The 288358-nt window shown below is 33.1% G+C and overlaps 4 protein-coding genes across 6 annotated transcripts; 3 read left to right on the top strand and 1 right to left on the bottom strand.

Moving 5' to 3' along the window:
- Window positions 1-27284: 27284 nt before the first annotated feature.
- On the top strand, window positions 27285-36793 carry LOC146995692 (insulin-like). Its single transcript, XM_085822918.1, has 3 exons — window positions 27285-27387; window positions 33418-33601; window positions 35668-36793. The coding sequence occupies exons 1-3, from the start codon at window positions 27376-27378 to the stop codon at window positions 35838-35840; spliced, it is 369 nt and encodes a 122-aa protein (XP_085679044.1). The 5' UTR covers window positions 27285-27375; the 3' UTR covers window positions 35841-36793.
- A 40343-nt stretch (window positions 36794-77136) lies between these two features.
- LOC118197391 (insulin-like) lies at window positions 77137-93628 on the top strand. The gene is made up of 3 exons (XM_035368898.2): window positions 77137-77285; window positions 90251-90434; window positions 92501-93628. Exons 1-3 carry the CDS (start codon window positions 77274-77276, stop codon window positions 92671-92673), a joined length of 369 nt encoding a protein of 122 aa, XP_035224789.2. The 5' UTR covers window positions 77137-77273; the 3' UTR covers window positions 92674-93628.
- Window positions 93629-142495: 48867 nt separating this feature from the next.
- U2af50 (U2 small nuclear riboprotein auxiliary factor 50) lies at window positions 142496-214142 on the bottom strand. The gene is made up of 13 exons (XM_035368896.2): window positions 214018-214142; window positions 210628-210664; window positions 210413-210545; window positions 186040-186146; window positions 183321-183454; window positions 164918-165034; window positions 161582-161720; window positions 155557-155636; window positions 154024-154146; window positions 153805-153894; window positions 152347-152470; window positions 145781-145884; window positions 142496-143230 (listed from the first exon to the last, which is right to left on the bottom strand). Exons 2-13 carry the CDS (start codon window positions 210641-210643, stop codon window positions 143084-143086), a joined length of 1314 nt encoding a protein of 437 aa, XP_035224787.1. The 5' UTR covers window positions 210644-210664; window positions 214018-214142; the 3' UTR covers window positions 142496-143083.
- A 198-nt stretch (window positions 214143-214340) lies between these two features.
- On the top strand, window positions 214341-284017 carry lic (dual specificity mitogen-activated protein kinase kinase lic). Of its 3 annotated transcripts, none has more exons than XM_085821684.1 (9): window positions 214341-214491; window positions 218848-218949; window positions 220706-220871; window positions 233482-233601; window positions 247160-247276; window positions 249593-249772; window positions 250392-250469; window positions 264084-264223; window positions 281360-284017. In XM_085821684.1, the coding sequence occupies exons 2-9, from the start codon at window positions 218888-218890 to the stop codon at window positions 281526-281528; spliced, it is 1032 nt and encodes a 343-aa protein (XP_085677810.1). In that variant the 5' UTR covers window positions 214341-214491; window positions 218848-218887; the 3' UTR covers window positions 281529-284017. The 3 variants fall into 3 exon arrangements, with proteins under 3 accessions (XP_085677810.1, XP_085677812.1, XP_085677811.1); XM_085821686.1 differs by lacking the exon at window positions 214341-214491 and adding an exon at window positions 214633-214852; XM_085821685.1 differs by lacking the exon at window positions 214341-214491 and adding an exon at window positions 215374-217065.
- Window positions 284018-288358: the final 4341 nt, after the last annotated feature.

The raw sequence follows: 288358 nt of genomic DNA, 5'->3' as shown, positions 1-288358 counted from the left end.
CGTAGTTGTCTCTCAGTTATCTCATACCTTGACCGTGGCAATAGATCATGAAATCGTCAACGTACAGTAAACAATCACTGCGGGAGGAAGTTCTTACTGAGCACTGAACCTTGGGGTACACCTTGTTGTACAAACACTTCAAAAAGCAACGAACCAATCTTAACTTGTAAAGTGCGGTCCTTCAGAAAGTTTTGAGTGAAGATGGGTAAATAACCTCGCAACCCAGTGCTGTAAAGGTCATGAAAAGTTCCACGCCGCCTAGTTCTATCGTACGCCTTTTCCATGTCAAAGAAGATTAAAGCCACATGATTTCTTTTCACAAATGCATTGCGTACTGCGGTTTCTAAAAACAGGGCATTGTCAAGTGAAGATCTTCCCTTACGGAAACCACTTTGGTAAGGCGATAGGCAATGATTAGTCTCCGGATAGTAAATGAGAGGGTGATTTACCATTTTTTCCATGATCTTGCAAAGGCAGGTCGATAATTTTTTTCAAAGGCAGCTATGACGATGGGGCGGTAATTTAAAGGATTTTTCGGGTCCTTGCCGGGTTTTGCTACAGGGATTACAAAGGCCCTGTACCAGGTAGTTGGAAAAATTTGTTCCTTCCATATCTTATTATAAAGAGCGAGAAGAACCACTAGAGATTCATAGGGCAGATGCTTTATCATCAAATAACTTATGCCATCAGGACCAGGGCAGGTCCTGTCAGTACGAGATATTACACTTCTCAATTCAAACATGGTGAGATCTTTATTATAAGATTCTGCATTAGAATAGGAAAAGTCGATTTGTGTCCTTTCCAAGCGCAGCTTTGTGGACAGAAGCTCTTTTGAGTAATTGCTACTGCAAGATACAGCAGCAAATGTATCACCTAAATAATCAGCTTCTCTAGTGTTTATCAACTTTCCATCTTTTTCTAGAACAGAAAAGAAATAATCATTATATAGTTCAGAGGCTTTGCGGACTCTTTCCCAAACCTGTTTGCTAGATATTGATTACGTAAAATAATGGGCACGTAGGCTACCCATGATTTTCTCTGACTTTTGCCGCCTCACTTTTTTGCTTTTTTTAGCATTAGTCTTAGCTTTTTTAAAGGCAAGAAGATTTGCCGGTGTTGGATATCGGCGAAAAATACGCCAAGCTTTTTTTTGCTCTCTCGAAGTTTCATAACAATCACTGTTCCACCAGGTTTAGGGAACTTTGTCGAGGACTTCGCAATACAGAGTTCCCCTGCTTGTAGAATAGTATCAGATATCATTTTTACTGCTGCATTAATATCCACGTCGTTAGCCATTTCTTCAGTCAACACAGCGCAAGATGCAAAAAGATCCGAATTAGCTTTATCGTAAAGTAAGCGTGATTGTCTTGAGATCACTAACTTTTTTGTAATATTTACTATTACTGGCAAATGGTCACTATCGTAAAGATTCTCCACTACACTGAAAGAGCAAAAAGGTAGTAGAGATGGAGAACAAATAACCAGATCAATTGCATGAAATGTTCTAGTCGGCTGATGAAAGTAGGTGTATTCTCCATTATTAAGGAGACAAATAGAATTATCTTCCATTAATTGTTCGATATGCCGGCCCCTTGAACTAGTGTCCTTACTTCCCCATAAGGTACTATGTGCATTGAAGTCACCTAAAAGCAGAAAAGGTTCTGGGAGCTGCTCTATTATTATCTCCAACTCTCGTTGATCTACATGCTCATGTGGGCGTAAATAAATAATGCATACTGAATAGAAAACGTAAATTAATCTGAATCGTCACAGCTTGAAGGGAGAGCAGTGTATGGGTGGTTGTGGGAGGCGATAAGGCCCACACCACCACAGGCACGATCCCCAAATGGGTTGTCCCTTCTTACTGTGGTGTATCTAGGTATCTTAGCATGTCTGCTTGGTTTTAACAATTTCTCTTGAAGTGCAAAGCGGGCAGGTTGATAGATGTTGGTTAAATCCTTGATATTATTCAGATTTTGACGAAAATCCCGGCAGCATATAAGCAAAATGTACACTGCTAGGACAACGGCTTGAATTTGGCCAATGACAATCCAGATGAGGGTCACCATTAACTCAGCCCACATGAGTGATGTCACATTTCTGACGTTTGTTTACATTCCGCTCTTCGGAGTTACGCAGTTCGTTCTTTGAATGTACATTTAGTTTTTCGTAATGAAAGTGTTTAAGATCATACAATATGCGTATATATATGTATATAACGATTTAACGTTTGTTTCGGAATATTAAGGATTACTCTACTGTTCCAACAGAAAATTAGATCTAGTCGGATGGAAGTTATTGATGCTGGAAGATGCATGTAAAGTGTGATTTACAAATTATTCTGCATATTGATAATCAGAAACTTTTTAAGTAATAATGATTAAAATCATCTAATGTATAAAATGTACCTGCGTGAATTAAACCAAGGAAAGTTAATGTGGAGTTAATGTTAAGTTAGTAAAACCAAGTGCTAATTTCTGTCAGTAATTAATGCAGTAAATATTTTGAATCAAAATGCCACCAGTTACCATTGCAATGAATTAACATAGTATGTGTCAAGAAATCCTTAAAATACATTTCATTACTATCTGAATCTGAATTCAATACTATCTGAATATTTACAGCATTATTAACTGTGATTTGATTTCTTTACTAGATTCAATATGCTTTCTTAGATATAAACTTCATTTTATTATTAGAACGTAAAGTGTATAAAGATGAAAAAGTGGGTTCACTCTAATGAAGATATTGAAGTGTAATTTAGATGTGAAACTACTGAAGTTAAATGAAGAACACATTATTTAATAAGAACTGAATATATTTAAGATATGCTACCAGCTCTGATATTTCAAGACTATTGTATATGCTTATCTATGAAGATTAAATCGCTATTAACTGACGGGGTTATGGTTCTGGTAAAGCATATATCATATTTGGAATTTTCATTGCTCAGTATGCATTCCTAGAAAGGAAGTTCATTGTTTTGCTGAAATGCAAAGAAAAATAATACTGAATAACTGTAAGTGCTTAGTGTAATAGACCTACTGAAATCTAAATTGCAAATGCTAAATGATGCTGAACATAGCAAGAATTGAATTTAGTAAGATATTTTACCAGTTATTATATTTCAAGACTATCGGCAATGGTAAGCAATGAGGTGTAATGCTGAATCACACCTGTTCTAAGGTGTAATGCTGAATTAAATCCAATAAGTATACTTTTATTTCCAGGAAAAACACCTTCAAGTGAATTGCTTGAATGTGTGCTTATAGTTCTTTACTATAAACACACATTCAAGCAATTCAAATTAATCAAATTCAATTCAATAAAATCACTATTAACAGACATTATAGTTCTGGTAAAGCATATATCATATTTGGAATTTTCATTGTTCAGTATGCATTCTTAAAAAGGAAGTTCGTTGTTTTGCTGAAATGTAAAGAAAATAATACTGAATAACTAAGTGCTTAGTGTAATAGACCTACAGAAATCTAATTTAGCTATAAAACTGCAAATGCTAAATGATGCTGATTATAAGTTAGCAAGAAGTAAATTTAGTAAGATATGTTTCCAGTTATGATATTTCAAGACTATCGAAAAATGCCTAAAAATGAGGTATCATTACCTGTTCTAAAGTGTAATGCTGAATTCAATCGAATAAGTATGCTTTTATTTCCAGTAAATATACCTTCAAGTGAGTTACTTGAATGTGTGTTTATAGTTCTTTACATCTAGTTAAATACTTTAAAACTTACATAAGCCAATAATGAATGTATTAAAAAAAATTTAGCTTAAAGAACATTTCAAGTTTTACATTTTGACATATTACCTGGAGTTCCACTGATGACTGGACTCGATAAAACATGTCTTGTACCGACATTTTTTTTTTTTAGAAAAAGTATTTTATATTGATTTTCTTACATTAGTATGTATTTTTGACTGTGAAGTTTGTGCATTAAAAAATCTAATGAGATGCATTATATTTTCATTTATTTCCAAATTCATTAAATGTATTTTTTTTACAATTTACTGCCTATTTTATACATTATATGTATGAGTAATAAATAATTATTGTAAATATGCTAAGCAACTTTGATCTTTGTATTGAAACACTTTATATATATATATGTATGAGTCAGGAATCAACTCATGGCAATTGAAATTGAATTGTTAGTAAGAAATTAATGATAATAAGATGAATTGTTGACGTATTATTGATTACAGTAAAATTAATTAAAACACTATAAGATTAAACTGTAAGGTTAAAAGGTACTATTCTATTTTTGGGACCAGATTCAGAAATATATGTATGTATTCATGCACATGTGTGTATATACACATGTGCATAGGCCCATCAGTGGCAAAGTGTTAAAATCTTTTAACACTGAGTTCGAATCCAAGAAAATTGTCTGACTTCATGGGCGTTTTCGTGTTTTCCCTATTTGTAATATGTATACCAGCCAGTTTCCTTTAGAAAGTCCTCCACAAAGGCATCCCTTCCCACAGGCAGATAGCCTTAGTGTGCTTTGCCATACTAAACTAAAATGAAACCAAAACTACACGTGGCTACATACATTACATCTCTGAATCCTGTCCCGATAACAGAAGAGTACCGGTTAAAATTGGGCTTTTAAAGATATGCGAAAAGAGTTTTGAATTAAAATCCAGACTATATTTCATTATCTTGTAATAAATACATTGGACTTAAGATCACACTGTACCTATTTAATATGAGTTCCACTAAGCTGTCAATAAGACTTTATATTTACATTAAGTACTAAAATTAATATCAGAATGTTGTGACTTAGTATTATTGTTCGCATGTGCTTCACCTTTAGAAGTCCATTCTATTATCCATAATTTAATATCCGTTCTTAACAAATAAGAACAATATGATGCTAATTATCACATTTATTCGTTTATAAGTTCTATGAATTGCAATAACTTCCTTTTCCGATATCTTCTTTTACAAAATACTTTCAGCCTATAATAATTTTTTAAATGTTAATTTCTCTTCATCATAAGTAAAATATATGCACACATTATTGATGAAAAACTATTTAATCAAAATATTCAAAGTATATGTTACAGAAAACATTATAATAAACTTATTTATTTATTATAATGAAATACTCAGATTCCCAGATTAATAGATAGAGTTTGAAAAGCGAGGTCTAAGATATCATGTAACATTTATTTACATAAGAATGACTGTAAATACATAATGATCACAAGTTCCCTTTTACTCAGACATTTCATGCTAACCTGCTTTTATTGCATTAGAGTTTTAAAAATAAGTATTTTTAATGATTTTTCTACTACTGTTTCAAAATTATGATTTTTATGCTAGTCAGAAATTATTTTCTTCCAGTATACAGAATTAAATTATTTATTTCTGGAATAGCCATCGAGTAATTTAAAATATAATAGTTAGTACTATTGCAAAACTTAAGAACTCCAAAATATTCGTTTTAAAGTTTTTAGCATGCTGCTTTCCATCACATAAAAAAAAATTAACCAAAATGTAGACTTGTAATATTGAAAAACAAGTTTCCCTTAGAGAGTCCTCCACAAAGGCATCCCTCTAATTAGGCAGATAGCCCTCGAGGCATCGCCGTAATCACATAAACCAAACTCTGCGAAAACGTTAGGGGCAGATTAACATTTTAACATGGCAAACCTCTTCTTTGTGATCACCTCTGAAACTGACGCTTCTCCTCAATATACAAAAAATTCTGGTACTGAACATCTTCTCTTTGAGATGACACAAAATTAAAACCATGTAGAACTGCTGGTGGTGATTTTAGAGAGGGTTTGCTCTATTTATTAAAGGTAAGAAATTTATTCAACTATTTCTAAAAATGCAAATTAATCAACAAAATCTGATATTAAGTACTTTGTTTCTGTAAGCATAATTAATAAAACTTTCGAGTTTGATTTAGTGTGTATGATGACAATTTATTACATTACTGAATGTCATTTGCTTGACAGAAATGAAGAATTTCTATTGAGGAGATTGAGGAGCTGTTTTGCTTGAAGGGTTGGTTTGGTTTGGTTTATTTGATTACGGAAAGCATGCAGGGTCTATGCGGGAGGATTTTCAAAGAAAAAAAAAAACTCGTACCCATGTTTACACATGTGAAAAACCAGGTAAGTGTTCATGCAGCCAGCCTATCCACCTGGAATCAAACTCAGATCGAACTATCAGCGTTCCAGTCAGCCACTTTTGGGCTGTGCGTGGAGGGCCATGAAGGAGAATAATTACATGCACTGAAAACTGAATTTTAAACTAAATGTATAAGGAAATCAATGGAAATTCATTTATCAATACTAGTTCTTATTAAATTAAAATACCGCATAAAATAAATTTATAAAGCTATTTAATGAAAATTTCCATTAACATATTTAAGACGTGTTTAAGGAGTAATAGATTAATTATTTCTAATACGTATTATTAAGTAATTTTCTTTTAAAGGAATTAAAAAATAAAAACAAACAAAAGCTTCTTTAGAGAAATTATTCTACTGTTAAACATGCTGCTGGAATTCACATCCCACCATATCCAAAATTAAATAAATGTATTTTAAGTGATAAATCAAGTTGTGAAGAAATATTAAATATGAATACATTCATCTTAATTATTTAAAAAAACTGAATGTGAAAATGTGAAAAATTAAGAGAAAAAAGCTTTCTCTTAATAAAAAAAAAAAAAAAAAAAAAAAAAAAAAAAAAAAAAAAAAAGCTTTTTTTTTTCTAGATGTGAAAAAGATTATTCGCTAGAAATCTGACATCCTGAAAAATGAATACATGCATACACACACTCACTCATATTTATATGCATACATACACATATAATGATACATATAATTCATATATGATTATATATTGAAAATATATGTATGCGTGTGTATACACATGCACGCATATATATATACACGCATATAGAAAGAAATTTTGTAAAGTTTGTGACATAGATTTATATTCCTTCTGAAACAGTAAAAAATAACACTTTAAAGAAAAATTTAAAAAAATAGCATCACTAGAGCAAATTTACATTGCAGATTAAAAATTTTCATTGAAAGAACGCACTTCGTAACGCCGAACAGCAGAATGTAAACAAACGTCAGAAATGTGACATCACTCATGTGGGCGGAGTTAATGGTAACCCTTATCTGGATTGTCATTGGCCAAACTCAAGCCGTTGTCCTAGCAGTGTACATTTTGCTTATATGCATCCCGGCAATTCCAAGAAATAAATGTACCCATTATGGATGCTTGTTTTGACTTTCGAGGCAAAAGGTGTTTCGCAAGTGATAACCCGTTGTTCAGCATCCATTTCGTCTGAGTCTTCTAGGCGTCCTGTTCTGGGTGTGTGCTTATTTTTCTCCTTGACAACATCTCTATGCTTGTTCTGTTGGACATCCTGTTTTCCTTTGGACGCAGTCACCGGCGCACTTCTTTCAACATCAGGTTTTTTCCTGATTTTTGGTTTTTAGGATCTTCTGTCTTTGCTAGTACTTTTTTCTGTGGGGTTATTGTGGTTTGTGTTGATATTGATCTGAATGATTTGTTGCGGATGCATAAGATTTATTAGGTCTTGGCTGGTTAGAGAGAACAAGTCTTTTGGTTTCTGCAACTGATATCTTTGTATAACTTTAATGATTTGAATTTGTTTCCTGTCTTAAATTTCGGACATGATCTTGAAAAAGTTGGCTACTCGCCTTTACAATTTATTTATAAGGGTGCAACAGAGCAGCCTTCACTGGCATGGTCTACGATGGAACATCGAGCACACGTGAGGCTACCGCAACAAGAGGTCTTTCCATGCGCAAAGCGTTGACATTGGAAGCAAAGCATTGGATTCGGTATATACGGCCTGTCTGAACAGTTTAGGCAGGTTAGGAGACTTGAATGTAAGTGTGACATGTTTAGTGGGAATGAGTTGACCGTCTTTCCGTATTTTGATATTAAGAGCACCACATACGTTTTGATCTGCCAACTCTTTAAAAAATTCCTCTTCAGTTACTGATAGTAAATCTATTTCAGAGCTTACTCCTAGGAACCAGTTCAGAGTGTTGTGTGGCTCAACTTCAACGTTTGCTTGTCCTAATTTAATTAGTTTCAAAAGACTATTAGATTGCTTTCCGGACACATTTTCTATCAAAATATCTCCAGACCAAAGTCACTTAATATTTTTCAGTTTTCCTACAGAAAACAAAAGATGTTTACTTGTTAGAAAGGGTGACATTTTTTTTTCTATTCTTCAGAGCTGGTTATAATTAAGAAACGTGGATAAAATACATCTGATACAATGCTTTCTATATCGCTTCTTAGTCTTTTGGTCACAATCGGAGTATGGGGTACATTGTTGGAGCAGGTAGGTATCATAAAATTCATATTTGAATGGAAAAGGATTCGGGTCCCACCGCCCCACCCACCACGGAACCCAACGAGGGAACGTAGATTCCTACGCAAGGGCTAGCCGGACCTATACGCCAACTGAAGTTCCACTTTCGGCTTTCCCAAAGGCAGGCACTCTCGAGAGCTTGCTCCCAAGCTACTGACACAAGGACTAGTGAGCAGCTGGTTGACACCTGTGAGGACGATAAGCTGCCTCCCGTTTAACTGAAGCAGAGGCCAAAGCAGTGTGTTGGGGACAGTACTTCGCACCTCAATGACCAGGACCCTCCTTTCCAGTGACACGGGTCTCCACGCACGGCAAACACCTGAGCAATTTCCTCGCCACTCCAAGAAATAAAAACAAGGCTGTTTCAGTTTCTTATGAACCCGAACCTCAGAAGAGGAAAGCACAAAGGAGAAGGAAAACGAGAAAAGTTGCAGTGAAAGGAAGAGTAGGCAGAAAGGAGAAGAGATCACTGGAGCTCCAGGATTGTGACACCCGATCACCAAGACGGTAATCCCCTGAAGGATCTTCACCTGCTATGCTTTAGCTGGGCATGTTGGAACGGCCTTCACGCTAAGGAAGGCCCTACCAGGAGCTATGCTCCCGACGTACTTCATCCTTTCAGCCCAGTGACAAACTCCGCCACGTTGACGCTGCATAGCAGGACTTGGTCAGACGGAAAGTTATTAGTGATCTTGTCTGCAGTACCGAAGGCCCCGGGTTCGAATCCCGGAGAAGAAATGGATTTAATTCGCCTCTCTCTTCATAGCAAGCAACAGCGACTCACCTATTATGTGCCAACCACTTCAGGCCTTAGCAGCGACGAGCGCCTATAAACGGCTACAGCCCGCCTTTGGAAAATATAATAATAATAATTGTATATTATTAGTTTCATATGATACTCGCCCTGTAAAATCTTTACGTTTATTTCAAGCAGGAAATAACAAAAAGATCTATTGTATCCTCGCCAAGATTTGGGACCTCCTGATTGCTAACCGGAACTTTTTTTATATTACTTAGCAAAGATACTCGATAAGAAAGGAGAAAATTTCTTATATCAGCATTTAAAGGACGACTAGACAGGAGGGTACATAGTCGTCAAATCCTGATGGTGACGAATTATTGTCTACCACATATTAATTCGTGCGGCACTTTTAATATCATTGTATATATTATGGAACAGGAAACATAAAAATTTAGCACTGTTTTGCCAGCATTTGAATTCCGGATCTGTCGATTACTTGACAGACGTGCTTCAACGAACGTATGAGGTAAGTAAGGAGAAAATTCCTAACAACCTCATGTCTGTAAATAATTCACTCGTTTTACAAAATATATTGATTTTGAAGTATAAACATTTTCTCGTTCTATTTTGGTGAAATAGTTCTTCAACTGCTTTGCATGCGAAATGAAATAAAAATATATAGCATCAATATGACTGATGAAATATCTAAACAAATTTGACCCCCCGCCATTTTTTTATTCAAAATATTATTGCACCATCATCATTGAGTAATACCTTAACTAGCATGTCTATTAATGACATTCTCATATAATATGTTAAGCAAATTCTTATCTACTATCTGACAACACAATTTGTTTGCCTTGTACAAATCACTGAAAGTTTATATTAAAGAGAAAATCCCATCAGGGTGTGCCCACTATTAGTCGAGTTAGGAACCCACTGAAAAACGAATATACATAAATTAGCGCTATAGTTTTATTTTGGCAGAACCTCTTTTATCTACTAGATATTAACAAATTCTTCAATCACAACTAAATGAAATTAAGGTGCTACAGATAAGAAGAGAGATAAAAGACTATCTGAGAACTTATTAACATATAATGACACAATAGTGAGAGGAAGATAACGAAAGAAGCAAAGGAAATTTAATTCACCAATGAAGATTTTTGAATGGTTTTGGCAGAACCAAAATTTCAATTTTGGTTTGTAAAACAACAATATTGTGCAATAGCTGACTTATTTGTTTCTTTTTTCCAAATACTTATAATTTTCATATTCCTTGATGCGAAATTTAAAGGCGCCATTGATTTGACCAATGCAACACATTAAAAATGCTATAAATTGCAGAAGAATTCGAGCCAGAAATCGGGTCTTTGAAGACTGACCCACGCATTTTATTGGCAGGTGTCAAAATAATACGGAAACTGTACATACGAAATAATTTAACATACAGGCATATTTTTATATGCCACTGACAGAAACATAATAATGGTAAAATTACTATTATTGCCTGGAGTTGAAAAATGTTTTTATTACAACAGAAAAAATTTTAATTGCTTGCCCAATAATGTAAGAGAAGAAATCCCCATCAATTACAATGGCTCTTAAACTCTTGAGTTTTGGGTTAAAAACGTAAAGGAGTGAGCTATGAATCCTTGTTAAAAATACTGGAGTATCATATTTTCATTCTGATAATTTACTCCTCGGTTGTAAAACGTTTAACACTTGTACGTGTTATTATAATCAATAGCTATCATAACAGCCTAAAGGAGATTACCCTTTTGAGGATAGATAAAATATAAACGTACTAACTTCCTGATTATCCGGTGAAATGAACTGATTATATAGAAGTTTTTGCACATTTTCTTATGAGGACCACAAATTCGAGTTTTTACTTGGCAAATTCTTGATTACAGAATTTTGATTAAGAGAGATAACACACGTGTACATTAAATTTTATGAAATATTTACCATTATGAGATTTTTCTCCGTTCTTGTCACATGTATTCGCGGTATAATTGGAAAACTCGTCCATCTAACAATCGGAAGGTTCGGAAATAGAGTCCCGGCAAGGGCATAGCACATTTTCTACGCCTCCTTTTCCAAAATAAAATGCAATGATGTTTACGAATGGCTTTATAATTAAAAGATGATGTTACCAATGTTTGCAAATTGGTTTACTAACAGTGTTGGTAATCCTGACCTCCCCAGTCGCTCTTTAAGCGAGGGAAAATGTGATGTTTTATCCCTACTTATACTGTGCCTTCGTCGTGTAATTTGAAAGCACATTCGCAAAAATATTGCGGTTAGGGCAATCGGAAGGTCTAGAGTTCGAGACCCAACGAGGGCGCTGTATGTTTCGCGTTTCCTGCCCCTAAATAAACCTAATGACTCTACAAGCTAAGATAAGAAGTGTTATAAGATCTTCAGGATGGTGGTGTTTGCGTTCCAATATACATGATAACTCTAGTGTTTTATAAATTCTTTTATTACTATACTAAATATTTACATATAATTCAGGAATATCGGTCGCCTCGCTCACATTCCCAAGCCTCTCCGATTTTGGATTCATTCTGATTCTAATTTGACAATCTTTCCGAATGATGAGTATATAAATTAATTTTCTAATTAATACATTTTTCTACTCTAACTCGTATACACAATATTTAACATACCTATTACTGATACACTAAGAATACACATTGTATTAAAATTTGATGCGATAATGCACTTATTTAAATTCACATATTTTTTTAAATACATTAGCATTATAATGAAAATTAGGCATATAGCTAATATGCTAATGCTATCAGCATTAGCTATATGCTAACAGCCCTCTCCGATCCGTTTGGAAAATAATTAAAAATCCGAAAAAAAATAAGAGAGAGAAAAGAAGAAAAACAGGAAATGAAACACATATGTGGACCCACCTTTCTATTGTGAATGAACTGACCGATGAGCTGCATAGAAACAAAGATACAGTTGCTTCTCTGTAAGCCCACTCTGGGAACAACTTATGTTCGCTGGCAAGATTTCACGATAAAAATTTAAAACTAATATATAATAAGGAAATTAGTATACAGCCAAGAAAATAAGATAGAAATTTCTTTTCAAACAATTTCTTTTATATCATAAAAAAATCTGGAAGATTTCTTTGAAAAATGAGGGTTTTAAAAAACTAAACATGGGTAAAATATATGGACTGGCTTGTGTTGAGCTACCATCTACTATAAACAAAGAAGATTCAGAGTAACCTCTAAATCCTTTCAATGAATGAAAAATTCGTTGAAGTGTTACAAAATATAAAATTGATAATAAAACAAGTTCCGCTTCCACATGCCCATATTAGCAGTATGATTACGTCATTTAAAATTCGATGGCTCTATGTACCGTTGTTTTATCACAATATGAGAAATATGCAAACATTTATGCAGGTTTTTCATTACTGAATTTCTTCGAATATAATGCAGGACTCGAACTTTGGTGACAACAGTTTTAAAAGTGAAACGGGCAATTATAGTGAACCAACGCAAAACGAAAGCAATAGTCCTTCGTCTCGAAAGCGGAACTTGGGATATGTATTATATTTGTATAAAGTATTTTTCTAATATAGGTATATTGACACAAAATCGGACTTTTTCTGAAATAACATACTCATTTTTCCCATATTTCCATTCTACGGCTCAAATTACGCCGAAACACCAGGTTTTGTAAAATCGCAAAAATTAGCTCCTCAATGTTAATTGAGTTTGGTATATATTTATTAATCTCTTTTTTTTATTAAACTTATTTGATTCTTCCTTTCACATTTGGAAATTTATGTTCATTCCAAATAAAGTTCACTCATTTTTTTGAATTATTTAAAAAATGTTTTTATAAATTTTTCAAAAAACTTTTGACTTATAATCTATAAAATGTTTACAATCATCTTAAAGTACACGTATTTCTAAGTGTACCTGCAAAAAATGAGTTTTTATTCAAAATTTACGCCGATATTCGTGGATTTATATATTAGCGCGTTCTGAAATTTGGCATATTTGTTAAAAGCGCTAAAATATCAAATGTGGTTTAGATACTTTGCTAAAATTATTTGAAAAGTAGGAACGATGTGACTTTTTCTTCCGTTCATGCGCAATATAAAAGGTTGGAACGAGGTGTCTTTTTTTCGCTAAGGCGTAACGTAAGGAAAACGAAAATTGTTTGCCATATATTAAGAAGTTCGCCAAGTAAATTATTATTTGTGCAAACTGAAAAAAAAATTGTGCAAAGATAAATTTTTGAACTTCTCTGTAAATTGTGCGCCAAAATTTACATTATTTAATATCTAAGCATAATTTGAGTCGTAGAATAGAAATATGGAAAAAAAAATGGTATATTATTTCAGAATAAGTACAATTTTGTATTACAACAATACTATATATTAATCTAATATATATCCAAAGCCAAGCTTTCGAGACAGGAAAAACGAAATTTGAATTTTGTCAATTGGCTCAGTAAATTGGGAAATAGAGAGCTGTCCCCGTTTTTTTTTTTTTTTCGCAGTGTACGTACGTACAGACGCCACGGAATAGTCTCTTTTGAATCCATTTTGTAACCCATTATGAGAAAAAGAGTCCTGTATTCTGTCCTTACATACAGATGTCATGCAAAAACATCGTTAAATTGCATTCGATAGCGGTCAAAGTGGATATTTTCTTGGAAATAAATGATGGACAAAATTTTTCACTGTTACAATACTTCCTTTACTTCGTACAAGTAAAAAAATTCATATCATTGAATGATTTTCCTTTTAGTATCAAATGTTTAGGCAAATAAGATTTCACAGATTTTTCAGTCCCTTATGAAATGCACATGTGTGAGAAGCTTCATTTCCTCACAAAAACCTATATTGAAAACTGTGGTGTTTAAAAAATTGTATATAGAATTCAAGACGTTTTCAGCTATTTTATCAATTCTTTGAACAGAATCGTTACTTATTTTTTTCTTTTTTTAATGATCACGGTTGGTGACAATGTAGCATGGCCTTAATTCGTAATACCTTATTTATGATTGATAAACAAGTTTTTCGCCAATAACAGTTTTCCTGATTTTGCCGCAAGCAAAGCAAAATATTAAGAAGCACACAACCCATTGTTATTTTGTATAGATGCTGATAAACAGAAATTTACCAATGTTATTTGTTTTATGAGCCTAACTTTGAATACCAGAAAATAATGCAAACCTCCTTTTTTTATCTGAATAGATTTTTTGACAGATGTCTTTGAAGTATACAAGGTTTCACAGCTTCATTTGTGAAAACCTTTTGGCATATAAGTCATATTTGAAGCTTCTTTGAAAGTAAAAGAAAATCATGTTTCAAATAATGAGCAGCAATTTTTCTTAGGTTCATGTATGATAATGACTGAAGAACTGCCTTCCCTATACATATTAAAAAAAAGTCAGAGATTATGCTTGTTTTCATGGGGGGGGGGAATTGTTTTCCAATCTGAATGCTGAAACAAAACTTTTATTTTGATAACTCATTCTGTTTCTAACAAAAAACTTCTGAGCTCTTTCAAATAGCATAAGACTAAATGAACTATTTGCAGCATTTTAATAACACTATTTTTTGCTAGTGATAGTATTGATTGGTTTCATTATCATGTCAAAAAAATCATGCAGAATATATGAACTACCTATCACATTTTAATACTACTACAGTACAAAGTCTTTAATTCGGACTCGTCGGGACTTCGGTGATTCCGGATCATAGATCATCAATTTAAATCTGGTAAGATGGCATGCAGAAATTATAAAATTAAAAATATGAAACTAATTTATGAAATAAAGAGCAATTATGATCTAAAGCGTATCAAAATTTACAAAAAGAGCTTAATATTTGTTTACTTTATTAAACACTTCTTTCAATGCAAGTTGTTTAAGTTGCTTCGTTTTATGGTCTAATACTTTCTCTTTAATTCTATAAACAGACATAATTTCTTGTTCAGTGACAAAGTTCCGCTCTTCAAGTCCTGTAATTGCTGACCCGAAAATACCGACTAACTTGTCAATCGAAATTTTTTCGTTTTCATTAACCTCTCTCTCACTTCCTGCTTTTATCCATTTTTTGCAGCAATTCCACTTTTTGTTTGATGGACATTGAAACAAGCTTTTGCTTCGTAGATCCTTTGGCAGCTCCAAGATCTGAAACTCTTTTTGACATAAACCAAAGTTTAAGATTACTTTTAATAAAATTACTCTAACAGTCTGCAAAAAATAATAAGCCGGAACCAATATGAAGATTAAGGAACTACGCAATCTGCAACATTAACTGAAATAGATTAGATAATTTTAGCATAGCGTATACTGTCTGTTATACATTAACAGCGCATGCGCAGAAAGTTTGTAAGTTTGAGGCCCGGATTACACTTTGTACTGTACTATTTTTTTTAATGCCAGTAGTTTCAGTATCATGTCAAAACAATGGCACCTCTTTTAGTGATCGATATCCAAAAAATTTATATTGTATGATAACGTGATGAAAAGTCATATGTAACGGGTTGGAGGGCAGGTTCTGTCGTATTTTAAATAGGCAGGTGATTTTTCTTATAAATAAAAAAAACATCTGCTCAGTGATTCATTCAGATTTTTTTTAATTTGTCAGCTGTTGTATAATACAAAACTTATTTTTTACCGTTCATCATTTACTTGTGATATTTAAAGTGAAAAACATGTCAGTAAATAAAGTGCATTTACGACACTGCATTTTGTATGAATTCCAAAAAGGAAGCGACGCAATTGTATGTAAACATTTATGTGCGGTATTTGGGAAAGATATTGTAAATATTCGCCCTTGTCAAAGATGGTTTAGCAAATTTTGTTCCGGGGATCTGAGCCTCCAAGAAAGTGATCGATCTGGACGACCATGCAAGATCGATAATGATGTTTCGCGATCCATGTTGAAAAATAATCCACATCTAACAAGTCGAGAAACTGCAGAAGAGTTTGGCGTTTATCATAAAACTGTTGGAGATCACATTAAATCTCTTGGGTTTGTGTTAAAGCAAAGTGTTTGGGTTCCACATGAATTAACGGAAAAGAATTTGATCGTGTAAGAATTTGCTCATCACATCTGATTAGACACAATGTGGAGCCGTTTTTGGACAGGCTGGTTACTGGAGATGAAATGTGAATTCTTTACGAGAATATTAAAAGAAAAAATCTTACTGCAAACCAGGAACATCATCAGCAACAGTTCCAAAACCAAGTATCCATCGATGAAAAGTACTGCTTTGCTTGTGGTGGGACAGGAAAGGTCCAGTGTACTACGAGTTGCTGAAACAGGGAAAAACCATTAACGTGGATCTGTACTGCAATCAGCTGGATAAATTGAATGCAGCTATCAAAGAAAAAAGGCCAGCATTAGCATCCAGAAAAGGAATAGTGTTCCACCACGATAATGCTCGACCGCATACTGCAATGGTGACACACAAACACTGAATGCGTTAGGATGGGAAGTCCTTAGACACCCACCGTAGTCACCTGACATTGCACCATCTGATTATTACCTGTTCAGATCTCTGCAAAATTATCTAACGGGGAAAAAAATCAAGTCTTTTAAAAGTGTTTCTAGGACAGTTGCTGACTATTTTAACTCCAAGAAGAGAAATTCTACAAAACAGGAATTTAAAAGTTACCTGGAAGATGGCAACAGGCTGTAACAAATAACAGAGTATATATAATTGATTAATATTAATAATATTAAACACATATTTTTATAAATGAATTTAAATATTTTCTTCAAAATGTGACAGAACTTTCCCTCCATCCCGTTAGATATAAATAATAATTATTCACCCATTACCAAAATTTTAATATCAGAACTGGACTAACCTACTTCCTAAACAAGTAACAAATGCATGAAATATCTAAATTGCATACAGATTGTCTACAAGTTGGTTCTCATTAAAAACTGTTATTCATGACGAAGCACAAAATACAATTTTCTGTTGGTACTGTTTACAACAGATTGAAAATTTAACACTATTTGAATGATTGTGAATTTAAGCAGTTAAATAAGGAAAAGAAAAGGATCGAAAACGAAAATATTATCGAGTGTTAAGAAAGAGTAAATCATAATGTATTTGGAATATACTGATACTTATTCCTTCCAGATGCTGGAAGGAAAAGAAAAAGATTGATTGATGAAGACCACACAGCAGAGAGGATCCTGTAAGAAGATATTGTATTCTAATCGTCTACAAAAACTATTGTAGGGTTTTGTTAATTTGCCTGTTGCCTTTACTGATGTTATTATCGACGTATGTCTAAGAGTTTTACTGGAAGATGTTCTCCAGTTCATCAGCAACACAATTCGCTTTGTCAGCATGAGAATAAACTACTCCCGCTGAGCAATGAAGTACGTCCTGGTGGCTGGATTAGATATGCGCATTTAAATTCTGTATCAGTTTCGTGATTATAACCAATTTTTCAACCGTTCAGACTGTGCCTTGAGCTTCCTCATACGGTCTGTAATGAAAGTCCAAATTTTTAGGAGCTTGGAGAAGTCCGTATTGTTGCTTATATGGTTAGCTTGTTCATTTGTGTTATTAGTGAGAGTAGCTGGTAGTGGAGAAAAGTCCATTCTGGCAGAAGCTGGTTGAATAGGAGTTTTGGATGTCGAAGGATTGATAGCTGGCTGTGGTGTTTAAATATCTTTGGGCTACTTAAGTTCTTAAGTTTCCTCGGGAACCCAGAGACATTGGCTGGGTATAGTTTCTATTTGGAAAATTTGTTTTGTCAACTTCCCATTTGGTCCATTGCTCTTCGGTACGGCGAACGCAACGTGGAGGTCCGGTGAAATGCAAAGAGCTATGTTCATATTCCTAGCACTTGCAGCCCTGTGGGAGCCTGACAGTCTGCGGAGTGACTTCCTTTTTATTTTGAGGTGTTTAAGTGAGTAACACTGTAGATCTTTCCATCTGCTACGATTTTATATAGATGGATCAAAAGAAAGGTTCTGTTGTATAACATTATTTTATGTTTTGGATAGCAATCCAGGTTGTCTAGTTTATTCATAATGCTTTCTGTTGAGTAGTTGGGTGAGAGTACACGTATTACAATTTTCAAGATTTTACACTCTGCTAATTCTAAAGTGTGAAAGGATATGTTCTTTTCTTCAATTATTTTCTGAATCAGTCTGCAAGTATCGAAGGCTGGAAAAGTTATCTTGTGAAAATTACGTTTGAGCTTTCCTAATACTTTATGATCGGCGATGAAGAAAGATCCTGTAGAAATTAGTCAGGATTCTGCAAATCTTCTACAGATAGGTGGAGCTTTTCTCTCAGACGTTTACTATTGTTCTGCTGTGCTCTTGCAGAAATCTGCAAAGGGACGGAATGTGCAGAACCAAAAGGAGATAGGCTGACGCGATCATTGAGTGAGGAAAACCTTGGCTAGACAAAGTGGATCGAGTAGCGATAGTATTGTCCAATACGGTATCGGGATTTATTGAATTTGAATGGTTTGCTCACTGAGGCTTAGATTTCCATATCAACACTTCAGGGTTCTTGATTTAGGGGAAAGAATCTGTTGCTGATAGGGTACGACGATTTTGGAATCGCTTTTAGTCATTTTGATGGTGGGGCAGTAGGTTTAAACACGATCTAAAAGATCCTTGAATTTTCCTCAAATTGTGCTTCCAATTGTTTTTCATTTCGATTTTTTTTCAAACTCTCTTAATTTGCAGTATACTGAGTCCTGAATGCTATGCAGGCGCTTGTAGTAGTACAGCGATACATCTTACCTAAATAACATTAAGCGCAATTTCTTACTAACGTTATTAATAAGTATTAATCATTCTTGAGAGTTTTCAACTGTATGTAAACGAATGGAAATATTTCCAGTGTTAAATGTTTCATTACGGGACAATCCCACATGTGTGTAAATGTTAGGATGTGTTTTTTCCTTGGAAAGAAGACAATCCTTTGCATCAATATGTGTTGCTGTATTCAAAGAGAAAAAATAAATCCAGTTCTTTCGATGCCGGGGAGACCAAGAATTCATAACCCACTAAAGGCCTCAGGCTAAAGTGACCGTACTGTGAAATTAACAATAGAATATTCGTAAGACTTCTGACCGTAGACCTATGGCTTTTAGAGAACACATAAAAATATAAAATCCAAGTGTACAAAATGTGATGCGTGTGAAATAATTCTAAATTTTACTGCAATATGTTAACAGCAAAATACTTCAGAATTAGTCACGGAAGAATAATTTAAACAAATAAATTTGAGAAAGAAATCAAGATATAAAATTGAAGCAATGTCTGCTCGGAAAGAACGTCTAATATGGATGATAAGAGTAATTCAAACACAAGCTTATCTATAGCAAGTTTCTATCTATAGCAAGCTTATCTATAGCATATCCAGTTCCTTGAGCATACGTTCAGGATGAGGAAGTGGCATGCAATTTCATAAAACATTGACGATTCGCAGTATACATTGTAGGAAATATAGACCTTCTTTGTAATATAATTTTTCACAAAAAGTTTCTTGATCGTGATGGAAACAATAAACTGAAATACAGTTAAAAATGAAAAGTGTATAAATTTGAGAATTTGCAACTGTAACTGATTAAAATTGAGTTTGGTCAAACAGTCAAGACCTTCTACAACTATTTGTTCTTCCCATAGTCGTTTGAATCTATCACTCCTTTGAATTCGCTCGTTTGATTTTGTCAACGAGAGATTTAGTTTTTATTTGGACGTTGGAACCATATGAGACTTCTGTAGCATCGAAGCTTAATTTGCGATAGTCATCTTAATTGAATACATTTATAATCAGATTCTCTCTTTTAAGATTTTCAGTGACTTTCTTTACTCCTAGTATCCCTATTTGATCATTTAGAATTTTCCAATTTAAAGCTTCAGAACCTAAAATTAGAGAAACTTTTTCTGCACGTTTTCATGTTTTTTTAAATGTATTGTTTGATTCGGTACGTTTTCCTGTTTTTATAAATTTATTGTTTGATTCGTTACGCTTTCCTGTTTTTATAAACCTATTGTTTGATTCGGTACGTTTTCCTGTTTTTAGAAATCAATTGCTTGATTCGGTTTCCATTTTTTTTATAAATCTATTGTTTGATTAGGTACGTTACAAGGCAGAAGTATCCATTTTCGGAGTCGTGTTACGTTTGATCAACATCATTTATTGCTTTTCTCTATTTCTCCAGTGGAAGAGTTCTACCAGTTCTTTTATGCATTTTTCTAGGAGCAATCCACCCTTAGTCTTTTTTGGCCTTATTTACTTATAGGTTACAATTGTATTACTTGTTCATCGGATATTTGTGCTTGTTTATAAGCATTTAGTGACACCTCCGAGCTTTCGTAGCTATATTTATATAAGACGTGAGATACCAGAAAATTCAGGAAACATTTGTAGCATGAAGAGTGTATCTCGCGTTTCACTGGAGCTGTTTTCGTATTCTGAACTTTGCCTCTCTCAAATCAAAAATATCATCAATTCCATACTAGAAAGAAACACACAGATAAAAAATATATATTTGTTGCCACACATAAAAAATTAGAAAATAAGTAATGCAAGAATGCAGCGAAAAGGTATTAAATATGTACAGCTATATACATACACCATATATATATACAACAGTAGAATAGTTTGTCTCAAACTAAAACCATATGAAAACCGAGGCTACCTAGAAGAATGAAAAAACAGAACTTATTAGTTTACATTGAAACTTCCCTGAAAGGTTTTTTAGATTTTCTTTATTATTACATTTTGCTGTTACTACTTTATCTTTAAAGAAAGTAATTGTTTAGAATGTAAGAACATCTGAGCATTTTGCCCATTTAAATTTTCCAGAAAATACTGAATTCTTTAGAATTCTTTTAAAATTAATATATATATATATATATATATATATATATAATTAATATTCAAATTAAAATTACAATAAAATAAAATAAAATAGATAACATACAATTCTTATAAATTTAAAATTAGGAATGAATAAAACTTCTTTTTCAATTCTTTAGAACTATTCCTTCCTAACTTAAACTACAATATTTCGCAAAGAGATCGGCAATAAAAGTCAATAAATACAGATGCTTTCCTTGTACATATATAAACGTGTTGTTTTGCTGACAATTTTCAGTATACTCGGTAAAATACTCACCGTAAAGCTGTTGTAAATTACAAGATAAAACGTTATACTTTATTTACTATCCTTTTTTTAAAAGTGATGTGTTTCGATTAATTGATAATATTATAATCTAATGTATATTCAAAGTCAGTTACAATCAACTAGTAAGTTTTTTTAATACGGGACCCTAGATCTAGCACTCAGATTCAAGGAATATTTACTCGTGAAATCTTTCTGAAACATCCCGAATAAAATGGTTTTCTTAGAAAAATATCTGATGTATCCACCACATGACTTCCCCGTACGGCGGATTAAATTATACACATTTTTTCCCTCCCCTTCGTTTGAACTTATTTCCTTGAATTATTCTAACTTGAATAACCATTTCATCGAGGCAAATAGAAAATGGCATTAAAAATTGCAACTATTGAAATTAAGTATCCCCGTTCATTTTTGTCGTACGGACGTCATTCTTCTAATTTTATTTTTTTAATACCATTAGCATAAAACTTTCCCAAATATAAGTATGGGAACCGGAAGACCGCATTAAAAGTTAGATTTCGTTATTTGTACAAAATGAATTTTTTTTAAATTTGACATTGCTGAAAGGCAGGAAAGCTATGCTGCTGCTGCTTTCTTACTTAAGATAACGCTCTAATTCAAAATGCAATTTATGTATTCAAATATAATTAGGAAACATCTTGTCTGAAAAAGGATGATTTGATATGCGTGGAAAAAATAAAGATTGTGATTTTTCAAAATATGTTGCGCTAAATTGCATCATCATGATTTCCACTCTTTCACCTTCAAGCCACTACGGTCTTCTCGGTCATCTACGCAGTATCGTAAGCTGTAGAGAGTTCAATGTTTTCATTTACGCATTTGAAATCATTACATATCTATATATATATACATGTATGTATATATGTATCAGTATATATGTGTATATAATTTTAAGAGTTTATTCTTATCTAAATACATTTGTGACCCTGTATTTTGTATATAAGGGCCTTATTTCATGCACAGAGATGTAGACATGATTCTGAATCCGAAACATTTTACAAAATAAGTATATCCTTAGTTCATAAACAAAAGCTAATGATTATCCACTTGTTAGAAGTTCTCTGACAAAAGTTATGTTAAAGGGGAAAATTTTCGATAGATTTACAACACTTGTCGATTTGTCGTCAACTTGGCGACTTTCTGGAAATTTCAGGAAAACGCTTTTTCGAATCTCTAAGAGCCTGAAGCTTTTAGAAAACGGAACAACTACATATAAATATGGTGCAGACAGCCAGCATTCATTCAAATGCTAGTTAGTTCTGAGAGATTTCATTCTGATAAAGAGTGGGCGACTTGTTAAAAACGCTGAATACTGGGAGTTCGATTCAAAGCGAACAAGCTGATTGCGTGGTTTGTTTTCCTGACTTTTCTCCATGTGTAATGTGAATACGAACTCGTTTCTCTTAAGAATTTAGCTTTGAGAACATCATTTCGTTTAGGTGGACAGATCACGTGTACTTTGTCATATTCAAATAACCTTATTTAACGTAACCTAAGTGACTTCAGCCAGACTATATTTCAGAGAAAATTAGTTGTACTGCGTTTTTTTATTTATTCTATAAATTCGTTTATTCTGTGAATGATAGCGGTAATTTACGGGATTTATTTTTGTTTTAAAGAGGATTTGCTTAATCTCTGCTTTCTCCTTGAGTAATTTACAGCTGTTACCTTTTGCTGTGCAATTTTACAAATTGCAATTAGTGATCAATTTCTTTCTGCTCATCTGGCGTTATCTTTAATGTGACTTTAATCTCTCGAAATGATATTTTACATATGATTTGTACTAAACTCTTTGAATAAAAGTAATCTTAAGGAGCCTAATATTCTGATATTTGAGGAAAATTTAAAGTTGAAAAACCTTGTTTTATATTTAAAAAAGACAAACATTTTGCATTTTTCTACAAGATTTTCACAAGATTTAAATTAAATTTCTGGAATTTAGTATAGATTGCTAATTTCTTCAGAAGCCTCAATTTCTTAATTTCTTTTGTCATTAGTTACTCCTAATTTCATTATTCTTGAGTATTAGTGACTAACATTGACTGAAATTTTTGTTTTCGACTTTTATTCGAAGAAAGTAGCTTTTCACAACAAATTTTTTCTTCTCTGTCCTTTTGCTGTGTCTTTACTCATCTTTTGTTCTTTTTGAAGAAACTGGCTTTGAAGTACATCAAGGTCTAAAAAAATATGCGCATTATAACTATCGTAGCTAATCGTTGAAATAGCGTAAATATTTGTTACTTTTTATTTCTTGTCTTTAATATAACACAGAAATTTGAATGAACTTTATTATGAGCGTTATACACTTATGTTCTAGAAATAAAACTGAAACCAGAAACATGAGATCAATAAAAGAGAAAAATGATCGTTCTCGGAAAAAGTGAAAAGGGGAAAGAAGTTCTTAAAGAAACAAATAAATACAGTATTTACACTTATGAACTTCATAGAAATCTCTATTAAATTTGGTATCATTTGATCTTTTAATACATTTATTGCCATATATACTGATATCGTAAATTGCAGCACTATGTTTTAATTTTAAAATGCTTTGCTTTGATGATTTTTAGAAAAACTCCAAAAGTAAATTCATACATTGAAATTGTTCTATCTATATAATAAGGCATAGTTATTTATTTTATTAATAGTTATGGCGGTTAATTATTATACTCATAATTTGATATCAAAATCAGATGTAAAATATCACTTTAAATGTTGCAAATGTTGTTAACATTCACAGTTCTTTCTTTCACAGCGCCGCGTAAGGATTTAAGTTATGAAGCAATAGTTTTCATATTTTATCTTCTGTAAAGTAAGTCTTTCTATTTAACCGATAAATACTTAGTTTGGCAACTTTTTTAATTTTTACTTAACACTGAACTTTTAGTAGGAACAGGATTCGAAACCTTTTATCAAATGCTCGAGCATACCATGGTTTGTTTCTTTTTGAGTTTCCTTCATTAAAGAAATCGTTTATTTATAATAGATGCAATTTGTCATTTTAAATAATTTTTAAAATGTCTCAAAGCTTTCAGATTTTTTATTATCTCCAAAGGAGCGTTTATTTAACATTTTGTGTGCTACCTTTATTTATTCAATATCATGTTCTTTGCACTTAAACCACATAAAACTCAATTCAACTGCAATATCACAGAATATATAAAAACCAGATATGTTTTGAATTTCCAATACATAGTCTTGCGCGCCGGAGATAAAAATATTTTTTTTCTGTATAGCATTGCCATTGCTCACTTTGAAATCGTTATAATTTGTTAATTAAAAGTTCGCTAATGTTTTACAAAATGTGAAATAGATAATAAAAGAATTTCAAAATTCGGACTTGCGGGTGCCCATGTACAGGTGGAGGATTACGGTACTCAAAATTTGCTGCTCTAGATACAGTCGTTTTTTTTCACAATGCGAGAAACTACATTCACTCATATTCTCCTTTATTGAATTTCTTTTAAAATAAAACAGTGCAATAGTAGTTGATGGCAATAGTTTGAAAGTGGTTCAGCCTTTTAGAGTAATTCAACCCAAAATCCCGTTTCGAGATTAATACCCCTTCTGAGCTAACACTGCTTTAGGATCTACTTTGGGTTCCCCTAATGCAAGGAAGCAATATAGCATTGCTGATGTAGTATTTGGTATTATTAATACCGTAATACACATTTGTTAATACATTTAGAGTTCTTACTGTGATTTAATTTCGCAGTGTTATATTTCTTTAAAGGTATTCCGAGGAATCTTAAGATTCTACACTTAGGTACAGGGTAATTAAAATTAAAGTGACCCTTTTCAAACCCCTGTAGAATCCGATCTGCCTATCGGATTTTGATGAAACTTTTTATATACGTTACAGGGACTATAGGAAAAGATTTCTGCAACAAAAATAGTTCAAATGTTTCTCCCCAGATGGCATTTTTCAAAAATGCCTTATGCAAATTAGTCAATACCATAAAGAGACTTGCAGTCAGAGTCAGAAAATCAATCTGCGTGCCTTTCTCATCGTTAATCATGCCTTTATAGAAGAAAAATCGAGCTTTACTGGTAAAACTGGTTTATCAGAACGGCAGTAATAGCTTAGCTGCATTGCATGAATATCGTCGTTTAAAGGGATTGCGAAAAGGGCTCATGTCGAATTATGTTTTATTGCAGAAGTCGTTTCCTCATAGTCCATAGAACAGATATACAAAATTTCACCAATATTCAATAAGTAGAGCAGCTTCTAGAGAGGTCTGAATAGGGTCACTTTAATTATAACCACCCTGTATTTACGCAGTTGAAAAAAACAATGCTCCTAAGTACTCATTTTTTTTTATTTTGATTTGTTTTACATTGCTTTGTTTAATAATGAATATTATATAAGCATTTCTTGCAATTCGAATCTGTAAACTGCTGTTAGCTGCGAAATGCATTTCCTTTGAGTTAAAAATATCGCGTATTTACATTACTACTGGCCTTCTCGAGCAGTATTAATTAAGGACACGATCAGAATTGATTTTAGACTGGTATAAATTTTAATTAAGCAATGGACGGAAGACTATGTTCTCTTTCCGAAGTAATTTTAAAAAATACTGTGAAAGCCATAGTTTTTCGGTAACTAAAGCAATGATAGATAATATTATCAATAAGAAAGGAAAGAAACGTCAAAGTTCGGCTTCAAGGAAAAAAATTGTTCAAGTTACATATCCAAAGAAAAAACGGAACGTTTTGAATGTTTCAAAGGTAAAATCCTTGTAGAGATATTAGATTACTTCGATGCTGGAGAAGTAAAAAGTGAGCAATGCCCTCGCCGGGATTCGATCCACGGACCTCTCGAATACACGTCGAGCATGCTGACCCCTATGAAGGCATGCTAAGAAGGCGGGTGAAATACCTCATATACTCCCCCTTTTAAAGGGCGACTTGGGCTTAGGGGAGCCTATCGCCAAATCCTGATGGTGGAGAAGAAAAAAATGAGCAATGCCCTTGCCGGGACTCAAAAGACGGACATCTCGAAGACGCGTCGAGCGTATTGACCACCATAACACGAAGGCGTGCTAAGAAGGCGGGAGAAATACTATATAGCCTTAATGTTAAAAGAAATTCTATATATTCTACGAAGTCTAAGGGCAGCTGCATAATCATTAAAATGCTCAGTGTCAACTGTAAAGAAAGTGATCAATGCTGATTTGAATCTTGAAAGAGGGAAAAACGTAATGTGCATCATCTTTTCCCACGATACATCGCAGAAAGCAGAACGCGCAGCAAAATTCTCAATGAGAAACAATTATTCGAACAAAAATGGAGAATGTTATCACAATAGATGAATATTGGGTATATTTAAATTACCACAATGAAAGGAGAATCCGTTTGAACGAAATTACTTAAGGTTGATTGATTAGCCTAATTAAGTTTTTTGTAAACAGCAGTTTTCTATTTAAAATATCTGGTTAATAATGATTTTTAGTTATTTTATTAATAAATCTAAAAAATAAAAAAAAATAAAAAATACCGGGCTGAGAAATCCATCTTCCCAGCATAAAACTATCTTCTAATATGGACAAGGGATAGATGTCAAATAGGGGCGATTTTCAGTCAATCGATCAGAGCAAGAGCAAACTCTACTCACTCCCCTTTTTCCTTTCTCTAGATGTAATTTTACACTAATTATCTGCCACGTTTTCTTTCTCCCATTTCTTTTTTTATCTCCTTCCCCGCCCAACACGCCTTCATAAAGTATCACAAACATTTTGTCGCCTCCTTCTCACCTCATAGTCGATACCCCCACATGGCTCGTTGTTTTAGTTTCAATTTTATTCTTTGCAGACACGTGCTACATATCAAGCGTGCGAGCTTTTCCCCCTCTCCCCGTTTTTACATCCTCTCAGAAGAAATTGGAATGATAGACCGCGCTACCGTTTGCCCATTCGGCAGAGTAAAAAAACACGCGAAGATCGTTCTGCTCTTAAACTTCCCAACCGCGTCCCATCTAGTTCTCATTTTCGCAGAACTCTTTCAACTCACCATTCAAACCTACATCTCGATGGCATTTAAGGTAAGTTACTGTTCGAATCTTCCTAGGAAATTTGAAAGGATTTTATAACTCTTTTTTATGTCCTTCGCGATGAACAGCAACGATAGTTAAATCGGTTTAGTGAAAAATTTTGTAGACTTTTTTTTTTTTTTTTTTACTTCAGAATATTCCGCTAAAAATGTGCTTATTAACCATTAATTTTATGGCTTTCTTTACGAATATCTAATATACTAATGAAAGTATGTTAAATAAATTGGCTGATACTAAATATTAAAAAATCCCGCTATTTAATAAATCTGTTATTTTTTAGCGCCAAAATATTGTTAGTCTCGAAGTGCGATTTTGCGTAGAATTACTATAAGTGAGTCGTTTCACTTTTCACTGGAGTCTGTTGCCATTCGGCAAAATGAAAGATATTTATCTTTTAAACTGAACCTGTCTGTCGTGAATTAACAAACTAAGCTCATTGAAAGCAATAGATGCAGTTATTAGAATATTCATCTCTTACTTTTGAATCGGTTTGATTTAAGCTATAAAAATGCATTTAATTCAACATATGTCTAATTAAAAATGTAAATATTTTCATAGACTGACTTTATATTTTTTATTACTTATTTCATATTTTGTAAAACTTTAATGAATTTTTTATTAACAAACTAAATGATATCAAAACAAACAGTTACTATACGGAATAAAAAGTTTTTATCTCTAGTGCACCAAAGTATCTATCGGAAATTCTAAAAATATGCTGTTTTTAAACATGTCATTATTTTGCTGTTGAACTGAGTTTTATGCGGCGTAAATGCAAAGACGTTTTTACGTTCTCAATGAAAGAATTAAAAATAAAGTAAAATAAAAATTTAAATTACAAAGAAATTTATACCTTCCTTTTTATAAGATTTTAGATTTTGCCGCTGTGGTCAAATGATTTGGAGGCTTTTTTTTTTTTTTTTTTTTAACGTTTTGTGTGTACCATCTTTATTTATTAAATATCAAGTTCTTCGCACTTAAACCATAAAATTCAGTTCAAGAGCAATATCTCGAAATAGGTTTAAATTGAGCATATCTTTTGAATTTCCGATACGCAGTCTCACGCCCTGGAGATAAAAATGATTTTTCTGTACAACGTTACCATTGCTCGTTTTGAAATCCTTCAGTTTGTTAACCAAAAATTCGTTGAAGTGTTACAAAATATGAAATAGGTAATAAAACAAATTTATTTCAAATTCCAAATTAAGGTTTCCCGATTCCCATATTCGGGTGGGGACGTACGTTATTCAGAATTTGATAGCTCTAGGAACCATTGTTTTATCACAATACGAGAAACATACATACATTTATGCAGATTCTTCATTATTTAATTTCTTTAAATGTAACATAGGGCTGTAATATATATTAGCAACAATTTGAAAAGTGAATCGACATTTATAGTGAACCAACACAAAGTGCCAAAACAAAATTGATAGCCCTTCTGGGATAAGAAGTTTTGTAAACAATCTTACTGACACAGCTGAATATTGGTATGATGAACTTAGGAAAAACTAAAAAAGAAACAAAAAATGTATGCCAAAAATTAACACTGCATCGGGAATTCCAAATATATGCTGCTATGTTGCTTCTAAAATATTGTGATTTTGCTGTTGCATTGTTTGACGTAAGTGCGAAGAAAAGACAAAAGAAAAAAAATTGGTTTAGCGGGAGCGAGTACGACAGCTGACTGAAAGACTACGAGCTCAGCAAGAATACAAAAAACCTTTACAAATCTTTTTAGGCGACTATTATAATTTAAAACCTTTCAGACTTTTTTCTCCCCCATAGATAATTTTGTCCAAATTTCATTTTCTTAAACCTTTATTTCAAAGAGAAAGAAGAAATGCAATCTTTCATAATATCATTAAGCAATTAACCAGTAATTATTTTGAATTTCAAATTTAGCTGTTTTGTAATTCTGATCGCTACTAAATCAAGGAATTTAAATAAAATTAAAATGCCAGAGCCTTTATTTATGATAAAGTAAGCAACAATCGAAATATATAAATTATTATGCAAAAATAATTAATTCGGATTTTTTTATAAATGCTCCCGCACTTATCATATAAAAGGTTCAAACAGGTGTCCTTACAAGAAACTTCAGAATGCATATTCTTCGAATGTCACCATCTTGAGCGTTTTTTCAGAAGTACTGAAACCATATTTGGAATCCAAAATTCACTTTTATTGTTCTATTCAAGTGTCAAACTATTAAAAATTTTAATCGTAACACATATTTGTTTATTTCATATTTTGTGCATTTCAAGAATAAATACCATTGTAACTTTTCATTGCCCTATCTGTGATGCAAGTAAGAGTAATTCAAAGTTAGTCAAAATTCTGAGAAATAACCGAAATGTTTCGAAAACAACCAGCATTTTTTTGTAACATAAAAATGTACGCCAGCATTTTTTTGTAACATAAAAAACTTGCACTTAAAACGAAAAATTGAAAGAAGTAATGGAAATAAAAAAATAATCAAATTTATCAAAAACATAATCAAAAATAACAAATAACAAAATCAAATAAACAAACAAGTATCTCCGTAAATTTTACTTACAACTTACTAATATACTTTAAAAGTAATATTTCTTTAATTGAGATGAATATCAAATAACTAACTAAAGGTCAAGAAATAATAATTCCAGAAATGATAAATTTGAAGATAACGACAACGAACATTGGAAAATTTCTTTGTTATAATTTTGGAGACCAAAAATGGCAAAAGACACGATTTCTATCCGAGGGATCACCTTTTCCCAATTTTGAAGATACTAGTATCAGTCCAAATTTTAGCTAATTGCTATGGTATAAAGAAATGTAACAAACTGACCAAAATCTGATCGTATTAGTTTACTGATAATTGCTTCTATTATAAACAACTGGAAAAAAATATTTAGTTTATTAAGGATCGTCTTGATGTAAAACTGTCCTTGAAAGCTAAATATACTACAGGATCTCATTATGCAGCTTTGGCACAAAAGAAGACAAAAATAAGTTTTTCTCATTAAGATTTCAAAACTGAAAATATTTCTATATGTCGTTACCGTAATATGCTAGTTCATTTTAGATGCATCTTCATTTTTATTATATGCTTATTATATGATCTTTTTGTCAAAGAAGAGATTAATAAACTCCCTCCACTTTTTAAAATACCTAATCTACTTATTAACGTTGTTATATTAAACGCACAGTATGCAAGTTTATCTTACGCTAACGAAATTAGAATTAATTTTAAAATTTGGAAATTGTCCTAAAATTAACATAAAATTAAGGTTGATCCGAACTAAAAAGAATGAGGATGAGATATAATAGTCTATTTTCTCATTTAAAAAAAACAATTATTTCAAAAAAGAAGCTGACTTTCGAAAACTTCATTATTCATTTTAATGAAATTTATTTTTTAATTATGAAATATTCCATAAATATTTGAAATTATGAAGATTCAATGAAATTTAAGTTTCAAATTCTATTTATAACTTTAGAGCTTTTCTCATAATTGTTATTTTTGTTTTCGTTTGGTTTGGTATTGCTTAAGTTTCTCAATATCTATACTGCATAAACTCAAGAACGCTATAAAATGCAATTGTCAGCACATTGTAAAAATATACTGGAAACTAGTTACTTGAAGTCAACAGCAAAGACAATACGGCAATAATAATGAGCGGGTTAAATTCCGTAAACGGTTGGAATATTTACGTGTATAACGAGTACTCTGGGTCCGAATAATAACTATGGGAAAAGTATTCCTGCAGTACTCACAAACTGTAGTAAACTAAATCAGTTACCTTTTAACATTCATCATCTTATCAGCAACTCTTTGACGCAGAGATAGATGTTTTTATTTAAACGGTATCAATAACTTCCTCCGAAAAATAAGGATTCACTTTATAAGGTATTTCTTCCGACTTCTTAGCATGCCTTCTTGGTGTAGTGGTTAGCACCCTCGACGCGTATTCGAGAGGTCCGTGGTTCGAGTTTCGGCAAGTCCATTTCTCATTTTTCATCTGTCCTGTTTCGAAATAACCTAATGTTTCTACAACTTTTTTAATCTATGCAAATATCTGTTTTCGGTAAGAGACAAAAGTAGAAAAACAGCTTAAGAGAAATTAGAGTCATTGCATTCAGTTTCACTTACCCGTTTATTTCGGCTTGATAAAAGGTAATGTGCTTTTCATTATTGATAATATCATATATCAAGGCATTTTAATGCTTAAATAAGTGGGAAAGTATGATGAAATATTTTCCTAGACAAAATATAAAAAGCGAAAGCACAGGTGAAAGGAACAAAAGGGAGAAAATGTCCATCAACATAACACAATTATGTAAAATAATTTTTCAATATGTAAACGAAAAAGGATAACGATGATTAGAATTTAAAGAGTTTTCAGTGCCTTCTTTCCCTTCGGACAGGTAAAAATAGCAGATCTTTTGCTTACTACCCGTCTATACTACCACGTATACCACAAAGCACTCATAGAGAAATGCAATAAACTCCTTATGCTCTTTCTCACTTAAAGGCTGACTGGGAAAAGGGAAGAAATCCAGTTAATCAAAATACAAGTAGGGACGAACTGTCATTTGCCATATTTTAGTGGTACGGCACTGCACAACTGATAGTTCCTTCCCCCTTGGAGTTGGAGACCTAAAACTTCAGCTATGTCCAAGCCGGGACTCCAACTCTGAATTTTCCTATTGTAAACTTGACGTGCTACCACTTACACTACGAAGGCACGCACGTGGGTATGGAATAATTCTTTAAAAATTGACTTCTTTAAGACTAAAATTCTAGTCTTACGCCTGTATCCTGTTAGCTACGATGAAATTATTGCTTTTTCTAAAACTCACAGTAAACAACAGCAGTAGAAATTGCTAATTCTTACTGGCAGTACAACGGTATGCTAAGAACACTGCGTACTGGTAGTTCGTCCTAAGTTTTAACCTAAACAAACCGTTGACTGCATGGCTGGTTCCGGTTCTTTGCCAATGCCTAATGTGAATATGAGGCACTTTCTCTTAAAATGTCCTTCGCGAATTCCCTCTGCTTACGCAGATATCCTTTTTGTGTTTCGCCCTACTCAAATAACCTAACCTAACCTATTTTTCAGTTCTCGATACAAATTTCTTGCCACAGCCAGAAATACATATACAGAGAGAGAGATTCTAATAATAAGTATTTTAATGCTTAAATATACTTAAATAATTAATAACAAAAAATTAAAGAGAACTTTCAGTTAATTCCTTTAGAATTTCTTCAAAAGTGTCCTCAAACCTTCCAGAACATAATAAAAGTAAGTTTTGGAGGTCTGAGAAAAATTTTGATTTGTATCTATGTTAAGTAATTGAAAACTTTTAATTCTGCGAATACGTGATTAATGAATTATTGAGTTCTGTGTAATGCGTTGTTTGTTAAATAGTTTTTATTTTAATAACAATAATTTAAGAGATCAATTTTCATTCAAAAATTCTCTCTTTGCATTGCGGAATGCTTTTATGCTTTTTATGCTCTTTGTCGCTTAAGCTAACCAGCCATATTTGTTAACCTTTTCGTAGTGGCTGAGTTTAATACAAAGAGCAGGCAGAACACTATAATTATTCTGTCGCAACAAATTCAAGAATTTTTCAATTACACCTTTATGTAAAAATGCTGAAAGGTAACAAACATTCTGCCAATGAGGTAAAACAATACATAGCAAATATTCATACCACTGAAGAAGGCTGCAAAACCATTTGGACAGTTGTAAATTCACCATAAATGTTTCACTGTGGCTGTTTTGATGTATAATTCGCAAAACATAGTATTGTAGTTCCTTCATTATACTTTATGAATTCTAAATATGACATAAGTCACCCACTAAACATACCTATCACAGAACGCACAATTCCCTTAAAAGTTAGTTTTTGCTGTCACATGCAAAAGGCTGAAGGTAGGAAAACTTGGACTTGCGTAATATGAATACTGACGTCAAATAGTTTTTATAAATGAACGAATGATTATTAATAAGTTTAATTTCGTTTCAGTACTCATTCCTCTGGGCAGCCTTGGCTTGCACTGTGATGCTGGTAAACTCATATCCAAATCAACATAATATACAAAAGAGAGGCAGCATAAGGTTGTGCGGAAGCAGGTTGGTCGAGGCCCTAGGTGTAGTCTGCAATCACATTTATCCCGATCCGCCGAAGCGAAACTATGTATATTCAGGAGGTAAACTGTATTTTCTATTTACAAACCATTCTAAAAAGCAATCATGAATCTATCTAATTAAGCGTATTATGTTGGTAGAAAGGAGGCCAATTTTTCTAATAAATGTAGCAGCTTGTATTTTGAAAGAAAATAATTTTGCATAAAAGTCATTTTTATGTAACTTACATCGGAAGAAGTTTGTAACAAATAAGTAATACTAAAGAAAAAATAATAATTTCAAATCGATTCCTACTTAGGTCAACAAAGAAAAATTTTATTGTAGTTACTTTTAGTAACATTATTAACATTTTTCGTTTCTAATTTATGAACCTGATGGAGTTCTATAATTTCTCATTCTATCCATCTCTTGCAATGCCTCATTATTGCAAGGAACCTTTCCAGTGAGTTTCAAGCAGTCCAGTTCTTCAATCAATATTCCATCTAATGATTTCACACAACTCAAAGTGACCTATGCTTCACCTTACTGTATAATCTACAGTGTTATTTATTTATTTTAATGAGGAAGGGATATTTTAAAGGGTTACATTTTAAGCATATATTATTATAACGTTAACATAGAAATATGGGGAGAATTTTCGCTACATGATGGGACATTACATCACCTTAATCCAACTCTATAAAATTACAATTCTTTAATTCCATACACTGCAGAACTTACTTTAGAACTCTGTCTTACTGTTGCCACTTATTTTTTTAAATATTACAATCCCATTTATCACACACATGAACTATTGTTTATAAATTGTTATAAAATAGATTTTTACAACAAGTGAGAATACCTAATAAACGGTCATTATTTGTAAGTCTTATAATACCTATATTTAATAAAAACATCGTATCTTTAATTCCAATAAACGTGTATATATAAGTAAGAATTGATTTAATGTGTGAAAAAGAACCGTATTACATCAAGTGACATCCACTACAAGTTTGAAAATATTTATTTGAACTTGAGTGGATGAATAAAAAGTATTTTATAAACGACTGAAAATTTGAACAAGAGATAGGAAGAGTGTGAGCTAATAGCAGGAATTTAAAAAGTATTTTAGGTTAGATAAAATTGTTTCCGCAAAGCATTTCAAAAATTAGATTTACTTAATTTACTTAGTTTCCGTTGGAAACATACATGAAGAAGTCATCGTAGAGAAAACAACGCGTATAGAAAACGTCATGTGAAGAAAGAAAGCAAGGAGAAAACACCGCAATTCTAAAACATAGCAGTATAAGATATCGTGGTAGAAAATAAGTTGGTTCAAAACATTAAAACATTGCCGCACAAAACATGGCTTTCTAAAATAAAACATGCAGAAAACCTCGCTTGATGGTAACATCCCAAACACGTGCTTCTAGTCTTTAAAATTTTGATGCATGTTCTCATAATAATCTATAAGCGCAAGAAGAAATGTGAAATAACTTTACCTCTATATTTCCTACTTTTTAACAATATAATCATTTTTTATTGAAAAAACAAGGAGGAACATAAGCTTTCAAAACCAAAAAATATATAGAAATTAAAGGTACGCATAGCAGTTAACATAATTTTAAATTTACGTGATTAACTACTAAAGGTCATGAGTTCATTAAGCTCCTTTATAAAGTTGGTATTAATATTTTCCGTGAAAAATATAATATTAAAAAAAGATCAGAAAAAGAAAGAGTAATAATGCATGAAAATAGTTATATTAAAATTATTTAATTAATTATCAAATTATTTGCGATGTTAATATCATGCGATAATTTATAGGTGCTTTAATTCTTCGCACAATATATTATATGACAACGTTTTATTAAAATTCCTTAATTTCCTAAGACGATGTTTTATGTCTCGATGTTTAAGAAGGGCGATGTTTTCTTCTTGCTTCCTCCAGCGATTTTTTGTAGAACAATGATTTCCTCTTGTGTTGGTTTCTCCACGTCGGTTTTTTCTGCGATGTTTCGCTTGTAGGCAACTACTTCAAAATTACTGGTAAATTCTGCTTAAATATATCCTGCTTCCAGATAAAAATTTCAAAAAAAAAAAACTTATTTTGTTAACCTGAATGCTTAATAGTTTCTCATACTTTCAGATAGTATTCCCAGTTGGGAAAATTCCTTCTCTGAATCCGATGCATTCGTGAGGCCACAGACAGCACTGGACTTTTTCAGCATCAGTAATGTACCTAGAAATACCAGAGGTATTGTGGATGAATGTTGCAGAAAAGCGTGTACCATCCAAGAACTCCTGTCATACTGCGGATAAGATAGCCCAGTCATCGACAAGGGAAATAAATCTCCATCAAATGATATATAGCCTAATGGATATGTTGTCGAATGTTATATGGACAAGCTAATGCTCAGTGGTTGGGATCGAAACGCAAACTTTTTTTAATTGATTTAAATACAAAATAATCAATTTATTAGCTAGACATAAGGTATAAAATATAAACAATTTTTTTCAAATTTCTTACATGTTATATGAATTATTTAAAGTATGCAAACAGTTTTAGGAAACCTCACTGAGTAATAAATACAATTACCTCTTTGGCTAATAACCACAAATTTTTTATATCAAGGTGCTTCATTACAATGTGCCTTCAATTTTAGACAGAAAATGCTATTCGAGCAACTCAAAATATCTTCACAGGTACAGCTGCATTACTTTCATTTCCTATCCGGAATAATTAATCGTGGATGTAAATTTATATATTTATGAGAGATATTGTGTACTAAAGAGTATTATTATTGCAGATAGTATTATTATTGCAATCGTGTTTTTTCTTGCTAATTTCAAGCAAGCCTTCGAGAAAGTTTAGAAAAGCACGATTTCAGAAACATATTTCGTTTCCTCTTGAATTTTTCTTACAATTAAAACTTTCAAAACATCCTTACTATCGATAAAATTTGTTTTCTAAACCATCTGATTTATTCTTGAATACTGCCCAACTACTGACCATTACGATTCTGATTATGGTATTTAATGTAAAACTGGAAAGTATTGTATTCATCAATTGAAACAGATTTGAGCAGTTAAAGCTTGTTTTCTCGACTGGAAAAAAATCGTGCTTTTTTTAAAGGACTTTACTTTTGTGCTGTTATAAAGAGAATGTATTCGATGTGATTTATGGTTTCGAGGCAATTTCTCACATTTAAATTAATGTACATTCTATATGTAGATATTTTTTCATGCTTTCATTAAACTATTCGTTATCTAAATGTTTGTGAGTATTTTCTTCGGTATTTAGGTGAGACATGGACGAGAGCATTTAACTTCTGAGATCTAAAGTAACTTGTCCTGCCTATTATTTAATAGCTGTCAATAAGAATTATATGCAATGCTTGATTACTTATCGCTTGCGGTACAGCTTAACATTAAACACAAGACAAAGGTAAAACTTAAAATATGCTTTACCAGCCACAACTCGTGGCCATTACAAAACTAAAATGATAACGTATTAAAAAGAAGAGATCTCTAATTACACTTTACAATAATAGTTGCTATCCTTTTTTTTTTTTTGTTGTTGTTGTTTTTGTTGTTGCTAAATGTGCTTACAATAATATCCTAACTCAAATTTGCAACACAATGGGCTCAAAATCGAATATTTAAGCCCTTATCAGACCTATTAACACGAAGCTTAAAAGAAATGCTTCTGAAAGATATGTTTCTCCCAGGTGTACGAAGGGATTTTATCCAGGAATATAGTATACAGAAGATGAACCTTTCTCTGATTCGTTCCTGTCTAACCTATGAATATCAGAGTTTTCAGGGAAACTCTTTCCCCAGAATCGTAAAATCTTACGGTTACGTAAGCGAAACAGGCCTCTGAATGCAATTGTTGAATAAATGTTGAGCCTAAAAAGTCTCCCATTCATATTAGAGCTGGATGGTGGTGGTAGTAGATTACTGGCGCAAAGACTCTAAAGATCATATGCGCGTGAGATGAAAATGCTGATTATGATTCAGATAATGAGATATGCAATATAGATATAAAATCCTAAAACATCTGATTCATTAAAATTCTAACATAAAATCTTAAGACAAAAATCAAATTAAGTAATAGAAACCTGTTTCTTTCAGGTAGTGAAACAAATTAGTATTGACCTCTCTTCCGATTAAACGGTCGAGAGGAAGGTCGCAGCTATTAAAATACTTCTCATGAAGACTATTAAAATATGGACATTCAATTAAAGTGTAATAAATTGACAGACAAACAGTACAATTTGGACAAGCATGTTCATTCTGAGCTTTTAGTAGATAGCTATGTGTCGCTCTAGTGTGACTTGTTCTTAGTCGAGTCAAAAGAACTTCCTCCTTACGATTGCTAGTAGTATCACAATGCTCTATTTTAGGCTTCACCATTCTCATCTTGTTATGAAGTTGAATGTGCCAAAGTTGCTGCTATATTTTTCTGATCTTCTCTTTGATAACACAACAGATATCTCTAAAACGGATGAAGCGGCCGGACATTTCAACAGCAGATTTCGCTGTGATGTTCGGCAGCTCATTGCCTTTTATTCCTATATTTCCGGGGACCAGTAGTACACAATTTCATATCCACAACTTGTTAATTTAATATTCAACTTGAGTACATCTACTATCACAGGATTCTCGGTGCTAAAAAAGGATTCTAAAGCTTTCAATGCACTGTAAGAGTCTGTATTATAATGAATTTTCCATGGTGCAGCGTTGAGGTGTACAAAAGCGCATATTATATGGCAGTCAGTTCGGAGGTTGAGACCGAGGAAGCGTCGTGTAAACATCTGCCCTCCGTGTGGTCACCAATTATAAATGACATCCCAACATGACAAGTTGACTTAGATCCATCCGTGTATATGGAAACATAACTGCTGCAACTATGCCTGTGCTGAGCAAAAATTTGTCTGTAGATGCTCTCATTTAGTTGTTTTGACGTAACTGTGGAAAATATCGAGAAACTGGTTTTGTGCATTTTCCCAAGGTGGGATTTCAAAATGCTGTACTGCTTGTGGGAACATATCAGACAGGGACAATTTTTCAATGAGAAGACGAACTCTGATAGGAAAAGAAGGCACACAGGATGGACGTGCTTCAAATAAAAGATCACAGCGGTTATCAAATAAACACAGTTTATAAGGATGGTCAGGTTGAGACAATATATTAAAATATTATAAAAGAGACAACTTCACACGCCTCAAACAAAGTGATGGTTCGTAACAGTCAACATAAAGGCTCTGGACAGGAGACGTCCTGAGGGCTCCAGAACAAATCCTCAGAGCCTCATGATGAACAGGATCTAGTTTTAACAACACTGAGGACTGAGTGGATCCGTAAACAGCTGAGCCGAAGTTCAGTCTAGAATAGAAATAGAATTTATTTTTAGGCTGAACAGGGTTACACTAAGCACATAGCCTTGAGGCACACCTTCTTCTTGTTTCAAAACTTCTGACAAAACAGAGCCAAACCTTACTTGAAAAGTTCTAGTTTCCAAAAACTTCTGAATGAAAACTCGTAGGTTGCCACGCAAGCCACTATCATGAAGATCACAAAGTATACCGTATCTCCATGCCTTATCATGAGCTTTCTCTATATCGAAGAAAATTGAAACAAGGTGATTACTTCTTACAAAAGCTTTTCAAATGGATGTCTCTAAAAGAAGCATGTTATCTGCTGTTGTTTTCCCTCTTTCGAAAACCGCTTTGGTAAGGCGATATAATATTATTCTTTTCCAAGAAGTAGACTGTTACCATTTTTTAAACAGCTTGCATACGCGAGTCGTAAGGACAATTGGCCGATAGTTTAAGGGATTCCTTGCATTTTTCCCTGGCTTAGCAATAGGAATTACAACAGCTCTCCTCCATGCACTGGGAAAAGAACGCTCCTTCCACTCTCTATTTTAAAGAGGGAGCAGGGCAGTCAGTGACGTATAGGACAGATGCTTTAGCATTTCGTAATTCACGCTATCAAAACTCGGAGAAGACCTATGTGTCTACAACAAAGCTCTCCTTAGTTCAACCAAGGCTCTATTATAAGGCTCAGGTTTCGAAGAGTTGAATGCGATTGGATTTATTTCAGAGTGCTGCTTGATAGAAATGCAGGTGAATAGTTTCTGCTGCAAGAAACGGCAGCAAATGTCTCACCAATAGTATTCGCAATTTCTTTTATGGAGCTAATCACTCGGCCATCTTTTTCCAAAAACGAAAGCTAGTGGTCTTTATATATTCCGCATACTTTTCGAACTATTTCCCAAAACCGCTTACTCGGCGTAGAGGATGTTATTGAGGCCACAATATGAAATCCAAAAATTCCTTTGACTCTGCCTTCTTACTTTTCGTGCATTTGCTTAAGCTGTTTTAAATGCTATGAGGTTTCGCAGAGTAGGATATCTACGAAAAATTCCCCATGCTTTTTTGTGTTTTTTCAGTGCTTCATGACAGTCACGATTCCACCATGGTTTCGTATATTTTATTTTTCTTGATGATCTAGGAATGGAAAGCACAGCTGCCTGAACAATAGTATTAGATATGCATATCAATGACGCATATCAATGACGCATAATGAAGATATGCATATCTTCTACCATTTCCTCTGTGAGTTCTGCAACGGAAGAGAAAACTTCCCAGTCTGCCCTATCGAGTATAAACCGAGGGAATCTCGACATGGGAATTTCTCCTCTTCGTGCAAGAGATAAAAAAATGTAATAGTGATCTCTGTTGTAAAGATCATTTCCCACACTTAAAGTGCAAAACGGCAACAGAGATGGTGAACAGATGGCAAGACCAAGAGGGTGGAATGTCCTTGAAGGATCATGGAAGTAAGTATCCTGTCCATTATTCAGGAGACAAAGACTATGATCTTCAATCATTCGCTCAATTTGTCTTCCTCGGCAATTTGTATGTTTACTACCCCAGAGCGAACTATGGCCGTTAAAATCTCCTATTATGATAAAGGGTTCAGGCAGCTGCTCTATAAGACCATTTAAATGTTCCTGATCAATGTTCACATTTGGAGGCAAATACAGAGAAACGACTGAAACAACATATCAAAATTTGTTTGAATAGCGACAACTTGGAGGGATGTCGTCAAAGAAAGAGCATTTGATGGATAATCCAGTGAGATGAGGAGACCTACACCTCCACTGGCACGCTCACCTGCAAGATTATCCTTCCTGACGAAAGAAAACCTCCGACATTTTACCTGTTGTTCTGGTTTCAGATTTGTTTCCTGTATTGTTAATACAGGATGATAAGCACTGATTATAGCTTTGATAACGAGCAAATTTCTGTGGAAACCGCGACAGTTCCATGAACGAGGGTGGCCATTATGAATGGTTTTTGTTCTTTCTGTGCTGCTTCTTAGTTCCTTGGCACTTCTAAACACTCTTCTTCTTCTATACTATCTGAATCCGCAGGATCAGAAAACAACCCATCAAGAGAGCTATTGTTAGGATTTATATTTTTATTAATTATTTTCTAACTCACATTTTTAGGGTTACTTTGAATTACTATTTTTTTGTATTAAATGAATTTTCTTTTCTCTTGTTGGGTTTCATTTGGTAGAGTCTGCGTGATTATTGATGTTTGTGTGGAAACTGTACGAGATGATTTAACAGCACTGGCTTACGATGTATTTGGTCACCTTGCACGGAGCCCAACAACGTAGCATCCTGTGTTAGGGCTAGCCAGACCTATACGCAACCTGAAACCCCACGGTCGGCTTTCCCGAAAGAAGGTACTCCCGAGAGGTTATCTCTAAGCCACTGACACAAGGACTAGTGACCAGCCGATTGACACCCGTGAGGATACCTAAGGTGCCTCCCGTTTAGATGAAGCAGAACCAAAGCAGTGTGTTGGGGACAGTACTTCGCCCTTCAACTACCAGGACCCTCTTTTCCAGCGACACGGGTCTCCACGCACGGCAAACCACGTGGGCAATTTTCTCGCCACTGGAAAACTAGACACAAGGGTTGTTTCCCTTTCTCGTGAAATCCGAGCCCCAACCTCCGAAGAGGAAAACTACAAAGGAGAACGGAAGGAAAAAGTGTCAGGTCAGAGGAAATGAGAAGGAAGTGAGGATTGAGCACGGGGGCACCAGGATTGTGACACCCGTCTCACCAAGAACATGATCCTCTGAAGGGCTAGTGTACTCGAGATTTCCACATCCGTACTCACATAAAGTGAGTCCCTGAGGGCTATTAGAGCTGGAAGAAACACATTTATAGGTAAACTTTTTATATTGTTTTGAGCATCGCTAGGTCTGATAACTTCCTTAATACTCCATGACCTTAGTAAGGAAGGTCAAAGCTCAACAAAACCTACTCGATAATTTTTTACAGGTCTACCAGTGACTGCTAAAGGCAAGGTGTCAGAAGCACGTAACAAGCTCCAATATGTTCAAGATTACGACATATCGCACCTGCAAACAACGCCGCTTAGGAGCCGAAGAACATAAGATACGCCTTAATTTAAATCCAGCTGTTAGAAAACTTAGATCAGATTGTTACGAACAGAATTGAAATAATCATGCAAAGAATATTAAGAAAAATGGATTATAGAAATAAATAACTAAATAATACAACGAATTTTAAATGGTAAAAAAGAATTCCTTAGAGAAGCAATTAAAGAAGCAGCATAAAAAAAAGTTGCAAAACATCAGATAAATTTATTTGCTTTCTAAAAAGACGAATTGAAATATTATATATTAAATTCATAGACTTTGTCGAGCATGCATTCTTACAAATTTATGCATTATGTTCGTTGGTAATATATTAAATCACTCTGGACGCCAGTGCATTACCAAAGAACGAAAGTGTAAATTACAAGATCTATAAATATACAGCATGATGATAAAATTGCTTTATTTAGTGCACACTAATCTCCCAAACATAAGAAACGTATAAAGCCTTATAATGGTTTTATAGACTTCTTATGTTTGGATTAGACTTAAATAATGGCTGGTCGACTTTCGGATTCTTATCCAACTTAAACAGGTCAAGGACAAAAATTTCCAGGATGATAAATAACGGTCACCCTTTTGGAGTTGATGGATTTAATACGGTAAGTATTCACACCGTTTAACACATTTCATTAAATAGCAAAAATATCACAATTTCAATCAACAAAAGAACAGAACAATTTAAAAAATCTTTATATTACGCCCAATGTAGCGTTTGTTTCATTTACACACACATAAACCTTTTGAGAACCGCTTTGAGAGCACCGTACTGTCTAAAAATATATAAAATCTGCAGATATTTAAATTTTCCGATAAGAGCCTTGCGTATTGGAGATAAAAATATTTTATTCAATACAGTGTTGCTATTGCTCGCTTTAAAATCGTTGAGTTATTAACAAAAAATTCGTTAAAATTTTACAAAATATGAGCCGCGTAATTTTTTCACAGTGTAAGAAACATACACGCATTCATGCAGATTTTTCATTATTTAATTTCCTTAAATACACTGCTGGCCACCCAAATTGCAACACCGAGAAAGACAAGATATCACAACAAAATTTATTTAGTAGATAACATGTTGACCAAGTATCAAATGATTAAATTTATAGACTTCTCTGAAGTGTCGTTCCTTCCAGAATCAGTAGCCAGAGTAGCCACCATTGTTGGAGATCACCGCCGCCACACGCCTCGTCATTGATTCAAGGAGACTTTGGATGTGTTCTTGGGGTACAGCAGACCCAGCAGCTTCTGCATGCTGCCCAAATTGATCTGGTGTGGCAGCTTGGGACATAATCTGGGTCAATCAATCAGTAACCATGGACCACATATTTTCTAATGGCGAAAGATCCGGAGAGCGAGCCGGTCAGGGAAGCAATTCAACCTGGCGATTGTCGAAGAACCCTTGGAAAATGCGTGCCATGTGTGGTCGCGCATTATCCTGTTGAAATATGGCTGTGGGCAAGCCCTGGAGGTAAGGAAGGACAACTGGCTCAAACACCACGGAGATGTAGCACTGGCTCATTAAAGTATTGGCAATGAGTATTAGAGGAGTGCGAAAGTGATATCCTATACCGCCCCATAACATAATACCCTGTGCACGTCGAACACATCGGTCCGTCGTTACCTCCTGCATCCAACGGTTACATATCCGCATTACAGTTGTTTGGTTTCGTCCAACACAACTACCGATTTCCTTGAAAGATAATCCACACTCTTGGTAGGACACTATTTTTCCTCTATTGAACTCGGTAACTTGATAAACGATGATTGCTGTTTACTACGAGGCAACAATTTGAAAAGCGATTCAAAGCTTTTAGTGATTCAATATACAATGGCGTTTCGAGAATAATAGCCCTACTCTGCTAACAACACTTAGGGCTAAAAATGCACTTATAAGTTTTTAATAAGCCATTCAGCCAAGTTGGTTGATTAATTGGTTGGCTGACTTAATGGCACAAAACCCTGAAGATTATTATGCCCCAGACGAATGGTGAATAAAATCCAAAATGCATAAACACACTGTATCAGATGAATTGTTGAAATGAACCTGTAATGCTAATGAAGGCATGGAGGACTTTGAGAAATGCTCTAGCAACAAGTAGAGCAGGATAAAAGAGAAAAGCTCCAAATCATATGGTAAAAAAGAGATGTTTTTTTAAAAATCTTATGAGGTTGGTGTGAGGGTTTTTTCCAATGAGATCTCTTGAGTTAACATTCGTAGAGTTAAAATGATATTCACGTTTCTGACTAAACGTTTCTCACGTTTAGTCACGTTTCTGACTAAAAGCAGTCAGCAGGTTAAAATGTGATTGACTGAAACGGGAACGTTGCAAGTGCCCCAATCAGGCTCATTATCCCTTTCCAAGAGATACTGATGTGTCAGTCTGCAGTGACCAATTCGTTGGCGAGGCAGCAGTACATCCTCATTTTGATTCCCTCTCGACTCCCAATACTCCAAATTGGGTTTTATCTGCCTTAATTTGTTAAATGTCTGGCATTCCCAGAATTCTTGCCACCTGGACTAGATCTTTGTTCTGATGTAATTCCGTATGTCTATAAATGAAATATCATTTTTAGAGATAATATCAGCAGATTTTGCTGCGACATCGGCATGTTCGTTGAATTTGATGCCAGCATGTCCAGGCACCCAGAAGTCCGCAATAGAATAAATAACCTCCGTTTCTCAAAAGGAGGTATGCCTTTAAAATTTCTGAGACCAAAGGGTGGCTAATATTTGTATTTATTGATTCAAAAGGTCACTCAGAGAGTCAGAGTAGATGATGAACTTTCTGGTATTCTGCTTAGAGATAAAGATTAAGGAATTCAAAATGGCAAACATTTCTGCAATAAAGACAGATGCAGCCTAAAAAGTTTACTACTCTTGATTTCTTTATCACAAACAAAAGCTACCCCGACATGATCATGATTCTTTGAGCCATCAGTAAAAATGGCTTTATAGTTAGAATGACTGCTTTTATGCTCTAGGAAAATTTTTTGATATTGGACATCATTGTTACTGCTCTTCTAAATTTATTCAAAAATGTTAAGTACGGGAATATTCACTTCTTGCCAGTGAGCAATATCCACAAAATTAAAGCTTTGGGGATGCAGATCTTTTAGGTTAAATTTTTCAATCAGTGAGTGAATGAGATCAAAAAGGTGAGATACATGAAGGACGTGCTTGGTAGATACGCCAGTACTAATCAGATGCCATGAGCACAGATGGTCAGTAGATGTTTCAGTAGCACAGGTCTTGCTGATCCATAGGTAACACAGCCGTAGTCAAGTTTGGAACGTATTAAAGCTCTATAAATGCGGAGCATAGGACAGCGTTCTGCTTCCCATGAAGTATTGGCCAGGACTTTCAGTATGTTGAGAGCTTTAGCACATTTTTTTTCTTTAGATTTAAGATATGCGGAAGGAAGTGAGCTTTCTGTCAAATATAACTCCTAAGAGTTTTGCTTCTGGCTGAACGCGGATCATAGAGCCGTCAAGATGCAGCTCTGGATCAGGATGTAGATTTCTTTTGCGACAGAAATGCACGCAGACGGTCTTCTGGCTAGAAAATTTAAAACCATTGTTGTTGGACCACTTTATGATTCTGTTTAGAGCAATTCGTAGTTGTCTCTCAGTTATCTCATACCTTGACCGTGGCAATAGATCATGAAATCGTCAACGTACAGTAAACAATCACTGCGGGAGGAAGTTCTTACTGAGCACTGAACCTTGGGGTACACCTTGTTGTACAAACACTTGAAAAAGCAACGAACCAATCTTAACTTGTAAAGTGCGGTCCTTCAGAAAGTTTTGAGTGAAGATGGGTAAATAAGCTCTCAACCCAGTGCTGTAAAGGTCATGAAAAGTTCCACGCCGCCTAGTTCTATCGTACGCCTTTTCCATGTCAAAGAAGATTAAAGCCACATGATTTCTTTTCACAAATGCATTGCGTACTGCGGTTTCTAAAAACAGGGCATTGTCAAGTGAAGATCTTCCCTTACGGAAACCACTTTGGTAAGGCGATAGGCAATGATTAGTCTCCGGATAGTAGGTGAGAGGGTGATTTACCATTTTTTCCATGATCTTGCAAAGGCAGGTCGATAATTTTTTTCAAAGGCAGCTATGACGATGGGGCGGTAATTTAAAGGATTTTTCGGGTCCTTGCCGGGTTTTGCTACAGGGATTACAAAGGCCCTGTACCAGGTAGTTGGAAAAATTTGTTCCTTCCATATCTTATTATAAAGAGCGAGAAGAACCACTAGAGATTCATAGGGCAGATGCTTTATCATCAAATAACTTATGCCATCAGGACCAGGGCAGGTCCTGTCAGTACGAGATATTACACTTCTCAATTCAAACATGGTGAGATCTTTATTATAAGATTCTGCATTAGAATAGGAAAAGTCGATTTGTGTCCTTTCCAAGCGCAGCTTTGTGGACAGAAGCTCTTTTGAGTAATTGCTACTGCAAGATACAGCAGCAAATGTATCACCTAAATAATCAGCTTCTCTAGTGTTTATCAACTTTCCATCTTTTTCTAGAACAGAAAAGAAATAATCATTATATAGTTCAGAGGCTTTGCGGACTCTTTCCCAAACCTGTTTGCTAGATATTGATTACGTAAAATAATGGGCACGTAGGCTACCCATGATTTTCTCTGACTTTTGCCGCCTCACTTTTTTGCTTTTTTTAGCATTAGTCTTAGCTTTTTTAAAGGCAAGAAGATTTGCCGGTGTTGGATATCGGCGAAAAATACGCCAAGCTTTTTTTTGCTCTCTCGAAGTTTCATAACAATCACTGTTCCACCAGGTTTAGGGAACTTTGTCGAGGACTTCGCAATACAGAGTTGCCCTGCTTGTAGAATAGTATCAGATATCATTTTTACTGCTGCATTAATATCCACGTCGTTAGCCATTTCTTCAGTCAACACAGCGCAAGATGCAAAAAGATCCGAATTAGCTTTATCGTAAAGTAAGCGTGATTGTCTTGAGATCACTAACTTTTTTGTAATATTTACTATTACTGGCAAATGGTCACTATCGTAAAGATTCTCCACTACACTGAAAGAGCAAAAAGGTAGTAGAGATGGAGAACAAATAACCAGATCAATTGCATGAAATGTTCTAGTCGGCTGATGAAAGTAGGTGTATTCTCCATTATTAAGGAGACAAATAGAATTATCTTCCATTAATTGTTCGATATGCCGGCCCCTTGAACTAGTGTCCTTACTTCCCCATAAGGTACTATGTGCATTGAAGTCACCTAAAAGCAGAAAAGGTTCTGGGAGCTGCTCTATTATTATCTCCAACTCTCGTTGATCTACATGCTCATGTGGGCGTAAATAAATAATGCATACTGAATAGAAAACGTAAATTAATCTGAATCGTCACAGCTTGAAGGGAGAGCAGTGTATGGGTGGTTGTGGGAGGCGATAAGGCCCACACCACCACAGGCACGATCCCCAAATGGGTTGTCCCTTCTTACTGTGGTGTATCTAGGTATCTTAGCATGTCTGCTTGGTTTTAACAATTTCTCTTGAAGTGCAAAGCGGGCAGGTTGATAGATGTTGGTTAAATCCTTGATATTATTCAGATTTTGACGAAAATCCCGGCAGCATATAAGCAAAATGTACACTGCTAGGACAACGGCTTGAATTTGGCCAATGACAATCCAGATGAGGGTCACCATTAACTCAGCCCACATGAGTGATGTCACATTTCTGACGTTTGTTTACATTCCGCTCTTCGGAGTTACGCAGTTCGTTCTTTGAATGTACATTTAGTTTTTCGTAATGAAAGTGTTTAAGATCATACAATATGCGTATATATATGTATATAACGATTTAACGTTTGTTTCGGAATATTAAGGATTACTCTACTGTTCCAACAGAAAATTAGATCTAGTCGGATGGAAGTTATTGATGCTGGAAGATGCATGTAAAGTGTGATTTACAAATTATTCTGCATATTGATAATCAGAAACTTTTTAAGTAATAATGATTAAAATCATCTAATGTATAAAATGTACCTGCGTGAATTAAACCAAGGAAAGTTAATGTGGAGTTAATGTTAAGTTAGTAAAACCAAGTGCTAATTTCTGTCAGTAATTAATGCAGTAAATATTTTGAATCAAAATGCCACCAGTTACCATTGCAATGAATTAACATAGTATGTGTCAAGAAATCCTTAAAATACATTTCATTACTATCTGAATCTGAATTCAATACTATCTGAATATTTACAGCATTATTAACTGTGATTTGATTTCTTTACTAGATTCAATATGCTTTCTTAGATATAAACTTCATTTTATTATTAGAACGTAAAGTGTATAAAGATGAAAAAGTGGGTTCACTCTAATGAAGATATTGAAGTGTAATTTAGATGTGAAACTACTGAAGTTAAATGAAGAACACATTATTTAATAAGAACTGAATATATTTAAGATATGCTACCAGCTCTGATATTTCAAGACTATTGTATATGCTTATCTATGAAGATTAAATCGCTATTAACTGACGGGGTTATGGTTCTGGTAAAGCATATATCATATTTGGAATTTTCATTGCTCAGTATGCATTCCTAGAAAGGAAGTTCATTGTTTTGCTGAAATGCAAAGAAAAATAATACTGAATAACTGTAAGTGCTTAGTGTAATAGACCTACTGAAATCTAAATTGCAAATGCTAAATGATGCTGAACATAGCAAGAATTGAATTTAGTAAGATATTTTACCAGTTATTATATTTCAAGACTATCGGCAATGGTAAGCAATGAGGTGTAATGCTGAATCACACCTGTTCTAAGGTGTAATGCTGAATTAAATCCAATAAGTATACTTTTATTTCCAGGAAAAACACCTTCAAGTGAATTGCTTGAATGTGTGCTTATAGTTCTTTACTATAAACACACATTCAAGCAATTCAAATTAATCAAATTCAATTCAATAAAATCACTATTAACAGACATTATAGTTCTGGTAAAGCATATATCATATTTGGAATTTTCATTGTTCAGTATGCATTCTTAAAAAGGAAGTTCGTTGTTTTGCTGAAATGTAAAGAAAATAATACTGAATAACTAAGTGCTTAGTGTAATAGACCTACAGAAATCTAATTTAGCTATAAAACTGCAAATGCTAAATGATGCTGATTATAAGTTAGCAAGAAGTAAATTTAGTAAGATATGTTTCCAGTTATGATATTTCAAGACTATCGAAAAATGCCTAAAAATGAGGTATCATTACCTGTTCTAAAGTGTAATGCTGAATTCAATCGAATAAGTATGCTTTTATTTCCAGTAAATATACCTTCAAGTGAGTTACTTGAATGTGTGTTTATAGTTCTTTACATCTAGTTAAATACTTTAAAACTTACATAAGCCAATAATGAATGTATTAAAAAAAATTTAGCTTAAAGAACATTTCAAGTTTTACATTTTGACATATTACCTGGAGTTCCACTGATGACTGGACTCGATAAAACATGTCTTGTACCGACATTTTTTTTTTCTAGAAAAAGTATTTTATATTGATTTTCTTACATTAGTATGTATTTTTGACTGTGAAGTTTGTGCATTAAAAAATCTAATGAGATGCATTATATTTTCATTTATTTCCAAATTCATTAAATGTATTTTTTTTACAATTTACTGCCTATTTTATACATTATATGTATGAGTAATAAATAATTATTGTAAATATGCTAAGCAACTTTGATCTTTGTATTGAAACACTTTATATATATATATGTATGAGTCAGGAATCAACTCATGGCAATTGAAATTGAATTGTTAGTAAGAAATTAATGATAATAAGATGAATTGTTGACGTATTATTGATTACAGTAAAATTAATTAAAACACTATAAGATTAAACTGTAAGGTTAAAAGGTACTATTCTATTTTTGGGACCAGATTCAGAAATATATGTATGTATTCATGCACATGTGTGTATATACACATGTGCATAGGCCCATCAGTGGCAAAGTGTTAAAATCTTTTAACACTGAGTTCGAATCCAAGAAAATTGTCTGACTTCATGGGCGTTTTCGTGTTTTCCCTATTTGTAATATGTATACCAGCCAGTTTCCTTTAGAAAGTCCTCCACAAAGGCATCCCTTCCCACAGGCAGATAGCCTTAGTGTGCTTTGCCATACTAAACTAAAATGAAACCAAAACTACACGTGGCTACATACATTACATCTCTGAATCCTGTCCCGATAACAGAAGAGTACCGGTTAAAATTGGGCTTTTAAAGATATGCGAAAAGAGTTTTGAATTAAAATCCAGACTATATTTCATTATCTTGTAATAAATACATTGGACTTAAGATCACACTGTACCTATTTAATATGAGTTCCACTAAGCTGTCAATAAGACTTTATATTTACATTAAGTACTAAAATTAATATCAGAATGTTGTGACTTAGTATTATTGTTCACATGTGCTTCACCTTTAGAAGTCCATTCTATTATCCATAATTTAATATCCGTTCTTAACAAATAAGAACAATATGATGCTAATTATCACATTTATTCGTTTATAAGTTCTATGAATTGCAATAACTTCCTTTTCCGATATCTTCTTTTACAAAATACTTTCAGCCTATAATAATTTTTTAAATGTTAATTTCTCTTCATCATAAGTAAAATATATGCACACATTATTGATGAAAAACTATTTAATCAAAATATTCAAAGTATATGTTACAGAAAACATTATAATAAACTTATTTATTTATTATAATGAAATACTCAGATTCCCAGATTAATAGATAGAGTTTGAAAAGCGAGGTCTAAGATATCATGTAACATTTATTTACATAAGAATGACTGTAAATACATAATGATCACAAGTTCCCTTTTACTCAGACATTTCATGCTAACCTGCTTTTATTGCATTAGAGTTTTAAAAATAAGTATTTTTAATGATTTTTCTACTACTGTTTCAAAATTATGATTTTTATGCTAGTCAGAAATTATTTTCTTCCAGTATACAGAATTAAATTATTTATTTCTGGAATAGCCATCGAGTAATTTAAAATATAATAGTTAGTACTATTGCAAAACTTAAGAACTCCAAAATATTCGTTTTAAAGTTTTTAGCATGCTGCTTTCCATCACATAAAAAAAAAAATTAACCAAAATGTAGACTTGTAATATTGAAAAACAAGTTTCCCTTAGAGAGTCCTCCACAAAGGCATCCCTCTAATTAGGCAGATAGCCCTCGAGGCATCGCCGTAATCACATAAACCAAACTCTGCGAAAACGTTAGGGGCAGATTAACATTTTAACATGGCAAACCTCTTCTTTGTGATCACCTCTGAAACTGACGCTTCTCCTCAATATACAAAAAATTCTGGTACTGAACATCTTCTCTTTGAGATGACACAAAATTAAAACCATGTAGAACTGCTGGTGGTCATTTTAGAGAGGGTTTGCTCTATTTATTAAAGGTAAGAAATTTATTCAACTATTTCTAAAAATGCAAATTAATCAACAAAATCTGATATTAAGTACTTTGTTTCTGTAAGCATAATTAATAAAACTTTCCAGTTTGATTTAGTGTGTATGATGACAATTTATTACATTAGTGAATGTCATTTGCTTGACAGAAATGAAGAATTTCTATTGAGGAGATTGAGGAGCTGTTTTGCTTGAAGGGTTGGTTTGGTTTGGTTTATTTGATTACGGAAAGCATGCAGGGTCTATGCGGGAGGATTTTCAAAGAAAAAAAAAAACTCGTACCCATGTTTACACATGTGAAAAACCAGGTAAGTGTTCATGCAGCCAGCCTATCCACCTGGAATCAAACTCAGATCGAACTATCAGCGTTCCAGTCAGCCACTTTTGGGCTGTGCGTGGAGGGCTATGAAGGAGAATAATTACATGCACTGAAAACTGAATTTTAAACTAAATGTATAAGGAAATCAATGGAAATTCATTTATCAATACTAGTTCTTATTAAATTAAAATACCGCATAAAATAAATTTATAAAGCTATTTAATGAAAATTTCCATTAACATATTTAAGACGTGTTTAAGGAGTAATAGATTAATTATTTCTAATACGTATTATTAAGTAATTTTCTTTTAAAGGAATTAAAAAATAAAAACAAACAAAAGCTTCTTTAGAGAAATTATTCTACTATTAAACATGCTGCTGGAATTCACATCCCACCATATCCAAAATTAAATAAATGTATTTTAAGTGATAAATCAAGTTGTGAAGAAATATTAAATATGAATACATTCATCTTAATTATTTAAAAAAACTGAATGTGAAAATGTGAAAAATTAAGAGAAAAAAGCTTTCGCTTAATAAAAAACAAAAAATAAAAAATAAAAAATAAAAAAAATAAAAAAGCTTTTTTTTTTTTCTAGATGTGAAAAAGATTATTCGCTAGAAATCTGACATCCTGAAAAATGAATACATGCATACACACACTCACTCATATTTATATGCATACATACACATATAATGATACATATAATTCATATATGATTATATATTGAAAATATATGTATGCGTGTGTATACACATGCACGCATATATATATACACGCATATAGAAAGAAATTTTGTAAAGTTTGTGACATAGATTTATATTCCTTCTGAAACAGTAAAAAATAACACTTTAAAGAAAAATTTAAAAAAATAGCATCACTAGAGCAAATTTACATTGCAGATTAAAAATTTTCATTGAAAGAACGCACTTCGTAACGCCGAACAGCAGAATGTAAACAAACGTCAGAAATGTGACATCACTCATGTGGGCGGAGTTAATGGTAACCCTTATCTGGATTGTCATTGGCCAAACTCAAGCCGTTGTCCTAGCAGTGTACATTTTGCTTATATGCATCCCGGCAATTCCAAGAAATAAATGTACCCATTATGGATGCTTGTTTTGACTTTCGAGGCAAAAGGTGTTTCGCAAGTGATAACCCGTTGTTCAGCATCCATTTCGTCTGAGTCTTCTAGGCGTCCTGTTCTGGGTGTGTGCTTATTTTTCTCCTTGACAACATCTCTATGCTTGTTCTGTTGGACATCCTGTTTTCCTTTGGACGCAGTCACCGGCGCACTTCTTTCAACATCAGGTTTTTTCCTGATTTTTGGTTTTTAGGATCTTCTGTCTTTGCTAGTACTTTTTTCTGTGGGGTTATTGTGGTTTGTGTTGATATTGATCTGAATGATTTGTTGCGGATGCATAAGATTTATTAGGTCTTGGCTGGTTAGAGAGAACAAGTCTTTTGGTTTCTGCAACTGATATCTTTGTATAACTTTAATGATTTGAATTTGTTTCCTGTCTTAAATTTCGGACATGATCTTGAAAAAGTTGGCTACTCGCCTTTACAATTTATTTATAAGGGTGCAACAGAGCAGCCTTCACTGGCATGGTCTACGATGGAACATCGAGCACACGTGAGGCTACCGCAACAAGAGGTCTTTCCATGCGCAAAGCGTTGACATTGGAAGCAAAGCATTGGATTCGGTATATACGGCCTGTCTGAACAGTTTAGGCAGGTTAGGAGACTTGAATGTAAGTGTGACATGTTTAGTGGGAATGAGTTGACCGTCTTTCCGTATTTTGATATTAAGAGCACCACATACGTTTTGATCTGCCAACTCTTTAAAAAATTCCTCTTCAGTTACTGATAGTAAATCTATTTCAGAGCTTACTCCTAGGAACCAGTTCAGAGTGTTGTGTGGCTCAACTTCAACGTTTGCTTGTCCTAATTTAATTAGTTTCAAAAGACTATTAGATTGCTTTCCGGACACATTTTCTATCAAAATATCTCCAGACCAAAGTCACTTAATATTTTTCAGTTTTCCTACAGAAAACAAAAGATGTTTACTTGTTAGAAAGGGTGACATTTTTTTTTTTCTATTCTTCAGAGCTGGTTATAATTAAGAAACGTGGATAAAATACATCTGATACAATGCTTTCTATATCGCTTCTTAGTCTTTTGGTCACAATCGGAGTATGGGGTACATTGTTGGAGCAGGTAGGTATCATAAAATTCATATTTGAATGGAAAAGGATTCGGGTCCCACCGCCCCACCCACCACGGAACCCAACGAGGGAACGTAGATTCCTACGCAAGGGCTAGCCGGACCTATACGCCAACTGAAGTTCCACTTTCGGCTTTCCCAAAGGCAGGCACTCTCGAGAGCTTGCTCCCAAGCCACTGACACAAGGACTAGTGAGCAGCTGGTTGACACCTGTGAGGACGATAAGCTGCCTCCCGTTTAACTGAAGCAGAGGCCAAAGCAGTGTGTTGGGGACAGTACTTCGCACCTCAATGACCAGGACCCTCCTTTCCAGTGACACGGGTCTCCACGCACGGCAAACACCTGAGCAATTTCCTCGCCACTCCAAGAAATAAAAACAAGGCTGTTTCAGTTTCTTATGAACCCGAACCTCAGAAGAGGAAAGCACAAAGGAGAAGGAAAACGAGAAAAGTTGCAGTGAAAGGAAGAGTAGGCAGAAAGGAGAAGAGATCACTGGAGCTCCAGGATTGTGACACCCGATCACCAAGACGGTAATCCCCTGAAGGATCTTCACCTGCTATGCTTTAGCTGGGCATGTTGGAACGGCCTTCACGCTAAGGAAGGCCCTACCAGGAGCTATGCTCCCGACGTACTTCATCCTTTCAGCCCAGTGACAAACTCCGCCACGTTGACGCTGCATAGCAGGACTTGGTCAGACGGAAAGTTATTAGTGATCTTGTCTGCAGTACCGAAGGCCCCGGGTTCGAATCCCGGAGAAGAAATGGATTTAATTCGCCTCTCTCTTCATAGCAAGCAACAGCGACTCACCTATTATGTGCCAACCACTTCAGGCCTTAGCAGCGACGAGCGCCTATAAACGGCTACAGCCCGCCTTTGGAAAATATAATAATAATAATTGTATATTATTAGTTTCATATGATACTCGCCCTGTAAAATCTTTACGTTTATTTCAAGCAGGAAATAACAAAAAGATCTATTGTATCCTCGCCAAGATTTGGGACCTCCTGATTGCTAACCGGAACTTTTTTTATATTACTTAGCAAAGATACTCGATAAGAAAGGAGAAAATTTCTTATATCAGCATTTAAAGGACGACTAGACAGGAGGGTACATAGTCGTCAAATCCTGATGGTGACGAATTATTGTCTACCACATATTAATTCGTGCGGCACTTTTAATATCATTGTATATATTATGGAACAGGAAACATAAAAATTTAGCACTGTTTTGCCAGCATTTGAATTCCGGATCTGTCGATTACTTGACAGACGTGCTTCAACGAACGTATGAGGTAAGTAAGGAGAAAATTCCTAACAACCTCATGTCTGTAAATAATTCACTCGTTTTACAAAATATATTGATTTTGAAGTATAAACATTTTCTCGTTCTATTTTGGTGAAATAGTTCTTCAACTGCTTTGCATGCGAAATGAAATAAAAATATATAGCATCAATATGACTGATGAAATATCTAAACAAATTTGACCCCCCGCCATTTTTTTATTCAAAATATTATTGCACCATCATCATTGAGTAATACCTTAACTAGCATGTCTATTAATGACATTCTCATATAATATGTTAAGCAAATTCTTATCTACTATCTGACAACACAATTTGTTTGCCTTGTACAAATCACTGAAAGTTTATATTAAAGAGAAAATCCCATCAGGGTGTGCCCACTATTAGTCGAGTTAGGAACCCACTGAAAAACGAATATACATAAATTAGCGCTATAGTTTTATTTTGGCAGAACCTCTTTTATCTACTAGATATTAACAAATTCTTCAATCACAACTAAATGAAATTAAGGTGCTACAGATAAGAAGAGAGATAAAAGACTATCTGAGAACTTATTAACATATAATGACACAATAGTGAGAGGAAGATAACGAAAGAAGCAAAGGAAATTTAATTCACCAATGAAGATTTTTGAATGGTTTTGGCAGAACCAAAATTTCAATTTTGGTTTGTAAAACAACAATATTGTGCAATAGCTGACTTATTTGTTTCTTTTTTCCAAATACTTATAATTTTCATATTCCTTGATGCGAAATTTAAAGGCGCCATTGATTTGACCAATGCAACACATTAAAAATGCTATAAATTGCAGAAGAATTCGAGCCAGAAATCGGGTCTTTGAAGACTGACCCACGCATTTTATTGGCAGGTGTCAAAATAATACGGAAACTGTACATACGAAATAATTTAACATACAGGCATATTTTTATATGCCACTGACAGAAACATAATAATGGTAAAATTACTATTATTGCCTGGAGTTGAAAAATGTTTTTATTACAACAGAAAAAATTTTAATTGCTTGCCCAATAATGTAAGAGAAGAAATCCCCATCAATTACAATGGCTCTTAAACTCTTGAGTTTTGGGTTAAAAACGTAAAGGAGTGAGCTATGAATCCTTGTTAAAAATACTGGAGTATCATATTTTCATTCTGATAATTTACTCCTCGGTTGTAAAACGTTTAACACTTGTACGTGTTATTATAATCAATAGCTATCATAACAGCCTAAAGGAGATTACCCTTTTGAGGATAGATAAAATATAAACGTACTAACTTCCTGATTATCCGGTGAAATGAACTATTATATAGAAGTTTTTGCACATTTTCTTATGAGGACCACAAATTCGAGTTTTTACTTGGCAAATTCTTGATTACAGAATTTTGATTAAGAGAGATAACACACGTGTACATTAAATTTTATGAAATATTTACCATTATGAGATTTTTCTCCGTTCTTGTCACATGTATTCGCGGTATAATTGGAAAACTCGTCCATCTAACAATCGGAAGGTTCGGAAATAGAGTCCCGGCAAGGGCATAGCACATTTTCTACGCCTCCTTTTCCAAAATAAAATGCAATGATGTTTACGAATGGCTTTATAATTAAAAGATGATGTTACCAATGTTTGCAAATTGGTTTACTAACAGTGTTGGTAATCCTGACCTCCCCAGTCGCTCTTTAAGCGAGGGAAAATGTGATGTTTTATCCCTACTTATACTGTGCCTTCGTCGTGTAATTTGAAAGCACATTCGCAAAAATATTGCGGTTAGGGCAATCGGAAGGTCTAGAGTTCGAGACCCAACGAGGGCGCTGTATGTTTCGCGTTTCCTGCCCCTAAATAAACCTAATGACTCTACAAGCTAAGATAAGAAGTGTTATAAGATCTTCAGGATGGTGGTGTTTGCGTTCCAATATACATGATAACTCTAGTGTTTTATAAATTCTTTTATTACTATACTAAATATTTACATATAATTCAGGAATATCGGTCGCCTCGCTCACATTCCCAAGCCTCTCCGATTTTGGATTCATTCTGATTCTAATTTGACAATCTTTCCGAATGATGAGTATATAAATTAATTTTCTAATTAATACATTTTTCTACTCTAACTCGTATACACAATATTTAACATACCTATTACTGATACACTAAGAATACACATTGTATTAAAATTTGATGCGATAATGCACTTATTTAAATTCACATATTTTTTTAAATACATTAGCATTATAATGAAAATTAGGCATATAGCTAATATGCTAATGCTATCAGCATTAGCTATATGCTAACAGCCCTCTCCGATCCGTTTGGAAAATAATTAAAAATCCGAAAAAAAATAAGAGAGAGAAAAGAAGAAAAACAGGAAATGAAACACATATGTGGACCCACCTTTCTATTGTGAATGAACTGACCGATGAGCTGCATAGAAACAAAGATACAGTTGCTTCTCTGTAAGCCCACTCTGGGAACAACTTATGTTCGCTGGCAAGATTTCACGATAAAAATTTAAAACTAATATATAATAAGGAAATTAGTATACAGCCAAGAAAATAACATAGAAATTTCTTTTCAAACAATTTCTTTTATATCATAAAAAAATCTGGAAGATTTATTTGAAAAATGAGGGTTTTAAAAAACTAAACATGGGTAAAATATATGGACTGGCTTGTGTTGAGCTACCATCTACTATAAACAAAGAAGATTCAGAGTAACCTCTAAATCCTTTCAATGAATGAAAAATTCGTTGAAGTGTTACAAAATATAAAATTGATAATAAAACAAGTTCCGCTTCCACATGCCCATATTAGCAGTATGATTACGTCATTTAAAATTCGATGGCTCTATGTACCGTTGTTTTATCACAATATGAGAAATATGCAAACATTTATGCAGGTTTTTCATTACTGAATTTCTTCGAATATAATGCAGGACTCGAACTTTGGTGACAACAGTTTTAAAAGTGAAACGGGCAATTATAGTGAACCAACGCAAAACGAAAGCAATAGTCCTTCGTCTCGAAAGCGGAACTTGGGATATGTATTATATTTGTATAAAGTATTTTTCTAATATAGGTATATTGACACAAAATCGGACTTTTTCTGAAATAACATACTCATTTTTCCCATATTTCCATTCTACGGCTCAAATTACGCCGAAACACCAGGTTTTGTAAAATCGCAAAAATTAGCTCCTCAATGTTAATTGAGTTTGGTATATATTTATTAATCTCTTTTTTTTATTAAACTTATTTGATTCTTCCTTTCACATTTGGAAATTTATGTTCATTCCAAATAAAGTTCACTCATTTTTTTGAATTATTTAAAAAATGTTTTTATAAATTTTTCATAAAACTTTTGACTTATAATCTATAAAATGTTTACAATCATCTTAAAGTACACGTATTTCTAAGTGTACCTGCAAAAAATGAGTTTTTATTCAAAATTTACGCCGATATTCGTGGATTTATATATTAGCGCGTTCTGAAATTTGGCATATTTGTTAAAAGCGCTAAAATATCAAATGTGGTTTAGATACTTTGCTAAAATTATTTGAAAAGTAGGAACGATGTGACTTTTTCTTCCGTTCATGCGCAATATAAAAGGTTGGAACGAGGTGTCTTTTTTTCGCTAAGGCGTAACGTAAGGAAAACGAAAATTGTTTGCCATATATTAAGAAGTTCGCCAAGTAAATTATTATTTGTGCAAACTGAAAAAAAAATTGTGCAAAGATAAATTTTTGAACTTCTCTGTAAATTGTGCGCCAAAATTTACATTATTTAATATCTAAGCATAATTTGAGTCGTAGAATAGAAATATGGAAAAAAAAATGGTATATTATTTCAGAATAAGTACAATTTTGTATTACAACAATACTATATATTAATCTAATATATATCCAAAGCCAAGCTTTCGAGACAGGAAAAACGAAATTTGAATTTTGTCAATTGGCTCAGTAAATTGGGAAATAGAGAGCTGTCCCCGTTTTTTTTTTTTTTTTTCGCAGTGTACGTACGTACAGACGCCACGGAATAGTCTCTTTTGAATCCATTTTGTAACCCATTATGAGAAAAAGAGTCCTGTATTCTGTCCTTACATACAGATGTCATGCAAAAACATCGTTAAATTGCATTCGATAGCGGTCAAAGTGGATATTTTCTTGGAAATAAATGATGGACAAAATTTTTCACTGTTACAATACTTCCTTTACTTCGTACAAGTAAAAAAATTCATATCATTGAATGATTTTCCTTTTAGTATCAAATGTTTAGGCAAATAAGATTTCACAGATTTTTCAGTCCCTTATGAAATGCACATGTGTGAGAAGCTTCATTTCCTCACAAAAACCTATATTGAAAACTGTGGTGTTTAAAAAATTGTATATAGAATTCAAGACGTTTTCAGCTATTTTATCAATTCTTTGAACAGAATCGTTACTTATTTTTTTCTTTTTTTAATGATCACGGTTGGTGACAATGTAGCATGGCCTTAATTCGTAATACCTTATTTATGATTGATAAACAAGTTTTTCGCCAATAACAGTTTTCCTGATTTTGCCGCAAGCAAAGCAAAATATTAAGAAGCACACAACCCATTGTTATTTTGTATAGATGCTGATAAACAGAAATTTACCAATGTTATTTGTTTTATGAGCCTAACTTTGAATACCAGAAAATAATGCAAACCTCCTTTTTTTATCTGAATAGATTTTTTGACAGATGTCTTTGAAGTATACAAGGTTTCACAGCTTCATTTGTGAAAACCTTTTGGCATATAAGTCATATTTGAAGCTTCTTTGAAAGTAAAAGAAAATCATGTTTGAAATAATGAGCAGCAATTTTTCTTAGGTTCATGTATGATAATGACTGAAGAACTGCCTTCCCTATACATATTAAAAAAAAGTCAGAGATTATGCTTGTTTTCATGGGGGGGGGAATTGTTTTCCAATCTGAATGCTGAAACAAAACTTTTATTTTGATAACTCATTCTGTTTCTAACAAAAAACTTCTGAGCTCTTTCAAATAGCATAAGACTAAATGAACTATTTGCAGCATTTTAATAACACTATTTTTTGCTAGTGATAGTATTGATTGGTTTCATTATCATGTCAAAAAAATCATGCAGAATATATGAACTACCTATCACATTTTAATACTACTACAGTACAAAGTCTTTAATTCGGACTCGTCGGGACTTCGGTGATTCCGGATCATAGATCATCAATTTAAATCTGGTAAGATGGCATGCAGAAATTATAAAATTAAAAATATGAAACTAATTTATGAAATAAAGAGCAATTATGATCTAAAGCGTATCAAAATTTACAAAAAGAGCTTAATATTTGTTTACTTTATTAAACACTTCTTTCAATGCAAGTTGTTTAAGTTGCTTCGTTTTATGGTCTAATACTTTCTCTTTAATTCTATAAACAGACATAATTTCTTGTTCAGTGACAAAGTTCCGCTCTTCAAGTCCTGTAATTGCTGACCCGAAAATACCGACTAACTTGTCAATCGAAATTTTTTCGTTTTCATTAACCTCTCTCTCACTTCCTGCTTTTATCCATTTTTTGCAGCAATTCCACTTTTTGTTTGATGGACATTGAAACAAGCTTTTGCTTCGTAGATCCTTTGGCAGCTCCAAGATCTGAAACTCTTTTTGACATAAACCAAAGTTTAAGATTACTTTTAATAAAATTACTCTAACAGTCTGCAAAAAATAATAAGCCGGAACCAATATGAAGATTAAGGAACTACGCAATCTGCAACATTAACTGAAATAGATTAGATAATTTTAGCATAGCGTATACTGTCTGTTATACATTAACAGCGCATGCGCAGAAAGTTTGTAAGTTTGAGGCCCGGATTACACTTTGTACTGTACTATTTTTTTTAATGCCAGTAGTTTCAGTATCATGTCAAAACAATGGCACCTCTTTTAGTGATCGATATCCAAAAAATTTATATTGTATGATAACGTGATGAAAAGTCATATGTAACGGGTTGGAGGGCAGGTTCTGTCGTATTTTAAATAGGCAGGTGATTTTTCTTATAAATAAAAAAAACATCTGCTCAGTGATTCATTCAGATTTTTTTTAATTTGTCAGCTGTTGTATAATACAAAACTTATTTTTTACCGTTCATCATTTACTTGTGATATTTAAAGTGAAAAACATGTCAGTAAATAAAGTGCATTTACGACACTGCATTTTGTATGAATTCCAAAAAGGAAGCGACGCAATTGTATGTAAACATTTATGTGCGGTATTTGGGAAAGATATTGTAAATATTCGCCCTTGTCAAAGATGGTTTAGCAAATTTTGTTCCGGGGATCTGAGCCTCCAAGAAAGTGATCGATCTGGACGACCATGCAAGATCGATAATGATGTTTCGCGATCCATGTTGAAAAATAATCCACATTTAACAAGTCGAGAAACTGCAGAAGAGTTTGGCGTTTATCATAAAACTGTTGGAGATCACATTAAATCTCTTGGGTTTGTGTTAAAGCAAAGTGTTTGGGTTCCACATGAATTAACGGAAAAGAATTTGATCGTGTAAGAATTTGCTCATCACATCTGATTAGACACAATGTGGAGCCGTTTTTGGACAGGCTGGTTACTGGAGATGAAATGTGAATTCTTTACGAGAATATTAAAAGAAAAAATCTTACTGCAAACCAGGAACATCATCAGCAACAGTTCCAAAACCAAGTATCCATCGATGAAAAGTACTGCTTTGCTTGTGGTGGGACAGGAAAGGTCCAGTGTACTACGAGTTGCTGAAACAGGGAAAAACCATTAACGTGGATCTGTACTGCAATCAGCTGGATAAATTGAATGCAGCTATCAAAGAAAAAAGGCCAGCATTAGCATCCAGAAAAGGAATAGTGTTCCACCACGATAATGCTCGACCGCATACTGCAATGGTGACACACAAACACTGAATGCGTTAGGATGGGAAGTCCTTAGACACCCACCGTATTCACCTGACATTGCACCATCTGATTATTACCTGTTCAGATCTCTGCAAAATTATCTAACGGGGAAAAAAATCAAGTCTTTTAAAAGTGTTTCTAGGACAGTTGCTGACTATTTTAACTCCAAGAAGAGAAATTCTACAAAACAGGAATTTAAAAGTTACCTGGAAGATGGCAACAGGCTGTAACAAATAACAGAGTATATATAATTGATTAATATTAATAATATTAAACACATATTTTTATAAATGAATTTAAATATTTTCTTCAAAATGTGACAGAACTTTCCCTCCATCCCGTTAGATATAAATAATAATTATTCACCCATTACCAAAATTTTAATATCAGAACTGGACTAACCTACTTCCTAAACAAGTAACAAATGCATGAAATATCTAAATTGCATACAGATTGTCTACAAGTTGGTTCTCATTAAAAACTGTTATTCATGACGAAGCACAAAATACAATTTTCTGTTGGTACTGTTTACAACAGATTGAAAATTTAACACTATTTGAATGATTGTGAATTTAAGCAGTTAAATAAGGAAAAGAAAAGGATCGAAAACGAAAATATTATCGAGTGTTAAGAAAGAGTAAATCATAATGTATTTGGAATATACTGATACTTATTCCTTCCAGATGCTGGAAGGAAAAGAAAAAGATTGATTGATGAAGACCACACAGCAGAGAGGATCCTGTAAGAAGATATTGTATTCTAATCGTCTACAAAAACTATTGTAGGGTTTTGTTAATTTGCCTGTTGCCTTTACTGATGTTATTATCGACGTATGTCTAAGAGTTTTACTGGAAGATGTTCTCCAGTTCATCAGCAACACAATTCGCTTTGTCAGCATGAGAATAAACTACTCCCGCTGAGCAATGAAGTACGTCCTGGTGGCTGGATTAGATATGCGCATTTAAATTCTGTATCAGTTTCGTGATTATAACCAATTTTTCAACCGTTCAGACTGTGCCTTGAGCTTCCTCATACGGTCTGTAATGAAAGTCCAAATTTTTAGGAGCTTGGAGAAGTCCGTATTGTTGTTTATATGGTTAGCTTGTTCATTTGTGTTATTAGTGAGAGTAGCTGGTAGTGGAGAAAAGTCCATTCTGGCAGAAGCTGGTTGAATAGGAGTTTTGGATGTCGAAGGATTGATAGCTGGCTGTGGTGTTTAAATATCTTTGGGCTACTTAAGTTCTTAAGTTTCCTCGGGAACCCAGAGACATTGGCTGGGTATAGTTTCTATTTGGAAAATTTGTTTTGTCAACTTCCCATTTGGTCCATTGCTCTTCGGTACGGCGAACGCAACGTGGAGGTCCGGTGAAATGCAAAGAGCTATGTTCATATTCCTAGCACTTGCAGCCCTGTGGGAGCCTGACAGTCTGCGGAGTGACTTCCTTTTTATTTTGAGGTGTTTAAGTGAGTAACACTGTAGATCTTTCCATCTGCTACGATTTTATATAGATGGATCAAAAGAAAGGTTCTGTTGTATAACATTATTTTATGTTTTGGATAGCAATCCAGGTTGTCTAGTTTATTCATAATGCTTTCTGTTGAGTAGTTGGGTGAGAGTACACGTATTACAATTTTCAAGATTTTACACTCTGCTAATTGTAAAGTGTGAAAGGATATGTTCTTTTCTTCAATTATTTTCTGAATCAGTCTGCAAGTATCGAAGGCTGGAAAAGTTATCTTGTGAAAATTACGTTTGAGCTTTCCTAATACTTTATGATCGGCGATGAAGAGAGATCCTGTAGAAATTAGTCAGGATTCTGCAAATCTTCTACAGATAGGTGGAGCTTTTCTCTCAGACGTTTACTATTGTTCTGCTGTGCTCTTGCAGAAATCTGCAAAGGGACGGAATGTGCAGAACCAAAAGGAGATAGGCTGACGCGATCATTGAGTGAGGAAAACCTTGGCTAGACAAAGTGGATCGAGTAGCGATAGTATTGTCCAATACGGTATCGGGATTTATTGAATTTTAATGGTTTGCTCACTGAGGCTTAGATTTCCATATCAACACTGCAGGGTTCTTGATTTAGGTGAAAGAATCTGTTGCTGATAGGGTACGACGATTTTGGAATCGCTTTTAGTCATTTTGATGGTGGGGCAGTAGGTTTAAACACAAGATCCTTGAATTTTCCTCAATTCTGCTTCCAATTGTTTTTCATTTCGATTTTTTTTTCAAACTCTCTTAATTTGCAATATACTTAGTTTTGAATGCTATGCAGGCGCTTGTAGTAGTACAGCGATACAACTTACCTAAATAACATTAAGCGCAATTTCTTACTAACGTTATTAATAAGTATTAATCATTCTTGAGAGTTTTCAACTGTATGTAAACGAATGGAAATATTTCCAGTGTTAAATGTTTCATTACGGGACAATCCCACATGTGTGTAAATGTTAGGATGTGTTTTTTCCTTGGAAAGAAGACAATCCTTTGCATCAATATGTGTTGCTGTATTCAAAGAGAAAAAATAAATCCAGTTCTTTCGATGCCGGGGAGACCAAGAATTCATAACCCACTAAAGGCCTCAGGCTAAAGTGACCGTACTGTGAAATTAACAATAGAATATTCGTAAGACTTCTGACCGTAGACCTATGGCTTTTAGAGAACACATAAAAATATAAAATCCAAGTGTACAAAATGTGATGCGTGTGAAATAATTCTAAATTTTACTGCAATATGTTAACAGCAAAATACTTCAGAATTAGTCACGGAAGAATAATTTAAACAAATAAATTTGAGAAAGAAATCAAGATATAAAATTGAAGCAATGTCTGCTCGGAAAGAACGTCTAATATGGATGATAAGAGTAATTCAAACACAAGCTTATCTATAGCAAGTTTCTATCTATAGCAAGCTTATCTATAGCATATCCAGTTCCTTGAGCATACGTTCAGGATGAGGAAGTGGCATGCAATTTCATAAAACATTGACGATTCGCAGTATACATTGTAGGAAATATAGACCTTCTTTGTAATATAATTTTTCACAAAAAGTTTCTTGATCGTGATGGAAACAATAAACTGAAATACAGTTAAAAATGAAAAGTGTATAAATTTGAGAATTTGCAACTGTAACTGATTAAAATTGAGTTTGGTCAAACAGTCAAGACCTTCTACAACTATTTGTTCTTCCCATAGTCGTTTGAATCTATCACTCCTTTGAATTCGCTCGTTTGATTTTGTCAACGAGAGATTTAGTTTTTATTTGGACGTTGGAACCATATGAGACTTCTGTAGCATCGAAGCTTAATTTGCGATAGTCATCTTAATTGAATACATTTATAATCAGATTCTCTCTTTTAAGATTTTCAGTGACTTTCTTTACTCCTAGTATCCCTATTTGATCATTTAGAATTTTCCAATTTAAAGCTTCAGAACCTAAAATTAGAGAAACTTTTTCTGCACGTTTTCATGTTTTTTTAAATGTATTGTTTGATTCGGTACGTTTTCCTGTTTTTATAAATTTATTGTTTGATTCGTTACGCTTTCCTGTTTTTATAAACCTATTGTTTGATTCGGTACGTTTTCCTGTTTTTAGAAATCAATTGCTTGATTCGGTTTCCATTTTTTTTATAAATCTATTGTTTGATTAGGTACGTTACAAGGCAGAAGTATCCATTTTCGGAGTCGTGTTACGTTTGATCAACATCATTTATTGCTTTTCTCTATTTCTCCAGTGGAAGAGTTCTACCAGTTCTTTTATGCATTTTTCTAGGAGCAATCCACCCTTAGTCTTTTTTGGCCTTATTTACTTATAGGTTACAATTGTATTACTTGTTCATCGGATATTTGTGCTTGTTTATAAGCATTTAGTGACACCTCCGAGCTTTCGTAGCTATATTTATATAAGACGTGAGATACCAGAAAATTCAGGAAACATTTGAGCATGAAGAGTGTATCTCGCGTTTCACTGGAGCTGTTTTCGTATTCTGAACTTTGCCTTTCTCAAATCAAAAATATCATCAATTCCATACTAGAAAGAAACACACAGATAAAACATATATATTTGTTGCCACACATACAAAATTAGAAAATAAGTAATGCAAGAATGCAGCGAAAAGGTATTAAATATGTACAGCTATATACATACACCATATATATACAACATTAGAATAGTTTGTCTCAAACTGAAACCATATGAAAACCGAGGCTACCTAGAAGAATGAAAAAACAGAACTTATTAGTTTACATTGAAACTTCCCTGAAAGGTTCTTCAGATTTTCTTTATTATTACATTTTGCTGTTACTACTTTATCTTTAAAGAAAGTAATTGTTTAGAATGTAAGAACATCTGAGCATTTTGCCCATTTAAATTTTCCAGAAAATACTGAATTCTTTAGAATTCTTTTAAAATTAATATATATATATATATAATTAATATTCAAATTAAAATTACAATAAAATAAAATAAAATAGATAACACATAATTCTTATAAATTTAAAATTAGGATTCTATAAAACTTCTTTTTCAATTCTTTAGAACTATTCCTTCCTAACTTAAACTACAATATTTCGCAAACAGACCGGTAATAAAAGTCAATAAATACAGATGCTTCCCTTGTACATATATAAACGTGCTGTGTTGCTGACAGTTTTCAGTATACTTGGTAAAATACTCACCGTAAAGCTGTTGTAAATTACAAGATAAAACGTTGTACTTTATTTACTATCCTTTCTTTAAAAATGATGTATTTCGATTAATTGATGCTATTATAATCTGATGTATATTCAAAGTCAGTTACAATCAAATAGTAAGTTTTATTTCATTTATTTTTTAATACGGGACTCTAGATCTATCACTCAGATTCAAGGAATATTTACTCGCGAAATCTTTCTGAAACATCCCGAATGAAATGGTTTCCTTAGAAAAATATCTGATGTATCCACCACATGACTTTCCCATACGGCGGATTAAATTATACACATTTTTTCCTTCCACTTCGTTTAACCTTATTTCCTTGAATTATTTTAACTTGAATAACCATTTCATCGAGGCAAATAGAAAATGGCATTAAAAATTGCAACTATTGAAATTAAGTATCCCCGTTCATTTTTATCGTACGGACGTCATTCTTCTAATTTTATTTTTTTAATACCATTAGCATAAAACTTTCCCAAATATAAGTATGGGAACCGGGAGACCGCATTAAAAGTTAGATTTCGTTATTTGTACAAAATGAATTTTTTTTAAATTTGACATTGCTAAAAGGCAGGAAAGCTATGCTGCTGCTGCTTTCTTACTTAAGATAACACTCTAATTCAAACTGCAATTTATGTATTCAAATATAATTAGGAAACATCTTGTCTGAAAAAGGATGATTTGATATGCGTGGAAAAAAATAAAGATTGTGATTTTTCAAAATATGTTGCGCTAAATAGCATCATCATGATTTCCACTCTTTCACCTTCAAGCCACTACGATCTTCTCGGTCATCTACGCAGTATCGTAAGCTGTTGAGAGTTCCAATGTTTTCATCTACGCATTTGAAATCATTACATATCTATATATATATATATGTATGTATATATGTATCAGTATATATGTGTATATAATTTTAAGAGTTTATTCTTATCTAAATACATTTGTGACCTTGTATTTTGTATATAAGGGCCTTATTTCATGCACAGAGATGTAGACATGATTCTGAATCCGAAACATTTTACAAAAATCGTTCAAGTATATCCTTAGTTCATAAACAAAAGCTAATGATTACCGACTTGTTAGAAGTTCTCTGACAAAAGTTATGTTAAAGGGGAAAATTTTCGATAGATTTACAACACTTGTCGATTTGTCGTCAACTTGGCGACTTTCTGGAAATTTCAGGAAAACGCTTTTTCGAGCCTGAAGCTTTTAGAAAACGGAACAACTACATATAAATATGGTGCAAACAGCCAGCATTCATTCAAATGCTAGTTAGTTCTGAGAGATTTCATTCTGATAAAGAGTGGGCGACTTGTTAAAAACGCTGAATACTGGGAGTTCGATTCAAAGCGAACAAGCTGATTGCGTGGTTTGTTTTCGTGACTTTTCTCCATGTGTAATGTGAATACGAACTCGTTTCTCTTAAGAATTTCGCTTTGAGAACATCATTTCCTTTAGGTGGACAGATCACGTGTACTTTGTCATATTCAAATAACCTTATTTAACGTAACCTAAGTGACTTCAGCGAGACTATAGTTCAGAGAAAATTAGTTGTACTGCGTTTTTTTATTTATTCGATAAATTCGTTTATTCTGTGAATGATACCGGTAATTTACGGGATTTATTTTTGTTTTAAGGAGGATTTGCTTAATCTCTGCTTTCTCCTTGAGTAATTTACAGCTGTTACCTTTTGCTGTGCAATTTTACAAATTGCAATTAGTGATCAATTTCTTTCTGCTCATCTGGCGTTATCTTTAATGTGACTTTAATCTCTCGAAATGATATTTTACATATGATTTGTACTAAACTCTTTGAATAAAAGTAATCTTAAGGAGCATAATATTCTGATATTTGAGGAAAATTTAAAGTTGAAAAACGCTGTTTTATATTTAAAAAAGACAAACATTTTGCATTTTTCTACAAGATTTTCACAAGATTTAAATTCAATTTCTGGAATTTAGTATAGATTGCTAATTTCTTCAGAAGCCTCAATTTCTTAATTTCTTTTGTCATTAGTTACTCCTAATTTCATTATTCTTGAGTATTAGTGACTAACATTGACTGAAATTTTTGTTTTCGACTTTTATTCGAAGAAAGTAGCTTTTCACAACAAATTTTTTCTTCTCTGTCCTTTTGCTGTGTCTTTACTCATCTTTTGTTCTTTTTGAAGAAACTGGCTTTGAAGTACATCAAGGTCTAAAAACATATGCTCATTATAACTATCGTATCTAACATAATTCATACATTGAAATTGTTCTATCTACATAATAAGGCATAGTTATTTATGTTATTAATAGTTATGGCGGTTAATTATTATACTCATAATTTGATATCAAAATCAGATGTAAAATATTACTTTAAATGTTGCAAATGTTGTTAACATTCACAGTTCTTTCTTTCACAGTGCCGCGTAAGGATTTAAGTTATGAAGCAATAATTTTCATATTTTATATTCTGTAAAGTAAGTCTTTCTATTTAACCGATAAATACTTAGTTTGGCAACTTTTTTAATTTTTACTTAACACTGAACTTTTAGTAGGAAACGGATTCGAAACCTTTTATCAAATGCTCGAGCATACCATGGTTTGTTTCTTTTTGAGTTTACTTCATTAAAGAAATTGTTTATTTATAATAGATGCAGATTGTCATTTTAAATAATTTTTAAAAAATCTCAAAGCTTTCAGATTTTTTATTATCTCCAAAGGAGCGTTTATTTAACATTTTGTGTGCTACCTTTATTTATTCAATATCATGTTCTTTGCACTTAAACCACATAAAACTGAATTCAACTGCAATATCACAAAATATATAAAAACAAGATATGTTTTGAATTTCCAATACACAGTCTTGCGCGCCGGATATAAAAATATTTTTTTTCTGTATAGCATTGCCATTGCTCTTTTTGAAATCGTTATAATTTGTTAATTAAAAGTTCGCTAATGTTTTACAAAATGTGAAATAGATAATAAAAGAATTTCAAAATTCGGACTCGCGGGTGCCCATGTACAGGTGCAGGTTTACGGTACTCAAAATTTGCTGCTCTAGATACAGTCGTTTTTTTTTCACAATGCAAGAAACTACATTCACGCATATTCTCCTTTATTGAATTTCTTTTAAAATAAAACAGGGCAATATTATTTGATGGCAATAGTTTGAAAAGTGGTTCAGCCTCTTAGAGTAATTCAACTCAAAATCCCGTTTCGAGATTAATACCCCTTCTGAGCTAACACTGCTTTAGGATCTACTTTGGGTTCCCCTAATGTAAGGAAGCAATATAGCATTGCTGATGTAGTATTTAGTTTATTAATGCCATTTATACTTTTTATATACGTTACAGGGACTATAAGAAAATATTTCTGCAACAAAAATACTTCAAATGTTTCTACCCAGATGGCATTTTTCAAAAATGCCTTATGCAAATTAGTCAAAACCATAAAGAGACTTGCAGTCAGAGTCAGAAAATCATTCTGCGTGCCTTTGTCATCGTTAATCATGCCTTTATAGAAGAAAAATCGAGCTTTACTGGTAAAATTGTTTTATCAGAACGGCAGTAATAGCTTCGCTGCATTGCATGAATATCGTCGTTTAAAGGGATTGCGAAAAGTGTTCATGTCGAATGATTTTTTATTGCAGTAGTCGTTTCCTCATAGTCCATAGAACATGTATACAAAATTTCACAAAATTCAATAAATAGAGCAGGTTCTAGAGAGGTCTGAATAGGGTCACTTTAATTATAACCACCCTGTATTTAGGCAGTTGAAAAAACAATGCTCCAAAGTACTCAATTTTTTTTTTTAATTTTGATTTGTTTTACATTACTTTGTTTAATAATGCATATTATATAAGCATTTCTTGCAATTCGAATCTGTAAACTGCTGTTAGCTGCGAAATGGATTTCCTTTAAGTTAAAATATCGCGTATTTACATTACTACTGGCCTTCTCGAGCAGTATTAAATATGGACACGATCAGAATTGATTTTAGACTGGTATAAAACTGTTTTCTTGACAGTAGAAGGTTTTAATGATATTCGAAATCTTTCGATTCGGACTTTCAAAAGGATTCAAAGACAAAGTTCTCGTACACAGCGCTTGTACAAAGCTTTAAAGATAAGTTTGTAAGGATCCTAAGTTTTACTAACGTTTATTTTATTTTAAATCTTTACTATCACTTCTTATTTTCTACTTCCGGCCAGAATTAAAAGCTTTAACTTATTTATGCAAATTGTCTTGCTAACACCAAGTATTTAAGTTGTGGCTTTTTGCCAAGTAGAGAGAGGAAGGAGTTATTGGAAGCAAGCCGCTTGCCATTGTAGTTTCACGAGTTTTCACTCGGTTGCTGGTTGCCTTCAAGGCCAGAGGTTTAGTCCTCTCGATAATTTCAAACGTATCATAGTTTTAGCAGCTCGGCGTACTACATACGGACCTTTGTTAAATAACGGCCAATCTTAAAGCTAGACACTTATATACTAATTCAAAATTAGTTTTAGTTAAAGTTTCAGTTAGTAGTTTTTATATTCTTACGTTCAGACCAAAAGTGGTTGGTCTCTGTATTCCGAAGTTTCGGAAATACCTGTAAAGATACAAAAATAAAGGGTTTCGTATACCCTTCCTGCTTGTATTGTCTACTTCACAATTTCTTGAACATAGCTTGAGTAAGCTCCCTGTTCCGAGTCAGGACAATTCATGTTTCCAAAGCAAATCAAGAGGAATACAAGTCCTGATAAGTTCATATAAAAATCTTGAGTTAAAAATAAAACATTCTCACTTCGTAGCCTTCAATATAAATATCTTACAAACCTAGACAATGTTTTGAATGCTTATTTAGCTACTTGATTAGTTCCTGGAACGTACGCTTTGGAGTATTTTTCAAGCTTTTGGCTCTTTAAATTTCTTCAAAGCTATTCAAATTAGGACTTTTGAGAAGAAATTTTGCTTTTGAGGAAGAGAAAATAGTCTCTGGGTGACTTAGTTAGTTAAGAAGTGATTCAGACTTTCTTAGAAATTTCTTGGTGAGAACAAAATTGCGTGACGGAGCATTGGTGTGCAGCAAAAAGCAGTTTTTCGATAAAGGTTTTCCGGCCTAACGCTGAAAGTCTGTTCAAAATTGTGGGCGTTATATTTTTTGTTAAATTTGGAGTTCACCGTCTGTACCTTGTGAAATGTCCATCTCCAATCAAGAAATGCCACCAGCAAAAGTCACCTTTACTCGAAATTTCTGAAACCGAAGTTTCTGTGGCCTTCATGAAGATCTTTTATATAAAGAAAAAAACTGCTGTTTTTTTAAAGCAGATTAAGAAAGGTACGGTGTTTCTTCTCCTGTCAAAATTTGTTAAAAAAATATCAGAAAATCGGCATTTATTTTTTCCGTTTGGATAAAATTATGCCTTATAGAAATTCCAACTTCTTTTTGCAGTACAGCCAAAGCGTGAAGGACAAAACGAGACGAAATTTTCCTTTTCTTCAAGATCTCCCTCAGCCATTTTGTGAGCAATGACTTTATTCGTGTGAAGGTCTTCAGCTAATGTTCGCAGAGATAAGTGACGATTTTTCAGAAACAATGTTTTGAACTCTTTCAATATTCTCATTCCAGACTGCGAAGAACGATTAGTCTTGGATTCGTCAGCAACCTATTTGTGTCCATCACAAAAATCATCCGTATAGATAAAACACAATAGATCGTGTTGATACGTGACTCCCATTCGCTTTACACAACATTTCAATGCCCCCCCGAAGCTGTTTTGTCAGCTTTGTGATGAAGTTTTATTGCTATTTTTTGCTCAGCTTTCTAATTCATTATAGCAGCTGTTCCTTGGATCAAAAAGTAACTGACTAACACCACAGAAAATTTAGATGTATCCCACAACGCGGGGTTTTCCTGAAGAGGCTTTAAAATAATCACTCCTTTTTAGACTTTCTATTCGAGTAGATAAAAAAAAGTTCTCATTTCAGCCTAATTATTCACAGTCAATCCTAAGCCCAATACAGGGATCGAAGGTCATATAACTGCAAAATGTACATGAAATATTGTCCCAGTGAAGCTCTCCTTCTTAAACTACGAGTTGATATCTCTTAACGGTGATATCTAATACAGTGAACATGAAGAAAACATATTTGATTGGAACTCAGCGTTGTTGTAAGCTTTCGATGGGTTCACATCGGTTTTTAACGAAAAGTCGTATCTGAAATGGTTTAAGGCTCCTACACCTTAAGCTAAAATTAGAGAACTTTTGAGAAACTATCAATAAATATAATTTTAAAATATAATGCAGTAAAAACTCATAAAATTCTAGCACAATATGTAATAAAACAGCTTTATTGTTTTAGTGGCTAATTCTTTAAAATGTACGTTTCATTGTGAAGGATAGTGTTGAGTCATATATTGAGAAATAGATTTTTTATCTGTTGTTGTATGCAGGACCGGATTTAGACCTGATTTTTTAAGACCCTATGCTGTTTGAGATATAGGGGCCCTTTATAAGTTCAGATATTATATGTCAATGTCAAATATGATTTTCGAATACTTAGAGAATTTCTTTAGGGGCCCCTAAGAACGCGGGGTCCCTAAGTTATAGCTGGTGTAGTTAGTACGTAAATCCTGCACTGGTTGTATGCTATTCCAATTGAAGATATGTCTTCTGCTTCCAATTCTGTTTTGGATTTTCATTTCTGGATTTTTCTTCATACACAATTTATTTTGACGTTGTTTAAAAATATATGAATTTTATTTCTGAGTATGTGCTTCTAAGCAAATATCCATATTCTTTTAAAGCAAACTGAGAGAATTTTCATCAGTGAGGTCAGTTTAGTCATTGTTATGTTCTTTGACACTTTTCTAATAGTATTCGTAAAGAAAAAAAATTCATGATTCGAAGCATAAGCTGAAATATCTCTACATTTTATGTTATGTTCCTACCGCGAACATCTACAAAAGAGAAGAAAACTATAAAGTGACCCCACTTTCATTGCCAGATTCAAAAAGCCTGAAATGGGAAAGCTTAAGTGGGACATCACGGAATTTGTTTACTCTAAGCAGAAGATATTTTAAGGAAAGCAAGCTAAGATGTCAGAGAAATAATTATTTTCGATTACCTTTTGGTAGATTTCTAGAAATTGTAAAAAACATTAATTCAAAGATTAACAGATAATGATCTTTCCTTTTTCTAATATATAATAATATGAATTAATCAATTATTGCATTATAAATTCATTTAACGTGAGAATTGTCAATTATATAGTGAGGAAACTCGATTAAGAATTAAATAAATTAAATAGGAAAATTCGTTATATACCTATAAACAATTCTTAAAGTAAGAAAATATATTGATGTATTTTACTGAATAGAAATGGCCTCAAATACACAGGCTGTTCGCACATATCTTAGACGATTTTGTTTTGCTATAAAAATCAATCGTCTGCTTGCAAACAAAATTTTAACTTTAATTTTAAAGTTATCGTCTGCTACTTGACATGTCAAGTAGCAAACGATGAATTCTGTTTCGATGCAAAATGGCACTTTTAATTAAGCAATGAACGGAAGACTATGTTCTCTTTCCCAAGTAGTTTTAAAAAATACTGTGAAAGCCATAGTGTTTCAGTAACTAAAGCAATGATAGATAATATTATCAATAAGAAAGGAAAAAAAAAAACGTCAAAGTTCGGCTTCAAGGAAAACCATTTTTCAAATTACATATCCAAAGAAAAAACGGAACGTTTTGAATGTAGCAAAGGGAAAATCCTTGTATAGACATTAGATTATTTCGATGCTGGAGAAGTAAAAAATGAGCAATGCCGTCGCCGGGATTCGATCCACGAACCTCTCGAATACGCGTCGAGCATGCTGACCCCTATGAAGGCATGCTAAGAAGGCGGGTGAAATACCTCATATACTCCCCCTTTTAAAGGGCGACTTAGGCTTAGGGGACCCTATCGCCAAATCCTGATGGTGGAGAAGAGAAAAATGTGCAATGCCCTGGTCGGGACTCAAAAGACGGACCTCTCGAAGACGCGTCGAGCGTGTTGACCACCATAACACGAAGGCGTGTTAAGAAGACGGGAGAAATACTTTATAGCCTTAATGTTAAAAGAAATTCTGTATATTCTACGAAGTCTAAGGGCAGCTGCGTAATCATTAAAATGCTCAGTGTCATCTGTAAGCAAAGTGATCAATGCTGATTTGAATCTTGAAAGAGGGAAAAAACGTAATGTGCATCATCTTTTCCCACGATACATCACCGAAAGCAGAACGCGCAGCAAAATTCTCAATGAGAAACAATTATTCGAACAAAAATGGAGAATGTTATCACAATAGATGAATAATGGGTATATTTAAATGACCACAATAAAAGAAGATCCATTTCTTATCATCAAAGAGACGGAAAAAAATCTTAGAAGATGGTTAAAACAATCTAAAGAAATTTTCTAAAGGGAATTATGACTGTTGCTGGTTTTTGATATAACAACAGATAAAAATTAAAGATAGTGCAGAAAAGTGTTAAGGTTATCTCAACATATTATCAGAAACATATTTTATACCCACTTTTCAAATGTGAGATATCTTCTCTTTATCCACAGTGAAGTTATTCAGTAGAGCTGCATCAAGAACAAGCAAGGACGCTGCACGTCAAAATCCACTGTTAACTTCCCGAAGGAAATGGAATAAGAAATGAGTATTAAGGCCATACCCCTTCACTTCTATTTCTACTAACACTTCTGATCCCTACTAACTCCCCATGGATATTTGTGTTTTTGGACTTCTAAAATGCGTATTCTCCAAACGTCGACCTGAAAAGCACCTTGAACTTTGGAATACTGTTCAAGATGAATGGGATCAAATACCTCTCCCAATACTAAAGAAGGCTTTATTGTCTTGGAAATTAGGGTGTAAAAAATAGGGAAGAATAGGGGGTATCCAATGGAACACTCAAATCACTAAACATTTAGCTAAGATATTTCTGTAAATGCAATGAAAATCGTCTAAAAAATGTGCAAACAGCCTCTGTATAAGCCGGCAATGTAGCTTTCAAGATGTTTGACTAGAATAAAAGAAATATCATTTAAGTTCTGATATGCAGGAGTTCGATATGTTGAATGTAAACAGGAAAACATATACGTGGTTCAAATATTACAATAACCTGAGGTTAAATAAATAAATATATGTATATTTTTTCTTTGAAATTAAAAAAGTAATTAATTATCTTAATATATTTTTTAATTTAAACCAGGTGTGGCAACAACGAGCATGATATCTAAAAAGGAACATTTGAAAAAATTCATAATCTTTATTCAAGCTGATATGGTACTTGAAAAATATTTCGTTCTATCTATCCTTTCAATAGCGCACATTCATGTAAAACATTTTGTTTTCTCTTTACACATATCTTACTCAAAACTAAACATAGATGTTCATAAAATGCTGTATTACAGGAATTCCAGTATTCTAAATATTTTGAACTTTCAAGCTACTTTATCACGTAACAATTAACTGTTAATAGTTAATATTTACCGAATTTTAACAGTTTTAATGCTTTGAGTTGAATATATCATTCTATTGAACTATGCATAATAATTTTGTGTGAGTTGTAAATTACAAATGCGTAAAACTTTCACTGAGGGATTTCTAAGTTTCCCAAAGGTAATCTGGATAATCCGTTTGAACGAAATTACTTAAGGTTGATTGATTAGCCTAATAAAGTGTTTTGTAAATAGCAGTTGTCTATTGAAAATATCTGGTTAATAAGGATTTTTAGTTATTTTATTAATAAATCTAAAAAATAAAAAAAAAAAAAAAATACCGGGCTAAGAAATCCATCTTCCCAGCATAAAACTCTCATCTAATATGGACAAGGGATAGATGTCAAATAGGGCCGAATTTCAGTCAATCGATCAGAGCATGCGTAAACTCTACCCACTCCCCTTTTTCCTTTCTCTAGATGTTATTTTACACTAATTAACTGCCACGTTTTCTTTCTCCCATTTATTTCCTTTATCTCCTGCCCCGCCCAACACGCCTTCATAACGTATCACAAACATTTTGTCGCCTCCTTCTCACCTCATAGTAGATACCCCCACATGGCTCGTTGTTTTAGTTTCATTTTTATTTTTTCCAGACACGTGCTACATATCAAGTGTGCGAGCTTTTCCCCCTCTCCCCGTTTCTACATCCTCCCAGAAGAAATTGGAATGATAGACCGCGCTACCGTTTGCCCATTCGGCAGTGTATAAAAACACGCGAAGATCGTTCTGCTCTTAAACTTCCCAACCGCGTCCCATCTAGTTCTCATTTTCGCAGAACTCTTTCAACTCACCATTCAAACCTACATCTCGATGGCATTTAAGGTAAGTAACTGTTCGAATCTTCCTAGGAAATTTGAAAGGATTTTATAACTCTTTTTTATGTCCTTCGCGATGAACAGAAACGATAGTTAAATCGATTTAGTGAAAAATTTTGTAGTTTTTTCTTTCTTTTTTTTTTTTTTTACTTAAGAATATTCCGCTAAAAATGTGCTTATTAGCCATTAATTTTATGGCTTTCTGTACGAAGATGTAATGTACTAATGAAAGTATGTTAAATAAATTGGCTGATACTAAATATTAAAAAATCCGACTATTTAGTAAATCTGTTTTTTTTTTTTTTTTTTTTTTTTTTTTTTTTTTTTTTTTTTTTTTCTAGCGCAAAAATATTATTAGTCTCGAAGTGCGATTTTGCGTAGAATTACTATAAGTGAGTCGTTTCACTTTTCACTGGAGTCTGTTGCCATTCGGTAAAATGAAAGATATTTATCTTTTAAACTGAACCTGTCTGTCGTGAGTTAACAAACTAAGCTCATTGAAAGCAATAGATGCAGTTATTAGAATATTCATCTCTTACTTTTGAATCGGTTTGATTTAAGCTATAAAAAATTCAACATATGTCTAAAAAAAATGTAAATATTTTCATAGACTGACGTTATATTTTTTATTACTTATTTCATATTTTGTAAAACTTTAATGAATTTTTTATTAACAAACTAAATGATATCAAAACAAACAGTTACTATACGGAATAAAAAGTTTTTATCTCTAGTGCACCAAAGTATCTATCGGAAATTCTAAAAATATGCTGTTTTTAAATATGTCATTATATTGCTGTTGAACTGAGTTTTATGCGGCGTAAATGCAAAGAACGTTTTTACGTTCTCAATGAAAAGATTAAAAATAAAGTAAAATAAAAGTTTAAATTACAAAGAAATTTATACCTTCCTTTTTATAAGATTTTAGATTTTGCCGCTGTGGTCAAATGATTGGGAGGCTTTTTTTTTTAACATTTTGTGTGTTACCTTTATTTATTAATATCATATTCTTCGCATTTAAACCATAAAATTCAGTTCAAGAGCAATATCTCGAAATAAGTTTAATTTAAGCATATCTTTAGAATTTCCGATACACAGTCTCACGCGCTGGAGATAAAAATGATTTTTCTGTACAACGTTACCATTGCTCGTTTTGAAATCCTTCAGTTTGTTAACCAAAAATTCGTTGAAGTGTTACAAAATATGAAATAGATAATAAAACAAATTTATTTCAAATTCCAAATTAAGGTTTCCCGATTCCCATATTCGGGTGGAGACGTACGTTATTCAGAATTTGATAGCTCTAGGTACCATTGTTTTATCACAATACGAGAAACATACATACATTTATGCAGATTCTTCATTATTTAATTTCTTTAAATATAACATAGGGCTGTAATATATATTAGCAACAATTTGAAAAGTGAATCGACATTTATAGTGAACCAACGCAAAGTGCCAAAACAAAATTGATAGCCCTTCTGAAATAAGAAGAAGTTTTGTAAACAATCTTACTGACACAGCTGAATATTGGTATGATGAACTTAGGAAAAACTAAAAAAGAAACAAAAAATGTATGCCAAAAATTAACACTGCATCGGGAATTCTAAATATATGCTGCTATGTTGCTTTTAAAATATTATGATTTTGCTGTTGCATTGTTTGACGTAAATGCGAAGAAAAGACAAAAGAAAAATAAAATTGGTTTAGCGGGAGTGAGTACGACAGCTGACTGAAAGGGTACGAGCTCAGCAAGAATACAAAAAAACCTTAACAAATCTTTTTAGGCGACCATTATAATTTAAAACTTTTCAGACTTTTTTCTCCCCCAGAGATAATTTTGTCAAAATTTCATTTTCTTAAACCTTTATTTCAAAGAGAAAGAAGAAATGCAATCTTTCATAATATCATTAAGCAATTAACCAGTAATTATTTTGAATTTCAAATTTAGCTGTTTTGTAATTCTGATCGCTACTAAATCAAGGAATTTAAATAAAATTAAAATGCCAGAGCCTTTATTTATGATAAAGTAAGCAACAATCGAAATATATAAATTATTATGCAAAAATAATTAATTCGGATTTTTTATAAATGCTCCCGCACTTATCATATAAAAGGTTCAAACAGGTGTCCTTACAAGAAACTTCAGAATGCATATTCTTCGAATGTCACCATCTTGAGCGTTTTTTCAGAAGTACTGAAACCATATTTGGAATCAAAAATTCCCTTTTATTGTTCTATTCAAGTGTCAAACTATTAAAAATTTTAATCGTAAAACATATTTGTTTATTTCATATTTTGTGCATTTCAAGAATAAATACCATTGTAACTTTTCATTGCCGTATCTGTGATGCAAGTAAGTGTAATTCAAAGTTAGTCAAAATTCTGAGAAATAACCGAAATGTTTCGAAAACAAGCAGAATGTTTCGAAAACAACCAGCATTTTTTTGTAACATAAAAATGTATACCAGTACTTGCACTTAAAACGAAAAATTGAAAGAAGTAAGGGAAATAAAAAAAATAATCAAATTTATCAAAAACATAATCAAAAATAACAAATAACAAAATCAAATAAACAAACAAGTATCTCCGTAAATTTTACTTACAACTTACTAATATACTTTAAAAATAATATTTCTTTAATTGAGATGAATATCAAATAACTAACTAAAGGTCAAGAAATAATAATTCCAGAAATGATAAATTTGAAGATCACGACAACGAACATTGGAAAATTTCTTTGTTATAATTTTGGAGAAAAAAATAGCAAAAGACACGATTTCTATCCGAGGGATCACCTTTTTCCAATTTTGAAGATACTAGTATCAGTCCAAATTTTAGCTAATTGCTGTGGTATAAAGAAATGTAACAAACTGGTCAAAATCTGATCGTATTAGTTGACTGATAATTCCTACTATTATAAACAACTGGGAAAAAATATTTAGTTTATTAAGGATCGTCTTGATGTAAAACTGTCCTTGAAAGGTAAATATATTACAAAATCTCATTATGCAGCTTTGGAACAAAAGAAGACAAAAATAAGTTTTTCTCATTAAGATTTCAAAACTGAAAATATTTCTATATGTCGTTACCGTAATATGCTACTTCATTTTAGATGCATCTTCATTTTTATTATATGCTTATTATTTGATCTTTTTGTCAAAGAAAAGTTTAAGAAACTCCCTCCACTTTTTTAAAATACCTAATCTACTTATTAACGTTGTTATATTAAACGCACAGTATGCAATTTTATCTTACGCTTACGAAATTAGAATTAATTTCGAAATTTGGAAATTGTCCTGAAATTAACACAAAATTAAGGTTGATCCTAACTAAAAAGAATGAGGATGAGATAAAATAATCTATTTTCCCATTTTAAAAAATAATTATTTCAAAAAAGAAGCTTACTTTCGAAAACTTCATTATTCATTTTAATGAAATTCATTTTTTAATTTTGAAATATTCCATAAAAATTTGAAATCTTGAAGATTCATTGAAATTTAAGTTTCAAATTATATTTATAACTTTAGAGCTTTTCTCATAATTGTTATTTTTGTTTTAATTTCGTTTGGTATTGCTTAGGTTTCTCAATATCTATACTGCGTAAACTCAAGAACGCTATAAAATGCAATTGTCAGCACATTGTAAAAATATACTCGAAACTAGTTACTTGAAGTCAACAGTAAAGAGAATTCGCAATAATAAAGAGCGGGTTAAATTCCGTAAACGGTTAGAATATTTACGTGGATAACGAGTACTCTGGGTCCGAATAATAATTATGGGAAAGGTATTCCTGCAGTACTCACGAACTGTGGTAAACTAAATCAGTTACCTATTAACATTTATCATCTTATCAGCAATTCCTTGGCGCAGAGATAGATGTTTTTATTTAAACGGTATCAATAACTTCCTCCAAAAAATAACGATTCACTTTATAAGGTATTTCTTCCGCCTTCTTAGCATGCCTTCGTGGTGTAGTGGTTAGCACCCTCGACGCGTATTCGAGAGGTCCGTGGTTCGAGTTTCGGCAAGTCCATTGCTCATTTTTCATCTCTCCTGTTTCGAAATAACCTAATGTTTCTACAACTTTTTTAATTTATGCAAATATCTCTTTTCGGTAAGAGACAAAAGTAGATAAACAGCTTAAGAGAAATTAGAGTCATTGATAAATTAGAGTTATTAAAATTAGAGTCATTGCATTCAGTTTGACTTACCCGTTTATTTCGGCTTGATAAAAGGTAATGTGCTTTTCATTATTGATAATATCATATATCAAGGCATTTTAATGCTTAAATAAGTGGGAAAGTATGATGAAATATTTTCCTAGTCTAAATATATAAAGCGAAAGCACAGGTGAAAGGAACAAAGGGGAGAAAATGTCCATCAACATAACACATTTATGTAAAATAATTTTTCAATATGTAACCGAAAAAGGATAACGATGATTAAAATTTAAAGAGTTATCAATGCCTTCTTCCCCTTCGGGCAGGTAAAAATAGCAGATCTTTTGGTTACTACCCGTCTATACTACCACGTATACCACAAAGCACTCATAGAGAAATGCAATAAACTCCTTATGCTCTTCCTCACTTAAAGGCTGACTGTGAAAAGGGAAGAAATTCCAGTTAATCAAAATACAAGTAGGGACGAACAACTGTCAATTACCATATTTTAGTGGTACGGCACTGCACAACTGATAGTTCCTTCCCCCTTGGAGTCGGAGACCTAAAAATTCAGCTATGTCCTAGCCGGGACTCCGACTCCGAATTTTCCTATTGTAAACTTGACGTGCTACCACTTACACCACGAAGGCATGCACGTGGGTATCGAATAATTCTTTATAAATTGACCTCATTAAGACTAAAATTCTAGCCTCATGCCTGTATCCTGTTAGCTACGATGAAATTATTGCTTCTTCTAAAACTCACAGTAAACAACAGCAGTAGAAATTGCTAATTCTTACTGGCAGTACAACGGCCGATAGGCTAAGACCGCTGCGTACTGGTAGTTCGTCCTAAGTTTTAACCCAAACAAAACCGTTGACTGCATGGCTGGTTCCGGTTCTTTGCCAATGCCTAATGTGAATATGAGGCACTTTCTCTTAAAATGTCCTTCGCGAATTCCCTCTGCTTAGGCAGATATTCTTTTTGTGTTTCGCCCTACTCAAATAACCTAACCTAACCTATTTTTCAGTTCTCGATACAAATTTCTTGCTACAGCGAGAAATATATATATACAGAGAGAGAGAGTCTAATAATAAGTATTTTAATGCTTAAATAAGCTTAAATAATTTGTAGCGTTGCGCGCCTCCAACTTGCACGCAACCAAGAGGTGACTGTTGAAACTGGATAAATGACAGAGTCTTGTTAAGGGTTTAAGTCCCTTTTTATTCAACGTAATAAATTACAAGTGCGTGCTCTTGACGCTCACAAACTACGCCAACTCGACGGTAAAATAAAAATAAGAACCTGAAAATAAACTAATGACAAGACTCTAACTACGAGGCTCTCTAAAAGTAACTAACCTCACCGCGTTTCACAATACCGCTGCTAATTCAGCAAACTTGAAGATCACGTTGAACGATTAACAATACTTCAAAACAAGCACACAGGCCGAAACGCGGGGTTCTTCAATTTCTGGCTAACTACCTCCGCGCTCGTGAAGTAAGAACAGCACACCTCGAACTCGTTTCCTTTCTATTTAACTCAGAATACTTCCGCTGATAATTTGAATCCTTGCGCGTTCTACTAAAATTTACATACTATGGCATTGGCAGTTCCAGGGGAGGTAGTTTAAACTTAAAATAAATGTTAGTTAAAATAAATATAAACCCTACATTTGCCGCTGCCAGAATTTGGAAAACTTGGAAGCAGGTCCTACAAACGACCTGTTGTAAGTTTCTATAATTCTGAACTAACTCTCGAAAACCTCGTTTACACAAAAAAAAAAAAAAAAAAATCTTATGTAACAAATTGTATACTAAATTTCTGTGGATACTTATAACTCTCTCTTCTTACAACAACTTTTCCTGGACTTCATCAATCAATCTTGTTCTTTTCCTTCCAGCATCTGGAAGGAATAAGTATCAGTATCTTTCTAAATACATTATAATTTACACTTTCTTGACACTGAATAAATTTTTGTTTTTAAACGATTCGTTTTCCTTAGTTATTGCTTAATTCACATTCATTCAATTTTTTCAAGCATTAATTTAACTTTACCCTGGCTCTCCACCATGTGTGGTGTCAAACGGGAATATTCGTGTTTTAGTCTTACAACACTTCCCCTAACCACCATGATTTGTTAGAATTCAACGACCAAATAGACACACCTTACTCGACATTCTACAACTCGATGAGCTACTTTAACATTCTTAAAAATTCAAGTGTAGGTGGAGAACCCTACAAAACACATTCATTCTAACTTCCCCCTCATTCATCTTTAAACATGCAGGGTTTCGCTCTAAAGCATGACTTTATCTACAGTTTAATACTTAAATTTTAAATTCATTTGCTTTTGAGCATTTTACTTTTAGCATCTACAATTTTATGCTTCTAGACTAAATTCTACTTTTACATAACATTCAAGTATTTACGTACATTTACAAAATTTTAATACATATATTTTTTACAATTTACCATAAAATGAATAAGAGAAAATAAATTTTTACTTTAGTCATTCTTCGCCAAGCTGGCGGCACTGAAACTAAAATTCTTATTAATACAAGAATACGAAGTTATTTTTATCTTCGGCCACATTTTTGGCTTTAACATAACAGAATTAGTCTTTCGACCAACAGAAAATGCTTGTTCTTAGCTTTTATACTTAAAGAAAATAATACTTGTGCCTTAGCTAAATAAGTAAAACAAAACTAAGTCTCAACCGAGACATATTGACTTTCGTCGAAACATAGAACTTCGTACTTATGCATAACATTTCGGAACAAAAGAGAAAAAAAAAATATAGAAGATTTTAACTTATCTTTGAGTTTTCGATGATTGAAACTCCGTCATTCTTTTCTGGCAATATTGTTCCCAAGTTATAGGTTTCATGGACGTCAATCTTCTCCTTACTGACCTCCGAGTGTCGTCCACACTAGTTTTTCTTTTGCGTCCTCTGCGTGCTGGCCTCTTGGCGGAGTAATCGTTGGGTTGTTGTCGTTTCCGTTTTTCCATGGGACGGCTGGTCTTGACGTCCTCCGGTCTGGAGTCCTTGAATTTCTTCTGTTGTTCCTGGTATTTTTGTTCCTCCTGCTGCCGTTTCAGTTTCCGGAACGGCGGCCTTGCTGGCACCTGACTCTCTGGCCCTGGGAGCGTTCTCCTTGATGTATAATTTCTCCTGCGATACGTCGTAGGTGGTGTTTTTCTCTTTACCACAGTTTCTTTACGCGGTGCATCTGCCTTCTTGTTTTTCTTAAATGCTGGAGTTTGAAAGTTTTTATTTTTTCTTTTTGGTACCGTCGTCCGGGTTGTAGAAGGGCTAGGTCTCTCTTCAGTTCTCTGCTGCTTGGGTGGTGGAACAGTTGTTGTTATTTCTGTACCTTCTACTTCGTTTAGACTTGAGTCCTGCAAGAAACTTTTAAGGATTTCAAAATCATTTGGATTATAGTATTTTTTCACCTGGTCGGGACTTGCTTTACAGATCTCCTCTTTCTCGTTTTTAAGGTATAATACGACTCCTTTGATTTCCTGAATTACATAGGGGCCTTCAAATTTTGGAGCTAGCTTTGCCGTAAAATTGTCTGGGGCACTTGATAAAGAAAATTTCCGCTTCAATACTTTATCCCCAACTTTAAAATCTGCTTCACGGCGTTTTCTATCATAATATGCTTTTTGCTTATTTCTTGCCGTATCCGAGCTTTTAAGCGCCTGATCAATAAGTTTTTGAACCTCTTTCTGTTTAAACTCTTGCTCTCTTTGTTGCACAAAGAATAATTTATCTAAAGGCGTAATTAACTTTCGGCCTAAAAATAATTCTGCTGGGGTTTTTCGCGTAGTATCGTGATTTGCCGTTCTTAAAGCATAAGCTAATTCATTTATGTAGCCATCCCAGCGCTTGTGATGTGTGCTCACGTAACTGCGAATTATTTTTACTATGTTTTTATTCACTCTTTCTGCTATGTTTGCCTGTGGTCTATACGGAACCATTTTGATATGGCGTATGCCAAGTCCAGTGCATATGTTTTCAAATATTTGACTAATGAATTGTTTTCCGTTATCGCTAATTACTTTTATCGGTGCACCGTATTTTAAAATGTATCTGTGTAAGAATGCATCTGCGACTGTTTTGGCTGACGCGCGTTTAAGTGGAACAATTTCTGTCCATTTTGAAAAATGATCTACAGTTACTAAAAAAAAAAACGATTTTTATTTAACTCGCTCTGGGGAAAAGGACCAAGAAGATCTATGCCTAAAATTTCATTCGGAAATGTAGCGCGAATGCTATTTAAATACCCGGCCGGGCTGTAATTAATATCATTTATTAACTGACATTGATTGCAGGACTTGACATACGCATTTACTATTTTGTATAATTGCGGGAAATATACCGCCTCGCGTACCCTTTTTAAAGTCTTTCTGACCCCTAAATGACCCGCTGTTTTCGCGTCGTGTAATTCCTTCAAAATGCTTAATCGAAGCGACGCTGGGATGACTGGTTTGTACTCAAGATTTTCGTTTGTTGTTTTCGTATAAAATAATAAATTATCGATTATTTCATAGTTTTCTGCTCTATTTCTTATCGCATCGATATCTGTGTGCTCAAAGCTTTCGGGGTCTTTCAAATATGCATAGATATTTCCAAATTCAGGATCAGCTTTCAGTTCAGTGATAATCGTATCTCTAGAATCTAAAATTTTTGAAGTTAACACAGCGCATTTAAGTTCATTTCCTTCATCGTCCAGTTTTATACGAGAAAGTGCGTCAGCTACATGGTTTTCCTTACCCGGTTTATATTTTATTCTGATATTATATTCTTGGAGTTTTAAAGCCCATCTTATTAACCTGGGCGTTAGGTTTTTCCCCGAGTAAAGTCTACCAACAGCCGCATGATCCGAAAAGACTGTTACTGGCGCTTTGCCGAAATAAACTCGAAATTTGTGTACAGCCATTAATACGGCTAATCTTTCTCTTTCTGTATCTGTATAATTCCTTTGTGTCTGATTCAACGTTTTACTAAAAAATGCCAGAGGATGGCTATGTTGCATAAGAACCGCACCCACCGCATAGTCTGACGCATCTGCTGCAATTTCCAGGTTTTCGTCCCACTCCGGGAATTTCAAAACAGGGACATTGATGAGCGCTTCTTTTAATCTTTCAAATGCGGTATTTGCTTCCGCTGTCCACGTGAATTTACTTTTCTTTCTTTTAATTACTAACAGAGGTTCAACAATATTAGCGAAATTTTTTATGAATGACCGATAGTAAGAACATAACCCAAGGAAAGAAGAAAGTTTCTTGGCGGTGTTGGGAGGTGGGAAATTCTTGATTGCTTTTATTTTTGAATCTTGAGTTTCTATACCCTTTTGCGAAATTTTATAACCCAGATATTTAAGTTCTTTAGTTGCGAACTTGCATTTTGAGGCGTTAATTTTAAGACCGGCCTCTTTTAATAATTTAAAAACTTCTTCTAGATCTTTAATATGTTGTTCCAACGTACTACTCGTTATAATTATATCATCTAGATAGATTAAAGTTGATTTTCATAGGACAGGCTTTAGAACAATGTCCATAGCTCTCTGGAATTTTGATGGGGCCCCACACAACCCAAAGAGCATGCGTAAAAATGCATAAATGCCCGGTTTTGTTATAAACGCGGTTTTATGTATGTCTTCGGGTCTCATAGCTATTTGATAGTAGCCAGACGTTAAGTCCAAAGTAGACATGTATCTTGTCGATTTGATCTGTCTCATAATTTCCTCTATAACCGGCAAAGGGTAAACTGGGAATTTAGTAATACTATTTAGTTTTCTGTAATCAATAGCAAACCTCCAAGCCCTTTTATCCGAAGGAGGAAACTCGTTCTTTTTCCTACATAGTACGACTGGACTCGCGTACTCACTATTTATGGGCGTTATTATTTTATTCTTTAACATCTCCTGAATATGTTCTTCGATGATTACGTCTTTTTGTTTGTCATAACGGTAAGGTTTAGTCCTACAAGGTTTTTCGGCAGTTAATTGTATCTTATGCGTAACTATTTGAAAATTTCCCGGCTTTTCTGAAAACAAGTTAGAAAAATTACTCACCACTTGCTGGATGGCTTGCCTTTCATGGTCATTCAGATGGCTAAGGTCCACTTGCGGTTTCTCCACAGGTTCCACCACCCTCTGGTCCATCTCCAGCACCACGGAACTGTCTCGAAAATTCAGCATGGCCCTCGCGGCCCTTAAAAAGTCCATACCTAAAATAGGAGGATTTTGCAGATTCTTCACTACAAAAATTAATACTTTGAGGCTTTCCTCTTTTACCTGTATGTTTAATGATAATTTCCCGATGCAGTGACATGTTTTTCCTTGCGCCGGTATAATTTCCGTATTTTTGGTTTTAAATAATCGTACCCTATAAAAATTCTTTTTGAAGAAATTTCCGCTCATAAAATTTCCTTCTGCTCCTGTATCGATGAGGGCTTCCACTGGTACATCGCCAACCAGGACTTGTATAATTGGTAGATGTGAGTTTTTTACGATGACAGTATTTAAATGTCTTTTTGAGGGTTTTTTTAAAACTTCCGGGGTCTGGACCCTCCCTTTCACAGGCCCCTCTACTCGTTTAAAGCTTTCCTTTCAATTTGTGCTTTCTGGGTACGCGGATGTTTATTTTCGAAATTTCTTTTTGGGCCTTGACCTTCGAGTTTCGATGAGTTAGCTTGATAGATCTTTCCCCCATAAGAGCGATTTCCATTTCTGGTTTCCTCATTTGAAGATTTCCTTCGGGTACTTTGAGAATACGTTGCCCCTCTAGCTTTTTCCGCTATTCTGCTATTTTGAAACTTCACCGCCAATTCGAAGAGCTCCTGCAATGTGCTTGGGTTTCTAATTTCGAAGTAGTCTTGAACAGCGGGTAACAATCTTAGTAAGATTATTTCAATAATCTCCGCATCGGGTTTCTTCCTATACAGCATATCCGTCAGCTTAATTTTTCGTAGAATAAAGTCCGTCAATTCTTCATCCCGTTGATAGAAACTATATAGTTCGACTTCCAGCCTTGCTCGATCTTTCACTATGGGGAAGGTCTTTACTAACGATTTTTTGAAATTTTCAAATGTATATGTCTGGCTTCCAAATTTCCCTAATAAAAATTTGCCTATATTTTTCCACCATAGCGCGGCCTGTCCTCTTAGTGCAGATGTGGCGATGGCAACTTTTTGTCTTTCAGGCACAGGGTAGAGCTAAAAGTGATTTTCTAGGCCTTCTAGAAATATCGCCACCGAATTTTTTCCGTCGAAATAGACGTTTGGCTTGATTGACGCTCTCAAAGTCTGGACCAGGTATCCAAATCCTTCCAATTGGCTTGTTATTTCTTGGTGTTGTCCAGCGGTTTCCATCCGATTTTCGGCCATTTCAGTTCGATAAGTGCTCGGGCGCCAATGTAGCGTTGCGCGCCTCCAACTTGCACGCAACCAAGAGGTGACTGTTGAAACTGGATAAATGACAGAGTCTTGTTAAGGGTTTAAGTCCCTTTTTATTCAACGTAATAAATTACAAGTGCGTGCTCTTGACGCTCACAAACTACGCCAACTCGGCGGTAAAATAAACATAAGAACCCGAAAAGAAACTAATGACCAGACTCTAACTACGAGGCTCTCTAAAAGTAACTAACCTCACCGCGTTTTACAATACTGCTGCTAATTCAGCAAACTTGAAGATCCCGTTGAACGATTAACAATACTTCAAAGCAAGCACACAGGCCGAAACGCGGGGTTCTTCAATTTCTGGCTAACTACCTCCGCGCTCGTGAAGTAAGAACAGCACACCTCGAACTCGTTTCCTTTCCATTTAACTCAGAATACTTCCGCTGATAATTTGAATCCTTGCGCGTTCTACTAAAACTTACATACTCTGGCATTGGCAGTTCCAGGGGAAAGTAAGGCTTGACAGGAAAGGTAGCTTAAACTTAAAATAAATGTTAGTTAAAATAAATATAAACCCTACAAATTAATAACAAAAAATTAAAGAGAACTTTCAGTTAATTCCTTTAGAGTTTCTTCAAAAGTGTCCTCAAACCTTCCAGAACATAATAAAAGTAAGTTTTGGAGGTCTGAGAAAAATTTTGATTTGTATCTATGTTAAGTAATTGAAAACTTTTAATTCTGCGAATACGTAATTAATGAATTATTGAATTCTGTGTAATGTGTTGTTTGTTAAATAATTTTTATTTTAATAACAATAATTTAAGAGATCAATTTTCATTCAAAAATTCTCTCTTTGCGTTCTGGAATGCTTTTATGCTTTTTATGCTCTTTGTCACTTAAGCTAACCAGCCATATTTGTTAACCTTTTCGTAGCAGCCGAGTTTAATACAAAGCGCAGGCAGAACACTATAATTATTCTGCCGCAACAAATGCAAGAATTTTTCAATTACACCTTTATGTAAAAATGCTGAAATGTAACAAACATTCTACCAATGAGGTAAAACAATCCATAGCAAATATTCATACCACTGAAGAAAGCTGCAAAACCATTTGGACAGTTGTAAATTCACCATAAATGTTTCACTGTGGCTGTTTTGATGTATAATTCGCAAAACATAGTATTGTAGTTCCTTCATTTCACTTTATGAATTCTAAATATGACATAAATCACCCACTAAACATACCTATCACAGAACGCACAATTCCCTTAAAAGTTAGTTTTTGCTGTCACATGCAAAAGGCTGAAGGTAGGAAAACTTGGACTTGCGTAATATGAATACTGACGTCAAATAGTTTTTATAAATGAACGAATGATTATTAATAAGTTTAATTTCGTTTCAGTACTCATTCCTCTGGGCAGCCTTGGCTTGCACTGTGATGCTGGTAAATTCATATCCAAATCAACATAATATACAAAAGAGAGGCAGCATAAGGTTGTGCGGAAGCAGGTTGGTCGAGGCCCTAGGTATAGTTTGCAGTCACATTTATCCCGATCCGTCGAAGCGAAACTATGTATATTCAGGAGGTAAACTGTATTTTCTATTTACAAACCATTCTAAAAAGCAATCATGAATCTATCTAATTAAGCGTATTATGTTGGTAGAAAGGAGGCCAATTTTTCTAATAAATGTAGCAGCTTGTATTTTGAAAGAAAATAATTTTGCATAAAAGTCATTTTTATGTAACTTACATCGGAAGAAGTTTGTAACAAATAAGTAATACTAAAGAAAAAATAATAATTTCAAATCGATTCCTACTTAGGTCAACAAAGGAAAATTTTATTTTAGTTACTTTTAGTACCATTATTAACATTTTTCGTTTCTAATTTATGAAGCTGATGGTGTTCAATAATTTCTCATTCTATCCATCTCTTGCAATGCCTCATTATTGCAAGGAACCTTTCCAGTGAGTTTCAAGCAGTCCAGTTCTTCAATCAATATTCCATCTAATGATTTCACACAACTCAAAGTGACCTATGCTTCACCTTACTGTATAATCTACAGTGTTATTTATTTATTTTAATGAGGAAGGGATATTTTAAAGGATTACATTTTAAGCATATATTATTATAACGTTAACATAGAAATAAGGGGAGAATTTTCGCTACATGATGGGACATTACATCACCTTCAACCAACTCTATAAAATTACAATTCTTTAATTCCATACACTGCAGAACTTACTTTAGAACTCTATCTTACTGTTGCTACTTATTTTTTTAAATATTACAATCATATTTATCACACTCATTAACTATTGTTTATAAGTTGTTATAAATTTGATTTTTACAACAAGTGAGAATACCTAATAAACGGTCATTATTTGTAAGTCTTATAATACCTATATTTAATAAAAACAGTGTATCTTTAATTCCAATAAACGTGAATAAATAAGTAGGAATTGACTTTAATTCGTGAAAAAAAAACCGTATTACATCAAGTGACATCCACTACAAGTTTGAAAATATTTATTTGAACTTGAGTGGATGAATAAAAAGTATTTTATTAACGACTGAAAATTTGAACAAGACATAGGAAGAGTGTAGCTAATAGCAGGAATTTAAAAAGTATTTTAGGTTAGCTAAAATTGTTTCCGTAAAGCATTTTAAAAATTAGATTTACTTAATTAATTAGTGTCCGTTGGAAACATACATGAAGAAACCATCGTAGAGAAAACAACGCGTATAGAAAACGTCATGTGAAGAAAGAAAGCAAAGAGAGAACACCGCAATTCTAAAAGATAGCAGTATAAGATATCGTGGTAGAAAATAAGTCGGTTAAAAAAATTAAACTTTTGCCGCACAAAACATGGCTTTATAAAATAAAACAGGTAGAAAACCTCGCATGATGGTAACATTGAAAACACGTTCTTCTAGTCTTTAAAATTTTGATGCATGTTCTCATAATAATCTATAAGCGCAAGAAGAAATGTGAAATAACTTTACCTCTATATTTCCTACTTTTTAACAATATAATAATTTTTTATTGAAAAAACAAGGAGGAACATAAGCTTTCAAAACCAAAAAATATATAGAAATTAAAGGTACGCATAGCAGTTAACATAATTTTAAATTTACGTAATTCACTACTATAGGTCATGAGTTCATTAAGCTCCTTTATAAAGTTGGTATTAATATTTTCCGGAAAAAATATAATATTAAAAAAAATCAGAAAAAGAAAGAGTAATAATGCATGAAAATACTTATATTAAAATTATTTAATTAATTATCAAATTATTTGCGATGTTAATATCATGCGATAATTTATAGGTGCTTTAATTCTTCGCACAATATATTATATGACAACGTTTTATTAAAATTCCTTAATTTCCTAAGACGATGTTTTATGTCTCGATGTTTAAGAAGGGCGATGTTTTCTTCTTGCTTCCTTTTCTCCAGCGATATTTTGTAGAACAATGATTTCCTCTTGTGTTGGTTTCTCCACGTCGGTTTTTTCTGCGATGTTTCGCTTGTAGCCACCTACTTTAAAATTACTGGTAAATTCTGCTTAAATAAATCCTGCTTCCAGATAAAAATTTCAAAAAAAACTTATTTTGTTAACCTGAATGCTTAATAGTTTCTCATACTTTCAGATAGTATTCCCAGTTGGGAAAATTCCTTCTCTGAACCCGATGCATTCGTGAGGCCACAGACAGCACTGGACTTTTTCAGCATCAGTAATGCACCTAGAAATACCAGAGGTATTGTGGATGAATGTTGCAGAAAAGCGTGTACCATCCAAGAACTCATGTCATACTGCGGATAAGATAGCCCAGTCATCGACAAGGGAAATAAATCTCCATCAAATGATATATAGCCTAATGGATAGATTGCCGAATGTTATATGGACAAGCTAATGCTCAGTAGTTGGGATCAAAAAGCAAACTTTTTTGAATTAATTTAAATACAAAGTAATCAATTTATTAGCTAGACATAAGGTATAAAATATAAACAACTTTTTTTCAAATTTCTTTACATGTTATATAAATTATTTAAAGTATGCAAACAGTTTTAGGAAACCTCACTGAGTAATAATTACGATTACCTCTTTGGCTAATAACCACAAATTTTTTATATCAAGGTGCTTCATTACAATGTGCCTTCAATTATAGACAGAAAATGCAATTCGAGAAACTCAAAATATCTTCACAGTTACAGCTGCATTACTTTCATTTCCTATCCGGAATAATTAATCATGGATGTAAATTTATATATTTATGAAAGATATTGTGTACCAAAGAGTATTATTATTGGAGATAGTATTATTATTGCAATCGTGTTTTTTCTTGCTAATTTCAAGTGAGGCTTCGAGAAAGTTTAGAAAAGCACGATTTCAGAAACATATTTCGTTTCCTCTTGAATTTCTCTTACAATTAACAGTTTCAAAACATCCTTACTATCGATATAATTTGTTTCCTAAACCATGTGATTTATTCTTGAATACTGCCCAACTTCTGACCATTACGATTCTGATTATGGTACTTAATGTAAAACTGGAAAGTATTGTATTCATCAATTGAAACAGATTTGAACAGTGAAAGCTTGTTTTCTCGACTGGAAAAAATCGTGCTTTTTTTAAAGGACCTACCCTTTTGTGCTGTTATAAAGAGAATGTATTTGATGTGATTTATGGTTTCGAGGCACTTTCTCACATTTAAATTAATGCACATTCTATATGTAGATATTTTTTCATGCTTTCATTAAACTATTCGTTATCTAAATGTTTGTGAGTATTTTCTTCGGTATTTAGGTGAGACATGGACGTGAGCATTTAACTTCTGAGATCTAAAGTAACTTGTCCTGCCTATTATTTAATAGCTGTCAATAAGAATTATATGCAATGCTTGATTACTTATCGCTTGCGGTACAGCTTAACATTAAACACAAGACAAAGGTAAAACTTAAAATATGCTTTACCAGCCACAACTCGTGGCCATTACAAAACTAAAATGATAAAGTATTAAAAAGAAGAGATCTCTAATTACAATAATAGTTGCTCTCCTTTTTTTTTTTTTTTTTTTTTTTTTTTTTTTTTTTTTTTTGCTAAATGTGATTACAGTAATATCCTAACTCAAATTTGCAACACAATGGGATCAAAATCGAATATTTAAGCCCTTATCAGACCTATTAACACGAAGCTTAAAAGAAATACTTCTGAAAGATATGTTTCTCCCAGGTGTATGAAGGGATTTTATCCAGAAATATAGTATACAGAAGATGAACCTTTCTCTGATTGGTTCCTCTCTAACCTATGAATATCAAAGTTTTCAGGGAAACTCTTTCCCCATAATCGTAAAATATTACGGTTACGTAAGCGAAACAGGCCTCTGAATGCAACTGTTGAACAAAAGTTGAGCCTAAAAAAGTCTCCCATTCATATTAGAGCTGGATGGTGGTGGTGGTGGTGATAGTAGATTACTGGCGCAAAGCCTCTAAAGACCATATGCGCCCAACACAGAATTTTGTTTTTCAATATACAAACTAAAGTACAAATTTTAGATAAAGAACAATGTCTAAAGTTAACAGCACACTTATAAAATCAAAGCAAGTAAAAAGAAATTGAAATGGTGGGATGAAAATGCTGATTATGATTCAGATAATAAGATATGCAATATAGATATAAAATCCTAAAACATCTGATTCATTAAAATTCTAACATAAAATCTCAAGACAAAAATCAAATTAAGTAATAGAAACCTGTTCCTTTCAGGTAGTGAAACAAATTGGGATTGATCTCTCTTCCAATTAAACGGTCGAGAGGAATGTCGCAGCTATTAAAGTACTTCTCACGAAGACTATTATAATATGGACATTCAATTAAACTGTAATAAACTGACAGACAAACAGTACAATTTGGATAAAATGTTCATTCTGAGCTGTTAGTAGATAGCTATGTGTCGCTCTAGTGTGACTTGTTCTTAGTCGAGTCAAAAGAACTTCCTCCTTACGATTGCTAGTAGTATCACAATGCTCTATTTTAGGCTTCACCCTTCTCAACTTGTTATGAAGTTGAATGTGCCAAAGTTGCTGCTATATTTTTCTGATCTTCTCTTTGATAACACAACAGATATCTCTAAAACGGATGAAGCGGCCGTACATTTCAACAGCAGATTTCGCTGTGATGTCCGGCAGCTCATTGCCTTTTATTCCCATATTTCCGGGGACCAAGCAGTACACAATTTCATATCCACAACTTGTTAATTTAATATTCAACTTGAGTACATCTACTATCACAGGATTCTCGGTGCTAAAAAAGGATTCTAAAGCTTTCAATGCACTGTAAGATTAAGTATTATAATGAATTTTCCATGTTGCAGCGTTGAGATGTACAAAAGCGCATAATATATGGCAGTCAGTTCGGAGGTTGAGACCGAGGAAGCGTCGTGTAAAAATTTGCCCTCCGTGTGGTCACCAATTATAAATGACATCCCATCATGACAAGTTGACTTAGATCCATCCGTATATATTGAAACATAACTGCTGCAACTATGCCTGTGCTCAGCAAAAATTTGTCTGTAGATACTCTCATTTAGTTGTTTTGACATAACTGTGGAAAATATCGAGAAACTGGTTTTGTGCATTTTCCCAAGGTGGGATTTCAAAATGCGGTACTGCTTGTGGGAACATATCAGACAGGGACAATTTTTCAATGAGAGTACGAACTCTGATAGGAAAAGAAGGCACACAGGATGGACGTGCTTCAAATAAAAGATCACAGCTGTTATCAAGTAAACACAGTTTGTAAGGATGGTCAGGTTGTGACAATATATTAAAATATTGTAAAAGAGACAACTCCACACGCCGCAAACAAAGTGATGGTTCGTAACAGTCAACATAAAGGCTCTGGATAGGAGACGTCCTGAAGGCTCCAGAACAAATCCGCAGAGCCTCATGATGAACAGGATCTAGTTTTAACAACACTGAGGACCGAGTGGATCCGTAAACAGCTGAGCCGTAGTTCAGTCTAGAGAGAACAAGAGCTCTGTAAATGCCAAGCATGGAACAACGCTCTGCACCCCATGAGGTGCTCGGCAGGACTTTTAAAATATTTAAAATTTTTGTACACTTCTTTCTCAAGTTTAGGACATGAGGAAGGAAAGACTTCTGTTTCGAAAACGTAAATCCTTGTCTGTTTGCCCATTCTTGGATCCTGTTCAAAGCGATCTAGAGCTGCCTCTCTACATGTCTCATATCCGCACCTCGACAGCTAAATTGTAGATCATCAACATATAAAGGTCCTGAAATGGTGGAAGGAAGTTGTTTTAATACAGAATTTATTTTTAGGCTGAACAGGGTTACACTAAGCACATAGCCTTGAGGCACACCCTCTTCCTGTTTCAAAACTTCTGACAAAACAGAGCCAAACCTTACTTGAAAAGTTCTAGTTTCCAAAAACTTCTGAATGAAAAATGGTAGGTTGCCACGCAAGCCACTATCATGAAGATCACGAAGTATACCGTATCTCCATGCCTCATCATGAGCTTTCTCTATATCAAAGAAAATTGAAACAAGGTGATTACTTCTTACAAAAGCTTTTCGAATGGATGTCTCTAAAAGAAGCATGTTATCTGCTGTTGTTCTCCCCTTTCGAAAACCGCTTTGGTAAGGCGATATAATATTATTCTTTTCCAAGAAGTAGACTTACCATTTTTCAAACAGCTTGCATACGCGACTCGTAAGGGCAATTGGCCGATAGTTTGAGGGATTCCTTGCATCTTTCCCTGGCTTAGCAATAGGAATTACAACAGCTCTCCTCCATGCACTGGGAAAAGAACGATCCTTCCACCCTCTATTGTAAAGAGTGAGAAGGGCAGTCAGTGACGTATAGGACAGATGCTTTAGCATTTCGTAATTCACGCTATCAAAACTCGGAGAAGACCTATGTGTCTACAACAAAGCTCTCCTTAGTTCAAGCAAGTCTCTATTATAAGGCTCAGATTTCGAAGAGTTGAATGCGATTGGATTTATTTCAGAGTGCTGCTTGATAGAGAGAAATGCAGGTGAACAGTTTCTGCTGCAAGAAACGGCAGGAAATGTCTCACCAATAGTATTCGCAATTTCTTTTATGGAGCTAATCACTCGGCCATCATTTTCCAAAAACGAAAGCGAGTGGTCTTTATATATTCTGCATACTTTTCGAACTTTTTCCCAAACCCACTTACTAGGCGTAGAGGATGTTATTGAGGCCACAATATGAAATCCAAAAATTCCTTTGACTCTGCCTTCTTACTTTTCGTGCATTTGCTTTGGCTCTTTCAAATGCTATGAGGTTTCGCAGAGTAGGATATCTACGAAAAATTCCCCATGCTTTTTTGTGTTTTTTCAGTGCTTCATGACAGTCACGATTCCACCATGGTTTCGTATATTTCATTTTTCTTGATGTTCTAGGAATGGAAAGCATAGCTGCCTGAATAATGGTATTAGTAACAACTTCAACAGCGTCATTGATATGCATATCTTCTACCATTTCCTCTGTGAGTTCTGCAACGGAAGAGAAAAGTTCCCAGTCTGCCCTATCGTGTATGAACCGAGGGGATTTCGACATGGGATTTGCTCCTCTTCGTGCAAGAGATAAAAAAAATGTAATAGTGATCCCTGTTGTAAAGATAATTTCCCACATTAAAGGTGCAAAATGGCAACAGAGATGGTGAACAGATGAAAAGGCCAAGAGCGTGGAATGTCCTTGAAGGCTTATGAAAGTAAGTATCCTGCCCATTATTCAGGAGACAAAGACTATGATCTTCAATCATTCGCTCAATCTTCCTCGGCAATTTGTATCTTTACTACCCCAGAGCGAACTATGGCCGTTAAAAGCTCCTATTATGATAAAGGGTTCAGGCAGCGTCTCTATAAGACCATTTAAATCTCGCTGATCAATGTGCTCATTTGGAGGCAAATACAGAGAAACGACTGAAACAACAATATCAAAATTTGTTTGAATAGCGACAATTTGGAGGGATATCGTCAAAGAAAGAGCATTTGATGGATAATCCAGTGAGATGAGGAGACCTACACCTCCACTGGCACGCTCACCTGCAAGATTATCCTTCCTGACGAAAGAAAACCTCCGACGTTTTACCTGTTGTTCTCGTTTCAGATTTGTTTCCTGTATTGTTAATACAGGATGATAAGCATTGATTATAGCTTTGATAACGAGCAAATTTCTGTGGAAACCGCGATAGTTCCATGAACGAGGGTGGCTATTATGAATGGTTTTTGTTCTTTCTGTGCTGCTTCTTAGTTCCTTGGCACTTCTAAACAATCTTCTTCTTCTATACTATCTAAATCCGCAGATTCAGAAATCATCCCATCAAGAGAGCTATTTTTAAGATTTATATTTTTATTAATTATTTTCTGACTCACATTTTTAGATTTACTTTGAATTACTATTTTTTTGTATTAAATGAATTTTTTTTCTCTTGTCGGGTTTTATTTGGTAGAGGCTGCGTGCTTATTGATGTTTGTGTGGAAACTGTACGAGATGATTTAACAGCACTGGCTAGTACTTATGATGTATTTGGTCGAAGCTGTGTGCTCTGGACTAATCTTCTGGCTTCGGCGCATGAGATGAACCTAGTAACTTTTGCAGTCTGCTCTTCTTTTTCCGATTTCCACTTTGGGCACAAGCGAGAAAATACTGGGTGCTCACCCTTGCAATTTATACACAAAGGCGCAATGGTACAATTATCAGAATCGTGGCCAATCTGTGAGCATCTGCTATGACAAGACATCTTAGAATGGCCGAAATCAAAGCATCGCATAGGGTTTAAAATATAAGGTCTTACAGGACAATATGTATCCTGCCTTAATATTCTTAGGTATATCAGGCGTGTTGAAGGTCAGAATCACGTGTTTCGTATCAATCAACTGGCCTTCCTTTCGCATCTTCATCCGCCTAACACCACAGACATTTTGGACAACTAACTCGAGACGAACTCTTCTTCTGAGGCACACAGAAGATCGATCTCCGAGATTACAACTCTACAGGAATTAAGTGTTTTGTGCGTTAACCCAGTTATAGATATTTGTCTAAGTTTTGTTTGTCGTGAAAGGGAAGCGGACTGGGTGGCCGATACAGTATCAATAAGACGTTCTCCTGATCGGAGAAGCTTTATGTTCCTTGGCTCACCTATGCATGAATGGATATATTTGCTTACTAGAAAAGGAGACATCTTTTGCAGTTCCCCAGAAGGACTAGAGACAACAAGCAAGCGCGGATTTTCTGTACTTTCTTTGGCATTTGCATCTGTACGTATTTTCTTATTTAGAGATTTATCAATAACCTCAATACTTTGGTCGTTTTCATTTGATTTAAGAAGAAACATAAAAACCATGATTAAAATAAAAATGATTCGGGTCCGACGGCCCCACCTTGCACGGAGCTCAACAACGTAGCACAGAATCCTGTGTTAGAGGTAGCCAGACCTATACGCAAACTGAAACCCCACGTCGGCTTTCCCGAAAGAAGGTATTCCCGAGAGGTTATCTCCAAGCCACTAACACAAGGACTAGTGACCAGCCGATTGACACCCGTGAGAGCACCTAAGGTGCCTCCCGTTTAGCTGAAGCAGAACTAAAGCAGTGTGTTGGGGACAGTACCTCGCCCTTCAACTACTAGGACCCTTTTTTTCCAGCGACACGTGTCTCCACGCGACGGAAAGAAAAAGTGCGACGGAAAGAACGGAAGGAAAAAGTGTCAGGTCAGAGGAAATGAGAAGGATGTGAGGATTGGGGCTCCAGGATTGTGACACCCGTCTCACCAAGAACATGATCCTCTGAAGGACTAGTGTACTCAGGATTGCCACATCCGTACTCACATAAAGTGAGCCCCTGAGGGCTATTAGAGCTGGAAGAAACACATTTATAGGTAAACTTTTTATATTGTTTTGAGCATCGCTAGGTCTGATAACTTCCTTAATACTCCATGACCTTAGTAAGGAAGGTCAAAGCTCAACAAAACCTACTCGATAATTTTTTACAGGTCTACCAGTGACTGCTAAAGGCAAGATGTCAGAAGCACGTAACAAGCTCCAATATGTTCAAGATTACGACATATCGCACCTGCAAACAACGCCGCTTAGGAGCCGAAGAACATAAGATACGCCTTAATTTAAATCCAGCTGTTAGAAAACTTAGATCAGATTGTTACGAACAGAATTGAAATAATCATGCAAAGAATATTAAGAAAAATGGATTATAGAAATAAATAACTAAATAATACAACGAATTTTAAATGGTAAAAAAGAATTCCTTAGAGAAGCAATTAAAGAAGCAGGATAAAAACAAGTTGCAAAACTTCAGATAAATTTGTTTGCTTTCTAAAAAGACGAATTGAAATATTATATATTAAATTCATAGACTTTGTCGAGTATACATTCTTACAATTTTATGCATTTTGTTCGTTGGTAATACATTAAATCACTCTGGACGCCAGTGCATTACCAAAGAAGGAAAGTGTAAATTACAAGATCTATAAATATACAGCATGATGATAAAATTGCTTCATTTAGTGCACACTAATAACACAAACATAAAAAGCCTATAAAGCCTTATAATGGCTTTATAGGCTTCTTATGTTTGGATTAGACTTAAATAATGGCTGGTCGACTTTCGGATTCTTATCCAACTTAAACAGGTCAAGGACAAAAATCTCCAGGATGATAAATAACGGTCACCCTTTTGGAGTTGATGGATTTAATACGGTAAGTATTCACATTGTTTAACAGATTTCATTAAATCGCAAAAATATCATAATTTCAATCAACAAAGGAACAGAACAATTTAAAAAATCTTTATATTACGCCCAATGTAGCGTTTATTTCATTTACACACACATAAACCTTTTGAGAACCGCTTTGAGAGCACCCTATTGTCTAAAAATATTTAAAATCTGCAGATATTTAAACTTTCCGATAAAAGCCTCGCGTGTTGGAGATAAAAATATTTTATTCAGTACAGTGTTGCTATTGCTCGTTTTAAAATCGTTGAGTTATTAATAAAAAATTCGTTAAAGTTTTACAAAATATGAAATAGATAACAAAACAAATTCGAAATTTAAAATTCGGGCTTCCAGGTGTTCATATTCGGTGGAGGACTGCGTTATTCAAAATTTGATAGCCATAAGCCGCGTAATTTTTTCACAGTGTAAGAAACATACACGCATTCATGCAGATTTTTCATTATTTAATTTCTTTAAATACTCTGCTGGCCGCCCAAATTGCAACACCAAGAAAGACAAGAGATATCACAACAATATATATTTAGCAGATAACATGTTGACCAAGTATGAAATGATTAAATTTATAGACTTCGGTGAAGTGTGGTTCCTTCTAGAATCACTAGCCAGAGTAGCCGCCATTGTTGGAGATCACCGCTGCCACACGCCTCGGCATTGATTCAAAGAAACTTTGGATGTGTTCTTGGGGTACAGCAGACGAAGCAGCTTCTGCACGTTGCCCAAATTGATCTGGTGTGGCAGCTTGGGACGTAACCTGGGTCAATCAATCAGTAACCATGGACCACATGTCTTATATCGGCGAAAGATCCGGAGAGCGAGCCGGCCAGGGAAGCAATTCAATCTGGCGATTGACGAAGAAGCCTTGGAAAATGCGTGCCATGTGTGGTCGCGCATTATCCTTTTGAAATATGGCTGTGGGCAAGCCCTGGAGGTAAGGAAGGACAACTGGCTCAAACCCCTCGGAGATGTAGCACTGGCTCATTAAAGTATTAGCAATGGGTATTAGAGGAGTGCGAAAGTGATATCCTATACCACCCCATACCATAATACCCGGTGCACGTCGAACACATCGGTCCGTCGTACCCTCCTGCATCTAACGGTCACATATCCGCATTGCAGTTGTTTGATTTCGTCCAACACAACTACCGATTTCCCTAAAAGATAATCCGCACTCTCGGTAGGCCACTATCTTTCCTCTGTCGAACTCGGATACTTGATAAACGATGATCGCTGTTTACAACGAGGCATAATTGATCTTTTTTTTTTTTTTTTTAAACCACAAGAAGAACATAATTGGCGAACTTGAAATCGTCGAAAACTCCAAGTCTTAAGTCTCGCTTTGAAGTGGCGCCACAGGCGTGCGTGATGTGCGTCTGCGCTGAAATTCTAATCATTCGCATATCTCACCTCCTCTAATGCATGTTGTAAATTTCATGTTATTTGCATGCTTCCTTCAGGATGTTGCATTTACGGTGGCCAGCAGTGTATAATATACGGCCATTATATTTTGTGGCAACAATTTGAAAAGCGATTCAATGTGTTTAGTGATTCAATATACAATGGCGTTTCGAGAATAATAGCCCTTCTCGGCTGACAAGCCTTAGGGCTAAAAATGCACTTATAAATTTTTAATAAGCCATTCAGCCAAGTTGGTTGATTAGTTGGTTGGTTGACTTAATGCCACAAAACCTTGAAGATTATTATGCCCCAGACGAATGGTGAATAAAATCCAAAATTCATAAACACACTGTATCAGATGAATTGTTGAAATGACCCTGTAATGCTAATGAAGGCATGGAGGACTTTGAGAAATGCTCTTTATCCTGCTCTACCTGTCGCAAAAGCAACAGGTAGAGCAGGATAAAAGAGAAAAACTCCAAATCATATGGTAAAAAGAGATGTTTTTTTAAAATCTTATGAGGTTGATGTGAGGGTTTTTCCAATGAGATCTCTTAAGTTAACATTCGTAGAGTTAAAATGATATTCCCGTTTCTGACTAAAAGCAGGACAGCAGGTTGAAATGTGATTGACTGAAACGGCAACGTTGCAAGTGCCACAATCAAGTTCATTATCCCTTTTCAAGAGATACTGATGTGTCAGTTTGCAGTGACCAATTCGTTGGCGAGGCAGCAGTACATCCTCCTTTTGATTCCCTCTCGACTCCCAATACTCCAAATTGGGTTTTATCTGCCTTAATTTGTTAAATGTCTGGCATTCCCAGAGTTCTTGCCACCTGGACAAGATCTTTGTTCTGATGTAATTCCGTATGTCTATAAAAGGAATATCATTTTTAGAGGTAATATCAGCAGATTTTGCTGCGACATCGGCAAGTTCGTTGAGTTGATGCCAGCATGTCCAGGCACCCAGAAGTCCACAATAGAATAAATAACCTCCGTTTCTCAAAAGGAGGTATGCCTTTAAAATTTCTAAGACCAAAGGGTGGCTAATATTTGTATTTATTGATTCAAAAGGTCACTCATAGTGTCAGAGTAGATGATGAACTTTCTGGTATTCTGCTTAGAGATAAAGATTAAGGAATTCAAAATGGCAAACGTTTCTGCAGTAAAGACAGATGCAGCCTTATGAAGTTTACTACTCTTGATTTCTTTATCACAAACAAAAGCTTCCCCGACATGATTATGATTCTTTGAGCCATCAGTAAAAATGGCTTTATAGTTAGAATGACTGCTTTTATGCTCTAGGAAAATTTGTTGATATTGGACATCATTGTTACTGCTCTTCTTAAGTTCTCCAAAAATGTTAAGTATAGGAATATTCACTTCTTGCCAGTGAGCAATAGCCAAAAAATTAAAGCTTTGGGAATGCAGATCTTTTAGGTTGAATTTTTCAATCAGTGAGTGAATGAGAAGATCAAAAAGGTGAGATACATGAGTATTCTCATGTATCTCACATTTTTGATAGTGATGTGTTCTCCATTATTAAGGAGACAAATAGAATGATTTTCCATTAATTGTTCGATATGCCGGGCCCTTGAACTAGTGTCCTTACTTCCCCATAAGGTACTATGTGCATTGAAGTCACCTAAAAGCAGAAAAGGTTCTGGGAGCTGCTCTATTATTCTCTCCAACTCTCGCTGATCTACATGCTCATGTGGGCGTAAATAAATAATGCATACTGAAATAGAAAACGTAAATTAATCTGAATCGTCACAACTTGAAGGGAGAGCAGTGTATGGGTGGTTGTGGGAGGCGATACGGCCCACACCACCACAGGCACGATCCCCAAATGGGTTGTCCCTTCTTACTGTGGTGTATCTAGGTATCTTAGCATGTCTGCTTGGTTTTAACAAGATCTCTTGAAGTGCAAAACAGGCAGGTTGACAGATGTTGATTAAATCCTTGATATTATCCAGATTTTGACAAAAAACCCGGCAATTCCAAGAAATAAATGTACCCATTATGGATGCTTGTTTTGACTTTCGAGGCAAAAAGTGTTTCGGAAGTGATAACCCCTTGTTAAGCATCCATTTCGTCTGAGTCTTCTAGGCGTCCTGTTCTGGGTGTTTGCTTATTTTTGTCCTTGACAACATCTCTATGTTTGTTCTGTTGGACATCCTGTTTTCCTTTCGACGCAGTCACCGGCGCCCTTCTTTCAACATCAGGTTTTTTCCTGATTTTTGGTTTCTAGGATCTTCTGTCTTTGCTAGTACTTTTTTCTCTGCGGTTATTGTGGTAGTGTTGATATTGATCTGAATGATTTTGTTGCGGATGCATAAATTTTATTAGGTCTTGGCTGGTTAGGGAGAACAAGTCTTTTGGTTTCTGCAACTGATATCTTTGTATAACTTTAATGTTTTGAATTTGTTTTCCTGTCTTCCATTTCGGACATGATCTTGAAAATGCTGTCTACTCGCCTTTACAATTTAAGCATAAGGGGGCAACAGAGCAGCCTTCACTGGCATGGTCTACGATGGAACATCGAGCACACGTGAGGCTACCGCAACAAGAGGTCTTTCCATGCCCAAAGCGTTGACATTGGAAGCAAAGCATTGGATTCGGTACATACGGCCTGACTGTACAGTTTAGGTATCCAGCTTTGAATTTTTACGCAGGTTAGGAGACTTGAAAGTAAATATGACATGTTTAGTGGGAATGAGTTGACCGTCTTTCCGTATTTTGATCCTAAGAGCACCACATACGTTATGATCTGCCAACTCTAAAAAATTCCTCTTCAGTTACTGATAGTAAATCTATTTCAGAGCTTACTCCTAGGGACCAGTTAAGAGTGTTGTGTGGCTTAACTTCAACGTTTGCTTGTCCTAATTTAGTTAGTTTCAAAAGACTATTAGATTGCTTTCCTGACATATTTTCTATCAAAATATCTCCAGACCAAAGCCTCTTAATATTTTTCAGTTCTCCTACAGAAAACATAGGATGTTTGCTTGTTAGAAAGGGTGACACTTTTTCAATTCTTCAGAGCTGGTTATAATTAAGAAACGTGTACAAAACATACCTGATACAATGCTTTCTATGTCGCTTCTTAGTCGTTTGGTCACAATCGGACTATGGGGTACATTGTTGGAGCAGGTAGGTATCATAACATTCATTATTAAATGGAAAAAGATTCGGGTCCGACCGCCATTTGTTTATTCAAAATATTATCGCACCATCATCATTGAGTAATATCTTAACTAGCATGTCTATTAATGACATTCTCATATAATATGTTAAGCAAATTCTTATCTACTATTTGACAACACAATTTGTTTCCCTTGTACAAATCACTGAAAATTTATATTAAAGAGAAAATCCTATCAGGGTGTGCCCACTATTAGTCGAGTTAGGAACCCACTGAAAAACGAATATACATAAATTAGCGCTATAGTTTTATTTTGGCAGAACCTCTTTTATCTACTAGATATTAACAAATTCTTCAATCACAACTAAATGAAATTAAGGTGCTACAGATAAGAAGAGAGATAAAACACTATCTGAGAACTTATTAACATATAATGACACAATAGTGAGAGGAAGATAACGAAAGAAGCAAAGGAAATTTAATTCACCAATGAAGATTTTTGAATGGTTTTGGCAGAACCAAAATTTCAATTTTGGTTTGTAAAACAACAATATTGTGCAATAGCTGACTTATTTGTTTCTTTTTTCCAAATACTTATAATTTTCATATTCCTTGATGCGAAATTTAAAGGCGCCATTGATTTGACCAATGCAACACATTAAAAATGCTATAAATTGCAGAAGAATTCGAGCCAGAAATCGGGTCTTTGAAGACTGACCCACGCATTTTATTGGCAGGTGTCAAAATAATACGGAAACTGTACATACGAAATAATTTAACATACAGGCATATTTTTATATGCCACTGACAGAAACATAATAATGGTAAAATTACTATTATTGCCTGGAGTTGAAAAATGTTTTTATTACAACAGAAAAAATTTTAATTGCTTGCCCAATAATGTAAGAGAAGAAATCCCTATCAATTACAATGACTCTTAAACTGTTGAGTTTTGGGTTAAGAACGTAAAGGAGTGAGCTATGAATTTGTTAAAAAAAAAAATGGAGTGTCATATTTTCATTCTGATAATTTACTCATTGGTTGTAAAACGTTTAACACTTGTACGTGCCATTATAATCAATACCTATCCTAAGAGCCTAAAGGAGATTACCCTTTTGAGGATAGATAAAATATAAACGTACTAACTTCCTGATTATCCGGTGAAATGAACTGATTATATAGAAGTTTTTGTACATTTTCTTATGAGGACCACAAATTCGAGTTTTTACTTGGCAAATTCTTCATTACAGAATTCTGATTAAGAGAGATAACACACGTGTACATTAAATTTTATGAAATATTTAACATTATGAGATTTTTCTCCGTTCTTGTCACATGTATTCGCGGTATAATTGGAAAACTCGTCCATCTAACAATCGGAAGGTTCGAAATAGAGCCCCGGCAAGGGCATAGCACATTTTCTACGCCTCTTTTTCCAAAATAAAATGCAATGTTCTTTACGAATGGCTTTATAATTAAGAGATGGTGTAACCAATGTTTGCAAATTATTTTAATAATAGTGTTGGTAATCCTGACCTTCCCAGTGGCTCATTAAGCGAAGGAAATTGTGAAGTTTTCTCCCTACTTATAATGTGCCTTCGTCGTGTAATTTGAAAGCACATTTGCAAAAATATTGCGGTTAGAGTAGTCGGAATGTCCAGAGTTCGAAGCCCAACGATGGCGCTGTATTTTTCGCGTTTCCTGCCCCTAAATAAACCTAATGACTCTACAAGCTAAGATAAGAAGTGTTATAAGATCTTCAGGATGGTGGTGTTTACCTTTCAATATACACGATAACTCTAGTGTTTTATAAATTCTTTTATTACTATAATAATTTATTAATACATTTTTCTACTTTAACTTGTATACAAAATATTTAACATACGTATTACTGATACACTAAGAATACATGTAGTATTAAAATTTGATGCGATAACGTACTTATTTAAATTCACATATTTTTTTTTTAAATACGTTAGCATTATAATGAAAATTAGGCATATAGCTAATATGCTAATGCTGATAGCATTGCTAACAGCCCTCTCCGATCCGTTTGGAAAATAATTAAAAATCCGAAAAAAAAAAAAAAAAAAGAAGAGAGAGAAAATAAGAAAAAGAGCAACAAGAAATGAAACACATATGTGGACCCACCTTTCTATTGTGAATGAACTGACCGATGAGCTGCAGAGAAACAAATATACAGTTGCTTCTCAGTAAGCCCACTCTGGGAACACTTGATGTTCGCTGGCAAGATTTCACGATAAAAATTTAAAACTAATATAGAATAAGGAGATTAGTATACAGCCAAGAAAATAACATAGAAATTTCTTTTCAAACAATTCCTTTTATACACTAAAAAAAATCTGGAAGATTTCTTTGAAAAATGAGGGTTTTAAAAAACTAAACATGGGTAAAATATATGGACTGGCTTGTGTTGGGCTGCCATCTACTATAAACAAAGAAGTTTCAGAGTAACCTCTAAATCCTTTCAACGAATCAAAAATTCGTTGAAGTGTTACAAAATATAAAATTGATAATAAAACAAATTCCGCTTCCACATGCCCATATTAGCAGTAGGATTACGTCATTCAAAATTCGATGGCTCTATGTACCGTTGTTTTATCACAATATGAGAAATATGCATACATTTATGCAGATTTTTCATTACTTAATTTCTTTGAATATAATGCAGGACTCTAACTTTGGTGACAACAGTTTGAAAAGTGAAACGGGCATTTATAGTGTACCAACGCAAAACGCAAAGATATTTGTATAAAGTATTTTTCTAATATAGGTATTTTAACACAAAATCGGACTTTTTCTGAAATAACATATTAATTTTTCTCATATGTAAAAATCGCAAAAATTAGCTCCTCAATGTTAATTGAGTTTGGTATATTTATTAATCTCTTTTTTTTTTTATTAAACTTATTTGCTTCTTCCTTTCACATTTGTAAATTCATGTTCATTCCAAATAAAGTTCACTCATTTTTTTATTTATTTTAAAAAAAAATTTTGAATTTTAATCTTTAAAATGTTTACAATCATCTTAAAGTATACGTATTTCTAAGCGTACCTGCAAAAAATGAGTTTTTTATTCAAAATTTCCCACGATATTCGTGGATTTATATATTAGCGCGTTCTGAAATTTGGCATATTTGTTAAAAGCGCTAAAACATCAAATGTGGTTAGACACTTTGCTAAAATTATTTAAAGTAGGAAAGATGTGAAATTTTTTTCCTTTCATGCGCAATAAAAAAGGTTGGAACGAGGTGTCTTTTTTTCGCTAAGGCGTAAGGTAAGGAAAAGGAAAATTGTTTGCCATATATTAAGAAATTCGCCAGGTAAATTATTATTTGTGCAAACTGAAGAAAATTGTGCAAAGATAAATTTTTGAACTTCTCTGCAAATTGTGCGCCAAAATTTACATTATTTAATATCTAATCATAATTTGAGTCGTAGAATGGAAGTATGAAAAAAAATTGGTATATTATTTCAGAATAAGTACAATTTTGTATTACAACAATACTATATATAAGTCTAATATATATCCTAAGCCGAGCTTTCGAGACATGAAAAACGATTCACTCGTTTTATAAAATATATTGATTTTGAAATATAAACATTTCCTCGCTCTATTTTGGTGAAATAGCTCTTCAACTGCTTTGCATGCGAAATGAAATAAAAATATATAGCATCACTAAAACACATATTAAATTACTGATGAAATATCTAAACAAAATTGACCCCCCCCCCGTTAGTAAATCAAACATATCTTGTTTATTCAAAACTTTTATGCACCATCATCATTGAGTAATACCTTAACTAGCATGTCTATTAATGACATTCTCATATAATATGTTAAGCAAATTCTTATCTACTATCTGACAACACAATTTGTTTGCCTTGTACAAATCACTAAAAGTTTATATTAAAGAGAAAATCCTATCAGGGTGTGTCCACTATTAGTCGAGTTAGGAACCCACTGAAAAATGAATATACATAAATTGGCGCTATAGTTTTATTTTGGCAGAACCTCTTTTATCCACTGGATATTAACAAATTCTTCAATCATAACTAAATGAAATTAAAGTGTTGCAGATAAGAACAGATAAATGATTATCTGAGAACTTACCATTAAAACATAATGACACTGTAATGAGAGGCAGAAAACGGAAAAAAAAAAAAAAAAAGGCAGATGGTGCCAAAGAAATCTAATTCATCAATGCAGAAGATTTTTGAATGATTTTTGCAGAAGCAAAACTTAATTTTTTGGTTTGTAAAACAATGATATTGTGCAATAGCTCACTTATTTGTTTCTTTTCTCCAAATATTCTGAATTTTCATATTCCTTGAAGCGAAATTTAAAGGCGCGATTGATTTGATCAACGCATATTAAACCACACTAGTTAAAAGTGCTATAAACTCTCCAAGAACTGGAGCCAGAAATCGGGTCTTTGAAGAGCGACTTACGCATTTAATTGACAGGTGTCAAAATAACACGGAAACTAAACACACGGAAAAATGTAACTTACGGGACCACTTTTAAATGCCAGCGACAAAAACAAAACAAAAATAAATAAATAAATAAATAAAAAATAAAAAATAAATAAATAAATAAATAAATAAATAAATAAATAAAAATAAAAAAACACGTAATAATGACAACATTACTATTGTTGATTGGTGTTGAATAATGTTTTTATTGCAAGAGGAAAATTTTTATTTGCTTGGCCAATAATGTGAGAGAAGAAATTCCTATCAATTACAATGGCTCTTAAATTGTTGAATATGAATTAAAAACGTAAAAGAGCAAGCTTTGAATTTATATAAAAAAAAAAAAAAAAAAAACTGGACTATCATATTTTCGTTCTGATAATTTACTCCCAGGTTGTAAAACGTTTAACACTTGTATATGCTGTTATAATCAATACTTACCATAACCTCCCACAAAAGATCATCCTTTTGAGGACACATAAAATGTAAACGTACTTAGCTTCCAGACTATCTGCTGAAACGGACTGATTGCACAGAAGTTTTTGTAAATTTCTTTATGAAGACCACAAATTCGAGTTTTTACTTGGCAAATTCTTCAGTACAGAATTCTGGTTAAGAGAGATAACACTCGTGTATATTAAATTTTACCAAATATTTAACATTATGAGATTTTTCTTCATTCTTATCGGTTGTCTTCGTGGCACATTTGGAAAGCTCGTCCATCTGACAATCGGAAGGTCCGAAAGTAGGATCTCGGCAAGGGCATAACACATTTTTTACGCCTCCTGGTCCGTTGTAGTAGGCCGGATATTTGTCTTGTTAACAAAGGTAATCATCGCAGTGTTCACTGAATTGCGGCATCAGCTTGCTTTACAAGAAAGTCAAAATAAATAATCCTAATAACGCCCATGACGAATACCGCACCAGGTAATGAGGACATATTTGAAAATTTGTAAGATACGTAAAAAAAGATTTCCATTTCAATATAATAAAATACGATATCGTTTGTGTGGTTTATTTTTATAAGTTTTCACAATGTTTCATTGAATTACGAATAATCTTGTTTAACTTATATGTCATATCACAATTTTCATAAAATATCCAAATGTTTATTACTTCTAAGGTAACGAACATACGTTGACTAAAAGGTTTTTCTTGCAAATTCTTCATTACAGAATACTTTAAAATTATTACTTTAAACTTACTGAAATAACAACCAAGCTACTGCTGGTATAAATAAGAAAAGAAAAACCAACCAGATGCAAATATTATTGCCGATGTTACAACAGGAGAAAAAAAAGACAAGAATAAAAAACAAGGGGTTTACTTTTAAAATTCAAGATATTTCTACAACAGGCAAAATAGGCATTAGAAGTAATAAATATTTTGCTACTATGTTACCGATATACAACAGGAAATGATCTCGATTTTCTAGACATAAAACAACTGAAAACGGGATTCGAAAACACACAACAAATTTTAAAAATAAATAAAACTTAGACTAAAAATAGCTAAACTAACTTAAACTAAAATAGAACAATAAACAAAAAACGTGCATTAATCTTCTCTGTTTAACGCTTCAAACATAACTTATCAAGGAAGAAAAGTTTTGAAGCCTTACTAAGTTGAGTAATGAGTTGTGAATACATGATTCGTTCCTCCAAATCACTTGAGATACAGGTGTTTTGGTAAAGGCAATTAAAGTTTTTCAAAGCTTTTGTTGTTGTTTTTCATCGACTGGTAAAAGCGTGGAATTAAGTTTACTTGTTTTCCATATTGAATTTAATCACTTTTTAATCTTAATACTTTTTAATTGAGCCCAAATTTAAAAGTAAAGAGGAAGCTAACCTACTTTACAGTTAGTTTTTTTGGAAGGAAACTAAACATGTCTTTTAGAAGAACGAAAACTAGTCAAAACCCCCATATGTTATAGGGACAAAATTGTAAACAAAAACCTAAGAAAAAGAAGGCAAATTATATTTTAAGCGCCGAGAGCTGTTAAAACTTTTAAAATAACTCTTAAGAAAGTGCAAAAAGAATTCGAAAAAATAAACCTTTTAAGAAAACAAAGAGAAGAATTTGTTCGAAGCTGCTAAATCGCTAAATCGAAAATAATAAAATTAATAAAATTAAAAGGAAAAATCGGAACTAAAATGGTAAATTATAATTTCCTCTCTACAAAGGCCTTAACCAATTCTTTCTCTATGAAAGACGTAGCCTGAAAGAAGTACATGTAAAATTAAAAGAAACAAATACAAAATAATCCGTACTAAATGCAAAGTAGAACAATAAGAGATAAATATATATTAATATCCTCTGTTTAAAGCTTACAACCGAACTTCTCAAGGATAAAATGTTTTGAAGCCTTAAACCGTGTTTATAACACATGTTTCGTTCCTCTGAATCATTTGAGACATAAAACCTCTATTTTAGACTAAAATCTTCTCTTTAGAATAACATTTTAGTGGCTGTCAAATGTTCAAATCTTTTCCCTATATGTACTCGCAACCCTAAAACTACAAAAATAATATACAAAAGTAGAAATAAAAATTAAAAACATAAAAATCAAAAATGTTAAGGCAAAAAACCTGAAAAAAACAAAATGCTTAAAAACCTAAAAAGGACAAAGGAACTAGTTACAATCATGCACATCAAAGCGAAACCCTAAACGATAAAAGAAACATTTTTATTTGGCCAGTACTTAAAGCTTAAAATGTCAGCGGCTCGAAAGCGTATTAAATTAGCTTTTTCTTCGAATCAAAATAATTGCCAAAAAAGTGCACAGAAAAATACTCATAATAAAACACTGCCGGGAACTAATGTACTCGTAGTTTTTAACTAAAAAGCTTCTAAAAATATCCATAAAATACTGGTGAGAACTAAAGAAGATTTTATTTAAAAATAATACACTAACAAAATACTCAAAACAAAATGCTGCCGAGAGCAAACGAAGTTTCATATATGTATATACTACCGGAAGTACTCGATGTCAGTTACGTTAGATTGAGAGTAATGTATCTAACAACAGAGACAGCCATACGGCTGTATTCCTTCTTTAATAAAGATGCAAAAATTCCGATTCATAGTCATACATTTTTCAGCCTGATGCGACATGAAACCCGCACAAAAAATTTCCATAGAAAAATAAACTGATTCTCTAATTTTCGTCTTTCTAATCCATTGGTCGTAAAAGTTAAGTTCCATCGAATATTTCACCTATATTCAATTATAGTCGATTAAATGTGGCACAGAGTTGATCATAATTGATCAGAAATCAATAGCGCGAACAAATACACGAACAGGCATTCTTCTTTATATATAGAAATTTTGCAAAACCAACAAATGTTTGGTTAACAAACTCTACGATTTGAAAGCAAGCAGTAGCAACGCTTTTCGAAATAAAGCATTTTATTTCCAACGAGACTGTTGCCACTCGTAAAAATGAGTGTGAAAATTAGTGTTTCCAGAGTTTTTAATTAATATCTCGGCGGATTTATGTCGTACGAAGATGAGAATAGTCGAAATGGCTTCCCACGAATTTTGGATTTAATGCATTTAATGTTTGGCAATGCTATTTTTTCTCATTATAAAACTTTAAAACTTTTATTAACAAATTCTACGATTTGGAAGCCAGCAGTGGCAACAATTCTCGAATTAAAGCAGATTTTTATCTCCAGCGTGCGAGACTGTTGCCGCTCGTTAAAATGAAGACGAAAATTAGCGTTTTAAGCGTTTTTATTAATATCTCTGGAAGAAAGTGGACGTCGACCTTTTCCAGAAGCCAGAAAAGAATTGTAGAAAGTTTGGTAACGTCAGCTATAGCAATGACTGAGTTATTAACGAACTGACAAACAGACTTTCTTCTTTATATATAGTATATACGAGTAGATATAAACTTCTTAAATTTATACTGAATTTCAACATTCCAGATGTAAACTTGAAGTAACTGGGTCTGGTTGTAAATGTTTTTATAAAATACTCCACTTTTCTTGCCATTTTGTTTTTCTGTCCTTGGGAATACGTGCTTTTCCTTTGATATAACCATAAATGTTTTCGGTTACGAAGAATATATAAATTTTGGAAATTCTTTCCTTAATAAATGTTTTAATTGAAAGCAATTTCGTACAGTAAAAATGAATTAGCAACAGGAAGCTGAGCTCTATGCTTGTCTGAAACAGCTTTCTTCAAACGAATTGTACAACTTTCTCACCATAACAAAGTTATTTGAAAAATATAAATAACAACAATAAATAACTGCAACCTATAAAACAGTATTACCCTGAGACGTTCTTCCATGGAATATTCTTGCATATATTTGCCATATTGGATGAGCATATGCAATAGCATTCTGAAATATTCACGATTAATTATATACAAGAATTTCACTTTTTAGTTCTTAGAGTTGTTACTGTGCTGAAGCTATGTTATACTAAACAAGACGAAGGCATGCTGTCAGAAATTTATCTGCAGTGTTCCATAAAGCCAAGAGAAAGTTGAATTATCTGCTTATGCACCCACTATTGGTACAGAGATCCAAACTTAAATACTCATCTCTTCATTTGTTCAATAAATTCTGGGTTTGGAGATGAGTAGGAAAACGGATTCAAAACCAGTCCCACGTCCAGTGCCAGACAGATATTGGCAGTATTCGAATAAATCTTTTGCCATTTTTCTCTACCGTTAACAATCTGGAAAGTGGTAAAATTCTCATTATCCCAGGTTTCGTTCAAGCAACAGGAACAACAGGATCAACAGGAAATGCAGGAACAACATTTTTTGTTTTTATTAGATCGCCTTGGAGTTGAAAGTTTGATTCACTGAATTTATTAAACACATTTATTAGATAATGCACCGGATTTTCCGACGTATAATGCGCAAATTTCAAGCTGCAGTTCTTTTTCCCAATTCTTCACGAAGAAATCTAAATGGTACAAGTGCAATGCTCTTCTTGAGCTCTTTCGAGGCCACCTATTCGAACATTTGTCCTAGCCTTTCAAACAGTGGTAAACTGCTCTGAGAAGCGATAAAGGGAAACAGTATGTGTGTGGGTTAAATGCTTGAGGGAGTAAATATTCATGAAAACAGTGTGGAATGTTTTGCAGTTGTCCAAAAGAATGCTGTTGTAGAACGCTTCCAACTTGATTGAATTCGTAGAATTAGGAGTTAGATATTTTCTCTTTCTGTCATTATTTGAAGCCGAGATTTTGAAGTGAAAATCGAAGGCTTTAGTAAATCACATTTGCTTTAGTTTGAATACAGTTGATCTAGTGCTCCTTTTCTATCAATAAATCTAACTTTAAAATAATCTAATGCACTAAAAACCCATGAAAATTCTTCTAGCACAATTTTTTATAAAACAGGTTTTTTTTTAGCAACTAATTCTTTAAAACGTACGTTTCGTTGTGAAGAACAGTGTTAAGGCATATATTGAGAAATATACTTTTTATGAACCTCAGTGACCTGTAATTGTGTGCTGTTCAAATTGAATGTGTGTTCTCTGTTTCTAGCTGTGTTTTGTATTCTCATTTTTTGATTTTTCTTGTTTCATGCAAAATTTATTTCGATGTTGTTTAATAAACGAATTTTATTTTTGAATATTTGCTTCGAAATAAATCTCCAAATTCTTTTAAAGCAAACTGAGAAAATTTTAATTAGTGAAGCCAATTTAGTAATTGTTATGTGCTCTGACTTTTTCTGATAGTCATTCGTAAAGAAATATTTTCATGATTCGAAGCATAAGCTGAAATATCCCAAGATTTTATGTTATGTTCCCACCGCGAACACCTGCAAAAGGAAAGAAAACTCTGAAGTGACACCACTTTCATTGCCAGATTCAAAAGGCTTGAGATGGGAAAGCTTAAATGGGACATCAGGGAAAATTTTGACTCATTCTGCAGAAGATATGTTATGAAAAGCGATCTAAGATATCATAGTAATATTTAATTTCAATTACCTTTTAGCAGATTTCTGGAAATTACAGAAAAAAATTAGTCCTAAGACTAACAGATAATGAGCTTTTCTTTTTCTAATGTATAATAATGCATAATACTCACTTCTTGCATTTACTTCACGTGCGGAAACTAAATAATTATCATTTATATAATGAAGAAACTCGATTAAGCATTAAATAAATTAAGTGGGAAACTCGTTATCTACCTTTAAATAATTCTTAAATCAAGAAAATATACTGATATATTTTGTTGAACCGAAATGGCTTCAAATAACAAGGCAGTTTTAAAGATGTTTTACTAGAATTAAAGAATTTTCAACTAAGTTCTGAAATACAGGAGTTTGACATGTTGAAGGTAAACAGGAAACTAAATACGTGGTTTAACTATTATAATAACCCGAAGTAAAATAAATAAATATATATATTTTTTTCTCTTTTAAATTAAAAAAAGTACCGAATTATCTTAATACACTTTTTAATTTAAACCAGGCGTGGCAGCGATAAATATGATATCTAGAAGGAACTTCTAGAAAAAATTCATAATCTTATATTCAAGCTGATATGGTACTTCAGAAACTGTTTCGTTCTACCTAACCTTTCAATAGTGTACATTTACGTAAAAACAGTTTTACCCCTTTACACATATCTTAGTGAAAACTAAGTACAGACATTCATAAAATGCTCTATTACGGGAATTCCAATGTTGTAAATATTTTGAAATTTTAAGAGACTTTATCACGTAAAAATTAACTGTTAATAGCTAATAGTTGCAGAATTTTAACCATCTTAATGCTTTCAGTTGAATATGTTATTCTGTTGAACAGTGCATCCTAATTTTGTCTCAATTATAAATTACAAATTCGTAAAGTTTTCACTGAGGAATTTCTAATTTTCCCATTGATAATCTGAATAATGCATTCAATCAAACTAATTTAAGGTTGATTGATTAGCCTAATTAAGTTTTTTTGTAAGCAGTAGTTTTCTATTGCAATTATCTTGTTAATAATAATTTTTAATTATTATATTAATAAATCTAAAAAATAAAAAAAATAAAAAAAAAAGATAAAAAATAGCGGACTGAGAAATCCACCTTCGCAGCATAAAACCATATTCTACTATGGACAAGGGACAGAGGCCAAATAGAGGCGATTTTCAGTCCATCGATCAACGCATGCGCAAACTCCACCCACTCCCCTTTTCCCTTTCTCTAGATGTAATTTTACACTAATTATCCACCACGTTCTTTCCCTCTTTCCTTTTCTTTAAGTCCTTCCCCCCCACCACCACGCCTTTATAACGTATCACAAACGTTTTGTCGCCTCCTTCTCACCTCATAACTTGACCCCCCCCCACATAGATTGTTGTTTTAATTTCACTTTTTTAAATTTTTTCCAGACACGTGCTACATATCAGGTGTGCACACTTTCTCCTCTCTCCTCGTTTCTACATCCTCCTAGACCAGGGGTCGGCAACCTATTGAAACGGAAGAGCCAAAAGTTACAATTTACAAAATTTCCCAGTTTTTAAAGAGCTACTAAAAAGTTTCATTTCAGTATTATAGTTTTGCTTATATATATTTGATTTTTGACTTTAAATTAACGGCATTAAGTACGAAATAATATATTAAGTACACACACACACACACACACATATATATATAAACACAAATATAGATAGTTACATCAATGGGAGCATTGGCTTTGCATGCCTTTTGAATGATTGGTTAAATCTGGCTTATAACTTGTTGTTTTAAGTTTCAAGCACAACTCTAGATTTTTATTTGTTAGTTGATTTCAAACGTTACATTTTATTATATTTATGCAAGAGAACGCTTGCTCGCACCAATATGTCGACCCGAAGATCGTCAGTATTCCATATGCCAACTTTTTCACCTCACTGTACCATTCTGGAAGACTATTCCATGTCTTCTCTTGTGCTGCTCGATGTGCATGCATTTCTGGACCTCCAACTCTTCCAACTTGCTCTTGAGTTCTGTGAACTTGCCACTCCACATGTCTTTGGTTTTCAAATATAGAAGTTGCATTTGAAGCGATCCAGCATAAATTCCAAATGTCTCATTGTTGATATCATTTGTATTTGTTCATTTATGTTCTTGTATATTTTGTATCATTTTTCTTTGTTTTGAATTGCTCGAATCTGTCAGCGAATCCATCCTTCATTTTTTTGAAAGCTATATTGAAGTAATTCGTGCCAATAGTTGCATTGGTCTCATTGCCATATACTTCAGATTTTTAAAGTGAATTAATTTACCGCTCTCCATGTCTTCAAGAAAAAGATGTAATTTTTTTGCGAAACAAACTACTTCTTCAAGCAAGGCGTAGACTGGGTTGCCCTTTTCTTGCAGTTTTAGATTTAGTTCATTGAGTTTCATTGTGGTATCTATCATGAAGTAGAAGTTTTGCAGTCGTTTGTCTTTTTTCAATTCGAGATGGTCAATGCTTTTTTCATTTTTCAGGAATGTTTTTATTTCACTCAAGCACAAAGTAAAACGTTGCAATACGTTACCTCTGGAATGCCATCACACTTTATTGTGCAGAAGTAGGTCAAACTGGCTATCTGTCAAGGAAATCTTTGAACTGGTGATGGTAGAGTGCTTTTGCAAAATGCTGTTAATAATCTTAATTACCAAGTTCATGAACTCAACTATTTCGGCCGGAAATGTTTGGGCATAAAGCGCTTCTTGGTGAATTACACACAATAACCGTGAAACGTTAGAGTTTCGTGGTTACTTTCTTTCTGAAGAATTGATGTTACACCTCTATGTATTCCTGTCATACTTCTGGCTCTATCAGTTGCTATCGAAGCGATTTTATTTATATCGATTCCATTGTCTTCCAGGCACTTTTGCACAAGCATTTTCTATATCTTCTCCACGAGAATTTGCCCTGAGAGCGATAGCAATCCTACAGTTCTTCGTTTCGACCTTGGGAGAACATATACCCTACGAAAAGGGTAACTTGTGTCGTGTCTTTTATGTCACAAGACTCATCTATAGCAAGTGATAAGGCAGAAGCCAGCTAAATGTCTTCCGCTTGCTTATGTGTTACGTTTGGAAACATCTTAGCAGTTCTATCTTGTACTGGTTTTGCAGATAAGGGCAAATCTTTGATTTTTTTCATGATTTCTGCTTTGATTTTAATGTTACGAAACAGTTATTCAGATGCACGTATAAAACAATCTTTGACGTATCTGACGTGAATGGTTTTACTCTTTTTTGCAATTTCTAATGATACTGCACCAGCTTGGCGGATTTATATTATTAGAAGATTGTACCCAGTTACTTAGCATGGAAATTTTTCTTAGCTCTTCAGGAGCTTTTTTCGTGCGTCCCCGTTTGGATATTTACCAGCAAACTGGGTATATTTTGTAGTGAAGAGTCTCCAAATTCGACTTCTTATTGTGTTTTTGGTGGCAAATGAGACAACTCGGAAGGCCATCAGTGTTGCATATGAGTGCAAACGACTCCGCCCAATCCTGATTGAGTTCTCGGTTTTCTTCTTCAGTTCTCTTTTTTTTACCAGCTGCCATGCTGACGGCGGAGCGGAAAAAATGAATAATAATTAAAATTAACAGTACAGTAACAATGGTTCAAATTTATCTCATTACGGTCATGTTAAGCGTAATTAACGATTATGAAAATAGAAGCTATTGAGAAATTAGGTACTTAAAAATATATTTTCTTATTTTTTAAGGGTTTTGATAATAATTTTTTAGTTTTTCTCGTATGGAACTGGAGAGCCGCAACTTTACATCAAAAGAGCCGCAGGTTGCCGACCCTGGACGAGATTGGAATGATGACCACGCTATCGTTTGTCCTTTCGGGCAGTATATAAAAACACGCGACGATCGTTCTGCTCTTAAACTTCAAAACCGCGTCCCATCTAGTTCTCATTTCCGCCGATCTCTCTCAACTCACCATTCAACGTACATCTCGATGGCATTAAATGTAAGTAACTGCTCGAATGTTCCTAGAAAATTCGAAGGGATTTTTTAACTCATTTTTATGTCCTTCACGATGAACAAAAACAACAATTAAATAAGTTAAGCTAAAATTTTTCTTGAATTTTATTTTAACTTTGGAATATTCCACTAAAATTGTGTTTATTCGCAATTAAGTTTACAGCTTCCTCTACAAAGATGCAATGTAATAATGAAATTATGTTAAATAAATTAGCTGATAATGAATATTGAACAAACCGCCTATTAAGTAGATGAGCTTTTTTAGCCCAAAAAGAATTATTAGTCTCAAAATGCGATTTTGCGACGAATCACTATCACTTTCATTCGAGTCACTATTCACTTTCATTCGAGTCAGTTGCCATTCGGCAAAACATAAGATATTTATTTTATAAATTGAATCGGTCTGTCGTGGATTAACAAACTCAACTCGTTGAAAGCAATAGATGCAGTTCTTAAGCATTTACATATTCATCTCTTAGTTTTGAATCGGATTGATTTAAGCTATAAAAATGCATTTAATTCGTGATATGTCTAATTACAAATGCAAATATTTTCATAGAATGATGTTATATATTTTTTTTATTATTTATTTCATATTTTGAAAAACTTTAATGAATTTTTGATTAATAAACTGAACGAAATCAAAACAAAAGGTGGCAGTACTATACGGAATAAAACATTTTTATCTCTAATGCACCAGAGTGTCTGTCGTAAATTCTAAAAATATGCTGTTTTTAAATATTTCATTATTTTGCTGTTGAATTGAGTTTTATGTGGCGTAAATGAGAAGAACCTTTTCACACTCTCAATGAAATGATTAAAAAATTAAAAGAAGAAAAAGAATTTTTGTAAGCCATCTTATTGAGACAACCGAACAATGGATGATAAACTTAAAAAAAAGCTAAAAAAGAAAAAAAAAAAAAAAAAAAAAAAAAAAAAATGTATGCCAAATTTTCACACCGCTTCGGGAATTCTAAACATATACTGCTATGTTTGCTTTCAAAATATTGTGATTTTGCTGTTGCGTTGTTTATGACGTTTAAAGAAAAATAAAGCTGTAAGGACAAAAAGAAATTTGATTTAGGGGGAGTGAAAACAACAGCTAACTGAAAACAACAGACGACAAGCTCAGCAAGAACATAAAAAAACTTAACAAATCTTTTTCTGAGACCAACCAAAATTTGAAATCTTTCAGATTCTTTTCTCCACCAGAAATAATATTGTAAAAATTTTATTTTATTAAACCTTTATTTTAAAGGGAGGAAAAGAAATGCCACCTTTCATTATATCCTTAAATAATTAACCAGTAATTATTTAGAATTTCGAATTTAACCGTTTTTTAATTCAGATCACTGCTAAATCAAGAAATTTAAATGCCAGAGCCTTTATTCATGATAAAGTAAGCAGCAGTGCAAAAATATTGATTTGGATATTTTTTATATAAATGTTTTCCCGCATTTATAATATAAAAGGCTCAAATAGGTGTCCTTACAAAAAACTTCAGAATGCATTCCTTGAGTGCTTTCGAGAAATACTTAAATCATATTTGGTATCCAAAATCACTCACATCCATTATTCTACTCAAGTTTCAATTTGAGACACAATAACACGCCGCATAAATACTAATTCAGAAGTCAAACAACAAAAATCAGCGTTATATTTACAAAATTTTCACAGGACTAGTTTCGATGGTTTTACCGAACCACCATCCTCAGCTGCAAAACCGCAAATGAACAAGACAGGAAATAATGATTAGATAAGATAAGAAAACCGGGACAAGAATAAGCAAGTGGCGCCATCTGTTGGTGAAACCAGAACTAAATCATAATTTCTTTAAAGGCTGAAGGCAAATTTGGATTGGAATTAGGATCATTAACTAGAACAGAAAGATTTTTATGAATGTGAAATGCCTCTAGAAAATCCAATTCTCCAATGGAAGATGTTTTTTGAATAATTTTCGCAGCAGAAAAATTGAAAGTGTGATTTTAAAATTTTCTGGCCATTATTTAATTTACATTGGCCAAACTAAGAGAGCCTTAAAATTTCGCGTCAAGGAACATGAGGCATATATGTTAGAAAAAAAGAAACACAGAAGTCTTCTGTTGCTCAACATTGTTGGTCCGAAAATCACACTTTCAATTTTTCTGCTGCCAAAATTATTCAAAAAACATCTTCCATTGGAGAATTGGATTTTCTAGAGGCATTCGTAAAAATCTTTCTGTTCTAGTTAACGATCCTAATTCCAATCCAAATTTGCCTTCGGCCTTTAAAGAAATTATGATTTAGTTCTGGTTTCACCAACAGATGGCGCCACTTGCTTATTTTTGTCCCGGTTTTCTTATCTTATCTAATTATTATTCCTGTCTTGTTCATTTGCGGTTTTGCAGCTGAGGATGGTGGTTCGGTAAAACCATCGAAACTAGTCCTGTGAAAATTTTGTAAATATAACGCTGATTTTTGTTGTTTGACTTCTGAATTAAGTTTCAATTTATTAAAGTTTCTTCTCATAAAACATATTTGTTCATTTCATATTTTGTGCATTCGAAGAATAAATGCTATTATTACTTTCCATTGCTTTATCTGTGATGTAAGAGTAAGTCAAAATTCTGAGAAATAACAACCTTAAATCAGTGGTTTCCTGTGAAATTATTAGCTTTCCTTCAGCTTTCAATAGAAATTTGTCTTCTTTTATCAAAACCTTTGAAGGCACATTTCTTTGATCTCGATATTGAGAAGTTCCTTCCGCAAATGTCATATTTAGTAATTTCATTTTTAAGTACCTTGTTCTGAAAAGACGCATTGGAATTTTTTGAGAAAGTGTAACTTTCGAAAAGAACTGAACTTTTCTCCCTATTCTATAATTGTAAACAGCACAGTATGACCTATTTTAGTTTTTGGAATTTAACTTCCTATTTTTGTATTTAATTCAAAGGAAAGAGATATTTTTCAAATTAATTTCATGTCTTTTTTTTTTTTTTTTTTTGTAATCATTTCAACAGAATTTAATGGCTATCATGAAATTAAAATGTATTTCAAACAAAATGAAAAACTCTTTTAGTGTAAAATTAAAAAACTATTTTAAAAATGTAAAATATCTATGCAAAACTGGAGTGTAATTTCAGTAAGACCTGCTGTAGTAATCTAGGCTGTTAAAATGTGAGCGCGTATGTTTGTTTGTTTGTGGTATTATCTCCTCTGGAACGGCGGAAGATTGAGTTTCCAAAAAGGTATTCTCGGGTTCAAAAATTCGTGGGAAGCAATGTCGGCGATTTCCATCTTCGTACGACTTTAATCAGCTGAGATATCAATTAAGAACATTGAAAACACTAATATTTGCACTCATTTTTCCGAGTGGCAACGATCTCGTGCGCTGAGATCGTTAGAAGCGCCAAGCTTTCTCCCTAACTAGAAGCCCCAACAGCAGTCAAATTGACTGCTCAACGAATTAATTTATATATTCAAATGTAAATGCTTTTAAGAATACTAATTGCAGCTGTTGAAGAACTTTAAAGAATAACAGATTATTTTAATAAAAAAAAGAGGATATTTTATTATAAATTTCAGCCTACCCTTAATAAAACACATTTTACAGCTTTTCGCAATTTTTACAAAACACAACTTTTTCAATATTGGAAGTGCATTTTCTACACACATAATATGAACATTTTTTTACACACGTCACTTGTTTTGGATTTGTTACGAAGTCCAATCTGGCACTGATGTCTTTTCTTCTCGAGTCTATTGCTAGATTTGGAAATTTCCTGGGGCAATTTTGCGGTTTTTCTTCTGTTTAAATAAAGCTCTCTTAATTCCTCTGCTAATTGAAATAGGAAGTCGTGCCTTGTAATATTTTTATCACTCAATTAATGATAGATAATGTAGGCATTTGTCCCTGATAAATCCAGCATATTATAGAAAACATGCACAGGCCATCTACGTGAAGCAGCGCGAAAAGAATATTTACGTGTCATCTTGTCAACGATATCAACTCCACATTTGGTTTTGTTGTAGAACTCTACTGTTTCTGGAAGCTTTTTCTTATTTTGTGAGTCTATATTTACACTTGGATGTAAGGTACTTAGGACATTTTTATTCCTTTTTCCCTAATAGACAGTGAGCATAGTTTCACCATTCTTTAGCAAAACTGTTTCAAATAGCCGGGTTTTTGATTTTCTTACTTCATGCGGAATTTCTTGTCGATGTCTTCTTACTGTGCCGACAAAACTTGTGTTTTTCATTTTAAGTCTTCTAGCTAATGATAGTGAGGAAAAATAATTGTCCGTTGTCAAATTTCGACCAGAATTCAGCTAATGGCTTAGAAGACGCATTACTACATTTTCAGGAAGACTTTCAGTTTCACTTCTCGATGTATTTTTTCCAAGATATGGAAAAGCGTTGCACATATACTTCGAGTCTACATCGACTAACATCCAAAATTTGATACCGAATTTATCCGGTTTATTCGGCATATACTGTATAAACTTACACCTGGCTTTGGATGGAAATAACTGCTAATCCACAACTAGATTTTCTCCTGTTTATAGGAAATCGCACAGTTCTGTATAAATTTATTCCAAATATCGGAAAAAAGTGCAAACTTATCACTTTCTAAACGCTGAGTTCTAGTTGACTTCAAGTCAAATCTTAAATATTTCATAATGTCTCGAAAATGATTGCGAGACATTGTTTCTCGGAAAATAATGTAATTCCTTCTGTAAATAATCAGTGAATGAAAGGAATGTATATGTACGCCAGATGTTTTTCCAAGAAAAATATTTTCTGAGCGAGAATACCATATAAATCTACCCAGTATTACTAACAGTCATTATGACTGTTCGTGGCGCTTTTAGGTATAACTAATAATATCTCTGTTAATTTTAATTTCATTCGATTTATATTTGGTACCAATAATTTTCGACATATTTTAGGAAAATACCAAAATTTGTGACTTTTTAAGATAAAGGGGTTTGAAGGAATCCAAGGTCCAAATGACGAAAGCAGTCAAAATGACTGCTCTGGCGCTTCTAGTGTTAACTTCTGAAAGCGCTAATTTTCGCACTCATTTTTTCGAGTGGCAACAATCTCGTGCGCTGAAGATAAACAATCTGATTTATTTCGAAGTGTTGCCACTGCTTGCTTTCAAATCGCAGAGTGTGTTAATATAACATTTGTAAGTTTTACAAAATATGAAATGAAAATAGCATTGCTAAATAATAAACGTATTATTATTATTATGTAAGGTTATATTTTGACGTTGAAGAAAGCCTACGATTGTATGTGCGAAACGTTTTTGTTAATGTCCGCATTTTCAATAAATAGCTGCTGTTAGCCACTTTTTTGCTTCCGATAAAGATAACTGATACAATATATTATTACCACGTTAGTTCTTTTATTGGTAATGTGAAAACGTTGTTATATTCAATTAAATTTAAATCATGTCATACGTATTAACCTGAAATGTCCAAAGCTTTTGTTTCCTGGTTTGGCAAAAAAATTATTTACGAACCTGTTGTTTCTTGGAAAGGATGAACCAGAGTCGCAGCTAGGATTTTCAGTGCCCAGGGACAACTGAAGTTTCGCGCCCCCTACTGCTTGCCAAGGATGGAAAACATTTAATTCTAAAATGTCGCAACATCAGTTTGGCGCCCCTTGGATTCTGCGCCCGGGGACAGACGCCTCCCCCTTGCCCCCCTCTAGCTACGCCCCTGGGATGAACTGATTTTATTCATATTGAAATGTTTTATGCACTTTCTTTTCAGGTGTACATAGAACTCAATTTTTCTTTGGCCGCAGCTACTAACTTTGTATACAGTACATTAAATTTATTGTCCATTTTATTTCCAGTTTTTCAGTACATAAGACTTATAAACATTGCTTTGGATGTAGCCCTCTGGTATATTTTAAGAGAAAAAATAGTTATGCTCTAAATTATCAAAGCCACTGGGTTAGTGAAAACGGATACAGTCCTTTTCATTGGAATTATTTTTAAAGTATATGACTGTTAAAGCCGGAATATTTTTGTCCGTCGAACTTTAGATCTATGCAAAATACATTATTACAAAAATAACTTTATTTTCTATAATATAAAGTGTTTCAAAAGACTTTCACACACACACAAAAAAAAAATAATATCTCTTAAATTGTCCATCACAGACACATGATTCCATTTCAGCAAGTTTATCGTATAACGTAGCCTGTAAGTTTGGGATACGTGACACTTCGCAATGTCACGTATTATATTCTTCACATATTAATCACGCATTCTATGACACATATTTCGTCTGCGTTTCTGTCCAATCAAAAAAGAAATCGCTAAAGAGAGGAATGTTTTATATTACTGAACTATTTAGGAAAAAAATCTATTCTAAAGGAATTAGAATTAACTTAGAATTAATTAATTAAAAATTTGAAGGTTAAAAACAGATACTACCTATGATAGCTACTCTTATTAAATTTTGGAATGCGAGCTATGCAAAGATACCTGTTTCAGTTTAATACGCTAGTTAATTTTAGATGTTTCTTCATTTTTCTTACCATATGTTCTTTTGGTCAACGAAGAGTTTAAATATCTGTGTAAGACTCCCCCCCTTCTTTTTAAAATTTCGAATACGCTTATTAATGTTGTTATATCAGATGCTCAGTAAGAATTCTTATCACCAAAATTAACACCAAACTAAGATGGAATTTTTCTAAAATACGTCAAAATTTCAATCAGATTTTAATCAAATTCTAGTACAACCTCGATTATCCTAACTAAACAGAATGAGTAAGATCAGATAATCTATTCTCCTATTTAAACGAAAATTATTTCAAAATAATATTTCAAAACAATTATCTCAAAAACTTCATTATTCATTTTAATTAAATTTGCTCCTTAATTTTGACATATTCGATAAAGTTTTGAATGGTTTAAGATTCACTGATATTTAGGTTTCAAATTCTATTTATAGCTGTAGAGCTTTTTTCATAATTGTTATTTTGGCTTTTAAATTCTTCATAAAATGTGAACTTTTATTTTTAGTTTTCCAAATTAAAGAAATATTTTTAACCCATAATCTCTGAATGGTCACAATACTAAATGCCATAATTAAAAAATTTCTTATAGCATAATTACTGAGAAATATTTTTCAAATCAATGTTATTTTATCCCTTCTCCGATAAAAGAAAAATGCTGCTTTATGGGCACAAAAAAAGAAAAAAAAAAAAAAAATATTTATCGTAGTTGAAAGTATGAGCCAATTTCCCTTAAAAAAATTCTTTATTGAGACTTTGCTTCCCTTCAGCAAGCAGCTCTCGAGTGCTTCACGATAAATAAGAAACTTGCTTTTAATTGAATTTTATTTACACTAACTTTTTCTCCAATTTCTCAATGGTTAAGATATCAGAAATTCATTCCAGATTTCAAACGCATCAAACTACTAAGAAAGTTAAACACAAGACAATTCAAAGTGCATCTAATGAGAAAGCTAACTCAGATATCTCACTTCACGTGAAACTAACAATAACTCAGCACTTGAGAGCAGATGCTCTCTCTTCAGCCTTAAATAGTTTTCAACCGCCGTCGAGATATTTCTATTACTTTCTGCTTCTCGAAATTACTGGAAAGCAATACGAGGATGGAATTACGGTTTCAGCTAACATAGTGTTCAATTGCATTTGTTCAATTTTAATACATATTACGGTAATACAGGGACCCGACCCAAAAGGTCGCCAAATTTGGTGACAAAATAAGTTGCCAAAACAGTTGTCAGCTTGGCGATATCTTGTCGAATTACCGAGATACCCATTTACTCAGTGTTAAATGCACTTACCCCTGTACTCTTACATTTCCGGCATAGCTTTTTTCATGTTGCAAAAGACGTACAACAATTTTACTTATAATTCTACTAAAATTACCTATTAAGTACATAATTCGTGACAATACTTTTCAACATACTAATAATTTTTTATTGGGGAAAAAAAGGAAGAAAACTTAAACAACGTATAGCAGTTAACGTAATTAAAGGTCATTAGTTCATTAAGCTCCTTCATAAAGTTGTATTAATATTTTCCATGAAAAATATAATATTAAAAAAAGATCATAAAAGAAAGAGGAATAATGCATGAAATTACCTATATTAAAATTATTCAATTAATTATCAATTTATTTGCAATGTTAATATCATGCGATAATTTGTAGGTGCTTTATTTTTCTCCGATATATCATATGACAATGTTTATAAACTTTTAAGTTTTTACAATTGCTTTATTTCCTAAAGATGATGTATTATACTACAAAGTTTAGGAAGGGGTTGATTTTTTTTTTTTTTTTTTTTTTTTTTTTGCTACCTTTTCTCCCGCGAGTAAAACAATGGTTTTCTCTTGCGATGTTCTCTCTATGTTGGTTTTTTCCACGATGTTCTCGCTTGCAGCCAGGTACTTTAAAACTGCAGGCAAATCTTGCTTCCACATAAAATTTTCTGAAACAGAAACTTATTTTGTTAATCTGATTATTTAATAGTTTCTCCTATTTTCAGATACTATTCCCAGTTGGGAAAATTCATTCTCTGAATCCGAAGAATTCATAAAGCCATAGACAACATTGGACGTTTTCAGCAACAGTAATGTACCAAGAAATACCAGAAACGTTGTTCACACTTTTTTTATTTGATTGAAATAAAGTAATCAGTTTATTAGCTAGACATAAGGTATAAAATGCAAACAACATTTTTTCAAGTTTCTTTATATCCGTACATATTATATAAATTATTTAAAGTACGCAAACAGATTTAGGAAACATCACCAAGTAAAAATACGATTACCTCTTTGGATAATAACCACAGAACTTTTATATCAAGGTTCTTCATTACAATGTGCCTTCAATTTTAGACAGAGAAAATGCAATTCGAACAATTCAAATATCTTACACAGTTACAGCTGCATTACTTTTGTTTCCTATCCGGAATACTTAATCATGGATGTAAATTTATTTATTTATGAAAGATATTGTGTACCAAACAGTATTATTATTGCAGATAACATAATACACACAATCGTGTTTTTTCTTGCTAATTTCAAGCAAGCCTTCGAGAAAGTTTAGAAAAGCACGATTTCAGAAACATATTTGATTTCCTCTTGAATTTTTCTTACAATGTAATATTAAAAAAGTTTCAAAACATCCTTACTATCGATATAATTTATTTTCTAAACCTTCTGATTTATTCTTGAATACTGACTATTACAATTCTGATTATGGTACTTAATGTAAAACTGGAAAGTATTCTATTCATCAATTGAAACAGATTTATGCAGTGAAAGCTTGTTTTCTCGAATGGAAAAAAAAAAATCGTGTTTTTTTAAATGACCTACCCTTTTGTGCTGTTATAATAAGAGTGTATTTGATGTGATTTATGTTTTCAGAGCACATTTTCACATTTAAATTAATGCACATTCAGTATGTAGATATTTTATCATGTTTTCATTAAACTATTCATCATCTAACTAGGTAGTTACCTATGAGTATTCTCTTCGGTGTTTAGATGAAACATTGACGTGAGCATTTAACTTCTGAGGTGTAAAGTAGCTTAGAACTACTGGTACTGCCTATAATAAATATATAATATATGTATTTTATAAATAAAATATATTTATTTTATAATAAATATATTTTATATTATATTAGCCATAATTTGTGGGCATTTATTATAATATATTAAAAAGTCGAGATCTTCTCATCAAACTTGTTGCTTGCCTCTTTTTGCTAAATGTGGTTACAATAATAACCTAACTCAAATTTTCAACAGACAGGGAATGGAATAGAAAATTTAAACCCTTATCAGACCTATTAACTGGAAACTCGAAAAGAAATGCTTCTGAGAAATTTGTCTCTCCCTGAAATATGAAGGGATATCAGCCAGAAATAGACTATACAGAAGATGTCAAATGCACGTTATATTATAGCGTACAAGACTCTGTATTGGAAATTCTGAAGATATGCTCATTTAAAAATTATTTTGTGATATTGCTGTTGAACTGAATTTTATGGGTTGAGTACATAAAACATGATATTTAATAAATAAAGGTACCACACAAAATGTTAAAAAAAAATGCACATAACAAGCTCTAATGGGTTTAAAGTTAAGATTACATCCTAACTGCAAACAAAGCCGCTTAGGAGCCAAAGAACATAAGATAGGTATTAAATTAAATCCAGTTGTTAAAAAACTTAGATAATAAATTGTTACAAACATAATTGAAATGATCATATGAAGAATATTACAGAAAATGGATTATAGAAATAAGAAATAACTTAATAATGCTACAATTTTAAATGGTAAAAAAGAATTCCTTAAAGGAACAAGTAAATTAAAGAAGCAGAATAAAAACAAGTTGTGAAATTCAGATAGATTTGTTTACTTTGTAAAAAGGCGAATCGCGATATTATACATTAAATTCATATTCGACATAGGCTTTGTCGAGCATACATGCGTTACTGCATTATAGTACAGTTCATTAGCAATACATTAAATTATATGCGTTACTGCATTATGTTACTGTTCGTTAGCAATAAAACCACTCTGAACATCAATGCATTACCAATGAACAAAAATGCAAATCAGAAGATCCATAAATATACAGCATGACGTGTGTGTGTGAGTATGGCAAAGCCTCGAGGGCTATCTGCCTAAGAGGAGGGATGCCTTCGTGGAGGACTTTCTAAAGGAAACTGGCTTGTATACACTTTTCACATGGGGAAAACCACGAAAACGCCCATGCAGCCAGTCCGTTCGCGGGATTCGAACCTTGGACCGAACTACCAGTGTTCAGTGACTTTACCGCTCGGCCGCTGGTGAGCCCTATATAGCATGATGATAAAATTGCTTTATTTAGTGCATACTAATAAGGCAAACATAAGAAGCCTATAGCTATAATAATGGATGGCCGACTTTCCGATTCTTATGCATCTTAATAGGTCAAGGAGAAAAGTCTCCAGGATGATAAGTAACAGCCTCCCTTTTGGAGTTCATGGATTTAATATGGTAAGTGTTCACATTATTTAACCAATTTCATTAATTCGCAAAAATATCACAATGAAAGAAGAGAACATTTAAAAAAAAAAATCTTATCTTACACCCAAAAATGTGTAAATAATACAAAAATGCGTTTATTTCATTTACACACACAAGCACGTTCCGGGAACCGCTTTGAGAGCATTTGAGCTAAAGCCCCTTTGAGCTAAAAATATTTAAAAGCAGCATATATTTTTCGATAGAAGTCTCGCTTGATTGAGATAAATTCGTTAAAGTTTTGCAAAATATGAAATAGGTAATAAAACAAATTCAAAATTCGGACTACCAGGTGACCATATTCGGTTGAAGATAACATTATTCAAAATTCGATAGGTATAAACATCGTTATGGTTTTCATAATGCGAAAAACATACATGCATTCAAGTAGATTCTTCATTATTTAATTTCTTTAAATATAATACAGGGCGATAAGATTCGGTGGCAAAAATTTGAAAAGTGATTCAATGCTTTGAGAGATTCAATGTAGAATGCTGTTTCGAGAATAATAGACTTCTCGGCTAACATCCCTTTGGGCTAAAAATGCCCTTATAATATTTTAATAAGCCACTGTCGAAAAGTGATTAGTGATCTTGACTGCAGTACGAAGGCAGCGGTTCGGAATCCCGGAGAAGAAATGGATTTAATTTGCTCATCCCTTCATAGCACACAACGGCGACCCACCTATTAGGTGCCTTCATAATTAAGAGAAAAACACTTCAGGCCTTAGTAGCGAAGACCTCCTATAAACAGCTACAGCCCACATTTAGAAAATTAGAATAATGATAATAATTCGTATATGATAAGTTTCATTATGATACTCGTCCTGTAAAATCATTAAGTTTATTTCAAGCAGGAAATAAGAAAAATCTGCTGTATTCTCGCCCAGATTCGAATTCTGGACCTCCTGATTGCTAACCAGAGCTTTTTTTATAGTACTCAACAAAGATACTCGATAAGAAGTGAAGAAAATTTCTTACATCCTTCTGCATTTAAAGGGCAAATAGATTGGAGCGTACACAGTCGTCAAAGCTTGGTGGTGATGAATTATTGTCTACCACATATTAATTCGGGCGGCACTAGTGTAACGTCGTTAAGTGTATTACGGAACCGAAAAATGAAAATTTAGCATTGCTTTCACCAGCATTCGAATTCCGGATATGTCGATCGCTTGGCAGTCGTACTTCCACGAAGGCTTGCCTAACAACCTAACAAATTCCTAACAACGTCATGTCTGTAAATAATTCACACGTTTTACAAAATATATTGATGTCTGAAATATAAACATTTCCTCGCTCTTTTTTGCTGAAATAACTCTTCAGCTACTTTGCATGTGAAATGAAATAAAAAAATTATCATCACTATGGCACATATTACATTACTGATGAAATATCTAACCAAAGAATGACGCCAATACATCAAACATATCTTGTTTATTCAAAGTATTTTTGCACCTCTTAATAATTTTTACACATTTTCATTCTTATCATTGAGTAATATCTTAACTAGCATGTCTATTAATGACACTCTCAAATAATATGTTAAGCAAATTCTTATCTGCTAATTGACAACACAATTTGTCTACTTTGTACAAATCACTGAAAGTTTATATTAAAGAGAAAATCCAGTCAGGGTGTGTCCACTATTAGTCGAGTTACGAACCCACTGAGAAATGAATACACATAAATTGGCGCTATAGTTTTATTTTGGAGAACCTCTTTTATCTACTGCATATTAACACATTCTTCAGTCACAACTAAATGAAATTAAAGTGTTACAGATAAGAAGAGATAAATGATTACCTGAGAACTTACCATTAAAACATAAGTGTAATAAGAGGAAGAAAACGGGGGGGGGGGAAGGGGGGGCAGATGGTGCTAAGAAAATCTAATTCATCAATGCAGAAGATTTTGAATGGTTTTGGAAAAACCAAAACTGAAATTTTGGTTTGTAAAACAACAATATTGTGTAATAGCTGACTTATTTGTTTCTTTATTTTGAATACTCATAATTTTCATATTCCTTGATGCGAAATTTAAAGGCGCCATTGATTTGACCAATGCAACACATTAAAAATGCTATAAATTGCAGAAGAATTTGAGGCAGAAAACGGGTCTTTGAAGACTGACCGACGCATTTTATTGGCAGGTGTCAAAATAATACGGAAACTGAACATATGAAATAATTTAACATACAGGCATATTTTTATATGCCAGCGACAGAAACATAATAATGGTAAAGTTACTATTATTGCCTGGAGTTGAATAATGTTTTTATTACAACAGAAAAAATTTTAATTGCTTGCCCAATAATGTAAGAGAAGAAATCCCTATCAATTACAATGGCTCTTAAACTGTTGAGTTTTGAGTTAAGAACGTAACTGTAAAGGGGGGGGGGCAGATGGTGCTAAGAAAATCTAATTCATCAATGCAGAAGATTTTGAATGGTTTTGGAAAAACCAAAACTGAAATTTTGGTTTGTAAAACAACAATATTGTGTAATAGCTGACTTATTTGTTTCTTTATTTTGAATACTCATAATTTTCATATTCCTTGATGCGAAATTTAAAGGCGCCATTGATTTGACCAATGCAACACATTAAAAATGCTATAAATTGCAGAAGAATTTGAGGCAGAAAACGGGTCTTTGAAGACTGACCGACGCATTTTATTGGCAGGTGTCAAAATAATACGGAAACTGAACATATGAAATAATTTAACATACAGGCATATTTTTATATGCCAGCGACAGAAACATAATAATGGTAAAGTTACTATTATTGCCTGGAGTTGAATAATGTTTTTATTACAACAGAAAAAATTTTAATTGCTTGCCCAATAATGTAAGAGAAGAAATCCCTATCAATTACAATGGCTCTTAAACTGTTGAGTTTTGAGTTAAGAACGTAACTGTTGAGTGAGCTACGAATTCGTGTTAAAAAAAAACTGGAGTATCATATTTTCATTCTGATAATTTACTCCTTGGTTGTAAAACGTTTAACACTTGTACGTGCTATTATAATCAATACCTATCCTAACAGCCTAAAGGAGATTACCCTTTTGAGGATAGATAAAATATAAACGTACTAACTTCCTGATTATCCGGTGAAATGGACTGATTATATAGAAGTTTTTGTACATTTTCCTATGAGGACCAAAAATTCGAGTTTTTACTTGGCAAATTCTTCATCACAGAATTCTGATTAAGAGAGATAACACACGTGTACATTAAATTTTATGAAATATTTAACATTATGAGATTTTTCTCCGTTCTTGTCACATCTCTTCGCGGTATAACTGGAAAACTCGTCCATCTAACAATCGGAAGGTTCGGAAATAGAGTCCTGTCAAATAAAATGCAATGATCTTTACGAATGGCTTTATAATTAAAAGATGATGTTACCAATGTTTACAAATTGGTTTACTAACAGTGTTGGTAATCCTGACATCCCCAGTCGCTCTTTAAGCGTGGGAAAATGTGCAGTTTTTTCCCTACTTATACTGTGCCTTCGTCGTGTAATTTAAAAGCACATTCGGAAAAATATTGCGGTTAGGGCGGTCGGAAGGTCTAGAGTTCGAAACCCAACGAGAGTGCTATATTTTCGCGTTTCCTGCCCCTAAATAAACCTAATGACTCTACAAGCTAAGATAAGAAGTGTTATAAGATCTTCAGGATGGTGGTGTTTACCTTTCAATATACACGGTAACTCCAGTGTTTTATATTCTTTTATTACTATACTAAATATTTACATATAATTCAGGAATACCGGTCACCTCGCTCACATTCTCTAGCTTCTCCGATTCTGGATTACAGTCATGCGCCCTGGTCATTCTGATTTGACAATCTTTCCAATTGATGAGAATATAAATTAATTTTCTAATTAATACATTTTTCTACTTTAACTCGTATAGACAAAATTTAACATACATATTACTGATACACTAAGAATACACATCGTATTAAAATTTGATGCGATAATGTACCTATTTAAATTCACATATTTTTTTAAAATACATTAGCATTATAATGAAAATTAAGCATATAGCTAATATGCTAATGCTGATAGCATTGCTAACAGCCCTCTCCGATCCGTTTGGAAAATAATTAAAAATCCGAAAAAAAAAAAAAAAAAAGAAGAGAGAGAAAATAAGAAAAAGAGCAACAAGAAATGAAACACATATGTGGACCCACCTTTCTATTGTGAATGAACTGACCGATGAGCTGCAGAGAAACAAATATACAGTTGCTTCTCAGTAAGCCCACTCTGGGAACACTTGATGTTCGCTGGCAAGATTTCACGATAAAAATTTAAAACTAATATAGAATAAGGAGATTAGTATACAGCCAAGAAAATAACATAGAAATTTCTTTTCAAACAATTCCTTTTATACACTAAAAAAAATCTGGAAGATTTCTTTGAAAAATGAGGGTTTTAAAAAACTAAACATGGGTAAAATATATGGACTGGCTTGTGTTGGGCTGCCATCTACTATAAACAAAGAAGTTTCAGAGTAACCTCTAAATCCTTTCAACGAATCAAAAATTCGTTGAAGTATTACAAAATATAAAATTGATAATAAAACAAATTCCGCATCCACATGCCCATATTAGCAGTAGGATTACATCATTCAAAATTCGGTGGTTCTATGTACCGTTGTTTTATCACAATATGAGAAATATGCATACATTTATGCAGATTTTTCATTACTTAATTTCTTTGAATATAATGCAGGACTTTAACTTTGGTGACAGCAGTTTGAAAAGTGAAACGGGCATTTATAGTGAACCAACGCAACAACGCAAAATAAAAACAGTAGTCCTTTAGGGACAAAGCTCCTTTGGACTAAAAAAAAAAAAAAAAAGGGGGGGGGGAGGACAGTTCCATATCTTAAGTTTTACTGGGGCGATTGACAAAATTTAACTTGTGTTTTTCATGTCTCAAAAGCGCGACTTAGGATATGTATTATATTTGTATAAAGTATTTTTCTAATATAGGTATTTTGATACAAAATCGGACTTTTTCTGAAATAACATACTCATTTTCCCCATATTTCCATTCTACGTCTCAAATTACGCCAAACTACCAGGTTTTGTAAAAATCACAAAAATTAGCTCCTCAATGTTAATTCAGTTTGGTATATATTTATTAATCTCTTTTTTTATTAAACTTATTTGATTCTTCCTTTCACATTTGGAAATTCCTGTTCATTCCAAATAAAGTTCACTCATTTTTTGATTTATTTAAAAAATTTTTTTATAAATTAAAAAAAAAAATTTTTGAATTATAATCTATAAAATGTTTACAATCATCTTAAAGTACACATATTTCTAAGTGTACCTGCAAAAAATGAGTTTTTTATTCAGAATTTCCCACGATATTCGAGGATTTATATATTAGCGCGTTCTGAAATTTGGCATATTTGTTAAAAGCGCTAAAATATCAAATGTGGTTTGCACACTTTGCTAAAATTATTTGAAAGTAGGAATGATGTGACATTTTTTTCCGTTCATGCACAATATAAAAGGTTGGAATGAGGTGTCTTTTTTTCGCTAAGGCGTAACATAAGGAAAAGGAAAATTGTTTGCCATATGATAAGAAGTTTGCCAAGTAAATTATTATTTGCGCAAACTGAAAAAAATTGTGCAAAGATAAATTTTTGAACTTCTCTGTAAATTGTTCACCAAAATTTACATTATTTAATATCTAAGCATAATTTGAGTCGTAGAATGGAAATATGGAAAAAAAAAAATGGTATATTATTTCAGAATAAGTACAATTTTGTATTATAACAATACTATATATTAATCTAATATATATCCAAAGCCGAGCTTTCGAGACATGAAAAATGAAATTTGAATTTTGTCAATTGGCCCAGTAGAATGAGAGATAAAGGACTGTCCCCCCCTTTTTTTTTGTGCCGTGTACATACGTACAGACGCCATGGAAAAGTCTCTTTTGAATCCATTTTGTAACCCATTATGAGAAAAAGAGTCCTTTATTCTGTCCTTACGTAAAGATGTCATGCAAAAACATCGTTAAATTGCATTCGATAGCGGTCAAAGTGGATATTTTCTTGAAATAAATGATGGCCAAAATAATTTTTCGCTGTTATAGTACTTCTTTTACTTCATAGAAGTAAAAAAATTCCTATCATTGAATGATTTTCCTTTAGTATCAAATGTTCAGGCAAATAAGATTTCACAGATTTTTCAGTCCCTTATGAAATGCACATGTGTGAGAAGCTTCACTTCCTCACATAAACCTATATTGAAAACTGTGGTGTTTAAAAAATTGTATATAGAATTCAAGAAGTTTTCAGGTATTTTATCAATTCTTTGAACAGAATCGTTTACTTAGTTTTTTTCTTTTTTTAATGATCACTGTTGGTGACTAAGTAGCATGGCCTTAATTTGTAATACCTTCCTTATGATTGATAAACAAGTTTTTCGCCAATAACATTTGTTTTCCTGATTTTGCCGCAAGCAAAGCAAAAATATTAAGAAGCACACAACCCATTGCTATTTGGTAGAGATGATGATAAACAGAAATTTACCAATGTGATTTGGTTTTTGAGCCTAACTGTGAATACCAGAAAATAATGCAAACCTCCTTTTGTATCTGAATACATTTTCTGACAGATGTCTTTGAAGTATACAAGGTTTCACAGCTTCATTTGTGAAAACCTTTTGGCATATAAGTCATATTTTATGCTTCTTTGAAAGTAAAAGAAAATCATGTTTGAAATAATCAGCAGCAATTTTTCTTAGGTTAATGTATGATAATGACTGAAGCCCTGCCTCCCCTATGCATTTAAAAAAAAAGTCAGAGATTAAGCTTGTTTTCATGGGGGAGGGGTTGTTTTCCAATCTGAATGCTGAAATGAAACTTTTATTTGGATAACTCATCCTGTTTCTAACAAAAAACTTCTGAGCTCTTTCAAATAGCATAAGACTATGTAAAAGACTACACCAAAATAATTAATGCCATTCTTTTTATTTTATATACCAATTTTTAAAAAATATTTATTTATTTATTAAAATTTAATTCAGCTTTTATTATTTAAATGTTTTTACATTTAACAATATTTTTAATTTAAATGAACTATTTGCAGCATTTTAATAACACTATTTTTTGCTAGTGATAGTATTAATTGGTTTCAATATCATGTAAAAAAAATCGTGCAGAATATATGAACTACCTATCACATTTTAATACTACTACAGTACAAAGTCTTTAATTCGGAATCGTCGGGACTTCGGCGATTCCGGATTATAGATCATCAATTTAAATCTGGTAAGGTGGCATGCAGAAATTATAAAATTAAAAATATGAAATTAATTTATGAAATAAAGAGCAATTATGATCTAAAGTGTATCAAAATTTACAGAATAAAAAAAAAAAAAAAGCTTAATATTTGTTTACTTTATTAAACATTTCTTTCAATGCAAGTTGTTTAAGTTGCTTCGTTTTATGTGATAATACTTTAATTCTATAAACAGACATAATTTCTTGTTCAGTTACAAAGCTCCGCTGTTTAAGTCCTGCAATTGCTGTGGCGAGGATATCAACTAACTTGTCAATCGAAATTTTTTCGTTTTCATCAACCTCTCTGTCACTTCATGCTTTTATCCATTTTTTGCAGCAATTCTACTTTTTGTTTGATGGAAACATGCTTTTGCTTCGTGATCCTTTGGCAGCTCCAGGATCTGAAACTCTTTTTTACATAATCCAAAGTTCAAGCTTACTTTTTATAAAATTACTCTAACAGTTTGCAAAAAAATAATAAGCCAGATCCAATTAGAAGATTAAGGAACTACGCAATCTGCAACATTAACTGAAATATATTATATAATTTTAGCATAGCATATACTGTCTGTTATACATTAACAACGCATGCGCAGAAAGTTTGTAGCTTTGAAGTCCAGATTACATTTTGTACTGTACTATTTCTTTTTTTTTAATGCCAGTAGTTTCAGTATCATGTCAAAACAATGGCACCTCTTTTAGTGATCGATATCTAAAAAATCTATATTGTATGATAACATGATGAAAAGTCATATGTAACAGGTTGGAGGGAAAGTTCTGTCTTATTTTAAATAGGCAGGTGACTTTTCTAGTAAATTTAAAAAAAAACATCTGCTTAGTGAGTCATTCAGATTTTTTTTTTGGACTTTTCAGCTGCTGTATAATACATAAATTTTTTTTTTTTTTTTTTACTGTTCATCATTTACTTGTGATATTTAAAGTGAAAAACATGTCAGTAAATAAAGTGCATTTACGACACTGCATTTTGTATGAATTCCAAAAAGGAAGCGATGCGATTGCATGTAAAAATTTATGTGCAGTATTTGGGAAAGATATTGAAAATATTTGCACTTGTCAAAGATGGTTTAGCAAATTTTGTTCCGGGTATCTGAGCATCCAAGAAAGTGATCGATCTGGACGACCAAGCAAGATTGATAATGATGTTTTGGGATCCATGTTGGAAAATAATCCACATTTAACAAGTCGAGAAATTGCAGAAGAGTTTGGCGTTTATCACAAAACTGTTGGAGATCACATTAAATCTGTTGGGTTTGTGTTAAAGCAAAGTGTTTGGGTTCCACATGAATTAACAGAAAAGAATTTGATTGTGTAAGAATTTGCTCATCACATCTGATTAGACACAATGTGGAGCCGTTTTTGGACAGGCTGGTTACTGGAGATGAAATGTGGATTCTTTAGGAGAATATTAAAAGAAAAAAATCTTACTGCAAACCAGGAACATCATCAGCAACAGTTCTAAAACCAAGTATCCATCGATGAAAAGTACTGCTTTGCTTGTGGTGGGACAGGAAAGGTCCAGTGTATTATGAGTTGCTGAAACAAGAAAAAACTATTAATGTGGATCTGTACTGCAATCAGCTGGATAAATTGAATGCAGCTATCAAAGAAAAAAGGCCAGCATTAGCATCCAGAAAAGGAATACTGTTCCACCACGATAATGCTGGACCGCATACTGCAATGGTGACAGACAAAAACTGAATGCGTTAGGATGGGATGTCCTTAGTCACCCACCGTATTCACCTGAGATTGCACCATCTGATTATTACCTGTTCAGATCTCTGCAAAATTATCTAACGGGGGAAAAAAAAAAAAAATTCAAGTCTTTTAAAAGTGTTTCTAGGACAGTTGCTGACCATTTTAACTCCAAGGAACAGAATGTCTACAAAATAGGAATTTAAAGGTTAACTGAAAGATGGCAACAGGCTGTAACAAATAACAGAGTATATATAATTGATTAATATTAATAATATTAAACACATATTTTTATAAATGAATTTAAATATTTTTTTTAAAATGTGACAGAACTTTCCCTCCAACCCGTTAGATATAAATAAAAATTATTCACACATTACCAAAATTTTAATATCACAACTGGACTAACCTACTTCCTTACAAGTAACAAATGCATGAAATATCTAAATTGCATACAGATTGTCTACAAGTCGGTTCTCATTAAAAACTGTTATTCATGATGAAGCACAAAATACAATTTTCTGTTTGTACTGTTTACAACACATTGAAAATTTAACACACCAGTGCTTTTAATGAACTTTCTTTCAGGATGTCAGATATTTTAGTAGAAAAGGAAAAAGTAATATATAACACTCATGAAGAACTCAGATTATTTATGGACACAGGTAACTTTGATGACAAAACATAATGCTGTAATTAAAGATACTATCCCTCCCTTCTAAGCACATGTATTTTTAGAATTAAAATTAACACAAAACTAATACTTTTTGATATAGTTGATTCAGAAGTCAGCCATTAACATGTTCCTAGAAAGATATAAATACTGCCATATAAATTACTTCTTTTTCTCCCCTCCAATATCATTCGAAGCTTCATGGTCTCCAGTGCCAGATGGGAGGTAGTACTGCCAATTTGAGAATTATTACTCTAAAGGATGATGTTTAATTGCACAGGACTACTTGCCTTATAGAAGTACTTATTTACACTTATAGAAGGCACATAGTACATATTTATGCTTACAGAAGGTTTTGAAAACCTGGTCGAACTACTAATATTCATGGAATTTCATCCACCTGGCTATCACCAGGGAATAAAATTCATGTCTTGTGACCTTCTAATTTTACTAACAACCTTTCGAAAGGATTTTCATAATGGCAAATTTAAATGCCTTCATTGTACAAATATACACACAAACACAGATGACATATGTAACTTGTCCTCGATTAAGTCTGCTTCCTTTTGATTGGAATTTCACAATACTACTTTGATGTACATATTTACACTAAAAAAAAGGAAACATTTACTATAGAATTTTTCAGTTTTTTGTATGCTGCACGCAATTCATTTTGCTCAGCATGTCCTTCGCTTGGCTCGATTGCACCAGTCCCCTCCCCCCGGTCAATTTTTGAAATTCTCCTTCAGTCGTGACGAAAAGTAATGAAGTTCTCAAAATATGTTTCATTAGATTAATTTTAAGGGGAACTTACAATATGGGTTCTGGACTCAAACATAGCCACACAAGCCAGCTTGACATCATATCAACAGAGGTTGTGTTTTCAAAATAAATTTATTGAGCCATTTTTTATACATAAACAATTTAGTAAAATTACAATAGAATTTTAATTTCAGTTCATGCACACATACTATTTTGTACATGATTCAGTTCAGATGCATGCACACACACACAAATTTCCAAAAGGAATTTTAATCATTGCTCAAAAGGATTTATTAAGGTTTTTTATGCTCTTGCCGAGCTCACGGCCTACCAGTCTGCTGCTGTTACACTAACTTCTGCTATCACATTTCCTTTAGTCTTTTCAACTATATTATTAAGCATCATTTTCTTCACACAACATATACAATTCAACAGAAAATTTACAAAACTTTTAACAGCAGCATATGTTTAGAATTTCCGATGTTAAGGGTTGGCATGGCATTTTCCTGTCTATTCTCAGTTCATTAAATCAATCTTCAGTTCCCCTACTAAGATGGTTTCATAAAACTTATTCTTGTCCTTTTATTATTGTTCTGTGTGTTTATTTACTAAATATCATGATTTTGGTACTTAGGCTAGATAAAATTCAATTCAACATCAAAATTAAAAAAATTTTAAATAGCATATCTTTTGATGGAATTTCAAATATACATTCTTGTTCACTGCAGATAGCAGTTCATTAAATCAATCTTCAGTTTCCTTACTAAGATGGTTTCATAAAACTTATTATTGTCCTTTTATTATTGTTCTGTGTGTTTATTTACTAAATATAATGATTTTGGTGCTTAGGCTAGATAAAATTCAATTCAACATCAAAATTTAATAAAATTTAAATAGCATATCTTTGGAATTTCAAATATACATTCTCATTCACTGCAGATAGCAGTTTTATTCCATACAGCGTTACCATTGCCCACTTTCAAAGAGCTGAGTTTGTTAAAAAATTCATCAAAGTTTTAGAAAATATGAAATACAAAATTAAAAATTCAGGCTCGTAGGTGCACATGTTCAAGGTGAAGGACTACAATTTTTAAAATCTGATGCCTTCAGGTATCAGATTTTATCAGACACTATTTTGTCACAGAGGAACATACATACATGCAGATTCTTCATTATTTTAATTTCTTTAAAAATAATACAGGGTGATAACATTTGTGGTAGCAATTTCAAAAGTGACGTAGCCATTTACAGTGGACAATGCACAGTCTCATTTCGAGACTAATAGGTAGTCTGGGGTAAAAATATGTTTCATGAAAGTTATTTTTTTAAAAAAGGAAGTTACAGAAATTATTTTCAGTTGCTATTTTTAAAACAATAACGAGCTCTACATTTCAGAATGGACATTTTATTTTTCTGCATATACGCATTACATTCCTAGGAAATGAATATAATATGATAACACAGTTACAATACAGATGTACAATGCATGAAATTCATGTAGTTTAGACATGAAAAAATTTAACAACCAAAACATAGGTTTAAATTTTATGCAGCATGTGAATATAGCAGCATTTAAAGTAACCACTAGAAATATATTTATTGGAAAAAAAAAAAAGTAACTGAACAAATTAGATCATTACATTACTTTTCAAAGAGAATGATTTACTTATTTTGAGTGCTATTGTGGGAAGGAAGGGGAGAGAAAGGAAATGTTAATTATGTGCTGATTAATGTACAAAATGGAAATAAAATACAGATAAAAACCCAAATTCTTCTTTTTCCCTGGATGGCAATGTATATTGTACCTGTAGCAGAATAATGCAAAATTTTTGCACATCATTTAGGGAATAACTTCTCCTCTCTATTTTCTCTATGAAGTTAGCTAAAAAATGATACATGATAATGAAGCTAGATTTGAACGCAATGTAAAATGCCTTGGAAACATCTGTTACGAAGACAAGTTCTAGCTTATATTAACAAACAGACATGCCGAAATCTCTTCGGTGATATCGATCAGGATCGAAGTATGATGTCACCACTACTCTGTTGGCAAACTTTCTACCAGTCAAAGATTGCTGAGCTTTCTGACAATCAATTATTGAATTAAATTCAACAAACACCTAAAAAATAAAGGTTGAGATTTCAAATTTTTGCATCAATTTAATGAAATTGTCAAGATAAAATAAATAAAAGATATCATATGAAGAAAAAACTATAAAAGTAAATTTAATGCATACATATTATATTTAAAAATCTACAAAGAAATATAAAATTATACCTCTTACACATGTTTAACCATATTTTCAAGCTAATGAGTATTTTATAATTCTTATTTAGACTCTGAAACATAGAACCAATAAAAAAGTTATGCCTGGCAAAGGAAATGTATCAGTGAAAGCCAATGTACTTAATATAAAAATGGATTTGAAATTATAACAACTTCTGAATAACATATGAAGTACGAAACACCAGTGATTTGAGTACCACTAAAATGTTTGAACATCTGAAAAAGGTCAACTTCTAATCTAACTAAATTGCAGATGTAAATTTTTTATTGCAGAACAGTGGAAAAATTTATAAAAATATGATAGATATCCTATCTAAAAGCTTCATGAAAAGAATAGCTAATTTTATAAAATTCAGAATAAATAAAAAACAGATTTTACCAGATTAATTCAGATCACACAGAACAACCAAAACATAGGTTTAAATTTTAAATAAAACTTTTTATTAACACTGACAAAAATATCTGCATCTTTTGATACAAATATTTTTGACACCGCCCAATCTATACAATGGCTCCATGTGCACAACAGTGTTTATTTTGCCATTATGCCCATGGAGGCCTGTATTAGGATCAGTAATGTATTTGTGGTTAACTTAAATGTATTCATAAATAGCAGCTGCCAACTCATCCACTCAAATGAAGGAAAATCTTGTAAATAAAATTCCTGGACTGATGTTCATTATCTGCTTATTTGTGATGACATCATCGCACAACTATTCACAACAAGATATAAATAGGCTACTTCATCTGCTGCTTTGGCACATGTGTGGTGACTATGTCTCGTTAAAAAAGCAAGTAATGGCAAATACACTTCATAATGTCTATTACCTTGCCTTTTAAGTTTAATGAAACAATGTTCAAAACTGCCAAAATAGAAATTAAAAATAGTTTGCAACATAAAAGTGTGAAATAAGTCTTTTCATTGTTTCTTTTACTACAACAATGAATTTTCAATAAATTATTATTTCCATATAATATCACTTTTGTTAAAAAGCCATCATGAAAGTTCCAACAAAATGAAAATTTGCAACATTAAATTTCTCTTAAAACTGGCCAAACAGTGATTACTCATTAAAACTAGGGACACAGAAAAGAGAAATTAGGATTTCTAAAAAGGGAAAAATGTTTTTTTTTTTTTTTTTTTCATGTAATGAAATATTGCAGAATTTTTAACCTCCTGTTTAAGAAAATCCAATTCATACAAATATGCAGAATCAGGTGGCAAGAATGCAGATGCAACCTGCATTACATTAAAATACAATATCATTACATAAAAGGGCAACATTCAGCTAATTTAAAAGCTTTTCATCAATAATGGAGAGCATGCAGTAATGGGTTGATCATCACCATGGGCTTTAAAAAAATTCTGAATAACACTTCAAGACCTTATATTCAAAGATTTGGGGGGGGGGATTTTTACTTAAACAGTTTTGAATGTTTGAAAATTCACTTATGTTACTTCTTACACTTTACAATGAAAAATCTTTTCATGCATAAAATGACTTTACTGCAGTTGAAAAATTCCTTAAAAATAACCCATGGTAGTGTAGGTTGTGACTTCCTGAACAAGTCTTAAAAGGCAAGTGTACAGAATTATGCCCCTTTACTCTATGCTGAGATGGATGAATAAGTGAACAGGCTAGTTTGCATAATGTCTGCAAAGTTGAAATTTATCAACTTAACTATAAATAATTTCTCTTTACAGTTCAAGTCCTTGCTTTATTTCAATTCTGTTTTAACACTTTTCATACTGACCACCATACAATTTATTTTCTTTTTCAATTTATATATTTAATGCTGAATAAATTTCTCACATAACCAAGAACAGAAATCTCTTCATCTTAAAAAACCTCTTAAAAAGCACCATAGCTTAAGGAAAATAAAGCATACATTTTACAACTATGCTTATATTTAAAAAATACTGCTCCCATCTTTTTAAAAACGTAATCACAAGTGAATAAGGATGGAAAAGGAGTTGCACAATAAAAAATAAGCACAAAAAACATGTTCGATATTTTCCATGGCAGGCACTTGCCTTTTCCATTTTATTAGAAAGGCACCGAACAGGCAGTCCAATTTTGCCTCCTATGAAGGGACACATAGTTACAACCATGCCTTCTCAAGGATTCGAACCCTGGCCTTCGGTATCGCAGTCGGCTGCCCTAACCACAATACCATTTGGGCAACTTTATCAAAATATAAGTTCTGCAAAATCAGTTTTGAATTCTTAATTTTAAAGCTGATGAATATATGTAGATTATGTTCTTGTTTTATAAATAAGAATTCCCATAAAAAACTTGACAAGGATCATATGATTAAATTTACATGTATCACTTAAATAAAAAATGTTACTAAAGATCCCAGAAATACTCCGATGACTTACCTTTCCACAGCCAGGAACATCTACTCCTTCAATAGGTCTGGGAATTTCAATACTTTTTACTGTACCATACTTGGTACACTCTTCACGAATATCTTCCAAAATATCTGTAGAAAAGAAAACAACATTACTAAAAAGGTTTAAAAAAATTTCACAACATAAAAAGTACTTTTTTGCTCATTTCTGTGAAAACCAACAATGTATTTTAATGGTAGTTACTTCCGATTACAATTACCAAGCTCAATACTCAAATCTTAGGAAGTTGGTATGCATTTTTCTCTATATCATATTTCCTTGAGTAATCAATCTTCCCCCTTAGCACCAAATTTTAAAAATTACAAAAAAAAAAAAAAAAAAAAAAAAAAAAAAAAAAAAAAAAAAAAAGTGCAATTTTCCTCTCCCTAAATGCATTCACAGAATGAGCTCCCTAAATTTTAAAATGAATTTGTCCATGTACTGACTGTTTTCATATTATAACAAACACAATCAATTGCTCGCAAATTTACTTGGCGAATGTCATGCGAAACCTTTCCTACCATCAAACATTAGGGCAGCTTACATGAAATAACAAATTTCAGTAAAGCAGACACAAACTGACATTCAGTTTACAATTTCTCAGAGTCAGTTTTACATTCATCTTCTCTACTTATTCATGGATGACAGTCTAATGAGTAGCAGAGCCAACAATAAAAACTGGGCGAGATATAAGTTACACAGTAGGAATGAAATTATATCATAAATATTGTATTATTGTTATCATATAAACTCATTAGAAAGTACGTTTCCTTAAAAAATTATATTGTGACAGTTACCTTGAGTTTATGCATGACTACTTTTCATTTCTTATGTTATTACTGCAATCGGCCCCCTTGGAAATTAAATTATTCATAATTTTTCCCTCACAATTTTTATGTGATAAAAATAATAAATAAGTGGGGAAATATGATATCTTTAATGAATTTCTAATTACGCTCTTAAAAAATGCAAGCAATTTTATCAAAGAAATTATTTCACAATGAAAGTGTCTTATTTTAATCTACCATTAATAAAACTGCAAAAGACAATTCACTGCCTTACGAGTCTCATTTCATACATTAAAAAAATGCATCACACACACCTTATCATTTTGAGTACTGACCACAGAGCAGTACGTACATCTGACTTAAAACATCGAAACATGCACGGTCATATAACAGAATAATGCACATAAAGATAAAAATAAAGATTTTTCTGCACCTAGAATTATTTTATTCTTTAACTAATATACACAAATAAGTAAAAATCTGATGCGGACATCATGACTTTATTGTATGGAATATTAATTTATATGCATTTTTTGCTGCATTTCATTAAAATTATTTCCTTGAATTTCATTAGATATATTTCTCATTCAATTAATAATTCAAGGTACGTTCTCACTTCCTCATAAAGCAAAAATACATAAAACCTCAAAATATCTTCATTAAAAATTGCAATTAAAATTAGTTTCTACAGGAAAGAAAGAAATTTGTTAAGCAGGCAAGAAGGCAGTGCACAAAACTGCCAGGTTTTGTTTACAGTTTACTTTTCATTTCAGTAGGCGAAAAGATAATGAAGGTGCAGAAACTGACTTAATTTATTATTATGCTATATTTCACATGTAAACAAATATGGCTGCTATGGCAAAAAAATTAAGCTTAGCCACAAACTTTATATTGTTGATAATTCTAAAACTATTGCATGCAGATTAACTAAAGGCATAAAAACATTAACCAGAACATAAGAACATAATTCAATCATTTTGAAAGCAAAAACTGCAAAATTTAATCAACATATAATAATAAAAACTGAGATCACTGAGACTGGTAACAGAATAGTTATATACATATAAGTGGGTATATATATATATATGTAAGATATAACAACATACGATGGCTGCTTTAAGAATAATTTGCGACCCTAAAATTAACGAGTCTAAATTTTATGCTGTCCCCTTAAATTCATTTGTTCTCCCAAATCTGAGATCTTTCCATGTTATGTAATGCTTAATGCAGATACCTCTTGCTCAATCAAAATAATTGTAAACCAAAACTTTTCTAACTTGAACTGAAACCTTTGGTGCTCTCCCTTCTTCCTTCTTCTTCTATACAATAAAATCTCAGTTTTTATTGTATAGTTGGAAGGATGAATGCTTAAACCAAAAACTTCCAGATATGGCCGTTTCAAACGTATATTTTTCAATCATAGTTATTTCCAAGCACATGGGTTTTAAACTACGACATCAGACAAGTAAGCAACAGCATGAATAAGGAGTGTTTTGCCGCTACAAAACTGTAAGTGAAAAGTGGACACCACAATTCAAAGGAAGAAGGGAGAGCACCAAAGGTTTCAGTTCAAGTTAGAAAAGTTTTGGTTTACAATTATTTTGATTGAGCAAGAGGTATCTGCATTAAGCATTACATAACATGGAAAGATCTCAGATTTGGGAGAACAAATGAATTTAAGGGGACAGCATAAAATTTAGACTCGTTAATTTTAGGGTCGCAAATTATTCTTAAAGCAGCCATCGTATGTTGTTATATCTTACATATATATATATACCCACTTATATGTATATAACTATTCTGTTACCAGTCCTCAGAGGCCAGAAGTTAAAAGTACCAGTTACCTTTCTCTAAGCATTAAAACATGACATACACTTTTGTTGCAGCCAATTGCACCAATTGCAACCAAAAAGGGAGGATCACAACTACATGTTATAGCACTCTATACAAAATTTGAACATTCTGAGGCTACTCGTATTTGACTTAGGCGAGATAACATACATACATATGTGCATACAGACGGTACAAAAAAAAAAAAAAAAAATCTCTTCTGGATCTATTTTAAAGCCTTTTTGCAATCAATTTTGGGAAAAGTCCTTTATTCTACCTTTACGTACAGATGGTCCTTTATTCTACATTTACGTACAGATGGCAAGCAAAAATATCATTAAATTGCATTTGATAGTGGTCAAAATGAATATTTTCACTGAAATATGATACCTGAAAATCTTTGCGATTACAATACTTCCTTTACTTCATGCAAGGAAATAAAAAAGGATGTGTTTCATTTCATAGAATTTGATGAAAACAGCTGATTTTTGTCTTCTTCCCAGCTCAGCAAATTTTTTTCTACTTTATATTTCTCTCCTTAATAAGATATTTCTATGCTTCTTTGTTCTTTTTTTTTATTTCGCTTTCATAACGTGCTAACTCCTCCTCCAAAAAACCCACACATCTTTAGATTTATGTATTAATTCCAAATGCACTTCATGATATAGATACATGCAAACATACCAAATTAAATCACTGCATTATGGCAGAGCATATGCATAGGATCCGTCCTAAGTCAGGCATTGGCAACCTTTTTTGGTTGCAGGTCAAAATCAACCAAAATGTGTGTATTAACAAGTTGTTTTGGGTCAGTGGTATTTTCAGTTTAGAACAGGCTTTAGTGATGAATAATAACATATTTTTTTTTGAGAAAATTAATTACAATATGCTTTAATCTTTAAGCATACAATTATCTTTCTAATTATTATAAAAAGAAACATAACTGAATGAACTTTATTTTCCTCTTCAACAGCAAAAGCTTCCTTGATGCTGAATTTGTGATGTCAGTTCAGTCTAGCTTACAGTTAACAGTCTTAAGATGAATACATGCAAACTGAATTTTCAGTAATTAAGCTGCTCCTGAACTTACTCAAAATAAATTTCATGTGTGAAAATATGTGCTCACATTTATAAGTCGAACCAAATGGAGACAAAATAGCAAAGCCTTTTTTTTTTTTTTTTTTTTTTTTTAATTATGGTTGACAGATCAGTGTTGGCAAATCTGTTGATTTCCGCTTGAAATTGTTACATGTTCATTACTACAACTTTGTAATCAAACAAAAATATTATTCCTGTTACTTATTTTCAGTTTATTTTTTATGTATACTTTAAATGCTTGTTTCATGTTTATGGTTTAAAATTTATGCATTATACTTTATTTTTGGAGCACTTTTGAACACTAGTGGGTCATTCAATCTGCGAATCATAGATTGCCAAGGCATCTCCTACGGCGAGTGTCAGTTTTGATTGATGGCATCCTAGAGGATGGAATCTAAGAAGAAATGCTTGTATCAATGTAGTTTAAGTGCCTCTATTCTGCAGACACTACACTCACAAAGATCCATTCTTATCTGGGACTTGAAAATCATACTGTTTTGTCAGCTTCTGCTGGCTATCTTATAATACCGGATAGCTGAAGACAAAGCATTAACAAAGTACTTTGTCATTATGGTGAGCACACAAAAATTGCTGATTTCAGTCATACAAGCCATGAAAGACAGAAGAAATCAAACATAAAATCTTTCAGTTAAGATTTTTATACAACTTAATGCACTCCCATCTAGCGCAAACATCAAATCATCTAACTGGAAAGTGTTGTGAGTACGACAAAGCACATTCAGTTATTTGTGTTAAACTTTATCAAAAAAATACTAAATGGCATCTAATGTTGTCAGTCTATTAGTAAGTATAAACTTATCATTTAAAAATTTATAAAAAAGATACTTTTGAAGAGGATTTTTAACATGCGAAAAACAGTAGGAGTTCTGCACTGGAAACTGGACTACAGATAAAACTATGTGTAATGACATATTCAACAGTGGAAACCAATTATAGGCAAACGCAAATGTAAGATTTCTGGGCCAAGTCAAATATAGTTCCGAACAAATCAGACAACGATGGTATTGCAAATGATAACAGCAATGATGAAGTTAACGCTTTACCACTGAAGGAACCATTCACTCAAAAAAGAAAATCGGTAAAGAGGGACTTGATTAATGTGCAAAAGAAAAATTGAACTGTGTAATGGAAATCACACCCAAGACACCATGTAGTCTATCTGAAAAATTTTTTAAATTTCAAAGAAATGAGATTATTTATACGGAACTGTAACTGTTTGTGGATATGCTGCAGTTTCCTGTTGAAGAATGCTCTGGAAGAACATCGATCACACTAAAAATGTTGCTGTATCTAATAGAATGAGAAAAATAGAAATCATGAAATATCTTTGTTTTTGTGACAATAATAGCATTGAGAAAGAAGACAATCATCAACTACGGAACATGATGTGCATGATAAACGACTAATTTTGAAGACTGTCCCTTTACAACAAGGTTTGATAAGGCCACGTTACCAAGAATGGGTGAGTTTATTAGAGGTAAGCCCATTAAGATAGGAGTTTAAGGCCTGGTGTCATAGTTGTCAAAATAGCTACTTGATACAAGTTGATTTTATTAAGAGACAAAAACACAAGCAAAATGGCAAGTCAATATGATAATGATTTTGGAGCCTCATTTGCACTGGATTTAATCAGGGAGCTTCCAAAATATCCATTTATGATTAGCAACAGACAAAAACTTTACTTCCAAAGAAAGCTCATTGAGGAGTTCTCAAATGCTGAATTTGTGGTTGTAAGTACGATTAGAGAAAACAGGATCGGAAACTGTCCAATTGAAACCATTAAAAATCTGAGAAAAACAGAAATAGGTGTTATCGACTACAGAAAAAGCATGACATCTATTGCAATAGTTGTATATTAGAATGACAAGAATGTTGTTACAACGATGTTAAACAGCAATGGATAAAATCCATTAGGTTCTGCCAAACACTGATTGGCTTCTGAGAAACAGAAGATTGCAATTCCCCAGCCTCATGCAGTTACAATATACCAGTCATAGGAGGTGCTAATTGAATGGATGAAAATATTTCAAATTATCGTGTCGGATTCTGTGGAAAGAAATGGTGGTTTTGACTGATGCATCAAAAACACATGGCTTCTCAACTGTTTTGCAAGAAAGCAGACATAATGGAACAATTTAAAATCCTCTGCATAGCCATCTCAAATGATATAGAACACATACAAAACTTGGAAGAACAACTGCTTCAACAAAGATGAGTAAGCATGTGGCCAATGAAATTTGATTTGACCGAGTTAGCTACACTTGTTATAAGTAAAACATAACTGTGACATGCTCAGCATCCAAGTAAGACCACAAGAAAATATGAAAAGTGAAATTTTGGTCTGCATGATAACTGCTTTAAAAAAATTTCATGAAAAATCATTTTTTACATTGTATATGGAAAATGATAAAATGTTTTTTTTAAACTACCATCACTTTGAATAATTTAATCAAATTTTATTATTTCAATCGTTAGAAATGATTTATAATGATTTGCAACACTGAAAGTTTCAAACGCAAGGGCGTTTGTTTACATGCATGCCCAGAGTCCCATAAACAGGATTTAAACACTTAACAAATATAGCAATTGTGGTTAATTTGACACTAAAATGTACTTATATCTTTCACAGTAAGCAGTCTTAAGTTCATTAACAATGAATAAAATTGCCAAAAAAATTAGGGCATAAATGGATTAACAAAATTGTAAAATTCAGTAATTAATAAAGTTTTAATAGTTCTAAGCAGCACTCTGCGATATTATAATGCATTTCAAGAGAAATGTAGTGTTTACATAAATATGATTATTTAAGTTTTATACCTTCATATTCTTCTTCATCCATTAATTCTTCCGGAACAACCATATTCATGAGGCATAAGATTTCAGTAGCTGGTCCAGGGCCTTGTGCAACCTGCAAACCTGGTACTTGTACTTGAACTGGAACCTAAATAAGATTAAAATAAATTGTTAAATTTCATAATTCTTATATAAAATATATCAGGTTCTAATGAAAGTGTTCCACCATTGCAAATAGTTTGTGTTGGTGTGTTTAATCATATTTTTTCAAATGATTTTAAGCATTTGAAAGAACTTGCTTTAGAACACTGTGTTGTGAAATTTGTAAAAACAATATAGTTACCATCAAGTACAAGGTGTCTGAAATGGAACTATCATGCTACCAGATTAGAACCATCATTTACTTCCAGTTCTGCTGCAGAAGGTCAGCTACAGAATGTAACCAAATCATGTGTATAGGTTTAGGTACTAATGTTGTAGCATATGACTTTCTGAAGGTATGGTACAAAAAGTTCAAAAACAGAAATTATGATATTCTAGAAGCAGAGCGTTCTGGCCAACCTACTGATGCCAATGAGGCTGTGAGATCAGTAACAATTCGAGAGCTTGCTAAGTAATTGGACGTTAGTGTAAGGTCCATTAGTCGCTCTATGCATCTCATAAGTTTAACATATGAATTCAACTGCTGCGCGATAAATGAGCTGACTGCAGCGGAATAAGGATAGACATGTTGGAGTCTGCACTAATCTGCTAGAATACCAAAGCAAAGACAAAATTCTAGACTGGATTGTCACTTGTGATGAAAGGTAGATTTACTTTAACAACGAAAACCAAAAAGGGGGCTGGTCTGCATTTGGGAGCTTGTTGGTAGCATTGCAAAGCACAATTTGACTAACAAAAGTTCATACTTTGTATCTGCTTTTCCATATACTCCACAAAGACTATCTGAAAAAAGATAAACTCGCGACAGTACGATGCTAGTCTGTGTACACGCTGCTATCAAGGAAAAACACTGAACTGAGTTCCAGCACAAAAAGGTAATGTTTCATCAAGATAATGCAAGGTAACATGTATCTGCATTCACTGGCTGGATTCTATACAGATTCTAGTGGGATCTTCTCCTACACCCATCATATAGCCCTGACATCACTCCTTCAGACTTCTACCTTTTATCATCCCTGCAGCTACATCTTGCTGGTGCTACCTTCCATTCTGCACAGAATGTTCAAAATGAGGTTGATCTGTTTTTGGACCCGCTGCAACCAAGTTTCTGGGCCAAAGGCTTTGAAAAACTACCAAAATATTGGCAAAAGAAGAAAGATTTGGGTGGTGATCACTAACCGCACTAAAGGTACTGCTTTCATGTTTTTTTCTAACTTTATTAAAAACATTTTTCGGCAAAAACTTTCATTACAAGAAGATATTTTCCCACATTAATATATTTAAATAATTGAAATTAATGAAAAAACTACAAACACTTACATTTGTTTGCACATTTTTAGCACCTACACTAGCCCTTTGAACTATAAGACGTTTGTCACTCAACTGCATTCCATTTAACCCTTGTATAGCCTGCAAGTATTTTAGAAGTTTATTGGATTATAATAATGATTCTAAAAAATATAAAAAATAACATACAATACATAAATTTAAACGTAAAAAGAAAAATTTAAGAAAATGTATGATCTTATTATTGAATACCTGATCAGTACTGATAGTATCAACATATTCACAAAATGCATAGCCTTTCGAAAGGCCTGTAGCTGTGTCCTTAACAAGATTAAAGGCTTTTAATTGTCCAAATGATAAAAGGAAATCTTTGACCTAAGGGGATAAAAACCAGAGGAAAAACTGTTTAACCATATATAGACAACTTCAAAATTATAATACAAAGATAATTTCCATACAGAAAATATGTAAAAAAAAACAATTATAAGATGTAAAATAATTGATGAACATTACTAAAAAATGACACACAAGAACAATTCAAACAAACAAGCAAAAAAAAAAAAAAAAAAAAAAAAAAAAAAAAAAAAAAAACAGATAATTTATTATTAAACAGATATGGCATTAATTTCAAATCCTAGCAATGTTCAAAAAATTTACATTGAACTTTTCCCATTAAGATACTTCTCATTAGAAGTATATTCAGGATGCAGGGGAATTAGCCATTAAAGATTTCTAAAATATTTTAAGAAAAATTTAATTTCATTAAGAGCTTCTTCATTACCAAAAATTGAGCTATGAAATATATTTCAAATTTAAATATATAAGAATGATTACTTTATACAACATAAATTAAAAGGGGAACAAAATGAATCATACTCAAAATATTAATACCGCTTAAAAATCTGAAAACTGTTTTAATAATAAAGTAAGAATCAAAATGCGTTATCTGCTCTACATCTACATAAAACATAAGTTAAAATCACTTTTTTAGAACAAAACATTTCTGAATACACTGGAGCGGTACATTGCAAAGTACCTGCTGTTATACAATCTATACAGCTGTCTCCCGAGCACAAAGTGCAACTTGATGTCTTTCCTAAAAGCCTGCAAGGCAGATTTGATATTGTAAATTATATAAAACTTGCCTGTTTTGGCCCACAAAATGTCACAGTTGTGAAGTTTCATGTATTGGTTTAGCAACTAGGTACGGGGTTACCAAGCTCGTAACCTACGCTACGAATTAGATGGGGAAGAGAAGTAAAATCAGTAAGATTGATCTTAAATTGGAAGCAAAAAAATAAAATACAAATTTTCTTGAAATACCGGACAGAGAATCAACTAATTAGCGTGAAATTACCATACAAAGTTAAGGTACATATAATACAGTAAAATTATAATTACTATTAAGAATTACATACAAATTCTCACATTATGCATAAACCTAAAGCACCCATACAAATTAATTTAAAAATGAAAATATTAAATAAAGTTAATTTTCTGAGATTTGAATACAATATTATATATATATATATATATATATATACACACACACATAAATCATAGCATTTAAACATAGCAATTTGAATTATGAAAAACTTCTTATATTAATTTAAAAGAATACTAAATATTTATACCACTTAAACTAACATATAATTTTAATTTAGCACACAAAGGAAACAATAAATTTAATTACACATTTCTTTTCAAGTATATGAATAAGCATATAAGTTAAGATTTTAAATTCTTAATTTTTGTCTACATAGTGAACAGCAAGAAAAAACACACCTGATCTTCATTTAAAAAGTTAGGTAATCCACCAATAAACACTTTATTAGGAGAATCTTGAACAACTGTAGAAATAACACCTAAAAGAATAAAATAATTATTTATTTGTACACTGTCTTGGGTATGTAGATATATGATGAGATATAACTACGAATACAATTTTAGAATAAAAATTCAATAATAATTTTTTGTGTGCAAAGTTTATACATATTATCAATCTTTTGCATAACTAACAAAAATCATTATTAAGAAATAAAACTAATAAAATTTGATAATAAATTGATTTTAATAAGAATATCCAATAAAATATTAGCACAAAGAAATAGTTTATTCCCTTGCAACATTGAAGGAGGAAGAAATCCAAAAGCAATTGCAAATCAGAATCGGTACTATTCAGTTCTGAGGGCCGTAAAAAATCGGCAAACTATTGCTGATGCCAGTGCTACCAAAAATAACTGCGGCAAACCTCGCAAGAAAGGAAGTATAATAGTAAATAACTATCAAAGATTGATGTTTTAACTTAGATGAAAGGTTAATTTCATGTAATACTTTTTTAATATTATAATTTATATAAAAAGGCTAAACATGACTGAATGGAAGCATAAGAGTAAATAACTATTTCAAATCATTATTATAATTTATATAAAAATTGCTAAACATAACTGAATGGATGCCAACAGCGCTATTTCACTACCGAGTTATCGTTTCGCTAAAGCATAATTTCATCTAGTTGGTTGTTCAAACATAATTTTCTATAATGAATGACACTTTTTCTTTGAAAAAATTCTCGGTAAAGTGCAGAATCGCTCACTTATTTGTTTGCTGCTTTTTACAAGTGTAAAAACAATTGGATTTTTGTCAATTTTCTTTTACTTTTTAAGTGAAAATAGGTCGATGTGTACATAGATAAAGTCAAGGGTGTGCGTGCAGTGCCATTTTTGTGCAATTCTGGGATTTTTTTTTTTTTTAAGTGAAAATAGGTAGCTGTGCACATTGATACTGAGTATGTGCAATTCTTCACATCACATCAAGTTCACACCAGTTCACATCAGTTCAAAACACATCAAGCAGTGGGTGATTCTGCACTTTACCCAAAATTCTATTACAAACTTTTCGTCATGGGCATGTTAAATCCATAGGATATCAAAGAATTTAAAATCAAAAAAGGATTTAAAAATTAAACTAGTATTTCAATGGCATCTTAAGAAATATAGAACTGTATAAACTTACGGAATCTGAAATCGGAGCGTTTGCTAGATTTGGCGCATACATTTTTGCTGCAATTTTTTTACAGTCCTCAAAAACGGAATAGTACCTAAGAATCAAGCAATAGCATATTTAGCAGTGTTTATAAGGTATTTTCTCCTTCCTTTTTACATCCTTTCATAGTGTGGTAGCACAAACAGCACATATTCGAGAGGTCCAGGTTCGAGTCCCGGCGAGGGCATTGCTTATTTTTCATCTATTCTGCTTCAAAATAAGCTAATGACTCTGGCGCCTGAACAAAAAAGGTGGTGGATGATGATTCTTCACCACCAGGATTTGGCGACTGGATCCCTAATCCCCAAAAGGTGATTGGGGTTTTCTCCTTCTTTTCTACAAGCCTTCATCGTGTAACAGTAGCACACCTGGCATGTATTCGAGAGGGCCACGTTTGAGTCCTGGCGAGGGCATTGCACATTTTTTATGTCTTTTGGTTAAAAAAAAAACCTTATGACTCTACATAATGATGTAACATTAACCTACAGCTCCCAGGAATAACTAAACTTGCAGAGAACTACAAGGAATGCTAATAAAAGAAAAATATAATGCAACACAAAGCTATAGCTTGCGAATGGCTGGCTATCTGAATAAAATTAAATTTAGTAACACTTTTCAGTGTCTCATGTATACTTATATATTCATCTCCTTCAATGAAGATACAAGCCATGGGCTTATTTTTTTAAAAAATGAGGTAAATAATTTTATAAAAATAATTTTGATTCTATGCATGATAAGAGGTGCACAGAATTTTTTTTTTTTTTTTTTTAACATGCAGATCAATAAAATTTTCATTCTATGAATAGATTAACATTGTTGTTAAAAGAGTCCAAAATCTAGACTTCCAATATCCAGATCACACAATTTTTTTTTTTTTTTTAATAAAAAATAAATAAATAAACTTACAAAGTGTCATCTTGCTTTAGTATGCTTAACCTCCTCATTGCATACTTTATCAAAATAGGTTCAAAAATTGCATATTTTTATTACATATTTCAAATCTGCAAATATTTTAGACTTAAAATATACAAAATCTTTTTGTAAAAGAGTTTTTTTTTTTTTTTTCAATATAGAATTAGATCATAGAAAAAGGGTATCAGAATACTGAAATTGAAGAATAATGATACAAAAGGAAAATTTTGAAAATTAATATTGGTTAAATTATGATTTATTTTATAAAATACAAAGGTAAAACATATATACTAATGAAAATATTTGCATAATGTCATATTTTGGCATATTAATTTTGCACTACTGTCGAACATTTTCAATAGAAACTGAATTTTCAAATTCATTAATATCTGCAGAGGAATCCGAGAAATTCTCATCAGTTTCACTATAACCATCTTCAATATACTTGAAATCAGAGTCAAAACTACTATAATTGTCGGAAATATCGTCACGAATATAGGTTATATCACACGTGAAACGTTTCCTGCCAGACATCTTTGAGCTCTAAAAAAAAGCATGCGCAAAATGCTATATTACATATTCTTGTAAATTTGGCAGAAATGTGGATAACTAACGCCATCTGTTAGCCCGTGGCTAAATAAAAAATTAAACATCACAGAAAAGCCGAAAGGAAACCTTGAACGGGTTGCAGAGTAAAACAGACAGCAAAAATTCATCCCCGCGGAAATCAGAGTTGCGCAAATTTTGCTACTTTTACGTTGCTTGTGGAAATCACGGGATGCGCAGCGAGAGGGTTAATGCTTCACATTTTTAATTTGAATTTGACGCTAAATAAAACAAGATGTTAAAGATACACAATTATTTATTGGATTAAATCAATAATTTGTTGGCTATATAGAAGGGATTTTGCTTGGCATACATCTCAAACTGAAACATTCCACCAAAGTTCGTCTCTGATTTTATGCCAACTCAGTAATTTATATCCCTGATATGCAAACCTGGCCATCATTTTTTTTTTATTATTTTTTGCTTTCATCATGTGATTATCAATTCATGGCTGATTGAGAAACAATTCATGCAACAATATCTAAAGCACTTTTTTTTTTTTTTTTAAATATGATACTAGCTACTAAACAATCAATTGATATTAGGCTTATGGACTACTGCAGACTTCAGCCAACTGTGCTGTGAAGCTTTTAATAAATAATATTAATAGGCCAAAAGATTACATTTAGAACAACTGATATCTTTAGATAAGGCTTACATATATGTAAAATTTATTCGGAACTCATATGAGCTTTACGCATATGTGGGAAACAGATACAATAAATAACTAAACAAATAAACACAATAAATAATGAAACTAATGTACTTCAGGTTTGACTTCCACAGAATGCTACAGAAGCAAGAGAAAATTGAAAAATTTAGTAAACAACTTGTCTTTAGTCGGCAATCTCATAATGCATCACTAATAATGTGTAGCAGATGATAGCTAAGCAAAAGGCACTATTCAAAATCCGTAATGTAAAATATTGCTATCGGTAGAAGAAAGTAACAGAGAGCTTGCATTCATTGGAATTAAAGTTGTACATATGTCTCATGAGGTTTAGTACGTAATTCCATTACCTGCACTCCTGGCTTCACCAGTCTACTCATGAAAACAATTTTTAATCAGATAAAAGGGCAAACTTAATTCATTAATAGCTCTATAATTCTTAATAGCTCTAGTCAATGACTATCTCTATGCAGCTCCAGAATGACTGGAACAAATAAAAAAATATGAAAAAGCAAAAATTATATACACTTTTAAAATATCAAGGTGCAGTAAATGAATAAAATACGAAGAATATTTTTTAAATACATAAAAAAAAAAAAAAAAAAAAAAAAAGAGAGAGAGAGAACAAACTAAAATAAGTTTTTTCCAAACTAAAAAATTAAAGTGATATTAAGTAGTGCAATCAATAAGTTAGTAGTAGTACCCATAAAAAAATGTTTCTTGAAAGTCACTTCTTTCTTTCATAGATTTCCTAATGCACTTTCCTAAATTTTACAATCATTTTCCAAATTCCTGGTAAATATTTTCTGAAACATGTCATGATACTTTGTGGTTTACTTCTTTAGAACTGAGCCTGCGGTCATCAATAATCTCTAATTTCAAACACAAATCTAAGTTCATAATTTGAATTAAATGTCGTGCTAAAAATCCTATTTTCTAACTCCTTTACATACTTTTTCCTTCTAAACTATTAATTTTTAGCAATTATATTTAGGTACTTTCAAATGTTGGATAATTTTGTTCTAAATTTAGTTACAACTAATTAATGATCTCAGAAAGTCCAAATATTCAAGAAATTAAAATTGTTTACTATTAACCTTTTGAGGCTGGGGTTTTGGTAGCAGTAATAGCTACCAAAGGACGGGGAATCTTGAACCGAATCCTTTCCCCCCTTTTTAAGAAATCACCTCCTATTTGTAACAAAGATTCTTGTGTGTACTTTAATGGATTCTCAGAGAAGTGCAACTATGTCGCAAAAAGAAGACCTTTGAAAGAGATAAGTGGGCCTAGGGACCTCAAATTTGACATTTCACCCCACTTTTCAGGCAGGAAAATGGGGGAAAAAGACATGGCCACTAAAGTGGACAACCCAGTCTTTTCAAAGAGAGGACTCTATTTCCACTATAATGGCCATCCCGTCTTCAAAAGGTTAATCAACAGGTGACTTCACTTATTTGTGTGTATATTTTTATGCTAAAACATGATGTTGTAGCTGACCATATCAAGTTCTGCAGCAAAATCAGTAACACCATTGCTAGTACATGCCATGCAAAATATGTTTCTCAATAATGGGAGAAATTCCTCTTCCTTCCCAGTTTTAACATTGAAATCATCCAAAATATGTTTAATATCAATTTAGGGACTTTCTTGGTGCAGTGTACTCTAATGTAGAAAAGATTCTTCTTCTTATCATTACGGTTCTTAGTTAATACAGGTGAAACAATAATAACACTATAATTGAATTCTAAGAGTGAACAATATGGTGACTTCACCTTAAACTCTAACATCAAGTTTTTTTTACTCGTTCACTGAAAATCAATTCAGAACAAAAACTGCTTTTTTTGACGACAATGATAAAACATGGCTTTCTTTCTTTCTTTTCTTTTAATTCAGTAGCCCCTCACCATTCCATTTCATGAATGGCAACAAGATCAAATTTACACACATTTATCTGATCAATAACTGTCTGAATAGCTTTATTTTTATATGAAGACAATGCATTCCAGCATCCATATGTCATAGCTGATTAATTTTTCAAATCATTTCGCAGAATACAGCCTAGTTTCTTGCCCCATAGACTTTCACACACTGACAGTTTTTATGGTATAGAGTTATCAACCCTAATCCACCAATCCAACTTTGAAGATCACGCTTCTATATTTAAAACCAATTCTCTTACAATATGTTTGAGTTATATATTGGGCTATTCTTCACAATAGATCACTACACAAGTGTTATTGTAAACTTAAAAATTAAAATAATCCCACATTTAGATTTATTCTGAGCCAATTTTTACCTTAAAAAAAATAAATATAGTTGCAAAGCATTTAATCATTGTTACATTCGCTGGTTAAAATATATAAAGTTTTAAAATATAGTCATTTTTTTGTATTCATTATTCAGAGTAAGAAATAATCCTCTAACTTAATTTAAAAACTACTTTGCCCATTAAAAAAAAAAAAGCACTTAAAATGCATCTTTTAATTATAAAATGCTATAAGATATAAAAAGGAAATGTGAAAAACTTATAACTTGAAAATTTAATTAAATTTTATTGGTACAAAATTTATTACATACCTGGGACAGCTGAATTTGGTATTTCAGACATTCCTGGTACAGGTTGGTAATCATGAGGTCGGCGAATTTTTAGACTCTGACCCTTGAAATTAATCCCATCAAATGCCATAGCCTGGGTTGTTTCATCTATGGACCTAAACTGTAAAATATAAAATATTACGCTAAATGTACAAATGGGGAAAACAGATAGTGAACAGAAATCTGCTAAAATCAGTCATGGTGATATAGGGTTGCAGAAACTGTTTAATTAGGTTATCTAAATTTTGTTCAATGGTGTGATTTGGAGGCTAGTAAAGGGAACTAAAGTCGATATATTTATTTGGGTAGCAATAGCTTGGAGGTTTGTTGTTAAAGGAAGATGTACTGGAGGGATAGTTCAGAGACTCACCTATCAGATTATCTTCCTATTATATATTCATATCCTTCGGAGGAAGACTAGCTTGAGCTACGAAGCTTAACTTTGATTTCAGCAGTTTCCTGAATGATGCTTATCGATCAAAGATTTAATAATAGTGCTGAACCAATGCTAGGAGCTCACACTTGGACTCCTTACAGGCTCTGAGTAATTTCCCGCTTTAAGATTTTTAGTTTGACTAGCTTCTGTTTCTTTAGTACTTACTATTTTTGATATTAAAACTATTGATGCTCGTGCCGCATTTTCTTCTGAATTTTGGATTGGCTGTTTATTCTGTAAGGAGTTTATTGTTTGTAGGGCTATTGATTTGACTGATTTTGTGGCATTAGTGTTAGTTTCCCGTGGGTGCAATTCTGTCACTAGTCATTTTGCTTTCCTATATGAGAATTTTAGCAACTTTGATTACCTGCAAATTTTTCTTGGATTTCCATTTTGGACATAGCTGCGATAATGCCCTACGATTTCCCTTTGCAATTTGCACATAGTGGCTAAGCACAGCTGTTAACATTGCTGTGGTCTTAAACAAAGCAATGTACACATGCGAGTTTACCACATTAGGACATTTTTGAATGACCAAAGGGTTTTGGTTAAGGTCTTACAGGGAGTGCACAAGTGCCTGGCCTTAATACTTTTTGGCAAATTGAAGGTCAAGATTATGCACTTTCTATTTACCAACAGACTTTCTTTGCATGTCTTGATCTGCCTAGCAGAAATGACTTTCGAACAAAGAGCTCACAGACAATTTCCTCTTCTAATACGAAAAAGGATTAATCTTCGAAGTTAAGACTTAACAACAGTTGAGTGTTCTGTGCTCTGAGACACTTAGGTCAACTATCCTAAGCATATTTTACTTCAAGAAGTGCTACTGATTGAGATGGAAAATGGTTTCAACAAGGTGTCTACAATGCAACCATTTAATTTTCGGGGGTTCACCTGGACTCACTTGCATGTATTTGTGTATGAAGAAAGATGATATGATTTGTAGATCACTCTGCTGAATTGCTAATAATGAGAAATCAAATTTTTAAAAATCTTCTTTGCTGAAGCAGGACTTTCAGTAGAGCTAGTTGAATTAAAATTTTATGGGGGAAAAGGAGAAGATTCGGACCTATTGGCACCAGAGTCTAGAAAGGGAATGCAGATTCCTGTGCTGGGTCTATACGCAAACTGAAGCCCTTGGTCAGCTTTGGCGACTCACACAAGAACTAATGATCAACTGATTGATAATCGTGCAAACGACCAAGTCATTCCCGTTTTGACCGAAACACGCACCAAAGCAGTGCATGGGAGATGGTATCTTGCAGCTCAATTAGCAGGATCCCCCTTTTCAGCCACAGCGAGCCGTCATTTTATTTAGGGTCAGTTAGCACAGGTTTTCATTTATATCATTACTATTGAAAATTATTTTAAAATTATAATATTTATGTGGAAAATCAAACTGAAAGTGTAAACCATAAGAAACTCACAAAATATTAATAACAAAATAAATGCAATTACTTCAAAACTCTTGTTGCCATTTTAAGAGTTCTAAATTATCTTAGTTATTTTATTTGCATACAAACAAGATTTCTTATTAATCTAATAATTTACTCTTTCAAGAAAGGCCGCTGAATTCGTGCTCTTGAATATACATTACATATACTACCATGCTAAAATTAGCCTATCTTTTTACAAAGAATTTGAGTACTTGATTAGCTGCACTCCCAATTTCAAAATTTGATACAACTGCTGTGTGTTTGGCATACTTTTGGATATACACATGATAACAATTAAGCCATACATGCGCATACCACACACATGGATTTACAAGCTGATCAGTATGCCTCCGAAAGCAAATTTAGCATACAATGATCACAAATTTTTAATCTGGCTTTATAATTTTAACTCTTTCTCACAAAATTTCTCATTTCCCAGAAAATGCTTCTTTTTATTATTATTTATGAAGTAAACAGTATCTATCAGTTGAAAAGGTTGCAATGCATATTCACAAACTCAGCAATGAAATTGTGACTTTTCATGGGAGTGAAGATAATTACCAAATCTGATATAGGTGATTATAAGTTAAGGTTGTTTATAAGAGGTTTGGTCTAGTTATCATGGCAAAGCCCACTAGGGCTATCTGCTGAAGGAGAGGGAAGCCTTTGTGGAGTACTTTCTAAGGGAAACTAGCTCATATACACATTACACATGGGGAAAACCATGCTCATGCAGACAGCCTGTTTACCTGGAATCAAATCCAGGTTGAACTACCAGCGTTTAGCAATTTTATCGTTTGCCCACTGGCAGGCAGGTTATTTTATGCCTTTTTTTTTAATTTGTTGTATATCCCATACGCTTAATGTCTGCCTGTTTAAAGCCACAAACGAAGACTTTGGTGCTTTTCAAATTTAAAAAAAAATTATAAAAAATGCAGCTACGTTTCTTTTCTTTTACTGGATTACCTGCACATATGCTTTGCAACTAACATTTCTTGAATATGGTAATAATTTCTATTCAAAATTCACACAGGAAAACAATAACTTAAAAGTAACAAATGAAAAGAGAGACAGGTATTTAAAGGAGGTTGATCATAAGAATTAATATGATGTTTTTAATCATAAGACATAACTTTGGCTTCTAGTAAAAGGCATTTTCTAAAGATAACTCTTCACAGCACATATAATACATAGAATAGCATTATTATAGTCAGTATATATCATCAGCACTACCACAAAAATATTACTGTTGATAACAAGAAATAACTTTATATTAAATTAAAAGTATAGATTGACAGTCCATAATAAGCATTTTTCCAAAGGAACATTTAAAAATTAATATTTTTTAAACATTAAATAAGCTTATTCATTATTATTACTATAATAAATAATATATTTCAACATTTTAAACATCTACTGAGAAAAAGAATGAACCAAATAACTTACTTCAAGAAAAGCAAAATTTTTGTCGAGATTTATCTGGCATGCCAAAATTGGATTCCCTTGAGCCTGAGAGAATCCACACACATGCATCTGGGCATTGAAAAAGTCCATCATTTCATCCTATAAAAATATAAGAACACAAATTTTAAACCAGAAGAAAATTTTCGATTTTCAAAATTTGAAACTTAAATAACATATATTGCTAGCATTTTTATGCAGATAACGGGTCATACGGAAAGTTCTGCATTTTTTTTAAAGCAACACGTATTCCTTCTATTTATTTTGTTACTGTTGATAAGGAGGGATTTTGATTAAAGTAAATCTTTAAAATTAGTTTTTTTTTTTTTTTTTTTTTTTTTTTTTGGCTTATGCTACATAATTCTAGCATGTGTTATGCAATTTGTGTTTCAATGTGGTGCTAAGAACAGAGAACCTAAAAGTTTTTTTTTGTTTTTTTTTGTTTTTGTTTCTTTATTCTTTCATTAAAAAAAAAAGAGCAGAGAGAGAGGGAGAAATAGAGACATTCCAACCTTAGAGATGATTCCATTTTAAAAAACCATGATGTGTAAAAAAAATAGCCCATTAAAAGAAGCTATTGCTAAAACTTCGACATTACACAACTCAGGAACTATCAGAGACTAAATATTCCAAAAAGAGATGACGATCATTTAAAGAAAATTGGTATATAAGCTGCTATGATGTATGAATACCATATATTTTAATAGAGCAGAACATTCTTGTTTGAGTTTTGGGTGTGTGATATTTTGTTCAAAAGAAATAAACTCCTTTTTTGAGATTGTTCATTACTGGAAATGAGAAGTGGATACTATACAATAATGCTACAAGAAACTGATCATGAGTAATTCTAAAGGACAAGTAACATTGATAGAAGCTGCATCCCCAAAATGTTATGTTTTGCAAATGGTAGAACTACAGAGAAATTGCATACTATGAATTACTGCCACCAAATCAGACAACAAGTTCATAAAAATACTTTTCCCAAATAACAATTTTAAAACATAAATTAAAGCAAAGAGTCAGAAGAGCAATCAAGGCATTGTCTCCCATCATGACAAGAATGTCAGACCAAAAACTTATTGATTATAGCTGAGATGTTTTGTACCAACTCTCCTCTCATATTCACACTGTTTACTTAAAAATATTTTTTAAATACTTCTACTAGTGAAAGAATAAGAAGTTACTACAGGGTTCGTACACATTTCTGCACACAGAAATTAAGTACTTTTAAGGACCATTAATGAAAAAATTAAGGACCTATGAGCAAATGGGAACTGAATAAATTCAATTACAAATACTATTCTATGCCTGAATTTCACCTTTGTAATACCATCCTAAAAATAAAATAGATCCCTGAGTAGTATGCATTATTACTAAACATGAATTAATTAACATAATGATTAATAAGTTTGAGAATAAAATAAACTTTATACAATTTATCAAGTAGGATTAAATATTTTACACTTATAATAGTTGGACATATTTGAAAGAAGATGACATTTACTTACGTTTTACTAATAGTTAGCTTTATGTTGAATTTTTTATGTCTAATTTTGTTACATACTTAGTCAGTCTAGAGGTTTAGTAAATAGCAGGTAGATTTTATGTCAAACGGTATAGGTTAAAATGATATAAACGGTATAGGTTAAGATCATAATCAGCATGATTCATAACAAAAGACTGAATGCTGTCACCGCTGTTGCTTTTCTAGAGAGAGACCTGCTCATTAGAACAAACCTGAAAGGTCTGATGTAGACACAGTTCACAAGTGTTGAAACTTAGTCAGGCTCTTTGATGCAGTTAGTATCATAGCTTTATGTAGCATTCCAAGGGATTATAGCCCAGTTAATATACTTTAATGTTCCAATAAGCGATTAAAGTACCAGAGATGATAAGTTGTTTTGTATTGTTTTTAAGTTTCACTAGATGCAAAGAATAAGTTTTACTTGAATTTTTAAATTTTTGTGTTTTATCTTGTGACCACAGTAAGTGTTAATGAAAGACAATAACTCGCTTTAATATGTAGAGATAACTTTTAAGGGTAAGCAGTTAGTTATAAATAATTGTATTAGGTAATTAGATAACCTTAGTCATTATGGATTTACATGGCCACTATTAAATTTTATTTTTTAACAAATGCCTATTAAATGAAAATCTAATAAAATTTCATAGTTTAAAATACATGTAATTTATGACATTAATTCTTAAACGATATTAGGATACACATTAACAGCTACAAAACACTTATGTTTTGTAACAACACTCAACAAAATATTTATCCTTCATTTTAATTTGAAGCCTTTCCAAACATTTTGGCTAGTTTATATCGATTTCCTTCTCTTTAATCATCTTTTCTAACAATTAGAGAGTTGTCTCAATATGCAAACCAATGCTCTCGCTAGTTTCTGCGTGCTTATCTCCTAACTTGTCAACATCTCCACAAGGTACCTATGAGGGTTTACTTGATCTGGTAAAAATTAAATAGTCCCAAACTCCCGACGGAATCATAAACTCAAAGACTGAAATTATAAACAATTGAGTAAGTTACATAATAATAACTGCACATATCTTTGAAGAGTTTCCCTGACTTTTCCAGGTTTTCCAGGTGTGTTTCAAGAAAATTCCAGTCTATCCGCGTAATGTACGTTGGCTGTGCTAAGAGGTAAATTAATTATGGTATTACTTGTATTGTGTAGCAAATTCACTTAATTATTCAATAAATCCCAGAGGACATTTATTCTTAATTTATTCTTGGTATACTTTGTTTGATAATTTTGTTTAGTTTTCCACTTAAGAAACTTAATAAAATTTAAGATATATATATTGGATAACAAATGTATGTTTTATTTAATTATTACTCATGATCATCACCAGTTTAACACGAGGCTAATCCGGTCCTTATAAATCACAACGCAATGCTAAATAGTTAGGTTAGATTTTAGGTAAATTTAATTTGCGTGAGGTATGTTCTTAAAAGGCACCTTAACACTTGAAAACACAAATATAATTATAATAGTTGTTGTTTTCTCCACTGAAGATTGAGATTAGAATCTTCCCAATCTGGAATAGAATAAGGCTTTTTTTGCAGACATTCTGCAGCTAAACGAAAGAAAGAAATCTATTTTAATAAATTGAAGTATTTTATATTTATTTCGCAGCATACATAAGGAAAAAATATGTGCATTAAATTTCGTGATGGTATGTCATCATACTGCTACAATTAATTTCAAGATTATGCCAGAGAAAATTTCCTGAAATTTGGAAATATTATTTACTAATAATAAATAAATTTAGAGGGAAGAAGCAACATTAAATTATATGAATAACATAAAAATAATTACTTAAAAATTGAATTAGAATAATCAACGATATTTTAGGGAATATAGTTATATTACATGGCTAGCCTAGATGACTGATTACTATTTTTTTTATTTTACTGCAAAGTGGCAAGGTATTTATTAAAAAGAAAAAAAAAAAAAAAAGGTTTAAAAAGATTTTGCGGTAAAATTCTAGTATACGGTAAGGCTTTGGCACGATTTGAAAATTGTTGCCAAGACCAAAATGACCCGTTTATTGCGCATCAAGATGTCGCCAAATCCCATTATTATCTAACCAAAGAACGTCTATGTAAAGAAGAAAAGGTTCCATACAAGTAAAATGCTATTACGCCGCTAGAATGGAATGCGGAGGGAAAATTTGCCAAGGGATTTGGCGACGGAACCTGGCGGCCAGAATTTCCCTCTCCGCGATGTGTACAGGAAATTGAGAAACACGTGTTAAGAAGAAACGCTTTTTGACAAAAAGAAAACTACGAAAATCCGTTTTTAAATTATTGTGAAAAAATCCAAGAAGAAACGTTTTATCAAAGGACGTTTCAGAACCTATTATATTTTCTTCTTGGATTTTTCGCAATAATTTTAAAAACGGATTTTCGTAGTTTGTTTTTCCCCTGAAAATAACTAATCCATGAATTAATTTATTTGCGCCAAAAAATATTTTCTTTTCCATTAGAGTTTAACCACTTGCGCTAAGACTAAACTTCATGGTTGCGGTGCCGTGCGCTACAATATAACAAGCCGTAAAGTGTCTCATTTACGCCGCTCCGCATCTGCGAGTGCAATCCAGAGCTGTAACTCGAGAAATAAACAATCTCGTTGTTAGGCGTCGTGTGCACCACGTTATTTTCATTTTTGCGATAAATGTTTATCGACGTGGTGTTCACGTCGCTCGCGGTTTGATACAAAAGCATCTTGACGTGCGTGGCACGTCTTTTTAAGCGCAAGTGGTTAAAGAAATTTTAAACGATATTCATTTTATGAATTCTTGATAACGTGACCTTCGAACTTCGACACCGGTTTCGAGCTTTGGCAACAGATATATCAGACATGCACAGCTGTTTTCCCTCTATGATGGAACGGAGCCACAGCCACGTCTGTTGCAGAGAGGTTTTCCTTCTTTACAATACATATTCTTTGATTCTAACCTCCATGGTACCGTATACTAGGATTAAACCCATTTTGTTTTATACGAGAACAGGTACTTTCTTTAGTTCATGCATTGCACATGCGATTCTCGAGAATATTGGAAACCAAAAGTTGCGGGAAAGTTGCTTTGCCTTTCTAAAAGACAGTCAAATTGGAGCTGCGAAAATTGGCTTTATGCCAGCTACCCGAATGACACTCACGTGATACATAATTCGCCAAAAAAGTTACCTCTTCCGACGTCGGCGCAAAAATCGCTTTTTTTGGCGGGATTGTTGAATGAACTTCCCTGACTTTTCCAGATTTTGACAAAAATACTTAAATTCCCTGACTTTTCCCTGAATATTTTGGTCAATTTTCGAATTCCCTGACTTTTCCCGGTTCTCCAGGTAGCGTGGCAACCCTGTACCTATGAGGGTTTACTTGATCTGGTAAAAATTAAATAGTCCCAAACCCCCGACGGAATCATAAACTCAAAGACTGAAATTATAAACAATTGAGTAAGTTACATAATAATAACTGCACATATCTTTGAAGAGTAATTTTCTTTATGTATTCAGTTTCTTTCTTCAACACGGTTCCTTTTCATTTTAGAATTTTTGCATCCAATTATTTCTGTTATTCTAAAAAACACTAAATGCACAAAATGTATGAAAAAGTGGCTAATTCTATTTCTGTAGTAATATGAACATTCAGAAGAAATATGAAATACAGTCAAAAGTCGTTAATTCAGACACCCATAATACGGAATGATCTATAATCCAGACCTCAAAGCTACAAACTTTCTGCGCACAGGCGTTTACGAGTGCGCGTAAGACCTTTACGGCTGCGAATATGTTTTTGCGCATGCGCGTTTAATGTGTAAGGGACGGTATAATCTAAGCAAAAATTATTTAATTCAGTTAATGTTGCAGATTGCGTTGTTCCTTAATCTTCGAATTAAGGATTGGATCCGGCTTATTATTTTTTGCGGACTGTTAGAGCAATTTCATAAAAGTAAACTTGAACTTTCGATTATGTCAAATAGAATTCCTGATATATATTTACTAATATGTAATTTGTATCTACAAAGCGAAAGTATGTTTTGAAATCCGAAATCTGTTTATCAATTTCACGCTGTGGATTGGAAGTTGATCTGTCAGCACTATCCTTATCTTCAGAGCAGATGTTTTTATTTTATTTGGCTTATAATTCCTTACTAAGTGTAGTATTTTATCTCGATGTCTTTGATATGATTTATGATTTAAATAAAGTTCCTCGTCATTATAATTTGCTTCGGATAGTGAAGAAAGTGACCCACAGGTTATTGAAAACGAAAACATTTCGATTGACAAATTAGTTGGTATTCTCAACACAGCAATTATAGGACTTGAACAGCGGAACTTTGTAACTAAACAAGAAATTATGTCTGTTTAATAGAATTAAAGAGAAAGTATTATCACATGAAACGAAGCAACTTACATTGAAAGAAATGTTTAATAAAGTAAACAAATAAATATTAAGCTTTTTCTTTTTGTAAATTTTGATACCCTTTAGATCATAATTGTTTTTTATTTCATAAATTACGGTTTCATATTTTTAATTTCTGCATGCCATCTTACCAGATTTAAACTTATGATCTATAATCTGGAATCGCCGAAGCCCCGACGAGTCCGGATTAACGACTTTTGACTGTATATATGGTAAAGCCCGGTTACAAAGCTGGTGTGGCAGAATTTTTAGAATTTAGTGACACACCGAACAACAAAATCTAGAAAGAGCAGAACGTTTAGAATTTAGGAACCACAGAGATTGCATCAGGTGGGAAAATGCCTAGTGCCATCTCTGTGTATGATGCACTAAGGCATATTAGATGAATCTTTTAAATTGTAAGTTTTCAATTTCTTTATTAATAAAAAAATCCCTTTCTATAATGCCTGCCAGGTGATAAGATTAGAAGCATTTTTGATATTTTTTATGCTTGTATCTAGTGAAAGGTAGAGAAAATAAGGGGAAGATAAACATGTTAAAAAAAAAAGATTCTAGTATCAGGAGTAAAACATTTAAATATTGTGTTTTCATTATTCTTCCAGACTTTCTCCAAAAGGTAAGAAATTCATCGCAAACTTTCTGTAAAATACATCCATTACGTGTCGATATCATGGAGACATTTTTCATTTTGTCACATATTTCTCGAATCTTCTAGAATCGTGGGTCTATAAATCTTGACTTCAAACTCTTCTAAACTTTCCAAGCTGCAATGTCTAAAATACTAAAGAAAAATTATCCTTACCAATTCTGTAACAGCAAAAAGTCAGAAATATTTTGAAAAGAGAAGGAGGAGGGAAAAAGTGTAAAATTAATTTTATAGAGAAAACTGATGCATATTCTGAGAATTTTGAATATTTCGAGACAATTGCATGGGGGAAAACGCTTACTATGAAAAAATTAAAAAGAAGACATTTTTAATTAATGGCATAGCTAATTTTGCTCTTGCTAAGAGCTGTTTCGTAAATTATGCTTTATAGCAATATGCCTTATTTATCAGATTCATAATATTGTATAAGTTGCTAAAATGAAACTTTATAATATGACAGCGAAAAATAGAATTTTTTTAATGTTATTTTTTATATATAATTTCAATATATTACAATTATTTTAATGAAATTTATCAATGTTATGATGCTTTAAAAAAACTGGTTGAAAAATTGTCAGATCTCGGAATTAAAAATTTTCTATACAAATTGATCCTAAAATAGCCAAAATGTTGACAAGTCGCCAAATTTAGAGCTGTTTAATAAAAGAATTCACATCCCCAAAAGCGAAAAGTTGTTTAAGAGTTCTTTATTAGAAAAAAGGAATTTCGAAATGCTTATGTTTCACTTTGTTGCTTAGAAACTCGAGTATCCCATCATTTTTATTAGAAATAGAAACAAATTGTAACCCATGAACCCATTCAAAAGATAACCATATATGTCAGTGAATCGCCAAAAATATTCCTCCAAAATGCTAATTCACACTCAAAATGGCAGTCATAAAAACAGACAGAAATTTCAGATGATTGAAATTAAGGACCTTCTGCTGATTTTAGCCAAAATTAAGGACTTTTAAGGACCAAAAATCAATTCCAAAAAATTTAAGGACTCTTAAGGACCGTACGAACCCTGTACTACCTAATGCAAAGAACACGTTTAGAGTTCAATTACGTTTAAATCTTTTTCATGAATTAGATAATTTTTATAACATATACAATTTTTATTTTGCTTTGTTATATAGATTTATTACATTGAAAATAGCAGGCTTTTTTAACCACATTTAACACAGACAAAAGTCTCATTAAGAAATTTTTTTTTTTAATTTTGTGTTTGTTTTCTGTGCTCCGATACAGCTTTTGCTATTAACTATGATCATGGTTAATGTATGAATTTTGTGAAATAGTCAATGCATGACTGAATGAGAAATTATCAAAGTCCTACCCATCTACACACAAAAAATATTCTCAGTTCTTCATCTGTTATAATCAGCAAGCAATCAAAATATTACAAAATAATTTTCTCCTCAAACAAAACAAACCCAAATGGGATCAGTATCAGAGCAAAACATACAATAATTTTTACTACTACTAGTTCTGAACATTTTTAAATTATGGAGACTAATAAAAACCATAATCATTCAAATAAAGTTTGCATATTATGATACAATTTATGACATGAATGATGCCCAGAATTTCTAAAGAATGGACTTGGAAATAGAATAATGAACTGAAAGAGGATATTCTTCATCTGATCGACTACAGTACTGTGGACATGGCTTTTTAACAGTGAAATCGCATTTCTTCTGGCAAATATTACAGCTATACCTTAAACCATATGATAAAGAAATTATTAGAGCAATAAAAGTATATCATCTCTCAGATGAGTGCTTGTCATGACGTGATGACCACGCATGCGCAGTTTAGCCGAACGGCCTGCAACGCCTCTCTCTCATGAGACTTACTAGAGAAGAGTAGTTAGTAGGTAGTAGCGAAGTAACGAAGGAAATGTGTTGTATGTCAGCTTAGATGCAAGAAACGAAGTGATATTTGTGTGTTCATTGTTTGTACTTATTATTTTTATTTGTGTGTTAATAAAGTTTTGTGCCGTTAAAATGGCTGTTTTATGCAACGCACACAATACGATACGTCTACAGTAGGAAGTAAATACATATCCAGAAGCTACACGCCCAAGGAAAAGAAGGATATGACAGTGGTGTCAGAACAGGAGGATATGTCATTCTGCAAAGTTCACGGATAAATGCGTAAGTGAGTCTTCAGAAAGGTAAGAAATTTGTTCAATTTATTTTGTGGTAAAGTGGAATTCAAGGTTACAAAAATGGCTGAAGAGCTAACGAAATCTAAGAAAGAACGGAAAATTATTCGTTCAGCCATTACTAAAGTAACAAATGCTATTGAATCATTAATTGCAGCCGGTAACCTTGAAGACCTTGAAGATCACTGGAAAGTTTAAAAGTAAAAGCTATTTCTTTGAAAGCGTTAGACGAAAAAATTAAAACTTTGACTGATGTTAATGACATTGAAACCGAAATCGAAAGTGCCTTGGAATACGAAGAAAAAATTTCGAAATGGAGCTTTAGAGGCACAAAATTATTGAAAGAAAAAAGAAATAGCAATAATTCACTGGTTTCTAATGGTTCTTCTAATGATAGTAACAATTTATCTATTTCTGGTGTCGATAAAAGTTCTGATTATAATGTTAAATTGCAGAAGATTATGATTGATAAACTTTATGGAAATGCTGAAATGTGGCAGACATTTTACAATTCTTTTGATACGGCAATAAATCAAAACGTAAAACTATCTAAAGTAGATAAGTTTAATTACTTGCTTAGCCTGTTAGGCGGTGCAGCTTTAAAAACAATAGAAGGCTTTTCTTTATCTCCAGAAAACTACGACGAAGCTTCTAAAATTCTCAAGGAGAGGTATGGTCGAAAAGATCTCCTTATTAATTCTTACATGCATAAACTTTTAAATTTACGGCCTGTCGGAAGTTCTAATGACATTAATTCTTTGAGGGAATTATATGATACCTGCAACGTACAAGTAAGGTCACTAAATTCGATAGGGGTCAAGACCGAATCGTATGGAAAGTTACTATATCCTTTGTTAATGAAATGCATACCTCAGGATATAACGCTTGATTTTGCTCGTCAAAACGCAGATGAGGAAACTTTTAATGTTGACAACCTCATGAAATTTCTAAAACGGGAAATTGAAAGTCGCGAACGAACTTCATTAAATCTATTTTATTCTAAGAGTCACGCTAATTCTCTTGGAAGGCATTCACAACCAAATGAAAAGCGAAACAACTTCCACACTTGGAATTCATTCAACGCCAACAAATTTGGCGCCAGCTATTCCCCTAATGTAAGCAAAATTGCAGTTGTCCGAACTTTCCCTTGCTTATTTTGCGAAAGCGAAAATCATGCTTCGGAAAAATGCGTTATGTCTCCGGAAGAAAGGAAAAAGAGTTTAAGGGCTTCTAATCGGTGCTTTCTTTGTTTCGAAAGGAATTGTAGAATAAAAAATTGCCCTTCTCAATTAAAATGTTCAAAATGTAATTCTAAGTATCATAATATAGTTGCATGAAGATAAGGAAAGGGTTGCTAAAGAAGAAATTAAGAATAATTCTAACGCCGTAACTGCAAAGATAATATTTTATTTTAAATTTTTTATTTTACTTTCTTCTAAATATTTTACTGCGAATCAAGAGGTTAAAGAATTAATAGATGACTTGCCAACCGTTAAACTTATATGTGATGGTAAATTAATTAATGCAGTAGCAGATACAGGCAAGCAATTGACCGTTGTCAAGACCGATATTGTACCAGAAAAATACCGTACGCCACATGGAAGTGTTATCCTCACGTCAGCTTTCGGACAAGCTTTAAAAGCTCCTCTCATTAACCTACCTTTAGTAATATATTCTGAAAATGATAAATTTATGTCACCTTATTTTTATAACATGTGCAATGGTGGATAAGTTATGTAATGATTTACTCTTGTCGTTAAGTACTTTTTATGAGTTATAGGGAAAACCTAATTAATGAAAAATGTAATGAAACTGTTAAGAAGATAATAGAATGTTGTGCGCCTGTATATGAAGATACAGGTAAGGATGATTCCAAAGGTAGCCTGGGACACGATCAATGTGTTTCGGATTCAGAACAGTTTCGAGTGCAACAAATGAATGACCCATCTTTAAAAACATGCTGGCAAAATGTTAAGAACAGAAGTAATAACTTTATTGTTATTGACAACTTTTTGTATCATAAAGATAAAGTTCTAGGAGAAAGAGTTTACCAGTTGGTCGTACCCAAAGAAAGAAGAAAACAGATTTTGGACTTAGCTCATTCTAGCTTATGGGGAAGCCACCTGCGAACCAAGAAGACAGCTGAACGTTTGAGATATTCGTTCTATTGGCCTGAAATCAAGAAAGATGTAAATGAATACTGCAGTGCTTGTACTTCTTGTCAACTTCAAGCGAAAAAGCGTCCCTTTGATGAAGTTCCGATTACGCCAGTAACACGTCCTAAAGAACCATTCCAGGTAATTAATGTGGATATCCTAGGACCTGTAGAGCCAAGCTGTAGAGGTTACAAATATGTTCTGTGTGCTGTTGATCAATGTACAAGGTGGCCCGAAGCGGTGCCATTGAAGAATTTGAATGCCAAAGCAACATGCGATGCATTGTTGCAAATCTTTTCACGCACAGGTATTCCTCAAATTGTTGCTTCAGATCAAGGAACTAATTTTACTGCTTCGTTGACCCAAGAGTTTTTGAATAGGATCGGATCGTCCCCAAGGTTCTCGACTCCTTATCATCCAAGTTCAAATGGCCTGGTAGAAAGATTTAATGCTGTTTTAAAGGGAATGATACATCATACCGTTAGAGAACATTCGAAAGATTGGGAGAAACATCTACTGTATTTACTTTGGGCTTACCAAGAAGTTCCTAATGCTACGACTAGTGTTAGTCCGTTCCAAATGCTTTATGGAAGACGTCCTAATGGCCCGTTGTCTATTTTGAAATCGTCATGGACTAATGAAACTCTTGTTCCTCATGGACAGTTAAGTTCAGTTACCGATTATCTGAATGATTTGAAGACGAAATTGGAAAAAGCTGCTGAATACGCAGGACTTACAGATGTTGGAAAGCAACAAGCTTATGCATTCTACCGTAACTGAAAGACTCGTCATAAAGAATTCAAGGAAGGGGACAGGGTTATAGTTTTAATCCCTGATAGTCAAAACAAAGTTTATGCCAGATGGACGGGACCTGCTACGATCATCAAAAAGCATACTGATTATAGTTACATAGTACAAATGCCTGACAATTCATCGAAGCACGTTCACGCAAACAAGATACGAGAGTTCAATACCGCTGTGATATATGATACAGATATTGATTTCGGCGAAGTTGAAAACGTTCCAAGAATTGTTCCACGGAAAGCAAAAGAACACTATTCTAATGAGGAATGCGATTTTACACACCTTGAACCGCATAAGAAGAAAGAACTTATGGAGATTTTAAGAAGGCATAAGAACCTAAGAACTGGTATTCCGAAAATCGCCAATGTGGGAGAACACAGCATCAAACTGAAACCTGGAAGTATGCCAGGAAAGCAAAAACCGTATCGAATACCTGAAGTTCTAAGAAATGAAGCTGATCGTCAAATAGATAAGCTTTTACAGCTAAAGCTAATCGTTGAATCAGAAAGTGAATATGTGCATCCAGTAGTTTATGTGTCAACAAAATATAACGGTAACATGTGTAGACTAAAAGACCATGCTGAGTTTATTGATGACGTGACTTAAAATGACATGATAATATTCCCCAGTGAGTGGAGCATGACTAACGTTATGAACTATGAACTATAAGACATTTTGACTGTTTAGTTTGATTTTTTTTTTTTAGCTAAAATGCTAAATTTTTTTTCTAACGTTATGTAATAGGTTTAAAGATTTAGCCAGGGTTTGCTAAAGTATTATGTTTAACGTTATTGATTGATTTGTATTGCCTCGTTTATATGATAACTGCTTATATGATTATGATTATGTGAAGGATTTAAGTTTGAAATGTTAATTGAATGTTACATTTTTTTAAATGAATAGGATTATTGAATTTATGTTGAAGTAATTTTAATTTAAAATGGTAAGAATTGGTTAATTAAGTTCGAAAATTTCATGGATGTTATTTTATTTTGTTTCAAGAAATGTTTATATATGTGGATTTGACAGGTCATTGAAAGACGCAATCAAATCTTTTCGAGGGGAGGTGTCATGACGTGATGACCATGCATGTGCAGTTTAGCCGAACGGCCTGCAACGCCTCTCTCTCATGAGACTTACTAGAGAAGAGTAGTTAGTAGGTAGTAGCGAAGTAACAAAGGAAATGTGTTGTATGTCAGCTTAGATGCAGGAAACGAAGTGATACTTGTGTGTTCATCGTTTGTACTTATTATTTTTATTTGTGTGTTAATAAAGTTTTGTGCCATTAAAATGGCTGTTTATGCAACGCACACAATACGATACGTCTACGGTAGGAAGTAAATACATATCCAGAAGCTACACGCCCAAGAAAAAGAAGGATATGACAGTGCTAAAATATTCTGTAATGCAAAAGAGATGGATGCAGTGCAAATGAGTTAGCAAGGAAAATTAAATGATGGTACATCTGATGATATGTTCTTCAAACATGTTTCAGAAAACAAAAAACAAAAAATTGTTTTAAACAAGTAAATAAATAAGTAAAAAGGGAATCTGAAGAATATGCAACATCCCTAACAAGAACTGTAAGGAATTTGAAGTTTGGGTTAGTATTAATGTAAAAGTTATGAACAACAGCATTGATGACAAAGATATGTTAATTTTTTTTTCAAACATATCCAAGCACAACATGAGAATCTTTTTTAAAAAATTCATGAATAAACAGACACAATGTTCTCTATAAATTGCTCAAACACATAAAACATTCCATATATTAAAGACAAAGTTTAGTAAAAAATCGTAAATTTTACCAAGACACATTTTAAATAATTTAACTGCAGCATATTCGGTTGTTCTGGTGCGGATGCACTCATGCATACACACTCAACTATATGGGTGAGATTATGTAAAAAAAAATCCCACACATGACCGAGCATGTTTTAATAACTACTGAGGATGATGGTGATTTAATGAAAATGCTGGAAAAAGTTGACTGTATTGGTTGCCACATACGGAACAGAAAAAGCTTGGTCAAATGTAAAACAAACAACACTGATCGTAGAGAAAGATTCTTCATAATATAGAAACTGGACATTTATGTAACTCTGATGGAGTCAAGGCAATAACTGAAAGTATATGAAAAAAAAAAAAAAAAAAAAAAAAAAAAAAAAGGGAAAAAGTTAAAATTCTTTGAAAAAATTAAACTCTTAAGGACCGTACGAATGACACTCACAAAAACACTGATGAATGGTTCGATAGCTTTCAAATATCACAAGAGAAGACACAAAGGGTGATACTGAGAATACAAGGGAAGACACAGACAATTACATTAGTCTTGAGACAGCAGTGATTTCTGTTGAAATGCTATTGCACTTCATTTATCAAAGGGGATTTGGATACAATGATAAATTAACACTGAAAAATATGTAGTGAAATTCTACAAATATTTAAATGCTCTTAAAAACAAAGTACTGATTTTTCTAAAATGATACAACATGATAACTAATAATTTGTATTTATTCATGACCAATTCTTCAATTATCCTTTACCTGTTTCTCCAGCATTAGCTCAAATTAGCAGCAGTACACTGTAGTTCTTAATAAGCTAATTATAACTAATAATACGGTTTTGTTGCAAATGGCGATCTACCGAATTTTGTTAGTTAATTATCTTTACCACAGATGGCACCACTTCTGGAACTACTCTTATATGTGCTCTCAAGTCGCCAAAAAATCCACGGTGCTAAATTACTATCTAAATTTTTTGTCTACATTTCGAACTTTAAGCCTAAAATGTCTTCAAAAACACGGTTTTCGCACTGCAAAAACTCTGTTTTGAACAGACAATTTAAGCTAAAAATCCAAAACAAAATATTTAGATAGCAAAAACGTAAAGTTACTAACCAAAATTACACTCATGTCCATAAATTAAGGATAATCAGGCAAAGGAAGAGGTAGAAGCAAAACAAATTTGACTTATTTGTAAAGCTTATTTATTAAATAAAAGGTAAAGAGCAAAAAAAGATGCTATATGTTCAATATTATTAAAAAATTAGCGATTTTTTCTCCCTAGAGCAAATTACAAAAAAAAAAAAAAAAAAAAAAAAAAAAAATTATTTACAAAAAAACAATATTATACGGCTGGTATGATTGTTAATACATTGTATGTCTCCCAGACGATACAATGCAGTCTGTACAACGCCTAGGCATACTGAGTATCAAATTATTGATCTGATCTTGGGGGATATCACACCACTCAAAAAGCAATGCTCTCTGAAGTTCTGATAGACATGTAGGAGGAGGTTGACGCAACCAAGCATGTCCCACACGTGCTCTACTGGATTCAAGTCCGGTGAGAATGCTGGCCAGTCCATACGGGTGATATCCTCCGATTGAAGGTATTCACTTACGATGTTTGCACGGTGAGGATGGGCGTTGTCATCCATAAACACAAATTGTGCGCCCATGGCACCACGAAACAAACGTACATGTTGTTCCAGAATGATGTCCCGATAGATTTGGCTTGTCATGATTCCAATTTGAACATGCAGGTCAGTTCTGGAACCCAGAATAATTCCACCCCAAACGAGCATTCCTGCACCACCGTAACGGTGTTGTTCAATGATGTTTTCTTAATGGTAACAGGTACCTGCAGCTCTCCATATGAAAGTCCGATGAGAATCAGACTGCAAGCTAAACATGGACTCGTCGGAAAACATCACACAAGCCCACTGTTGCGGTGTCCACATGCTCTCTACTCCAGGCTAACCGCAGGCGACAGTGAGTTGCAGTAAGTGGAACCATCTGACAGGTCCACGAGCATATAGATCAATCTGCCCTAAGCGTCTGTACACGGTCTGCCTTGAAATTGTCATACCAGTGGCTGAAGAGAGCTGACGAGACAGGTCATCAGGCTGTGCTCCGCCTGTTTCTTTTGGCAGTAACTGTCAAATACCGGACCTCATTCGGTGTTGTAACTCTGGGGGACCTGTGCTGTAACATCTACTCACATTACATCATCTTGGAATCGTTACCAAAGCAGGAAGATGACACTCTGGGCAATTCCAAGTTCGTCTGATACTTCCAGTTGGGTACACCCACATTCCAGACGGCCGATAATTCTACCACATAAAAAATCATCCAAATGCGTCCTTTATGTCTTAACTATTTGGTTATTTCACTGAAATGCTTATAAAGCGCCTGCAAACAATTTTACTTCTTTGCCTGTATTTCTTATATATCACTCTCTTACACTCTCGTCATTGTGACGTACCATCAGTGTCATCTGGTTACTTCCTGAAATTTGCACATGATTCTTGAAGATGTGTGTAGTGATTTTACAGGTGATATATTTATTTTAGAGTTCGATTTGCGCGTGACTCCGAATTATCCTTAATTTATGGACATGAGTGTATTTGACAAGAATACATATGCACAGTGATATGTTTTAACTTAACATTTATCTACGAATTGCACAATGTAGACAACGAACAAATCTACGAACTATGCACACCTCGCTTTAATAAATTAACATAACAATAAATTTCAAAGAATACCATGTACACAGCATCCTGTTTAAACTTAAAACAATCTAAAAATTGCACAATCTATAAGTTTCCACGTCAAAAGAGTTGCCATACAAACAGCATCGTCCACCAAACCATCCCACAGCACAGAATCGCACCAAAAACCAGCGCAGAACACATATCGCCACATTTGGTGATCTTACACCGCATAAGAGCCCCACTTCTTATTCAGACAATATTTTATTTGTAAAAGCAATGTTTATGCTTATCATTTCTTTCACATTCAGTTTTTCTGTTGAATTTGTAAGAGCTTTTAAAATGTTGTCTTCAAATCTTAGCTATCAATTTACTCTCAAATTTCACGTTTACATTACAAAGAGTTGAAATAAGAAGCAAATGATATAAATAACTGTTATCTTAAGCAGCAACAATGTTTAATTTATCTTTCTTAAATTCATCATCTCTCTCTTTTTTTTTTAATACTCTGTTTACAACAAATTGTAAACAGATTTTGAAACAACTAAATATAGTACAGTCAAAAGTCTTTAATTCGGACTCGTCGGGACTTCGGCAATTCCAGATTATAGACCATCAATTTAAATCTGGTAAGATGACATGAAGAAATTATAAAATTAAAAATATGAAACCGTAATTTACGAAATAAAGAGCAATTATGATTTAAAGGGTATCAAAATTTACAAAAAAAAAAAAAAAAAAAAAAAGGGGGGGGGGCTTAATATTTATTTGTTTACCTTATTAAACATTTCTTTCAACGCACACATGCGTAAAGCATACATTACGCATATTCGAAATTAGAAAATTGCAACCAGAAAACTATTTGATGTGGTGATATTTATAATGATGAGGAGTTTGATTTAAATCATATCAAAGACGGAGTACATCGAGATAAAATACCACATTTAGTAAGGAATCATAAGCCGAATAAAATAAAAACATCTGCCCTGAAGATAAGGATAGTGCTGACAGATCAACTTCCAGTTCATCGCATGCCGCCGCCACATTTCCCCCCCACCCCTGTAGAGCAGGGTGAAATTGATAAACAGATTTCGGAATGGTTAGAAAAACAAAGGATATGCCTTTATTTATTTTTTGCAGTAATTCCACTTTTTGTTTGATGGACATCGAAACATGCTTTCGCTTTGTAGATCCTTCGGCAGCTCCAGAATCGGAAATTCTTTTTGACATAATCGAAAATTTAAGTTTACTTTTACAAAATTGCTCTAACAGTCTGCAAAAAATAAGCCAGATCCAATTAGAAGATTAAAGAACAACGCAATCTGCAACATTAACAAAAATAGATAATTAGATTCATTTTAGCTTACCTTATACCGTCCGTTATACATTAAACGTGCATGCGTAAATGCATATGCGCATGCGTAAAGGTATTATGCGCATGCAAAAACGCATTATGCATTTACACATGCGCAGAAAGTTTGTAGCTTTGAGGTCCGGATTATATATCATTTCGGATATTGGACTCCGGATTAACGACTTTTGACTGTAGTACAAAATCTGGTGTATTTTGTCTTACCTCTCATCTGTTTTATTCACTATATGCACCAAATTCTTGATATAATTTATATCGATAACATTTAGGGGCTCATTTCAGTTACATTGAGTAATTAATTGAAATATTTAAACCAGCTAATCTAATTTTAAAAAAGAAAAAAATTATTTAACCCTTTTATTCGCACCCTGGAAGTTTTTGTATACACACCAATAAGCAAAGCAATAAACATAGCAAAAGAAATAAATATTTTGTAAAACATAAAAAATTATTAATATTCAATAATAATCAAGAAACTAACATGATTTCTGATTATGCAAATTTGAAAGATTGTTCTGAGCTTTTTAATTGTCTGCCTGTCAATGGTTGATGGCACACCAAACTGTGTGATGAGATGACTGTAAAAAGAGGTGGCACTATCAGTTATAAAACTAATAACTAAGTAACAAAAACTCAGTAAATCGGCAGTTATGACAATACCAATAATACTTTCTGTCAAAAAATTTCAAAATTTACGCAATTAATAATCATACATATTTTAAAATATTAAATTATACTAAAAGGGAACAATGAATTTATACTGCAAAGTTCAGAAAGGGTGAATAGAATACCTCAGAACATCCAAACGGAATGTTGCCCACATAAAGTCTTCTAGCTTGCCTGGTAACTGTGCTTCCTACTACAGGTACAGTGCCAATGACAGGACCTTGAGTTGTATAGATACTTGGAGGTATTTGGCCAGAACCTGCAAGTTAAATGGCATACAAACAACAATATTAAGAAATTCCCACCAATTTGAAGCAGTACTAATTTACACAATTTTCCTTCAGTAGAATGAAGTTATTTTATTCCCAAGAGGGGGTGAACAGACAAGATTAACCCTCCGAGCGTTATGATCGGCTTTATCCGGTCATCAGAAGTTTTCTACTTGGTATATATTAGCTTATAATTAAGGAAATTTTGCTTTCTTACTTTCTTTAATAATGTAAATATTATCTTAACGAATGTACGTTTATGAAAATACAGACTAAGATAAGTAATTTACAAACTCAATAAATGCTGTTTAAATACCGGTTTTCATGATGGATCTAAAATCCTTGACCGCTCAAAGGGTTAATTTGACAATTACTGGGTTACATATTATGAAGACTACGAGAACAGTTATTATTCTTCCCCCCAATAGCACTAAAAGTCAATAAAAACTGTATCAAAACAGATTAGGAATCATGATCACTCATGAAACTATGAGTATAACTTGAACTTAGTTTTGCATCACTGCAACTTAGCTGCATGATGTTCATACAGTATATACTGAGAGATGCTTTAGGGGAGGAGGGGAAAGAGCACTGCATAACACTTAAAGTAACATGGCTAAATTACTTAAATTTCTATTTAAAATCTTTAACAAAACTGATGTTCACATAAAAATCATGGCAATTAAGATATATCAGAAACAGCTAATATGGCACCAATTTCTGAGTTTACAAAATCAGAAAACTTTTTTTGTATTAAGTCAGATTAGGAATCATTATACATGAACCCATAAGTATGACTTATGTTTAATTTTGCATCATTGCGACATGCTATATAATGGTTATATAGCAAGTATTGAGAGATGCTTTAAGAAGGGAAGAAAAAAAAAAAAAAAAAAACTGTACGATAACGAGAAACTATTTGCATAAAATTCTGGACAATTTTTTGTAGGAGGAATTTTAAATATATATATGCATATCTTTATCCTTCATCTCTGTAATACACTTTAATATTAGAAAATACATAAACATATCTGAAATTTTTTCAATCATGATGATTTTAAAATGGATACTTGCCAAATTAAGCAGCAATTAAATTAGAACAATGCTTTTCTTGCATGCTAAAAAAAAGAAGCTGCACACAACAGCATTCTGAAAAACCATACGACATCAGAATATTTTTATCATCGTTCCTTTTCAACAACTTTCATCATCAGAAAAATAATCTGTAACAAGTCAGACTAGGAATTATGATTACTTATGAACCTATGAGTATAACCTACATTTAATTTAGCATCACTGCGACAAGCTACATAATGTTTACATAGCAAGTATGAGAGATGCTTTAGAAAGAAGGAACACTGTGTAATACTTAAAGTAATATGGCCGGTGTTAGTTAAATTTTTGTTTAAATTCTTTATCAACAAGATTTTAATTTATATAAAAATCATGACAATTAAGATGTATCAGAGATAGCTACTACAGCATCAACTTTATGATAGATTAAAAGATCAGAAAACTTGTATTAAGTCAGATTAGGAGTCATGATAACACATGAACCTACGAGTATGACTTATACTTAATTTTGCATCTTTGCGACACGCTATATAATTTTTATATAGCAAGTATTGAGAGATGCTCCGGGGGGGGGGGGGAGGAATAAAAGAAACTTTAAAGATTTAAAGAACCTATGAGATTCACCTATTAGTTTTCCATCACTGCAACAAACTGTATAATGTTTATTTTAAAACTGGAAAAATTTGATGCCTATTAAACAATTACAAATTATATCACAGTTTCTTTTTTAATAACAGAAGACATATTCAGATATACATGTAAGAAAAATAAAGAATATATAAAAGATTAAATTAACAACGTAAATTTCCCTTCTCAATTCTAAAAATAGTAACCTCTCTCTGCACTGCGTCATTTCGAGAAAAATCTATGACATATGATTCTTACATGATTATGATGATGTAAATGAAACTAAAACTCAACCATCTAATAGTAATTTTACAGCAGTATTCACTGTGCAATCAGAATGTATTGAGAACCAAAACTAACTCAGTCTGAATAAGATTTCACCTTGAAAATAACACACTTGCTTTCCACGCTTTGGCTTAGCTAGACTGCTGTTGCTATCTTGCTACAAAGCTATCAAAAATGTAAGCCCTTCGGAAGAAGCACATGCAATGTGCCAACTTGTGTGTAGCCATAAGATGTTGCTGAAAATAAAACTGAAGATTTAATCTGCTTTCACCTCCAATTTCCTAGTCATTCTCCTCCTGCTCCTGGCTTAGTTGAGTTTGAATACATTACATACATATATTTTACTCAGACAGCTATCTAAGAATGAAATAAAAGATATGACTTACTGAAGCAACAAAATATATGAATGGGAACACAAGCACTTTAATTATAAAACACATTATCAGTTAACTATTCAAGGAAATTTCCACTGATGTAACACTGAATTAATGAATGGAAGTTACCAAGTAAAGATTATATGCAACATCTTTTGACTAGTGCTAACTTTATACAATATTTGCACATATTGACAAATTATAGAAAAACCTACTTTGCATGTCTTTATACTGTTGGGTAGATATATGTTCGAATCCAGGAGCTGGAACATCCCAGTACAAAGACTTCTTTCTCCTTCGGGGAACTCGTGCTTCATTTCTCCTAAAATGTATCATATATAATATTTATGTTTACATGGCAGTTACATCAAGAGAGTTGTGAGTTATACTGACAGATTTTTAACATCCTAAATACTATCAAAACTGCACTTAAATGTTTTTTTCCATTCTCATATTAATATTAGTTACATTTTAATACCCTTCCTTCTTATTTTTTATCCCCACTTATCCCATCTTTGGCATGACTCTGGTCAAGACTGTTTTAATGCACAAGTCCACCGGGCTTTTCCCCAGCAGCCTACATAATCTGTTAAGATGGTAATGACTGAAAGGTGTATAAGAGCTTTATCTTGAAGACAATTATATGCTTCCAAGAAACCTGCTTATGTTTCTCTTAATGACTCTTGAGAAGAGTTTTCTTCCGTTTTTTCCTCAACAATCCTTTAAAAAAAATGTTGGATCCCTTTTCAGTGAATTCAAGCAACCAGGTTCCATTCACTCGACTATTCGACTTCGATATTCTATACAATTATATCCTTGCTTTTACTTTCTTGTAAAAAGTAAAGGAAGTACAGTGAAACCCGAGATACGAGTTAAATTCATTTCAGCATTGAGCTTGTATAGCGAATTTCTCGTATCTAGAAACAAACTTCCCCATTAAAAATAATAGAAATCCAGTTAATCCATTCCGTACCCCTAAAAATATAAACATAAAAATCAATTTTTCTAACAAATGACACTGGTAAATAATATAACTGTAGTTTACCTTTATGATAGCTTCTGACACCAACCTTTTAACTGCTTCTCGTTAATCCATATCAACAACACCTTCTAGGAGTTTTGGATAGTGCTTTGAAGTAATGGTAACTCCTTTGGCTACATCAGATTTCTTAATTTTTTCCTGCTTCTTCAGAACACTGCAAATCGTCAACGTCGAAAGGCTACAAGTCTTCACCAAATCCATCACTCTTACACCACGAGTATGTTTATCTAAGATTTCTTTCTTAATTTCAACAGCCATAGCTTCTTTATTTTTCTTTGCAGCACTATCTGAGGCAACAATCTTTTTGTGAGGCAACGTGAAATAATTATTTTCACATTAAATGTAATAAACAATTGATTAACAAGTGCACAAACATGTAGATCAATGAACACTGAATGATCTAACGAGGAGGTTTCCAGACTCAAGTCAGGAAATGGCACCAAGCGTACCACCAACAACCTGGCTGATTGCTCGTTACTCGAGAATGCTCGTATTTAGGGACAAATTTTTTTGCTTACACTTTCCTCATATCTTGAATTTCTTCGATATAGAGGTGCTTGTATCTCAAGGTCCCACTGTACTCTAATTTGCTTTCAACAATCATAGATCCTAATCATACTATTTTTGGACACATCCATTTCTATACATACTGCTCAGGAAAAACTCCTCCAATCCGTTACATATTCCGAAACATTGATCTCAAAAGAAATGCTAAATATAGCAGGCAGATGCAGAGATCTTTTAATGAGACTTTACAAACCTTACCTGAGTTTGTGAAAGCCCTAGAAAATAACTGCCCTTTAATGTCACACTAGGACCAACTGAAATTTATAAAAAAATCTTCATCATGAAGACAGTTACATGACTTTCAGTTATCTGAGACAACTACAAAACCCTGTTTTATGCTTCTCTTTAAGATTATTAAGAGTTTTTGTTATTCTTTCCCTCACTCTCTGACCTAAAACAACACCTTGTTAGATTGACTGAAAGATACATAAAACCTTCATCAAGAAGACAATTACATGCCTTTCAGTTAGCTGAGACAACTACAGAATCCTGGTTTATGTTTCTCATTAAGATTATCGAGAATAGTTTTTACTATTCTTTCCCTCAACTCCCCGCCAAAAAACACTACATTGTCAGACCTTTTTTAACACCTCCAAATACAGAGGCTTCATTCACTCCTTTATCACAATTATATTTATGCTTTCATCAGTATTAACCATCATATCAGAACCTCCAGCCATACTATTTTTGTATACAAACATCAGTAGTGTATATATGCCGGAGCTGGCGCAGAGCCATTTACCCTCCCATAAAAATCCCACCCACTTTTAGAAATGTAATGGCTCTGTTTCACCCATATAATTTTTTAAAAACAATGGCTCTCAAAGCCCCCATTAAAACCGCACTCACTTTTAGAAAACAATGGCTCTCAAAGCCCCCATTAAAACCGCACCCACTTTTAGAAAACAATGGCTCTCAAAGCCCCCATTAAAACCGCACCCACTTTTAGAAAACAATGGCTCTCCAACCCTCCATTAAAATCGAACCCACTTTTAGAAAACAATGGCTCTCCAACCCTCCATTAAAAATCCCACCCACTTTTAGAATGTGATGGCTCTCCAACCCTCCATTAAAAATTCCACCCACTTTTCCAAAACGCCGCTTTTACAAACGCCACTTTTCCTCTTCATCGCATGCTTCTTTTGCAAGGGGGCATTCGTCCCCCACATAATCCACTGGCATTCGTCCTCTGCAGTCTTCACGTATGTTTCATATTTATCGGGGACGATCACTGTCATCATATCTGCCTTCACTGTCTGGCAGAGGACACGCACTACAACAACATGTAAAACCGAAACATAAAACAACTCTGGCTCAAATAATAGAGCAAAAGTTGGACACTGAATTGATGTCCAACTTTTACTCTGAACCTCTATCTTACCACGATGGTAAACAGGTGATGATCTATGAGCCCGGCCTTTACTCTTTGGCTATGCACAGTAGATTACCCCCATCAGTGCACCATTATGTATGGCTTCTAGAGCGTCAAAGGAGAGACAATGGGTAATTGATTAATAATACCTAGTGAATAATAAAAGCATTTAAAGAGATGGATTCTATATGTAAAGATGGAATTGTTACAAGAATTAAACACATTTAGTTCTCTCAATGAGTTCAAGAAAATGAGCGAACTTAATATCAATGAAAAGTATCCGGTTACAGAAATTAGAGAAATAAACACAAAGTATGGTAAAAAAATAATAGTCCATTTACCTGAGTGTGTTGTATCTTTACCGAAGCGATGTGATAACAAAGCATCTGATTATTTAAAGCTCAATGGCATTAAACCTCTTTATTTTGTTTATTTAGGAAGTAAAGATGTCGGGAAAGCCCAACCTGGAAACATGTTTAAATTTGAGCAATAACTTTTTTTTAATGGTTTTAGAGTCATTAAAAAATAAAGTAGGCTTAGTTACACAAAAGAAATCTGGTCATTTTTGATAGAGTGTCATAACCCATATTCTGTACCTTACTATTCTTTTCTTCGTGTAGTATTTGATACATTTGAATAATATATTTTAAAATTAGCGAATGAATTTCAGGATAATTATTATTCATATCTGTTTCTTCTTCAACAGCAGTCAGTAAATGCTGACACATTCTAGCAAGGCCGCACATTCTGCTGTTATTACCTGAGCTATATAAAGCTCTAATATCACCGAATAAGTCATAAATATTTGCCATCTTTACATATAGAATGCATCTCTTTAAATGCTTTTATTATTCACTAGGTTTCATCAGACCCCTCGAAATTTTACGAAACCTTCGTTTGAAATGACTCTGAGATCAGTATATTCATAAGCTGTAGTAATTAACTATGATGACACTCACCAACGATACCAAGGACTCGCTCGCCGAGGTACCGAGAACAAGCCAGGAAGGCCCCGCGGACACTCTCCCCCATTGGACTAAACTTTGAGCGAACAGCCATTACAACACGCACATACACAGTAAATATAGACGGCCTTACCATCATGATAAGATAAGCTATCATACTTTTTCCCAATGTAGAGGTTGGAGGGCGCAGCGCCCTCCAACTTTTTCTCAGTCGCCTGGAGTTGTGGTCTGACTGGACTCACAGGCCACCTCTCGCACAACATATATAGGACATACATATATACAACATATATAGGACATACATATATACAACATATATAGGACATACATATATACAACATATATAGGACATATATACAACATATAGAGGACATACACTGTAAGACTCTGACGCTTTAGCGTCGGGGATCCCACTTATGAATAACGGTGAATGCTACTCTATTGGTTCAACGGCGAGAGTAAGCTGGAATAACGGTGAATGCTACTCTATTGGTTCAATGGCGAGAGTAAGCTGACATGTCTTTTTGGCTAGGTTAAGACCATCAATCCGGATTGAATGACATCAATCCGGGAGAGGTCGGGGTTTGAACTTGGGACTTTGATGTTAGTAGTCCTGCGCGCTAACCGTTCAGCCAGGGTACCCGTATTCAATAATTGCTAACTGTCTTATAAATGTAACATATCAAACATGTTTTGTGAGGTGCTGCCATCTGTTGTCACTTTCTAATACTACGCATTTAGACGCAGTCAAGGTCGTGACGTATACGATAGAATAAAAAAAAAGCACTTATCATTTCCTCAAGCTAGGAACACGTTTCACTCCAAGGTCATTTCATCAGCGTTCGCTTCGATTTTTTTTTTCCCCACGCGGGACGTTGAAAACGGAAACACGATCATAACAAATTGCGGGTAGTTATTTTATTTTTAATGCTACAAAGCATTAAAAAATTACTAGGTTTAAGGTTCATTTTCGCTGCTATATCTATATAAATTTCTGTTGCATATGTTAGTTAGAAGGATGCAAATTAGTTTTTTATAGTGCATCTCGTAAAAGGCATTCGATAGTAAATGGTGTTTATAAGTCATCAGATGACAAAAGTCTATCTTATCCTGGTGTTCTAAGATAAACTCTTCGCTAAAGGTTTGATATCTGACAATTCGTTCCCATTCCAGCTGTTCTGCGAATTCCCTCATGAAATCTTCAGTGAGTGTTTGTTGGGAAGAGATAAGAACCATATCGATATAGTCTTTGTGCTTCCGCATGAAGTCTATGCTCAGTACTTGGTAGTGGGAAACTGTTATCCAATGCACTTTTGTTATATGTTTATCGAGGAAAGGTTCTGTCATCTTTTGGTACCTGCAAGCTTGTTCCCAGTCTAAACTATAGGCATATTTGTCCATGAAGGGTTCCGACAATTTCTGGTATTTGGAGATTTCATACCATTCAACTAAACCTTCATGTTTTTCTATAAATGGTTCTGATAACGTCTGATACTGACAAATGACCTTCCAGTTCACCTGATTTGAGAATTCTTCGATGAACTCCTCCGAAAGAGTCGAGTATCGACTCACGAGCGACCAACTTATATTCTGTTGTAATGCCCTGATTTGTCCTTCCAACAAACCGGTCTTCGAAATATCGTTCCAATTTACGTCAGCCATTTATTATAAACACAAAAGAATTTCTACTTTCAAGTATACATAAGTTTTTAGGTCCTTAGTCTTAACGAATACTTGTATCTCTTTATCTTTCTTAATATAGTTTATAAATGATACCTGTTCGGTGTTATAATTGAACTCCCGCAGCATCTTATTACCGTTTAAAATTTGAGCTTCAACCACACTTTCAAGATAAGTACCATTATTATCTATGAGTGCGAAGAAGGTTATTTTAGCCTTTACACTTTCATTCAATGTCATGAGTGCTCCATTCAGTAAATTATTACTGAACGAAGTAAATGTCACCTTCTGAAATTTTGAGCTGCTGTACCCGCTTTCAGGAGGATCTGCGCATATATAAACACTTTGAGTATATTCCTGTAATTTTTCTTCAGTATGCTTGAATCCTATTTCCAAGCTTTTAAGCTTCTTCGAAGTCTCTGACGAATAATTTTTAAAGCTGTTTACCATAGCATCATTACTTCTCCTAGCTTCCAGCTTTAATTCCTCTATTCTGTTGGTCATAACATCATAAAGTGTCCTAATTTCCAGCTTTAAATCCTCCAATTCTCCGGAAACGAAGGACTTCGTGGTGACATCGTTGGCGTCTACTGGATCTTTACAGTTTTTCAGCACCTTGTATTCCATATCATAATTCCCATCGTTTGTGAGTTTAAACCCTATTCCAGGTGGACCGCGAAGACCCACCGCTTTTCTGGGATAGTATATTCCAAAAGGATACCAAGCCATCTTTATTATTATATAAATAAGTTTTTAATAGATTACAATCTATTAAAATCTAAAAATAATCTCTAAATATTACATCCTTAAAGTATTCAACACTATGATCTTCTTTTCTGCCATATTGAGTTTGCATCTCTTTCTCTCATTCAAAACAAAGTAAAATACATACTTATCATCAGGGCTGCTCTTCAGTCTCCAGTGAAATTCAATCATCAGGTTGCTAACATTTACGTACGGCTCGTGAAAAGATAAGTTGAAGCATATGATTGGATAGAGACTTCTAAAGGTTTCATAGTTGATCAGACATCCGGCTTCGGAAGTGATATTGTTAAGCCCTGCATCTAAGAGAGCGGCGTAGAGTCTCGAATAATCTTTTTTCTCAAAGTCCATAGTATAATTGATGTTTGGCACCCTCACGTTATTGACCATAAGCCAGCAATCAATCATGTTTAAGTTATCGAACAGCATGTTGTTTTGAGAAAAGTTTTCGTTTCTTTTATCATATTGGGGCACAACGTAAAGGCTCATCACTTCATCAGTAGTGGCGGGTATGTTGCATGATCCGCTGCTATTTTCTAAAATGTTGGACTTGACTACTCTAGGTTGCCTCCAGTTAATGTCGATGGATTGGTCCGACAGAATCAGTTTTGTAAACTGACCATCAACAGAAGAATTGAATTTAACATAAGGTAGCCAAAGCGAAAGTTTCTTGACTTGTACTTTATATTTAGGATTAGGTACATTTGTATACAACATGTTCCTATGACTGTTTCTTTGAAACTGAAATTTTACATCAAAGCCTGTAATGACTTTTTCATAATCATTGAGGAAGCCGAAAATGTATTTGAGCGGTATAAATATGTGCACAGACTGACTATCTCGGGTATACATCCATCTTTTGGTAAAACCTTCGTTATGGTCATCATTCACTCTTAAGTTAGTGAAAAAATTTGTCATTGTTGTAGCGTCGGTAAGGGCACCGTTAAACTTGAACGATCCTCTCTCGGTAGAATCGGAGGTATCTATATAGTAAAACATATTGGTCGCTTCCGAAGTTGCATAATCAGGTGTGAAGTTAATTAAACCCATAACCTGTAACATCAAGGATGTGTCATGCACATCTGAATCTATCTCATAGGCACCGATGGTCATGATACTTCTCCTGAGTAAACCTCCACCATTCACCAATGTCACGTTCTCTTCCCCTACAGAATCTCCATTTGCTTTTAGGACTCTGAGTTCTTGGTGAATATATCCTTTGGAGTAGAGAATTTTAGCGTTTGTATCGAGTATGTGAAAGTTATACGTGGCATCTTCACTCGTATCTTGAGTGTTGTGCGTTTCTTTGATTTCTCTATACTCAAAACTTTCTATATCTCTGATGACGTCTTCTGACGTTTGTTTCAACTCCCAAATATTGTTCATCTTTATTATATGCAGTAAAATTATTTTCGCTTCATATTCTTTCCAAGGATAGCTTCTAATTTAGCTTCGTTCACTACTTTTAAACCTGTGCCTCTTTTAATCGTTTTATTAAGGATTGACTCCAATTTACTATTCACTGCTTGCTGCACCTCTTGTTCAACCTCTTTCTTAGCTAGGTTCAAAAGCTTTCTCCCAAAGAAACCTCGCCCTTGTATCCTCTTGCTTGCTCCGTAAAGTCTATGTCTGTTCATTTATTGTAAGTACAAAAATTTTCTTCACTCCACCAGCAACCTGTAAAGTACCCTTTGATTATTGAGCTCAATAGGTTCACCATCCTGATTGGTCAGACGCATCCTGATCCTATATATGTGGTTACTCTTTGTCTTAAAAAAGATAGGTCTGTCAAAATCTTTAGAGAGCAAACTGCCTGGCTCTTGAGCCGGTGTGAAAGAATGGATAACTTCTGATGCAAATTGGTTCAAATAAGCTCCCTCTATTATATCACAATGGATATGAATATCATCGATGCTTCGAGAAATATTAGCCACATACTTGGCTTCTTGTTTCACTTCTTCGTAAATCTTTGGTTCAAATCCTAAAATCTCATGAAGCTTACTCTTTGATAAATCAAGCTTGTAGTGTTCTTTCAGTTTTATCACAAATCTCTGTCGAGCGAATATCACGCCAAACTGTATGGGAGGACTTTCGTCCTTGAAGTACTGCATCATGTAATCGTTTAGCTCCCCCAGAGTATAATTTCCATCCGGAATAGTTAGATCATACCAAAGGCTTCCATCATAGAATGAAAGCATGTTGTTCTCATAGGCCTTGCAAATGTTGTACCATGAAACCCATAAGGAAAATGATTGCAAAGCAACCCTCTTGATTCTCAGAGGCGTAGCGTATTCGACAGTAAAGTCTTCTGACTTCGGGTAGTCTTTTGAGTTTAATATAAGCAGAGTCATTTTATTATAAGCATTTTATTTTTTTTTATTTTAATGGGCTTTTACCTATTAAAATAACACACATGTTTCATTAAAGTAGCACTTTCTTCTCATTATGATCACTTGGTTCTTGAGTTAGGGAGTATAAGATGTCCCAAGGAGGGTGTCCTCTATTTCTCTTTTTTATGTATGTCATACTGAAGTAGCCACAACGCTCAGATGTGGGTTTCTGCAGGAAGCTTGAATTGTACCGAACTTCTTTGTTTGATGTTCTCAGGTAATGAAATATGTTTGCCGGGATAGTGTCATCCTTTAAAGTAGTACCTTTATATTTGTAGTCTCCGAATGAATCAAAATATTCTACAAAATTATTTTTTGGATCGTTGTAGTAAGCCACCCAATGTGTTCCAGGCCCTGTCGACAAGTCTAAATTAATAATTCCACTTTCAAACTTTCTCATCTTTTTGGGTAGCAAGTCTGATGTGAAGACGCCACGAAATCCTCTCTCACCATTCATGCATTCCTCAATCATTTTGTTCGAGATTCCCAGTTTTGTAGAACGCCTTTCCCCTTTTTTTTCTTTCCCCCGCAACCGGATCCGCTTACTTTATCCATAATCTTTTTGGCTCCCCATCCAGCTGCCCCCGAAAGAGCACCGGTAGCTAAAGTAGTAAGAATGGGAAGAAGAAAAGGCAAGAATCCACCATTTGTCTCCAGTTGTGTTTTGCTGATCTTTATGCGTTTGCCCTTCTTTAGTTGCTCGATCTGTGTTTGTGTAAGATATAGATCATGATTTGGCGCCTTGGAGGTATTGATCTGTAGAGTGACCTCCTCTTTTTTCTTGTGTGCAGTCTTTAACTTGTTGATCTGATGATCAGTCAGATGCACTTTTGTTTTAATGTAGTTACTCATTTATTATATGTAGAGAAAATTTTAGTTAGCTCAAAAACTTTGCGTAGTAGCTTTTTACAAAATCATTAGTTAGCTCACCCTTTTTCAAAAGCGCATCCAACAGAGTAACGATTTTATTGTAGAGCGTTTTACTTTTATTCCCTCCACATCTTTTATCCGTCAGTCGCGAAAGCAGCTCCACCCTATCGATACCCTCGCCTGAATAATAATTTCCATCCCTGAGTGTTTTGAGTGCTTTTGTATAGTTCCTCATCATTTGAATTTTGTAGTCGAACTTGTCCAACTCTTTTCTTAAATAGTTTTTCCTATCTTCATTATCTTCTGCACTGTTCTTCCATTCTTTTTTCATAGGCCCTTTTCTAGTTCCGAATTCTTTATTTCTGTCGTTGGCGCGTTTTATGATTTCATTCAGCTCGCCCTCACTTTTGTTCACTAATTCCGATGGTAGTTCAAAACCCTCTTCCCGAATGAAAGACTCGTCGATATCCTTATTTAAGTTTAAATTATAAATCCTGCGCTCCAAATCTTTTATTCCATAATCCAATTCTGGAATTGTTGTGGACTCTAACGATGGAGAGGATATTTCCTGTATTGCATCCTGAACAGCTTTAAGGTGTTTGTTTCTAGATACTTCCTGCTTAGTCATCTCTTCTGTCACAGGCTTATGAAACTCTGTTAACATTTCTCGAACACCTAATTTTTCTTGAAGCTGCTGCTCGTTTTTTCTTCTAAGATCTTTTTGTAACTCACCCAATCTTTTTTGGGCTAGTATCTGCCCCTTTATCTTTTCAATGCGTTCCTTTTCTAATTGATTCATCTTTATTACTTAGCAAATAAAGTTTTGCCTTAAAGTAAATGTTTTTGCCTTAAAGTAAATATTTTTTGCCTTAAAGCAAATATTTTCACCTTAAATAAAGATATGATTCGAATAAAGAATTACACGCAACCTGAAGAGTTTGCATATGCTGATCAGCATCCTTTGCTACCCAAACATCCCTTCAGACTTTTAATCACCGGACCTTCAGGGTGTGGTAAGACGAACTTGCTTCTTAACTTCATCTACGATTGGTTGAAGTTTGACAATCTCTACGTATGTGCTAAAGACATCTTCGAGCCCAAGTATTCATCTCTACAAGAAACATACACGCAGTTTAATGATATAGAGGAAGATGATATTCTTAGCCTTAAAAAAGTTAAGAAGGTTGATAAAGAAAAAGTTTTAGAAATGTTTCACAAATTCAAGAAGGAAACATTATTCACGTCAGAGTTGGGCGATTTTATAACAGTAGATGAACTTGATCCTAACGTTAAGAATCTAGTTGTATTCGATGACTGCGTGACAGAAAAGAAGCAAAAAGTCATAGAGGACCTATTCATAAGAGGTAGGAAGAAAAATGCGTCCATCATCTATATATCTCAATCATATTACTCAACACCCATCAACATACGCAAGAACTGTAACTACTTTATCTTCTTTAGACTCCAACCAAGAGAGGTTAAACAAATCCTGAGGGAAATCGATGGTAGTCTCACCAGCGAGGAGTTCGATAGTATGTACAAAAAGTGTGTCACGAAACCTCATGATTTTTTCATGCTTGATTTAGTTAACCCTGAAATGAGGTATAGGAAATGTTTTTCTTCTTTAAATAAAACATGGAACAAAAATTAGAGTCATGCTTGTACGCATACAGAAAAAGCTACAAATTCTACAGTGATGTTAGTCTGTCTCTGACAATTGCGAAGTTCTTGTTTGGTACTTCGAGTTTGACAGCTTTCGCTCTGCTTCCGCTGGAGAAAAACAAGCATCCTTGAGCATCGTGGCCAGTGTCATAGAGATTATTGATAAATCCTTGCATGTCGCAGAAAGGAAAGAAGAATACAAGTTTGCCTACAAGTTTTATAAGTCTTTACTAAATTGCTTGAGAGCAAAGACTATTTCGGAGGAGGAAGCTTTGATTAAGGAGCAAGAATTTATTAAGGACTTGAAGTACTTCCCCATGGAAAAATATTTAAAGGAGAAAGGTTTGAACGGGTACGAAAAATAATTTTCTATTCTTAATAAATGAGCAAACAAGATAGAAAGATTAAAGGTGGAGATTTAGTCGGTTGGATGCAAGATAAGCTCAATCCACCAGAAATGCATCTTCCTGGTTATCAGTACTGTGGACCTTTTACAAAGCTTTCTAAAAGATTGACTAGAGGGGATCCAGGAGTTAACAGAGTAGATAAAGCATGTAAGAAGCATGACATAGCATACAGTCAAACAAAAGACACTAGACAGAGACATGTTGCAGATGAAGAGCTTTTAAAGGATTTAGATGCCATTGAAAACCCAAACAGCGGATTTTATCCACTCGGAGAAAAACAAGCTAGGGCTATCATCCGACCTATCATAAAAACCAAAAGAGTTTTTGGACTAGGTGCTATTGTGACATATTGCTTGATTTGTAAAAAGAAGACAGGTACACTAAATGTTGAAAATTCGGTAACAAGCAACGGAAGGCCTATTATGAAAGGAAAGTGTGAAAAGTGTGGATCAAGGAAAAGTTCTTTTTTAAAGTTGACGGGGTAACTCAGAACACCCCTAGACTGAGAGATGTATACTATGATCCTGAAACTGGATATTGCGGCATCAAGGAGCTTCAGAGGAAGGTGCATGTTCCTAGAAAGGATATCGAAGAGTTCTTACACCAGCAAGATGTTTATACCAAACACAAACCACTTATCCGTAAATTCAAAAGAAGGAGAACTTACGTATCACACGTTGACGACCAATGGCAAGCAGACTTGCTATTTTTAAAACCATTATCAAGTTCTAATGATGGTAACAACTACTTACTAACAGTCATAGACATTTTTAGCAAATATGCTTGGGCTATACCAGTTCGCAGAAAAACGGGAGAAGTTACTATAGCGTTTAAAAAGATCTTTAAGGAAAGAATTCCTCAAAAAATTCAGACAGACAAGGGGACCGAGTTCATTAACAAAGAGACGCAACAACTGTTTAAAGAGAATAATATTCACTGGTTTACTACTGAAAATGTCGAAATCAAGTGCTCCATAGTGGAAAGGTTCAACAGAACTTTAAACGGTAAAATTAGAAAATATTTAGCAGCAAACAATACAAAAAGATACATAGATGTATTGAGTCAGTTAGTAAAAAATTATAACAATTCCTACCACAGAAGTATCAAAATGACACCTGTTGAAGCCAGTCTAAAAGAAAACAGTGGTGATGTGTATCACAATTTGTTTAAAGAAAAGGTCATACATAAACCTAAATACCAAGTAGGAGATAAAGTAAGAATATCAATATATAAGTCTGCCTTCAGAAGAGGTTATCAAGCAACTTTTACAGAAGAAATATTTGTCATTTCTGAAGTATTAGAAACTGATCCAATCACTTATAGAGTTCAGGATTTAAATAATGAAGAGGTTAAAGGTACTTTTTATGAAAATGAATTGGTAAAGTATGATAAGAAAGACAACGTATATAAGATTGAAAAAGTCATCAAAAAGAAAGGGGACAAATATCTAGTAAAATGGTTAGGCTATCCTGAGACTAGCTGGATTGATAAGAAGGATTTAGTTTATTTTTAATAGCCGACGAAAGCTATTAAAAATTATAATTCACTCATTGGGGTCATCGCACCCATATTTGTGCTCCAATTTAATGCATCGAAGATGGTTCTGCAGATTTCTTCATTCTGAGCTAGCGTTGTCATCAGTTTAGGTAGCTTAAGTGGGACCTCATAACCACCTCTTTTCCGTAACATTTGGTATAAAATATAGTCTTTGCTAATTAAGTTCTTACGCTTCGGATACAACTCTATGTATTTAGAGATAAAAGATGACAAATCAATCATAAGCTCTTCTTCGAAAGGAAAGTTATACTTACTTATCCATTTATAAAGATTTGTCATTCTGCTTTTCATTCTAGCTGTCTGCGCCTTTTCGAAATATAAATCTTCTAATTTGATAGGGGGTTTATTTGGATTATATCTCAGTTCTTCACCACATGCTTGGCAATTGTACCAGTCATCACCAATTACATATTTGTGTTCACACTCTTTAGTTTTCAAGTCTGAAGAAACTTCTGTGTCTGGACTAAACAATCTCATTATTTCCTCCATTTCTTCCGTCATGTCCATATTTATTTTAATAAGTCTTCCTTTTAACCCCTTTTAAATTGATTGATAATGTTGTTGTCATGTCTATACATAAGTGCATGAGGTGCAAAAATCAAAAAGTCTTGGTGCTGCCAGTTCTGGAGGCGGATCTCTATTGGCGGAGTTCGAAGAGGCATGAGGGATTCAGGACAGCAGTTGGGATAGGACCAGTTGGTGATACCCTTGAAATGTTCAGTACGTAGCCGAGCTATTATAGAGGAGAGGTTTCTTGGGCGGATCTCTATTGGCGGAGTTCGAAGAGGCATGAGGGATTCAGGACAGCAGTTGGGATAGGACCAGTTGGTGATACCCTTGAAATGTTCAGTACGTAGCCGAGCTATTATAGAGGAGAGGTTTCTTGGGCGGATCTCTATTGGCGGAGTTCGAAGAGGCATGAGGGATTCAGGACAGCAGTTGGGATAGGACCAGTTGGTGATACCCTTGAAATGTTCAGTACGTAGCCGAGCTATTATAGAGGAGAGGTTTCTTGGGCGGATCTCTATTGGCGGAGTTCGAAGAGGCATGAGGGATTCAGGACAGCAGTTGGGATAGGACCAGTTGGTGATACCCTTGAAATGTTCAGTACGTAGCCGAGCTATTATAGAGGAGAGGTTTCTTGGGCGGATCTCTATTGGCGGAGTTCGAAGAGGCATGAGGGATTCAGGACAGCAGTTGGGATAGGACCAGTTGGTGATACCCTTGAAATGTTCAGTACGTAGCCGAGCTATTATAGAGGAGAGGTTTCTTGGGGGCCTTACCAAAATGCTGATCCTTCGCCTGGCGTCTGTACAGGTGACTTTTGAGGTTGCTCTTTATCGCATAGTGACCGTGAGCCAAGGTATGGATACCATCTGGTAATATGTGCCGCTTGTCATCATCTCCTGAAAGGGCAATCTTATTTACTTGTATGGAATGAATCTCATGCTTTGTGCTCCTGATGAGATTCATGGTCCTGTACTGTACTTCCTGTGAGAACAAACAGCTTTTATAGTCCCCGAAAGATATCCTATTTTTCACTACACATTTCTTAACACCCTTAGACTTTTTAATTAGCTCTTTTTCAGTTTTACAAGCATACATCTTAGATCTTAAGCCAACGAACTCTTCCAAGATCTTCCCTGCATTTTCATCCTTCATCTTCCCCAATACCTTTTTATTGACTCGCGGTATTCCATACCTGTTACCTTCTGCATAGTCAGATGTATCAAAGTAGTCAATCATTCCTTTCATATCCTCATAAAAGTCCTCGGTCTGTATGTCATAGATGTAACTGTCAGTGTCCATGTACAATAGCTTGATATCGTCCCCGTATTTAGGCTTCATAAGATTATAATGGAAGTCGTACATCAGATGCTTCGATAGATCTAATATACTCATGCCGACGTATATTGGCTTATTAAAGATCACTTTCGTCTTGTTCATATGCACGGCGGCTAACCTTTCGTCGAAAATGGTCCTCCCCTTGAAGTTGGGCTTAGCAATGAGCTTCTCCGCTTTCTTGGGATCACATACTAGTCTGATATCGAGTCGCTTCCTGATATTTTCCATCGTCTTGCCAAAGACCGAGTTGTTCATGAGTTTGAAGAAGTCTTTCTCAAAGTTATTGGTTGCCTTGGTCCTCATTTCAGTGTTCAGGTCTATGTATCTCTTCAACCAGGGAGACTGCTGAAACTCCAACACTTTGTGCACCTTTTTGAGCTTCATCCCCAACTGCAACAGTTGCTTCAAAACCCTGTAATGAACCACATAATGTTCTTTGTCATAGAGGGTCGTCAGTAGTTTTGGTTGTTTTGAGCCATCGGACATCCTGCTCTCAGGTGCTAGAGGTAGGTCTGAATGGAGGTTGTGCAGATGGGCTGGGTACTGTAGGTCGCAATCGACGATGTATCCTGTGTCTGAGTCATCCGCTACTTGGGTCACATCTGACACAGTGCTCCACTTGAAGCCACCATGCGGTAGGTATTGACTCATGGCCCACCCGTAAAGGTTGTTGGCGTCAAGGTACATCAGGTAATTGGACTTCTTGTTCTCGTCATAGTCCTTCATGTACTTGTTGTTCGCCCTCCCATATCGGTTACAACACTGAGAGACACCTCCTCTGGTCCCCTTTTCTAGCATGAGTATCATGTCATAGTCTGTCAACAGCTCTAACTCGACCTCTGTGGTTTTGAGCATGGCATCCCAGGAGAGTCCAGGTGCGGTGAAGTACCATGCAGGATCCAACTTATAGGTCTTTAGACAGACATCTCGAAAGTGCTCCATGATGTCGGCAAGGATGAGTACATCAGTCTTCACATACAAATCGGAATATCCACCCAATGTCCTAATGTTGAAGGCCCTCCATACCCTTTTGGCGTGCTCGTAGTCCTCATCCTTTATGTGAGACTCATTCAATTGGTTGTAAAAGTCTTCTTGTGGGGGCAGCTTGGTATCTTCGCATTTGTCCCACGAGTCCATGTAATCGTATGGATAGACGCCTTTTCGGGTGACGAGGTCTAGCTTGTCCTTGGGGAAGTACTTGGCTGTCTCCCTGAACTCCTTTACGTTCTTCGCAAGACTGTCTAGGCTAGCAGCCATGAACTTGAACGAGTCGACAAACCTCAACTTTATGCCAGGCAACTTTACTTTCTTCCCATCGCCTACATCTAACATCTTTGCCCCGACCTCCTTGCTGAATGAAATGTACCTCTCCTCGTTGTTCGGAATGACATCAATGTCTCCTTTCTCCCCACCGAGCTCCTTTATGAAGAGATGGGCGTCGTAGCCAGAGAGGTTGTGGATAAACACCGGAATGAACGAAAGCTCTTGGTACTTTAGGTTGCAAAGGTTGTGAGCAGGCCCTCTGTAGTTCGATTCACATTTCGCCGGATCAAGAAGATGGTCATGATCTCTGACCTTTCGGAAGTCTGGTTCATCCTTGGGTGAATAGGGGGAGGGTTTCTTCCTGATGTCTCCGCCACAGATATGGCAAACATGGGTCCTTTGGAAGTGCTCTTCATCTTCGGTGGTCATTTTAATGGGTTGCTTCTTATCATAAATGTTCTTTATCGCTAGCGCCTCAGCCTTCACTGTATCAAAGAACAGTTTGGTGGCATTGGGTCCTCTGTACGTGATTGGTGCCTTGTAGTCTGCATGTTTATACTTGATGTAGACAGTGAAGCTCATAGGCTCGTGCTTTTGATACTTATGCAAGAAGGATGCGTCTTCATTGGGATGACAGCTGTTTATCTTGTTTGTCAAGCACTCGAAGTCTCCATACATCACAAAGGGTACTCGCAATGACCTTTGGTAGTTTTTGAACCTCAGAGATTCGTCTTCCTTAGGCATTACAATCTTTACTGGCGTGTTCTTCCTACAATCCGTCTCATGAACTTGAAGGTCCTCCTCAGAGTGATAAAATAACAGGCACCTTTCACAGGGATATACTCTTTTCTCATGTTTAGTTAATTGAGCACTTATTAATTTCGACATGTCTTTTATCCAACAGTAATGACTGTTTCCTTCTTTATTCCTTGTGTACAGCAAATTGACGTGTTTGTCTTCCTTATTTTTAGTGATTCTCAATGGGTAAATGTCATTACCTTCGTATGAGTATATGCTCACCGATATGTCATTCAACTTCTCGAACCTGTTAAATACTCTGTCTTCCATCTGCACTGGGAACTCAATGCCTTCGAACTTTAGCTCATTCTCATACGGTTTATATTTGGTGACTCTTTGGGCATCTTTTTCCATAGGGTGCAGTGCAGAGAGTATTGCCCACATGAAACACTTATTATCCTCATTTTGTACGTTTATGACGGCTTTTTTAGCTTTAATTCTTTTCGGTAAATCAATGTAGGATGAGCCTCTCAGTGGGTTGTATTTATTGATCCTCACCTCAAGGCTTTTAATTCTGGCAAGCGTCCAGCCTGAACCCCTTGCAACAAACTCCTCCATTTCTGTCAATAACTTTTGGATAACCGATCTGTAATAAGCTACCAAATCAGTTGACTCTAAGATGACTTCATTTGTTGTTTTAAAGTTCATCTCCATTTCTTCCCTCATTCCATCTTTCCCTTTTTGATAGTCGCAGAGGAACTGGAAATTAACCTTGAGACCATGCAGTCTTTTCAGATGTTTAGCGATCAGACCCCGGACCTGTGATGAAACATCGTTCAGAAAGTCTTTGGGAAGCATCAGATTGTGTTCGTTTTGGATATCATACGTCTTCAAACGAGATTCATAGGCTGTCTCAACTTCATGGGGGGTATATAGCCTTCTCTCTCGTGAATCTGAAAACAGGTCGGAGTCAAATGTGAAGTGACGGTTAAACAATACGCTTTCTATGTATGCTATGATGTCCGCCTTCCTTCCTAGCTTGGAATAGCCCGCAATACCATGCGTTCGACAAAATTCACGTAGTTGGTTAATGGTCATATGATGCAGCCCCTGCATATTGTCAAAATCATCTCTGTGAACCTCCTGGCTGGCCTTCTTAGGCTTATAGTTTTGATGAGCTTTAGTTTGTAAGTGCTTATTTATGCTAGATTCCTTTATTAACTTTCCGCAACACCTGATTTTTAGCTCCCTCTTCTTCTTTCGCTTGATAAACAAGTGATTGTGGAACCTGGAAAAGCCGTTGTGGTATTGAATGAGGGCGATCAGTTCCACCTTTTTAAGTTTCGAGTATCCTCGAATATCATTTTCTCGACAGTAATCTTGTAACTGTCGAACTGTTTTTGATTGAAAATCCATTTTGTCTTTCTATATACTGCAAACCTTCTCTTTAAATGCTTTTATTATTCACTAGGTATTATTAATCAATTACCCATTGTCTCTCCTTTGACGCTCTAGAAGCCATACATAATGGTGCACTGATGGTATAAATTAATACCCTCACTAAATATACCATGCCAGTGGATTATGTGGGGGACGAATGCCCCCTTGCAAAAGAAGCATGCGATGAAGAGGAAAAGTGGCGTTTGTAAAAGCGGCGTTTTGGAAAAGTGGGTGGAATTTTTAATGGAGGGTTGGAGAGCCATCACATTCTAAAAGTGGGTGGGATTTTTATGGGAGGGTAAATGGCTCTGCGCCAGCTCCGGCATATATACACTACTAACATCTCTGCAAAAATCCATTTAATTTGTGACACATTTCTCTCAGATATCAATCTCAAAAGAATTTGAGTTTGTGTGAGCACTAAAAACAAAATTCTCGCTGGGATTTTTTTAGCAAACTAAAATTTGTAAATTAAATTTTTTTACCAAATATTTGTAAAAATATACAAACAAAAAGAAAAATACCAGATTTATACTTATATTTTGCCTGAAATCTAAAAGTTGGTATCTGCAAGAAATTCCCTCTTGGTCATAATTTGGAATTCAAACAGACAGCTAAATACCTGGCATTTATTCAATTAATTGTAATATATTGAACTACCGAGTAACTTACTTTTAACTTAAACTAAAAAGAAATATACAAAAGCTTACCAAGAATGACAAAACTTGAGAATAAATAATGTCACCATATTGTCTTTCTTTTATTTATTAGATTTTTCTACGAAACAAAACAGAATAAATATTTGTATGCAAATTATTGTAAACTTCTTTGTTTTTTACTACACCTTTCAGCTACACCATCTCGTGATGTTTTGATTTTCATGAAGTCTGTAATTTTGGAGGGAAATTACAAAAGAGTATCACCATAAACTGCAGATACTCATGGACAGTCGGGTTCTTTTTATAGATTTACTAATTTTCAACTATGAAAAAAAAAAATTGCTCTATGTAAATGTACTCAAAAACAAAGCAAGTATTCTTATTGCAAAAATTCATAACTTAAGATATTTATCTTTTGACAAGTATTAATAAAAGTTAATTAAATTTGTATCTCTTTTTGTATCTGTGTAAGTCTTTGAACAAGCATTATATCACAGTGTAAATTAATTAGCTCTATTTTTAGATTTTCCAAAAAGTTACATTCGTTTTTGTTAATGAATACAATGTAAACCTTGACTCCAAACCATTAAAATCTTAAATTTGTTTTTCAAATTTTTTTTAGAATAACATTAATTTACACGAAATGTATTTGCAGGCAGCATAAAACTACTTTCGAGGGCTGCAAACAGCCCGTAGGCCGCCAACTTTTGAGAAAGCTTTACTAGAAAATAATATATGTGATTAAAATTAATTTTGGATGTCCATATTGTTAGTTTTAAGCAGGCAAATTCAGTGCAGTTGCAACATAACATAGTGACATCAGACTACTTCCTGTTAACTCTCCCTACGAGGATTGCTTCGGCAAGAAATCACACAAAGGAACGCCTAGCTCTCTTTTTAACCCTAGATTTTAAGCACAACCATTATGTATGCAGAGTGCAATTTACATGTAAACACACTCTGAAGCTTTATTTAGATCAAGCTTCAACTATTCTAGCTTAAAATTTATATTTTCAAATCTACTTTTCTTGGCTTTTTGAGTTTGAGCTTTATTTTATGTTTGCTTTTTTAATTATGATTTCATCAGCAAATAAGAAAATGAAAATTTTATAGGAATTCAGTTTCATTTTATTTGCACTATAAATATGTATTTTTAGAGTAATAAAAGGATAATATAGTATAAGACCCTTTAACAAAATCAGCTACATAAAATTGATTCTACCACAGAAAGAGCACAAAACACATTTAATAAATAATACTTTAGTTTACTAGCTTAAAACTTAGTAACCTTTAATTTAAAAGAAAGAATCACCATGAATTATGTTTTGCACTAATTTATTAGCATAATATAATGTTTCATAAGTTATCTTACCTACGTATGGTTTAATATTACAGAATTTCTTTCCCAACATGCTGGAAAAATTGGAACTACTCTGATATGCGCCCTCAAGCCGCCAAATTTCTCACCAAATATTTTTGGCGAGAAACTCCACGCTGCCTAAATTTTTTGTCTACATTTCGAACTTTAAGCCTAAAATGTCTCCAAAAACACGGTTTTCGCTAATGCAAAAACCATGTTTTGAACACACAATTTAAGCTAAAAATCCTAAACAAAAACAAAAAATGTAGACAGCAAAACTGTGAAGTTTCTAACCAAAATTATTTGACAAGAGTCCATGTACACAGAGATATGTTTTAACTTAAAAAAAACATCTACGAATGGCACCATCTAGGCAACGAATGAATTTACGAACTATGCACACCTCACTTTAATAAATTAACATAACAATAAATTTCAAAGAATACCACGTACACAGTGTTCTGTTTCAACTTGAAAAAACATCTACGAATAGCACAATTTAGACGGTACGCACTAATCAACAAAATAACTAAAATAAATTTCAAACAATTCAAAAAAAACAATAACAACAGAAATTCATACTAAAAAAACAATGAACATAACATTCTAGAAAATAAGAACAAAATGAAATAAAATGCACTTACCATTAATCCTTTTTCGAACAACAGAAATACCAATTTCATACCGCCTTTAACGTATCGTCACGTAATCACTATCGTATTTATATGACAGCCAGACACACTATACAGAAAATTCATACTATGGTTCACAAATAAATAAAATAACAAATAATCACAAATCCCTACTTCTATCACGCACAGCCACTAAATATAATCTCCCATACCTTCTTTCCACACCTCCAAATACCCATTACCCCTCAACAGGATGGCCACGACGATATTTCCTTATGCCGAACTTCAACAATTTTCACCATTAAATCTTTCCCCCTCTAGCTTCTCAGACACAAAGCATGACGGGAACCAACGAACTCCAGCGAAAGATTTTTCAACGTCAACAGGATTGCCATACAACATGCAATCGTGCCAAAAACCAGCGCAAAACACATATCACCACATTTGGTGAAATTAGGGCGTATATCAGAGTTGTACCGAAAATTTAACATCGGATCATTTAAATACATTTTAATTTTACAAGCAAAATTGGTTATTAAATAAAACAATATTAATTCAATCTTTTTTTAAATGTTTTACTTCAGACTGAAAAAAAAAAAAAATCAAATCATACACACGTACTTAATACGTATCTGCTTAATGAACTGTATGGACAGCTGAATTTCAGCTTTCTAGATTCAAATAGTCACATTTTAAACACCCAAATCATTAAAATCACAAAATGAACATTAAAAGTTTTATAATATAAAAAAATTTTAAATTCAATGCCAAATTAATTCACTATATTTGAAATGAAAAGACACACTAATCAAATAGATCAATCAATGGTAACATAAAAATCGCTTTCTATAGGTATTATAACTGCTCTGATGTAAACATATTCAATCAATTTCATAATCTCATTTACAGTTCAGTTCATCTTATTGCTAACTAAGCCCCATTATTATGTTAATAACTATAAGGTCACCACTGATGACTTTTCCTCTATTGTTTTATAATAATTAGAAAACTCATCAAGGTGCAAACTGTTATTCTTGAAAATCTTATAGAATCATTTTCTAAATTCCCAAAGATATACCAAAACAAGTTCAAATGATCAAAAACTTTCTTGAGGTCTTGCATACTTATTCCAGGACAGTCAATGTTGATTTTTGAAATGTGTTAAGTCTATTAACCTTCCATGTACAGTTCGATTCCCATACTTTGCAGTTCTGAAATATAGGATGATGTTTTTTTTAAATACTTTTCTTGCCTACATTTATTATTATTCACATCTTTATTGGTTTTTAAACCATGCAAGTAATTTAATTGCTTTTTGCGGTTTAAAATTATGTGCGGCATTTTTATTTTTAAATGATAAAATTTGTAAAAAAGAAAAACTAGTCTTGCTTTATACTACATTAGATACATACCAAAGATCGATTTAAAATGGCAAAAAGTTTTATTCATAAATGCTACAAGTTGTTTATACTGACCTTAGGAATAAAGCTGCACTGTTATTTTTATTCACTTACTTTTATATACTATTATTTTACACTATTATAATTATCATGTAAAGCTTTTCTGCTTGGGATAAATTCTGAAGCATAGCGTAACTTGACACACTTCACACCAAATACGAATGTCTTTATGTATTTCCTTTCTGTTTTTATCTTTCTTGGAGCAACATACAGCAGTCTTTTAGGTTCCATTTGTATATGATTTGGTGGTATAGCTGGCAAAATCTTTCTTTACTATGGAAATATAGCTTATGCTAGCATCCCTGGAAAAGTTTTAGATGATCAAATTCGAAGCTTTTATGCACAATTCTCTACAGCAAAATGGAGCCTGTAGCATCAAAATAATGAGTACTATGACAATTTTACCCTACACTAAGAAAGAGCAGAATATAGATTAAAATCAAATGGGGGAAAAATCATTCCCTGCAATTTTTTACGAAACACAGTGGATGACCTCTATAAACCTATTCAAATTGCAAGAATTATACATAGAGGGTTAAAGCCAAATCAATACCTTATAAAAAGATGAATTTTACAATTTGTCACAGATAAAAGTAATTTAAAAAATAATAACAAAACTTATTATCTGCTTTTGTAGTTACTGGAAATATTCACGCACTTCGTGCATTAAAGATATCTAACTTTAAAAACCAATTTTGAATACATCTGACAGTATTTATGGTATCAACCAACTCAGTTGGCAGATATTGCTCCTATCATTCTTGAGGAATTCTGAGCAGCACTGAAACTCTTACAATAACAATAAAATCTTTGTCAGTTTTTCGGCTAAATCCACTACATAGCCCCTGCTGCAGAAGTATTCCCTGCAATTTTTTACGAAACACAGTGGATGACCTCTATAAACCTATTCAAATTGCAAGAATTATACATAGAGGGTTAAAGCCAAATCAATACCTTATAAAAAGATGAATTTTACAATTTGTCACAGATAAAAGTAATTTAAAAAATAATAACAAAACTTATTATCTGCTTTTGTAGTTACTGGAAATATTCACGCACTTCGTGCATTAAAGATATCTAACTTTAAAAACCAATTTTGAATACATCTGACAGTATTTATGGTATCAACCAACTCAGTTGGCAGATATTGCTCCTATCATTCTTGAGGAATTCTGAGCAGCACTGAAACTCTTACAATAACAATAAAATCTTTGTCAGTTTTTCGGCTAAATCCACTACATAGCCCCTGCTGCAGAAGTATTTGACCTGCTTTACTTTCGCACTTCATAAAAAGATTTAAGTTGATTTATATTATTTTGTTAAGCCCTCTGATTTTACCAAAAACTATTCAGAATGCTATGAATACAAACTTCTGCACATAACTGTTCTGATCTATTGCCATTTAATTGGCTTCTTCATACAACTATTCTTTTTCTCATTCAACATATGTTAATTTTCTCAACCAGCTATAAATGAACCTGACTGAGGTCAATTGTGACTATACAGTTTGCAAAACCTTTTCTTTTTTTTTTTTTTTTAATACAAATAAAAAATACAAAGGGTGCCTTAGTGAAATTCAATTGGGGTTACATCAAAAGGAAGCATAGATTTAACGAGTACATAATGATGTTATGCTTATTCAAAATAGACACTAAATTGTGCTGCTTAGAGGCAGTTTTACATTTAACAGGATATGTAAATACCTATCTGGCCTATTCTATTGATATACTAATTATAAATTTCATACAACAGGAAGGCAAACTGCTTTAATACAAACATTAAAAGAATTATTAATTCTTTAGAATTCTGCACATTATTTATTAATAAACTAAACTCCAAAAAACCAGACCTTTTCGAGTTTTGTAAAAAGGTAAGATTTTTTTCCCAAACACAAAATACAAATTTTAAAAACTATACCGTCTATCTCTTGAATGTGATCGTTTCCTATCTCGTGATCGAGAACGAGATCTCTTCCCCCGAGCAGATCGTCCACGAGATCCTGAGCGGGACCGCCTTCTTTCACGTCTTCTATCTCTATCCCAATCTTTGTCTGAAATATGTAAAATTTTGATTTTAAGATATCTGAACAATACTTCAGAGCGCTTTCCTGAAATCCATATAAAAGAACTTACCTTTATCTTCTCCCATTTACCTGGCAAATACTTTAATCTATAAAAGGAAAAATTAAATGATAAGCTTAAGTAAGTATAAACTAAAAAGTGACATATTTAAATACACTTAAAAGGATTGAAAGAAAAAAAGGGTGGTCTATAAAACACTTGAAATATAATAACTCAATCATTGATAAAGTATTTTGGGATTTTCCAGGAAATTAATTTAAAAAAAAAAGCTGAAGTGTACACCACACGACTTCCTTGTATGGAATATTAAATTATACACATTTTGTCCTGTATTTCATTTAAACTTATTGCTTCGAATTTCATTAGACAAATGTATATTTCTCATTCAATTAATTCAGTTCCCACTTCACAACAAGGGAAAATACATAAAAACTCAAAATATTTTGATTAAAAATTTAAAGCTATAGAAAAACATAAAAAGGTACTTTTCCGTTTTGCCAATGCAAATGATAAAAGTCGCCAATAATGGTACAACTGATGCCAAATGGAATATCTTCACTAGTAACCTTTTACACTTCATTTTCAAAACACGTTGCAGCCATTTCTTATCAGATTGATTGTTTCTTTCAATACTGGCATACAATTATATAGAATTTTTACAAGATAGTTAAATTTTATGCCCCAAGACCATTTGTGGTAATTACGTCAATTAGGATGCAAACATCCCGCTCACAGGAAGGTGAAGATATAGAAAGGTAAAATCAAGGGTTAAATTCAGCCATTCTAATGAGAATGCACTAGCGAAGCAAAGCACTTTGGCTTTACATAATTTCGAGTAAGCTATTCATACGAACTGAAATAACTCTTGCATTTAAACTTGTATTCCAATTAAGATACAACTTGAAATTAATGTAGATAATTACTGAGAGAATTAGATTTTTGTAGCGTAGTTTACGCGAGATGAGATCACTTGGGGTCACGTGATAAGAGCCGGCGAATCAGGATGTTCAACTATGAAAGCATAGCAAATTCTTAATGTCTTTTTACAAATTTTTAAACCATATTAAAATCAAACCATATCAAAATAAAAAAATTCTTAGAACTAACATTTGTTAAAAAAATTCTTAGAACTAACATGTGTTAACATTTTTTATGTGTATACTGTATGCTGTTGCCAACAAAGTCTGCTTGGCGAGATTTGCGCCGGCGAAACGGAAAAGTACCCATAAAACCAAATATAGTTAAAACAATTTTTACAATTAAAATTACAGTTTCTATGCAAAAACAAGCAATTCGGCCAGCAAGCAAGAAGACAGATTTTTCACTGCACAGTACTAAAACTTTCCTTTTGGTTCTACTCGGCAAAGACTTTTCTGATCCACTATTCTGATAACTTTCAAATGTAAACGAATATGTCTACTATGGTAAAAAAAAAATTAGCTTGTTATTAAATTAGGCTGGTAAAAGTATAGCTTAGGATACCCCTTGGCAAAACTTGGCAGTACATGAATACCGATTTTGTGCAATTCTTTAAATCATTATTTTGGCTTTGTGTAGCGGCAATTTTTGGCGCAAAAATTGCCGCTACACAAAGCCAAGATAACAAGACAAACAATTGCACAATCTTGGTATCCATGTACACATCGACTTATTTTCACTTAAAAAAAAAACCCGTATTGCACAAAAATCGCATTCCGCACTCCTTTGACTTTATCCATGTACACATTGAATATATTTTCACTTAAAAAGTCAAAGGAGCACCAAATATAGGCAAACAAAAAATACATAATCTCAATAAAATACATTTTAAACAAAACATAGAAAAAAGAAAAACATGTTATACATTTAAGCACTACCAAAAGCAAATAATTCACTTACAATGATTTTCGAGTTCCCTTCATACACCGAGAGCCACGTAAATATCAAAATATCAATCATACTCAAATGACTTTTTTCTAACCAGGTACTCTTTCTGATCAAACACTTCACATAGTGACCATCTGAACCTTTCTTCCTACAAACCCAAATCCATCTAAACGGTTTTAACACACATTACAAAAACGCTTAGAAAACATCCCACGATTCAAAATTTCCCAGAATCATGCACCCGATTATGTCACAATAGAGTTTCCATAACATTAGGCTACCATACATGAAACAACTTCACCATAACACAAGGGTACCTTAAAGTCTATCCTACCCAATTTAAAGTAGCAGCAGCTTCTTACAAGAGAGATTTTAAAATCTCATTGAGGAAGCAGCTCCACAGAGTATCCGGTAAATGTAAACACTGCCAGAAACGGCCATGGTAGTTCAAACCTGGAAACCCAACAAATTCACATATTCAGAGGTAGCAACCATTTTACTTAGGATCCTTTTTGGTTTCTTACATTGCTGATTTTAATTTTGCTTGTTGTAGGATCAGACATATCATTTGTCTTTCCACATGTAATTTATTCTTCATTTATATATTATTTTGTCTGATTTTTCACTTTTTTGAATTTCTTAAAAGTGAGTAGATGAATTATTTTCGTTTAATGAAGGAAGTTTACAGAGACAGATGTTTCTCTGCATTGCTGCATATGGGAAGAATTATTGGCTTAACATTTCCAGTACTGCTTCCTTAAATACAGTTTTTGTGATGTCATGTCATATGAAGCTCGAATACAAAGTGTTAAATCACTTCCAACTAATTTCACTTAGCCCTTTAAATTTTAACAGAGATAAAAGAATAAATAATTAAATTTAAATATATATATATACACACACACACTTGAATATAAGCTAGTTTGTTCAATAATTTCAAGGAAAGTATTAAAAAAAGCCAGGTAACTTTTTCCAAATAATATTCAAAATGTAACGGAAAGCCCGACGAATTGTTGATCTTAACACTTATGACGCTGAAAACAAATTATCTGGTTTTAATTTTAAAAGTGGTGCAATTTTTATTTATTGTCTTTTTTGCTTTGCAACATTCATTTCCGGTATTCTCTTCGTCGCATTTTTCGGGAAATCAAATTTAATTTCATACTTACGCTTCATAAAGGAAAAGAAAAATTCGCACAGAATAACAAATAAAGTTTCTTTTTTAACAATGAGAAAACAACAAAGCTCAAATAAACCTACTCCATAATTACTGCAACTCAAGTAATACAAAGACACTAATTTCTTTTTACCAAGTACGACTTTCATTGACGAACTTATATTTATATTTTAACTGCGTAAGGCTTAGCTCAGAGCTTTAAATTAGAAACAGAAAATTTTCTACACAACATTTAAGCGATAGAATGCGAATTCACGTGAAATTATTTATACAATATTATGCTACGTTATCAGGCTATTAAATTATTTATACATACGGTACAGGCACACACCATATAAAATGCATATACGTAAAATAAATTCTAGATGATTAAATTAGTATTAAAAAATGCTTCTCACCTGAATTTCCTAAATACGAGTTGTTGTTTTTTCCTTTAAAACGGCTTAACCGCTGAATATGGCCACTACCGAATTTCAGAACGCTGATGAAAGGAGAAGTTTAGTTGTTTTAAGGCCGAGTCTCATTTCATCAAATATTTTTCAGGATTTATTATATTAAAATAATAGTGTCCTAAATCAATTCAAATTCAGATCTTGTAAATAAATTATTAATTATTTTATAATAGCACAAAATACATTATTTTATTTGTAAAAATTTAAATAATAAACAAAGTAAAACAATAATTTATATTTAATAAAATATTATTTATAATGTTTTGGTGTCGAGCAATTCACTGACATAATTTTGTTAATCGTCTTGAAGCTTCTTAAATTTCTTTTAAAATTCCAAAGAGCGATAATTTTACATCAGTTTATGCTTTTGCATTTTACTGATGAATGCTTTACGGGCTTTTACTGAGTATATTTTTTAAGGTAGGCTTAAATAAAATATACTATGAAATATTTCTATAGAACTGCATGTTGCCTTCTGGCAAATTGTGCTTGTAATTTACAGTGATTGTGTATCATTTTACCGCTACCGTTTAAAACGTAAATCGCATTAACTAAAAAAAATCTAACTCTTTGTTTCCATACTTAACTGAGTTATATTTTCCTTTAGAGCTAGTGCAGAATTTTGGCTATCGGTGGAGGTGCAGATTTATTTCAGAAAAAATGAAAATCCTGAAAAAAAATTATAGCTAATTATTTGTAATGTTTCCTTTATGTATGAAAGAAACGGGAAGTATCTGAGATTTAATGCACGTAAATAATATGTTGCAAAGCCTCTTAAAATGTAAATCTGTTTTACAAATGTTATATCAATGTTAATATTTTACTCAGAGAGACTTGATCTTTAGAACCTTAATTAGCTTCAAGTCTGCTATGCAGAATAAATTCAGAATAGCCCTTTGTCATACTCTCTCACTAATTGGAAAGCCAAAGTATTTTTTCGAAATTAGATTTCTTCTGGTAGATGGTGACTTACTGACAAAGTAATTTTGTGAGACAGGTTAAATCTTCAAAATTTAGTGTAAATATTGAAAGTGGTTAAAATGTTGGTACTCTTCTGTTATCAGGACCATATTTAGAAATGTATGGATGCATGTGCTTATATGCGTGTGTCTGTGAACACTCATCGATGCATATATACATTCATACCTGAACACATACATACATACATTTTTTAATACAGTCCTGATAGCAGAAGTGTATTAAAATTTTTGAAGGTAAACAACCAAGTTTGTGCAATTCTTTGACTTATTATTTTGGCTTTGTGTAGCGGCGATTTTAGTGCTGAAAATCAAAAGAACAAAGAAAAAATAACAGGTCAAAGAACTGCACAAACTCATTATCCATTTACACATTCACCTATTTTCACTTTAAAAAAAATCACAGAATTGCACAACCTAGGCATTGTGCACTCCCTTGACTTTATCCATGTACACGTCGACCTATTTTCAGCTAAAAAAAAAATCACAGAATTGCACAAACTTGGCATAGCCCACTCCCTTGACTTTGTCCATGTACACATCGATATGTTTTCACTTAAAAAGTCAAAGGAGCACCTAATTCTACAGTAGAGGCAAACAAAAAATACATAATCTCAAAAAACTACATTGTAAACCAAATTATTATTAAATTTATATTAATAACATAAAAAAGGAAAAACCTCTTATGCATCTAAGCACTACATAAAGTAAATATCTGCTTACCTTATTTAGAAATTTCTTCATCTTCAGTCCGTAACACACAAAATTCTTTAATAGCATCCAAAAACTTCCTAAAATTATCTTAACTCGAATCCGTATATTGGCGTCGCCACATAAATTCGTAAAAATAAGAGTAAAAAATATCCTCCGTAGTTCCAGACTGTTCGGAAAATGATTATTAAGTAAACCTTTATTTACATACCATTTGATTAATGCTCTTTTCCCCTTACGTTCCAACTTCAAATTAATCTTATTACATTCAGCCATTCTACCATCTAAATTTGCTATTATTGAAACTTATAAAAAATTCTCTTATAGTATGCTGCAGGTCATGTAATTTATCTGTATGTAAATGGCAGAGCCATGCAAGATATCAATGCTGATAAAGCTGTATTAATTTAATGCTGAACCTGCACAAATAATATGCACAGTAATTCTTCAAATGCAAGGTAAACTAGATGGAAGCTCAAGAATTTCAGGAGGCAGCTCGTTTTGTTAATAATGTTGGTTAAAAATTATAAAAGGAAAGAATAATTATAAGGTGTTTTAATTAATTTTTTTAATATTTAAAAAAATTGTAGAAATCTCATTGAAATGTGTGTTTCACTTCAGAGATTCGGTGTCCTGGCAGAATAGAAAATGAGGCATTTTTGCAGGCCTTGTGTGCAGTTGATCCAGTAAAATAATTGCATAACTATCCTTAAATAAAGAAGTCCTTTTTTATGAAATTGCTGCAGAAGTCTCTACATGGCATCAATTTATAATGAAATAATATCATAGCAATTGTTTTCCTATTATTTGTCTCTGCCATTCTGAAAAGCTTGTTTTATGAGCTTTGATAATAATGTAGTATGCAAGCTACTGCTTTTTCTTAGAGGATGCCATTAAAGCACTATTTTTAAACATGAAAATCAATACTGTAGAGACATCAGGTATTTTGAAAGCAGGAGAGATGAAAAATGAGCAACGCCTTTGCCGGGAATCGAAACACGGACTCTGGATTACACGCCCGGCATGCAGAGCACTATACCACGAAGGCACGCTAAGAAGGCAAGGAGAAATACCTTATATACTCCCCCTTTTAAAGGGTGGCTGGAGATTTTAGAAGCCCTGATCATCAAATCCTGTGTGTTATGAATCATCATCCACCACCCTTTTCGTTCAGACGCCAATTTAGAGACATTAGGTATTTTGGAAGCAGGAGAGATGAAAAATGAGCAATGCCTTTGCTGGAAATCGAACCACGGACCACTGGAATATGTGCCCAGCATGCAGACCACAAAGGCACGCTAAGAAGGCAAGAGAAGTACCTTATAATACAAATTAAGAATACATAAATGAAAATTATTTCATTAATTAATATGTTTTAATGTAACTAACCTGTGAAATTTAAACTTCATTCGCATCATAATTGATCAATAATGGCTTTATAAAAGAAAACGTTCAGTAGGTTTCATATTCAGACATGCAGTAAAATAGCAGGAAAAAGAAATGGTTAAATCAACAACCATTTTAGTGGTGCCATCTTAAAAAATAAATAACTAAAGCAGTAGCTCACATATATTAGATCATTAGCTAAGATTTTACGTTTTCTAGCTCAGGGACTAACTCTTAAGCTAGTTGGGGTTTTGAGGTTTCGTTACTCCTCAACTTAAAATTGTTTTGGGTGTTTAGCAGAAATTTACTTATTAAGGTCAGATGGCAATTTTTGTATAATGTAATCATTTCTAAAAGTTAAAGAATTTTTTTTTTAACTTTATAAAATTTTCGGGATGTGAGATTTTAATCTGAAGTTTAAGATTCCAGTTTTTTTTTTTAAGTAAATTGTGCAATAGAGAATTGTTTAAATTTGAACCCCCAAACTTTTTTCTTATTTTAAATGTAAAAGTTCTAGTAAGAATTTTTCGAGGTTTATTTCAATCCACCATTATTCATGATGAAATTAAATTAGAAAACATGGATCTAGAGTGTAATTCATTTACATAAAATATGTTAAAATTTTGTCGAGTGATTAGAAGAGGTAGGTGAAGTGTATAAATAAATAGGCAAATTTCAATGATATTTGTTAGTGACATTGGGTTTTGCTTGTTCAAAAAAAAGTGGAGATAGGAAAGAATTGTACATAGCATTAAGTCTCAGGTTTCTTCTTTGAAATTGGATTAATTAAACATAATTTATAATAGGGAAGATATTTGCTATTAAAATCTAAAATATTCAAACAGTATTTTGTTTGCATAAGATATAAATGCATCATATTCTTTATTTTTGTTTATTTAATTAGAAGGGAGTTTTTATTGAAAAGTTTGCTACATATTTTGTTATTATATCATTTTGTATACTAGATGATGATAAATAAGTCTGAATTATGTATATATTTTCTGTTTAAAAAGTTAATAAAAAATATATTATTTCAACTAATATTTTTTAATTCAGTTGCATTTTTTCCACCTTATTTTATAATTTGCAGTAGAAAAGCCAGTTGCACTTTCTGCATAAAATGTAAAACCAAGTTTTACATCTGTTTTGAGATTAAAATAGATTTGAATCTAGAGTGCCTTTTAAACTTTTAAGAATGCCTTTTGTAAAGCATATGACATTTAAACTTAATGCCATATGCATGGTTTTAACTGCCATTATCTTATCAAAAGTAATCTAATGATAAGTTTCAGAACCCTTTAAGTGATTACATTTTATTATTTGAATTTGATGAATGTTAGTTTAAAAAAAACCCTTTTTTAGTATTTAGTATAGCATCAAGATATGAAGACTGCATAATCAAATTACAGTTGCATAGTTTCTTATCAGTATACCAGATTGTCAGTGGGAAAACATCTGATATTTAGCATAATTTAAATTGTGAGACAATAATTTAAGAGCAGTGAAGTCTACTGCTGTGTAAAATTTTAGTATGAAAATATCCTGTATGTAATTAAAAATATTATATCTGTGGTTACATTTTTTTGAATATCTTTAATAAAATTTATTGTAGGGAAAGTTTAATGTTTATCTTTGTGTCTTTTTTTGTTGTTATTATTTTATATATTCAGAAATGTATTTACATCATATCTTTCTTATTTAGTTAAATTTGAGTCATACACAAGTTCCTGATACTATAATTTATGGCTGGGAAGAAAAGGCCGCCTAAATTGGTGCTTGTAGAAGATGTGAAAGAAGAATCCTTGTAAGTTCAGATGTTTGAATACATTAATAACTCTAATATTCATATAAAGAATTCTTTTATTTTTATTTATTCTTTTATTCATATAAAGAATTTTTTTGTTTATTATTTTATTTTTATTCTTTATTCTTCATATAAAGAATTATTTTATTTATTTATTTATTATTATTATTTATTTATTTATTTTTTTTATTTTATTCTATGTATAAAATAATACATTCTGATTATCTGAAGCCCACCAAAAAGGTATTCATAAAGCAGTGCAGTAAAATGCCCAAAAGTAATTATGTGGCAATTCAAGTATGCATGTGGCTTGTATCTTTTTATATGGATATGCACTTCTGAAATGCATTGATTAGTGCTTTTCACATCGATTATGTTTGTTTTTCTTATAACGAATCCTAATGGTGGTACGGAGTTTGCTGGCTGCTGCAAAGAAAATGTTGTATTTTTGCAGAAATATGGCATTTGCCCAACAGTAGAGAATGCAGAAATTTGTTTTCCATGAAGTTGAATTTAAACTATTAAATTTTATGGAAGTGCAGGGGAAAAACTAGCAAGCAAAATATCAGAATGCAGATCAGAAATTGGTTTGGAAATAACCATCCCTTGTCAACAACATCATCCTTATTTATTGTGCATTGTCGAGTTGCATGCAATGCCAAATTTGTGCCGTTTTCATTCTGATCACATGATCCGCCCAACCGTGACAAGAATCATTGGTCAAAATGCTATATCGCCAAAGTAGGTGACCCAGAATTTAATGAAAATGTATTTTATCTGGTAACTCGCCAAATGCATGAGATTTTGGAGTTAGAGGGTTATGTTTGTGGTTTTGCTTGTGATTAGTATGTATGTGTTTTTTTTTTTGTAAGGAATTTAAATGCAACTGTGTAGTTTACTTTTTTATGAAAAAAGAAAGTGTTCCTTTTTTTTTTTTTTTTTTTTTTTTTTTTTTTTTCGGAAATATGCCATTAGCCTAAAAGTATTAGAGTGTGAAAATGCACATTCCCCCAAAGTTGTGTTTTATAGATGATTGAATTATCCAAATTTTCTTGGAGAATTCATTTGGAGAAAATTTCTAGAAGGAAAGAGTGTTTTGGAAAGATTTTAAAGTAGATACTTGAACAGTATCAACTGGCTGTTAAAATGTAAATATTGTCCAGATTGATTTTCATTATTATTGATATATAAATGGAATGCATATAAAATTATGCATTTAGCTAGCTTTTATTTATATCTGATATTACATTATTATAGAAATATTATAGTTTGAAAGTAGTTTATGAATTATTCTTAGGAGATTGTGATAATTTTCTGCTAATAAGTGCAATTCGCTGATTTTTAGCCCAAAATGTTTTTCAACTAATTTTTATATTTAATATATTTTTATAACGGTGTAGTAAGCAGCACGACAAAGCAAAGGGAACAAAGTAGCATCTTCAGTGCAACGGTACTGAAGCTAAAGTGTGCAATTATCCAGTATGGAGGTTCAAAATGAGAAGGTTTTGGTTTAGATTAAAAAGGTTTAAGTTCTCGAAATTTTTAGTTCAAGTTTCAAATTAGCTATGTCATCAGTATTATGCAAGACATACAAGATAGATTGATCTAAGAATCAAGCAGTCCAGAAAAGTTATTAGGATTTTTAGAGTAGAGAGGGGGAATTATGCGGTTACTGCCAGTTTAAATTATAATTTTGATTTTCATATTTTTTGTCTTGTGTGTGTATATATATATATAATAGGGAATGTTTTTATAGAGCACCTCCAAGAAATTTAGACAAAAGAACTACAATTACAATTGATGAAAAGGTGTTTGAAGTTGAAGCAGATGATTTGGAAGCTATCTGTGAATTAGGACGAGGTGCATATGGTGTTGTGGAAAAAATGCTTCACAGGCCAAGTCAAACAGTAATGGCTGTAAAGGTAATTTCTTCTTTTGGAATGTTAAACTTGCAATAATTTATTATGAATTTATTTTCAGCTAAGAGAACAAGTATTTACTGCATGATTTTTAAAATTTGCACAAAAAATGTGACTTATATTTTCTATGATCTCTCTCTCTCTCTCTATATATATATATATGTAATAATAAAATTCCATAGTCAAGAATACACTTAAAATTCTAACTGTATGTTCTTTTTATTTTTAATGGCGACGTTCTCTTATTTGAAAGTATGTGGATTTAAATCCACAGCCCCGTAGACAAGTTGTTCTTCCCGCCTTTTCTACATGTACAGTTATAGAATGTTCTGGAAGTATTTAAAGTGGACTGGATTGGCTGATGTCATTTCTTGGAAGCTCCGCCTTTCCAGAGGCTATAAAAGGACTCGCGAAAGAATATCGGGGCTTTTTCTTAAATGTCACGATGCAGTAAACTTCGTACAAAAAGTTATTAGTAATTCTTTTTATTTACTCCGGATATCTGATTTTTGTAACTGCTATTTCTCCTGAATATTAATAAATGGATCCTGTTTTTTAAACTTATTGTCTGATTATTTAAGCTACGACTAAAGCTGGTACATCACAAGGAGTCGGCAGGATGGGTGTACCCAAAAGGAAAATAATTCCAATGGAAGAGAAAGAACTTTTTAAGTGCAAGTTGTGTCTGTTTTTTACAACTGAAGAATTGTGAATTGCGATACAGCTTTGTCTTTGAATTTTGAGCGTGTGTCATAATTAGAACCGCATGATTTGGATATCATCTGCTGGAAACAAGCTGAAGAATTTCAATCATTTATGCTTGGTTTTTTTTTTTTTTTTTTTTTTTTTTTTTTTTCAATTGAAGAATTGTGAATTGTGATACAGCTTTGTTATCACATTTTGAGCAAGTCTCATAGTTAGAACCGCATGATTTGGACATCGTCTGCTGGAAAGAATGTGAAGAATTTCAATCATTTATGCTGTGTTTTTTAACAGCACACAAACGAGCAGGATTAAATAGTGTACTCAACAGCCAAGTAAGAACATATTTTTAGAAATTATTTTTCCTCAATGTGTGAACTAAATTGCTATGGCAATAGTTTGTTTTAAATATATTATGTTAAAGTAATTACAAGTTTATTTAAATTTCAAGTCTTATTCTAATTAATAGTATTCTAAGTAAGATTTGATATTATCCTGAAATGTGTAGTGATAATCATAAAATTTGAGAATACAAAGTTTTTACTTAAGTCTGTTATTCTATGAAGTGTTTATAATACTCTGAAGAGTTTTTGGTTAAAAAAAAAAAAAAAAAAAAAAAAAAAAAAATGTTTTAACTATTGTAAAAATATTTTGAGAAAAGTGCACATTTTTTGTTCTCAAGAAAATTTTAAAGTTTCAGTTACAATGTCGACAAATCAGGAACCCGTTAATCTTGACGGTTCACTGAATATGAATCAAGATACAATAGATTTAAATATTATTCCATTTGAAGATTCTAAGGACAGTGACATAATTTCTTGGTTAGGTTATTTTAACAAAGTCGGCCAAAATAAGGACGAAAATTGGAAACTTCAAAATATTTCTCGTTACATTAAGGGAAAAGCCCTCTGGCTCTATATTAAAAATTTGCCATGAGCTAAAAACTTACTCAGAATTTGAACAAATATTAAAAGAAAACTTTATCGATCCCACCTTAACTACTTTTGGCGACTTTGCTAATTTGAAATATAACGCTAGAGAAGACATCACAAATTACTTTCAAAAGAAAATGGAAGTGGGTTAGCGGCTTAATTTGGATAAATCAATGAATTTAGAAGGTTTGACAGATGGTTTGCTAACGAACTTAAAGTCTTTGATGATTGTTCAAAGTCCCGCTGATCCGATAACTTGGCTAGAACAAGCCCACAATCTTCGACAAATTCATGAAATTAAAGATGAAAATTCGCAAAATTATAACAGAGATAGGAATAGTCAACAATTCAGACAAGCTAATTTCCGAAATAATAATCGTCAGTTTGTTGATAATGGACCTAATGCATCTAACTACAAACCTCACAGTTTTCAACAAATTGGAAATAAATCTAACAGCAATATCAACAATGGAAATAAAGTCGTAAGTTGCCATGCTAATAGTAATTTTGACGGTATCGCCCCATTACCTTGTACAATATGTACCAAAAAAGGGATACCAAATTATTATCACTGGGCTCAAATCTGCCCATTCCGAAATCAGAACAACGAAACTGAAACTAATTCTAATGTGGAAAACAAAAATTCGGGGTCTGATTCTTCGGGAATTTGACAACTCAGAATTAAGGGATTTTTATCCCATGGCAGATCAGTCGACTGTGTCATGGACACTGGCGCGACATTGTCTATCATCTCAGAAAAATATGCAAACAATTTACAGTTAAAAATTCAAAAGGTAAAAGGTATTCAAATTAGGCAAACTAAAGGAAATTTTTCTATTGATAAATGTGTAGATTACAAATGAAAATTGGAAATATTATTAAACTAATTAACTTGTTAGTGTTAGATACTAATTTAGATTATGTTCTTTTGGATTTAAATGAATGTAAATTATTTGAATTAAAAATTGATTGTAGTAATTTAGTGGTAACTCAAAGAAATTAAAACATTTCAAATTCTGTGAATGTAAATAACAGAGTTTCTTTGCATGTACAACTTGATCAAGTACTTGAAAAAAACAGTAATGTAATGCCATCAGTTAAGACAAAACTAGAAGTAATATATATCTCTGAGGTAATAATAAGTGTTGATAAAAATAATGTGTCTAAAGGTATAATAGTTAATGAAAGTAATAAATCTAACATTATGAAGTTTAATGATGATAAGATGTCTAAGGTAACAAGAGTTAATGTAAATAATGAAAGTAATGTAAAACTAAAAATTCAAAAAAGTGATGTGAAAAAACAAAGTAGTGAAATAACAGATTCAGAGAGTATGGAGGAAGAAAATCCTGAATTAATTAAATTGTTAAATAAATATAAGAATGTGTTTTCCAAAAATAAATATGATGTAGGTAAAATTAACATTGAACCACAATGAATTAACTTGACTTCTTATTTGCCTGTCACTTTAAGACCTTATCGAACTTCCCCTAAGGAAGAAGAAGAAATTAGACGACAAATTGATCAATTATTAAAAAATGGAATTATTAAAGAAAGTAGTAGTCCTTATGCATCCCCAGTAACTTTAGTATTAAAACGCGATGAGGGCAAAAAAACTAGAATGTGTGTTGATTATCGTAAGTTGAATGCTTTAGCAAAGACTGATGCTCATCCCCTGCCCCGGATAGACTTTTTATTAGACAAGTTAAGTAATGCAAATGTTTTTTCTACAATAGATCTAAGATCAGGGTTTTGGCACATTCCTATTCACCCTGATGATACCGAAAAATTGGCTTTTATTACAAATTTTGGACTGTATGAATGGCTAAGACACCCTTTTGGCTTCAAAAAATGCACAGGCTATCTTTAACAGAGTTATTAAACGCATCCTCACTAAAAATAAAATCCAATTTGCTTGTAGTTATTTTGATGACATAATTGTATACTCTTCTTCCAAAGAACATACAGTTAGAATTTTAAGTGTATTCTTGACTATGGAATTTTATTATTACATATATATTTAAATTTCATGAGGAAGCAGAACATGGCCAATGTTATTTTTTCTTTTCAAGAAGAGGTTTTTATCAATCTCTGTGATTAAGCATTCACCACCTTTTTTATTATTGCTATTTTTATTATTTTCATGATACTGTATGTCTTAGATGCATATTCCTCTTAAATAATTCTTCCAGTGTGTAACAGTAGTATCAGCAGTATTCAGTTCTTTCATGCAAAAGGGCCCACCAGTGGCCATGTCGTAAAGTTGCTGAACACTGGTAGTTCAGCCCTAGGTTTGAATCCGCTGGCTGGCCACATGGGCATTTTTGTGGTTTTCACCATGCGTAACGTGTATATAAGTCAGTTTCCCTTAACCCTTTGCGGCACGGTGTGTCTGGTCTAGGCACACCTAAAAATTTCCTTCTGTATGCACAGAAAAATTGAATAAAAAAGGATTTGAAGGTTACTATAGGTTACTCTGAACCTTATTTATTTATAGTAGATGGCAGCTCAACACAAACCAGTCCATATATTTTAGCCATGTTTGGTTTTTTAAGACTCTCATTTTTCAAAGAAATCTTCCAGTTTTTTTTTTTTTTTTTTTTTTTTTTTTTTTTTTTTTTTTTAGGTTATAAAAGGAATTATTTGAAAGGAAATTTCTATGTAATTTTTTTTGGCTGTATGCTAATCTACTTATTCTATATTACTTTTAAATTTTTACCTTGAAATCTCACCTAAAATCGAATGGTGAACCGAGGTGTTCCCAGACTGGGCTCACTGCGAGTTTAGGTCATTGAGAGGCAACGGTATCTTTGTTTCTCTGCAGTGCATTGGTCAGCTCATTAACATAGAAAGATGGGTCCACATCTGTGTTTCATTTCCTGTTTTTCTCTTAATTCTTTTCCATTTTTTTTGGGGGGGGAGAGAGGAGGTTTGGTTATCAACTAAGAAATTGTTGGGGTGATTTTCTGAAGGTCAGGGATAATTTTATAAGTTAGCTGTTTGGTTTTTCACTAGAGCAGTTCTCTTTTTCTTTTTCGCTTTGATTCAAAGAAGTTTTCTTAGTGCTATGTTTAATAGTTTTGAGTTGTAGACATTTATATTTTTATTTTATAGTTTATAAATTCAAATTGTAGATATAATATTAGTCTATTTTTTCGGATTTTTAATTATTTTCCGAATGGGTCAGAGAGGGCTCACCATTTCTAAAGCACTGAAAGTGCTACACGAATTGCTTTCAGATAGTGAATCTGATACGGATCCCAGCACATGTGGAAAACGTGCAATATTGGGTTGTGCTTTTTTAAAGGTGGTGTCACTTTCTTTGAAAAGTACCACGATGAAAAAATTAGACTAAAGTTTAAATATGAAATGTAAATAATGCAAATATCATATACCCAAGTTGCTTTTTTTTTTCCATTCATAAGCATGTAATCATCATAACTAAAAATGAGCTTTTTAGGGGGTGTAGAGTAGCAGATCTCCCCGTGGCAAAACCTGGGTAATGCTAAATCTACTATGGTATTCAGAATCTAGTGTTTTTTAATCGTAGGCAAAATCTCTTACTGTCTTCCCAGCAATGCTCGCTTCAGTAGCACAACAAAGCTGGACCAGCTACCTTAACTCACTCTCCACAGATGATAACTCTCTGTGGAAAGCTGTTTCTAGGTATACTAAATGCTACAATAAAATTCCGCCCCTTAAAGGCCCCACGAGGATTCACTACACTGAAACTGAGAAAGCAGAACTGTTAGCAAAGCAACTGGAATCTCAGTTTTGCACGAACAACATACATGATATATCAACAGAACACATTGTTTACACATTTCATAACAACATCACAACAGATACAAACATAAACAACATCCCTCCGGTTATGCCCTCGGAGGTTGTTGGCTATGTCAATAAACTCAAGAAGAAGAAGAGCCCTGGCTTGGATGGCATCACTAATTCCATGCTGAAGAACCTTCCATTGAAGATCCTTTTCATACTGGCAAAGCTCTTCACTAGGATAATGCAGCTTCAATACTTTCCGCATGCATGGAAAACTGCCAAGATTATACCCATCCTCAAGCCAGGAAAGTCATCATCAGATCCAGCTGCTTACCGACCAATCAGTCTACTCTCCTCCATGAGCAAAATCTACGAAGCTACACTCCTTAGCAGAATCAACAACCATCTAGAGCGGAATAACATCCTCATCTCAAGTCAATTCGGTTTCCGGAAAGGCTTGGCTACAACCAACCAACTTTACAGGGTGGTAGAGCTCATCTCAGAAGGACTGCACAAGAGGAGAGTCACTGGTGGTCTGTTTATTGACATAGCCAAGGCCTTTGATCGGGTCTGGCTGGAGGCACTAGTTTACAAAATACACAATCTGGGCTTCCCAGATTACATCACAAACATCACCAAATCCTACCTAACAGGTAGAAACTTTGTCGTTCACGTCTCTGGAACAAATTCTACTGTACACCCTATAAGGGCGGGGGTCCCTCAGGGGTCCCTTTTAGGGCCCACTTACTTTAATATTTACGTGAATGACATCCCTACAACACAGAACACAACACTGGCTATGTATGCCGATGACACAGCAATCCTCACACAAAGTGCATTTGCTGGTTCAGCTATCCAACATTTACAAAATTACATACATGCATTGGAGACTTGGCTCATGCAGTGGAAAATTAAAGTCAATATAGACAAGACTCAAGCTATCCTGTTCACCAGAAAAAAGAAATTTAAAAAGAATCTTGTCATGTATGGCAATTCTATCCCCTGGGCCAAGCAAGTCCCTTATCTTGGGGTGATCCTCAGTAAAGCTCTGTCATGGAATCTGCACATCACAAATATTATCAATAAGTTTCGAGCCCGTAAAGCTCAACTATTCCCCTTAATTGCTCGAAACAGTGTTTTGTCAATAGATAACAAGCTACTCATTTATAAATCCATATTGCGTCCATTACTATGCTATGCATGTCCTGTATGGGCGTACTCATGCAATAGGTATTGGGGCAAACTTCAAACAGCCCAAAATTGTATTCTCAGACAGATAGCCAATGCACCTTGGTATGTGCGAAATAATAAGATACACGAAGAACTGGGCATTCGCCCTCTAAAATCTGTTTACTATCGCATAGCCAAAAGATTCCACAGCAGGCAGTTAGAAATCCAAAACCCTGCCATTAAGATATCTGAGTACGACCCATACAATCTGGACAACAAATACAGACCATTGGCCATATTAAATGAGTGGATTATGTAGCATAGCATAGTAATGCATTTTTGCTTAATGTAATCATATATTTATGCAGCACCTTCTTTTTGTATAATCATATATCCTTGTTGCATTATTATATATGTATGTTTATATGTAAATATTCACACTTACCAAGGGCTGGTCTCACTTTGTGCACTGCTTTGTGTTTTAACATCTTGACTTCCAGGTTTTTCACCACTCGATAGCTTTCTGTCCTTCCAGTCCTTTACAGCAACTGAAAAAAGTAACCTGGGTTAGTCCAGGAAATAGGATCTTAACATATAATATACAAAAAACCCAAAAATATACAAAAAAAATTTAAAAATTCAAAATATATATATATTAAAAAAATATATATATATATAAGATGAATTCAGTAAAAGTTAATGACAAATCAGCTATTCATAATGTCTAAACATATTCTACAAGGGGTAGGGCCTTCGGCCCAGGTACCCTGGTGTACCAAAGCACTGTTCCACTGGGTTGCTCGCTTCAGCACTCTTTTCGAAGCTCTACTTAATCAGTGTGCCCGCTTCGAGCAACCCAAAGAATTAAATCGATAAGTGCTATCTTTACAAAATTTTACTTGTGTACTCCTCTAGGCCTAATTAAATTTCCTACCCATTTTTTTTTATCGAAATTCCTTTAAAAGGTAGCATGCCGGAAAGGGTTAAAAAGTCCTCCACCAAATTACCACCAAATTTGATTCCTCCCCTTAGGTAGATAGCCCTTGAGGCTTATAAATCTTGAGGCTTAAGAATCACATAAACCAAACCAATCTTCACTGTAAAAATTTATGGATATTATTTCCTTAGACCAGCAGTTGATGAATCTAGTGGCAGTAACAAATAGCAATCTGCGTGCTGCAAACTATCCTTGTATTTCAAACATCGCCACATGCTCTTTGTTTAACATAAATAAAACTTCATTTCATGCAAATTGGAACATTGATGGTTAGTTGGTAATATATTATAGTCTTGTCAGAAACTAATAACGTCATATTCATTATTTGGTAGATTTTATAGACCCCTGATCAAACTATAAACTCTGAAAATATGTTCCATTCTTAAAACTTGGTGATATCATACACTTGCAGTAGCAATTTGTGTTATGAGACCAAAGTTCGACTATTCGCTCATGTTTTGTTGTCACTCTTGTTGGCATTTTCACCATTAACATGTAAAATCCGAGCATGTGATGCCATCAGACAATTCATTTCATTTCATTTTGTCTGATAGGGAAGAGGGATTTGATGATAGGTTGATCCTGGCTGTAGAATTTTTTCATTGGTGGAAAAGATGCTCTTAAAAAAAAAAAGGGCAATTACAAACATTGAGGTCTTTTGGGAGCTTTGAATGCCTTTTTGCAAGATCCCTTTTTCTTGCTTTTTTTGACAGTGATTTTTTTCTCCAAGCTTGGCTTTTCACTATTTGTTGGCTATGCTGGATATGTGTATGGTCAGTTGAACAATGACCTCTAGGGATGTTATCTGCTATTAGAAAGTCTGAGAATCAACTTTCAGAGTTGAACTTTCTTTTGACAGGAAATAAAGTGAGTGGTCACTCACCTCATATTAGAGATCACTTCTTCTTTTCAGTTTATTGCTGCCATCACTTCTCAGTCAAGCTTGGCTATGAAGCCAAGTTTGATGTGATGTAAGTCTTCCTAAAATAATGACAGAAATGATATCTGTTTACTTCTTCCATGACATGCTCATGCATGTTATCCAAAACTGTAGTTTGATGGTAACACAACCTTGATTGGCATTCTGCCAAAATATTTCAGGTTGCCCAGAAGGAAGTGTTAATTACATGCTGCAGGGGAAGGGAGTCACATGAGAGTTCTCTTTTTTCAAGAAAATCGGAATTTACTATTGAAGGAGGAAAGTCCCCATGTCTTGGGGTGATCCTCACCCCATGGTCAAGCTCCATGGCTCCCCATGGTCATGGATCTTGGTCAAACTTGGCTTTGAAGCCAAGCTTCACCAAGATCCTACTTCAGGTAAGCCATAACACACACACACACACACACACATATATATATATATATATATATATATGTTATGATTGTTATAGATTCACCATCCCATCATACCACATTGGTATCATAACCATAAAAAAACTTCCATTATATCTCCAAAAATCATTCTCCATGAGGTAATTTGATTTAATGGAAAGAAAGGCTTAGATTTGTATGGATCCATTGCCAAGTGTTCTGCATAAGAAGTCACTGCTGTATTTTAACTGCACATGCTGTGACCATGACTACAAACACGCATTTCCCATTCAAACCGATTTATTAACGAAATAGGATGGATGGAATAGAAATCAGGAAGAAGGAATTTTTTTTTGTTCTTTTTTTTTCCTTTGTTTATTTTTCATTGCATTCAAAGAGCACAAATAGGCAGAAAATTACTTTTAAGTAATCTAAACTAATATGCTGATCATCATTTAACTGTTTAATTTCATGTTAACATTGTGCTTAATTTTGTATATTTATATATTGTAAAAAATCTGAGCATTTTCAAAGTTTTATTTTGCTATTATACATAATTTTATGACAAAGCATAATAAATAACTATTATTGTATAATAATTGTTATTATAATTACTTGATTATTATATTTATTGTATAATTTTCATTACAATGAATTCTAATATATTAATTAATATAATAATTTTATGATTATAAATAATTATTATAGTTCTGTAATTAATATATATCTTTTAGTATGTATCTTTTTACCTTTGAATTAAAATATATGTGCATATACACCTGGGAAAAAAAAGAAATTTTGCAATAATTAGGTATAATAATTGTACAATAATAAAAAATTATTATGCATATTTAATTAAGTATAATAATTATATTATAATAAATAATTATTATATTTCTTTTTGAATTTTGGGACTAAAATCTATATACCTTATTATGCATAGCTGAAGTGGGAGGAACAAATTTATTTTAGTAAAAAAGAATGAAAATCATTCTTGTGGAAAAGATTACAATATTGGCAAATGTCATATTAAATCAACTATGATAAGGAGAGACCCTGGTCAGATGGGGGTAGATACTTTTTTTTTTTTTTTTTTTTAACTATGAACAGAATATTTCCAATAAAAAATATAGTTCCATTGTTTTTAGGGATCCTATTTTTAAACATAAGCAATGAAATATGCATGTAAAATTCATGTTATGAAGAAAACTTTCAACATTTTTGGTTTCCAGCATTGCATGTCTGTGCGAATCTTCACATTTATTTCTGTGAATATGAAACAAAGGCATGAAAGACAGCTGACAAGAGGATCACCCCATGACATGGGGACTTTCTCTCCTTCAATAGTAAATTCTGTTTTTCCTGAGAAAAGGGAACTCTCATGTGACCCCCTCCCCCTGCAGCATGTAATTAACACTCTCTTCTGGGCAATCTTAAATATTTTGGCAGAATGCCAATCAAGATGCGTTACCATCAAACTATACTTTTGGATAACTTGCATGAGCATGTCATGGAGGAAGTAAAAGAACATCATCACTGTCATTATTTTAAGAAGACTTAACATCACATCATTTTTGCAACCATTGGACCTATAAGTGAATAAATCATTCAAAAACTACCTCTGAAAGTTTTAGAACAAGCAGGGTTGTATAATTTTACTAGAACCAGAAGCACAGAAAGACCTTCCACTGAATAGATTTATTTGTGGATTTTGGATGCATAAACGTTGCTTTGTGAAACATTAACAGTGAAAACCTTTGAGGAAAAAGGAATATTTAATGCTCATGATGGTTCTGAAGGTCATTGCCCATGAGAAGAGACTGAATGGACATGATTGTGATGACTTGCAAGTGATAGCAGACAACTCAGACACTAGTTCAAATAACAATGAATTGAGATCTAGGGAGTAGCATTTGCCTCCCAATCATCTAAGATATTGTGATAATAACCTTACGCTGCATGTGAATAAATAATGAAGTTAAATTAAATGTACCAAATATTTGATTCTTACAGTACAAATTAAGTATGATATGGTATAAAGCAGTCATTACAAAGTGCAATCTGACACATTTGGCAAATAGGCCGAGTTTCTTTAATCATGTATTTGTTCCCTAATTCCTTAAAAACACAGAAAACATAAAAATTCATTTAAAAGTGAGTTTTATTTACCCAATAGGTAATGAAATCTCTGGGTTGTATGTGCTCACTAAGACCAAAAGGTTTAAATAAATAATATTGTGATACTTACTTGTAGTTTTTCCTTTAATGTTTATAATTTGTTATACTTTTACTATAACCATGCTCTTTAAAATTAAATTATTTATGTAATATTCCTTTCTCGATTTTCTTAATGATAAAATTAAGAAAGGGAAGAACTATGCAACTAATACAGTATTTCATTCTTTCTGTTTAAATGTCAGAATTATGCAATCAAGAATTCTATATATATATATAAGGTATCATATAAGTATTGAAATGAAAAAAATGTGCATATTTATCTGAGCTAACAGCAACAACTAACGTAGCCGACCCATCTCCTAACCCAGTTTTTTCCCATAGGGCAGCAAGTTGAAAAATCTGAACTGCAGGCATAGCGGAGCTAGTCGACACAGGGAACTGACTCCGTTAGATCAGATAAGCCCCAGCGGGAACGGCCCTTTATGTGCATGATTTGCTAGAGTTTGGCGACTTCTACTAAGGTGGTTGTGATAATGCATAAGTGCTGCTATTGTTTTAGGAAATGAGTTCAAATAGTTTGAAATATCTTAACAAAAATCATGCCAGACATGTTGACCAATCTACTTCATATTTAAAAAAAGGTGGAAAACAAAATTTGACAGCTGTCTTTGTTAATTTATATGATTTTATTGTATTAATGGGGAAAATGTAAGTGCTTTGTGTTTAGGTGGAGTATTGTTTTTGTTGAGGTTTTTCTAAAGGAAATCGATTCTTTGATTTTAAAATAAAGGTTTTCAGCATTGAGTTAGGATGTCAGTGGCTTAAGGTTTTTAGTTAACTCATTATATATATATACAATTATGTTTTCGAAAATATTTTCACAACTAGTATTTGAAGATTGGCTATCTCTCTCTCGGCACCAACCATTCATAGGAGTTCTTTTTTCCATTCTCTTTGGAACTACTTGAGTTTTAATTTCAATTTCATGCGTTATGTTTGTTTCTGTTCTGTAATAATTGCCATTTTTTAATGATCTTTATTTAATTCAGTTAAAAATCTATCATGTTTTTTTATTATATCTCATTCATTGGTAGGTAAAAATTACTAATTCAGAAGTCAAACAACAAAAATCAGCGTTATATTTTCAAAAATATAATGTTGAATTTTTTTAAAATATAACGCTGATTTTTGTTGTTTGACTTCTGAATTAGTATTTGTTCGGCGTGTTATTGTGTCTTAATTAGATAAAAATTATTCTACATTTATATTCAGACCAATTTATTAACCAATTTATATTATATTAAGTCATTGAATTTGTATGTATTTGGTTTTTTTATATATATTTTCCATATTATATCATTAGTAACATAATAAATGAGATAAATTAGAAATAGCCATTTTATTGCATAATTATCTAGGCCTTCACTATTATCCAGGATTAAATTTTAACATTTTATTACTCTTTGGTATTTTAAGTTACATTAATGTATAAAATTTTCCATGCACTATTATTTTTGGTACAATAAAAATAGTTACCAATTTATTACTGTAGAGAATTACTGCGACAGTAAATACCAAGGAACAGAAGCGCCTTCTCATGGACTTAGATATCTCAATGCGGAGTAGTGATTGTCCATATACTGTACAGTTTTATGGTGCATTATTCAGAGAAGTAAGTTGTAAATATACCTTTTGTTTGCCAATATATGACAGTTTTTGCTATTGTAGTAAATTATATTTATACTCATTGCTGTGCAAAATGGGAACTTAATGAATTTATTATTTCAAGCCAATGAATGATCATCATTATTTTCATTCGTTAATATGATAAAGTTTATTTGATGCAGTTTTATATGGTATGGTATTTGCAATCCATTTATGGTGATTTTTGTATGAAGTAAAGGAAGTATTGTAATCACGAGAAATTCTGGGTTTCATATTTCAATGAAAATATCTATTTTGATTGCTATCGAATGCAATATAAAGATGTGTTTGCATGCCATTTGTATGTAAGAACAGAACAAAGGACTCTTTTTCCCGAAACGAATTATAAAACTGATTTAAAATGGATTCAGAAGAGAATTTTTCATGGCGTCTGTAAGTACGTATGTACGTATGTGTGTATCTCGTATAACTCAAAAACAAGTAGCCTCAGAAGTTGAAATTTTGTATGTAGGACTGCTATAACATGTAGATGTGCACTTCCTATTTTGGTTGCAAATGCCTGCACCAAAAGTATATAAATATATCTATATCTATATATATCCACTCTGTTACTCAGCTCATTGAGCTCAGTTTCTTTATTCTTATATGTTTGTAATTTGTGCATTTTTTTGCTTTAAAAATGATTGAATTATGTTCTTATCTTCCAGTTAAGGTTTTTATGCCTTAAGTTAACCTGCATGTTATAGTTGCAGAATAATTAACAATTTAAAAGTTGTTTGAGTGTTAACTAAGTTAGTTTAGTCCTAATTTTTTTTTGCCATAGCAGCCATATTTGTTCACATTTGAAACTTAGCAGAATAGTGGATTTGTTGCCAATCTAGAGAAACTAAGCTTCGCAACAACAAAGTAACATGTTCTTTTATTATTGCAAATTAAATTATGCTTAATCCATTCTGGAATTATCATTTAAGTTATTAAATTATCTCATAGCATTCGCAATAAATTAAGTCTGTTTCTACACCTTCAGTGCCTTTTTGCCAAGTGAGACCAAAAGTAAACTTTTGCTTTTTGTGCGTCAAAAAAATCCGTCTTTTTACCTACTGGCCGAATTGCTTGTTTTTGCGTAGAAACTGTAATTTGAATTGTAAAAAAATAATAATTTAAAAAAAAAAAATCTGAAATTTTTCAGATTTTAAATTACGTCCAAAGGGGCGTTTTTTTAACGTTTTGAGTGTTACCTTTATTTATTAAATATCATGTTCTTTGCACTTAAACCATAAAATTCAGCTCAAGAGCAATATTGCAAAATAATGTTAAATTAAGCATATCTTTAGAATTTCCGATATACACAGTCTCGCGAGCTGGAGATAAAAGTATTTTTTTTCTATATAACGTTGCGATTTCTCGCTTTTAAAGCATTGAGTTTGTAAATCAAAAATTCGTTAAAGTTTTACAAAATATAAAATCCATAATAAAACAAATTCCAAATTTGGGATTTCAGATGCCCATATTCGCAGTAGGATTTTGTCATTCAAAATTCGATGGCTCTATGTACCATTGTTTTATCACAATGCGAGAAATAGACAATCATTTATGCAGATTTTTCATTATTTAATTTCTTCAAATATAATGCTGGACTCTAACATTTTGTGGCAACAGTTTGAAAAGTGAACCGACGTTTATGAGTCCGACGCAAAATGCCAAAACGAAAGCAATAGTCCTTCGGGACTGAAATCCCTTTGGACTAAAAAAAAAAAAAAAACAGTTCTATATCTCCCGTTCTACTAGGCCGATTGATAAAATTCAACTTGCGTTTTTTATTGTTTGAATTAGGATATTTATTAGTTTTATATATAGCACGGTGGAGACAGCTTCACGGCCAAGCACAAGTTCAGCTCCCGACTTTGCTTGGTCGTTCTCGGAACTCCACGTACTCTCGAGACTCTCCACGCTACAACTCGCATTGCACTCGACGACACACAGAGCACAGCTCCCGACTCTTCGGTTTAGTCGATCACGGAGCTTAACACGCTCTCTCGACGATGCACTAACCGCGATAGACTAAGACTCTTTCGGAGCACTCGACGACCCACTCGCCACTCGCTGCCTGGCTGTCAACTCGATCGACTCCGCAGGGATTGACTCGCTAGACGAGACACCAACTCGATACTAACTGACTGCAGACCAACAGGGTTTATATAGCTTACGGCTTGTGTTCGAGAACATTCTGGGCTAAGCCGGTAAGAATTCGTTTTCCATCCGTCCATGGCAAATCGCCAATTTTGTCGCCAAATTTCGCCAAACGGGCGATTTTTCGCCAAATTTGGCAACCCTGCTTTATTTTGCCATTTTATGGCAACCCTAAAACTGCTTTGCAAGGAAGCTATCTCAGCGCGGCTGGACAATTTCGTAACAATTCTTACAATTTTTTCGCATCTTGTAAATATCTTCTTTACAATATTACTTTTTACTTTAAATATATTCTATCATTAGTATCACGAAAAATTAAAATAATTTAATGTACAGGTTTTGTAGTTGCGAGCTAAAAAAGAATAATAATAAAGAAGTTTTACTATTAATAAGCCTAATAATAAGTAGGTCTAATAATCTGTAATAAGGTAACAATAACCTTATTAGAGATACTGGAGTTCTAATTCATTAGTATATCTAGATCAAAATTAAACAACTTCCTTTTTTGTCAAAAATTTGAATTTATTTACATTCTGAGAATGTTAATATCAAGGGAATCGACATTTTTGCTATTGGTATTAATTTTATTGCATTTTAAACATTTTGCTTAAAACGTTTTCAATTTTCCAAAATTCTGAAGGGTAATAGCATCATCAATGTACACTGCGAAAAAAAAAAAAAAATCTGAAATTTTTCAGATTTTAAATTACGTCCAAAGGGGCGTTTTTTTTAACGTTTTGAGTATTACCTTTATTTATTAAATATCATGTTCTTTGCACTTAAACCATAAAATTCAGTTCAAGAGCAATATCGCAAAATAATGTTAAATTAAGCATATCTTTAGAATTTCCGATATACACAGTCTCGCGAGCTGGAGATAAAAGTATTTTTTTTCTACATATTGTTGCCATTTCTCGCTTTTAAAGCATTGAGTTTGTAAATCAAAAATTCGTTAAAGTTTTACAAAATATAAAATCTATAATAAAACAAATTCCAAATTTGGAATTTCAAATGCCCATATTCGCAGTAGGATTTCGTCATTCAAAATTCGATGGCTCTATGTACCATTGTTTTATCACAATGCGAGAAATAGACAATCATTTATGCAGATTTTTCATGATTTAATTTCTTCAAATATAATGCAGGACTCTAACATTTTGTGGCAACAGTTTGAACCGACGTTTATGAGTCCGACGCAAAATGCCAAAACGAAAGCAATAGTTCTTCGGGACTGAAATCCCTTTGGACTAATAATAATAATTTTTCAACTGTAGTTGGGTGTTTTATGTTATCTTTAAATTTTTAATGAAGATATTTTGTGTTTTTATTATTTTTACCTTGCCGCGAAGTGAGAACTGAATTAATTGAATGAAAAATACATCTATAATGAAATTCAAGGAAATTAGTGTTTCATATTAGCTGAAAATACTGTCGCCAGTCTGTTTCAAACAGAGGAGAATGTTTATGAGTATCGCATGCGCATTAAGTAAGCAGCGCTGAATCATCTGTGAAAACCTGTTAATTTTTATTTCTTTATGCATTGTTTTAGATTTATTATAGTATTTGAATAGAAGTTGTGGCAGCAATTAGATAATTATTCAGATGATATAATTTTTTTGCATTCTTAGTTATAAAATGAATGAGTTAATAAGTGCTGTTAACTTAACCTAATGCCAGACTTTCGCTATGGTAAATAAATGTAGTGAATTTTATAAAACGCATTTATTCTATTGTGGTTTATATGTACTATAGATAAGTAGATTTAATTCAATAAGTTTAAATGAAATGGAGGAAAAAATGCATATAATTTAATATTCCATACAAGGAAGTCACACATCCGATTTTTTTCGCCATAGCAGCCATATTTTTTTTACATTTGGAAATTAGCAGAATAGTGAATTAAGTATTTCTGCACCTTCGGTGTCTGTTTGCCAAGTGAGACCAAAATGTTTTTTTGTGCACCTCTTTCCTGCCTGCTGGCCAAATTCCTTGCTTTTGTGTAGAAACTGTAATTTTAATTGTAAAAATTCTCTTAATTGTTTTAACTGTATTTAGTCTTTTATGTTTTTCTATATCTTTCAATTTTTAATGAATATATTTTGAGTCTTTACGTATTTTTCCCTTGACGTGAAGTGAGAACTGAATTAATTAAATGAGAAATATATCTCTAATGAAATTCAAGGAAATAAGTTCAAATGAAATGCAGGGGAAAATGTGTATAATTTAATATTCCATACAGGAAGCTCTTGGTGTACACATCAGATTTTTAAGTTTTGTTTAAGAAGTTGCCATGCAGTGGATATCATCACACTGTGGCCACCATGTAAATGATAAGGCAGATTTTTTTGGCAAAGAAAGGGGCTGGTATTCTCCAAATAACTGACAACCACATCTCTTTTTACACTGCCAAAAAGAGTAATAAAAAATTACTACAGAGAAGCTTTTTGGAAAGATGCTACCAAAAAGAACAAAGTATGGATAACAGCATTTTTGACACACCTTTACGGCTGATAAAGAAATCTGTTTCTATCTATTGTCTTGATACTGGCCATGATTGCCTTTTAAAACACCTGCATTGAATGAACATTATCCCAACCCCAATTTGTAAATTGTGCAACCTTCATGAGGAAATAGATCCCTCATGTCCGAGTCGTTGCCCTGCATTTAACACTGGATCACTCTGGGAGAAAGATTGAGAAGCAAGACACAAAATAGATTTATAGATTATACTGTGGATTCCTTTTCAGTTTTGCTGTTTTCTTTCATCTTTGGTTGTTCTGTCTAAAGTTGTCTTTGTAATCTGCAATTCGAAATTAAAAATAAATAAATAAATGGTTTGTTAGAGCATTCTTTCTTTTTAATTGCAGTATTAGGACGCTTTATTCCAAAACGAGTTGTAAACTGGATTTTTTCCCCTGATGTCTGTGCATAATATACATATATATCTTACATAACTCAAAACCAATTAGCTATAGAATGTTGAAATTTTGTGTATGGGACTTCTATAACATTTAGTTGTGCATCTCCATTTTTTATTGCTATCATAATGCGAAAAGTGTATATATACCCACCCACACTAACTGAGCTTAATCTTTACTTGGGCTTAATCTTTATTTTCACAACTGTTTGTCATGTTAGATGTGTTGTTTTCACTATTGTTTGTCATGTACTTCCAGTTACAGAAGTTTTTTAAATGATGAAAATATTGTTTTAGCAATTTCAATTTTTTTTTTTTTATTTAAATTCATTTTGGACAAATAACGGAAATATGTTAAAATGAAGTGTAGCAAAAAAATTTGTGTGATTTAAGGAAATGATGTGGTGTAAACATAAGGTTTTTTTGATAAATACTATGTTATATATTATTATTCCAATAAATATAATTTTACTCCAGATTAATGAATGTAACATTTAACCTTAAGTTATAAAAGGATAGAAAAATTAACTTGAGTATATATTCTCATAGCTGCCAACTCTCTTAGTTTTACATCACATCTCCTAGTAAATCACCGAATCTTACAGTTTTCAGGTTTTTGATCTTACTATGGAAAACCACCAAGAAAATGTTTCACATCAATTAAGGAAACTCAAATTATGCAAATTGCATTCCAGTTTTTGAAATTTTAAGCATAATTTTTCTTCTTGAATTTTATTTGATCTGAATTGTCTTAATCTATTGTAGCCATCTATAGAATTTTTTACAAAGATTCAGCCAATGCTTCATCAGTTAATATTTATATTTAATTTAGTTTTATGTCACTGTGAAGTTTATCCATATAAATATGTACATTAATTTAATAATTAGTCCAAAGGGGTAACTTATTTGCCCAGAAGAACTATTAATTCCATTTTAGCATTTTGTGTTGATTCACTACAAATGTTATTTCACTTTTCAAATTTTTGCCACCAAATATTATCACCCTATATTTATATATTTGAAGAAATTAAATAATGAAGAATCTGCATAAATGTATGCATGTTTCTTGCATTGATAAACAACGGTATCTAGAGCCATCAAATTTTTAATAATGTAATAGTTCTGCAAATATGGGCATCTTGAAGCCGAAATTTGGAATTGGTTTTATTATCGATTTCATATTTTGTAAAACTAATGAATTTTTAATTATCAAACTGGAGGATTTCAAAGCGAGCAATGGCAATGTTGTACAGAAAAAAACATTTTTATTCCAGCACGCAAGACTGTGTATTTGAAATTCTAAAGATATGCTCATTTTAAAATTATTTTGCAAAATTGCTCTGGACTAAATTTTGTGGTTTAAGTGTGAAGAACATGATATTTAATAAATAAAGGTAACACACAAAATGTTAAAAAAAGCTCTTTTGGAAGTAATTTAAATCTGAAACCTTTCAGATTTTATTTTATTTGTTTTGTTTTCATTCTATTTAAATGTACTTTGGTAAATAAAAGCTTTTTAACCCCACTCAAGACTTCAAGTATGAAAGTGAAAGAAAATTACTAAGTAAAATTAGTCAAGGAGCATAAAATGTAGAATATTTGATTAAATATCAATATACGTAGGTTGGCGCAAAAGTCATGGCAACTATTTTTTTTCTTGAAGATACCAGTTTGGTTGGAAAATGTGACATATACAAATGAAAGGACAAGGTCTTAACTACATTTGTGGACAGTGAATAGCATTGAAATATCGTAACACATGAATTTATTATGGTAGTATACAGGGCAATATAGCCTTCACTGTGCAAAAGAATGATAACACATTACAGTCAAAAGTCTTTAATCCAGACTCGTCGGGACTTCGGCAATTCCAGATTATCAGTTTCTCCGGATTATAGATCATCAGTTTAAATCTGGTAGGATGGCATGCAGAAATTATAAAATTAAAAATATGAAACCATAATTTATGAAATAAAGAGCAATTATGATCTAAAGGGTATCAAAATTTACAAAAAAAAAAGCTTAATATTTATTTGTTTACTTTATTAAACATTTCTTTCAACGCGTGCATGCGCGTAAAGCATACATTACGCATAGACTCCAACTACTACGGATTCTCCGTAGTTTCTACGGAAATTCATGAAAAACTACGAGTTACGAAAAGTATGGAAAAAACTACGGATTTTACAGAAACAAGAGCAGGAGAACCAGTACGCAAAACGGAACCAACTAATTCATCCGATGATTGGCTGAATACTCGTGTTATCATATATCACGTGTTGAGTGCGTTCCTAGTTTTGAAGAATTAGCCAATCGTAGATCAGTAACTCCAACCGTTAACGACTTATCAATAGTTCCACCCAATTGTCTGTCTCCCAGGTTCCTCGCTGATGCGTGTTTAGGCTGCATTCGGCTGCATTGTGTAGTTTACGGCGAGAGCTTAGCGTGTGTCTTGTGAACTGTGAATCAGGTGAAAGATTTTTAATCATAATGCTGCCTCCAACAAAGAAGCCAAAATTATCAAAGCAGAAGTTTAAAGATTCATATTCTTCAGAATTTCCATGCATTAAAGCGTCCGAAATTTCTGTGAATCACGCACACTGCAGTGTATGCAACAAAGACTTCTCAGTTGCTCATGGCGGAAAAGATGACTGTAAACGGCATGTGTTTTCTCAAAAGCATATAGAACTTGGCACCGTAAAATCTAAAGAAATAACAAATTTCTTAATAAAAGATGATGAAACAGATCCTATAAAAGCCGAATGCTATTTTGTTCGTTTTTTAATTGAACATAATCTACCGCTTTCTGTATCGGATCATTCCAAAGAGCTTTTCAAAGCAATGTTTCCAGATTCTGCCATAGCAAAAAAATTTAGCTGCGGTCATACCAAAACTGCTGCTATTGTGAAAACGCTTGCAGAAAATACTGTTGCTGATATTATAAAATCAGTGTGCAGTACATCATTTTCTCTAAGTACTGATGGAAGTAATGATAACAATGATAACAAACTGTACCCATTGGTTATAACATACTACAGTAAAGAAAAGGGAGTGATAATTACTTCATTGATTTCTATTTTAGAATGCACGAATAATACAGGAGAAGGTATTTTTAATTGTATAAATGAAAACTTTAAAAACAAAGGTTTAGAATGGAAAAATTGCTTATCATTTTCTTCAGATAATGCTAGTAATATGATTGGAAAGTTTAATGCATTTATCAAAATGCATCAACCAAGTATAATCACCCGAGGTTGTCCGTGCCACTCCTTGCATATAGCTGCAAAAAAAGCTACTGAAAAATTAATTGGCTCAGAAATTGAAATGTTGATAATAGATATATATTTTTACTTGGAGAAAAGTTCGAAACGGAAGCATAGCTTCAAAGTTGCTCAACAAATTTTGGGACAGAATGCAAAATCTCATAAAATTTTGAAATATTGCAGTACGAGATGGTTGTCTCTTTTAGAATCTATAACAAGGATTTTGGAACAGTGGGATGCTGTGATAAATTTTTTTGGAGATAAACCAGATAACAGTGAGAATGAAGGGAAGAGATTGCAAAACATTTAAAAAATTTTACAGTCACCGACCACCAAATTGTACTTGTTATTTTTGAAAAATACTTTGCCTTTGTTTATAACAGTAAATATTAATTTGCAACAACAAGCTCCTTATATACATAAATTGAGAAGAGAACTTTTTGAACTTTTAATGAATTTATTTGTTAGATTCGTAAAACCATCAGTAATTTCTAAAGAAAATGAAGATGTTACTCTAACGTCTATTCCATTTCAGAAGTATAGTAAACAAAAAGAAAATGAAAATTTAGTGATTGGTGCGGAAACAAGACTATATTTAAAAAATGCCAAGTTGAATGAAAGTGAAGTGAAATCATTTTTCAATTCTGTGTGAGCTTTTTTTGTAACTGCATGTTCATATATAATTGATAAATTTCCACTGAGTGATCCATTTCTAAAACATGCTGAAGTTGCTGACATCAACTTGAGAACTGAAGTCTCATTTTCATCTGTTCTTTACTTGATGAATACTTTTCCATCCATTATTGATGAAAAATGTCTTAATCAAGTAGAAATTGAATTTTCCATGTATCAAGTAGATGATTTGAAAGAAATTGTAGATTTGCGTATTGATATAGCATGGGGAGAAATTGCCAAATTAAAAAATATGAATGGGTGTATTAAATACAATGTATTGCCTTCTGTAATGCTTGCTGTCTTAATAATACCTCATTCAAATGCAGTTTGCGAAAGAATTTTTTCTATTGTTAAAAAAAATCAGACGGAATTTCGACCAAATTTAGGTCTTAAAACTCTTGAAGCAGTTTTGATTGAAAAAATAAATATGCAGGCAAATGAAGAACTGTGTTATAAAAAAACATTCTCAAAATCAGAACTTAAGCTTGCTAAGCATGCTACATATAAATCTTTGCATTCATAAATTATGCGTATTTTGTTTAATACTTATATGTATCATTCTTGGTTATTTAAATATTATTTCCCTGTAGAAATCATATCCAGAATAAAGATATGATTTATAGCTTCTGATTTTTTCTATGATTAGTAGTGATTTGAAGTACTTTTTATTAGTGAATGCTTGAGGAGTTAAAAGAAAATTTCTAATTAAATGTGCATATAATTTACAAGGTATATTTTTAATTATTCAGTTTTATATGTATATGGATTTTAAATGTAATAAAATTGATTACAATTAATTATTAATTTAAAATTAATGAATGGTTAATTACAACATACGCTACGCGCACATTTTCAAAGTTGTAAAAATGTCGTTCGCGCGTTCACTACTGACAAGGTTTGCTGAAGGTTGGAGTCTATGCGATTACGCATAGTTGAAATTAGAAAATTGCAACCAGAAAACTATTTGATGTGTATTTATGATATTTGTAATGACGAGGAATTTGATTTAAGTCATATCCAAGATGGAGTACATCGAGATGAAATACTACATTTAGTAAGGAATTATAAGCCAAATATAAAAATATCTGCCCTGAAGATAAGAATAGTGCTGACAGACACACTCGACTTTACATGGATTTGCATTGTCGTGTAGAATTATTGCACTGTCCACAAGATCCAGACATTTATCCCGAATGCCGTGTCATACTTGTTGCACCAGGAAGTCCCTGTAGTACTGTGTGGTCATTGTTCTGCCATGATGAACAAAGTGGCAAACAATGACAGCCCTGATGCCATATGCGACGATCACCATCAATTTGACTGGGGAAGGATTCTGACAGACCTTCTGCTGGCTTGGTGATCCAGGATGTCGTCACTTTGCGGACTGACGTTTCAGTTCTGGTTCGTATGCCCTGGCCCAAAATTCACCAATGGCGATTATTCATGATAAGAATTGATTGCCGTCCTGTTGCCAGTGTGCAAAGTGGTCGGAGCATATTGCATAGCACACCTAACTTTGAACTTCTGTCAGTGCATGCGGTATCCACCACGAAGTGATTTTGCATAGCTGTAGCTCATTATGCGACATCTTGTGGGCGGTGCATTTCTTGATGCCGCTTGCCCTCTTTAACTCCAGTAACGTCCATCGTCTGTCTTAATCCATGAGGTGCTTGATGATGGCACATGCCAAGTCGATCCGCACACTCACCGGTTGTCCCGAACGTTGCTCATCACTGGTTGACACATGTCCTTGCTAAAACTTTTCTACCTACCGTGCTACTGTACGATATGGTAGGGCATTATTCCCAAGGGCTTTTACTAATTCACTGTGACATTCCATCACATTTCTCCCTCGGAGAACGGCTATTTTGATGCAAGCACGCTGCTCAACACTGGTTATTTCCATCTCGCACGACACTCATCAACTGACTGATTTCAGAGCCCTCGCTACCACAGAGCCATCTGTTGTTCTGCATACACACTATGCCTGCAGAACTTCCACACGACACATATATGTTTTGTGATCCGTTCACATATCTGCAAGAAAAAAATAGTTGCCAACCCTGTTTTGCATCAGAATCATATTAATAAATAGTTCATGTAAGCATAATCCTGTATTATGAAGTGAATTTAGAGTTCTTTTAAAATGAGATAAGCACATAAGCCTCCAGCAAAACTCCCAGGTTTTTTTCATGTGAATCTCCCAGTTTTCCTATTTTCTAGGATAGCAACTGTATATTCTACGAGGGCCATCCAGGAAGTAGATTACGTTTCCGTCTGTGTCCGCTAGGGGCGGGGCTAGCGCGGCCATCTTGGGGTCAGAGCGTTGCGCAGCTCAGTCTGCATCTAGCCGTGCTAGTGAGAGGTTCGTGCTGTGCTCCGTTCAGATACTGTGACGGTTTGAAATGTCTGCGTTAATTGAAAATCCCGCGAGCTGCGAGGTGCGCTCAGTAATAAGGTTTCTGACTGCAAAAAACTGTAAACCGATAGAAATCTATCGGCAGCTTCGTGAAGTGTATGGGGACAACATTATCACTGAAGGTGGAGTGCGTCAGTGGGTCATAAGATTTCAAAATGGCCGAACCAATGTTCACGACGAAGATCGAAGTGGGAGACCCAGCATAGTGACCGCCGAACTTCTCGAAAAAGTCGATGCTAAAGTCCGTGAAAATCGAAATTTCACAATAACGGAACTTTCTTTGAGTTTTCCACAAATTTCGCGAAGTTTGTTGCACGAAATCATCAGCGAAAAGCTTGGTTACCACAAGTTTTGTGCAAGATGGATTCCAAAAATCTTGACAGAGGACCACAAAAATCAGCGAATGGCTGCAGCGTTGAACTTTTTGGACGCTTACCATAAGGATGGTGACTCTTTACTCGATCGCATCGTTACTGGTGACGAAACATGGGTGAAACATGTGAACTGTGAAACGAAATTGCAATCAATGCGTTTTGATGACGACGCACAGCTGCAAGAAGAGGTAACGAAGTGGTTGAAGGCGCAGGCGGCCGAATTTTTCGACGAAGGAATTTCCAAGCTCGTACATCGCTACGATAAATGCCTTAATTTGTATGGTGACTATGTAGAAAAGTAGTATTTGAGTGTGGCTTTCATCTGTATATAATAAAATTTGTTTCCTATACTTTGTTTATTTTTTTATTCCAAAACGTAATCTACTTTCTGGATAGCCCTCGTATATATGTACCAATAACACTTCAGTTTTTTAAAAAAGCTTCATTGTGCCATATCTGTAGAATTTAGGTAATCTTAGCTCAGTTTCGGTGCTTCTGATATATAACTTAATTATTAATGATGAAATTTCATGGCTTCAAAATACGTAGTATTCTGAATGTGCAAGATCAGAAAAATGTGATATGTCTGGGTATTTCTTTGAGCCAAGTTCCATAATTTTGGTACTGATTTTCTTTCAATATAGGAGATAGTGTTACTGAAATAAGAAACTGTACATTTTGATTTACAATTTTCTCCTCAGCTTCCTCTTTTGGTTCTTTTGATCAAATCTCAGATAGTAACAGAAATATAGACTTTGTATGCTTTTGCCATTTAATCCAACTCATTTCATTAAATTATTCATAGTATATGTCAGCTATGACTGTTTTGTTATGAGTGTTTAAAAGTTCGCATTGAATGAATGATTCATCATGTCCCTCCAAAATGCACTGAAAACCTTCAGGAAGTAAAAATCTAGTTTTGATTTCTATTCTGTTATGCCTTCAATGCATAACATTCATGTGATATATGCATTTTTTAGTATTAATGACTGCACATATCAGAATGGGAGATTAAATATCTTGAAAGTAAAGACTACTGTTAAAAATTAATAATTTTTTTTTATTTTGAGTTGTTTTTATTTCAATAGGAATATCAAAATTCAGCCTACCTTTTCTTCCCGGGGTGACAGTATCTCCTTCTTCAATGTTGAATCAGCATTCAAATAAAAACAGTGTAGCTAAAAGAACAGACCACACATAGATGAACACTAGAATATATTTAAAACACCATTAAAAATTACAATTCAAATTTAATCTCTCAAGAATATGTCGTTAACATGTCATGGGATACATCACGCTCGCCGCTCGTTTGAAGTGTGTTGTAGTTAGAGAAGAGCTGAGTTGCAGTGTGCTTCTCACAAACAATAACTATGCATGAAATTTTAAAGGCTCTGTTTTTGACAACTACTATTGATGCTGGCCTGTGAACAGTTTTGCAGTATTAGCAACATAATTACCTTTTTTGAGCACATAAAGCATAATGTGGTTATTGTGCTTTTAAGTGACTTTTGTAATAACAAAGAATGATTTAAACCTACATAAAATGTTCTTACAATGAAAATTCCTAAGAATAAAGCTGTCTCAACTTAGTATTATCTGTAATGCTGTAAAAGTTCCATGTTTAGAAAAAGCTGAGGCAATGAAACAGCATGTGGGACAATACTGGAATAACCTAATAATACTAAACCTTCTCTCTCTCATACAGTAATTTTGATTTATTTTTTCAGGGTGATGTGTGGATATGCATGGAAGTTATGGACACTTCACTAGATAAATTTTATCCAAAAGTGTACCATGCTAAGGAAACTATACCAGAAGAAGTGCTAGCTAAAATAGCATTTGCTGTAAGTATTTTTAATAATTCAATATTTTTATTTTTTTTGCGAAATTTTTTTGTAACTTAATATTTTTGCAAGCTACCAGTTTGATTGTATCTCTGTGAATAATTACTTTGTGTAAAAAGAAGAAATTAGCAATTTATTAAAAAATTAATTACAAACATTACAGTAAATAACTTCAAACAGCTCAAGTGGAATGTGGGTAATAAACAGTTCCTTCTTAGTGCACAGAAAATATCAGAAATTTTCAGAATCACTTATAGAGTGAACTCGCAATAATGCTAAATTTCATAGTTAAATAACCACTAGAACAGTAACAATAATAACTTATCTAAGGTAGCACAAGCTTCAGCAAGGCCTGTGAGCAGAATTTCTCATGTTTCACTTTTGCATTCTTAATGTTGCCATTCTCTGAACAACAAAATCAACAATTCCATGAAACAAATGCATAAAAGCATATGTGTTGGTCACAAATGCAAAATAAGTCAAGTAAAATCTAAAAAGGTTCAGGTACAACCCAAAACTTTTTTTTTTTTTTTTTAACTTTTATGTGCTTTTGCTAACGTTACAGTTGATCAGTCTTTTTTTGTACTCACTGGTATGACTAATCTTTCTTTTTACTATTCTATTTTCCCACATAACGTAAAAAAAATTTTTTTTTCAAAATTCATTGGTTGATTCAAGAGCTGTGAAACTTCCGATCACATGATATTTTTAAAAGCACTTGAAGTGAATTCTAGCAACTAGTACAATTCATTTGGAGCTCTGTTTTTCGTGTAGGTTAACCAATGCTGCTGTATCTGTTTATTTGAAAAGTGATATGAACATCAAAAGTAATTTGATGAAAAATTCAGGTTTGAGACTAATAGCCCTTTTGGGCTAACAACTGAATAATACAACAATGCAATAAAAAGGATTTAAATATTTACAGATATGTATGACATCATATAATTGTCCTTTCTATCAAATCTCTCAAAAAATAAATTTCTAGGTTTAAAAAATTAAATTGTAAAAATGTGATTATTTTTTTAAATACTATTGTTATTTTATTCTTACAATAGTGTATCATTTCTAAAATTAGAAGTGCATTAATTTTAATGCAGAGGTTTGTTTAGTTAAATTTTTTGGAATAAGTTCATTTACTTGCTTCTAATCATAAAGTTTCGCAAAACGACACTAAAAAGGGCTAAAAAGGGATTTTAATTTTTTAAACCTAAAAGCTTGTGTCAAACTGGAACTATTACTCTATATTTTTATAAGATGTTATGTTAAATTTCTTTAAGATCATGAAAAATCTATTAGGAAGCTATATAGATGATCATAAAGAACATCATTTCAGTCTGGTTTTGAATCCCAGCGAGTAGGGTGCTGCATGTACATTTTGTGAGGTTTTCTATATGTGTTCTGAATATGCATGATTGACATTAAAGATCCAGTTACCTTTAAATAATGAGCCAAAGAGACATTCATTGACTTAAAATAGATAACCCCCATGTGCTTTACAATAATTCAATCAATCAGCCCTTGAGAGGTAGGCCTTGTGTGCTTTGTTTCTATTAAATTATTGAGTGTCATATATCCATTAGAAAACTGTAAGTATTGCACAACTGAATGGCAGTTTTTTTAAGGGATTATGAACAGTCATCTCAAGCTGAGATTTCTAGCCATCACCAGTCTTAGTAGAGGCATTCTCATCTTTCTTTTTTCACACTTACTGACACAAATGGTAGGAGAGAACTAAAAAGGCTGTCGGTCTGCATCAGCATACATTTTAGTTCTTTGGTAAACAGATACTACCAGGATAAACAATACCAGTTTGAAATGTAGTATAGGCATTAGATAATGTTTTTTTTTTTTTTTTTAACCTTTCTTCTGTATCATTGTAATTTAAAAAGTCTTTTCCACTGGCAAAGCAGATAATTTTTATTGCTAAGAACACTGCATTTTGCACCATTTATGTGAAAAGCCATCAACCATCCTTCTTATTTTCTAGTTTTATCCACTTTTATTATTATTATTATTATTATTATTATTATTCTCAAAACTAAGATAGCTTTTAAGAAGAAAGTTTCTTTTGGCATTAAAAGGCTATAAAACCATTTCTTGCTTATATAAATGTATGAGATTTGTAATTCAAGTAATATGCATTAGTTTATGATATTTCTATTTAAAAAAATAAATAATAATAATAAATGTACTTTCTTGTTATTTAATTGTTATACTGCTTTAGGATTTATATGAAGACTTTTTTTTTTTTTAAATATGTATGTTACTAATTTCTTTAATCTTGATAGCCCTTATAAAAATTCTTGTATTTTTCAGGTTGTTAGTGCTCTGCATTACTTACATAGCAATTTAAAAGTAATTCATAGGGATGTTAAGCCTTCAAATATCCTTATTAGTCGCAGTGGGGCAGTCAAATTATGTGATTTTGGAATATCTGGTTATTTAGAAGATTCTATAGCAAAAACTATAGATGCTGGCTGCAAACCTTATATGGCTGTAAGTCAAATACAAATAATTATATGCATAAGTTTTTTTTTAAATTTAAATTGAATATTTCAGAAATATTTACCTAGGATATGAAAAATTTTCATAATTTTTTCCACTTTTTAAATAATATGCCTGCACTGCAGTAATTATATAACAGTATGTTGCTTTATTATCAGCATTTAACTTGAAAGCTAGTTAAGAACTGCTAATGTATGGCTGCTGAGGGAAGCAATACATTAGCAGTTACATTACAGTTTGCTTATATTACTATTTGTGTTTAATTAATTTTATTTTGAATACCTTCCTTATTCAAACTTTCCATTCCCCTCCTCACTATGTAACCTAATGAATAGAAAGTAACTAACCTGCAAATTTTCCATAAAACTGTTTTGATGATTAACTGCAGCAGATTGTTAGCCTGTTATTTATCACATTTCTGAAACTCTCACGTTTCCTTCAAGTATACTTTCAAGAAAGTTAAGCATAGTAACATCTGACCCGAAAATGCTATTGATAAACATTTTGCTTAGTCATACACATTTAATTTTTTTCTGGTACATGTATGTTAAAAGAAAAGTATGTGAATGAAATTTGCTCAATAAAAATCATTGTTTTATTCATTTTTCAGCCTGAGCGAATAGATCCAGTTGATAATAAACAAGGATATGATATAAGATCAGATGTATGGAGCCTAGGCATAACAATGGTAAGGTGATATGCACTTTAAATTAGTTTACATAAATTGTAATTATGTTTTCAGCTAAGCTTTAAACTTTCCATGAAAACTACACTAAAAATTTTTACTACCCCAACAGAACAGCGAAATTACTGTCACATTGCAAATGTGTCATGCTGTGATGATCTCAGTGTCACCAGGACGTTGTAGACATGGCTTATTGTCCACGTTTTGTTATGTCTGATGGTTATGTGTTGTCACACTGCGATGTTTACGTGACAACGCATTATGACATTATTGTGAAGACATATATGATACTGATGCATAGTCAAGCTGTGATGTTCTTGTAAGGTCACACTGCATCACTCATGTAATGTTGCATTGTGACTTTGACATAGCATCATAGAGTGACATGAATATAACATATAAAATGGCATGAATATAATGTCACTAAAGATATGATTGGATGTCGTGCAACACTGTAATACTTTTTAAATTATTAGCGTAATGGCGTAGTACTCCTGTTTTAGAGAATTGCTTCAGTAAAGTAAGTAACTATAACTATGTTTTATTAATTCAATAAGAAGTTATACTCTTCAAGGAATTAAAATATTTGTATAATCTTCAAAATTGTTAAAATTCTCTCATCCTACTAAGGTTGTTATGTAACTTCGATCTATTTATAAATTATTACATATCTGTATAAAAAACACAGTGTACCTGCAAATGCAGAATGTTATTATATATGATCCAGAAGTGATCATATGGTTATTTTCAAAGCATGTTACATTGCAAATACTTTTGAGTATAACATGTCCAGAAGCTACATAATTTTGCTTGCTTTCTTTAGACTGTAATGTTCAAAGACACATCATATTTTTCCAGAATTTCTGAGCTGCATTAAAAATCCGAGTTCTTATTACACCTTATTAAAAACTTAATTAAACTTCTTAATTTAACACTTGACCCCCTCTTACATAGAAATATTTTTAAAAAATTCTATTTGTTTTGCAATATTTTTTCCAATTGTTTGGCTTTTGTTTTAATTATTTTCTTCTTCATTTCTCTCTTCCTGATTGTTTTTCCTCCAGAAAATTATTAGATTTGATAATTACAAGAAAGAAAAGCCAGTTTAGTACTATATTCATAGGATATTTACTTTTATATATATATATATATATATATATATATATATAATGAAATGTTTCATTTTGAATAAAAAGCATAGTCTTCAAATTAGTGATTTGTTACTTAATTTGCAACACAGAATGAATAGTTGTGGATACGGAAATCAGTGCATCAAATCCATGGCTCTGGAAAATAAATCCAGGAAATTTATATTTACTGCATTCTGCTTCATCATTATTTCTCCATTGAAAATTGCAATTTTATGCAATCTTTAAACTGTAAATTTAAAATAACTTTCTTACACTGTAGAGCTTCAAGAGATTTAAATAATTGTGTTAAGTAAAAAACTGTATAATTTCCTTCATTAGCTGATTTATGTGAATCACTTTTTTTAAATATGTCTGTATTCCCTAAATGCATTTTGCTGCTCTTTTAACAGTTAAGTTTAAATTTAATACTGCTTTAAACAATTAATTATGCAAAAGCATAATTTGCATGAATTAATAATTCCAGTTCATAAAACAATTTATATTACCAAAGCTGAATTGTAGAAAGTCTGTATTACTCTCTTCTGAGAGTATATGCTGTACTTTACCTTCATAGCAGTGCTTAAGTACTCTTAGTAGCTCGTAGCTCCTACAATAAACTGAATGAAACTCAGCTGTTTATATGGCAAACGTCATAAGTTCCATATTTTAATCAATACTTGCAGGGATTAAAACCTTATTGCATACTGACCTGAATAATAGCAGTAATAATTCATATATCATACTTAAAGTGAAAACATATTATTAAGAATTCATTAAGAATGAAACAATTATCATAAAAAAAATAGCAGAAATGAATGAACTCTGTTGAACGTGAGAAAATCAAGGAAGATTCTTTGCTATCCACAAATTTCTGCAAATATAGAATGAAAATGAGAATTATCTTTCAACTTGGTTATTTGGAATTATTTTAATGTGATTTTACAGAACAAAGATAAGGATTCAGAAGACATGTTTTAATGTAAAGATAGGTAACATGAGGTGCATGTTTTCTTACTATTCTCGTTTAACACATGTATGAAACCGGAGAGGAGTTCTAGTTACCTGAAATAATGATATCCAGAGTAATGATGGAAAAACAAATAAAATGAAATAAATAAATATCTTTATTATATGTGGGTTAAGTGTCTGTTTGTCATCAATAGTTTATTGGTTGCTTGCGTAACTGTACTAACCAATGGGGTGAATTTACCACGGCAGAGGGTTGCCGTTTTCCGATGACAATTTCCTGTGAAACTTGCTTTTGCCATGACCATCAATAAGTCTCAGTGCAAAACGCTTAAGCGTGTTGGCATTTTTTTTACCTGGGCCTGCATTTGGACACGATTAACTTTATGTTGCCTGTTCAAGAGTTTGTGAAAGAACGGACATAAAATTAAAAATAACGGATGGTTCTCTGCAAAGCAAGCTTAAGAATGATGGAAAGATCTACACAAGAAATGTTGTGTACAAAGAGATCTTTGACATGTGAATTAACATTTTATTATTTAAATCACCTTTATTTATTGAGCTAGCGGTGGCTCTTAAGAAATGTACCGCCAGTGGTTTCCTTCATTGCACTCTACTTTAAGCAATTAAGCAAGTACAAGGAAACCCATGGGGCAGTAAGCAAAGGGGCGTCCTCGCCGCCTGCCCTGGGTAATTCAGTTTGAATTAGCAGACACCTTTGCACAAATCATTTTAATTACAATTTATAATATCTAGAACAGCGGTCATTTCATATAACCACTAGGCTTTCTAGTATTTTATAAATAAAGATTTGAAAGGTTATAAAAATATATAGGAAAAGCAATTATGAGGTTAGTTTCAGATATTAAAATTTAATGGCATGGCTCTGATGCTGTACAGCAAGGATGTCAAACTCGTGGCCCACGACAAATATTTTTGTGGCCCTGCCAATATATCGGCAAATAATAATATATAATAATAAAATAACATATCAACGAAGAAAAAAATTACATGTTTACTGCTAAGTAATTAACGATAATTTATTCAATGTTGTTAGATTACTCACAGCGAGCTGACACATACACTACTTAAATTACAAATACGTGTGAGTAGCTTGCGTTCAGCTACCTTCGGCTTTTGAGGGACACGTGCACTCGGGAACTTGTACGCATCCCCCGATAGCCGAATGTGGCCGAACTCATGGTCTCAGTTTTCCAATCATAGTTTTGTACGATATGTTGGTTCATGCATGTGCATGCACTTTGCTTTATTATTAATTATTACTTAATTCATATTGTTACGAATTTCATAGTTATTTATATAGTTAGTTTTTCTTATTTAGAATTGTAATTAGATTTGCTTCATATTGCCTTAGCAACGCAGACGATTTTTGAAAAGACAGCTGCGTTGGAAGGTTAAAAATAGAACAGCGCGTGCATTTAATACCTAATAAATAAATATTTCGTAATTGCTGTTGCCATCCACAAAAATCCAGATATTTATAGATGTTTCCAGTATATTCAAGAAATTAATTATAAAGCTTATAAAAGCCGAGAACAAACAACTCATCTCAGTAGTAGCTGTAGTTCTAGCAAACTGTTTGTTTACTTAATGCTGTGATTGATTTGTAGCGATTTTGCTGTGAGATAGAATTAGTTTCTCTGTTTTGAATTGATTTTTGCTAAACGTTTGACATTTTGTGATATTGTTAGAATATTTTTGAAGAAATATTTCAGCATTTTGATTTATCTCTTGTGGAAAGAATGAATTTTTGTTAACTTTTTAACGTTAACTATGTTTATTCCAGCCCTTTGTATTCAGTATGTCTATATCAAACCAAGTGGTAGTAAAATTAAATGAAAAATCGCTGACAAACATAAAATATTCCAAGTAAAATGGGAATTAGAATATTTTTGCTGTGAAATAAAAGATAAAATTATCTGCTTGTTATGTAATAATACTATTAATGTATCAAAGTTATATAATATTAAACGTCATTACAAACAGCACAAATTGAAATATAACGATTACGAAGGATTAATGAGAGAAGAAAAGTTGAAAGAGCTCAAGTTAGGAGTGAAAAAGCAACAGTCCATGTTTAGTAAAGTATTGCAAGAAAGTGAAGCGGCGATACATGCAAGCTACGTCTTGTCCGAGTTGATAGCTAAACATTCGAAGCCTTTTACTGACGGTGATTTCATCAAGGAATGCCTAATGAAAGCTGGAGAAATTGTTTGTCCTGGAAATGTGAAGGCTTTTCAATCAATTTCATTGTCTCGAAATACAGTTGCGGAAAGAGTTACTGATTTAGCCGCGAATTTAAGTGATCAGATCAAAGCAAAATCATCTAGTTTCGAAAGTTTCTCCATTGCCTGTTACGAGAGCACAGACATTAGTGGCAAAGCTCAATTAGCAGTGTTTCTTTGTTCTTGTGACAAGAATTTTAACATTTTTGAGGAATTACTGGAACTAATACCGATGCCCGGTACTACCATAGGAGAAGATATATTTACTTGTGTTTTTGGACTTTTGCAGAAATACAATCTACCTTTGGCAAAATTAAATTTTCTAGCTACAGATGGCGCTCCATCAATGACTGGGAAAAACAAGGGCTTCGTAGCATTACTAAGAAAAAAACTTAGTGAAATTCACGGTTCAAACATTCATCATATGCATTGTATTATACATCAAGAAGTTCTATGCATGAAAGTAATAAATCTGGAGAATGTTTTCTCATATATAAAAAAAGTTATAAATTTTATAAGATCTCGAGGTTTAAATCAACGTCAATTTACTGCTTTCTTAAGTGAGTTAGATAGTGAATATTCTGGTTTGTCCTACTATACCGAGGTACGTTGGTTATCTTGCTCCAAGATTCTCAAACAATTGTGGGATTTGAAAGAAGAAATATGTCAGTTTTTAAAAACGAAAAATCAAGACGTAAGTTTGTTTTACGATCTAATATGGATACAAGATTTATCTTTCTTGGTTGATATAACCAAACACTTAACAGATTTAAATTTATCATTACAAGGAAAAGATCATATCATTACGAACATGTTTGACATAATTAAAGCATTCAAATGTCAACTAGTTCTTTGGGAAAAACAACTTAAAAATGAAGATTTGACGCACTTTCCGACGTGCAGCGGGAACAAATCAAGTTTAGATGATACTTGTTCGTATCAAAAATACGCAGAAAAAATTGCAAATTTAACAGCTGAATTTGAAACAAGATTTAATGATTTTAGTTCCCTCGAAGACAAATTTTTTTTGTTTTCTTCGATTTTCTCAATAAGTATTGACTCAGTACCCAGCCATATGCAAATGGAAGTGATCGAGATTCAGTGCAACTCAAATTTGAAAGCAAAATTCATTGAAGTGGGCGTGCCTGAATTTCACAAATATTTACCAGCCAGGTATGAAAATACTCGAAAATTTGCATATTAAATTATTTCCATGTTTGGTAGCACTTATCGGTGCAAGCAGTTATTTTTAGTCATGAAAGGTAATAAGTCTCCTATTAGAAACCGTATTAATGATGCTCACCTTGGGTCAGCGTTGAAAGTTATCACTGCGAACAAAATTTCTCCCGAAATAGGAAAGATATAGCAGAGAAGAGATGTCAAGTATCAAAACGTAAATATTAAATTTTTCTTGTTCTTTTCTATATAAATATAGAGTAATATATATATATATATATATATATATAGGTTTATTATTGTATTATTCGAAATAAATATACGTTTCTATGAATTTTATTTTTTTATTTTTATTTATTTATTTATTTTTATTTTTTTATTTATTTATTTATTTATTTATTTTTTTTTTTTTTTTTTTTTTTTTTTTTTGCGGCCCGCCTAAAGTTAAACCTTGTTTGTTTGGCCCAAGTGTACCTATGAGTTTGACATCCCTGCTGTACAGGATGACTTTCTTTAAAGTATTCATGTTATTTTCTTTACTAAAATCAGACATGTTTTCAAACTGTAAAGTACCAAAAAGCATTAATACATATTTTAGTATTGATTTTATTATTTTATTATCAGGTGGGAATTAAAGAAATATTTTATAGTATATTTTTAATTGAAGAGAAATAGGTATAATTTCTTTAACATAAAAATTTGTTTTTTTTATTTACTTTTAGCACAGTAAATATAAAAACATTTTTATGTCTTGCATTTTAGAATCTATGCAATTAAAACTTAATTTTATTTATTTATTTCAGTTCAAATGGAAATTGGCTGTATTTATGGAAATAAAAGTAATTCCAGTACTTAATTTTCTTGAAAAAAGGGTGTGTTTTATATTGTGTTATGGGTGAAAGTGATTTCATTTTCAACTACATAAATTTAAAACTTTCGTTAAAATAAAAAATAGCAAAAGTATAAAACTGCCTCTATTACATTAAAAGAAATATTTGTTTGTCCTACAGTAAAAAGCAGTGCTATTATCGAAAGTTTTCAAATACTTTGACTGACTCTTCAGGTACTGGCTTTCTGCTAAGCAAATTTTCGATAGAAATTTGTTGTGGCAAAGAACATGAGGTCTGTTTGAATAAAAAGAATTTCATGAAGTTATATTTCCCCTTAAAATAGTTTTTCTTCCGCTGGATGGTGGCAAAGATTTAACTTTAAAGAAAGGTTTTATAATATTCAAATTTCCAAATTATCACTGTGAAATTTTCAAATTCCTGTATGAAAGATTCCTTTCTTAATTTTCCTAAGCTTTTTGAACATGAATAAAGAAATTAACATCTTTTCGTTGTCCTTTTCTGCAAATGATAGAGATGAAATTTTTAAATATCTAATAACAAAATGAAGTATCTTGTTTAGAGAAGGGAAATTCATTAATTTAAAATAGAAATATTATTTTGGATAAAGTTTACCAGTGTGGCTTAAATATACATTTAATACCATAATTACGCTCCCTTAATCTCGCAAGTAAGAGATACTTTTGCATGGTTGTTTTTTCATGGTTTCCTTAATATATATGTAATGTGAGTACGAGCCAGTTTTCCTTAAAAAATCCTTCACAGAGACATTACTCGTCTTTGGTAGGCAGCCCTTGTGTGTTTTGCCATATTCATATAAGCTAACCTAAATCAAGAAATATTTTTCCTCTAACTAAATCTCTTAATAAGAAAACTGAGTTACTTTAACAATACAACTTAAATATGTTATGCATAAAAACATTCATAATTTGCTGGAAAAGAAGATCTGTATTAAATTTTAGAAATAATCTCAGAAATTAAGCAAAGGGAAACATATGGAAAGTTCAGTGTTGGTAAAATAATATCCCGTTTGTAAAATTATAATAACTAAAAATCGTAGTATATATAACTGGAACATGGTTAACAGAAATATAGCATCATTTGTAATGGGATGCAAAGTAGCATGCATGGAAATAATTAATTAATTGTGAAAATAGCTTTTATTATTACATATTAAGTATACCAATATCATTCACATACAATAAACATAGTACAATAAACAGTGCTTAGCTGAACATTTAGCAGTTCAAAAATCCTTAAGACGAATAGCTATGTTAAACGTTTTGGTCAGTCTCTATTGTTAACACTAGATATGATAGAATGTTAATTCATTCACTGAAGAATTTAGTCCATGATTTTTAAATATCACATTAAACACACTATAAACTGTCAGTGTTTTTAATTAAAAGGAAATAATTAAAATTGCAAGCTATTAACATAAAAAATAATTCATTTTGAAAGGTTTATTAAAACATTTACCAATGAATTGAGATCAGCATGCAAGAATACCTCCCATTAAAGAATTACGTGAGCGAGGCCAAGAAAGGTCAAGTATCAATAACTTGGTATTTCCGTTATGACGTCAACGTCCGGTAATTATGATGTCATTATTCGGAAATTATTTTTCTTTGATATTTCGTACTTCATGTTGTGGTTTCCGGAACCTATAAACTGAATGTTTATGTTTTGAGCATTGTCATGTAATTCATGAGCATTGTCATGTAATGTCATGTAATTTGAGCATTGTCATGTAATGTCATGTAGTCTTAAGCATTGTCATGTAACAGTGCTTCAAGAGAATCTCTTTATTTAAAAGTAGATTAGCATTTTGCTTATATACTGGTCCAAAAATAAAAGCTGTAAGTCAAAATTAAGGGGGCTGCTGATAAGAAGCCATAATCAGTGCTTATCATTTGAATAAAGCACTTAATTCAATGTATGACAAAAACTGAAATTTGGCACTTGTAAAGAAAAGAAAGATTAATAAAAAGGAAATGAATTATTTACACATATTTGGGAAAATTTCATTAATCATATTAAAGAATCTGAATGGGAATATTAATTAGAATAGGTACTGATTGTCAATGAGAATGTCATAGTCAGGCTGTTGTAAAACTTATCTGAAGGAAAAATATTTGAGGATGTATGATTAATCAGGTTTTTATGATTTGGATCTTTAGCTTCTTTCTGTTTTCTTCACGAGAATGTAAATGAGTGTATCTAGTATTTAAACTGAGGTTTGGGGTTTATAAGACAGAATATGTTTCTGACCTGCGTGTGCATGCGACATTTAGTTCTTAAAGCTCTAATAAGTTGTAATTATTCTGCTTTGCATTATATCACTGCCGATATTTAATTCTAATATGCCAATAGTTACTGAGCCAGCTTAGAATATATTCAACTTGTGTAGTCTTTGGCTACAATTTCATGTTTTAACTTAAAATTGACTATTCTATTTAGTTACCGCACCATGAGCTATGGTTAATTTTGTTAGCACAAGAAAGTTCATTTATGATCTAAATTCTGTTTAAATAAAAAGGTTGACCTTTTTTGGGGGGCGCTGAGGCTTCAGGCTTAGCAATAATTAGCTTTATGTCTGTTAGGGGTTCGGGATTAATTAATGTTTACCAGATCAAGTAAAAACCCCATAAGTAGCTAATTTAAATGTTTTTCCTAGCATAAGATCTCATATTTACAGATACATCTATGTCACTCACTGCTTTTGTAATTTCCAATATATATTTTCTATTTTTAATTTAAATCTTTTAAAAGGAGTTTTAAACAGCCAAAAAATTAGACTTTAAATTATTATACAGAAATGCATTTAAATTATTATATAGAAATGCATTTATTATCAATTTTATATGTATGAAAAACATTTCCTTCTTTACTGAGGCTCACTATATTCAAGTTGATAAGACTAGTGAATGGAATGATCAATCTGGTAATTCATTCCCAGTTTCAAATCAGGTGAATGGGCTGCCTATATAAGTTGAATTGATCATCTGATAAATTATGTGATAATGATAATTTAGCTCATAGTTATAGGTAGATATTTGCTATTAATAATACATAAAAGGAAAAGAGCACTTGAAAACTTTGCTTTCTGTATTATTTGTGTCCGTTCTGGTACCATGTAAATCCATGTATACATTTTGGTTACTGCTGTTTTGCAGTAAGAGCAAATGAGAGTTCTCTTTGTAGCTCTTCAAAACACCTCTGCGAAATTTAGAAGAAAAGTAGCAGGCAAGAAATACTTTCATTTCTTTCCTGATAGGGACCTAAAACAACTCTCTTTTTAAAAATATTTCCCCTTAAGACCTCTAGCGCACCCATTTACTTTCTCCTTCGTAAATAACATCAATTTTGCCTTCTTGTCTGCATCTGAGGCGACACCACTGAGAAGAATATCTGGACTCTGAATTCTATGAATGTGAAATATCTTTTTTGATTATACCACAACTTTTTTCCAGTGTCTTGTTCTCTTTTCTTGTTTCCTCTTGAAAAGCAGTTTTCAGAAGAGAGGGATTAACTTTTCACTTCATTGTTCTCTTATCACAGAACTATCTTTCACTGAGCACAAACTTGTCTTTGAAACCTACCTTAAAAGATGACTAACAAAGAGCATTCATATTTTTACTTATTTCTCTACCTCTTATTTTTTAAAACTTTTTTTCAGTGTCCCTTAGTATAAATACATTAAGATCTTTATTCAAAGGCACCAGGACCAACAGAATTGTCCCTTAAACCTTTGCAGCACGGTGTGCTCGGTCTGAGCACACCTAAAACTTTCCTTCTGTATGCACAGAAAAATTGAATGAAAAAGGATTTATAGGTTACTCTAAACATTCTTTATTTATAGCAGATGGCAGCTCAATTTAGCCATGTTTAGTTTTTTAAGACCCTCATTTTTCGAAGAAATCTTCCAGATTTTTTTTCAAGGTATAAAAGGAATTTCTATGTTATTTTTGTTTTTTTGGTTGTATGATAATCTCCTTATTCTATATTAGTTTTAATTTTTTACCTTGAAATCTTGCGTAAAATCAAACAACGAACATCGGTTGTTTGAAAAGAAATTTCTATGTTATTAGTCCAAAGGGATTTGAATCCCGAAGGACTATTAGTTTCGTTTTGGCATTTTGCGTCGGACGGATAAATGTCGGTTCACTTTTCAAACTGTTGCCATAAAATGTTAGAGTCCTGCATTATATTTGAAGAAATTAAATAATGAAAATCTGCGTAAATGTATGTATATTTCTCACATTGTCATAAAATAACGGTACATAGAGTCATCGAATTTTGAATAACGTAATCCTCCAACGAATATGAGCATGTGGAAGACCAAATTTGAAATTTGTTTTATGATCGATTTCCTATTTTTTAAAACTTTGACAAATTTTTGATTAACAAACTCAAGGATTTCAAAGCGAGCAATGGCAACGTTGTGCAGAAAAAATTTTTTTATCTCCAGCGCGTGAGTCTCTGTATCGGAAATTCTAAAGATATGCTCGTTTTAAAACTATTTTGCGATATTGCTGTTGCACTGGATCTTATGGTTTAAGTGCAAGGAACATGATATTTAATAAAGAAAGGTAACACACAAAATGTTAAAAAACGCCCCTTTGGACGTAATTTAAAATCTGAAACATTTCAGATTTTTTTTTTTTTTTTTTAACGGGATGTTTGGTTATTAACGAAACAAATTGTTGCGGTGATTTTCTAAAGATCAAGGGTAATTTTATCAGTTGGTTTTTGTACTAGAGCAGTTCTTTTTCGCTTTCGTTCAAAGTTTCGCTAGCGCTCCATGTAATAGTTTTGAGTTGTAGACATTTATTTAATTTTATTTTATAGTTTATAATTTTTAATTGTAAATATAATATTAGTTTATTTTTTTCGGATTTTTAATTATTTTCCAAACGGTTCGGAGAGGGCTGACTATTACACAAATCACTTTCAGATAGTGAATGTGGTACGGATCCCGGTACATGGTCAAAACATGCAATATTGGGTTGTGCTTTTTCAAAGGTGGTGTCCCTTTCTTCAAAAAGTACCACCATGAAAAAAATATACTAAAGTGTAAATATCATATACCCAAGTTACTTTTTTTCCTATTCATACGCATGTAATCATCATATAACAAAAAAGTTTTTTTTAAGAATGTGTGTAGAGTAGCAGGTCTTCCCGTGGCACACCCTGGGTAATGCTAAATCTACTATGGTATTCAGAGTCTAGTGTTTTTTAATTGTAGGCAAAATCTCTTACTCTTTTATGCACTTCCCAGCAATGCTCGTTTCAGCACTAATCAGTGTGCTTGCTTCAGGCACACACACAAAAATAAATAAGTGCTATCTTCACAAAATTTTACTTGTGTACTCCTTTAGGCCTAATTAGACTGCCTACCCTTTTTTTAATCAAAATTCCAACTTTAAAAGGTAGGTGCTGAAAGGGTTAATTAGAGGTGCCCCTTTCATGAAATACTGCTGTTCCCAACTCAGTTTACATAGTAGCTTTAATGTGCCTACAACTTCTGTGATTGGTGAATGTTGTGTTCACATCCTATTAATTGCATTATACTCATTCTTCAGATTTATGGATCATTCTTCAGATTTGGTGTTTATTATGTTCAGTCTACTTGAGATTATGGACTCAGACCCCATCATGTTTCTGTAATACAGACATGAATTTTTTTAGTATTATACAAGTATCCCAATTTTTCTGGCACAGATGTAAATTCTTGGGTGTTACTTTTGTATTGAATATTCTTGAATATACTCTTTAAATTACTAGCAGAAGTAACTGTGAGGTTTAAATGGCATACTGTAAAAATTTTGTTATCTGGGTTATCTTTTGCAGTATTTCATCTGGGTATTCAGCAAATCTGAAAGCAAGGAAATTTTATTTTTCATTCATCATATTTTGTGTGAGCAAATAATAAAAAAATAATGTATTATAATTGAATAAACAATATCAGTTTATATTCAAGGGGGAAAAAACTGTATGATCACATCTTCTACCTTGTGAGTGGATGGGAGATTAACCGAAAACAATAATAGGAAGTAACTGACTGCAGTTAAATTTCTTGTTGTAAGATGGAAATAATTTGCAAGGGGAAGAAATTGTGGTATAGGGTCATCATATTTATTTAGTCTCTTACTAGAAAAGGAACTTGTGTCATGACTGCGTCTTGATTCATGAAGTATGCGAAATCCTGAGAGTGTTGTTCTCTACATAAATGATTTTTCACTGATTTTTATGCACTTCGTATTGATTTAACACTGTGGACTAATCTATATGGTCATATAATTTCAGCAAATGGTTGCTTCTTAAAAATATTTATTCTACTCTATTACATGTTATTTAAGAAAATCGAAATCATGTAAAGTAATTAACAAGTGACCTAAAGTGAAGCTAGTTATTGGAATTCTAGGTGATACTAAAAGAGTTAAGTGTACTGTCAAAGCAATATGTTTAGTCTCTTACTAGAAAAGGAACTTGTGTCATGACTGTGTCTTGATTCATGAAGTATGCGAAGGCCTGAGAGTGTTGTTCTTTACATAAATGATTTTTCACTGATTTTTATGCACTTCATATTTATTGAACACTGTGGACTAATCTATATGGTCATATAATTTCAGCAAATGATTGCTTCTTAAAAATATTTATTCTACTGTATTACATGTTATTTAAGAAAATGCGAAATCATGTAAAGTAATTAACAAGTGACCTAAAGTGAAGCTAATTATTGGAATTCTAGGTGATACTAAAAGAGTTAAGTGTACTGTCAAAGCAATAGAGAGAGTATCAATAGAGAGAGCGAATTTCTATATCTTCCTGCTAACTAAAAATAACTTAAATTCTGTTGAATGTTCTGCAATATCTACAACTTACATATTTAATATATTCTGCAGCTTGATATTTACAGTGCTTTTCTTAAAATTACTTGTAGAGAGAGAATCTCTGTTAGTTAGATTACTGAATAAACTAGTATTACACCTGATCCTGAAGTGGGTATCTGTATAATGTTTCCATATTTTTCATAATGTGCAACATAAATATGGGCCAATTTTACTCAGAAAATCTTTCATAAAATCACACTTTCTGTTATGTAGTACCCTTTACATGCTTTGCTATAATTGACTCAATTTGGATCAAGTTAAGAAATTGGAATGTTCATACTTTTAACTGATGTTTGTTTCTAACTGACTTATATAATAATATTTCATAACACTGCTGTTTTAATAATTCTTTTAGTATGAATTATCTATGGGAGTCTTCCCATATCGGACTTGGGGCACACCTTTTGAACAACTGAAACAAGTTGTTGAAGATGATCCTCCACGTCTTCCAAGCGGTAAATTTTCAGAAGAACTTGAAGATTTTGTAGCTAAGTGGTAAGTTTTTCCCCATCCTCTTTAACTGTCTTCATTATAAACAGTAAACATATTAACTATATATATATATAAGTAAATCATAATCCAGTGAGAAAATTAAGTTTTTGTTTTATTTTCCAAATTTTTCCAGAACTGCTTGGTTGTTCTTCATTTTTTCTTTTCCTCCCCCTCTTCTCCCTCACATGCAGACTCTGTGAATTCATAATCACAGATCTCAAAACATTTATTACATTAAAAAAAAATTAATTGCCATTTTTTTAAAATGAAAAACCCATTACCTTTCAAATGAATGTCAAACTTGAGTTAAATATTGGGAATTTTTAAAGTTGAAACTATTATGCATTTCTGTATCTATTATATTTTGCATGTATTTAACTGTACTGTATGAGTAAGAGACAAAAACAATTTTGAAATGCATCCATTTCATATAAAAGTAACAAAAAGTGAAATATCATCAATTTAAATTCTTCAGTTTCTTTTTAACTTTGTTCTGCCATTTAGTTTAATTAGTTAACTCTAGATAATATACTGTATAACTTCATTAATTAAAAACATATCAACTTCAGTATTTGTAAGTCTTTCAAGGTGACATTCAGGGTTACCAGTGCAAGTAAGTTACTGAAAGCCTTAAATAATTATGAAGTAGCTTATAATAGAATAAATTGTGATTAAAATAATACATGAAATAAAAATAAATTTTAAAAAAATATTAATTTCGGCTAAAGGGGCATTTTTTAACGTTTTGTGTGTTACCCTTACTTATTAAATATCATGTTCTTTGCAGTTAAACCATAAAATATATTTCAACAGCAATATGAGAAAATATTTTAAAGAGCCTATCTTTAGAATTCTGGGTACACAGTCTCCCGTGCTAGAGAAAAAAATTCCCCCCCCCCAGATACAGTGTTGCCATTGCTCGCTTTGAAATTGCTGAGTTTGTTAATCAAAAATTCTTTAATGTTTGACAAAATATGAAATAGATAATAAAACAAATTCTAAATTTGGTTGAAGTGAACCAAGCAAAATGCAAATTAATAGTCTTCCTGAGCAAATTGCTGTTTGGGGCTAAAAATATATTTTAAATATATAAATAAATATATTTTGATTTTAATTATTTATATATTAATAAATATACTGTGATTAATAAAGTATGCGAAATCCTGAGAGTGTTGTTCTCTACATAAATGATTTTTCACTGATTTTTATGCACTTCATATTGATTTAACACTGTGGACTAATCTATATGGTCATATAATTTCAGCAAATGGTTGCTTCTTAAAAATATTTATTCTACTCTATTACATGTTATTTAAGAAAATCAAAATCATCAGAGTGGAAAACTAAACTATCAGAGTTAAACTATCCGAGTGGAAAAAATAGTTCTTGCAATAAACAATTCAAATTTAGCCATGCTTGTATTGATAATAACTTATGAGATAATATTTATTGATAATAACTAATGAGAATAATATTGTTATTACTATTGAAATTAATAAAACCATAAAAAGAGTAACCCATAAAATTAAATTGATAATAACTTAAGTGCAAATAAACTTCCAGTACTTTCTTAATTTTGATTTATTGACAGCTAATGAATATTCATTCGTATAATTTAGTTAGGGTTTTGACCAAAATCCAAGTGAGGGAAATTGATGTATAAATTTGCTTATTATTTAAATTTATGAAAATCAACACATGCAGATAGAAAGAAATGCTTATGTTATGAATAACTTATAAAGTGATAAAACCTTATAAACACTGATGAGCCAAAACATTATGACCATCCCCTCATTTTTCAATAAACTTGTCTTGATGACATTGAAAGCATGGGGTTAAGTGGGAATAGTATTTAATTGCTGCTGGAAAAGGTAAGGAATCATTCTTAAGGCTGCTGATCTAAGCGAATTTGCTAGAGGGCAGATTTTAATGGCCTGAAGACTCGGAATGAATATTTCTGAAACTACATGACTGGTAGGTTGTTCACGATCTGCCATTTATGCAAAGTGGCTAAATGATGGTGAAACTTGAAGTAGACGCCAAGGTGATGGATGTCCATGCATCATCAAGGATAAAGAATTTCGAAGACTGTCCTGCTTGGTACAGCAAAACTGCAAGTGTTTTGGAACTTACTGTTGGATATGGGCCAGTGCAGCAGACGTCCCACACGTGTGCTTCTGTCGACCAAGCATCGCTGTCAAGTACACCTGCAGTGGGCCCGAAAACATCGAGACTCGACCATGGGTAAGTGGAAGACAGTTGGCTGGTCGGATGAATTACGATTCCTCATTCACCATGTGAACAGTCATGTTAAAGTATACTGTCTTACAGGCAAACAGTTGCTCCCCCCTGTATGTACAGCAGGCCGTACGCAGGGTGGTGGTGCTGGTATTATGCTTTCGGTGATATTCCTCATGGGCAGCTCTGGGACACTTTATTGTGGTAGAACAGACCATGAAAGCTGCAGACTATCTAAACATAACTGCATATCAGTTTGCACCGTTATGTGGCATCTGTCTTTCGAACTAGAAATGGATTCTTCCAGCAGGACAATGCCATATATCAATAGGTTCTAATTGTGTTGAAGTGGTCCAAGGAGCATAAGAATAAATTCCAGTTAATGTCCTGGCCACCTAACTTGCCGAATCTTAACCCCCCTAGAGCACATGTATAATTCTAATAATTCCTTAGAATATAAAAGGTAAAAAGGACTTACCTTTTATTCGATCTTCTTTCTTCTCCAAAGCATATCCGGGAGTATTTTTCCTAAGTACATCTACACACTACACTACTCACAGAAAAAGGGAGGCTTCTAAGATAATAAGATATTTAATTACAATAACATCACTAAACTAATATATATACAGAAAGATAAAGATTACATATTTCACTCAAACGTCCATCACGAGTTCTCAAAGTTCAACTAAAAAGTTCTGATTTAGTTTCTGCTGCGCGCATGCGCAAATCACGTGGTTGTCGGTGAGAGTTTCAACATACTCCCACCTTTAAATTTGCTGAAAAATCAAATTTAAAACTGTAACCTTTGAACAGGCTTTACCATTCGACCACTTCTTGTAGTCATCGATGGAATCGTTTCGCTATTAAGATCTTGAGGCAAGTCATTACGAATATCAGGATCGCAGTAAGTCTCTGGTTCATCAGAAAAGCTGCTTGCCACATTTCTAAATCTAGACTGTTCATCTGATGATGTTATCTCCAAAGGATACAAACGCCTGGTTGGTCGCAAAACTTCTCCAAGTTTAGTCTTGACCTTAACTAAATGCACATATCCATCCTGAGATTTGAAAATCTCGGTTACTTTCGCCAATAACCAGTCTGTTTGCTTCTTATTATCATCGGACACTAAAACAAGATCTCCTATTTTAAAAGGCTGTGAAGCTTTTGCATGTTCATAATTTTGCCATAACTGTCCGAGATATTCGAAATCTTTTATGTAGATCTTGGAAAAGTTTTTGTCGATAAATAAGCCTTTTGTTTAAAGATTTCGTATCTATATTATCCAGATCAGGAACTCCAATTTGTCGAATCTCATGGAGAAACATGGAAGGTGTGATCGGAGATAAATTTTCAACATCTTCCGAGACATACGTCAAGGGACAATTATTCATTATTGCTTCACAGTCACACAAAATTGTTATCATTTCTTCATGATTCAGAGATGATCGTCCTAAAACTTTGCAAAGGATTCTTTTCAGAACTCCAATTAATTGCTCCCACCATCCTCCCCACCAGGGAGCTGATGGCGGAAGAAATTTCCATGTGATCCTGTGGATACTAACTTGTTCTAAGATTTTATCCCAATTTAAGCTTTTGAATAATCTATCACTTCCTTTGAAATTTGTTCCATTGTCGAAATAGATGGTGTGGTGTCGTCCACGTCGAGCAATGAAACGTCTCAGCGCTTGCAGAAAACTTTCAGTTGATAGCGAGAAAATCAATTCCAAATGTACTGCACGAAAAACAGCACAGGTAAAAATCACTATCCATGATTTTTGATTTCCCTTCAATATCAACGGTCCAGTCAAGTCAACACCTACAATCTCAAAGACTTTACTCGGTCTTCAGGGAGAGGAGCAATGGGTGTTTTCGAAGAACTAGTATCGAACCTCTAACATACAACACAGCTTCTTATGACTTTCTTGACAGTCTTTCGTGTTTTCAAAATCCAATATTGTTCTCGTAAAGCAGATATTAAAAATTGTACTCCTGCATGATTATTCATTTCATGTTTAGCTCTAATTAATTTTACTACAATAGGATGATCTGAAGGAAGAATAATAGGAAATCGAAAATTTTCTGTATCATCTCTTCTCAGAATTCTGGTTTTAACCCTAAGGATTCCGTTAGAATCAATCATTGGTTGAAGTACACGTAATCTTTTGTCATCTAATCCAGAAAATGATTCACTCTGCACTAATCTCAAAAGAGTTAATTTGGCTCCTTTAGTTTCTTCCGCTGTAATTGTTCCAAAAGTTCTTTCATTAGGACTTAGTCTGACATTTTTAACAAAACGAAAGATCCAAGATATTATCTTTAGAATGGCATTGTACGAAGAAATCTTATCAAAATTAACTTCAGTCATAGCATTCGAATTAACTGCAGAAATTATCGTCTTCTTTCTTTCAGCATTTATAATATCAAAATTCGGTACAATTTCAAAGGCAGGCCATTTTTCTGGATCATTTCTCAGCCAATCGGGACCCTACCACCATTTCGATTTGACTAAGGTTTCCGGACTGCATCCTCGGGAAGGGAGGTCCCCTGGATTTAGCGTTCCAGGAATATAATTCCAGTCGTTGGGATTACTTAGAGTACGGATTTCTTTCACTCTATTGTGAACGAAAACGGCGCAGTTTTCATTCTTTTTTATCCAAAATAATGCATCCATAGAATCACTCCAATAATAAATAGGCAAGCTTTCTAGTCTCAAATCTTCCTTAACACGATGTGCCAGTCTAGCACCAATCGTACAAGCTAAGAGCTTTAGTCGTGGTATGGAAATTGGCTGGATAGGTGCCACTTTGGATCGAGCTGAGATGAGCTGACATGTAACAGAATTTTCATTACAGCTTCACATAAATATGCATGTGGCATAAGCAGATTTACTCGCGTCAGATTTACCCGTGTAAAGATAAATCGGAAATTCTTTCGGAGTCAGCAAAAATTTTTCTGGGTATAGCTATTTTTTCCAAATTGTGCAATTTATTTTTCCAGCTTTCGAATTTATCAGAAATGCTTTTAGGTAAATTGTTATCCCATGAAATCTTCTGTTTCCAGCATTCTTGAAGCATTAGCTTAGGAATCAGAGTAACAGGAGCTGTAAACCCAATCGGGTCAAAAATCCTGTGTTCTATTGACAATATATTCCTTTTGCTGACAGGCTGTTTCACGGAACTATCTTTAAAGGCACAGGACAAAGTGTCTTTTGATAAATTCCATTTCAACCCCAGAACTGATACGGTTTTATCGGAGTCTTCATTGCAAAGATTTCCTTTTAAAGTTTCACTGCTAGGTTCATTGTAACACCATCCCCTTAAATCAAATTTAGCAGTCGACATAATTTCCTTCGACACATTAATGAAAATGTTTAGTTCTTCAATAGTATCAACACTGGCCACACAATTGTCGACGTACATTGATTCACTTAGTTTCTTAGCTACCTCTTGTTGATGTTCAGGAACATTCTCGAGATGATAATTCAGTGTGGCGGCGAGAAAAAAAGGACCTGGCATTAATGCCAAACACAATGTGCTTATGTCGATATATTTTCAATTTTTTGGGATCTCCTTCTTCCCACCAGAGAAATCTAAAAAAGTCTCTATCTCGAGGGCAGACATCTATTTGCAAAAAGGCCTTCGATCTGAGATAACCCCGTATTTACCTAGGCGAAATCTGTTTAAAATACTCTGTATTAATTCCAAATAATTTGGGCCCTTTTCTAAACAGTCATTTAAGGACACACCATTCCTTTCCTTCGCTGAGGCATCGAACACAGGTCTAATCTTTGTGGTTGAACTTTCCTTAATTACAGCCCTATGTGGTAGGTAATGACAATTTTCGGTTTTCTTATCTTCAACAGATTCTATAATACCTTCTTCAGCCCATTCATTAAAAATATTTTCATACTCTTTCAGACAGCTTTTTTGACTGAAGATTTTTGACGCAGGATTTTAACCTTTTCTCTTCTAATAATCTGTTCTCAGGTAAAACCTCATGCCCTTCTAACCAAGGAAGAGAGGCCTGATATCTACCCTCACTATCTCTTTTTAATGACTGACGAAAATATGTTTTAGCAATTTCATCAATTTCCTTTCTTGTGTGGGTTATAGCAGGATCTGTTATTCCTAACGAGTCAAGACACCATAAATCCGAAATTTTAGTATCATTAACATGAAGTGACAATACAGTTGTCGTACTGTTAGAGAACTCACGCTTTTCAGTTTTCCCCATCATTGTCCATCCTGATCTAGTGTGTATGCATGATAACCCACATTTTAGTTGTCTAACCTTCCCTGTTAGAAGCTTTCCTGCCACATCTGCACCTAAAAGAACATGAATTTCTAAAGGTGATTTTTCATACATCAAATCCACAGATTTATTCTGCATGTCAGTTAAATAAATTCCATGTTTTCGCAGTTCAGTAAGATATGTATGTCTACGAATTTGAGGAATGTCAGTACATATTTTATCCTGATCCAAAACCTGAAAATTACAGTGATAATCACCTTTAAAACTATTCAATCTAATTAAATATTTACTATGAGTTTCTTTCTTTTCAATTCCTCCGAACAAACCATGGATTAATTCTTCTTTACCACTTGTTTTATAATTCATTATGCTAACTGCATACTTCGAAATGTAGGATCACTGGGAACCACTATCTATTAAAATTCTCACATATTTTTCGATCCCATCCCCACGAAGTTTTACTACTAAAGTTTGCAAATTTACTAACTGTATGGAAGATTTATTTGTCAGAACACAGTCTTTTTTATTATTTTCATCCCCAATAATGTCTGTAGAATTATTTCTGTGAGAGTTACACATTATTGACAAATGAGCTTTACCGCGTATGGAACATTTAACTTTGGTCTTTCAGAAGCGGGAGATATGGTACCGGTTCATGCATTTAAAACATAATCCGTGATTCTGCAATTTTTGCTTTTTTTCATCTAAGGTTAACATAACATAACAATAGGGCGCTTCCTTCTTATGAAAAGAAGGAAAGGAGTTTAGGCAAAATTGCCATTACTCTTCCGCCATTTGATCATTTAAGTTAAGGGATTTAAATGGTAACTCCCGTAAAAGGTAAATAATAAATAGATAAGATCTCAAACTGACACCAAATCTATAGTATCAGCAAAAGATCCCATCTCTAAGTTCAAGGTGTCGGCTGGATCGTAAAAACTTCCCTATTGGATGGAAAACCGATTCAATCCCTCCCAAACCACCAAACGCAATTCTTGACCAAACAAGTGTGCGATGGAGAGTCAAATAAATAAATAAATAAGGAGGGCAGAGGTGCATTCTCAAGCCAAATGGCCAGGTAGTGTATAAAGATTTGATATCATTATATTCCAAAACACAGCTATGAGAGGGAAATCCCTGCATAGTTTCTTTTCAAAAAAAAAAAAAAAAAAAGAACTCACAGGGCGTCTCAAAGCTTGTTTCTTGTGGTTCCATATTCACCTTACCTGTAGGTGTTTAGTATACATCAGAAACCCTATTATGCCAGAGAGCCCTTTGTATAAAAGGGCTTGATCAAAGGTAATATAGGGAAACCCAAGGAATTTGTTTCTAGGGACAGAGAACACCGGACATCGTCCCAAAAAGTGAAAAGATGTTTCCTCTTCTTCTCCACAAGCTGGGCAGAGAGGAGATTCAACAAGACCACATTTGTGGAGATGCTTAGCTAGATAAGCATGTCCAGTAACAATTTGAATTACCTGGCGTAAGTTAGTTCTACTGAGGTGTATGAGTTTACCTGAAAAGTTAAGTGTACTGAGCACCAATTTAGAATGAGCACAGTCTGGAAGTTTAGACCATATATCATCATGTTTGTTCTTTATCCAGCTTCTTACTTCTTTTTTAACCGTTTGATATGAAACTGGGTAAAATGGTTCTGGGCCAGACATGGGGAGTTGCGAAGCATCTTTAGCTACTTTATCAGCTAGTTCATTTCCAGCAAAATCACAATGACCTGGGACCCAGACTAAACTAATGGTATTATGGGCCTGAGCCAGAGAATTGAGATCTTGAGTACAGTTCAAAACACAGTTTTGTAACTTGACACGATTAGCCAGGGCAAGGATGGCTGATTGGCTGTCAGAGAGAATATATATATATACTTATTAACTGTATTTTTAGCTAAGAGCTCCTTGGCGACCATATTGATCGCCAGAACCTCGGCTTGGAAAACAGTTGTAAATTTACCAAGGTACAGATGAAATCTAATGAAATCTTCTTCAGATCCCTTGGTCCTTATAATAGCTCCAGCTCCAGTGAAGTTGGATTTTGATCCATCTGTGTAACATTCAATTGAGCCTGTTGGAATTAGGTCAATTAGAGATTCTATCTCATTCCTTTTTGGTATATGAGTTGAAAATAGTTTATCTGGAACTATTGTTTTAGTAATTGCATCTTTGGGCATATAGATTATAGGGATCTCATTGCCCAAGTCCAGGCATATGTCAATGTGGCTTTTCAGGTGGCTTTTATGACCAAAACCTGTCCTTTGGCACCATGTGCCATTTTTATTCAATCTATACATGGCTTTAATTGCTTCTCCGCTCAAGAATAATTTCAAGGGTGGAATTTGCAGTAAAAATTCTAATGCAGCAGTAGGGGTACTATTTAAAGCCCCACTAATGCTTAGGCAAGCAAGTCTTTGCACCTTTTGTAAAATGTTTAAATACGAGCTTTTGTTAATAACATTAATCCAGACCACGCATCCGTAAGAAAGCATTGGCTGGACAATGGCAGTATAAATCCATAGAGTAGATTTTGGGTTAAGGCCCCATTGTTTACCAACGATTCGCCTACAAAGTACTAGAACATTTGTGGCTGTTTGTGCCTTTTCTTTTATATGGGTGATCCATGTAAGTTTACTATCCAGGTAACATCCTAGGTATTTAACGCATTCCTTACGCCTAATAATCTGGTGACCCAGATATAAATCTGCCAGTTTCCATTTCCTTCTCCACGTGAAAACTATGACCTCAGATTTTTCAGCAGAGAAAGAAAGGCCATTTGTATCACCCCAGTGTGAAACTTTATTTAAGATCTGCTGAGCTTGATTATGTAGGGTTCCGATATCGAAACCCTGTAATAACACAATAAGGTCATCTGCATAAGCCTGTGACATGCCAGGTTCCTCCCGTAGAAGTACTAAGAGTGAGTCGAAAACCAGGTTCCACAGGAACAGAGAAAGAATACCACCCTGCGGACACCCTTTAGTAATATCTCTCTTTACTTCATAGTCAGCGAGACTAACACAGATATTCCTGTTTTTAATCATGAAGATGACCCATCTAGTTATCATAGGGTGAATATGACTTCCAGTAAGGGCCTTATGTATTTTCTCGAAACCGATGTTATCAAAGGCTCCTACAATATCCAGTAGAATCCCAATGGCAAAGTGTCCGTCTATAATTGTCTTTTCTATTCTCCACACGAGTTGGTGTAAGGCCGACTCAGTGGAGAAGCCAGGCCTAAAACCATGTTGGTCTAAGCCAAAGATATGTTTCAGATTATTATCTGACTGGAGGTGCCAGAAAATCAATCGCTCCAACAGCTTAAGCTGGAAGGATGTTAGCGTGATCATTCTAAAAGAGTTTGGTTTCTCATATGTATCTTTTCCTGGTTTAGGAAGAAACACACCTCGTGAAGTTCTCCAGACCTTAGGAACATATCCTAAAATCAAACTGGACCTGAATATGTCCACGAGAATGTGACCAAAAATATCCCAGCCTTTCTGAAGCAGAATTGGGTAAATGCCATCGTTCCCTGGAGATTTAAAGGGAAGAAATACATCAAGGGCCGCTTTAGCCTTTTCAAAATTCACAATTATTTCTTAGCAAATTCAATCTTAGCAAAATCCAGATCTAATGGATTATGAAGTAGTTCCAATGGATTTTCCTGGGGGTCAGAGGTGACACTTCTGTCCCCCAGATGAAAATTCAACATGGTCGAAAGTGTATCCAAAGGGTTTATAGTATAACTGCCATCAGGTCGCATAACCGATGAGAGTTGAGACTCCTGAGATCTTTTAAGAATCTTATGTACTCTGGCAGTCTCATGGTAGGACAGAATATCTGTGCAGAACGATCTCCATGAGTTGTATTTAGTTTTCCTGATTTCACTTTTAAATTTCCTTTGTAGAATTTTGAAGTTAGACCAGTTAACTTCAGATTTATTTCTGACAGCTTTCCTGTGCGCTCTCCGAACCTCTAGGCGAAGGCTTTCAAGCTCCTTGGTCCACCAAACTCTCTTGCTAGGAGAGTACTTCCTTCGTTTGAGAGGGCATGATGCATGATAAGATTCAATAATGATATTTGTCAAGTTGTTTGCTTGAATATCAAGCTCCTCGACTGTACAATTATTGTCTAAAACCTGAAGGTTAATAACATTAGAAACCAGGAAATCCTTATAAAGGTCCCAATTTGTGTTTTTAATGTTTCTGAAATATTCAACTGGAATTTCATCTCTAATACAAAATTGTATAAGGCGATGGTCAGAAAGTGAGGGATTGTCACTTACATGCCAATTCTCAATAAGGTTATAAATATCAGATGAAGTTAATGTGAGGTCAATGACTTCTTCTCTTCTTCTGTTAACAAAGGTGGGGCGATTTCCCCTATTTACCCAAGTTAGGTTGGTATTCATTATAAATTCCATGAGTTTTTCTCCTCTAGGATTAGTATCAGAACTGCCCCATGACAGGTGGTGAGCGTTAACATCACCACCAATAACCATAGGAATATTGTTTATTTCACAGAAGCTCACAAGATCTATAAATTCTTGCAGAATGTTAAGGTCATAGGCCATGTAAACTGAGCAAAAACAAATGTTTCCTCTCAGTGAACTGTTTATGTCCTTAATTACAATAGCAGTTAAGTCCTCTGATGTAAATTGGGATAATTTCATAGCCTTTATATTTTTAGAAATGTAAATGCTAGTTCTAGGTCTTTTATCAGGTCCCTCTATCGAAAAGAAGTGCGCGTTCATGGGCCTACCAAGGATTTTACCCTTGTACACCCAAGGTTCTTGAATTAATGCAACAAAAGTGTCTTGCTTACCTAATTGAGCAGCTAAATTATATGAAGCTGCTCTGCTATGTTGCAAGTTTAACTGACTAACCTTAACCATTAAAACAGGTTAAATGAAAGAAAAGAACTTACCCTGAAGGATTTTAGGAGAGACTTAGTTAAAAGCCGCATTCTTAGCATACTATTTCAAAGGAAGTAGTGACAAGGGAGACCTATTCAGGTGTCTTCTCCAGAGCCTCCAAAGAAAGCTCTGGTTCCGACTCCTTTTCGGTCTCCCTTTCTTCCGTCAACTGTTTCTTTGGAGGATCCCTGGGCAAAGGAATTGATTTCTCCTGTTGCCTTGGTTCCTTCAACTGTACACAGCCACGGGCACCACAAAAAAGTTTGAAATTCTGGGCCTCCAGATAATCCATAAGTTCATGTTCTACTCCCAGCACCAAGGTATTACCTCCGTCTCCAGGGATAACTGCCTTGATGGCGATCTTCTTAACATCAAGGCCCTTGTTGCAGGCATCAAGGAGCTTGATGTTATCTTTTGGTGACCTGTTTCCAGGAAACCAAGCGAAAAACCTCTTCATGGGGGGTCTGTCTCCGGGAGCCATGGCATGATAACCTGGATGGTTTTCTTCAGGGCCGGGTAGATCATTAATTAAAGTCTTCAGGACGTCCACAGTCTCCTGGTCCTCACATGCAATGTTGAGGCCATTCGGCTGCAGGACTGTCTTGTGAACCCTGCAGGTGGTGATAGAGCCATCTATAATTCGATCATCAATTATAGAGGTGATGAAATCTGAATCCACCGATGTTATGTCTCTGGAATCATCCTTGCAGACGATTCGCAGAGTGATTGCCTTTCTTGCAGCTTGACTATATAGCCGTCGTTTCTTGAGGGCCATTTCCGGGGTGTCACCAGCAATGCGTTCTCTCTTACGAGACTCTTCATTGTTTGGATGGTTCTTCTTCACTGGTTTGGAGGTTGCTCCAGAGGTCCCAGCTTTATCTGTTTTCTCTTTCGCTCCCTTCTCCCCAGAGATCGAGATTCCTTCCATGGCCCTCTCCAGTCGTTTCCGCTCTTTCTGGCGTTGCCTTTTTTCTCTTTTTTTATTTACAACCTCCATCATTGGTGACTGGTCATCCGCTTGCGCATCTGGCACAGTACTTCTGACAGAGGAGTCAGTATCCATCCCCACTGGGTTCAAGGCGTCCGTGTCCGAAGGCACAGCGGTTCTGGTTTCTGTAGTCCTAAAGAGAAGAGCGTCCGCACCCGAGGGTACATTCACTCCCTCAGAAGGAATTACAGTGGTTATAGTGGGGATTTCAGAAGATGCGTTTTTATCTAATTTTGTATTACAAGCATCCATTTTGGTATAAGATTGAAGGAAGGGGGAGAAAAATTCCTTCCGAATTTCTAAGAGCCAGTTTGGAGGGGCTAGCCCCAGATTCAGCAGCCAGTAGTGACCTCGGAAGAGCCCCCCGCTCTGCCATGCAGGACCCCACCCAGGCACCACCTGGAACTACAAGGCAGGCGAGATTATACACCAGCTGATAGAGCAGCCAGGACATGCTGGTTAGGCTGCCCCGGGCTCCTGTACTATCTGGCGGCCTGAGACGCAAAACTCAGCTTTTCTCCTGTATCCTCTACATGGCTGCTTCCTCCAAGACCCCTCCTCTCCAGATCAAAGGTCCTCGGAATTTCACATCCTCCCCACAATCGCCGGTTTTCCCAGGGAAGAGCGGTCCGTTGGGTCGTCATAAGATTACTCATCATCAGACCGAACCTCATCCCACTGAACCCCAGTATGCCACAGGACTTTGTGACAGTTACCCATTTAGCACCACCCAGGGGGCACGTGTGACTTAAGGATAATCACGGACGCGGGTAACTTTACCCCCCTCATCTAAGGTTAAACGACTCGCATTCCGACATTCAGAACTTTCATGATCTGAATCGCAAAATATGCAGTTCGAATGTTTATAATTTTGATTCTCATTTGTAGACAGCAACTGCGACGCAGACGATACATATGGTACCCGTTTATCATGCCAAGTTGACAGCTTACTTCCGCGTTTTGTTTGTCGGGGGAGGAGGAGAAATTGATGCCATTTCTTTCGACTATAAAGCTGTTTTTTCCCGAGCAATTAATTGCTGAGAAAGGAATTCTACTAGGTGATTCAAATTGTAATTTGATTTTCGAAATGTTTTATTATATTCCAAAATCAAATCTGCGGGCAATGTTTTAAGCAAAATAGATGTTAATAAAGCTCCATATGTTTCTGAGGTCATATTTAATGATTCAAGACATTGAATATGTTTTTGTATGTAATTGAATAACTTACAGAAATTTTGAATGTCATTAGAATCTTTTAGAGATCTTATTTTCAGTAATTTATCGATATGGGCGTTTATCAGTACATCTTTATTTCCAAATCTTTCTGTGAGTAGTTTAACTGAAGTTTGATAAGTTTCTTTGGTTAAATCGAAACCGTCAATGGTGTTATAGGCAGTACCTCCCAAAAAGGATTTCAAATAATTAAATTTGCTTATAGCATCAAGCGTTTTATTTTTGGTGTATGGCTGATGAAAAAGTGTTCCAAAATGTTAGACATTCGCAGCTCTCGCCATAAAACTTCGGAATCGTAAGTTTAGGAAGCTTCACATTATGATTTTCATTTTATCGTTTTCTATACTTTCACTTAACTGTTCAGTGCTTCTTAACACACTAAATTTTTGTTGTTCTATATTAATTTCTTTCAATTTTTTGTTAGCTTTGTATTTAAATGTAGTTATTCTTTCACAATATTCGTCAACACCGTTTAATTCCTGGTCTAGATCCTTTATGTCTATTAATTTTTCTATATCGGCATCCATTTATTTTAACTCATTCGATTTTTCATTTAAGAGTTCTAAGGAAATTTCTAGTTCCTCTGCATTCACTTCTGTTTTTGATAATTCAGTTTCGATTCAGCCAATTAATTTTGTAACGGCAGCTCTTATGTGGCCGCGTTTCCTTTTCAATGTATCGATGAATTCCGTCATTATTAATATATATTCAATAATTCAACAAGTATCAACAATTCGCCTTCATCCTGGCAGGGATGCCAAAAAATGTATAATTCTAATAATTCCTTAGAATATAAAAGGTAAAAAGGACTTACCTTTTATTCGATCTTCTTTCTTCTCCAAAGCATATCCGGGAGTATTTTTCCTAAGTACATCTACACACTACACTACTCACAGAAAAAGGGAGGCTTCTAAGATAATAAGATATTTAATTACAATAACATCACTAAACTAATATATATATATATATATACAGAAAGATAAGGATTACGTGTTTCACTCAAACGTCCATCACGAGTTCTCAAAGTTCAACTAAAAAGTTCTGATTTAGTTTCTGCTGCGCGCATGCGCAAACCACGTGGCTGTCGGTGAGAGTTTCAACAGCACATTTGGGATGTCATGCAGCCTCAAATACCACCATATCAGAATATCTTGATTTTGCATGACCTCTGCTTAGACATTTCTTACCCGTGTCTGGTCATCTACCCTTAACTTTTGGCATCCATGCTAAGGTAAGCTGCAGCTGTTTTGCAGGCCAAAGCTCACGCAACGTGTTATTAGTAGGTGGTCATGTTTTGGCTTTTCAGTGTATATATATGCATAGCAAGAGATATATCCATGATTAAAAAGAAATATTTTCCTACTCTTGCATTCATAACAAGATGAAATATAATTCTCAAAATATCAAAATATGCAATTAAGCATGATTATGTGTCTAAGAATCACACTGATGTTTAATTGCTTAAGCAAAAGCATTTTAAAGTAAAAGTAGTTTTATTTTTTGTTCTTTTACTACTACAGTTTTCTTTTATTGCTTTAGTGATTATACAGTTCCTTTTTATTACTGTTCCACTTTTTAAATAATATTAAATAGATTAAAAGAAAAATGTGTGCTGTGAGATTTGAATACAATGTATTATATAGTTACATAAAATATATATTATATATTTTATGTTGATAATGTCTTAGCATAATTTCTCAGTTAAAGATTACCATATTTGCATGTTTTGTATGAATATCCCATTATTCAGTGTTTAAGTAAGGTAATTAAAAGTTGTAGATTTCTTTAAATATTGATTTCAGGCATGTATATCCAAATTTCTCAGACTAGAGAATTTTACAGAATAGAATGGTTTTGAAAATATAGAATGCTCTTTTCCTTAGTAATAATTAATTTATATAATTATCCTGTTTGTAAAGTCCCTGTAAATGAACATTTTACTAATTTGATAATTTGCTCCTCAGGGGAGCTGTATAAAATGTTGTTTTTTCAAAGTTTCATGTTCAATAACTGATTTTTCAAAACTGTTCAATCCTTAGTACTGAAGTTTTTCTCATAGAATTCTCTAGCTTATTTTAAGATTATTTCAGCCAAGAGTATATAAATTATTAGTAAATGTTGTTGCCATTTTTAACAGCTTTTATATAACATTTAGTATTACTTATTTAGAGGATGTGTGTGTTACCTCTGTGTTGAGTGGCCACAAGTAGCGCATCTGACTCCTTATAATGAATTGAGTACATTTCTAAGGTTGCATAATTCTTGCTGCATTATTGAACTCATAACATTTATTACAGTTTTGAGAAGCTCTTTACAAATATATATATAATTCATAGATAGCATAGACAGTTATTGAAATGAATTAATAGTCCTCATAATGTGAGGAGCCTGCTAACGAGGGTTTCTCTAATCGAGAGCTCAAGAGCATTCTAGGTCTCTCTAGTCAAAAGTTCAGGAGCCTTCTAGGTCTTTCTATTTGAGAGTTCAGGAACAATTTGATGTATTGTCCCAATGGAAAATATCTTCAGACTTATTTTACCTCGCCTCCTTAATTTTTCTGTTGTATTTTACATCTTCTGATTCATTATATCTGGAACGATCTCAGAGGGAAAATAAAATCATTGGTTCGTCAACCCTTCTGAAATCGAGAAGCTTTGACCACAGACATGGTGCAGAACACTAAAATATCCTGATACTAGTCATGAAGTTATGTTCCTTGCACTGTCAGTTGGAAGGAATTATTGCAACTGCGATGTTAGAAACATGTCATGTGATACATCGTAAAAGTTTGGAAGCAACAACTTGCAGGGACTGCACACACGATTTTCTCATCTCTGTGTGGTCCTCTGCATATTAATGTGAAGGTACTGCTTTATAAAAAATAAGGAATTATACATAATCCTTTTTTTAGGTGTTATTTTTATTTCAGTGTTATACTTAGGGCATGGTTCCATTAACATTATTTATAAACTTAAGAATTAGGGAAAAAATAGAAATGCAGTATTTCTTTGATTCTGTGATACATCCCAATTTCAGCAATACCACAAAAATGAATAAATAAAGGCAAATTAAATAAATCAAAAATTAGCAAGTATTTTTAAAAAATCAACTTTGATTTGTTAACAAAAGTAGTATTTAGATCAGTGTTTTGAAAAATTACTTTTTTCCAAATAATAATTCAGAAAATTCTGATTCTATTCAGAAGGTGGCATTTATTCTAAGACACATCCCATTTTAGCAGCTTTTATGTGAAAATAAAAAGCATCTTAAGATCAAAATATATGGTAGTTATGCTAAAATAATCTTTTCCTTGGTTGTATAAAAGAGTTTGTATATTATATTGCTGTACAATCTAGCAGATCTTTTCTTTATTGAGTACTGACTTAAGAACGAGTTAAAAATTTGATGTTTGGCATATATTCTCTTTCTTTTAAGAATAATGATTCATTTTATATGCAACATAAAACATTTTATAATTTATCTAAGCAATGTTTATTTTAATATTTCAGCCTACAGAAGGATTTTACTCAAAGGCCAAATTATCCCCAACTGTTACAGCATCCATTTATTTCTTCTGATTCAACTCACGATTATGATATATCTAAATATGTCTCATTTGTTTTGGACATCTATGAAAATGTGCCTATGAAAAAGGACACTGAAGTAAAATCAAAATGACAGCTGAAAAATGTTTAATAATGGACATCTGTAGCTCGTGCATATTTTATTTTTCACTGAATCTTCACACGAAATGAAAGTTTAATAACCTGTAAACATACAGAAATTTACAGTTAGAAAATTTATCAATTTTTAAGTTAACTGTTAGTGAGCAATAATTAATTTCTTAAGATTTAAAAAGATAAAATGTTTGCTGTAAAAAGGAAATCTTTTAAATTCAGTAACCCCTTGTTTTTTTTTTTTTAATTAAGGTTTTAGTAATCTGATCTGAATAATGATTTTGTTAGTAAATAAAAAACTTTATTATTATTTATACTTTTCTTCTTCAGTATAAATAATCATTATTGTATCGGAGCTTTGAAATAATGTACTGTTGAGTTAATCTCAGTACCAATTATATGACATTTAATTATTGTTATGTGTGTTTATGTATCTTATAAGGATATAAATTTTAAACAAATACCATTACTAGTTTCATTTAATATTTAACTATATGTTACTTGTTATATTAGAAGGAATGAACAAATGTACTGTGTTTATAATAATAAGATGGTTTAAAAAAGTAATGTTCAAACCCAATTGTTCTTTGCTGCAGCTGCTTCCTTTGTCACTTAAAAATATGTTGAGAATTGTGATAAGGTATGAATAAGCTTTGCAAGTTATGTTCTAAAGGCTTTTATTTATTATAATGTAAGGTGCAGTTTGATAAGCCATATTTCTTTCTCTAAGATAAAGTGTAAAATGAGCTGAAAAACTTTATAATAGTTACTAAGAAATTATAATTATAATATAGGGGGAACACTAGCAAGATTCAAAAAAAAAAAAAAAATTCCCCAATCCTTAGAATATAAAACCAGTGTATATTGTCTTTAGTCATTAAACATAGTAAAATTTTATTTTTGTTGAAGTTTTTATTTTTCATTTATGTCGAGGCAACTTATAGAAGTTCACAATATTTCAGTCAAAAAAAAAAAAAAAAGCCTTTTCCATCTAATGATGGTGTATTAAAATACTAGGGACCAAATAATATAGCCCTTTGTGTTTAATGTAAATACAGCTGAATTAGAAAATTTTTAGGTCTACACAATGTTTTTTGAGCTAAAACGTAAAATGAATGAAATATGTGATTCATTATTTGCTTGCAAATGAAATATATATATATATATATATATATTTCTGATAAAGGAGGAACAGAAGGTGATTGATCTCTAACGTGGATATTTGTTGAGTACTTTTTCATTTTCAGCATATGTGAGATATATTTGTATTTAAAAAGTGCTCTTCAAATTTTAATCCTGTTCATTAATTAAGCTAATTTTAATTTGTGTACTTCACTTTGCCTTTTTTTTTTTTTTTTTTTTTTCATGCACGTATGTGTACTTTTAACGTACAAGTCTTTGTTTGAAGTTTGATTTGCGATTTCAAAATGCTTTTATTTTATTTAAAATGAATTTGTATTCAGTAGTATAATAAAATCATGGTTACTTTTCTAGAAAAGATAGATAGTAGGTATACTGAAGATAGCATAAAATATTTAAGGTGTGTAAATTCCAGTAAGCATCAATTTATCATTTGATAAAATAAAACTACTTCTTTATGTTACAATGATACTCTTATTTTGAACTGCTTGTGTAGCATATGATTTAATGAGTGTGAAAGGTAGATCAATTTCTTTTTTTCATCTAAATTTTAATGTTTGGTTAATGCCAGAATGAAACTGTTGGTAGCCTGATATCTCATAATCCATTTAACAAATGATTGATAATTATTCTCTGCTTACATTTTCAAATATTTTCTAGTCAACATGAAATTAACTTTTAGTGAATTAATATTATGAATATTTGTGCATATTTTATTCATTTATATGTGTGTGTGTATTTTGTACTCAAGAATTTGAGCTAAATGCATACATTGAAAAATGGATTAGATATTTCTTTTCTGGAAAAGTGCTTTGATTTGTTTTATTTAGAATCTTTGTTCATTTGTGACTTTCATTTATTTTTTTTAGATCTGTACTTTGTATTTAGTTTGTATTTACTTCATAATTGCAATATTTTCTGTCAAGTTTTGAACAGTCTATAATAGATGTATTTTGTGATTTAGTTTAAAAGTCTTTAAAAGTGTAGATACAAAAACTTAGTGAAAAGTGGTGGGATTGTTAAAAGTACAACATATATAATATTAATATTTTTTAAATATAAAAATGTGTTTTTGTGTGAATTGAGACAGTAGATTTTAAATATAATGTTAAGTATAATTTTAAATATAATTTAAAATGTTATTTTTAATTGCATTGCAATATGCAGACTGTGTGTTTCAACTTACATGTACATATTGAAACTTAGTCGCCGCACAATCTGTGATTGTTACTAATTTTATCACTGTTGTTGCTATCAAGTACAAAAATGTTTAAAAATTCTAATTAGTTTAGTGATAACTCAGCTATGCAAATTAAAAGTTTTTAGTAAAGATCTGCTAATTTTTTTGTAGTCTGTTGGTTTTGTTTGGATTTGTTTTTATTTTGTAAATTTAAAAAATGTTAAAAAATTAATGGGCCATCACAGAGTTTTTTGAACATTTTCTTAAAAATACTAATTTTCTAAATTAATATATAAAAAATATTTATATATTAATAAAGCTGGCTGAATTTCATAGCAATATCCTAATCATAATGAACATTAGAAATATTTTTATGGATGTCATCAACATTTAAAGTGATATTGAATTAGAAACTCTAAATAAATGTATCTGAGTTTATATTTTAATGAAATTATTTAAATTCTTATAACTCAAAAGACACTTGATGAAATTTTTTAATATGTATGTGCTTTTTGCTCAATTATCTATTAAGAATAGTACTTCGGGTTTGCTTATCACACAAGTAAAATTTTTGTTTTTTAAAATGTTAAATGAAAGCATTACAAAAAATATATTTATAAAAAAAATACCATTTTGTTGCTATTTTTTAATGGAAAAGTAAATATTAACGTTTTGAAAACTCAAAATTGATTTTCTTAGTAATTTCTTGTTTCCATTAAATTGAAATAAAAATTTGGAATATTTTTAAGGAAAAAGAAAATTTCTCTAGTCTTCTCCCTTATTTTCCTCTTATGTATTCTTAAATTATGCATAAAGAAATTTGAAAGAAATTCATCCAGCTTTAATTCTGGGTGAATGACAAATGAAATAATATCCGTACAGATGAAGCTATTCCATTACTAAATTAAATGGGGGACCACAAAGAGGTTGTCTGTTTTTATTGAAACAGAATAGCTCTCACACATTAGAACAACTGTATCAACTCTTCAATTTATTGCATTATAACAGAGTATAACTTTTTTTTTTTTTAATTCTGGATCAGTTAAAATTAGTTATGTCATGAAGATACAAGGTTTTAAGTCTCTCACTAATGGAAACTGTGATTAAACCTTTTGGTAGACATCAAGTGACTTGTCACTAAGTCTAAAAGTAAGAACAGAAAGTATCAAAGGGTATAAAAGACTCCTTATTAAGATAAACAGAAGACACTTTTGCTTATACATCAGGCAGCACTTAAGGCAACAAAGTAGTAATTCTGTTGTATCATAAATTATAATACGACGTTTAGCTTAAGAGAGCTTCTCCTGACGCATGCGCCGTTCGCGTTTATCCGCGCGGTGATGAATGATGACGTAACTGTTTATTACGTATGTATGTATATGTATACCATTCTTACTTCTTCGCCTTTTTCTCTGCTGTATGCAACTATGTTTAAGTTAATCTCTGTCATTAAAAATGTTCATTGATATTACAATCTATTTAGGCTTATTTATTTCTTCAATGGTTATGGGCCCAGGAACGTTTCAACTGTGCTTAATTAGCAAAATACTTATTTTAAAATGAACATTTTGAAGTTTTCGAGCATTGAACTCTTAAGCCTAATTCAGTGCAAGAACTGTTACGTCTAATCAACGGTAAGAACTGATCAGCGTTCAGTTAAGCCTATTTTTATAGCGATCAATCTTGTCTTTACTTGGCTGTGAGAGACTGTATTACATTATGTCGCATTTGACTACTATAGAAAAGCTCGGAAAAGATAATTTTGGCAGTTGGAAATTACAAATAGAAGCAGTATTGATTAAAAACGACCATTGGGATTATGTAACCGGTAAAGTGCTAAAACCTGCTGAAGGAACCGAAGACGAAAAGAAATGGCTCCAAGCTGATCAAAAAGCTCGCGCAGATATAATTCTTGCAATTAATCCTAGTGAACTGTGTCATATAAAGCATTGTGTGACATCAAATGCTGTGTGGAATAAACTCAAAGCCGTATATGAATCGAAAGGACCTGCGAAGAAGGCTACATTATTAAAACAGCTTTTATTTAGAAAAATGGCGGAAAGCGAAACGATGTCTGAACATTTGAATAATTTCTTCGAAATAGTTGATAAGCTTAAACAAATGGAAATTGACATAGCTGATGATTTATTATCGATTCTTTTGCTCTACAGTATTCCAGAAAATTTTGAAAATTTTAGATGCGCCATCGAATCAAGAGATCAGTTACCTAGTCCCGAATCTTTGAAAATCAAAATGTTAGAAGAATGGGAAGCAAGAAAAGGGAAAACGTCTCAAGATTCACAGAATGCATACTATACTGATTATAAAAGAAGAAATCAAGAACAGAAGAAAAATGAAAAATGGAAGGTAAATTCAAACAAAAATTTTCCAGCTGAAAGAAATTTTCGAAACTTGAAGTGTAATTACTGCTCGAAAATTGGGCACAAGGCATCTGAATGCAGAAAGAAAATAGCTGATAGAAAATATGCGCAATCAAATAAGGGAAATCAAGGTTCTATGATGGCTTCTAATTATGAAGAGCAGATTAGTTTAGCAGTAAACAATGCTTATCAGAAGACCTCCTCATGGTGCTTAGACAGTGGCTGTACATCTCACATGTGCAATGACAGAAGGTTATTTTCAGAATTTCACCCTCGAACGAATTCAACCATAAAGTTAGCAGTTAACAAAACAGCAAAAATTACAGGAATTGGAACTGTCCTTATAACAGTACCTAACGGAAATAAGACAATTAAACTTACGCTCAAAAATGTGTTATGTGTTCCGGAATTAAAATGTAATTTGCTGTCAACATCTAAAGCTACTGCAAATAATCGTTCAGTGATTTTTACAGAACGACATGCTAGAATAATAGAACCAAATGGATCTATACTAGTGCAGGCTATTCGTCATGGTGATCTTTATTATATACATCCAAGCACAGAAACAGCTGCAATAGCACAGGTAAGTGATTTTGTAAAGTGGCATCTTAAATTAGGTCATTTAAATGAGTCTGATTTGAAAAGACTTAAGTCTGATAACATGGTTAGAAATTTAAATTTTAATAACACTGAATCTCTAAAAGACTGCAAAGTCTGTATCAGAGGTAAACAAACTGTGCAACCTTTTCAAAAAGAATCAAAATTTCAAAGTAATGAATTACTGAACTTGATTCACTCAGATTTGTGTGGACCTATGAGAGTCCCATCCCATGCTGGTTCGCGTTATTTTGTTACTTTCATAGACGACAAATCGCGTTATGTCGAAGTCAGTTTTCTTAAAACTAAAGATGAAGTGAAAAAGGCATTCATTAAATACAAAGCTGCGGTCGAAAATCGTCTAGGAAAGAAAATAAAAATCCTTCGGACTGATAACGGTCTCGAATATCGCGGAGAAGAATTTAATAAATATATTCAAGAATGCGGGATTAAACGAGAATTCTCTGCACCAATGTCTCCTCAACAGAATTCGAGAGCTGAACGCATGAACCGCACTTTAACTGAAATGGCCAGATGTTTGTTACTACAAAGTAATCTTCCCCAATCCTTTTGGGCTGAAGCCTTGAACTGTGCTGTTTATATTCGTAATCGTTGCCCGAATCGAAGCCTGGGAGTAAACAAAACACCTTATGAATTATTTTTTGGCATCAAGCCAACTGTATCTCACTTCAAAGTATTCGGACAGAAATGTTTTGTACTTAATAAAAGGTCTAAGGGGAAATTCCATCCTCGATCAGAAGAACATATATTTGTAGGATACTCAAATGAATCGAAAGCATACAGGCTGTGGAATAAAAATTCCAGAAAAATCGTTATAAGCCGAGATGTTAGATTCATTGATGAATTTGAAAACTGTACTAATTATGATAAAGATTTAGAAGTTTTATTTCTCGAAAATATTCCTGATAAAAAGAAGGAAGAACCTCTGAATGTAAATCAATTATCGGCTGATGAAATAACGGAAGACCCCTCAAATATGGCAGAAGCATCTGCTGAATCATCTGATAATGAAGATTCTGATTCCGAAGCACTACCTGAAATGCAGATTAAAAGGGGGGCAGGTCGTCCAAAGAAAGTCGAGACTGGGAAGCCAGGAAGACCAAAAAAGGAGTACCACAGTATAAACATAGAAAAGGAAGAAGCACAAATTGCTGAAGAAGATACAAATCCGACATTAGAAGAAGCATTAAATGGAAGTTATGCTGAAGAATGGAATAAGGCTATGCAAAGTGAGTATGAAGCACTTGTTAAAAATGGTGCATGGAAATTAGTAAAGCGACCACACAACAAAAAGGTAATAGGATGTCGCTGGGTTCTTAGAACGAAATATAATGCAGATGGAACAGTTCAAAAGAGAAAAGCTCGATTGGTTGCTAGAGGATTTGCACAGGAACCTGGAATTGATTTTAATGAAACCTTTGCTCCAGTAGCCAGAGCAAGTTCTATAAGAACTGTGATTGCATACAGTGCTGAACAAGACCTTATGTTATATCAACTAGATTTTGTTATGGC

Source organism: Stegodyphus dumicola, chromosome 8 (assembly GCF_044657685.1).
Source record: "Stegodyphus dumicola isolate Sdum_Otavi_A_Nest chromosome 8, ASM4465768v1".
In the NCBI taxonomy this organism is placed as follows: Eukaryota; Metazoa; Arthropoda; class Arachnida; order Araneae; family Eresidae; genus Stegodyphus; species Stegodyphus dumicola.
This window is presented reverse-complemented; position numbering and strand designations above follow the sequence as displayed.

Coding starts and splice junctions, on each gene's coding strand:
- LOC146995692 (XM_085822918.1), top strand. Junction 33,602..35,667: donor AAACTATGTATATTCAGGAG/GTAAACTGTATT, acceptor TCATACTTTCAG/ATAGTATTCCCAGTTGGGAA.
- LOC118197391 (XM_035368898.2), top strand. Junction 90,435..92,500: donor AAACTATGTATATTCAGGAG/GTAAACTGTATT, acceptor TCATACTTTCAG/ATAGTATTCCCAGTTGGGAA.
- U2af50 (XM_035368896.2), bottom strand. Junction 186,147..210,412: donor TCACATTCAAGAGATAGACG/GTATAGTTTTTA, acceptor GATACATTTTAG/GAGAAATGAAGCACGAGTTC. Junction 165,035..183,320: donor TTCCGTTTGGATGTTCTGAG/GTATTCTATTCA, acceptor ATATTTTTATAG/GATGAAATGATGGACTTTTT.
- lic (XM_085821684.1), top strand. CDS start 218,888: ATGGCTGGGAAGAAAAGGCCGCCTAAATTGGTGCTTGTAGAAGATGTG. Junction 249,773..250,391: donor GCTGCAAACCTTATATGGCT/GTAAGTCAAATA, acceptor TTCATTTTTCAG/CCTGAGCGAATAGATCCAGT. Junction 250,470..264,083: donor GGAGCCTAGGCATAACAATG/GTAAGGTGATAT, acceptor TAATTCTTTTAG/TATGAATTATCTATGGGAGT.